This window comes from Miniopterus natalensis, chromosome 5 (genome assembly GCF_054644295.1).
Source record: "Miniopterus natalensis isolate mMinNat1 chromosome 5, mMinNat1.hap1, whole genome shotgun sequence".
Lineage (NCBI taxonomy): Eukaryota > Metazoa > Chordata > Mammalia > Chiroptera > Miniopteridae > Miniopterus > Miniopterus natalensis.
The window spans coordinates 8,822,668-9,106,669 of record NC_142085.1 but is presented as its reverse complement, the minus strand read 5'-3'; the positions used below and the strand labels follow the sequence as shown (position 1 = coordinate 9,106,669).

Genomic DNA, 284,002 nt, shown 5'->3' with positions numbered 1-284,002 from the left:
GGCTTCTTTGGTGCTTCTAGCTTGGCTCTTCCAACTTCACGCACTGGGTGCCCTCCCCAGGGACCCTCACCCAGATGGGAAGGGCTGATGGGAAGATGATTGGCTTTGGGTGAGAAAGGCCTAAGTTTGAATCCCAGCCCCACCAACTGATGGGCCTGAGCAAGTGTCTTCGTGTCTCGTGGTCAACTTCTTCATCCACAGGCCGGGAGGGTACAATTCTGGCCTTGCAGGTGGCCGGAGGGTGTCTGCTCCTAGGTGGTGTGGAAGGTCCAGCGCAAAGCAGCTGGACACACCGGGGGCTCCAGCTACCACCACCACACCGGTGGCTCCCAAAGCTACATCCTGAGCCCCCACTTTTCTTCCAGCTCCAAGTCCACGTGTCTGCTTTTCAGCGCTACATCTCTAGCTTCCTCTCTTTTCTATTTAGTCCTATATTTCTGCCCACTTATAGATATTTTCTAAGGTATTTTTCAAGACCTCAAGCTGAAGCGAGAGCAACCAAAGTCATTGCTCCTCTCAACACTGCCTCCTGATCTGTCCCCTTCCTGTGATCTCCATCTCGGGTCAATGGCCCCATAATCCCAGCTGATTTCTCAGGGGTGTAAGGACTCTTTCCTCCTCCCCATCTAACAGGCCACGGGGTCCTGAGGAGGAAACTTCTGAAACGTCCCTCAAATCCATGCGTCCTCAGTGTGTCTCCCTTGCACCACGGCCCAGCAGGGTTAAGTTCCAGCTCTTCGGCGTGGCACAGGTGGCCCTCTGGGCCAGTCCCGAACCCTTCTCTTCAACGACATCTCGTGTTTCTCTTCTGATCTCACCGCCACTACGCCCACGCCACATCATGCCTGGCACATACCACGTTCTTGCCGGCTGGAAAACCAGCACTACCCTTCAAGCTTCAGCTTAAATGAGCCCTGTTTGTGAAGGCTTCTTACTGCCCCAGAGGCTTGGAGCTCAGGGTTTTTCGAAACCCCGCCCTGCCCATGATGTCCTGCAATGGTCTGTCAGACCTCTGAAGGCAAGACCCATATTGATCACCACTCTGTTCCCAGTGCCAATATGCCTGGCACTTAGTTGTGCTCAATGAATGTTTGTTGAGTGAGTGAAAAAGTGAAGAAATGGTGAGCTCACGGGAATCCCAAGGAGAGGTAGAGCACCCGTCCCCTGAGCTGTCTCCCTGCCCCCTGCATCAGCCTGGGAGAGCTGTGGTCCACCTAAAGGACTGGCGGCAGCGGAGGGTGTTAAATGGAGGAGCCGTGTGGAGATTCTCAGCTAAAGAAAAACCACAGAGTTTCAGTGGGTCTAGGAGGAGACTCTGGCCAGAGACTCTCAGATTCTGGAAGACCAAGAGCAGAGCTGGAACCTCCCAGGCCAGAGCTCAGGATCTCCCAAAGGTTTGGAGCACTGGATGATGGCAGCCTGGATAAAGCAGCCAGAGGCAGGAGGCTGGTGAAAGAAACAGTGACAGAGGCCTGGGGCTAAGGTACATGGGGTGGGGTCCACAGGCAGCTCATTACCACCTGGAGGGGGGCGGGGGACGCTGGAAGCAGACTCGGGAGGTAGAACTTCACCATCTCCACCCCTTCATCAGAGATCTTTCTTAGGGATGCTTAAAATCCCACCATTAGAGGACCACTCCTTTGTTCCCTGGGTCCCCAATACTCACATCCCAGTGAGAGAGGGTGACAGGATTAAGCCTTTGCCAGTTAAAACTTTAGTTATCAAGTAAAGCCTTAACCAAGGTGTGGCAGAGGAGGGGCTCCAGGGACTTGCACAATGAACTTCCCAGCTTTGCTGAGAGCTGACTCGGCCTTGTTCCTCTTGTCCTGCTTCTTTATGGCTCTCCTCCCCCAGGCCCCCACTGGGCTCCCTCCCCCAAAGAAAAGATGGAGAGATGAGGAGGACCCTGCCATCTAACTGTGATTCCTGGAGTAAGAAAGGATGGGAGGGGGTATCAGGGCAAGTTCAAGGTCCTCATGAACCAACTCACAATGTGAACTGCTGTAAAACCAAGTTCACTTCCCCGATACTATATTCTATTATGTTTTCCAAGAAGGGCTCCCACAGGACTGAGAACCCTTTTAGAAGCTGACAACCTGCAGCAAGGACGGGGTCAGAATGCTCCCCAGCTGTGCACTTATGTTGAGTGTCAATATCCTTACAAAAGTTTGCCTCCCTTGTTTGGCAAGAGGCTTCCCATCCTTCGCGCCCCCTCTCCTCTGTCTTACATGGAGAACTGTCCTAGGCGTCACGCTGAGCTGACTGGGGAGAGCCATGGGCGCATCACAGCCAGGCTGGGATTCCTTGGCTGGTGTCCCACCCTAGTCCTGCAAAAATCAGTCTGCAGGAGGCTGCAGCGCACTGGAGGAAGACCAGCCTTGACCCTGACTCAGGGCCGGTCCTTCCCTTGATCAGCCTAAGGGCTACTGAGGAGAGAGAGGAACTCATTCTAGCCCGCTTGTGCCCACCCCGGCCACTCCATGCCCTGGTCGGATCCTGCTGTGATTGATGAGAAATTCAGTCGCTTCTTTCGGCCACCCCGAGCTGTAATGTCACCCTTCACCAGTAGGTGCCGCCGTCTAACATACCATCCCGCAGCCCTGGGCGAGGGCCCGAAAGCCCACCTGGGGGAGCCGCCTCCAGGAACCCGGTGCCTCAAACAGACTTGCAAATGAAATTAGGATGATTAAGACACACAGCACTGGGGAAGCAAAGATGTGGAATTAGTTGTGTGTGGGTTGCTTTATAACCATAGATCCCGTTTTTAATGGGTTTGCCATTCTTCATGCACTTACTATGTGCCGGGAGCTTAAAGGGTCCGGGGATTCAAAGACGACAGGGTTTCTCCTGTCAAGTTCATAATTAGGTAGGAGAGAGAAATTTGCATCTAAATAATTAGAATATAAGAAGACCCTGGTAAATGCCCAAACACGGAGGTGTCAACATAAAATTCTAATGAGGGCGTAAAGGAGACAGATTAATTCCAGCTGGGAGGCTGGGGGGGGACACTGGGCAGAGGGTTTAAAAAGACGACCTCAGAGAAACAGAGACTCCCGGTGCCTGGAGCCGGGTGAGGAGGGCGAGGGCTCTCCAGGCAGCGGAAAGAGGTGAGCAAGGACTTGGAGGAGGGGTATCTCCAGGGAACTGATAATGTGGTTGAACCAGAGACAAGTATCCCGGGGGTGGGGAGGAAGTTGTGAAAGGCATGGTGGGCCAGACCATGAAGAGCCTGTTTCCATCTGACGCGAAGAGGTGACACTGCTGCATGGGCTCTGGGAGCCCCGATGACCTTAAAGCAAGGCTGACTCACATCCCAAGTTTATGACCCTGGGCCTTGTGTGCTCTGCAGGATTTCTTCAGTGTCCAGTGGATGATTTCATCATGGTGAGGGAAGAGAGCAGAGAGGAGAAAGGGGGAAGGGGACACAAAAAGGAGCAAAAGAGAGGGAAATAATGGCTGGAAGGGAAAGAAAGACCGAGAGGGAGGAAGGGCAGGAGCAGCGGGGGCCCAGGCGAGGCTCCAGGCTGCGCGCAGGGAGCTGTTTGGGCTTTTCCAGGCCAGCAGCCCCTGGCTCCCAGCCCCGGACCGCAGAGGACAATGTGAGGCGGGTTTGTTTGGTGATGTGTTTTCTGTCCGTCCTGTTCATTTGTTTTCCGTTTTTCTGGCCGCGGACACGTCTGTGGTAGAGAAGCAGGAGGAGGTCAGGGGCGTGGCTGCCGTTGACAATGGTCCCCAGGCCAGCTGAGCTGGTGGGATCTTTAGTGGGGGCTTGTGGGCATTGGAGCTGGACTTTTTATGTCCCTGGGAGGGGTCTCTCTGTGGATGCCCAGAACCAGGTGGCCTGCCCAAGCCCAGAGATGGTTTGCCCCAAGCTCTTTGTCCCTGTTGTCCCCACCCTGGCAGGAAAGAATTCGTCCTTGAGGCCTGGGCCCCTCGCCTGTGTAGCCAGGAGTCGTGCTGGGCTGGGGAGCCCTTGAGGGCAGCAAGAGCAGCCACTTCCAGTTGGTGCTGGGGGCCTCAAGGGGCCTCCGAGAGCCAGCCTGCTCCCAAGCCCCACGATGAGTCTGGCTCTCTCTCTCCTGTCCCGCAGCCCTTGGAAGCCAACCTAACGAGCACTATTAAAGTTAATGAAACGCAATGATTCCTCCGTTTGCTCAGTTACAGCTCTTTACGAGATTGCTCCCTCTTGTAGACGAGGTTCATTTGAGCTGCCAGGGCTTGGCCTTTGTCCCTCTAATTTTTATTGGCCCATTAACAAGGTCAGATGCTGTGGGCTGACCAGGAATAGCTGGTACTGGGGTCCCAACAAGCCCCATTGGGCCAAGTCTCAGGTGGCCTTTTGCGTCCAAATTAACCTAAAACCAGCCCCCATTGCCCTCCCTCCCTCTGCTGCTTCCCCACCTCCAAGGCCAGCTTTATAGACAGGTACAGCGGGGATGTGGGAAGGCTCCAGTTAGATGCTTTCCCATCCCCTTCATAATGTGCCTCAACCCACTGATGGAGTAGTTCCCCTGGTAAGAACTCTGGTTCCTTTGGCTTAAGAGCGTTACAGTACACTCAACCTTGTTAGTCATTTACATGTTGGTGTGAATTAGTTCATAAGGTCATAGATACGCTTCCAGGAGACCCGGTAATCTCCTAAACTGTATACAAACTATTGCCTCCCATGTTCATTCTTCCAGCTTTCTTCAAAGTTTTCATGACACCTCCCCTAAAAAATAAGTTTTAAAAAGACCTCTAGAGGAGTGGACGAAGAATGGACTATAATTGGGGCACAGAAGATAAAGTCTCCTCCCTGCACCACCTGCTTGGCCAGCCCCACCCCAGGAGGCAAAGTTCCCTCCCCCATTAGAGACAGTTCCTCCACAGACCTCCCATTGTCATACAGCTCAGACATGTCTTTCCTAAATCTTCAAACCAACCTCAAGCTGGGCTGCAGGGGCAAGAGGAGAGCCCTTGAACACCCAGCTGATTTATATGGCAAGGCTGTAAATGAGAGGTTTGCATGCTGGTGTGAATACTTAAACTTGTTGTAAGCCCGGGCATCACATGCCTTCGGGTGCCCAGGTCCTCTGCAGCCCGATACAGGCCTGGCACTCAGAAGGTGCGAAGCTGGCAGCTGTCGCGACAAGGTCACAGATGTGACTGGTGGGGAAAGAGCTCTCTTGGAGCTGGTGTCTGTAAGCCCTTGTCCACCCCCAGAGCAGGTGGCCTCTGCGCAGTGATGCCTTAGGATGGCTCCTCCCTGCTCAGCCGGGCTGGCTCTTCTCGTGGGTTATGGCATCGACACCGGAGCCTGTGAAAATGCAAAGGGCCTTCTTGGGGTGATGAGCTGGGCCTGAGAGCCTGTTTTTCACACAGCAGCCAGAGTTGTCTTAAAGCAGCTTCATAACCTCAGCACTATTGGCATTTGCTGTAGGGTTGTCTTTTGACTTTGTCAAATGTCCCCTGGGAAAAGGAGGCAAAATGGCATCTCCCCACCCCCCTCACCATTGAGAATCTCTGTCATAAAGTATAAATCCTGCAATGGCTCCCCATTGCTCTGAGCATGAAGTTTAGCTGCCCTCAGGGCCCTGCGCAGGCTTCCTCTCCAGGCCACTTGTGACCCTCAGCTGTCACCTGCCCTCACCCTTTAGCCACATGAACCTTTTTGATGTACCTGAACAAGCCAAGCTTTTTCCTGGTCAGAGTGGAAAATGGAGAGACATTGGCAGACTTGGGATATGTTTTGGAGGCCTTTTTATACACATTTATGACAACTCATAAATATTTGACTGACTCACCGTATTACTTACTTTTATTTTTTCTGTCTTCCCTGCTAGAATGCAAGCATGAGGCCTTAAGAATGAGAGCAAGGGCCTCTTCTGGCTTGTTCACTGTTGCATCCCCATCATCTCCCGTAGGGGCTGCCACCCACAGTAGGTCCCCAATAATTATCTGTGGAATGAATGGGTAAGGGTGGCAAGAGCTAGAGGGAGAGGGACTCTTCTGGAAGAAGAGCTGAGGGGAGATTTCTTGGGTACAAGGAGGCTTGAAGCTTGGTTAGGAAGAGTGGAGGGTAGGAATCAGGGTTTTGGGAAGGCAGAAGCAAAGGCGATGGGGTGGGCCCATGGGTCACGCAGGCTGCAGAAACACCTCATGGGGCAAGACAGATCTGGTGTGAAAGTGATTTTCAGTCTGTGGATCCCAGGGTGAAGAACTTGAGCCCCTTAATGAGGGAGTGAGGAGTGAAGTCAGCCAGGTTGGAGCCTAATAAACGGAGCCAAACCAGGGGGTTTGCATTGCTGAGCCTGAAGCCTGGACTTGGCCGAGCCTCTGAAAAGTAATGATTATTCCTCTGGCAGTATCTGAGGTTGGTGACTCTGACTGCTCTGATCTCCTCGGACCCCTAGAACCAACTTTGTGGCTATAAGGGAAGTCAAGAGACTGACCAAACAAGTGAGCTGAGACAGGGAAGACAACCCTGGAACCAAAACAGAGAGGCGAGGGGATGGTTCCATCTCCCTCCCTCCCTCGATGTGTGGCCTTGCTCGAGGCATTGGACTGCAGGGGACCTCCCAGTCCTTCTTTTGAAAAACAGACTTAACAATACCTGCCCCATTCCGAGGAGAAATGAGGTCATGTTTGTGCAGCATTGTGAGCTCACTGGAGACAATGAGTGTATTCTTCTTAACAGTAACAATAATAATCATTACTGTAAATCTAACCAGTAAATATATCTCCTCAAAGCTGGAGTTGGGCCCCTCAGTAGGATAGCAATTAGAGTTAAAAGGAAATCTCTAGATGGGGGAATTTTCTAGCCCTATTTTAATCTTTAGGGTTTGCAGAGTTGATATCGTTGTGGGAGGGAGAGAGGCCTGAAGCAATAATTCATTTCAATTCCATTCAATTGTATTTATTGTGCCTCTCTTGTCCTTGAGTCATCCCCAGTGGATTTTGAACTTCTCACCCTCCTTCAGTTTGAGAATAAAGAGGTACCTCACACTCCTCATCTCCACACCCACTCCGTGTCCCATGCACTCATGAACTAGTGACCTGACTCTCAGAGATCCTGGACATTTGGGCTTTGGCCTCAAACCAGCCTGCAAAGTAGGTGGCCTTTACTGAGCACTTGAGTCTCTTTTTCACCCATCCCACTAAGTAGCCGATGGTTCCCAAACTGAGCTGTGCACTCACAGTGCCCAGGCTCCCAGGTGATTATGATGCAGCCAGCCAGCACCTGTCTGCATGTGGGACTTGCCGGATTTAGTGACATATTACTTGTGAATGCATCCACAAGGAGCAGAACGATGCTTATACAAGGTATTGTTGCAGTGTGGGTCAAGCTGGCAGAAGACCCTCCCCTGCCCCAATCCACGAAATGACAGAAAGACTTGAGGAAAAAAAATCACTATATTATAGTGTGAGAAAACAAGAGAGGACCATCAGCATATAAGAAGCATTGGATTCCAGAAAGATAAAGAACAAATAGCATCAAAGCTATAAAGAAACCACGCTGGAGGAAACCACAGCTCTAGAAACACATGAAGGATGCCCAGCCAGTGTGGCTCAGTGGTGCAGCATTGACCTATGAAGCAGGAGGTCACAGTTCGATTCCGTCAGGGGACATGCCCTGGTTTAGAGCTAGATCCCCAGTAGGGGGCATGCAGGAGGCAGCTGATCAATGACTCTCATCATTGGTGTTTCTCTCTCTCTCCCTCTCCCTTCCTCTCTCTGAAATTAGTAAAGACATATGAAGAAAAAACATATGAAGGAGTGAGAGGAAACAAGCTGGCGGCGCAGGTCACAGCTGCACCCGCCGCCTCCCGCAGCCACATCAAAATCACAACTAAAATACAGAACCACCCTCACTCAGAGCCTCCTGAAATCTGGCTGCACAGAAGCCCCACAACCAGGGAACTGAAGAAGCACCGAGAGCGGGAGGAGGGGCGGAGACTCGGGCGGGTCGGGGCTGGATCTCGAAGACGGCCGCGAGACCACACTCGGTGCCACGGGTTAAACCCAGGAGGGAATCTTGGTGGCGGAGGTTTCCTGGAGGAGTGAGGGGTCCCAGCCCCACAGCAGGCCCCCAGCCCAGGGCTCCAGGGCTGGGAAGAGATGGCCCCACAACTTTGGGCTGTGAAAACCGGGGACTGTCGCTGAGGGTCGCGGAGGCGCGGGAGCCCCAGCAGCTCCTCTTTTTTTTTTTTTAAACATATCTTTATTGATTTCAGAGAGAGGAAAGGAGGGGGAGAGAGAGAGATAGAAACATCAATGATGAGAGAGTCATTGATCAGCTGCAGCTCGAAACCCCGGCATGTGCCCTGACCGGGAATCCAACCCCAATCTCCTGGATCCTAGATGCTCAACCGCTGAGCCACGCCCAGCTGGGCGCCAGCAGCTCCTCTTAAAAGGCCCGCGAACGGACTCACTCGGACGCTCCCTCTGAGCCCAGCACCAGGCAGCAGCCTGAAAGGACCTGGGACACTCCGGGAGGAACTAACCTGCCTGAAATCAGCAAGAGGTGGAGCGTCCTCCCAGACAAAAGAGCTGGCAGAGGCCATGGCTCCTTTGGCGAGTCCTCCCCACACATAGCCGGCAGGCAGGCGCCACATTTGAATCGCCAGCACCTGACTCATGCCTTTGGCCCCGCCCTGTGATTCCTGGAGGCCCCGCCCCTCCCCACCTGCAGGCTCATCCAGGCCATTTCCAGGGGCTTTTCTACCCAAGTGACCTCTTGAGCTTTATGCTTAGGACTTTCCTAAAATCTCTCAAACAACAGCAGCGGGCCCATACAGCTTGATAAGTGGCCCCAGGCTGGCACTAGCAGCAGCTGCATTGGCTCATAGCTTGGCCTCTCCCTACCACATCCACGAGTGACACTCAAGGGGCTCACTTGGTGAACACCAAAGCTCCACTGAAGTAAGTCCTGCTCCATAGGGGTGTCTCCAGCACAGCAACTCTTTGGCTGTAGTTGCAGCTGGTCCTCACAGCTGATTGGTCTGTGGGTCAGTTCCTCCCAGTGACGCCAACAGCAACCAAGGCTCAACTACAACAGCCCACACAGGGGAGCACCTACAAGGCCCAGCTCAGGTGACTGGGGAGGCTGAGCCACTGGACCCTCCAGGACACCTACACAAAGCCACTCTACCAATTCCAGGAGACATAGCAGCTCTTCCTAATACATAGAAACAAACACCTGGAAGCAGCCAAAATGTGGAGGCAAAGAAACATGTCACAAAGGAAAGAACAGAAGAAATCTCTAGAAAAGGAAGTAAATGAAATATATCCAAGCAAGCTAACAGATACAGAGTTCAGGATTTTGTTTATAAGGATGCTCAACCATATTAGTAAGAGTTTTATGAAAATAACTGAGAAAATCGATGATGTAATAAAGTACCAATTTGAAATGAAGGTTATACGAACTGAAATGAAGAATAATTTACAGGGAATCAACAGTAGAGTAGAGGACACTGAGAATCAAATCAGCAATTTGGAACATGAGGAAACAAAAAACACCCAACCAGAAAAGCAAAAAAAAGAATCCAGAAATATGAAGATAATATAAGGAGCCTCTGGGACAACTTCAAGAGGCCCAACATTCATATTATTGGGGTGCCAGAAGGGGAAGAAAGAGACCAAGAAATTGAAAACCTATTTGAAAAAATAATTACAGAAAATTTCCCCTACCTGGGGAAAGAAATAGACTTACAAGTCCAGGAAGCACAGAGGGTCCCAAAGAAGAGGAACCCAAAGAGGACCACACCAAGGCACATCATAATTAAAATACCAAAGGTTAAAGGCAAAGAGAGAATCTTAAAAGCAGCAAGAGAAAAGCAATTAGTTACCTACAAGGGAGCACCCATACGACTGTCAGCTGATTTCTCAACAGAAACTTTGCAGGCCAGAAGGGAGTGGCAAGAAATATTCAAAGTGATGAAAAACATGGAACTACAACCAAGATTGCTCTACCCAGCAAAGCTATCATTTAGAACTGAAGGTCAGATAAAGAGTTTTTCAGACAAGGGAATGCTAAAAGAGTTCATCACCACCAGACCAGCACTACAGGAAATGTTGAAGGGTCTTCTTTAAGAAGAAGCTAATGAACAAAAGAATCTGATGAACTAAATAGACCCAGAGACATTGATGCATGCAACAGACGATCATATTTCAGAGGAAAGAGGGAAGGAGGGTGGAGGGTGGGAAGAGATTAACCAAAGAAGTTATATGCATAACCCATGGACACAGTTAATAATGGGGTGAAGGCCTGGGGACAGGGTGGAAGCGAGGTGGAGGGGGCCAATTGGGTCAAAAAATGGGACACCTGTAATACTTTCAATAATAAACAAATAAATAAAAAAAAGACATATGAAGGAGAAACTGCTGGTTTGGGGAGCTCCAAGCCTGAGACAACAGGCTCAGGATAACCAGGGGAGGTCCCAGAGGTATTCCTTGATGCTTCCTGACCTGTGTTCAGCAGTTGGAAACAGTGGATTTGCCCCAAGGTGCTGGGGATAAGAGTGGCAGGAGCAATGCTCCAAGTGGGGAGAGAGAAATAGGGAGCCCTGATCCAGGAGAGAAGCTGCCGGCAGGCCACTCATCTCCCTCCCACCCTCGATAACCAGCAGCAGGCTATAGTGGACACAAAGCTGGCGAACAGGTACTCGCAAACACAGAGATGAGCCCAAGATCAAGAACCACTAAAGCTTTAAGGAAAAATAAAACTGTGGCACAGAGAAACTCTAAGCCAGTACTGCCCAACAGAGCTTTCTGTGATGATGGGTGTGTTCTATATTTGAACTAAATTTTTTATTTTATTTTAATTAATTTGAATAGCAAACAGTTACTGTATTAGAGAGCAGAGCTCTCAACTTAATATATAGAAGAGCTAACACCCAAAGAAACAGAGATAATAGAACACATAACAACAAAAACCAGTTTAGCTGAAGAATAATTATTATCTTCAAAAGATGCAAGATAATAATAAATCAATTTTAAAAAATCAACAAGTGGCCTTAGAAATTTAAAAACTGATAATCAGGATTTGAAACTCAGTAGACAGCCTGAGACAGATTTACTGATCTGGTTATTAGGAAGACTGAGCTGAAGGATGCTCCTTAAATACTGTGAAAAGGGTAAAAAGATGGATAGTCTGAGGAAAGAAATTAAGAGTCATCTGCCTAATAGGCATTACAGAAGGACAGAACTTCAGAGAACAGAGGAGAGAAAATAATTAGGGAACCAATAAAAGAAAATGTCCCAGTCGTTGGAAAAAGAAATTAATCACTAGATTGAATGTTTCCAGGAAGAAAAGACTCACACCTAGACACACTAGAGTGAAATTTCAGGACCACAAAGATAAAGAAAAAAATAGCCTAGAAAAAGCAGGTCACCAATAAAACAATATTAAATTGGCATCCGACGGGACGCTACAGGACAATGGAACACTATTTCCAAAGTTCTAAAGGGAAATGGAGTATTCGAGGAGGAGGGGGGAATCAAGACATTTTTTTGTGTTGCAAAGAGAAAGTCTGCCACCCTCATATTTTTTAAAGAATTCCTAGGGGAGGTGCTTCAATTAAAAAAAAAAAAAGTGAATTCAAGGGAGGAAGACGTGGGATGCTGAAACTGCGGCGAACAAAGAAACTAGTAAAACTTGTAGTGACGTCTAAATAATGATTGAGGAATAATGTAAACATTTTTAAAACAACAGTTTGACATAATCTACCCAGATGATCTCCACTTGGGAGGTGGCAAGTGGGGGACGAGAGGAAACTTAGGGTGTGCTGAGGGCGGAAAGCTCCTGATTAGCTCTACGCAAGGAGAGAAAGGCGTAAGTCAGAGGCACAGGGCTCAACTCGAGAGTCACCGGCAGGAGATGGGGCACTGGAGGGTCAGCTCCCAAACCCCTACGGGGAATTTTAGAAGGGAGCAAAGAAAACGTAATCAATCCAACAAAAAGCAGTAAAAAAGAAAGAAAAAGACAAGAAGAAAGCAAGATAAAAGGAAGCATAAAATAAAATGACAGGATGTTTAAAATACCATTATTAATACATGAAAAAAAGAGAAAATTCCTCTATTAAAGGGCAAAATCCTGCTATATGCTGTTTACACAGATGTATTTGAAACTAAATGACCAGAACATTTTGAGTATGAACAGATGGAGGAAATATACCTCGCAAATGGTAACAAAAACAAAGCGGGTGTATTAGCATCAGACAATGTGAAATCCAAGGCAAAAATCACGAAAAGAGACAAGGGAGATATACTGATAAACGTTATAATCTTACAGAAACATGTAATATCTATTGATTCTTAACAATCCAGTTTCAAAACATATAAAGCGAACACTGATAGAAACCAAGGAGAAATGAATAAATTTCTGACCAAGGTTCAGGAATCTATAGACCAAGTAGACAAAAGTCATAAGGAGATTAACAGGATTTGAGTGACACAGTTAACAAGCTTTAACTAATATAAACTGGGAATGTATATTGTTTTTCCCCAAGTACATTTCCAGCATTCACACACAAAAATAACAAATTTCTAAAAAAAAATTACTCTACCAGCCATGTTCTCTGTCCACAACTCATGAAAATAAGCAATTAAACATTAAAGTGGTGGGGTAGGATAAAGTGTAATTTTGTTCATTCACAGGGAATTCCTGGGAACTCAAAGCCTGGCTTATCGCTGGCACAGCCCACTCTGGTGTGTACTTATGGGGGTGAGCCTCACACGTGAGTGTCGCCTGTCACGGTGTCCTTAGGAGGAACATTATTGTGAACGGCTGCTCCTGAGAGTAAAGTCGAAATAAATGCCGCTTGAGATTCAAAGCCCTCCAGCTCCTGAGCCGCCTGCCATTCCTCTCTCACCTCCCACTCTCCAACATGCAGGTGCCACAGCTCTTGGTACGCTCGCCACCTAATGGATGTCCTTGGCCCAGGACACTCACCCTGGCACTCAGCTCGTGCCCTGCTCCTGAACGGCTCTACCTCTTCAGCCTGGCTGTGCGCTCCAGAGAACTGGCTCAAGGGCCATATCTGGCCAGTCCGTTTTTGTAATTAAAGTTGTTGATTTTCCCCCTCTGGACTCCCTCTGCTCCTATGAAGAGGCAGTAGGAGTTTATGTTATTAAATTCATCTTTAAAATGAGGAAATAGGAGCAAAGGAGAATTGAAGTGTTTGCCCAATGCCCTGGCGAAGCTGGAGTTAGCCGGCACCACCTCGTGAGCTAATTCCTAAGTGTCGTTTTTTCTCTCGGACATCTCCTTTATTTCACAGAAGCTTATAATGTGCTCCCTGTGAGGCAGGCATTCTTGTATGTGGTCGCTAGATTTTCATGCAGGTGACAGTGTTAGGAGTTAGGTGCTGCTATAACTGTGTAGGAGAGGACACCGAGGCCCGGCGCGGAGAAGGAACTCACGAGGGAGAAGCAACTTGGCTCTAGAATCTATAGTTCACCCCTGTCCTGCGCGGCCTGTCATCCTCAGATGTGACTTGCCTTTTCCCTCTGGGTCAAAATGCCTCATCTCCCGACCTGTGATCCACAGGGCTCTACTCCCTACCACATATCGCACCAGGCACCACAGGCAAACAAAAACTGTGAGCTCCATGCCGTTTGCTGCATTCCCATCACCTGGGCCACTGCCCAGGGGCACTTGGAAGGGGCTTGGTAAAAATCTTTTCAAGAAATAAACGACCAGATGTATAGATGAATACATGGGTAAGTGTATGAATTAAATATGCATGTAAATAAAGTTTTATTGGAAAAAATAAAAATAAAAATAAAGTTTTATTGGAACACACCCACGCCCATCATTTTTATAACATTTATGGCTGCTGTCCCCAGAGTGGAGTATTAACTACAGAGGCCTTATGGCCGCAAAGCTTAAAACATTTACTAAATGGCCCTTTACAAGAAAAAAACCACTTTCCTCCTCTCGTCATCACCAAGCCACGGCTGGAGAGGAACCCCGATCACTACTGGTTGCATGAAAAATAAATGGTCAAGAATGGCCTGTGCAGGGAATAGCAAGGACGCGCTTCGTGCCTCAGGAATGTCCTTATGGGGAAGGGAAGGCGGCGTCAGCAGATGGCTGTCACCGTTGCAGAAGTGGTTAGAAGGCTGGCTTTGGAGCCCACGTTGGCTTGGGTCTGCATCCCAGCTCTGCGGCGCTGGCTGTATGACCGGCCGTAAGCAGGCTCCGTGCTCTCTCCGAACCCCAGCTTTCTCCTCGGTAGAGCTGTGCATGATAAAATCCGCCTCCAGCAAGAAAATGTGCAGAAACCACCTAGGATCCAGGAGCCCTGGTAAATGGTCATCCTTTCCCTTTGTGGACACCAGATGTGTTCCAGGGTTGGCCTCCAACTACTACCAGTCAGTTTCAAATGAGTTTTTGTGCCCGTGTAACCTTCACAGAGGCCACCACTGTCCCCAACCCTTCCTGCAGTTTCCACTGGCCCTCGCCCAGCCCCAACCTGCCCGGACCTCTGCTCCCCACCCCGCCTGCCCTGTGCACTTACACTCTCCCTTACTCTGCTTTTCAAGTCTCGTCCTCCGTGAGCCCAGACACCTGCCCACACAGATCTGCCCCCACAGGGGGTCCTGCAATCTCTTGAGGGCTGGTCACTTGATTGACAACAGCTCTGGGCTGAGTGGGCACACACCCACTCCCAGCCACCGGCTTCCCCTGCCTGGTGTCCCAGGGCTTGCAGTTCCTCAAGAGGCATTCCTCTGTGGCTATTCTGACTCTCAGGATGGTCCTCTGTTACTGTAGGTAATTCCTGGGAGGAGATCACCTGTGTCCATGTTCTTACCTTGAGTCACAGCCTCCCAGTGGTCAGCTGGTCCCTGGCTGTGTAGTCCCAAATGAGATCGTGTATCTGAAACCGATTTCAATGTTGTGAAGAGGAACATGTAAGCAAGAGTATTCTTAGTCAGTGTCAAAAGGTATTCTTAATCAGCTATCCTTTCCCATTTTATTGCAAATGACTTTTGAAATAAGCCCCAAAGGAGTGAGTCTCTAATGGTAGAATTCCAGACTATAAAGGAAGTTAAAAAATAGTTAAGGGGCCAGGGGCAGGTACTGTCCGTCTCAGAGAGCACTGCCCAGGTGGCCATCGATTCAGCCAGTTCCAGGCCAGCTCTGATCACTGAGTCTTGGAGCGAAGACAGGCCGCTGCTGTGACTGAGTTGTCGATGCTGAGACAGAACCAGGAAGAGTGTAGAGCCCTGATATTACAGAGGAGGGAACCGAGGCCCAGAGAGAGAAAGTTGCTCACTTATCCACCGTGGGGGAGCCTAAGTAGGAAAGTAAGCAGGGGCTAAAGTTGCTGGGGTGGGACTGGAGGAGAGGAGGGGTCAGAGGCAGGATGGAAATGGAGCTGTGTGAGGGGCACTGCCCCCTTGGCAGGGCTAGCCTTCCCCAGCTGCCCCTTCTACATCAAGGGCAACTCCCCTTGCCTGGAGCCACCCTGCCAAGGGGAGGCCTCCCGTCCCCTGCCCTTGGCCCAGGGAGAGAAAGTTGGACAATGCCTCTAAACAAAACATTTTGTCTTCTCCTCAGAACAATGGCCATTAACAGCCATAGAACTGGAGCAGAAATGTCAGGAATCCCAGGGGTCTGGGAGCCTGGAGGGGTGGGGATGGGGAGGGCATTGGGGGACAGATGTCTGGCGAGAGCCTCTCCCTACCAACTCCTTCCATCACCCAGGGGCACCCCTGTCCCTGTGAGGCACTTCCAGTGGAATACACTTGGCCCCCACCCCTCATGCTTTCATGGGGCTCCTAGGGGCTGCATAGGCCTCTCACCCAGCCAGTCCAGGGTGCCCTGGACACTCACCACATGCTGGGACCAGGAACCACACCAGGGGACAGCTTAAAATCTCAATACCCCAAGGAGGGCATCCCTCAGTTCCCTGAGAAGCCCTGGAGCTGCCTGCTGGGGAGTGGGCAAGGCCATGTGGGTGACCTGGAGGCCAGGGACTGACCCCCAAATTCCTCACTGTGGGAACCCCCAGCATGGGCTCTTTTGGGGTAGCTGAGACAATAAGCCCCACTGAGAGCAGGAGATGACGCATTTTTCTGCGGCCACAAGCCGCTCTTGATGGGTCCGCCCCATCGGGGAGCAACCGAAACCGCATCCCACCCAGCACGGCTTTTGTCTGAACCACATATTTGTCCTATTTGGAAGATTTTTGTGGGTTTTCCCGTCTTTCTCCGGAGCTCAGTGCCCTGAGGGGGACGGAGGCCATGTGGGGCCGAGGGAAGGGGGTGAGAGGCGTTCTGGGGCACTGTGCCTGGTGGTCTGCGGCACATGGACGTGGGGAGAAATCTGCCCCCAGCACACCCTCTGCACTCCCATGGGCACCCTGGGCCCGGGCCATGTGTCTCTCCTCCATGGGGACTTGTGCCTCTCCTGGGCTTTCCGGCCTGTTTCCTCTGTCTTCTCTCAGCTGCTTCTCCGCTTCCCTTTTTATTCCTGCACATCGCTTCCTCCAGCCAGCTGGGCACCTCGCCGGTTCCCAGCTCCAGGCTCGCCCCTTGGGGCACCCCGTGCTCCCTTTCTGCCGGTCTGGACTGTGAGCTGCCAGCCCATCCTCCTTGCTGCCCCTGGACTACTCTAGCCCTTGGCAGGATCTCCGGTTTCTAAACTTTGAGGATGTGTGTTTTCTCTCTGCCCGGTGATTCTGAACACACCTGCCTCCAGGCCAGCGACCTGCAGGACAGAGGCTGCAGCTTTTGTTCTTTGGTTGCCCCCCCACCATGCCTTCTACAAAGCAAATGCTCAATGAATATTGTTTGCTGACCATGGACTGAATAAAAGAATCTCAGTGATGGAAGAGACCTAATCCAACGAGCCACTTGGAGGCTGAATTCCTGCAACAAGGAGCTGGCTTCAGCTCACATGCCTCCAGTGATGGAACTCTCACTACTTCCTGGGGAAGTAGTTTCTTCCCTCTCCTGAGAGTTCTGACTATAAGAATGTTTTTTCTCAGATTGAGCTAATACCTGCCACGTCTGGCTTCCCTCACCCCACTCCCGGCTACACCACATAAAACTATTCCAGTTCTCTTGCCTCACAGCCACCCTGTAGATATTTGAAGGCAGTGATCTCCTACCTCTGAAGTCTTTCTTTTTCAGGGGGAAACACCCTTTGTCCTAACCTCAGATGCCCCAAGGCGCCAAAGACCATAGGCTTCTGGTGTCAACACCCACCCCCATCCTGGCTGGGCGTGGCTCAACGGTTGGGCATGGACCTAGGATCCAGGAGATTGGGGTTCGATTCCCGGTCAGGGCACATGCCTGGGTTGCGGGCTAGGCAGCCAATCAATGACTCTCTCATCATTGATGTTTCTATCTCTCTCTCTCCCCCTCCTTTCCTCTCTCTGAAATCAATAAAGATATGTTTTTAAAAAAATTTTTTTTAAAACACCCCCCCCCCCCCCCACGCTGAGCCTCTCTCCAAACCTCTCCTGAACTCACTCTTTCAGGGTCAAAATGGATGTCATAATCTTAGGAGGGCTTGCCTCCACGTGACACTTTGAGATGTCCTTTGAGGAAGGAACCCACTCTCCTACTTTCCCGTTTGTCTCAGAGCAGCCCCACCCTCTCCTCCGGTCCGGCCCGGACTTCTGACCACCAGTTCTACACGTTAGTGGAGGACTGGCTGTCTTTTAGGTCCTTCATGTGCATTCTAACATAGGTATGCCAGGGGCAATACTAAATGTTTTAAACCAGAGGGGTGACTCATGGTGCCATTTCAGGCGGTGAGATATTTTGGGACAAGCAAGTCTTGCGGCACCTGGCCTGCCTCTCCCAGCCCTCCCGGGGTGATGGACAGCCTCCAGCCTTGAGAGCATTTGCATTAGGACCAGGCCCTTCCCAAACCCCCATAACCTAGGCCAAGTATTGAAACTTATGCTTTGCTGCCTTGTATAGCTCACTGCTTTTCTTAACATTGCGTGTCTTGTAGCAAATGGAGGACTTCTTGAGGAAATGACAGGGACCTAAGAGTATTCTTATCTACGGTCTGCGTTGTGACTGCGGTGGTGCTTACTGTGTATGCATTTATTGAAACTCACCTAACTGCATACCTAAAAGTGTTGCATTTTATTGTTTGAGGTTTATACTTTGATGAAGGTGGTGTTTTTTAAAAAAGCTTTTCATATCCCTTACAGAGTCTAGAGTCCCATTTGGCTCATACCCAGATCCACTTGCATTTATGGATTGATTTTCTGAGTCAGGCTGTACCTAGTGCTATAGCCAAGAGCCATCTTAGCTTGTATACCAACTTCTGGCTTGATGTGGCCCCCCAAACTACGTGGCTGAAATAAAAGTGCATAAGCCGGCCTTGCCTCCAAGCTGGTCCTCCTGCCCAGTGACTCAGGCCCAAATCAAGGAGACACGCTTCACACTTGATTCCTCCCCTGGCCTATCCTATAAGGTTGCTTTCATAGGCCTGTGACCCTCACCGTCACGAGTACTGCTATGATTCCCGGTGCCTCGCACACGAGCTCTCTGCCCAGGCTTGCCAATCACTCACCTTGAGAGTTGGGGGCTCCTGCCAGAAGCCCTGAATGCAGGGGCACCGTCTCCCCAGGTCGATTCCCCAGACCGTGGCCGAGTCCCGTGAGCTTCCCAGCCACCCCATTCGAGACGCCACACGGCAGTGGTCCTGATGGGCTACTGCCCCCGGGCCAAGGTGCCAACCATCTTGCCCGAGTTATGACTCAAGGTGTCTAGGCCCCTTGCAGGCTAAGCCCTGTCCTTCTGCCCCAACATCTGGTGTCTTCCTCTTACCCTGAGCTCATGAGTATGTCCTTTAAACAAAGAAGACACTGGCTTCCTGTAGGTAGCAGGACGGGGGGATTTTTATGTCTCTTTATGTTTTTCAGTCTATTCTAATGGTTCCTGAGTGAATGTATCTTTCTTGCCTACCAGACTGGGAGCTGGCTGAGGGCAGGGACAGAGCCCTACCCCTCTTCTTTATCCTGATCTCCTGGCCGTGTTGGTGCTCAATAAACATTTATGCACTGATGGATGCGCTCAATGGCATGAAAACCATGCCGATGTTCCACACTCATCAGGCAGGGCCAGGTGTTGCCGAGGACACAGGCTGCAGGCTTGTAGATAGCTGACGGGGCGTGACTTGGTCCAGCCGTTTGGGAGAGCTATCTGGCAATATCTTGTCAACTGGAAGATGCCCTCCTGTCTCTGCCCTGGAGAAACTATCTCTTGCATGTGCACAAGAATGCTCCTGGCAGTGTTGTATGTAATTACAAAAGGCTGGGAGTGAGCTGCACAGCCTTCCCCGTAGGCATTGTGGTTGTCACACAGTGGACTGCATGCAGCACAGGGCCAGCCTCAGCTTCACTCGTCGACGCGGAGGACTCAGAAACATAGTAGATCAAAAAAAAAAGTTGCAGCCCGGCAGGCGTGGCTCAGTGATTGAGCATGGACCTAGGATCCAGGAGATCGCGGTTCGATTTCCAGTCGGGGCACATGCCCAGGTTGTGGGCTTGATCCCCAGCAGGGGGCATGCAGGAGGCAGCCGATCAATGACTCTCATCATTGATATTTCTGTCTCTCTCTTCCTCTCTCTGAAATCAGTAAAGACATATTAAAAAAAGAAAGAAAGTTGCAGATGGATGTATACAGTATGCTACCACTTACATGGTCTTTAAATGAATGCAAAATCATACTGCGTATTGCTAATCAGGTATATTAGGCCTCAGGACAGGCTGAGTGGAGCCTAGGGCCCAGTTCACCCCTCTGCAAAGGGTATATACAATTGATATATTGCTTATTTTAATATATAGTAAAATACAGGATGATAGACACCAAATTCAGAAGGAGGATTGCCTGGGGCGGGGGAGGGGGCCGAGAGATATATTTGAGTCAGGTACACAGAGGGCCTCAGCAGTATTGGCACAATGCTGTTTACTAGGTTGGGTGGCAGTGGGTACCTGGTGTTTGTGATATAATTTTTTAAAAAAAATATATTTTTTATTCCTCAGAAAGAGGAAGGGAGGGGGGAGAGAGAGAGAGAGAATCATGGCTCTTCTGCTTTCTGCATGCTCTCTACTGGGGATCAAACCCACAACCAGAGCATGTGCCCTGACCCAGGAATCAAGCCATGACCGCCTGGTTCATGGATCAGTGCTCAACCACTGAGCCACACTGGCCGGGCTGTGATGTAATTCTTTATCCTGTGGTCGTTATCACTTGTTCAGCTGACATGTGCGGCTCCTTCCTCTTCTCTTCTAAGCCCGGAGCAGGATTGCACCGCCTGGTTCCCTGTGCTTGGGAGGAGCCCTGTGACTAGCTCTGGCCAATGAGCTGCGAGCTAGAGCATTACATTGCCTTTCTGAGGCCCTTCGGGTTTCTCTGAAGGTCTGAGATGGTGCCTGTTCCATCAGCTGGGGTCCCTGAGTGAGTTCAGGGTGCCCTTGCTCATCCCTGGACATGTGGCGGAAGCAGGGAGCAGCAAGTGGCCGAAACAGAAGTGTGTTAAGACACAATATCGGGGTTGTTTGTTACTACAGCATAATCTAAACTAGTTTGACTGGTACATATCTTTTAGTGTGTTGAGACTATTTCAATTACAAAATGAAACGAGGGAAACCATCCTTGCCTTTCAGGCAAGTGCCAAGATTTGACAAAAGAAGGCATGGAGAGAAGGACCTGCAAAGCTTCATTTCCATTGCTGTTTCCTTCAAAAAAAAAAAAAGAAAGAAAAGAAAAAGCCTTTTCTAGCTCCCTTTTACCCTTGAATGGTGGCAATGGACAAAATCAGCATTGAATTCAGGGAGACTTCAGGCTGGAGCGCCCCCAGCTCTCATTACACCTTCCTTAGAAACCCATTTAGCACCACTGTGCTCTCCCTGGCAGGCCTCAGCTCAGGAAATCGCCCGGCATCCCTGGGCATTAGACACCCGCAGGGCAGACTTGACTTGGCAAGTTCTCCAGGCTCCTGAGCCCCCCTCCTCCCCTGAGCGCAGGAACATCAGCCAGAACAGATACACGGGATCAGAGCAGACAGGATGTGGCGAAGCTCTTGCCTTCGGTGCCTGGCAAGAGCACGAGCCTGGCTCCCAGGAGCGTGGGGCCTGAGGCTCCCTCACACAGTCTGGAGCCCACTGACACTTCAAACATGGGCCTCCTGCCTTCTCGGCTGCCTCCGGAGGAAGTGTTCCTGGATTACCTTGACTGGAGGGGCGGGGAGAGGGAGCTGCAAGTAATACCTGAATTTCTATGGCTCTTTCTTCCTAAAGCTTCAAAGACTCCCCTCTCTGCTCTCCTGTGCCACCCCCCCACCCCCCAAAACAGGGCAAGGAGAGGAAGGTGCTCTCATTTCCCAGTCCAAGGTGAGGAAATGGGGGCCCAGAGAGGAAAGCAAAAGGCCCGAGGTTACAGAGCAGGACAAGGAATCACTCTGGCGGGTAAGGGCCTCTGTCTCCAGGCCCCACCTCCCAGCCCTGGCCCAGGCCCCACTGCTGGGCGGGCTGGCTTCTCTGTGTGGGCAGCGGCCTCTGAGCTCTCAGATGCCTTTTCTGAGGGGTGAACTGGATCCCGAGTCTCCCCTCAGCCTGTCCTTGGGCCTGAACAGATAGGAGAAGGATCCTGAAGAGTCTAAGGTCAGCCCCCCTCCCACAGAGCGGTGACGACAGGTTGGCCGTGAGCCCTGTGGTCCCGCCACTGGGAGGTCAGGCGAGGGAAGCTGCCAGAACACCGGGGCTGAAGAGCCTCCAGATAACGCAATTGGGGTAGCCTCTGTGGGTGGAAATGACATTTCTTGGCTTTAAATAGCTCCATCTCTGGAGCCCCAGAGCCTCAGCAGGGCTATTAATTCCTGGACGCCCGGAGCAGCCGGGCCCCGTCATTCTGTTTGCACAAGTTGTGTAAGATCTCAGGCGTTTTCCTGCCACCGTCTCCCCCGCCTCCCTTCAGCTTTCCTGTGTGATTTCAACAAGGGGTTAGTTTATGTCTAGTGGTGGGCCTGGGTTCCAAGCTGACCACATGCATATTCTGTTCTTCTTACGAGCGACCCAGCTCCAGTCAACAGTAGACTCTTGAGGGTTTTCTTTGTAACCTGGTGTCTCCCTGACGAGAGGTGATGCGTAAGCACGTGAATGGCAAAAACATGCGTCTACGTGTGTGTGTCAAGCTAACTAATTAATGGATCAACCCTCCCAGTTGCTTTTGAGCTCTTACTGTGTGTCAGGCACCGCGCTAAGTCTGGGTACACGGGATAAACAAGAGTCCTGACGGATAACACCAGTTGTCACCTCCATGCTGGCCTCCAGTGGTGTCTCCTGGCCCAGGTGGGCATCTCAGCGGCTAGTCCCAAAGTCTCTGAATCCTAGCCCCCAGTCCCTTTGTGCCATGCTGAGAATGATGAAGGGGAAGAGACAAATAAGTGCAGGAGGTACTCGGTGCAGAAAATTGACAGGTCATGGTGGCTGTCTGGCTGGAGAAATACAAACCAAAGTCAATTCCAAGGTATTCAGCCTGAGGACAGGGAGGACGGGAGGGGCCACATGCCTCAGTTAGGAACCGTGCTTGACTTCTGATAAAAAGTCCGATCGCAGTGGCTTAAACACACAGGGTTTCTTCTCTCACATAAAAGTCCACAGCCCAGGGCCGGAGCATCAGCCCCGCAGTCACTAGGATCCTTCTATCTTTCAGCTCTGTCATCCTCAAATTCTCCTCATGGCCCAAAATAGCTACTGGGGTTCCGCTCATTACATCTGAATTCCAGAAAGAGAGAAGTATAAGGACAGAAGGACGGAAGCTGCCTAGAAGTCACCCACCACTCTCTGCTTGCCCTCATTAACCAGCTGCATGGCTACACCAAGCTGCGAGCAAGACCTGGAAGTGTAGTTTTCTCAGCAGGGCCTGTGGCCCAGAGCTTCACCAGGGAAGAAGGGAAGGGCTGCCGTTGGGAAGCTGCCGGCGGCTCCAGAATACGTGTTGACTTGAACTGAGTCAGGACCAAAGAGAGGAATTGTGTTGGGGGCAAGCAGGTTTTGCAGTGAGGATGGGGCATCTTGTTTGAAACAGGAGTAGAACATATGTGAAGAGAGGGCTGAATACGTAGATTCTCTGGTCGGCCACACAGAGGTAAGAAAACCACGGCTCTGTGAGAGCTCACGCTGAGCCTGGGTCACATCTACAGCTTGCAGAAGAAAAAAATTACTGCCTGGCCAGTGTGGTTCAGCGGTTGAGCATTGACCTAGGATCCAGGCGATCGAGGTTTGATTCCCGGTCAGGGCACATGCCTGGGTTGTGGGGTCGATCCCCGGTCAGGGGCGTGCAGGAGGCAGCTGATCAATGACTCTCATCATTGATGTTTCAACTCTCTCTCTCTCTGTGAAATCAATAAAAATATTTTTTTTAAAAATAAAAATTACAGGCTGCCCTGGCCGGTTTGGCTCAGTGGCTAGAGCATCGGCCTGTGGATTGAAGGGTCCTGGGTTTGATTCCGGCCAAGGGCACGTACCTCGGTGGCTCGCCCAACCCCCGGCCCTGGTCGGAGTGCGTTCATGTGTCTCTCTCACATCGATGTTTCTCTCCCTCTCTCTGAAAATCATTGGAAAAAATATCCTCAGGTGAGGATTAAAAAAGAAATTTACAGGCCATCGTTTGTCCATTATCACTCTGTGACTTCGTCCGGACTCGGCTGGCCTCCCAGTCAGCCTGCAGGGTCTTTGAAGGGACACCGCGCAGCTCCTGAGGTGGGCAGCTTCGGAGCACACCCGGCTCTCTCCTGTGCCTGGGCTGAGCGGTTCAAGGACACCCATAGGGAAAACACCCCCATCTGCGCCTCCCCGCCCTGCACCCCCTGCTCCGACTTGGCTGACATTTAGACCCTGCCTGGGAATTCTCGAAGCTGAAGGGGGGGGGCACCCTGGGGAGAGGGAGCCGGGGCATGGGAGGGGCTTCTCCCCAAGCTATGTAAACCCTTAAGAAGTTTCTCCCAGAGGATATATATCAGTGGTTTTCAACCATAGGCAAAGCTGCCCTCAGGGGACGTTTGGCCAGGTCTGGGAACATTTTGTATTGGTATGACTGGGGGAGTGGAGAGTGCTATTGAAATTTACTGGGCAGAGGCCAGAGTTACTGCTAAACATCCTACAATGCACAGGACAGCCCTCCATCACCAAGAATTATCCAGCCCCAAATGCAAATAGTGCGAAGGTTGCAAAACCCTGGTTTCTGTGAATCTGACCAGTGGGTCCTTAAACAATCTGTCTCACCCAGACCCATGCAATGCTTGTGGACATTTGGGCTAACTCTCAGCCTCTGAAAGGCCTAGGTAACCAACTGCCAGAGGAAAGCCTAAGCCATGCTTATCATAACTGACTACCATTTAGTGGCCATCTGCAATGTCCCAGGTTCTTTACATAAAGGATTTACAAGTTTTTCAACAACCATAAAGAAGCAGGCAACACAGTCATTTATTCTCCCCGTTCCACAGATGAGCAAACTGAGGCTCAGAGGGGTTAGGTGGCTTACCCAATAGCACATGGCTGACAAGTGACCCCAAAGCCCGCTCACTTTCCGTTCCCCACACGCCTCTCATATTTGTTACAGTCCTATTATTACATGTAACTGCTTATGGTCTCATCTTTCAAAAACTCATAATTGGGTGTGAGAAATGAGAGAACTTCCGACTAGTAGACCATCCCGCTAACCCCGGCACCTCGTTCTGCAGCAGTCCTGGGCAAATGGGAATTTCTGTGCTTGAAGTATATCAAGATGTACCAGGAGGATGCAGTTCCTGCAAAAGCAAAGCCAAGTGGCTGCCAAGCAGATGAAAATATGCTCAAGTTCACGAAGGGGTCAAGGAAGTACAAATTCAAGTGACAGTAAGATACCCGAGTTGGCCCCAGCACACTGGAGGAGTGGCCAAGCACTGAGCACTTGCTGTTGCTGGGTGTGAGGGAAGGGCATCTTCACTCAAGCTGGCAGGTGTGAGGCACTAGACCTTTTGCAAAAGCAATCTGCAGTATCTTCTAAAACGACCCCCAGGGACACGTCAAACCAGCAATCCCATTTCTGGGCACATATGGGTATGTAACAAGGATGTTATCCCACCATAGCTCACAGTAGCAAAAAATGGGAAATATAGTGATGCCTGTCAGAAGGGGATAGTTTAATAAATTAATAAAGATGAATTTTATTGTGTGTAACTAATAGTAGTATTTTTTAAAAGACTACTATACCACCATAACAGTTACTATGATGCAGAAAACTATGTCCAGGGAGATTCCATTTATATGCAATTGTGTATGTGCAAACGAGAAGAGATGTTTGCATGCCCTTATATGAACATGGAGAATAATATAGAAGCGTTCATTTCAGGTCTCCTGGGAGTGGAGGTGATGCTGGCGTGGGGACCAAAGAATAGCCGAGAAAAAAGGAAAAGACTAGAAAAAGGAACGGACTTGAACATTATGTGATATGACCAAATGGCTGCACTTATGCAACAGTTATAAATGTGTGGGTATATATTTAAATTAAAATTTAAAAAATTAATTCTCAAATGGACAGAGCTCAGGGATCGGGGGATTGGCAGCAGAAGCTGGCACTCCCCAGGGGGATCGGGGCGGGCTGGCCGGTTCCAGCTGCACCTCGTGGGGCGCGGAATCGCTCACCTCCAGGGAAGCAGACGCCAGCGCCCCGAGACTGGGAGACCGCGCGGGGATTTTCCAGCTGAGGCGGAGGCTGCTGAAAGGCTCATTGTTGGCAGGGAGGAGGCTGGCACCGCGCGAGACAGCAAGGACAGGAAGACCTGGGGGTGAGGTTAGAGGTGGGGGACCCCGGCTATGCCCCCCAGTGCTGCACCTCAGATCACCAGTGGCAGGAGTCAGCTGGGGGCCCAAAGCCCCTATGCGGCCCCGAGGTGGGTACTACCTGCAAGGCGGGCGTGGCGGGGTGCCGGGAGGTCAGGCCCAGAGCCACAGCATTTGTCTTTAGGTTTGCCTTAGTTTAAGACCCAGAGTGGCACAGGCAAGAGTTGCTTGTGTTGTGGCCTCTCCCTCCCTGGGGTGAATGACAAGGACCTTCAACAGCATCTGGGGATGTTCCCTCTGCTGTTCCCAACCTCCCTCCAGAGCCCTGGGCAGCATTCCTATCCCACCAGGATCCCACCTGATGGGCTCGATCCTTGTTTTGGCCTGTGTCTCTCCCCCTCACCTACATGCAGCCCAACCCACAGTCGTCTTCCACCAAAATTTACCATGGCGGGCACAGAACAAGGACACTTTGAGTCAGCCAGTCCTCTCCCTGTCCCTTGAATAAAAATCTAATTAGGTCTTAGATGTAGCCTGAGCCCTGGGCCAATCAGGAGGCCTGGTGGCAGGAGGGCAGAGGTGTGACAAAACATGTAGCTTAAAAAAAAACAAAAACCAGAGCACTAAGTTTAAGGGTTGAGTCGAGGGGGCCAAGAAGCTTCTCTTGTTCCCTTGCCCTGGGCTGTTTGCCAAGGGAGAGGAAAATGCTTCCAAAAAGTACAGGTCCTGGTTTAGTGGCTCCAAGGGAAAGATTTCCTACCTGAACTAAAGCAAGAACTAGGCTGCAAATCAAAATCTTCTAACTCCCTCCGTGACCAGAGAGCGGCAGGGTGGGGGCTGGGGAGGGATGGAAAGAACATTGGGCTTGGGGTCAGAGGTCTGGATTTGAGCCATGGCCTCAGCCACTTAGATCGGCCCCGTGATCCTGGAAAGTTCCTTGACTTTCTGAACCTCCATTTCCACATCTGTAGCCTGAGGGTAATAATTCCATTTCACTCCCATGCAGTCTACTAATGGATGGGTGAGTACATCTCAGTCCTCTGCACACAGCAGGTCCTCAGTAAGCGGCTGTGTGTCAGACAGACTCGTGCACGCCTGGGTTCAGAGCAGCATTATTCATAACAGCCAAAAGGTGGGGCAGCCCAGTGTTCATCAGCAGATGAACAGACAGACAAACTGTGGTCTACCCCCTGGAATATTATTCAGTCATCAAAAGAACGAAGTTCTGATCATGGGTGAGCCTTAAAAACGTTATACTAAGTGAAAGAAGCCAGTCACAAGGGACAAATATTGTGTGATTCTGATTATGTGAGGTACCCAGAGCAGTCAAATCCATAGGCACAAAAAGTAGATTAGAGGTTACCGGGGGCTGGGGGGAGGGAACACGGAGAGTTACTCGTAATGGATAAGATTCTGTGTTAGGGATGGTGAAAGCATTTTGGAAATAGTGGTGATGGTTATACAACAGCCTGACTTATGTCACTGAATTTATACACTTAAACATGGTTAAAACGGCGAATTTTATATTATACATATTCACGCACGCACGCACGCAGTGGGATCTGGTTGTGAAAGGAAAGTTCTGTTTTTGGCAGCACTTTTGTGATAGCTCCAGACTGGAAACGGCCCAGCTGTCCACCCACCGTGGGATGGATGGAGTGTCGCCTCTCCGCGCAGTGGACGCTCCGCAGCTGCGAGGGTCAGTGACAGCCACACGCTACAGCCTGCGTGGGTCTCACGACACAGGAGAGAACGACCTGTACGATTCCGTTTGTACAAAGCTCAGGAACGGGCAAAACGAAGCTGTGGCGCTAGAGATCAGGGCAGGGGGACCCTTGGGGAGCAATTAACAGCAGGGGGCCCGAGGGGCTTTAGGGGGCTGCCAGTGTTCTTTTTCTTGGTTTAGATGCTGTCACCTGGGTAACACTCTGGGGGGATTCTCCTCCAAGCTATTTTACACTTATCGTGTGTTCTTTTCTGTAACCTGTATATGTTTACTTTAGCAGAAGTTTTTTTAAGGTTCTGGTTTGAGTCCCGAGTGAAGGGGATGGTGAACTAGAAAGTAAGGCTACAGACGCCTGACTGACACGCTTAATCTGTGCCAAGCCAGAGGGACCGTGGAGCGGCTTTATAGCTCTACGCTGTTGTGATTTGTACTGCCCCGCTCCCCAGCCCCCAGGAGCTGTAAGCAATTAGTTTCTGAACTCTAAACAGCCCACTTTCCACAGCTCATAGGGTCAGGGACCTGGAGGGGAAAGGGGTTCACCCCAGCACCAAAAAAGGCCCTAACCCCCATGCTCCGGCCTCCGGAGCACAATCACCATTGCCCTGGGCTTGCAGGGACAGAGTAGGCAGTCAGCAAGTACTTGTGGGTGGACTGTCATAAAAATTCCTCAAGCATCCCTGAGGTGCCACTGTCACCTTGGAGAGCTGCTTGCAAGGACACAGGCCTGGACAAGAGGTTGTCCCTTCCCCCGACATTGGGAGTCTGCCTCCCAGCTGCCATTCTGGACACTGTGGGGAGAGCTGATCTGAAACATTTGACTTGGCCCCGGTTGACCCCAGGTGACTCCAAACACCAAACAACCCTGCAGTTGGGGTTGGGGGGAGGGGATAATTTATATTTTTGCTTGGTGACAAACTGCTAAATAATAGATCTGGCTGGGGTTTTGGTTTCTCCCCCACTGGCTTGACCAATGTGTTGGCCTATTGACTCAATCGGCAAGTTATTTTGGCCCTGTGGGGACCCAGAACTGGCTTTCTGCTCCTGGAGGCCTCCCCTCACCCCTGGGTGTTTGGGCCTCCCCCAGGTGTCAGGTTTGTTTGCCTGCCTGTCTGGGGCCCTGAGGGCTGAAGAAGGACCTTTGCCAGACTCTGGGTTTTTACGTGACCTGGGGCATGTGGCCCTGGGGGACAGGCTCCTGCTGCAGGGTGTTTCTCATGCACAGCTCAGGGGGGGGTTCTCATGCACAGCTCAGGGGGGGGGTTCTCATGCACAGCTCAGGGGGGGGGTTCTCATGCACAGCTCAGGGGGGGGTTCTCATGCACAGCTCAGGGGGGGTTCTCATGCACAGCTCAGGGGAGGGGGGTTTCTCATGCACAGCTCAGTAGCAGCGGCATCTCAGTCCTCTTTCTACTTGGCCCAGCAAATGTCATCTTTCTTCTTTCTCAGGTTCCTCTGCCTCTCCCCCTGGAGCAACGTTCCTTCTGTGGAATTGTGCTGTGTAGCTTATGAAGCCCTTTCATGGCATCCTGTCACTTGACCCTCCCACATCCCTCTGTTTGGGGCTGAGGCTCAGGGAGATTTTGAGATTTACCAAAGGTCATGGGCTCATAAAGGTTCGAGCATATCTTTTGATTTCTGGTCCTGTCTTCTTTCCTTTGACCCAAGATGTCCTCTTGCCTTTGGAGACTGGGGCAGAGGTTGGTCATAGCCACCCCAAGTCATTCCCCATTTTTCTCTTAGTAACAGAACCTCACTTTTATACAAGGCAGTATTGTGCCCAGGCAAAAGAAAAATTCCCAGCCTCACTTGCAGCCAGTGATTTGTAAGCAGAAACTCCAGGAAAACTCCTTAAGAGGAGAGGGTAGGGGCACAGACCTTTTTTGCCCCTACACACTGCCTGGAATTCAGATGTAATGGCTGGAGCTCAGCAGCCATATTGGACAATGAGGTGACCTTGAGGAAAAAGTCATGCTCTAGGTTAATAGAGCAGAAATACAGAAGGGCCTTGAGTCTCAGATGACCGGAGAACCACCATACCAGCCCAGATTTCCTACCTCCAGACTTTTTTTACATGAGAGAGAAACAAACTTCTATCTTATTAAAGCCATTGCTGTATGGTTTTCTGTTTGCAGCCAAATTGAATCCCTGATTCAGAGACCCCATTTCTGGTGATACATAGTCTGTCCCGCTCCCTTTCTGCACACTCACTTGGAATACAGGGGCCTCCCTTCTCACAGTTCTCAGTTCTCAGTTTGTACCTCTGCTGGGCCTGGGTCATGAGAACTATCACAGGCAGACACTCTTCTAGGTGCCTTGAACCTGCTGAGAATTCTAGAGAATGACCACGTGACACAGTTTCTTCTGCTAGTTCCTATGGCCAGGTGAGGCTATTTGGGGGAGAGCACCTGAGAATTCCAAGCACTCAGCGGTTGGCATAGATTGGGCTCTTCTGAGGGCCACTTTACAAAGACACACACTCTCCCCTCAGCCCCCAGGCTTCCTGAGAATGGGACAGAGAGTTCATCATCTGGGGTCTACTCATCTGCACCTCTGCCCCCAAAGCACAGCAGAGAACAGTAGAGTTCAAGGCCCTAAGCCTGTTCCTTCTCCATCAGTTTAGGGCATCCCCATTGTCAGTTCTGACTCAAGTGACATCTCCCTGCCTGGGTCTCCCCACTCCTGACCCCCTCCTTATACGCCCTGAACTTGATTTCTGAGGTCTGGCCCCTGTGGCGTGCTTCCCCTTTCCCAGGCCTGTTTGTCGTCAGTCCCTTCACCCTCTGGTGCCGTTTAAATTCTGCCTTTTAAAAGGTGCTCTCTATCCCAGCATCCACTGCGACTCCACCATCTCTCTAGGGAGGAGGCAGCTTAAAGGCCTGTTCTCTCCCGGAGACTAGACCTGGCTTCAGATTTCTCTCCTCAGACAGGCTCAGGGCACTACGGGCTTCACATTGTTTTAACTTGTAAAGCATTAGGAGGCATATACTATCATCATCATCATCATCATCATTCCCACTTTCAAAATGAGAACGGGCACAGAAAGGTGAAGTGGCCTGCCCCAGGCCACACAGCCGGTAAGAGCCAGAGCTGCATGTTTTCGGGGGCAGTCTGACTCTAGAGGCCATGCTCTCTTTGGTTTTGATTTTGGTTTTTCTCATTTCAGGTTTACTAAAACTTCAGCAATACATGTTATCCAGGTTGCAGATTACCGAAAGATCAACTCAGTAAAGTCCACATTAAAAACACACACAGAAAACAAGCATAAAACAACCCCAAAACAGTGAAAAGAGGAAAACAACAAAAAGGAGACTCGCCAACAGGGCTCTAAAACTTAAAATCTGAGACGGAATGGATATGAGAAGTTTATGCAACGCATTCGTCCACTTTTGTCTTCCTCTGCTCCAGGGCTGGCTTCATGAACAGATTTTTTATTTTTATCACGTACATGGCCATTTTCTTGACCCTTCCATTGTTGGGTCTCTTTTCCCACTGAGGACCTGGTCTCTCACCCCCTTCCGTGTGGGGACCTTGAATTCATTGTCCTGGCTGCTTTCGTTTATTCTCGAGAGTGGACTTTGGTCTCTATCGGCCCTTTTATTCCTGTCCTTATCTGAACTACCAGGGTCACGATTTTTATTTTATTTTATTTTTTTAACTTTCTTTATCTTTATTGTTGAGAATATTACAGATGTCCCCTTTTTACCCCCACTGATTCCCTCCACCCCACATCCATCCCACCCCCAGGCCTTCCCCAGGCCAATGTCTGTGTCCATGGGTTATGCTTATAAACATGTAAGTACTTTGATTAATCTCCTGCCACACACTCCCCCAGCCCCCTCTTCCCTCTGAGATCCCTCAGTCTGTTCCATGCTTCTGTGTCTCTGGATCCACTTTGTTCATCAGTTTATTTTGTTTACTATATTCCACATATGAGTGAGATCCTGTGGTACTTGTCTTTCTCAGACTGGCTTATTTCACTTAGCATAATACTTTCTAGTTCCCTCCATGCTGTGCCAAAGGTCCTTCCTCTTTACAGCTGCGTAGTATTCCACTGTGTAAATGTCCCACAGCTTTTTTATCCACTCATCTACCGATGGGCCCATGGGCTGTTTCCAGATCTTAGCCACTGTAAACTGTGCTGCTATGAACATCGGGGTACATATATTCTTTCTGATTAGTGTTTCAGGAGTCTTAGGGTACATTCCTAGAAGTGGGGTCACTGGGTCAAAAGGCAGCTCCATTTTTAATCTTTTGGGGAACCTCTATACTGTTTTCCACAGTGGCTGCCCCAGTCTGCGTTCCCCCCAGCAGTGCACTAGGGTCCCCCTTCTCCACACCCTCGCCAGCACGCGTCGTTTGTTGACCTGTTGATGGAGCCATTCTGACAGGTGCGAAACCTCACTGCGGTTTTAATTTCCGTCTCTCTGATGATTAGCAATGTTGAGCATTTTCTCATGTGTCTCTTGGCATCCGTATGTTGTCTTCGGAGAAGCGTCTATTCAGGTCCTTTGCCCATGTTTTAATTGGACTGTTTGTCTTCCTTTTGTTAAGTCGTATGAGTTCCAGGGTCACGATTTTGAGAGCACAGCCTCTCACCCTCAGGGAGTTCTTCTGGGTGAGCTCTCATTTTCTCCGTCTCTGGTTCCTGCTCCGACCTCCTCCCAGAGCCGCCGAGTCCCTCCCCTGCCCTCTTCCTGCCCATCCTGGGGTGTTGCTCGTTCCCGGGCTGGCTCCGCGGTGCCCTCCGGCCCCTGCTCGCTGCTGGGCGGCGCGGCCTGGACTCCTCGTGGCCTCGGCCCCTTTCCCCGCGTCTGTCACGCTTTCTCGCCCTGTCCCTGCTCCGGCCTCTCTCTGCTTCTGCCCCTATTTCAGGCTCGGCCTTGCCGCTTGTTTTTATTGCACTTGCCATCTTTCCCTGAGCTGCTTCTGAGGTCCGCGTCTGCTCAGGGTTATGGCCTTGAATTTTCTGTTCACCTCTGTCTGGACTCTCAGGCACATGCCTGTGAGCAGTTATTTTTTTTCTCTTTTACTCTCACCGGGCTTCTCTGAATTTCTTTCCTTTCACTAGCTCACTCTTACCCCCTTTGTCCATCTCTCACTGCCTGATCCCCCAGCTCTGGTCTTGTGCCTTTCCGGGGGGGAGTCCCCTCGAGCTGGAGCCGGATGGGGCTGGACGCCGCCTGGTCCTCCCCTGAACTCTCCTGCCTGGCCTGGGGACCCAAGGTCACCTCTGCTGTGACACAGGCTGGGGGTCAGGTAGACTCTCCCCCTCTCTGCTTTTCCTGCTTCCTCACCAGCCTTAGGAGGGCTTCTTCTCCCTAGAAATCTGTTTTCATGTCAGGGGTCTCTTCGGACGGACAGTAGACTGGGTTGTGCATCAAGATCCTCAGTCTCACCCGGCCCGCGCGGCTCAGCCGGTGAGCGTCGGCCTGGGATCCAGGCGATCGGGGTTCGATTCCCGGTCAGGGCACATGCCCGGGTTGCAGGCTCGATCAATGACTCCCTCATCATTGATGTTTCTCTCTCTCTCTCTCTCTCCCTCTTCTTTCCTCTCTCTGAAATCAATAAAGATATATTAAAAAAAAGAAAAAAAAAAAGATCCTCAGTCTCGCTTTCACTAGATGCATTTCTCTTGCTTTTCTTTCGCTTCTTCTTTCCTTTCTTGTGTTTTCGGGAATTTTTCCTGTGTTATTTTTTTTTTTTAATTTCTCTTCAGAAGAACCCGCAGAGGCCTGAGAACCACATGAGCCTTCGGGGGGGGGGGGTTATACCTTTTCCTTGGCTCTTTCCCGGCTCTGGGTCTGGGACCCGCCCTCCACAGGGCAGGTGGGCCCCTGGCTCCCTCACGAGGCCTCCACAGGAAGCCACTTGCCCAGAAACAGCGCGACGCCCGTCTAGATGCGCAGTTGGTTTCCTCCTTGTGAAGAACTGTGACCCCTTGGCACCCTTCCCTCTGTTGACCAGAGAAATTCTTTGTTGTGTTTAACAGCAAAACTCTCAGCTTCAAAAAAATCCCCCATTAGTAGATTCCCCTCTTGTCCGCTCCCCTGACGTCTCCACCCTGAACCGTGAGCCCGCAGACAACCCCGGGAAAGAGACCGCGCCATGCGGTGCGTCCGAGTTCCTTCCCCTGTCCCCTTTCACCTGCGCAGACGAGTCCTCATGGGTTTGGGGACACACGTCAGAAAATAACTCAGACAACTCTTCCAGCCTGTTCATTATTAATGGCCATGTCAAAAAATATCACGAACACTGATGCTTTACCCCCATGGGTCCAAGATCTCAACCTTTAAACAGAGAGAATTCAAGGACAGACTGACCCAGTCCCCTGGGCCCTGCACCAGTGTAGTCTCCTCCCCAGGGTCTCATCCTGTACTTGGCACCAAAGCCCACCCCCCCCCCCGTCCCCCGTCCCCCACGACCCAGCCCGGTGTCCGGAGCCCATGCTCTTGGCCGCACACTAGGCCGTTTCTAATTCCTTAACCTGCCCCTTCTTAGTTACGCGACCTCGGGCAAGTTATTTAACACTGTCCTTCTATAAATGCGGGACCATTTGAGAGGTCACTGCAGACACCGTGACACCTCACCCAAGACATTTCAGCTCGTCTCTGCCAGGAAGAGGGACATTTCCCTGTGTAACCTCCATGCCCTCCCTCATCAACTCAGGAAATTTGACGATACACTATCATCTAATGCAATGTTTATTTTCAGATGTCCCTGTCTCTATAAAGTCCTTTGTAGCTGTTTTTTTCCAAATACAGTCCAATCAAGGACCACACATTATATTTAGTTAAAATTTTTAAAAAAACTTTTATTGAGATGTCATTTACATACCATAAAATTCACCCTTTTAAAGTGTACAAGTCATTGGCATTTAGTATAGTCACCAAGTTGTCACTACTTTCTAACTCGAGAAAATTTTCATGAACCCAAAAAGAAACCTGTACCCATTAGCAGTCACTCCCTGTCCCCCCCCCCCAGCCCATAGCAACCACTAATCTATTTTCTGTCTCTATGAATTTGCCTATTCTGGACACTTCGTATAAATGGAATCCCACAATCTGTGGCCTTTTTCGTCTGGCTTGTTTCACTTAGCATAATGTTTTCATGATTCATCCATGTTGTAGCATGAATTAAAACTTCCTTCCTTTTTATAGCTAAATAATATTCCATTGTATGGATATGCCACATTTTGTTTCATCAGTTAATGGGTATTTGGGTTCTTTCTACTTTAGGGCTATTACAAATAATACTGCTATGACATTGACATTTTTGGGTCCAGGCTGTAATTTTGCAGAATGCCTCTCCGTCTGGATTGTCTGATTGTCTGCCTTATGACGAGTTTCAGGTTCACTGAATCAGCTTTCATGGCCTAACAGATGGCTTTCTCTTTCTGTTGAGCCCAGCCAGGGGCCAACATCTCTGCCGAGCTCCATCGCTGGCAGGTGGAACAGCCTGGCGGAGGCAGAGCTCCTTGCCTCCCAACAAAGCGGCGCTGTGCTCATTCCCACTGCCCACAGCCCTTGCCGCTGCCCTCCCTGCCCCGTGGGCACAGAACCTCAGAGCTATTTCAGGCCCCTTCGTGGTAGACCTGGCCTGGGAAAATCTGAGTTCCTGGCTGCTGGACACAACTGCTTTCCTTAGAGGCATGAAGGTCATTCCCTGGGCTTGGCTCCTTTGGTCTGGTGGCCTAGCTTCTGATTCCACCGACCCCCAGCAGCCACCCCCAGGCAGCCAGAGTGAGGGAGGGGAATACGCATCAGTGGGCTGGACTTCCTGTTGACAGACGCCGGCTTGTGGCATTGGGTGTGGTTAAGGCTCAAAAGAGCATCTATCTAAAATTGGGCCCTTTCTGCTCAATGGGTTTAGAGCATGTGTGTCTTTGAGTCATTGTTTCCTTCATATGGGCAAAAACAACCTTTCCCCCCTGCTGGGTCCCACAGGATGAAAATCTGCAGTCTCCCCTCCCGGACCTCTAACCCAGATTAACAGCTCAACTTTCCTGGCAAAGTCTGCGGGGTAGGTGGGGCTGCACACCATAGATGTTTGTTTATTTGCTAGAGCAGAGTGAAACAAGGCTTTTGAGACACCTTCTAACATGCTGTGTGGCTTTGAACAAGTCACTTGACCACTCTGTGCTCCTGTTTTCCCAGCTGGAAATTGGAGAATGGATGACACCATTCTTTGTGGTCTTTCTCCACAGACAGGTTTGTTTATGGGTGATACAATGGAACAAGTGACTCAGATGGGGTGAGCCTTCTTCCTTAGAGGTGCGGACATTTAACAACAGGTCAGATCCCCATTTGGCTGTCCTGGCCGATGAAGCGATTGGGGAAAGAGCATAAGCTCTAAGCCAGATATGGCCAAGGTCAAAACAGGTCTCCCTGGCTCTTACTAGGGACGGCCTTGGGCCATTAATTTTTCTGACCCTTTGCACAATGGGGATAATAGCAGACTTTTCAGGAGTTGATGGAGAGATTAAAGGAGGTCAAGAGCTGGGGATGGTTTCTGGAATGTTCTAGGTGCTCAATAAACCATTATATGGACAAAGTGTAGCCAAACAGGGGAGCAGTGGGATAGTTCCTTAAAATATGTCCAACTGCTTGCTCTCGCTGTTGGCAAGTTCTCAGGCTAGGGTTTGGGACGGGTAATTTAATGGTGTTGGGTAAATACCCCCAAAATTTTACTGCGGTAACTTCTCTGGACGTGAAGCACCCCCCCCCCCATCTCTCACCCTCCTTCTTGCTTACCCCAGTCTTCACCTCCTCAGAAAACAGAACCAATCAGAAAGTGTTTCAAAAGGTCCCGAGTTACCTCAAAGAACACCTTCTGGAAGGAGAAATGCTGCGGGGTGAGGCTGTGAACCCCACTTGTGGGGCCCGTCTCCCTGGGAGGCTTGTGGGTTCCGGCCTCCCTGGTGGCAGGGCTCTGGGTGGGCCACCCAGGGGGTGAGATTTCAGGACTGCCCAGCCGCAAATCCTCCCTGTCTTGTGGGCTAATTCTTGATAGTCCTCGAAGCCCATTGACTTAAAGCTTTGATCCCTGCTGGAGAGAGAAACCCCTGGGAAAAGATATCGTTTAATTCTCTTCAATCATGTGGCCCTCGGTGTGTGGCTGCAGCAGAGAACGCTGGCTGCCCCCCGTCATTTCTCTCTGTCTTCCTTTTGTAATAGAACCCCAAGTGCTGGCTGCTCAGTTAGAGCAGGGCTTCTCAACGGAGGCTCTATTAAACATTTGGGGCTGGATGCTTCTTTCTTGTGGGGGGCTATCCTGTGCATTTAGCAGCGTCCCTGGCCTCCACCCATCTCCACCCTCCCAGTTGTAACCAAAAATGTCTCTAGACTGCCAGCGTCCCCTGGGAGTAGGGGCAAAATCTCCCCCGGATGAGGACTCCTGAGTTGGAGACTACCTTTCGCAGCCTCCCTTGCAGCTAGATGTGGCCACGTAACGAAGTTGTGGCCGATGGCACATGGCTTGGAACATGCAGAAGTGTCGATGTGGGCACCTGCCAGGTTCCCTTCAAGGGAAGCATAGCCCTCTGCTTCTTTTCTTTCCTTCCCACTGGCTGCAATGTGAACACAGTGCCAGGTGGCAGAGCAGCTTCAGAGAAGGAGCCTGGGTGCCCAGGACCGCTCCCTGTGCTTAAACTGCGGTGTCAGAGAGAAATAACCTTCTGTCTTGGAGCCACTGCCATTTTGGCCTTTGACACATGTCTCAATGTGAGACAGAAAAAGGAGAGAGCTGGAGCTTCACATGGTTGAGCCTTCGGGATTTTCAACAGCCAAACTATATCCTAATTAACGTAATGGGTTTATCGCCTCCTTTCCTGATTGCAGAGTCTGAAATAAGAAGCGAGGAGAACGTGAGTGCATAAATAAAGGAATGCATGACTAAAGCTGCCTCGAAGGAGCTCCTAAGTTCTAGGCACTGTGCTAGGGGTTTTTCTTGCACACTGCTTTTATCTCCACAATTCTCTGAGTAATTCTACAGGAGAGGGACAATTATCCCTGTGTTTTAGAAGAGACAGCCAAGGCTCAGAGAAGTTGAGTGACTTGTCCACATCACACAGCCACAAGGGACAGAGGCAGGATTTAGCTCCGGTCTTGAAAGACTCCCCCCCATACACACACCATGCTGCTCCTTTGAGAGACCATGCAGGCACGAGGTTCCAAGGAGGCCACTATCTTTGGGATGACCTGTCCCAGGAAGCCCTGCTCCCAGGTCCACCCCAACATACTCTCTCCTCCCCTCACACCCCTCAGCTTGCCTGCTCTTTTCTGCCTCTACTCCTTTGCTCAGGCAGCCCCCTTGGGCTGGGATGCCATAATACCTTTCCAAATCCTTACCCCCTAAATTTGCTGTCTCAGAGTTCTGTGGCAGAACTGCACTCAGACATTTCCTCCTCCAGGAAGCCTTCCCTGACTATACCCTTCTCAGTCAGACTGGGTTCCTCTCCTCTGCACTCCCTCCACGCCTGTCCAGCCCTATGATGGCACCTACCACACTGTATGAGGTATAGTGTCTACTTCAGGGAGCTCCTCGAGGGCAAGACTCTGTCTTCTTTGTCTGTGTCTCTTCCCAGATCAATGTGATGACCTGCCATGTCTGAAACATAGTACTTACTCATGGGGGCGGGGGTAGCTAGGATGCTGCAAAGTAAGAAAATCAGCTCAGGATTTATTCATCCCTTTATGTGTCCATAGTGAAACTCAGTTGCTAGTTGCTGTGAGGAGTTCACAGAGAGGAAATGTCCTGAGTTTGGTCCTCAAAGAGCTAAGACTCTAAGAGGGAGCTAAGCAGAAGTCAAAGCTAGAACATATGAAAAGATGAACTGTGGACACTGTTTGGGGATCGTCTATAGAATGGGCCTCCTGAGGCCCCCAGCGGGCTCTGGGCTCTCGCCACCCCACCATGCCCTAGGGATGCCAACTCACTGTAACCACAGTCTGAGCAGGTCACAGCTAGGAAGAGAGGTGTACTGCCTGAATGGTACACCGAGGTTCCAAGGCCGGAAAGAAAGACCAGGCCTCTGTCCCCCAGCGAGACTCACTTGGGAAGGGGAGTGGGGTGGGAATTTCGCTTCTGCCTTGTTCTGGGAAACCTGCTCCGTTCAAGCTGGCAAGCCCTTCTCCAGCCCTCCACTCCTGAGACTCCTCTCCAGAGAGCAAAGGGGGACATGCAGGACCGGATGGCTCCTTCCTCAGGTGCTCGGAGGGGCATCTGCAGAACCAGAGGACAGGCTGGACCTCGCCGGATATACATCTGGACTTCCCCACTGTGGGAGACCCCCATCAGTTCACCATTTCCATGGGGTGCCCCCTGATCAGTGGGTTTGGAAGTCTGGGCAAGAAGCCCAGCTAGGAGCCCACACTTTGCCAGAACAGCTTTTGTGTCTCCCCAGGAAAGGGAGAGGGGATGGGCCTCGCTGCTGAGTCAGCAGAGGGAGGCTGAGGACAGCAGATGTCCTGGTGATGGCGATGACTGAGGCAGGCAGCCCTACTGAGCTCTAGGCACTTATTTAACCCTCACAACCACCTCATGAGGTTGATTCTGGCATCACCCTATTCATTAGCCAAGGATCTTAAAGCCATTTTTCAGGGCAAAACGCTTCCACAGAAGCACCCGCCGCCCTGTGAGGCCTGGAGCAGGTCGCTTTGCTGTTCAGGGGCAGCAGCCCTGTGGGTGTCTCTGGTCTGTGAGGCCCAAGTGCCGCATGCTCAGTCTTCAGGCACGAACCGGCCGAGTGCAGACACCAGGGTCCTCCTGGGACGGGGCCCATTCGCCTGCATTCGCATTGTCCTCGCTGCTTCTTTCTCTGCACTGACCACCCACCACTTTGTACGGCACGAGGAGGGCCTGGCCAGCACGGACAAGGCCCCAGCTCTGGGTCTGCCTCTCACCAGCTGCGTGACCTCAGGCAAGTCCCTTCCCTTCTCAGGCCTCAGTCTCCTCATCTGTAAAACAAGAGAGTCAGATGGAGCTGTCCCTTTGAGCGCTAAGGTCCTGTGATCAAAGGCCAGCGGAGACCGGGGGAGGGGAGATCCAGACAGGAAAGCTCACCCCCAGCTCAACTGCCCATGTCAATGGCTTTGCCAAAAGGAGGCCCCTGGCTGTGGAAGCCGCTTTATCCAAACGTGTTCCAGCTCACTTAGATTACACTTCACTCTGCTGAACTTCAAAAGGGGCACAAGGGTCCTCTGCACACAATTGCCTCTGGAACGTCAACACGGCCGGTCAGGCTTGAAGGGGTCACCTTGCTGCGCAGCCGGGCGGGCTTTTACGGACCCTCGATGGAGAAAGGACAGGGGGACAGCTGGAGCTCACGTGGTTAAGCCTTTGTGATTTTCACATGGTTATCGTCTTCCCCTGGTCCCCAACTCAGACCCCAAAAGACAGTCCTGATGGGCCAGAGATAGGCAGCCTCTGATAGGATGAAATAGAATCCGAGGAGCTGCAGGCCTCGCGCTTGGAGCATGAGAACAAAGCCGATCTGTGAGAGTGACCACGTATGGGCGGAACGGGCCAGCAGCTTTGTGTGTGGAAAGGGGACTTGGGTTTCAGTTGATGATAAAAGCTACTCGTGTGAGGTGGCTTCCAGAGAAACTAACGCTTTGGTGTTGCGTTCAGAGAAATATAGTATAAAGTTGAAGAAAAGCAAGAATATTAGTTATTACAGTTTATAAGTGCTTACTGTGCGAGACACTTGGACCTCGCCAGTGATAGGGATTATCTCATCTGATCCTCACAATGCCTGAAGTAAATATGATCTTCCTATATTTCTGATGAGCAAACTGAAGTTCAGAGAGGTTAAGAGACTTGCCCAAGGCCACACAGCAGATAAAAGGCAGAAGTGGCCTTCAACCTTGGGTTTCTCTACCTAATCTGCCACCAAAACAGTATCACATGAGGAACCATTGATAGAGCAGTGGCTGTGAGGCTTTGTCTGTTGGAAGGGTGTGAGGGAGAAGGGGGATCGGACTCGCCCTGTGCTGCATTGTTGGCAGGAACTAAGACTGAAGGGTGAAAGGGAACCCTCTTCCACCCAGTGCAAGGAAGACATTTCTAACGGCCAGTTGTCTGAAGGCCACAGACAACCTCAGGAGTAGCGGTTTCTTTGACCTTGGGGGTGTTTATGTGTAGCCATCTGGCAGGGAGGCAGGCAAGTGGATTCAGTTGGTGGCTGCTGCTAACCCTGAGGTTTGGGCAGACTCAAGGGCAGAGAGGTCAGGTCAAGAGGACACATTTTGGTCTCTGGCTTTCAAAAAGTCTCATCATGCCTGGCCAGTGTGGCTCAGTGGTTGAGCATCGACCCATGCACCAAGAGGTCACTGGTTCGATTCCCTGTCAGGGCACATACCTGGGCTGCAGGCTTGATCCCGGGCAGGGGGCGTGCAGGAGGCAGCTGATTGACGTTCTCTCTCATCGATGTTTCTATTTCTCTCTCCCTCTGCCTCTCTCTCTCTCTCAAATCAATAAAAACATATTAAAAAGAAAAAGTCTCATAATGTAAAGGATTTCTCTAGGTGTTAATGGAGGTAACCTGTCCCGGGCAGCTTCAGGCCAAGCTGAGAACCAGCCAGGCTTGAAAGAACACTGGCCTCAGGGCCAGGAGACCTAGTCTTTCTGCTTGACTTACAGCTCTGTGCCTTTCAGGGAGTCATTGACTTCTCCGGACCTCAGTTTCTTCACTGGTAAAGACGAGCATGGATTACATCAGGCCTGTGGTCCTGAAACATGAACAGATGTTACAGAGGAACTTGAGACACAGGCAAACCCTGACTGTCTCAGAGGTAAGTGCTGGAGGACCAGGCGGTGGGGGCAGGCTGCGAATGGGCCCAGGGCAGGCTTCTGCGAGAGGAGGTCCCCTTAGAGGGGGGGACCAGGCGGTTCTGGCTCGGGAGTTAGATCAGGAGCTGGGCTGGCGGCCCAAATGCAAAGCAGTTCTCGAATTTTTATCACGGAGGTGGTGGTGGTAGCTAGATTCGTGCTCCGCAGACAAAACACACACCTTCCAACAACCCACCTTGGTGTGTTTGTTTTGTCTGCAGAGTCTGACGCCCCCTATGTGCCCTTCCTGCACTGACACACGTCAGGCTGGCTCGGGCCCTGGGTGACAGAGGGAGGGCACAGCCTGCCGCTCCCAAAGGGCTCTCCGAGCTTCACAGTTAAGGTCCCTGACCCCAGGCGGTCTTTGCTTTTGTGAGTGAGGATGACTGCTTTTTTAATTGAGGAAAACCTGGGTTCAAATCCCAACGCTGCCATTCACTAGCTGGGGGAATTTGAGCAATTCACTTAGTTCAGGATGTCCATATAATTTATCATCCAAATGGGGCACTTTCAAGAATAGAGGGGAAGCTGTTATTAATTATGCTGGGACAATAGCATAAGTCGAGACTATTTGGGGCAAACTAAGACATAGGTCACCCTGCTTAACCTCCCAAGCCTGTTTCCGCTTTGAGAAAACGGACATTGCGATATTAATATGCACGAGCTTCACACGGCTGTGCTGAAGATGCAGTGCATGAAGATGCAGTGCTGAAGATGCAGTGCCGAAGATGCAGTGCTGAAGATGCAGTGCACAAAGATCTGTGCTGAAGATGCAGTGCATGAAGATGCAGTGCCAAAGATGCAGTGCCGAAGATGCAGTGCATGAAAGGGGCAGCGGGTGCTCGGTAGGAGAGGCCTCCCAGGTGCCACCCCCTTCGCCCCCACCCCCTGTGTTTCTGAGCAGGGCTCTGACACTCGACGAGCTGGGGTCCCGGACAAGCCGGGCCAGGGCCTCCTGCAATCCTGAGTTCTTTCCTGGAGGGCTGGTGCCCCAAGCCAGCTAGGACTCAGGCCTCCCTTTGGGATCTGTTTGCCTTTTCATAAACACAGAGCTGGGTTTTTCTTGGCGAGGCCCCTCTGCTCACAGCTCAGGGATTGTACCTTGAAGCGTTCGCTCCCGTGTGATTTGAATCAGGATCTACCAGGAAGTTTGTTTTCCAAGGCCTTAGTCAACATGTGGGTGTGGAAACACCGACCAGTTTCAATGTAGAGTCAACTCCTTTTTAAATAGGGACTTTCACGTTAGTCAGACTTTCAAAACAACATAATGTTTAAACAAAATTCCATTTCCACCTTTCCATCAGCAGCAGCAGTTGCTGAAGATTTCCTATTCCAACCGGAGGCTTCCCCAACCTACATTGGAGCTGGTTCCCTCACAGTTGGAGCCTGTGATGTCACATGCTGGGAGTGCGAAGTTGTCCTTCCAAGAGGCTCGGTTTCCCCTTCTGGCTCCTCACGTGGACTTGAAGGACTGCTTGAGCCAGAGTCTGACTCTGTGCCATTCTGGTCCCTGGGTTTGTTGATTGCCTGGAATAGCAGCTATTCAGTCCACACCTTTCCAAACACCTCCCCCTGAAGCCATGGCACCATCCCAGGAATCCTGTATTTCAACACGTGAAGCTCAGAGCTCAGATTGCCTTTGAGGTACCAGGACTTGTCATGAGATACTTTTGACAAAGAATCATGGGTCCCTAATGTGGTCATCCTGAGCTGGCCCAGACTTACACCGTCCCAAAACCTGCATATTGGCTGGGTGCACACACACCTGGCATTCTCCCTTAGTTCTGGGCCCTTCCCTCCGGGCTCTTCCATTCCCAGGGCCTGTCCTGTGTCACAGGCCCATGCTGTACCCTCTTCGCTGGCTGGGCAAATCAGGCCGCGTCTGAGAACTCCAGCGCTCTGCTTAGTGTAACGCACAGTATTTCACTTCATGAGAAATTTCACTTCTTGAGCTAGTGCTCGCGAACCTGGCTGTGTGGAAGCTACCAAGTAGCCCCTCTGTGCCTCAGTTTTGTCACTTATAGCATCGGGGCGATAACAAGAGCTCCTCCCTCGCTGGATGGGTGAGGGAGTTCAGTGAGTTCATGAGTGTAAAGTGCTTAGTGCTGTCTGACACTTAGCAAGTGCTCAATTGCTGTTGGCTACTTTTATGATAAACCCCCACCACAACCCCACAGGAGGGGAACTCTGAGTACCCCCATCGGCAAATGAGAACTGAGCCTTAGAAAGGTAAAGTAACTTGCCCAAGCCATGTGCTAGAATGAGAGGCAACAAGCAGGCTTTGGCAAGTCTGGGCCCTGCTCTCTGTGACATGAGTCTGGGTTAAATCCTAATTCGGTTGCTTTTGCATATATTTATAGACACCAATGTGCCAGGCTCTGTGCCAGGTGCCAGGGAGCCAGGAGGGAGCTCTGCCCAGCTCTCGCCCTGTCCATGAGGGCAGGCTCTGGACTAGGCACAGTTAATCTCCAGCCATCCCCAATGGCTTCACCTGGCTCATTAAAACCAGACACATTATGAGTTTACTTAGCATCTGCAGAGAGCCTCTTTCATCTTCAAAGGCTTCCCCAAGCACCAACCAATTAATCCTTACAACACCCCTCATCTCGTAGACAAATATTTATTCTCATTTCATACCCAGGAAAACTAAGGCTCAGAGAAGAGAACAGACGGGGCAGGCGGAGGAAGGCTGAGTGGCAGAGCTGAGCAGAGAAACCCGGAGCCCAGGCCCCGAGGCCTGCCCAGTCCATCTGGATGGAGGCTGAGAGGAAATTCTTCCCGGAATACCTTTTTTTTTTTTAATGGAAGCAGAACCTTTTGCAAGTTCAGAAGAATTAGATTTCTTTAATAGTAACCTGCAGGAAATACATTAAAAACACATTCTATCAGTTACAAATCTTAATGTCACCAGCCAAGGATGAGGGAATTAATGCCGGGCCCAAAAATACATATAGTCAGCAACTCCGGGGCAGGGCAGAGACGATTTATAGAGTGCGAGGTCTGGCCGTCTGGAGCAGGCAGGCTGAGCTCAGCGGTGCAATGGAAACAGAGCTGTGTTCAGATGGGCGGAGTGGGGGAGGCCGCCAAGGGAGGCTTTGATTCAATCATTGTTCCCCATTTCTTCTCAATGTAATTTTTTTTAGTGCTCTGAAGGCCAGGTCTGATCTGTCGCGAGAAAACTGCTTTCATTAACATAAGCTCCTGTCAAGGGCTCTTTAAAAGAATCACCCCCCCAAAGTAAGTGCCCCCACCTACCAGTCCCAACCCTGGTTAGCTCCCCTGCCTACCTGGCTCAGACAAAGGGGGGACCCAAGCGGTGGTTCGGCTGGAGAATCTGGGCAACGAAGACAAACAAAAGTATAATTCATATGGTTTCACTTCTGTTAGCAGCAGGTATTTTTCTTGACCTTTATATTGTAAAGTAAAACACAGTTACAGAAAACCACATCAAAAAAAGCTGTAGCTCAGTAAATTGTGATAAGGGAAACAGCGGCAGGTCTTTTAACTTGTTTTAATTTTTGGACTCAGCACTCCATTTTGTCAAACAGGAGTCTAACACAGCCTTGGAAAAATCTCGAATCTCAGGGGTGCAATGCGCTCATTTGAGGCAGGAAAGCGGCCTGAAGAACTCTGTGCAACTCAGTTAGCTCAGGGCGGCCCGGCCCCTGCCCCGCGCCTGCTGCTCACAGAGAGGGGGTTAAGGACTCCGGGGGCCCTCGGAGCCGAATCCCACAGGCAGAGGCGGACTGGCCCCCCGCATGCTCCCACCACTGGCCCCTTGTCAAAAATCACAGGGCATCCCTCCTGGGGCGGGGCAAGTTGCGGGGCAAGTCTTTGTGGGCTTCTCTCTTGCCCACAGGGAAAGGTGAGAAGGCAACGCATCACATCCCCTCCCTTTACAGGTGAGGGACCTGAGGCTGCAGGTTTGATCTGAGGTCAATAGACAGCGGGAGAGCCAGGAGGATCGCCCAGCAAGACTCCCTGTGCAGTGCTCCTCTGCTGAACCACTGTGCACCTTTTCTATGCTGTGCCTGTGTTGGGTCAATCACTGCTTGTCAGGAGCTGGGAACCAGCACTTTCTAACAAGCCCAAGAGCCCCGTAGGGTGACCAGCCATTCCAGTTTGCCTGGGGTTGGGTTTGGGGGTTCCTGGTACACAGGTTTTCAGTGTTAAACCTGGGACAGGCCCAGGCAGACAGGCACAAGCTGGTCCCCCCCCCCCCACTGATGGGCTGTGTCCATGTAACTGACCCCCAATCATGTTGACTTATTACTGGGCACTCAACACTGGGGGGGGGGGCGATCGAAAGTTAGAGAGGAAGATGGAGTTTCTCATGTGGAATAAATCGACTTGGAGTAAAACTATCCAAATAATTGAGATTTTTAAAAGTTACCGAAGAAAAGTAGAGGTTTGTCCTTAATTGTAATAGCTAACACTTTGAGCATGCTTTATAATTTTAACGTGTTTTCACATTCCGAATCTTAATTATTTGGTCCTTTAAGGCAAGGATGTCTGATTAGAGTCATTTTGACCAAGTGGGAGACTGAGGCCCAGAGCTGGCCTGGCGACCTAGGCCAGTGTACCTACTGTGAGTGATGGAACTGAGAAAGCCCCAGTTCTCCCAGCCTCCGCTGATGCTGTTCCCCACGCTTCCCTGGTCAGGAACCCTGGCTGGAGTCCAGACCTTGAGTTCTCTCTTTATTTAATTGTTGGGAAACAGGAAGCCAGGAGCTGGGGGTTTCTAAATTCAATTCCAAGGACCTTGGATTAACACCAAAATAATTCCCTTCCTGGAGACTTGCTGTTAGAAAAGAACCTTGTGGGGCCAAAGAATGGTCTTGGTTTGATCAAGCAAGGCTATTTGTTTACCTTTACCCTCCCCGATCTGAAAGCTGAGCTCTTTCTGAGACAATCTTTAGGCTCTCCCTCCCCAAATGCCACTCACACAGCCGGCCGCCCCCCCCCCCTCCGGTCACCACTCTCCATTGGCACTGGAACAGCCGGACCTGCGCCTGAAATTGGAGCTGGACCTGAAACGCTTAGCCGGCTTTGCGTTTCAATGCCTTTCTTCTCTTGGGTTTTAACTGCTTTTTCTGGCCTCAGGGAATCCCTTGGAAGTTAATAAAACTTACTACATCAAAGGGCTCCACAACCATTACCCAATTAAAACCTCACAGCACTCCTGCAGCAGGTAAGCGTTATTAACCCCATTTTACAGACGGGGAAACTGAGGTTAATTGGTTTGCCCCCTGGCTACTGAGGAAATGAGTGTCCCAGCTGGCATCAGAACTGGGTGGTTTGCTCAGATCACCCAGGTGTGGTTGTTTCTGCTGAAATCCGTTTTCAAAGCACCTTGATTCTTAAAGGTTTCTCCTTCAGGAAACCGACCCTCCAGGCTGCCCGGGGGATGAGAAGTTGCTCCAAGGCTGGCTCCTCAGAAAGCAGCGGCTCCTGCCTCCAACCGGGGAGAGGTGCCATAAAAATAGATGAAAGCTGAGAATTCAGTGCAGTAATTTAGGAAACAATTTAGGCCTTTCAGAAATGAATGTTATTTAAAGATGCAGATTCGTCCACCCCAGAGGCCTCCTGGGAGTGCTCTCAGGACCGGCCGGCTCGATCAGCTGCTCTCACGTGTGTGCACCGCCAAGGTTCCTGGGGAGCTCGCAGCCTAAATGGGGAGCAAAGGCCTTTCTCTTTCACCCGCCACCTCTCCTCCTTTCCAAACAGCTTTAAATTCCTCACCCTGTTTATTCTTAGTGGGTATAAAATTCATGTTCCAACAGACGATGCAGAGATCTGTGGAGGCCTCCACCCCAGGGCTCGTGTCCTCTCAGGTTGGGCCCAGCCAAGATGGTTGGGGTATCTCACCCCGTTCCCCGAGAGGACCTACGAAACCTGGCGGTGTCTGGGAATAAATCTGCCCAGGCCTGCTGAAGGAGGAAGAAAAAAAAAAAGCTTGGTTTTTTTTGGGGGGTCTGGTTAAATCCATCCAAGGAAGATTTCAAAGGCTCAGGTGAGTGTTTTCAAAAGGAGGGTTTCAGCACAGTCCCAACTGCGTGAGTCCCCGCTTCTTGCTGTTCACGTCCAATTATAATCCACAAAGGCAGGATGCTGTGTTTACATAAATAATTACCAGATTTCGGATAGCCAGACGTGTCGCGGCACACAGGAGGCAAGCCCATAAATTACATTTGGGGAATTAAGGGTCAGATTGATTTTATCTCTGTAAATCCGGCCGAATTCCGGCAAGCTAAAGGCTCATCCGGTTGACAGCCTGGGGAGGCAGGAGCCCCAGAAACCAGCGATCCTCAGGATGGTGCCACCCCTACACCTCCCTTTCTGCTCCCCCTGCTCCAGTTTGCGGCTGGCTCTGAGAGCCAAGGGGTGGCAGGAAGAACTGTCCCAACTTGCTCTCTGCCCAGCCTGCAAAGGAGGAAGGCAGGAAAGGGGTGTAGACATCTCACTGCTAGCCTCTCTTTCCTCCTGGACCACACAGGATCTCGTTCCTGAAACAACAGCCATGGTGTGGAGTAGTGATGGGAACCAGCAAAGCTGTGAGAGTAACAGAACAGGGCCTCCGCTGGAAATTTCCCTCCTGCACAGGCCAAGCTGACATGTTTTCACTCATTCAACAGAGATGCATTTAGCAACTACAGCACCCCCAGTGCCAAGGCACAGTGCGGTGGCTGAGGTCTCAGGCTCTGGAGCCAGAACGCTTGAGTTTGAATTCTGCCTCTGCTGGCCATCCTGGGCAAGTGACCTAACTCTCCTGGCCTCGGCTTCCTCATCTAGAAAGTGGGATAGTGGTAGTGCCACTCTCTTGGAGTTGCTGAGGATTAATTGAAGTCATTCGTAATGAGCTCTTAGAACAAGACCTGGTATGTAGTAAATACTCAATAAATGTTGGCTATTGCTATTATTATTATTATTACTGTGCTAGGCACATGAGGGCCTCTGTTCTGAAGGTGGCTTTGAGCTGGGTCAGATAAATACGCAGGGTCTCACAAGGCAGTACGGTTGATTTGAAACCAAGTGAGTAGAAAAGACAAGTTCTAAGGAGCAGGTTGAAGGGTGAAATCGCTGGGGCAAGAAAAGTCTTTATGGAGGAAGGAAGGCTTGAGCTGGGCTGAAGGATGCGCAACATTTGGCTGGGCCACAGGAGGGCATAACAGATGGGGAGAGCTTGAGGCCAGGGGCTAGAGCCCCAGGCATCCACAGAAATTAAGCTAAAGTCAAAGTGTTATGCAAGTCTGATGCTTCCAGGAGTATAAGCCAGCCTCTTTCATTAAGATTTCCAAATTAAAATGTTGGTCTCTCTTATAAAGAAATAGGATTTGTGTTAACTTCACTGACAAAACAATATTACAAAGTGAGGGCAACAGAGCACACTGTAAAGGGACTAGAAGCGGCATGGATCTATTATAAATAGGATCAATTTTTAAACAAACTTTTGTTTGACTATCACTACTTACAAAGATGTTTTAATACAGGAAGACTTCAATGGATGAACCAACCATGTGTTCCGCACTGCTTTAGTTTCAACACGGTAAGAAAAAATTTAAGTCAAAGGAGGACTTTTGCATCCAGCCAAGATGGGGCAACAGGTACTAGATTTACTCTCTTACCTGAAACAAACAACCAAAAACCCCACAAGAAACCACACAAAATATATGAAACAATAGTTATCAAACCATTTCAAGCAATGAAGGACAGCTCCTGAGAGAAGGGAAAACAAACAAGGTAGGCCCTACAATTGCCCAAGCTTGCTGCCTTTATTAGGATTTCCAGTCTGCAGCACAGGGAGATAAAAACCCAAGCAGAGTGTAACAAATCTAGTTGAGGAGACAGAGCTAAAAGTCTAGAGAGACTAAGGTGGCCAGAATTTGCAGGATAGGGTACTGGAGAGGAGACAGTTGCACATTGATCTAGAGATCTGTGGGGAGTTCTCCCTCAAGTATTCAGCATGATCATGATTGACTCGTGAGTGTAAGGAAACTATCCAAGGCTGGAGAAAGAACCGTCAGAGAGGACTAGACAACAACGCTAGATGTTCAGGCAGAGCTGGGATAGTCTGTTTCCACCAGCCACGCTGGAAAACTTGGTAAGTCATGGGGTATTGGGTACAATACGCAAAAGGTATTGCCTCAGTAGTGGGGAATAGTTAGCCCTGCACTAAACACTGTTCTGGTCCCACCTGACAGCTCTTGAAAGTAAAACCAAGAGAATCAAACTGTTTCCAAGTACTCTGAGTCCCAGAACAAAGCTTGGAAGATTTACAGAAATATCAAAATATCCAGCACCCAACAAGGTAAAATTCACAATGCCTGGCATATAAACAAAGATTACCAGGCATGCAAAATATGATCTAAGATGAGGAAAAAAGTGAAACCATCAAAATTGACCCAGAACTGACACAGATGTTATAATTAGCAGCCACGCATGTTAAACCAACTATTTTAACTGTATTCCATGTGTTCAAAACATGCATGATATAAAGAAGGTGCAAACCAAACTTATAGAGATAAAAACTACAGTGAGTTAGATGAAAATCACACTAGCTAAGATTAATAGTAGATTAGACATTGCAGAAAGTTTTAGTGAATAAGAAGACATAACAGTAGAAACTATTCCAAATTAAACATTCGGAAAAAGAGTTTAAAAAATGAAAAGTGTGCCTGGCTGATGTGGCTCAGCAGTTGAGCAGCAACCTATGATCCAGGAGATCACGATTCAATTCCCCGTCCAGGCACATGCCCGGGTTGGGGGCTCGATCTCCAGTTGGGGGCGTGCAGGAGGCAGCCGATCAATGATGACTGTCCTATCATTGATGTTTCTCTCTCTCTCTCTCTCTCTCTCCCCCTTCCTCTCTCTGAAATTAATTTAAAAAATAAAAAGTGCATTAGCTACATATGGGACAACGTCAAGCAGCCTAATATTCATATAATTGGAATCTACCCAAAAGAGGTAAAAAAACAGAAAAATTATTTGAGTAATGGACAAAGTTTTTCTAAATTTGATGAAAACTATAAACTCACAGATCCAAGAAACTCAATAAGTTCCAAGCATAAAAAACCTGAAGAGAACTACACCAACACACATATGATCTAATTGCTGAATACTTGTGAAAAGAGAAAATCTTAGAAGCAGCCAGAGAAAAAGGACATGTTACATACAGAGAAACACATATAAGGATACTGCAGATTTCTCACTGGAAACAGTTCAAGTGAGAAGAAGTGGAGCAAAATATTTAAAGTACTGAAAGAAAAACACCTCTCTCAATCTAAATCCTATACCCAGCAAAAATATCTTTAAAAAAATGAAGGTATAATAAATATCTTTTCATATACAAAGGATGAAAGAATTCATCACCAGCCAAATTGCACTCTAAGAAATATTCAAGGAAGTCCTTCAGGCAGAAGGGAAATGATACCAAATAGAAACATGGATATACCCAAGGGAATGAAGAGCACTAGAAAAGGTAAATACATCGTTTTTTTTTTTAAAAAAAAAAAAACTGTGTGTGTATCACTTTTAAAGATAACTGTCTGCTTAAACAAAAAATTATGATGTATTGTGTGGTTTATGACATTTGTTTAAGCAAAAATTGTGAAAACAAAAGCATATAGGCCAGGGGGAGAAGTGGATGTACCCTACACTAAGATTCTTATACTATATGCAAAATGGTACAATAACAATTAAAGCCACAAATCCTAAAGCAACTGCTAAAATAACAAAACAAAAAATTATAGCTACTAAGCTAACAGAGGAAATGGAATCATAAAAAAAATAATCTAAAAGAAGACAGAAAAAGAGAAAAATAGGAATAAAAATAAATGGAACAAATGTAAAACAAATAACAAGGCGGACTTAAACTTAACCATATCAATAATCATATTAAAAATAAATGATCTATCCCAGCTGGTGTGTCTCAGTGGTTGAGTGTTGACCAATGGACCAAGAAAGAGGTTAATGGTTCAATTCCTTCAGGGCACATGCCTGGGTTGTGGGCTAGATCCCCAGAAGGGGGCATGCAGGAGGCAGCTGATCGATGTTTCTCTCTCATTGATGTTTCCATCTCTTGTCCCTCTCCCTTCCTCTCTCTCTAAAATCAATATATATAAAAACAAATTTTTAAAAAGAAGTAAATGATCTGTGCTGTATGATTTCACTTATGTGAGGTATCTAGAATAACCAAACTCAGAAACAGAAAGTAGAATAGTGGTTGGGCTGGAGGAGTGGGAAATGAGCTATTGTTTATGGGTAGAATTTCAGTTTTGTAAGATGGAAAAGTCCTGGAGATTGTATGCATAGCAATGTGAATATACTTAACACTACTGAACTGTACACTTAAACTGGTTAAGATGGTAAATTTTATGTTATGTGTATTTTACCACAATTAAAATCAAACCAAACCAAACAAAAAAATACCTGTATTTCTTTGAGGTGATTTTAAAGAAGTAAATGCTCTAAGTAAAAGACAACAATCGTCAAATTGGATGAAAAAGTAAGACAAGTTATATGGCGCTTATAAAAAATATACTTTAGACCCGGCCAGGTGGCTTGGTTGGAGCATCATCCCTTGTGCCAAAGGGTTGTGGGTTTGATTCCCTGTCAGGGCACATACCTAGGATGCAGGTTTGATCCCCAGTTGGGGTGCACACAGAGTCAACCAATCGATGTTTCTCTCCTATATTAATGTTTCTCTCTCTCTCTTTCTGTCCCTCTCCCTAAAAAAAAAAAAAAAAAGGCACATTAAAAAAAAAAAAAGCTTTAAATGTAAAAACACAGATGGGCCAAAAAGTGAAAGGATGGAAAAAAATATACCATGCTAATGCGAATCAAAAGAAAGGTGGACCTGGGGATGTTACATATAACATAGTGAGTATAGTTAATAATACTGTATTGTATATTTGAAAGCTTCTAAAAGACTATATTATCACATCACAAGAAAAAAATTTGTAATTATGTGTGGAGATGGATGTTAACTAGACTTATTGTGGTGATCATTTCACAGTATATACATATGTAGAATCGATATCTTGTGCATCTGAAATTAATATGTTCTGTGTCAGTTATACTTCAAAAACAAACAAAAAATATTGATCACTGAGCAGTCAATAGGGGAGGGGAAGCTGCTGGAGGCTGAGGGTTATGCACAGTATCCCTCTAGAGGGTACAGTGACTGGGATGACTTCACACTGAGGAGAAGAAAACACAAACAGTTCCACCTATCAGAGATTCCCATTGTGAGACGAAATCCATTTCCATGAGTCCAAGTGATTAGGCACCTGTGCAACAACAGATCCCATGACCTGGTCAGGGCTGAGCCTAACAGTCAGCCAGCCTAAGAGGAGATCCCACCCACAAATGGGACAACAACAATCAAGACCCAATTACAACAGTAGAGCCCAAATAACCCACAAAGGGGACACTCCTAGAGCATCCAGCTCAGGAGTTCAAGGAGGCTGTACCACTGGGTCCCACAGGACAATTACTACAAAAGGCCACCCATAAAGACTGGGAGTCATAGCAGTTATATCTAATACATAGAAACAAACACAAAGAGACAATTAACATGGAGAGACAAAGAAACAACCCCCAAATGAAAGAAAAAGAGGAATCTCCAGAAAAAGGGCTAAATGAGATGAAGGTAAGAAATTTATCAGACATAGAGTTCAGACTAATGGTTATACGGATGCTCAAGAAACATAGTGAGAACTACAAAAAACTTAATGGGAACTACAAGAAACTTAGTAGGAACTACATCAGCATGAAAAAGAACATAGAAACCATGAATAAGTACCAGCTGGAAATGAAGAATACTATATCTTACATCAAGAATACACTAGAAGGGCCTAGCAGGTTTTGCTCAGTAGTTAGAGCATTGGCCCTTCGACTGAAGGGTCCTAGGTTTGATTCCCACCAAAAGCATGTACCTTGGTTGCAGGCTTGATACCAGGTTGGGGCAAGTGTGGGAGACAGCCAATTGATGTGTCTCTCTCACACTGATGCTTCTCTTTCTCTCTCTCCCTCCCACTCTGTCTGAAAAGCAATGGAAGAAATATCCTTGGGTGAGGATTTTTAAAAAAAAGAAGAAGAAGAATACACTGGAAGGTATTAAAAGGAGGCTGGATGAAGCAGAGGATCTAATCAGCAATTTGGAAGACAAGGTAGAAAAAGCACTCAGAGCAGCAAAAATGAAAAAAAAACACTTAAAAAAATGAGGAGAGTTTAAGGGAACTTTGGGACAACATGAAACAGAACAAAATCCACATCATAGGGGAACAAGAGGGAGAAGAAAGTGAAGAAGGGATGGAGAACCTGCTTGAAGGAATAATGACAGGACACTGCACTAACCTGGTAAAGGAACAAGTCACACAAGTTCAGGAAGCACAGAGAGTCCCAATCAATATGAACACAAAGAGACCCACACAAAGACACATCATAATTAAAATGGCAAAGGTTAAAGATAAAGAGAGGCTCTTAAGGGCAGCAAGAGAGAGACAGTTACCTACAAGGAGCTCCCATAAGGCTGTCAGCTGGCATAAAGGCAAAAAAGGCAATAAATACCTATCAATGATAACCTTAAATGTAAATGGATTAAATGCTCCAATCAAAAGACAGAGGGCAGCTGAATGAATAAAAGAACATGACCTATATATATGCTGTCTACAAGAGACCCACCTCAGAACAAGGGAGTCACACCGGATGAAAGTGAAGGGATGGGGAAAATCTTTCTATGCAAATAGAAAAAAAAAAGCAGGGGTAGTAATACTTATATCTGCCAAAATAGACTTTAAAACGAAGGCCACAAAAGAGATAAAGAAGGTCACTACATAATACTAAAGGGATTGATCTAACAAGAGGATATAACCCTGGTAAACATATATGCACTCAATATAGGAGCACCTACATATATGAAAAAATTCTTGGTAGAATTTAAGGGGGAGATTGACAGCAATACAGTGATAGTAGGGGACTTTAACACCCCCACAGACATCGCTGGCTAGATCTCCCAGAGAAAAAGTTAACAAAGAAACAGCGACCTAAAACAACACACTAGAACAGATGGATTTAATTGATATTTACAAAACATTTTATCCCAAAGCTGCAGAATATACATTCTTTTCAAGTCACATGGAACATTCTCAAAGATAGACCACATCTTGGGACGCAAAATAAGTCTTTACAAATTCAAGAAGATTAAAATCATATCAAGCATCTTCTCTGATCACAATGGCATGAAATTAGAAATCAACTACAATTAAAAAAACATTCAAACACATGGCTGCTAAATAGCATGCTATTAAAGGAAGGGAGAAATCAAAAACTTCCTGGAAACCAACAAAAATGAACACACAACAACCCCAAATCTATGGGGCACAGCAAAAAGAGTCCCGAGAGGGACGTTCATATCAAGAAACAAGAAAAGGCTCAAATGAACAATCTAACCCTACAGCTAAAAGAATTAGAAAGAGAACAGCAAGAAAAGACCAGAGTAAGTGGAAGGAAGGAAATAATAAAGATCAGAGCAGAAATAAATGACACAGAGACTAAAAAAATCATAATACAAAAGATGAAACCAAGAGCTGGTTCTTTGAAAAGATAAACAAGATTGATGAACCTTTAGCCAGACTCATCAAGAAACAAAGAGAGAAGACCCAAATAAATAAAATAAGAATTAAGGAGCAAAGTAATAATTGACACCAAAGAAGTACAAAGAATTGTAAGAAAGCATTGTGAATGAGTATATGCCAACAAACTGGATAACCTGAGCAAAATGGACAAGTTCCGAATCTTCCAAAACTCAATTAGAAGAGTCAGAAAACCTGAACAGGCTGATAACAAGTGATGAAATTGAAGCAGTAATAAAAAAAAACACCACAAAACTCCCAGCAAATAAAAGTCCTGGACCAGATGGCTTCACAGGCGAGTTTTGTCAAACATTCAAACAAGAACTAACACCTATCCTTCTCAAACTATTCCAAAAAATTCAAGAGGAGGGAGGGCTGACTTCCAAGCTCTTTTAATGAGGCCAGCATTATCCTAATTCCAAACCCAGGTAAAGACACTACAAAGAAAGGAAATTACAGGCCCGGGGTTGCCGGCTCGATCCCCAGTAGGGGGCGTGCAGGAGGCAGCTGATCAATGGCTCGCTTATCACTGATGTTTCTATCTCTCTCTCTCCCTCTTCCTTCCTCTCTTTTAAATCAGTAAAGACATATTTAACAAACAAACATACGGCCCGGCTGGCGTGGCTCAGCGGTTGAGCATGGACCTAGGATCCAGGAGATCGCGGTTTGATTCCTGGTCAGGGCACATGCCCAGGTTGCGGGCTTGATCCCCAGTGAGGGGCTTGCAGGAGGCAGCCGATCAATGACTCTCTCATCATTGATGTTTCTATCTCCTTTTCTTCCTCTCTTTGAAATCAATAAAGATATAATTTAAAAAAAGAAAAGAAAAAGAGGGGAATCGCACCATTAATCAACTTGACCCAGCTGACATTCACAGAACGCTCCATCCAACAGCACAATGTACATTCTTTTCAAATGCACGTGGAACATTTACCAAAATAGGCCGCATTCTCAGCAATAAAAACAAGTTACAATAAATTTTAAAAGACTCAAGTCATAAAAAAATGTCCTCTCATCACAATGGAATTAAATTATAAGTCAATAACAGAAAGGTTCTTGAAAAATCTCCAAAAATTGGGAAACAAGATAACACACTCTAAATAAGCTAAGAGTCAAATTTTTTTTAAAAAAAGAGAAACTAGAATGTATTTTGAACAGAATGAAAATGGAAACAATATGTCAAAATGTGTGGGCGGCCTCCTAAATCAGTACTTGAAAGGTCTCAAATCAATAACCTCAGCTCCCACTTTAAAAAACTACAAAAAAGGAGGAAATGAAACCCAAAGGGAGCAGAAGACAGGAAACAATAAGTATCAGAGCATAAGTTAATGAACCAGCGAAACAATGGAGAAAATAAATGAAGCCAAAAGCTAGTTCTTTGAGAAGATCGATAATATTGATGAACCTTTAGCCACATGGATCAGGGGGGAAGAGAGGAGACACAAATCATCAATATCAGTAATGAGAGAGGTGACCTCACTGCAGATTTTACAGGTAATAAAAGGGTAAGAGGAAATATTATGAACAACTTCGTCCATGCCCACAATGCGCAATGATTTCCAACACATTAGACAATTAAATGCGATGGAGAAAGTCCTTGAAAGACAGACTACCAAAACTCACATAATAAGAATAGAGAGGGGTGGAAGGATTGAGCAAAAAAGAAAACAGAGAGAGAGATAAAGCTCAGGGACACAGACGACGGAGTGGTGATTGCCAGGGGAGTGGAGCGAGGTGGTGGGGGGTCGAGGGGGGATAATGGTGGCGAACACACAATACAGTGTGCAGATGATGCGGCGTAGAATTGTGCACCTGAGACCTGTAGAATTTTTACCCACTGTCACCCCAATATATTCGGTAAAAAGGGAAAACAAAAAGAATAGATAACCTGAATAGCCCAGTCTCGATTTAAAAAATTTAATTGGTAACTTAAAACCTTCCCCAAAGAAAACTCCAGGCCTAGATGACTTTACTGGTAAAATATACCAATATTTAAGGAAAAAAATAACACTGATTGTGTACAAACTCAGAAAACCGAAGGGGAGAAATACTTCCCAATTCATTCTGGGGCCAGTATTAACCCTAATACTAAAACCAGACAAACACATTTGTAGGGAAACTACAACATCCCTCATACACACACATGCAAAAATTCCGAACAGTTAGGTTTTTACCCGAGAGAAATGAGAACATGGTCACCAAAAGAAATATGGGGGTTTAATTTGTAATAGTAAAAAAACTAGAAATAACCCAAATATTCATCCCTAAATACACAAACTCTGGTATATTCATACAATGGACTACCCTCTTCAATAAAAAGGGAAAAAGCTACTGATAAAGGCCACAAAACGGAAGAATCAAACAGACATTGTACTGAATCACAGATGTCAGACACAAAAGACTCCTGTTGTGGACTGAACCGCGTCCCTAGATTCGTATGTTGAAGCCCCAACCAACGTGACTGTATTTGGAGGCAGGGCCTTTAACGAAGCAATTAAGGTTAAATGAGGCCACAAGGGTGGGGCTCTAATTCAATAGGACTGGTGTCCTTGCAGAAAAGGAAGGCGCCAGGGATGAGCCCCCACAGAGAGAAGACCCTGCGAGGACAGTGAGCTGGCAGCCATCTGCCAGCCAGAGAGAGATGCCCAGAGAAACCAAACCTATTGACAACTTGATCTTGGTCTCCAACTGTGAGATAACAAATTTCTGATGTTTAAACCTCCCAGTCCGTGGTATTTTATAGCAGTCCTATATAATCAATGCAACAATATATTATATAATTCCATTTTTATGCAGTTTTAGAAGAGTAAAACCAATCTAGAGGGACAGAAAGCAGATCAGTGGTTGTCCAGGGCCTGAGATAAGGGGGGGGAGGGGTATTGATGGCAAATGAGCACCAGGAAATGTTCTGTTTGGGAAGATTCCGTTTGACTGTGCTTGCGGTTCCCTGGTATATATATTTGTCAAAACTCATAAAGATATATGTTTAAAATGGGCACGTTTTGCCCTGGCCTGTGTGGCTCAGTTGGCTGGGTGTGGTCCCAGGCACCAAAAGGTTGCCGGTTCGATTTCTGGTCAGGGCACAAGCCCCGGTTGTGGTTTCAGGCTCGATTTCCAGCAGGGGGTGTGTGCAGGAGGCGGCTGATCAATATTTCTCTCTCTCATTGATGTTCCTCTCTCTCTCCTCCCCCTCTCTCAAATCAATAATTTAAAAAATAATTAACATTAAATGGGCACATTTTAGTCATGAAAATTATACCTTAATATAGTTGATTTTAAAAGAAACAAAATATTATGTAAAAACGTAGCCAAGAACTCTTGAATGCAATGAAGTATATAAGGGATATACTTCCTATCTTTTATTTGGTAATTTTGGATTTTTAGAGAGGTGTGTCTCCATAGGGGATGCTGTGGGTAGTCTCAGCTCTATGTCTAAAGAGGAGAACAGATGGAATCTTCCATGCTAAAGGCCCACAGTTATAATCATGAATTTTCCCATAATTTATTCATGAAGAATACCCAACATTAAACATTAACAAACTATTACAAAGATATTTTGTACTTTAAAACTTCTTAGTATGAAAATTTATATCATCCCGTCCAGGTAACTCAGTTGGTTAGACCATCATCTCGATACGCCAAGGTTGTGGGTTCGATCCCTGGTCAGGGCGCACATGAGAATCAGCCAATGAATTCACAAATAAGTGAAACAACAAATAGAAGTATCTCTTTCTCTCGCTCCCTTCCTCTCTCTCAAATCAATTTTTAAAAATTTTGCATCTTTCTTACCAAGTCCCCACTTCTATCGTCAACCGGTGCTAGTTTTGTTCAGCCTGGGCCCGAGCCCCTTCCTGGTGTCTGGTCTTCCACGTTGGACCGGGCATGGCACAGGGCCCTCTGGGGCGCCTGCCTCACAGACTGAAGAGCCCCCACAGCGCTAGAGGCATCTGCCTCGATCAGAGGAACAGCTACTAATAACTTTCCTGGCACGGCAACTCTTCTCTTCTCACTGTAGAGTAGAAGAGAAAGGGAGAAGACTTGATCAGATGATTTAAAAAAGTGTTTTGCAACTACACCATCCTCTGAGTCTATACGTTCATTCATTGCTTCTCTGACTCATTCATTCAGCTACGTGATGAGCTATCTCACCATTTCTAATTCTGTAGTAAGGGCTGCGATGCAGCCGGGAAGGAGACAGACCTGGTTTGTGCCTTCATGCTCCCTACATTCCGGTGGGAGTTGGGGGCTACCAGCACCCCCAGTCGAACTGACTTAAGTAACAAGGAAAGTGTTGGCTTGATGCTGGGGAATCTCAGGCAGGAGGCTGGGTTCCCTGCAGTGAGGCTGGTAGGTAGATGGCCACAGGGACAGTTCCGGGTCTCCCATAATCGCAAGACAAAGTCCAGACAGAGACTCTCCCTTCCAGAAGGGAGTGTAAGGAAGCAGAGGGAAGAATGTTCTAGAAAGCCTCTAGCCAACCTCTTGATGAGATTACCTTTAGGCCAATCAGGCTTCTTGAGCTGTGTGTGTCTCAGCTCAGCATTAGAGGCACTGCTTTATTCTAGTTGGGCTAAATTAACTCAAATATACACATAGCTAACTTTAACACTGGTTCAAGGCAGTCGATAACTCTTTAGCAACTTCTGGAAGCACTGACTTAAAATACTGGTTTCAACTACAAACTCATTCAAGGGAGAAATCTTATAAAAATCTTATAAAAAACAGAACAGAACTCAGCCGGCGTGGCTCAGCAGTTGAGCACTGACCTATGATCCAGGAGATCAATGTTTGATTCCTGGTCAGGGCACATGCCCGGGTTTCAGGCTCAATCCCGACCCCCAGTTGGGGGCATGCAGGAGGCAGCTGATCAATGACTCTCTCATCATTGTTGTTTCTAACTCTCTCTCCTCTCTCTTCCTCTCTCTGAAATCAATAAAAATATTTGGAAAGAAAAAGAAAAAGAAAAACGATAGAAATGTCCAGAGGGTTCACTATATGGCTGTTGAGGGGCAATCAGGAAAGACTGCTTGGGGGAGGCAACCCTTGAGCTGGCCACAGAAGCACACAGCTTGGCTTTGAGTTCCTAGCTCTAAGACTTCCTACATGGGTAAAGCCCTTAAGCTCCTGGAGCCTCAGTTTCCTCTCCTGAAAATGGGCTCTATAATACCTCCTTTGTAGGGTTTGTGAGAGGCATAAATGAGATAACATATGTGATGCCCTTTATTCCAGTGCCTGGCACATGGTGAGTGGTCAGTGTCACCATTTAACATGTGCAGAGCCGGTCCCATCGACAGTATCAACAGATACTCCTGGATAGTTCTTTTTGTTTCTCACATCTTAGGATCTGATTTTAGGTCACAGTTGATGGAGAAGAGGAGTGCTAGTTATGGGCACTTGTCAAGATTCCTTTCCCCGCCTGGGTTGCTTTTCTCCTGTGCTACTCCGCCTCCTCTTTTTCAGATGATATAAAAGACTGGCAGGGGCTCTGAGGTCAGGCTTCCTGGGTTCAAGTCCCTGTCTTACCATGTAGTCATCGTGTGACCGTGGGCAGGATGCTTCAGCTCTCCTCACCTGTAAAGGGCATATAAAAACCTCTTCGTTGTAGGGTTGTGAGAATGATAGCAGCACCTCTGCATGAAGGGCTCCCCAGCGGCCTGGCACCTGGTAAGCACTTGACATGTGTCACCTGGTATTATCACCACTGTGTCGTTTATCAGTCATGACTCCTGCGTCCATTCTTATCATGTCTCAATCTCTCTCCTTAATTCCAGCTGCTTATTCCCACCTGTCTGCTGAATATTTCCTCATAAAGATCAAACCAAAACTTCATTCTCCACCTCCCCTAAAATACCTCCACCCGATCTCCTCTTTACCCAGATTTTCTCCCCTCCTCCCTGCAGCCATCCTCTCTGGTAATCTCAGCACCTGGGGAAACCAAGGGCTTTGTTTCCTATTTCAAGAACTCCAGACATCAGAAAGCCGGCTCCTCTCCCGGCTTCCCACCTGTTCTCACAGTGGGAGGGCACCCCCACCCAGCGTGAGGGGACCGAAGTCGGAGCTGTGAAGTGACTTGCCCAGGGTCACCAGCAGGGGGCAGCAGCAGGCACTCAGGCCTCCTGCTTCCCCAGCCCCAAGGCTCACTGTTTCTCTGTCCCAGTCCAGCTGAGTGACCAGCAGGCTCACAGTCCCTGGGTTGGGGAGGTGATGCTGGGGGTCCCCAGGTAGTTCTTGAAACAATTAGAAATCAGATTTCATAAGCCAAGTCTCCAGTTACCGGGACTTGCGCACCGGGGAAGGGTGGGGGGTGGAGACCAGTTCCTTTGAGAGTTCCAAGCATTGTGAGCAAAGTAAAACCCAACTGAAGGATGCCCGTCACTCTGAGTGTGCCTCTGCCAGCTACGAATGGGTACCAGGCATGCCAATTCTGCAGGGGTTGTGAGTGGGTTAGCCAGTGTTTTTCCAGGTGAGAACTTCTGGAGGTGCCCAAGGGAGCCATCCTGCCCCTTGCATTCCCATCTGTCTTTGCCCTGACAGAACTCAGGTGGGGACTCCGCGGCTGATGGGCACTGAATGAACGGGACCCCATGCAGGCTGCAGACACCAAAACGGCCATCCAGCTCACAGTGTTGCTGCTTCCTCAGACCACTGAAGTCAGAAAATTCTTGCCATTCCTGAGCCTGTAGCAGAGACTCAGACCCAGTGACCTCCTTTTGTTCCCCCTGGGGCTGCAGCTCCACCGAGAGGGGCTGGGAGGCCGCTCTGGACGAGTGCGCCAGGTAAAAAGAGAGTGGCCACAGCCCCACTCTCCCAACAGCCGCCTCCCACCAGCCACGGGAAGGAAAAAGCCCCAAAGGCAAGCTGGAGTTTAAAACTGTTCTCTGTCCATAGAAAAATGCAGAACAGAGGTTAGAGGGGGGTATTGTCTAAAGAGTACAGAGTTTTTTACTGGGGATTGTGAAAGGTTTGGGGAATAGATAGTGGTAATGGTTACACAACATTGTGACTTTGATTTGTTTAATGCTACGGAATTGTAAACGTATGAATGGTTAAAATGATAAATATTATGCTATGTAATTTACCACAATAAAAAAAACTACAATAAATGTTTTTTAAAACCCTGCTCTCTGCATTTCTTTTGAAACTGACTTCAATAGACTGGCCCTCAAATCTAAGCGGCTGGATTCTTGTCAGTAGGTCATTATACTTTGCTTTAGGCTGGTGGTTCTAGAGAATTATGGATGACAGGAATGATTGAAACTAATTTATTTCTCAAGTGTTTGAGATTCCTTCATCCCCACCTAACAACGTCTGTGCAGGAACAGCTTGTCTCTACCAGAGTCAGAAAAATAAAGAAACTGCACAGGCCACCATCTAAAGAAAGTCTCCGCTGTGAAACCTCAGATTTGGAAAACAAATTGGTGGCTGATGATTTCCCTTACAAAAGACTGATTCTCTTAACAAAAGAGTTTACTCAAAGGTTCCTTTAAGAAGAGAGCCCCCTGGTGCATTTAATGATATTATTGCATTAAAAAAAATCATCCCGACCATTCAAGGACACTGCACTGCAAGTACATGAATGCATTGTATTGTGTTGTAAGAGGGGGAATAAAGGAGTCAGAACTCTGACAAATAGACCATTTTGGCCCAAAGTAACACAAGGAGGGAGAAAGATGAGTTTCTGGGCCATGAATCCTGGCAGCTTTCTGGGAAAACTCTGGAAGTTTGTGATTAATTTAAGACCAGCTAGGCCCAGGCCTGCGATGTGTCCATTTTGAGAAAAGGCTTGTGCCGGACTCAGGGCCAGAGTTCTAACCGCTCATGCTGACCCCTCACCTGCCCTAATCACAAAGACTGCGACGTGAGCTCAGCTCCGTCCTGCGATGGCAGAAAGCGGGTTCTCCCTGGTGATGAAGAAGGACCCTTATTTATGTCTGCAGAGGTATATTCTGGGGCCCATAAAGGTTTAATTGTCCCTCTAACTAGTTTTTTAAAAAACCCACAAAGAGGCTGCCAGCTTTCCCCAGAGTTTAAAACCAACTGAATGTGGTTCTGTGGAAACTGCTTTAAGTGTGTAACTTGCACCGTGTCCTGGGCACAAGGCGCGATTGTTTTGGGGACTCGAAAGATGCAGCTCTTAGGAGGACTTTTAAAGTCAGTGCTTGTGGCTTCGGGCTGCTGCTGACCCTGGCTTGAGAGAGAGAGTCACTGGGTCTTTGAGGCTCCTCAGCAGGAGCCGGCCTCTCTAAATTACACTCCCAGGGTGGCACTGCCCCCTGCTGCCTCCGCCTGGTTCAGGGGACCCTCCTGTCCTAGGACTCTAAGTGTCCTTCCTCTTCTCTTGGTTCAAGGACTCTCAGGAAGCTAAGGACAAAGGGGAGACAGAAAGAGAGGACACATGTCTATGAGACAAAAAAGAGAAAGGCACTGGAAACCGAAGCTGGGCGGAGAGAGTCGCACTGTGCCCGACTTCCTGGGTGCGTGGGGGCAGTGGCCCAGCGCAGGTCACTCACTCCTCCAGCGTTGCCGCCTCCCGTCTGTGCCCATTAGTTCCACCCGGTTGTTGACGGGGAACCCGCAATGTCCCAGGCACAGTGGTGAACGAGATGCATGGTGTCTGCTCTCAGAAAGCTGACAGTCCCACCTCGAACATTCAATAAAGGTTGATTATGCAAACAAACACCTAATCACCAACTGGGAAGAGGAAGCAGAGGGTGCCAGGGATGCTAATGCAGGGCCATCGAAGCTTCTCGAGGAAGGTGGGCCCTGTAAGCTGGGCCTGAAGGAGGAGGGAGGGACCGGAAAGGGTGTTAGAGGGGGAGAAGCATCTGGACCAGACGGGAGGGACCCCGGAGCAGGAAGGAGCTGGTGGAGCAAGGTGTGGCTGGACAAGTAGGCAGCCAGTCTCCCCTCCTCTCTCGGAGCCCCCTTTCCCTAAAGGTTTGTATGGTTTCCCTACCCACCACACTTCACTCTGAGCCTCAGAGGGCCACGTCCAGATGCCCCCCAGGTTGCCTCAACCCTTCTCACACTCCTCTTGGGTTCTGTGAAGAAAACACGTTTGTCAAAAGACTAAAGCAAATAGCCTGACATGCGGTTCTGTACCACGAGAGGCTGTGAGGAAGCCAGTCCCGGTTTACACGACTCCAAATGGTTCCATTTAAATGTCCCACCCTGTATTTACCAGGCCCCACCGCTGCAGTCGACTGTTTACCTTCCAGAATATGCCCCGAGACTTGCAGTCTTGGCCTCTGTCTGACTTCATCTCTGACTTTTTCCATCCCGTGGCCTATCATTTTCATTTTTCTTCAGGAAATGTAAACATTTATTTACAGTATTAGCTTTTCCTCTTGCTTAGCTCTATATGTTATGGAGAAAACAGACTGCAATACAGGTTCTAGTCCTGAATTTTCCATAAACTGGTGATGATCTTACTCAAGTCGTGTGACCCACTGAGCCTAAGATGCTTCTTTGTAAGCTGAGGTGTCTTTTGTTCCTGTTACTTTGTTTTGGTTGATGACGCTGGCAGATCCACGTTCAGGATTCCTCTTCAGTCCTGTGGTTCGGCACCTCCTGCGGCCACCTGGGAGTATTTCTCTTACACCGTTGTCTCTATCCACCCCTCTTTTAGAATGTCTTTGTGGGTAAGATCGACTTTCTGTATAATTTGCTTTGGTGGGATAGTGTACCCAAGATAATACTTAACAAACGAGAATAAATCATACTTTTGGGTTTGGGTTAAAGCTCACACGTGAGGAACTGGATGAAAAGTAGGAAAGTTCTAGCTGCAAGTCAGGTTAGGCTGCTTCTCACACCGGGGTGGATGTACCCACGGGGGTATACGGAGGTATCAGCAAGCATCCTTCCGAAATAAGAATTCTCAAAGATTTGTGGAGAGCAAGTAGACTTAGTATTTCAACAAACACGGATATAGGCCGTATGAAAGGTAAAAGGCACAGGACATCTGAATATAAAAGGGGAGCAGGTGGCCAGCTTTGGGCACCCTGCAGTGTGAGAGCCGCGGGGGGGCTTTGGCTCCTGTCCTTGGGTGGCTTGAGGAGAACTTGTCTGTGGCTCTTTGTTACTCAGGAGGGGCATTCCCTCTAAATAATGGGTGTATGTGGCAAGTCCAGGGGAGTTTAAAGAGGGCCTGAGGTTGAGAGGGAGCCGGGCTAAACAAGAGACCCATTTCCAAAGACCAAGTCAGTGACCCAGTCTTGCTTAGGATCCTGGTAAAGGCTGCATTTGAATAGTTTGAACTGATCTGAACATCTAGATCTCTCACCCTTTCTCTGACCCCCGGTAGCACTTCTTGTTTGGAGCCCAGCTCTGCCATCCGCCATATCATGACAATTAGTTACATTTTCTTGTTTGTACAGCTTCTCAGTCAGAGTCAGGGAGGTGATGCGAATGAACAGTATATGATTAAGAGTGCAGACCTTGCTTGCCATGTGACTTTTGGTAACTCTCCGAAATCTCTGATTTCCAGTTTGCTCATCTATCAAATGGTCCAAAATAGCACCCACTTTGCCTACTGAACAGGTAGGATTGTGTGCAGAACATATGGATTGGCCACGTTGGAGCATTTTGTAAATCATTAAGCAAAAATCAGTTATTATTAACTAAGACCCCAAAGGGAAGGAGGGTCTATCTCTCACCATCTTTCTATTCCCCTCAACTTTTAACTTTGCCTAGTTTGTTCTGATATATTCATGATAAACATCATGAGATGCTGTCCCCGGGCTGACCCTGGGAAAATGCTAACTGTCTTTCTCTTCTGCCCCATTCTTTACTCTTCTTCTGGCTCCAGCTCCCCACCGCACCCTGTGCTCCCACACTGCTAGTTCTCCCAGAGAATGTGGGTTTAAAAAGCACACCTAGCCCGGCCCGGCGTGGCTCAGCAGTTGAGCATCCACCTAGGATCCAGGAGATTGGGGTTCGATTCCCGGTCAGGGCGCATGCCTGGGTTGTGGGCCAGGCAGCCGATCAATGACTCTCTCATCATTGATGTTTCTATCTCTCTTTCCCCCTCTTTTCCTCTCTCGGAAATCAATAAAGATATGTGTTTTGTTTTTTTTTAAAAAAGCACACCTCAAGGGGCTGTGCAACGTGTAGGAATGAACTGTTGCAGTAGCTTCAGGCTTCAGCAGGGGTGGCTTTACAGCAATGCCATTTTTGTGGGGAAAATAACTGGTTCATTCTGGAAAATTTCTCCCACAAATAAAAATGCCCAAACAATTCTGGATATATTTTTTTCTTGATGAGAAATCAGCAGCCCAGCTTATGTAAAAATGAAGAATCATATTTTCATTGTCTTTGCTGAAGTCATACGAGTTCCTCCCACTCTGGGCTGCGGGGAAAGCCAGCCTGCTCCACAGTTGACATGCCTGCGGGAAATACCAGGAGAGGGTGAGGAGGAGGAGGGGGAGGTTCGTGTGTATGGGTTTGAGAAGCTCTCTGGCTAAACAGTAACTTTCCTAGGCCATTCCCCTCAAATCTTCCTGGGCCTCAGGGCTGAGTGGACTTTCTTAAGCAGAAATGTTCTTGGGCCTCTTCAGTTTTCCCTTGAAAATGTGCAAGTTGTGCAGGAAAAATCCATATTCCACACTAGCCACACCGAGTGATAACAAGAACTTGGTTCCTTACAGGGCAAGACTTTCATCTTTTGTTTTATTTATTTACTTTACTTATTTATTTATTTATTTTGTAAAGTCAGCTTCTGTTTCAAGAAGTCAAGTCAGAGAAATAAGGATGGGAGAGTGCGGGAGTGGAAACTGTCTTTTCATGTTTTCCCCCAAAGCGCGGGCATTCGAGGGAAAGGGGTCACTCCAAGGACAACAGGGCAGAGCCAGAAGCAAAGGGCCCGGGGCCTGGAGTCGGTCGGCTGGAGCCCAGCCCCGGGTCACCGACGTGCCCAGGCCAGGAACTCCCGGGCAGAGCCTGGAAGCCCGCGGGCGCCCGCAGCCCCGGGAGCGCAGGGCTCGGGGTCCACACCTGCAGAATGGAGCCCGGCCGTGTCCGCGCTGGGTGTCCCGCGCTGGCCCAGGGCCCCCCCCCGCCCGTGTCCCGCGCGGGCCCAGGGCGCCGCCCCCCCCCCCCGCCCGTGTCCCGCGCTGGCCCAGGGCCCCCCCCCCCGCCCGTGTCCCGCGCGGGCCCAGGGCCCCCCCGCCGCCCGTGTCCCGCGCGGGCCCAGGGCCCCCCCCCCCCGCCCGTGTCCCGCGCTGGCCCAGGGCCCCCCCCCCGCCCGTGTCCCGCGCTGGGCCAGGGCCCCCCACCCGCGCCCGGCTTCTGCGCTTCCCCGCGGGGGGGGACCGGCCGCGGGGGAACAGGAGCGGCCCCTCCCTGAGCAGTTCCAGGCGGTCCTCCGGGGCTGGGAGGTGCCCCGCAGGGGGCCGCCCGGGCGCCCCCGTAACCAGAGGCCTAGGCGGCTTCGCACCCTCGAGGGCGCCCGCACGTGGCCCCGCCCGGTTGCCCGGGAGCGGTTTGTTCCCCAAGCCCGGCCTTCCCACCAGCGCCCGGCGCCGCGGGCGGGGGTGCGCGCGGGGTCTCCCCGGCCGCGTGCGCGCCGCCCTCGGCCCCCCCGCCGCGCGCCCCCCCTCCCGCCGCGGTGGTTCGGCCCGAGCCTCGCGGCCCCGCGGCGCGCCCCGCTCCAGGCTAGGCGGCGGGCGGCCCGGAGGAGGTGAGGGGCGCCGCCGGCGGGCTCCCCCTGCCCCGGGCCTGGGGGGCCTGGGCCGGCCGCTTCGGGCGAGGAGGTCGCCGGGGGGTCGGGAAGGGCCCTGCCCGCCCCTCGGGCTTAACTCTCCCGCTGCGCCGCCCACGCTCGACCTCCCCACGCCCCGTCCCGCCTCCTGCAGGTCCCCGCGCCCTGGCCGCACCCGGAGACCCTGAAGCCGCCCTGTTTCGGGTTGTCCGGGTCGGGGCGCCGGCGCCTCGGAGCCCCTGGCGGTTGGAGAGCCCCCGGCGCCAACGGCGCGCCCTTTCTCCCCCCAGGTTCCATCAGAAAATGCAGGAGGTGGAGGAGAGCGCGGCCCGGCAGGGCCCCGGCGGCGCGGAGAGCGGCCCCCGCACGCCCGAGACAGCGCGGCCCACGCGGCAGGACAAGAGCAGCCCCAAGGACCAGCCTCCTCGTAGGTCCTGCGGGGGCCCGGCGCCCCTCGGGGGCTCAGTGTGGGTCAGGTCGGAGGAGGCCCCTTAAGGGTCCTCGGCCGCTGCGGCCCCACGGCTCCCATCACCCTCCTGCTCTTCGTGCCCTTCTCCCCCCCGCCCCCCTCCCCCTCCCCCCCCCAGCCCCTGCCGACCTCAAGGTCCTCAAAGAGTTTTTGGCCCTGGAGCAAGAAGTGACTGTGGAGTGAGTAAGTGAGTCGGGCAAGACCTGAGGCCGGGTCGGTTCAGGCCGCTCCTTTTTTTCCTCTCTTGAAAGGAAATAGCGTTCCAAGGGCCTGGGGCAGCCGCCTGCTCTGGAAACTGCAGGTTTCAGGGAGCCTGGGAAAGGCTCCCCTAGGAAGTGTGGTGGAGCTGGGACTGGACTCCTGGCCCTGAGCTCAGGCGCTGGGAAGCAGCTCCAGGGGCACCAGGGAAACCAGGGACCAGAGCTGGGGGGGCACCTTTCTCCTGGACAGAAGCGCTGGCACAGGCCGTTGTTCCTTTCCTGAGCCCCGCTCCAACAGAGCCCGCAGGCGGGCGCCCTACGCGAGACCCCATCCTGAGGCTCAGGTCAAAGCCATCTTTGCTGTTCTTGTATTTTCAGTTTGTAGATGGACAATGGCAGAGACCTGGGGGTAGATGTTAAAGAACCCAGACGATCCCAGAGAGGAATTCTGTTCCCTCCATGCTTCGTTGGCTCAAGAAGTAATACTGCTCTGGGCTCATACCCTCCTCTTATGCTGTAGATGTTCTTTTATGTTCCTGATGCAGCACACGGGCACTTCGATTGGTTTAATCTCACTGGGACCCATCCTGCATTTCTCTTGTAATAATCTCCAGAGAGTTTAACCAGATTACCTGTCCACATCCAACAACCGGAGTTAAGTTGTTGAAGACTGAAACGGGAAAAATTACTTCCAGGCCCTGCGGCTAAGTTGAATTAAGTTTGTTTCTCTTGTGGCCACGTGGGGTCGCTGCTGGCTAACATACTGGCCCAGAGGCGGCCAGCCAGGTGCTTTGGCATTCCCGTTGGAAATCGGCTTCGGTAGATACGAACCTGATGTGGGGTGAAAGTCAGTTATTTTGTAAATACAACTAAAGCAATTTAAATTCTTGAGGTGCCTATTTAGATGAATCCATAGGCAAAACAACTTTCAGTAAAATAAATAACCAAATTCTTCTTTTAAAAAAAGTTTGAAATGTTATATACTAGGTTGACTTTGTTACTTTCTATGTTACCTTGAAACTGTCTTTGTCCACGAGAATCTGGATTTTTGTGATCCACCTGAGTCGCGTTTCACCGCCAGTTTCTCTCTGAGCCCTGTTTCCTGAATGTTGCCGCCGTGGGAGCCGTTTACTGCCCTGGTGAGCAACAGTGGTCTTGTCAGAGCGGGCTATGAGCTTGGATTTGTTGTTGGAAAGTGTTTCTGTGTATATTTCTCTCAGTCCTTCAATAAGCTGCTGTAGCTCAGTCTCTGAAGATTTTCTCTTAGTTCTCGTTTTGAATTAGTGAATTAGTGGTAAATCTGCTTACGTATTTGACTCTGTTTGGCCATTTTGGCTGGAACTAAAAACTTCAGAGAGGCTGCAAAAATAAAGGGAACTTCAACTATCCATTTAAGATTCAATTCACCTTTATGTTTACCTAAGCAGGGACTCTGGTAAATTCTACAATCACCTTTTCCCTTTAACTTTTTATTTTGAAATATTTTAAATTTGTTGAAAAGTCAAAAAGAAAATAGTGAGTGCCCACACTGTTAATATTGTTGCCACGTTGTGTGTGCTCTCTATTTTTTCTCTATGGAAAATAAGTTAGAGTCATGTATCTCTGAAAATTTCATCCTTTGTCTTCTGAGAACAAAGGCATTCTCTTGTGTAACCTCTTTTCTACAATAACTGTTTCCTTTTTATATCATTAAATCTTTTTACTAATGGAAAGCTTCAACATTTCCAAAAGTAGAGAGGCTGGGATAGTGACCCCCATTTAATCATCGCCAGCTTCAACCGTTAATCAAGTCATGGCCAATCAGTTCATCAGTATCCCCTCTGCACTTCTGAGCCATATACTTTTTTTTTTTTTAATTTATCTTTATTGTTGAGAATATTACAGGTGTCCCACTTTCTCCCCTTCCACTTCACTCCCACCCCCTCCCCAGGCCTTCACCCCATTATTAACTGTGTCCATGGGTTATGCATATATGCATATAACTTCTTTGGTTAATCTCTTCCCACCCTCCACCCCCCTTCCCTCTTTCCTCTGAAATATGATCGTCTGTTGCATGCGTCAATGTCTCTGGATCTATTTAGTTTGTCAGATTCTTTTGTTCATTAGCTTCTTCTTAAAGACAACCCTTCAACTTTTCCTGTAGTGCTGGTCTGGTGGTCATGAACTCCTTTAGCTTTTTCTTATCTGTGAAGCTCTTTATCTGACCTTCAGTTCTAAATGATAGCTTTGCTGGGTAGAGCAATCTTGGTTGTAGTTCCATGTTTTTCACCACTTTGAATATTTCTTGCCACTCCCTTCTGGCCTGCAAAGTTTCTGTTGAGAAATCAACTGACAGTCGTATGGGTGCTCCCTTGTAGGGAACTAATTGCTTTTCTCTTGCTGCTTTTAAGATTCTCTCTTTGCCTTTAACCTTTGGCATTTTAATTATGATGTGTCTTGCTGTGGGCCCCTTTGGGTTCCTCTTGTTTGGGACCCTCTGTGCTTCCTGGACTTGTAAGTCTATTTCTTTCCCCAGGTAGGGGAAATTTTCTGTAATTATTTTTTCAAATAGGTTTTCAATTTCTTGGTCTCTTTCTTCCCCTTCTGGCACCCCAATAATATGAATGTTGGGCCTCTTGAAGTCGTCCCTTATATTATCTTTATATTTCTGTATTCTTCTTTCTTTTCTCTCTTCTGGTTGGGTGTTTTTTGTTTCCTCATGTTCCAAATTGCTGATTTGATTCTCAGCATCCTCTACTCTACTGTTGATTCCCTGTAAATTATTCTTCATTTCAGTTCCTGTAGCCTTCATTTCAAATTGGTACTTTATTATGTTATCGATGTTTTCAGTTATTTCCCTAATAATATGCTTAAACATCCTTATAAACAAAAATCTGAACTCTGTATCTATTAGCTTGCTTGGATCTATTTCATTTAGTTCCTCTTCTAGAGATTTCTTCTTTTCTTTCCTTTGTGACATGTTTCTTTGCCTCCACATTTTGGCTGCTTCCAGGTGTTTGCTTCTATGTATTAGGTAGAGCTGCTGTATCTCCTGGAATTTGTAGAGTGGCTTTATGTAGTAGGTGTCCTGTAGGATCCAGTGGCTCAGCCTCCCCAGTCACCTGAGCTGGGCCTTGTAGGTGCTCCCCTGTGTGGGCTGTGTGCACTGTCCTATTGTAGTTGAGCCTTGGTTGCTGTTGGCGTCACTGGGAGGAACTGACCCCCAGGCCAATCAGCTGTGAGGACCTGCTACAACTATAGCCAGAGAGCTGGTGTGCTGGAGACACCCCTATGGAGCAGGATTTACTTCACTGGAGCTTTGGTGTTCACCAAGTGCGCCACTTGAGTGTGTCCCTCGTGGATGTTGTAGGGCTGTAATCCAGCGTGGTCGAGTCTGACCACCAGGTGCACTGTCTCTGGGGCCTCCCAGAAGGTGCAAAGTCAGCCTCTGCCAGTGCTTTGCCCAGGGCCACCCAGCATGAGCTACTCAGCAAACCATAGTTGGCTGCTACTTGTGCTGGGCTTGGAGGTGCCCAGGAGAGGCCAAGCTATGAGCCAATGCAGCTGCCGCTAGTGCCAGGCCTGGGGCTGCTTATCAAGCCGTATGGGGCAGCTGCTGCTTGTTTGAGAGATTTTGGGAAAGTCCTAAGCATGAGGCTCGAGAGGCCACTTGCACAGAAAAGCCCCTGGAAATGGCCTGGATGAGCTGCAGGTGGGGAGGGGCGGGGCCAAAGGCGTGAGTCAGGTGCTGGCGACTCAAACATGGCGCCTGCCTGCCGTCCGTGGTTGGGGAGGACACGCCAAAGGAGCCATGGCCTCCGCCAGCCCTTCTGCCCGGGAGGAAGCCGCCCCTCCAGCTCTCGCCCGGATCTCAGGCAGGTTAGTTCCCCCCTGAGTGTCCCAGGTCCTTTCAGGCTGCTGCCGGCGCTGGGCTCAGAGGGAGCGTCCGAGTGAGTCCGCGCCGGGCCCTTTAGAGGAGCTGCTGGGGCTCCCGCAGCTTCCGCCACCCTCAGCCACAGTCCCCGCTGGTTTCACAGCCCGGAGTTGTGGGGACTCCTCTTCCTGGCCCTGGAGCCCTGGGCTGGGGGCCTGCTGTGGGGCTGGGACCCCTCCCTCCTCCGGAAAACCTCTGCTGCCGAGATTCCCTCCAGGGTTTACCCGCGGCACCGGGTGTGGGCCCGAGGCCGAGTCTCCATGATTCAGCCCCGACCCGCCCGCGTCTCCGCCCCTCCTACGGTCTCGGTGCTGCTTCAGGTCCCTGGTTGTGGGGCTTCTGTGCAGCCGGATCTCAGGAGGCTCTGAGTGAGGGTGGCTCTGTGTTTAGATGTGATTTTGATGAGGTGGCGGGAGGCGGCGGGCGCAGCTGTGACCTGCGCCGCCCTCTTGTTTTTCTCCCATATACTTTTCTGTGAACAAATGATGAAGCTTCATTGAAAGAGTGAGAAAAATGAGTTATTGTGTGCAACTTTGTTTTAGATGCCAAGTAATTGGTGTAACTACCATGTTACATGAGAATGCTGTCAGCTGGGTCTTTCTACGAACTCAGAACAGTGGTTCCCAAACGCTAGTGCTGGTTTGGGACAGAATTCTTAGCAATATTTAGTACAATGAAATGACGATACTGTAATGAGTTTTTCCTAAAGCTAGATTTCCTAAAGTTAGAGGACTGCTCTTTATTCTGACAGGATTCCCTTTCTGCTCTTTCGGAGGCTGCGCTGTCCTTTTGTTGATGACGTGATGGTTTTGGGGGTGGCAGAGTGGAGTTTTTACTTGTGTATTTGCTTGTCTCACTGTGCTTAGGTGGCTAAACAAAAAGCTGGCAAGTTGTTGTCAAAGTCTTTTTGGAAATTTTATTAGTCTGTGAAATCCTAAAATGTGGGCGCTGCTGCTTTAGAAGACCAGCCGACATGGGCGCCATTCAGTTCCATCCATGTGGAGAATTAACTTGGTCAGAGGCAGGAAGAGAAGTGTGGAATGATGTTTATCATAATAAAGGTTTAGTTTTGTAAATAAATTGTTTCTTTGCCACTTAATTATTACTTTACTATGTAAGAGAAAGGTTTTAGTCAGTTTCACTTTCTGTTTTTCATAAAGTCACTTTTTTTGTTACCCCCGTGTTAGACTGGACGACTCCTAGAGGAGGGGTCCCTGGGCCCTGGGGCTCAGAAAACAAACGACGAGAATGGTGGAATGAGCTGTATAAGATGAGTTCGAATCCAAATTTGGGGCCTACTCAGTACAGTGAGTCGGTGCATAAACTGGAAATTCAGACGTGTGGGTGCACCGTTGTCCACCATGAGTTCTCTCCGTCACAGGTCCGATAGATTCAGTTGCCGACGTTTCTGAACTGAGCAGCGAGATCGGGAAGAATCATGATGTCCACGGGGAAGAGGAGGTTTTGCCTCCACACAGGTACAGGCGCTTGTGATTTCCCATCTTACTAATCCTGGCGTAGGCATTTAGCACTTATGGCTTCCGACCAGACTGGAAGCATTTTTATTTAATAATACGGTGTTAGAATATCAGCCTTAAGAGGTCTCAACCGTTAGAAGAGTGATCAGTTATAACTGTTAGTATCAGAGGGTCAAGAAACAAATTTCATGTAACCAATGAGTAAACCAAAGCAATTATAGTTGGAATGTTCACCTTGGGACCAAAGTTAATAATAAAATATAAACAGGTGAATTTCAGATCTTCTCTGACAGATATGGAGGAAGTAGCCTGAATAGCTCTATTGCCGCATAATAAATTTCCACAAAACTTAGTAGCTAAAGCAGTGTTCATTATCTCACAGTTGCTGTGGGTCGGGAATGTGGGCCCGGTTTAACTGTGCCTTTGGCTCAAGGTCTTTCACGAGGTTCCAGTCACTCTGTTGACTGTTGGCTGGAGCCTCCCTCAGGCCCTCGCCCGTGGACCTCCCCACAGGGCAGCTGGCTTCCTTCACTAAGAATGAGCGTGCGGGGAGCTGCTGCCCAGGACAAACCAGTCTGCTCCGCTGCATTCTCCCTTCCCTAGAAGGGAGTCACTAAACCCAGCCCACACTCCAGGGAGAGGGACTACACCGAGGCGTGAACACCAGGACACGGAGATCTTTGGGGTCATTTTATCAGCTGCCTACACAGAGCTGCTATCAGTTACTTGTTTGAGTGATCACAGATTGAAAGGCACAGATAAAAAGATTAATTTTCTAATAGTGGCGTTTTCAACTCTTTTATTCTGGCCTCATCATCAGCTTCATTTATGAATCAGGATCATACCCCTGTTGATAAATAATACTCCCCCACCCCCATCAAGCTTTATTTTGGTTCTTCTTGGTTCTATTGACATTGCAATAAATAAGAACCGTTCAGTAAGTGTGAATTGAATGGCTCTGCTGCTTGTTGACAGTTGAGTGGGTAAATTCACTGTCAGATTTTATATTTTCAAACAGTTCTATTTCCCACCAATAGCTAGGTAAATAATGGCAGTGGTTGGTTGGCTTCCTTAAATGCTGCTGGTATTTTGCGGCTTTGGGAATCTGTTACTGAAGTGTCCTTCTCTGTCCCAAGTTGCTGCCCTGGTCTTGATGCTTTGATTTGCCCCTGCCTGGTGCCCCCAGGTGTCCATGCTAAGCACAGCTCCTCTGGGACAGGTTTTCACCCACATCCAGATCAAGCACCTCTCTCTCTCCGCTTAGATGTGTTTGTTGCTGGCAGGAGAGGAGGAACAAGGACCGGGGGGAGTGGAGGTCAGCCGAAGGGGTGACGGTCAGGCAGCAGGTGCAGGAAACCGGAGGGAGAATGAGGCCGAGAAACAGCGCTGTTCAGAGCTGGATTTCAAGCAGGTTAATACGCAATTTATCTCTGGAGAAAGATTGAAAGAGTTTGAGGTTACTCATTACTGGCAATTGGCTTTACTTTGGCTCATATGATGCTGTTGATGACAGTTGTAGGATCCTAAAGGAAATCCCATGTTTGGGCATCATGTTGAGTCCTTACTGTGTGGCAGGCAGAATGCCAAGTGCTGGGGCTGGGCACAGTTAGAGCTGCAGCTATAGGTGAACAAGGCACTGTCTTTGCTGTCGGGAAGCTTTCATAGGGGAGACAGTCAGATGACAGAATGACTGGTGAGTTGTGTGTTTAGAGCTTAATGAGGGTCATCAGCTGCTTGAGGATCAGAGGTTTGCCCTTGGAGGGAGATTTTACCTATGAAGACTTGAGTCTTAGAGGGTGAATATGTGCTTTCCAGGTGCTGCGGGTGGGAAAGGCTGCTCCAGGCAAAGGGAACAATGTGCCAGAGGCACAGAGTGGTGGCAGAATGTGCTCTGTGCTTTTATAAGGGCTTGGTATGGTTGCACACAAGGCGTTAGGAGGTAAATTGGAAAGGGAGGCAGAGCAGCCTCAGGAAGGGTCATACAGGATAAGCCATTTATGCTGCTGGTGATGGGAAGCCCGTAAAGGACTTTAAGTGCGCATGACTCCATGATCGGAATTGCATCTTATAGAAATCGTTGGTTTTAGAATGAACTTTTGGAGAGCAGATTGGAAAGAGACGAGACTGAAGGCAGGGGCCAGTTAATAGACTATGACAGTCCAGGTAAGAGATGATGGTAGGAGGGGGTGAACTCCAGAGACACTTAAGAAGCAGAATTATGGAACTTGGAGATGGACTGAATAAATAAGATGAGGAAAGAGCTACGCACAATTCCAGTGCGCACCAGACCGTGAGCCAGGTGATGGTTGGTTGCCTCTGACGGCTGAGATTTGTGTAGGGAGAGGAACTTTGACGTGTTTGTTCATCTTTGCTTTTCTCTTCTTACAGGGAGCATGCTTTATTACCGTATTTTTTTTAAAGGGTGGATGTTTAATTCAAGAGAACCAAGGCCTATTTGGAAATGATCAGATACGGCCTCTGAATTTTCAAATAGGTTTTTCTTACTAGCCTGACTCTATAGGACAAAGACATAATTTAAGTAAACATTCAGAGGAAACTTGATTCCTGTAATTTGTTTTTTTAAATTAATAGACACCTTTTTGGAGTTTTAGTTCTATAGAAAAATGATCAGAAATTACAGAGAGTTCCCACATACTCCCCTATTATTTACACCTGTTGCATTTGGTACAGTGGACAATCCAGTATTAACACGTTATTAACTCAGGCCATAGTTTACGTTGGGGTTCACTTATTGTGTTGTATAGACTATGGGTTTTGAAAATGTATAATGACATGTGTCCACCGTTACTGTATCATACTTAGTAATTTCCCTGCCCTAAAAATCCAGAGCTCCACCTATTCACCCTTCCCTTCCTCCCCCCCAGATCCTTAGCAACCAGTGGTCTTTATACTGTCTCCACAGGCTCCAGAAAGTCCTATGTTTGGACTCATATAGTAGGTGGGCTTCTCAGATTGGCTTCTTTCACTCAACAATGCGCATTTAAGGTCCCTCTGGGTCTTTTGGGGTCTTGAGAGCTCACTCCTCTTCAGCACTGAGTAACATTTCATTTATCCATCACCTGCAGAATGACACCTTGGTTGCTTCCAAGTTTTGGCAATTACAAATAAAGCTCTACAAGCCTCTATTTGCAAGTTTTTGTGTGGACATAGTTTTAAGCTCACTTGAGTAAATACCAAAGAGCATGATGCCTGGATCATATGGCAAGAGTATGTTTAGTTTTGTAAGGAACTGCCAAACCGTCTTCCAGAGTGGCTGCACCATGTTGCAGTCCCACCAACAGTGAGTGCGCGTTCCCGCTGCTCCCCATCCGCCCCAGCGTTTGGTGGTGTCAGTGTTTTGGATTTGGGACATTCTGATAGGTGTATACTGGTATCTCATCTTTATTTTAATTCGTATTTCCCTAATGACGTATGTTGTTGAGCATCTTTTCATGTGCTTATTTGCCACCTGTATGTCTTCTTTGGTGAGGTGTCTGTTCAGGTCTTCTCCCATTTTAAAACTAGGCTGTTTGTTTTCTTATTCTTGAGTTTTAAGAGTTCTTTGAATATATATATATGTGTATATATATATATATATATATATATTTTTAAATATATCTTTATTGATTTCAGAGAGAGGAAAGGAGAGGAAGAGAGAGAGAGACAGAAATATCAATGATGAGAGAGTCATTGATCGAGCCCACAACCCGGGCATGTGCCCTGACCGGGAATCGAACCCCAATCGCCTGGATCCCGGGCTGAGCCACGCCCGGCCAGGCGAGAGTTCTTTGAATATTTTGGGAAACAGTCCTTTATCAGATACAGTGGTACCTCGGTTTTCGAATGTCTCTGTGGATGATCATTTCGGTTTACCAATGCCGTAAACCCTGAAGGAAATGCTTCAGTTTTCGAACCCGCCTCGGAAGTCAAACATGCCACACGCTTCCACTGAGGGCAAGATCCTGAGGCCTGGCTGTCAGCTGTTGATCCCTCGGTTTTCGAATGTTTCAGAACTCGGTCTTCCAAAATTGATCACATTTGAAAACTGAGGTACCACTGTATCTGTTTAGCAAAGACTGTGGCTTGTCTTTTAATTTCCTTAACAGTGTCTCTCACAGAGCAGACATTTTTAATTTTAATGAAGTGCAACTTACCAATTTTTTCTTTCTTGAATCTTGCTTTAGGTGTTGTATCTAAAAGTCATTGCAAAGCCCAAGGCCACCTAGATTTTTCTTCTAGCTCTCTTCTAGAAGTTTTATAGTTTTACATTTACGTTTAGGTCTATCTATGGTCCACTTGTGGAAGGTAGAAGGTCTGTGTCTAGATTCATGCTTGTACATGTGGATGTCCAGCTGTTCCCGTACCATTGTTGAAAAGACTGGCCTTTCTAAATTGAACTGCCTTTGCCTCTTCTACTTTTTTAGGGGGAAAAAGACCTATCTTTCTTGCTTCCATGACTGGCAACATGGTAGTGCACAGGTTGGGGATAGAGGAGGAACAGGTTTGAAGGAGGAAGGTAGTGAATTCAGCTTACACCTGCAGATTTGGAAGTCCTGTGGGTATCTTGGTATAATCAAAGAGGGAGCATCCTTTCCTGAATTTTAGAACAAGACAATGGAAGATCCTGTAGTGCGTTGCTGTGTGTATACATAAATAGAAACCAGGTCCCATATTACCTAAGCCAGATGCAACATCAGTGCCAAAGCTCCACCTGACTTCTGATCAGGGCCTTCCTGCTGCGGAGGGAGGGCTGCTCTGGGACACCGGGAGCCCTTCTGAGAGGTTGGCTCATGCCCTTCACATCCAAGTCTCACCCAGGTGTTCAACTCTCTTGCAATCCACACATAGTTGTTGTCCTTTCCCTGTCAGTATAATGGTCTTTTATCATATCAAACACTGTCTGTGTGGGGCTTAGGAGATGATGACCTTATGGCAGCTTTTGGATGGAGAAAATAATTTGTCTGTTTAACCCCTTCCAGTCTGGAAGGCAAGGCAAAGGAAACCATGCACGATGCCTTTTGGGATCATCTTAAAGAGCAGCTATCAGCTTCTCCCCCAGACTTCAGCTGTGCTCTTGAACTTCTGAAAGAAATTAAAGAGGTGAGTCACCAACCTTGCATTTGTAGGTATAAAGTTCCCAGACATCCCAGCTCATTCAGATGTCAGTAACTAGCAAATTCTGAGCATTGCCCATGAGTCAGTCAGAATGTAATCTGTAGACAGAAATCACACAGGAATTTCAACAAGGAAGTTTTAATAGAAAAATTATTATAACGGAATTGGAGAAGTGAGGCCTTTGGGCTGGTAAGAAGCAACGAGAAATCTAAGGAATCCTGGAATCCTGGAACCCACCATACCCCCTGGCTGACATAGACACCCAAGGATTCATTTGAGAGGGCACAGTTGTGCCTGGAGGTTGCTGGCCTGTGTGAGCTGCTGACCACTGTGCGCTGCAGGAGCCCGGCCCCAGGAGACGCCGCTCAGGCTCTGAGGCTGTAGGAGTCGGGTGCTGGCTAAGCAGCGCCTCCTGCAGGAGCCTGCCAAGGGCGCAGTGTAGAACCAGAGAAAGGCTCTTGCCTTTTCAAGGCCTTCCTAGTATGTGGTGGGCACACCCTGAGGCCACATTTCCCCACCCTCCCGCCCCACACTGATCCACATCCTTGGATAATCGTCTCTCCTTGAGTGTGGACGAGACCTGTAACTCGCCTCTAACCAATAGAATGTGCGTAGGTGGTGGGAAGTCACATCTCACTGTGGAAGACTCTGCCTCAGCAGACTGGAGGTTCTCCTGCTGGCCTTGAAGAGCAAACAGGCGAGTTGTCAGCTGCCCATGGAGAGGCCACGTGGCAGGGAGAGGCAGGTGGCCTCTAGGACCAGCAAGCATCCAGCCAACAGCCAGTAAGAAGCTGGGGCTCTTAAGTGTACAGCTGTACAGAAAGGAATTCAGCCAACAGTTTGAATGAGCCCAGCCGACACCTTATTACAGCCTTGGGAGACCCTGAACAGAGGACCTGGTTAAACTGTGCCTGGATCCCTGACCCACAGGCGCTGTGAGATAGCAAATGTGTATGCTTTCTTAAGCTCTGAGTTTATGGTAGTTTGTTATGCTGCACAGAAGCTGATTAATAGTGCCCTCCACAGATGACGCTTAAAATTTACCATCTGGTAAAGGAAAAATATTTAAAGGACTTCCATTTTTTCAGAGCAGAGTAAAATATAAGGATGGATTTGGAGTTGAGAGACAATAAATTGATAAATGTCGCATTTCACTCTGGCTTCTCAGCTTCCAGGAGCAGGCTTCCACACACATCTGAATTCCTGAACCACCCAGTCTCATCGCTTGGTAGGTGGGACAACAACTAGTTCCTCCTGGCAAGCGCAGACCACATGGCTACCCGATGTCCTCTGGTGAGGTGCTTTCTGCCATGGCCTAAGAGCAAACCAAGAACTGTTTCTCAGAAGGCAAGTAGTTATGCAGAGATTTGCTCCAAACCCCTAGAGATCTGTGCTGTGCTGTGCTGCTCTTGTTGGCTGCTCTTGCTGTGCTGCTCTTGTTGGACAGCATCCTTTCTTGCCACGGACACCAGGTATCACGAATGTGCTAGAGTGTCTTGTGTGGCAGCCTGAACTTGCTGTGGACGGAGCCTACTGGGGCTCTGGTTCCCACTTGAAATTGGCAACCTCATGAACAACTTTAAATGGGTGTTGCATCAGAATGTCTAAAACCTTAGAGATTTTGTATAAGAGTTTGAGTTTATTTGAGCCACACTGATGACATGCCAGGAAGCAAGATAATCAAATGCTCCAGAGAAGGACAGTTTTGCAGTTTCTTTTACACATTTGGAATTAAGGAGGGAAGGTAAAGAAGATTATGGTTATCAAGATCCTGTGCTCCCCTGAGGGGTCACTCTGGCATTTCAAAGGTGTGCTAACCCAGATGCACAGAACAATGGGCAGGGCTTGCTTAAGGTGAAGATAAACCTTTTACTGTAAAAGTTATGTGCCTTGGGGGTGACTACCCATTGTGACCTGCCCAGCTAGGAATTTATGATCAGTCACAGGGACTCATCACATCGATTATAGAGCCCCCTTTGGGTCCACAAAACTCTGATGTGGTGTATGCCTTTTTGAAAACCCAAGGCCTGCAAATGTGCCTCTTTTTCCTGGCTGGTGGTTTGAGGTGCAGCAGCCTAGCCTGTCTCCTACCTCGGAGGACTTCGCTTGGAAGGTGCAGACTTCTGAAGCTCTGCCAGCTTCACCGAGCTGACGGGCAGCTGTGTTTTTGTGGGGACTGTCTGCCGTCCTCCAGTCCGGGTGGCTTTCTGAGGCATCTAAAATGTGAAATACTTGCTACTTGCTGCTCATGAGCGCCAATGGACATATAGCCATTTGAGTTCGAACCTCACTTGTACCAATTTTGTATCAGTCAGCGTCCAATCAGGATGAAGAAACCAGGCAGTAATTTGAACAAAGAGAAGCTGGCTTGTGTGCCAGGGGCCTGTGAGAGGGGCACACCCACCGGGAAGAGGACCTCTTCCTCTGTAGCGCCCTCTACTGACAAAACGAACATAGTGAATGTAGTGCAAGCCAGCCTCGCTCTCACAGAGCAGGCGCTGAGGGCAGGCTTGGAGCCAACGGCTCCAGAGTGAAAACTGGACCATTAAATACATAGTGTGGAGCACCTTCCATTTCATTTGCTGAAGATGAAGCTAAACAGATGGGATTTTGCTATAACAACACAATATTCCATTCAATTAAACATGTTCATTGAACCCCATCCCTCGACCCCGCTATGTGTGCTACCGAGGCACCGAGATGAAGCAGAGAGACTGTTCACAGAGGACTTAATTTTCGGGTTAATAGGCTATTTCCAGTGACTCCTGACAGTTCCTTTGCCTATTTCTCCTTGCTCTTTGAAGTAAATCTCAAGCATGCCTGCTTTTTTAAACGAGTAACTCATCGCCATGTGATGGTGTGTATTTTATATTTGTTGCACCTTGAGTTTCTTTTTACCACTTGCCTTGATTTTGTTAATCTCTTTATCTCATTCTGCCTAGAAAATGATACATTATTGCTGTAATTGATCCCTAAAGCCTTCATCTATTATTGGTCCCTAAACAAAGATAAAGAGAACTCTCTAGGAAATTAAGGGACCTGACTTCTTGATCCTTAAAAGACACAGGCTGCGCCCTGGCTGGTGTGGCTCAGTTGATTGGGGCGCTGTCCCGTGCACCGAGGGATGAAGGGTTCGATTCCCCGTCAGGGCACATACCCAGGTTTCGGGTTTGATTCCCTTGACCAGTGTTTCACTTTCTCTTCCTCTCCCTTTCTCTGTCTCTTAAAAAAAAAAAAACAACAAAAAAAAAACAGGCGGGGATGTGTTTGGCTAACGGGGCTTCTGTTAGAGAAAGTTGGGGCTCTGAACAGAGTGCAGCCCCTTTGACTTTCTGCCCTGCGCAGATCTTGCTGTCGCTGCTGTTACCACGCCAGAACCGCCTCAGAAGTGAGATCGAAGAAGCTCTGGACGCGGAACTCCTCCAGCAGGAAGCGGAGCGCGGGGCCCTGAACGTCCTGCGTCTCTCTAAGTACATTCTCAGCATGATGACTTTGCTGTGTGCTCCGGTTCGGGATGAGGCGGTGCAGAACCTAGACGGCATTACAGACTCCACGCGGCTACTGAGGTGCGAAACCTGATTACTGTCCCGGCCACCTGCCTCCTGTGGGCCACACGCCGGGTGGCAGCCCCTGTCTTGGCAGCTCTTCCCTCACTTGTACCAGGCTGAAGACCTGATTCCTTTCTCTGGCCTATTAGCTTTCCTTTTCCAAAGATGGCCTCGCAGGGTCCTCTGGTTATCCTCAGAAGGACTGAGCCCCCTGTAAAACATTCGTGTATGTAATCTTTTCTTCTAAGAAGTTCAAACATCGCTTTCCCAAGTTTTCTTACAGTTCACATAGTTTCTAGCTATAGAAACTAAGACCCAGATGCAGAAAGTTAAAAAAGTAGACCCACAACCCTGGCTGGGTAGCTCAGTTGTTTAGAGCATTGTCCCAATACAGCAAGGTTGTGGGTTCGATCCCCGGTCAGGGCACATACAAGAATCAACCTCAGTGGATGCATCGATCAGTGGGGCAACAAATTGATGTTTCTCCCCCTTCCTCTCTCTCTCTCAAATCAATAAAATAAAATTTTAAAAAAAGTACTTGGCCCAGAAATAGCACCAGAAATAACATCCCCTGTAATCCTACTTCTCAGAGAGGATTGTTAGCGTTCTGGTGTGTGTTCCTCCAACTCCCTTTGTAAGAGACACCAGGACAACTGTTGTGGAAAGATCTAGCTCAGGGGCTTCAGGGTCCAGAGACACCTGTTCCTGCTCTGCTGCTCCTTCCCTCTGGGCCTTGGCTCCTGGGTCCAGGGCCCCATGTCAGCTTCTGTAAAGAGAGGAGGCAGGGCTGAGTTAGTTTTGAAGCCCCTCCTGATTCTAGAATGCCACGATTTAACCGCTCTTTGTGTAGGAGCCCCTCTCACTGGATTTGCTTCATATAAAATGCTGTTTTCTCTGTCAGGGGGATCTTCCAGGTTCTGGGCCTGATGAAAATGGACATGATGAACTACACTCTCCAGAGCCTGCAGCCCCATCTGCGGAAGCACTCCATCCAGCACGAGCGGGCCCGGTTCCAGGCCCGCCTCAGCAAGCAGCCGGGTGTGTGCAACTCGGGGGCGGGCGAGGGACCATGGGACCTCGGGGCTGACTATGAGGCTAGAGAGCACCCTGCCTCCTCTTAGGACCAGAAAGGGTCTTCCCCGGTGGGGGCGGGGGAGAAAGAGCAGTCGCCTAAGAGGGAAAGGCACCCCACCCCATTGGCGTTAGTTACTGGCCAGGGAGGGGTATGTCTGGAAAAGAGCCTCAGTCTCGCAGCCGCTGCGGCTGCTGAAGCTCCCTGCCCGGTCCCAGGCCTCCTGGACCACACGGCCAAGTGGCTCGGCCGAGCAGCCGCGGACCTCAGTGCGCTGCCTCCCGCTTGCCCCGACACTCCGGACTCCGCCAGCGTCACCTGCCCCTCTCCAAACGAGGCAGCTGCCTGCCCAGAGCCCCTCAGCCCCACAATGGTGCTGTCCCAGGCCTTCCTGAACCTTCTTCTCTGGGACCCTGACGACGAGGAGTTCCCCGAGGTAGGTGTGGGACACTGCCCGGGTGTGCCTGGGACCTGCTGCAGGGCCCTGCTCTCTGACAGCCTGTCCTCCCTGCGCCCTCAGACGCTGCTGGCAGACAGAGCCCGGCTGCAGGAGCTGGAGGCCCAGCTGCGCCGCTTAACGGTCCTGGCCTCGGTCCTGCTGGTGGCCAGCAGTTTCTCGGGCAGTGTTCTGTTTGGCTCACCGCAGTTCGTGGATAAGCTGAAACGCGCAACCAAAGCCCTCACGGAGGAGTTTAGTTCCAGGTGAGATATTTTCTGTGTCGATATTTTCTCTCTGGAGGAGATGACACGTGGTCTGAGGACAGAGCAGATGAGGAGCGATGGCTTACGTCCCACCACAAACCACAGAAACGCCCTTGGAACCATCCACAAAGATGACTGGGGTCTTTCCATAGCGTGAGGCTTGTGATGAAGAAACTGTCTTCCAGAAAGAGTAGAGCAGAGGCTAGTCTGCTACAAAGTGATTCCTTATCTTGTTTGCGGCAAAGGAGCCTGTGCGGTGGAGTGGCTGGCGGGCTGGTTTCGGGGGGTGTGGGGCGAGTGGATCAGGCGGCCCCGCTGACTGGACACCAGCCGTGCAGGCGCCGCAGCAGCGGAATCAGGCCAGGCTTGCCACTGTGGCGAGAGGACAGACGGCCGTGGAAAATGTCCAAGAAAGTCTTAAAAATGTGCGCGTACACACACACACACACACACACACACAAATATAAGCGCTATGGGGCTAAAGACTACTGAATTGATCCAAGGGCAGGACAAAACGCTTGTCTGGAGCTGATTTGAGTTTATCTTGTTTTCTAAAGGGTAGAACATGGTGTTGTATGTAGAGAGTGGTCGATTTCTGAGGGTGAGAGTGAAGGCACTGAACCTACCCATGGGGCCCTGCTGCCCCCAGGGGCTGGGTGAGGGCAGGAGGTTCGGGAGCCTCCCTCCCGTGGCCCCGGCGTGGAGCTTCCCGGGCTCTGGGCCAAGGCCAGGACCACCTGGTGGGCGCCAGCTTCCTCTCCTCCATGGTCTAGGCCGGAGGAGGCCATGCTGACTGTGAGCGAGCAGGTGTCTAAGGAAATCCACCAAAGCCTCAAGAACATGGGCCTTGCTGCTCTGAGCAGTGACAGCGCAGCCTCTCTGACGGGACAGCTCCGGGACATTGCCCACGAGGAGAACTGCGTCCGCAGTGTCATTGGTGAGCGTCCCTGGGGGTGAGGGAGAGTCCAGCCCCGAAGTCAGCTACTGAACCGCTGAGCAGCGGGAAGCGTGATCACTGGGCAGGTCACTGTTTAGGCTTTAGTTTCCCAAAATGCTGGGTTGAAAATGTATCTTTTTAAGTTTAAAGACTGACTGACTCTGTGGTTCTAAGGAGGATTTGCACCCAGGAATTCATGACTGCTAGACATGGCATACCGTCCACCCAACCTGGTCAGGTCATCCTGGCCTTCTGGGTCATTTTCTGACTGCAGTCTAAGACATGTGGCACCCCCTCCCCCCAACAAGAAACTGCTGCGGAGTTATGCTGGTGGACGTTCCCATGCGGGGATTTACCCCCCCCCCCCAACCGTCCCATTGGAATGGAGGCTATGAACTTGGCCTTGCTCTTAACCTCAGCCATCCAAGGGTCAGTTTAAGACCCTCCTGTTACGTAAGATACTAAGATCTGACTGATGGATACTTAAGCAGTCTTTGGAACAGTCAAAAATTTACTAGCCCACTAGTGTTCAATCTTTCCTTTATTCTTGGGAGCTAGATAGCAGCCCTCTTCCCCCCAAAACAAAACGAATTCCCTTATGTCTAGCTGAGTGAGTCAGTCAGCATCGGCGAACTTAGAACTCCGGTGGGTGCAGGGCAGCTTCTCCCGGAAGGTCGCCTGCCCTTTCCATTCTCACTGTCTTTCCTGCTCACAGATCAGCGGATTCACTTGTTTCTCAAATGCTGTTTGGTCCTTGGTGTGCAGCGCTCACTGTTAGACCTCCCTGGAGGCCTCACGCTCATTGAGGCGGAGCTGGCAGAACTAGGCCAAAAGTTTGTCAACCTAACGCAGCACAATCAGCAGGTGTTTGGCCCCTACTACACGGACATCCTGAAAACCCTCATCCCCCCAAGCCAGGCACTGCAAACAGAAGTAGAGTCCCTCTGATAGCACCAGCTCCGAGCCCTGGCACCTTGGACCCAGGAGAGAATCCATCATTTTCCTGAGGTGACATCACCAGGGACCAGCAAAGCAGCAAGCCTTCCTCCCTCCTGCAGCCAGTCCCTGCACTGCAGTGGTTAAGCATGTAAACACCAACTGGCCCAAACTCACTAATAAATTTCTGAACTGCAAGCAAACACTCCTCCTGTGCTGCAGCCTGGCAGACCCCGTGCCTTGGGCCCCCAGCTAGCTACAAGCCAGCAGGCCCCCATCTTTCCTCCACTGTTAGGTGCACCCTCTGCATGCAGAGCCCTGAAGCCACCCTCTGGGTGCTGGCATTGCAGTGTCTGAGGGTAAAGCCTCTCTGAGGGCCCTGAACACTCTGTGCCCTGATCACATGTGAGCCTAAGGGCCCCTCTGGAAGTTAGAAAATTGTTTTGTCTAGGTCAGCTCTGGATTGGGCATGATTGAAAGAAGGTCTTAGGAACCTCATCTCCAGGACCTAATTCCCCAAAGGTTTCAAAAGGTGCAGCAAGAAGGGAATAAATAGAGCTCCCTCTTCGGCAGAGTGCAGCCGGGGTAAGGGTGGGTGTTGGCTGCTGCAAGCAGACTGGTGACAGGTTACAGAGCTCATGGGACCTCTTTCAACGTCAGAGTTCAGGCTTGGGCAGAGGCCAGGGACTCACTCGGATCTAGTTTTCCCTTGGTCCTGTCCTCTAGCTAAGCGAGTCTCCTGTCACCTGGTCCCTAAGCTGAGAACGCTTCCTGACATGCACCGTGGGCCTGTGGGGTGGACCGGCTCCTAGCTTGTACCTCTGGGTCTGGGCTTGGCTGTCTGGGTTGTGAGCTCCTCTTGGCATCACAAGTGAGCGAGGTTCTGAAAGGACTGGGTTTGTAGCCATCCAGCCGTCAGTCTCGGTGCCAGCAGCAGCCCCGCCCCACCTTGTACGGCTGCAGTGAGGATGCTCCGTTCAGAGCTGGCCCTTTTCACCTTTTGTAACACACAAGAGGACATGAGAGTTCACATGTGCTCTCAGGGCCGGGCGAACAGAGAAGAGGGTCTCCCTGCTTCAGGAGATGGAGGGAGCTGACTGGAACACTTCCTCCAGGAAGGACCGAGGGGATTGAGCTCTGTTGGCCCAGGGTTTTCTCCAATTGGCACTCTCCTTAGAGAGCAGAGCCCTGAGGAGATGGTGGCCACAGCTGGCCCATGGTGTAACTCTGACCAGAAGAGCTGGGGGGCCTGGACCGCTCAGCCTCCTCTTGTAGCAAGACACTCTCAGGGCGGGGAAGCCAGAAAAAGGAGTGTTTAATCAGCAGTGAGGCTTGCCTAGAGGCAGCCTCTGATTTGCAACAATTTAAAAATTTAAAAGCCCATATTTGGAAGCCTGTCTTAGAGGCAGAGGTGCTCTGAAGGGGGTCCGTCCTGTGGCGAGGCCAGCCTGGTGGCAGTGCAGACACTGGCTGGCAACAGAGCCCTGCTTTGCTTTGTAATTAAAATCGGATCCATTGCGTTGATGGTCTGAGTTAATTTTCTAGTGCTTCCACACGGAGGAGACAGGGACCCTGCCCTAAACAAGGAAAGAGCTCCATTCAATCCTGCACATGGTTTCAGGGATGCAAACTTAATATTGTGGTAAATGCACATGAAAGTCACCGTGCCCCACCAGGCGTGGCTCAGTGGTTGAGCATCGACCTAGGATCCAGGAGATCGCAGTTCGATTCCCGGTCAGGGCACATGCCTGGGTTGCGGGCTTGATCTCCAGTCGGGGTGTGCAGGAGGCAGCCAATCAATGACTCGCTCATTGCTGATGTTTCTATCTCTCTCTCTCTCTCTCCCTTTCTCTCTCTGAAAACAATAAAGATATATTAAAAAAAAAAAAAAAGTTACCGTTAGTGACAAGGTGTAAGACTACCAGCACTATCTAGTTCTAGGACACTCTCCGGGACTCGCCGCAACAGGAAGTCCCGGAACCCTGTGCAGTTCCCTCCCGCAGCCCCTTGACCACTAATCTGCTTTCTGGTTCAGTGGGTTTTCTCACTTGGTAAATAGAATCATGTAACATGAGGTCTTTTGTCACTGGCTTCTTTCACTTAGTATGTTTTAAAGGTTTGTCAGGTAGTGTGTAACAGTAGTTCATTCCTTTTTATGGCTAAATGATATTTCATCAGATGGAATAAACTTTGGTTTATTCCTGCAGCAGTTGATGGACATTTGGTTTGTTTCCACCTTTTGGGAATAGTGCTGCTGTGACTATTTGTGTACAAGTTTTTGTTTGAACACTTGTTTTCAATGCCTTTGAGTAGGGAATATACTCAGGAGTAGAATTGGTGGGGCATATAGTAATTCTATGTTTAATTTATTGAGAAACCACTTGAACTGTTTTCCACAGTGGCTGCACCGTTTTACATTCCCCCCAGCAACGTATGAGGGTTCTGATGGCTCCACATTTTCACCAACCCTAATTTTCTTTTCTTTCTTTTTTTTTCTTTTTTCAAATTGTGCCCGACCAGCATGGCTTGGTGGTTAAGCAGTGACCTATGAACCAGGAGGTCACGGTTCGATTCCCGGCCGGAGCACATGCACAGGTTGTGGGCTTGATCCCCAGTAGGGGGCGTGCAGGAGGCAGCCGATCAATGCCTCTCATTATTGATGCTTCCATCTCTCCCCTTCTCCCTTCCTCTCTCTGAAATCAATAAAAATATATTAGAAAAACAACGTAGGCATCTTAGTGGTGTGACACGGAATCTCCGTGGTTATGATGTGCGTTTCTCTAACGGTTAGAGATGCTGAGCATCTTCTGCATGCTTATTAGACATTCATATGTCTTTGGAGAAATGTCTACTTTAGTCCTTTCCCTGATTGTGAATTGGGTGGTTCTGTCATCGTCGAGTTGTAAGAGCTCTTTATATATTCCGGATACTAGACTTTGTCAGATACGATTGCAGACCTTTCCTCCCATTCTGTGGGTAGCCCGCTTTCTCGATCGCACCCTCTGCTGCACAAAATGGCACGTCAGGTCTCAGAACTCTTCGTCTAGGCCTAGATCCCGAAGACTGTCTCCTGTGTATTTGCTAAAAGTTTTATATTTTCCATTAAATCTGTGATCCATTGCGAATTAATTTTTTGTTGTTAATCCTTACCCGATGGTATCTTTTCCATTTATTTTTAGAGGGAGTGGAAGGGAGGGAGGGAGGGAGGGAGGGGGGGAGGGAGAGAGAGAAATATTGATGTGAGAGAGACAGATCAGTTGGTTGCCTCTGGGGCTGGGGATCAAGCCTGAAACCCAGGTACATGCCCTTGACCTGGGTTGTAAATTAATTTTTATATAAAGCTTAAATATCTACTCCAGAATCATTTGTTGAAAAGTGTCTCTTTCCTCCATTAAATTATTTTGTGCCTTTGTTAAAAATCAGTTGGACATTTGTGTGGGTCTCTCTCTGGGCTGTCTCTTCTGTTTGATCTGTCTCTCTGCCAGTGTTGTACAGTATTGATTGCTGTAGTTGCATAAGTCTTGAAATTAGGCAGACTGAGCCCTCCCACTTTATTCTTTTTCAGAGTTGTTTTAGCTATTCTAGTTCCTTTGTCTTCTGTAGATGGATCTTGTCTATAACTGCAAAAAACCTTGCTGGGATTTGGATAGGTATGACATTAAACTTTGTATAATTCAGGAAGAATTGAGTCTTTACTATGTTGAATACTCCAGTCCTTGAACATGGTCTGTCTCCTGTTATTTAGATCTTCTTTGCATTGTCTCATTAGCATGGTGTCGTTTTTATCATACAAGTCTGAACATGTGTTGTTAGATTTATTCCTAAGGATTTTATTTTTTTGAGTGATTATAGTTTTATTATTTTAAAAATCTTCTCCCGAGGATATTTTTTCCATTGCTTTTCAGAGAGAGTGGAAGAAGTGGAGGGAGAGAGAGGGAGAAAGGGAGGGAAACGTCAATGTGAGAAAGACACATCGATTGGTTGCCTCCCACAGTCGCCCTGACCAGGGCTGGGGATTGAGCCTGCAACCGAGGTATGTGCCAGTGGCTGGAATTGAACCTGGGACCCTTCAGTCAGCAGGCTGACGCTCTAACCACTGAGCCAGACTGGCTAGGGCAATAGTGTTATATTTTTAATTGTGTCCACATGTTCATTTCTAACATACAGAAATACAACTGATTTTTGTATGTTTATCTTGTATCCTGTGAGCTTGTTTAACTCATTCTCATAATTTTTTTGTAGGTTCTTTGGAATTTTCTACATGGGCAATCATGTACAGTATAGTCCCTCTTATTTGCGGTTTTGCTTTCTGTGGTTGCGGTTATGTGGTCAACCACGATCTGAAAATATTACATGGAAAATTTAAGAAATAAACAATTCATAAGTTTTAAATTGCATGTCATTCTAAGTAGCATGGTGAAATCTCCAGCTGTCCTGCTCTGTCTGGCCTGGTGTGCTGTATATGCTCCATGCTGGTCAGTCATTAGTCTGGGTTATCAGATTGGCTGTTTTGGTACCACAGTGCTTGCATCCTAGTAACCCTTATTTTACTTAATAATGGCCCCAAAGTGTAAGAGTAGTGATGCTCTTTGAATATTTGTGATAGTGATGCTCTTTGATGCAATTTGAATATGCTGAAGAGAAGCTGTAAAGTGTATGTATGCGTAGGAAAAAACATAGTATATATAAAATTTGGTACTATCTGAGCTTTCAGAAATGTTTGGGGTCTTGGAATTTATCCCTCATGGATAAGGGAGGACTATTGTAATCTGCAAATAGGGACAGTTTTATTTCTTCCTTTCTGATATGAATGACTTTTACTTCATTTTCTTGCCTTATTGCACTGGCTACAACTCCCAGCACTTTAAGATTGGTGATAATGGAATCCTTCCCTTGTTCCCAGTCTTAGGGGGGAAATTATCTTTCACCATTAAATATAATGTTAGCTGTAGATTTTTGTAGATGCTTTTTACCAAGTTGAAGACATTCTCCTCTATATTAGTTTTCCTATTGCTACTATAACAAAGTACCACAAATTTAGTGCCTTGAGCCCATGCAAATTTATTATCTTTCAGTTCTGGATGTGAGAAGTCCATAATAAGTCTTATGGGTTAAAATTAAAATATAGGCAAAGCTGCATGAGGCTTTAGGGATGTATTAGTCTCTTGTGGCTGCTGTAACAAATTACATAACTGAATGGCTTAAGAGAAACAGAAATATACTCTTACAGTTCAGGAGGCTAGAAATCAGAAATTGGACCCAAATCAGAGTGTTGGCAGGGCCCATATTCCCTCAGGAGGTTCTAGAGGAGAACCTGTTCTTTGCCTCTTCCAGCTTCTAGTGGCTGCTGGCATACCTTCATCTGTGGCTGCATTACTCCAGTTTCTGTCTCCAGGGTCACATGGTCCTCTTCTATTGTGTATTATTTCTGCCTCTCCCTTACAAGGATACTTGTGATTAGATTTGAGGCCCACCCACATAACATAATCCAGGATAATCTCCCCATCTCAAGATCCTTAACTTAATCACACAGGAAAAGGCCCCTTTTCCTTATGGATTGAATTGTGTCCACCCTCAAATTCATAGGTTGAAGTTCTAACCTCCAGCACCTCAGAATGTGACCTCATTTGGGAACAGGGTGATTGCAGGTGTAATTAACATGAGGTTATACTGGAGTTAGGTTGGGTCCCTAATTCAGTTTGACTAGTGTCGACATGTGCCATGTGAAGAGACAGACACAGAAGTGCGACGATGCGAGACTTGGAGAATGCCGTCTACGGGCCACCAGAAGCTAGGGGAGAGGCTTAGAACAGAGTCTCCCTCACAGCCCCTGGCAGGAAACAAGCCTGCCAACACCTTAATTTCAATTATAATCTTTGCTTCAACATCAAACATAATTTAGAAAACTCAGAAGGAAAGTCTGTTGTTTTTACCCATATTTTTGCTTAATGTTCATTCACGCGCCCCCCCCCCCCCCGCCCATGTTGCGAGGTTACGTCTATCATTTCCTTTCCATTTAGAAGATTTCCACCATTCTTGCAGGGCGGGTCTGCTGGTGACCTAGTCCCGTGGTTTTCCTTCGTCTGAGGATGTCTTGCTTCCTCTCCATTCCTGAAGAGCATCTGCACAGGGTATAGAATTGGGGGTTCCCAGTTCTTCTTTTTCAGCGCCTGAAAAGTACTGTACTACATCCTTCAGGCTACACAGTTCTGCTAGAAGGCTGTCGTTTGTTACTTTCCCCTGTAGGTAACCTGTCACTTTCCTCTCACGCTTTCAGGGATGATTTTCTCTGTCTTCCATTTCCAGAAATTTCATCATGATGCATCTCAGCGTGGATTCCTTTTGTTTCATCTGGTCTGGGTGTGCTCAGCTTTTTGAATCTGCAGGTTTACATCTTGCCAGATTTGGGGAGTTTTTAGGTATTATTTTGTGGATTACGTTTTCAGCCCCACCCTCTTCTCCTCCTAGGACTCTGCTGACAAAAAAAAAATGTTTGCTGTTTTGTTATAGTCCCCATAGGTCCCCCAGACTCTTCTCTTCATTGTTTTTAACTATTTTCTCTGTTGTTCAGATTGGGTAACTTCTATTTTTTCTTCTAGTTTGTGGATTCGGCCTCTTTTCCATTTGTCCATTGAGCCCATCCACTAGACTCTCGTTTTGGTCCTTTTGTCACTGCTGGGCAGAGGGGGGTGTTCCCCACCAGTGTCTGGCAGCTACAGAGAGCAGGCTTCTGTCTGGGCTTCGTCTGTGCCCAGCAGTGTTTCTGCCAGGGGTTTGCATTGTACTTAGCGAGAGCAGGGAAAAGTCTGTTTCATCTTTGGAAGTAGTTCAGTTTACTTTTGATGCTATTGTCAAGTTGTCTTTTGTGACGAGTGGTGCAAACATTGTTTTTTTAATGGTGCATTTTGCTGTGCAGAAATGTTTGATTTTTTATATAGTTGAATATATTGATCTTTAAAAGAAGGACTCAGTTTTACAATGTGCTTGGAAGAACCTTACTCATACCAAGTTTATGAAACAGTCCCCCATTTTCTTGTAGCTTTGTTTGGGTTTCTCTCTCTTTTCCTTTCTTTTACATTTAAGTATGTTCTGCACCATGTGTAGTCTATTTTTGTGTAAGTAGTGATAGGAATCTCCCTGTACTGTTCCAGCCCTCCCATGGCTACCCAGTTGTCCCAGCTCCATTGACTGGATAATAAATGATTTATGGTGTTAGGGAAAGTCTTTACTTTGGTCAATGCTTGTTTGTTAATGTTCCCAGCACCTGGGACCTGACAGGAGCAGCCACAGGTCGTAGAGACTTCTCTGGGCAGCGGATGGTTCAGAGCTCTGAACACCTTGGGTGTTAGTTGCTGTCGCCTCGTGCCATGTGGGCCACAGTTTGAGCTGCAGATACCCTGAAGGTCTGCCTGTCCCTGTTTGCAGGGATCCAGGTGGCCTCTAGACACCCTTCGGGTGCAGGTAGAGGTGGCCAGGCTGATAGAGGGGTCTTGAGCTGTCCTTGGAAGTGCTCCAGTTGGCAAAGTTCTGCCTCCCCAGTAACCTGGTCCCTGCTGAGCGGCTCTCTCAGCCTACAGGAGTGACACCCCAATGGCCCCTGATGGGGAGAGGAGCATGGATGAGGCCTTGAGTGGGCCTACCCCCTGCTCTTCTCTATACAGGAGCAGAACCCAGGCCCCCTGACAACCTCCGGGTTCCAAGGACGCCAGAGTGTAGACCCCTGACTAGTGAGTCAGAGGGAAGGGAGAGGTTACTGGGTGATGGGGACAGAAGCTGCCTGTTGAGGCTGCCCTACCTCTCTCGTCTCCCGGTCCTCCCGTTCTCTCCCTTCTGTTAAATTCTGGTTCCCATTTGGCCTGTGGCTAAAACAGCAGGTCCAGGTGCCCAGTGTGAGCTGGTCTGTGTCCCACCCACCAGGCCCCAGGCCCCATCAGTACCATAGCCAGGACTGGGTAGTGTCACACCTCTGAGGTGGCACCTAAGGGACTGACAGTGGCCATGTGTCCTGATACAGTGTCCAGAGGAAGTGACACCGATGGCTGTGAGGTGTCCTCTGCCTAGGAGACCACCAAAGCCAGGAGCAAGGGAGCCGGAGGCCCTCCCTGGGGCCTGCCTTCCCAGTTTCAATGAATTTGACCTAGGAAGCCCCACTTGGGAGCAGGAACCTGGCTTTCAGCCCTGTCTCTGCCATTGGCTGGCTAAGAGAAAGGCTTCCTTGCTCTGGGCCTCACTGTCCTCACCACACAGTTGGGTGTCGGGTTAGCTCAGCTTTGTTTCTAAGCCCTTTAACAAATGGAACGTCACAGAGACTCACAACTGGTTAGTGGCAGGCAGCTCGGGTGGAAGCAGGCAGGGCCAGGGCCTCTGAGGACAGCTTGAAGCCACTGGGCCAGGTTTCTGGGGTTCCCTCCAGCTGGCCCTGGGCAGGTGTTTTAATGGTCTGAGCCTGTTTCCTTCTCTGTAAGCAGGGATGGTGACACCTGGAAAGGCGTGAGGGCCAATGAGCTGGTACCTGTAGGGGACCAGCGGGTTTGGAGCCCAGGGCTGTCAGTGAAGGGTCGTTAGTGTCATTTGTGCCTTCCCAAATCTTTCCCTTTCAAATACCAGTCGGGACACCGACCCTCCCCTTCCCTGCCACCGGCTCTGGGAGCACTCTGTCCCTCTGTCCCCACAGCCTCGAGACTGTCCTGCGTGGGCCTTGTGGCACGGCTCCAGGCCTGTAGCTAATTGTGTGTCTAAAACCTAAGCTCCACAGTCGAAGTCCCCTCGGACGGACGCTTCTCCCGCAGCCCTCGGCCCCCACGCTGGCTGTGCACAGCGCGCCACGGGGGCCACCAGCCGACCAAGATGCGGCCGGGCGGCCTCTGCCGGCACTCAGACCAGACGCTCCGAGGGGGAGGGGAGCGTAGGGCCCTTGAACCCAGCCCGGGTGAGGAATAACTGCCGACCCTCCCGCTGAATGCGGGGCAGAGGACAGTTCCCAAACTCGCCCCAAACAGTGGCGGCTCACCACCGACCCAGTCGGGCCTGTGCTGGCCCCAGGAAACCACCAGAAACGTTCCAATCCAAAGACTCCAAAAAGGCAGGCTGGCTTCATGTCACTTCTCATTTATTAATTCAGTCTGTTCTAAGCTGTACAGTTATGAAAATAACCACCGCTGCTGGAAGCCCAGGAGTATTTACACTCGGGTCGTGAGGTCAGTCTTTGCTGTTGCACAGGTGGGTTATGGTTGGTACCACAAGATGTTTGTGATTCGGACAAAACAACAGATTAACAATGATATGTACAGTAAAATAAAAGGGGAAGTCATTCAAGTATCAAAATACAGAGACAAAGATTAAATAACATTTTTATTACAATTCAGGCCCGTCGCCACACCGTTAGCAACAATGCTCCTGTGACAGCCATTCTGCTGGGCCCGGGCGTCTCAGGGTCAGACTAAGGTCAGACTAGCTTTCTAAGGTCTGGGTGACTCGACCATCCAGCTGTTGCTCAGCTGAGGGTTCTCAAGCAACTCCCCCTGGAACCTGACGCTAGAAGCCCAGGAGGGTTGCGGAGCGCAGCAGACGCAGGGCCCACTAGGAGGAAAGTCCTGCTCAGAGGGCTGGCAAGCAGGAAAGCGGCAACCAGAGAGCCTGCGGCTGGTGACAGGTGCCAACCCGTTTCAAGTCCCAGCTAAACAGGCTCTCACAGTTCAGAAACGCAGACGGGGGTGTCACGTGACCTGCACCGAGAGGAGTGCAGAGCAGGGCTTTCCCACTTGAAGCCTGTCCTTGTTGATAGCATTTCTTTCTAGGGGAGGGAGAGCACCTGCCCTGGGGGAGTAGAAAAGGAAGATCCAGTCCTTTCCTTTCTTGAATATTCAGAAACAAACCAATCTCAAAACAAAACCCAGAGCCAAAGCAGACCAGCCAAGGCTTTCTAACGTGAAAACACCCTGAATAAATAAAGACGTAGCAGCTTTAAGAGGAAGAAACACCAACAAGTGACTTAAAAACACAAGGCTGGAGGGACTCATCGTAGTGTCTAGTTTTCTTTTTGGCCCCACCACCTACACCATGAGGTGGCCTTAGGCCAGCTGGCCTTCCTGGCCCTGCTCGGCTGGCAGAGCCCTGCAGTGGCAGTTTCCCCATCCGCCTCTGGCCCTCATCAACTCCTGGAAGAAAGTAGGGCAGAACCCTGCAGGCCCTGGAAGCAGCAGGAAGTAAAGTCAAACTTCCAGGTGTCAAGGTTCCTGTTCAGTACCGAAAAGTAGAGGATCACCCACCTCTACTCCAGAGGGGAGGTGACTGCCAGGGCCCCTGGTGCAGGACAGCCCAGCTCAAGTCAGCAGGAAGACCCGGCCCTGCTTCAGTGTCTGGCCAACCACGGGCTGTGAACGTGCCCAGGAACCGTCCTGCACGTGCACACCAGCAGCGAGTCTCGATCAACTCTAACCTTCCCTGGGAAAGAGCCACTGCTGACGCCTGGACTACTGACGCTGGGACCAGACCGAGCCTCGCCCACCAGGAGGTCTGCTCCCTGCTCTGGAAGGTACTGGACAGCCGCTGGCCTGGCTCTGCCTCTCTGCCTCACATGAACCTGCCCCCCGTTTCTGCTACATTCTGGAGGGGAACACAACCACAGTTAAAAAGCAAAGCAAGCCCAGGAGGGCTGAAGGGGCAGCAGAGCCAGATGCCAGCCTGCCCTGAAGGCCACGTGGAGAATCAAACTGACTGTCACCTTCCCTTTTCTACACGTGGAGCCAGGGGTGAGCCAGCAGCTGAGAACACAACAGTCAAACCAGTAATTCAGAGAATCCAAGTGAGTCCTAATCACAGAGACCTGATGAGACAAGTCGCGAGTTGGCAGGCAGCAGTGTTAGCTGGCCTGCCCATTAATGCCCAAAGCAAAGCTGCTTTTCCTCCTTCCCGACTCAACTCAGGCTGCTGAAGTCACCAGAGAGCACGTAGGCCAGGCAGCCCAGGGCAGTGCTGACCACCGAAGGGTCAGAGACTGAGTGGCCAGAGCTCCAGGCGCCAGCTCAGACTTCGTGGCACCAGTAGCTGCTCACTCATCCCCAGATGGACCCTGGACTGTCACTTCTGGAACCCGACACAGACCAGAAGTCTCTGCTTCTGCCAGGTGCCTCTAAGGCTGTGCCCAGGGCTGGGTGGTGACAAGACGTGTGCAGTTCATAGGGAACAGCATCTAATTTGATGGGTTTGAAAAGCAAACGAACAACAAGTAGTCAGTTCTGCCCCTTTCCACTACCCACAGGCACTGCCTTCTCGTTGGACCTGCTAGACCTCATCTAAATCCCATCCTGAGGACAGAGGACGGACAGACTGGCCTTTTACCCTTCTCGTTTCTCTGTCCTCTGATCCTGTGGCCCCTTGTCTAAAGGTTGGCAGTTTAACCTAGAGATTCAAGCCAAGTGTTAAAAGTTCATTTTATAAAAAAATTTTTTTCCATTAAAAAATGTGTTCTGGACAAGTCACATCTTGACCCTCTGGGGTTCCAGTCTCCTTGGCTACAGGCCCGCAGTGCTCCGCAGCCAGGGCAGGGCTCTCTCTGCAAGACCCGGAGGTGGCAGGCCAGGCCAGGCCAGGCCGCGGGAGGAGGCCCTCCAGGCAGAGGCCGGGCCTGGGGCTTCGAAGCTGCAGGTGAGACGGTGGAGGTTGCGGTGGCGGAAGCCTGTGCTCCCGCACCTGTGTTTCCGCAGCACAGCTGGTTCCTCAGTGGCTCAGCTTGGCAGAAGCAAACACAACGGGGGGAGGAAAGGGTTAACCAAGGGGCCTGCACAGGTGGAGGACACGGAAAGGGAAGAGGAAGCGGAAAGGGGACAGGCAGCAGAACAGATGGTCCCTCTCAGCCTCCCCGAGGGCCCACTGTCGCCTCTGGCTCAGCGCGTCTGCCCGGGAAGGCACGGGACAGGCCGGCAGGCGGGAGGACCACGTGGTTTACCAACGTGGGTGTCAATCCTGAAGTGGCTGCTGTCACGGGGCTTTTCTGCCGGACTGCGCTGTGCCTGCACTGCTCCCTAACGAGCTGCTCTTCCCGTCTCCCGCCGCCTTGGGGACTGGCCACTGCAGAGCACGTGCAGGGCGTCTTCAGAGCTCGACTCTGAGACTGTGGCTGCTGGCCTTTGTGGTGACAGACTGCACAGCCCCTGAGCAGAGAAGGGACCGGATGATGGCTGACTACCTTTGATCCCTGCACTGTGGACAAGTGTCAGAAAGTGTTAGAAAGCTCCTGGGGGACAATAGAAGCTGCTCGGTCCAGGTCCCTACCCTCGAGCAGCTTGGTTCGGGGAGGGAAGACGGGCACCATGTGTGCAGGGTGCAGGCTCCCTCTTGCTGGGTCCTACAGGGAGGCCTTCCTGCTTGCTGAGCTAGACTCCAGGCCAGCCTGTGACTCACTGGCCAAGATAGGGGGGCCGACCGCACATGCCATCCCCTTCCTGGGAGTGGAAGACCCACCCGGACTGGGACCTGCTGAGTGAGGCCAGCCTGCGGTGTTCAGACGCTCAGCTCTGGAGTTGGGCATCTGCCCCAGGACCTGGCACGGACTTTGGCCCTCACAGAAAGCAGTCTGACCCTGGTCCGGTGATATCACTGAGCTCAGGGTTTCACGGGGGGACACGGGAGAGAGACAGGGCCGCAGGCCAACTGAGCAGAGTGCATGGGGATTCTGGCACCAAGTGGTCACAGTGGTTGGTTGTGTCAAGAAAGGTGCAAACAGAGAGCTGTTAGCAGTGACCCCAGACGTGGCTCAGCACAGAAGACAGCAGAGGGCCCAGCCCAATGAGAGCTATCACGGGCTGCTGGGACTCTGCTCAGAGACCGTCCCCACCCTCAGGATTCACAGTGCCTGCCGCTGAGGCTTCTGGGGCACAGCAGCCCTTAGCCCTACTGGCACTCGCCTCAAAGGCAACTCACCCCCCCAAGCTGTCCTCGCCCAGGGGGTTCACAGTGTCCGGTGGTGGTACCAGCTGTGAGTGTGCAGTGTCTGCAGCTACTGCCCAGGAGCAGAGGTCCCGGGGCAGGGCCTGTGTCAGCAGCTGGAAGGAGAGTTGAGAAGAGCAGAAAGACCAGGTGGCAAGGCACAGTGAGACTACTGGAGACAGGGAGTGGGTGGTTAGAAGATAGTGGTCTCATACTTGGTGCTGAGGCTCCTCTTAGAGTCTGGTTTGGGGTCCACAACCCAGGAGACACTGGCATGGGACTGGGCATCTGGGTCCACATCTGGCGGTTCCAGCTGCCAAGGAAGAAGGGAAGAGTCAGATGGAGCGTCGCGCCAGGGCCCAGGGGCAGCAGGGCCCAGCTGTCCCTCCCACCCCCCTGCCTGGGCATCTCAAAGACAGACCAAGGTCAGACTAGCTTTCTAAGATCTGGGTGACGACCACCCAGCTGCCCGCTCAGCCCGAGGCTTCTCAAGCAACTCCCCCTGGAATCTGATGCTAGAAGCCTGGGAGGGATGTGGAGCGTGGCAGACGCAAGGCCTGCCAGGAGGGAAGTCCAAAGAGCAGCCCCACTGAGGGGGGGCAGGAGGCGGCAGAAGTGACTCCCTCCCTGGGTCATTGTGGGAGGGCCACCGCTGGGCCTCAGAATGGGCAGCTTATCCGAGGGAATTCTCAGAGCCGTTTGCCCACAGGGGCCTTGCCCTGCCTGAGCATCATGCTCTGAGCCCCAGAGCTGTGGCAGGAGGGAGAGGGGTTTGGAAACTCCAACCCTCCGGTCCCCTCCGGTGGGGCCAGAGAGCTCACCCCGGGCAAGACCACAGCTGGCACCCCAGACCTCTGAGGGAGGACACACAGAACAGGGGCTAAAGCACAGACAGGGAGGGTGGGAGGCGGCTCAGGAAAGGAGATGCCACGTGGGCAGGGAGGCCACAAGTCACAGGAAGCTCACGGTCGCTCTAGGAAGATACACAGACACAGGAGATGCAAAGACCTTGACTCCGGGACTAACAGACGGCAGCGGTAGGTAGGAAGGACGATGGGTGGTGCAGGTGTGACAGTAACAACAGCGACTATCGGGGGGCAGCGGCACCTGGGGCGCGAAGCAAAGCAGACAGACACGTGACGTTACAGGGCTCGCCCGGGCCGCACTCTGCAGCCCCGCGGTGGCCGGGCCCTGGCGCGCCTGGTGAGCAGGCTGCCCGGGCTGGACCACTGTCCGCTCGCTTAGGGGCTGCCTGCCCGGTGAGCACTGAGCGGGAGCCTGATGGACGGGCGGTCTCCTGAGGGGCCAGCTGCCTGAAGCGCGGGAGACCCGAGAGCCCGGGGCAAGGGGAGTCTCGGTGACGGGGGCACGTACTGCTGACTTCCTCACGCCGGCACGAGGCTTAGGCACCGGTTTGGAAGATTTCATCTCCATCGTCTCGGCGGCAGCGGCTCCTGCCGGCCTGGACCTCTGGGCCTGCAGGGCCAGCTGGTAGGCCACCTCGAACGCCTGCCCCAGCGTCAGGATGATCTCGTAGGTCAAGGTCTGGGAGGAAACAGCACAGCTCAGCAGATCGAAGGAGAGCTACCTGGCCTCCCCCCGGGCACAGGCCTGGTGGGCACAGAGCACAGGCGTTTCTGCAGGAACACTTGTTCCTGTCCCAGAGCACCCGACATATTAGGGAACAACCTGAGCCTAACATCATTTTATTTCCTCACGCGTCACTTCCTTGGGGAGAAACACTAGATGAATGCAAACCTGCACCTGGCTGACCCGGGTCACCTGAACTCAGAAACGGGCACACGGCAGGACCGTGTGCCATGCACACACCCACGTGTGCGGCCTCAGCTGTCCACGGCTCCACCTCCTGGCTCGGCTCGCAGGCTGCACCCTCCCAGGGCCTGGGCTCCTGTCCTGCCGTCGGGACTGTGCTGCTGTCCCCAGCCTCCGCCCGTTTCTCTTCTAGTCTTCTGCTCCCCCCTCCCCCTCGGCCACATTTCCACAGCCAACCTCAGGTCCTTCTCAGGGGGAGTACAGTGGTTACTGTGGTATCTGTGTACTTCCTAGCAGTTTAATTTGAATAAAACGGGCTAGGGTTTTAATTCAGTTCCCATCTCTTTCTCAGCATACTGCTGATGAAGTTTCTGAGTGTTAGTCCTAGTGCCCCGTCCCCGCAAACCCTGGTTTTCACTCTGCGATTTCACAGGGCCTAGTGACCTCAGGAGCACACAGATGTGTCATAGAACTGACATGGGAAAAGTAACAAAGTAAGTGCCAAGAACAACAAGGGCTGGGTGGGTTCTTCATTCCATCTTCAAAACAACCCCACAAGGTTGGTGACATTACATCCCCTTTACAGATGAGGAGCCTGCTGCCAGGCAGAGCCGGCGCGGAGGCTCTGGGGCTGGGGCTGCCTGGCCACGGGCTTCAGAAGCTACAGATTTAGGAACTAGCAACAGGGACCTGGACGAGAGTCGGGTGAGGAAGCAGCCTGGGGCCTTGTCCCACGCCTGTGGGCACCTCCCCTCAGCCCAGCACCTGCGCCCAGAACACGCAGGACTCTGGGGGAAGAAAACCTCCTGCCAGGGGGGCCTCGCTGCCCTGACAAGGGAGGCAGAGGGCGCTTCAGGGAGATGCCCAGCTGCAGGGCTGGGGAAGTAGGGTGGCGGCGGACAAGCAGCCTAGGGGAGACAAAGGCCGTGACTGACTAACGCACTCTCGTCAGAAGTACGAGAGCCTCTGTCACCAGAGCTCGGGACAAGCCACTATCCTCTGAGGTTCAGTCTCACTGCTGTACAGAGTGGGTCAGACCAAACAGCTGCTGGGGCTTCACTCATGAACCAAACGTTTGCTAGGAGCCCACCAGGTGCCAGGGTAGCACAGCACTGAGGCCGTCTCGATCCGGCCCTCCCAGCAGCGGGACTACTCACCACGTCCACCGTGCTGAAAACATGGCAGTAGTGGTGGCCCGTCTGCAGGTCCTTGGTGATGTAGGCGAAGGTGCAGAGGTCTTCTGGGTCCTGGGCCGCACAGGAAATGTTCCGGATCTCGTGCTCCGCGATGATGTTCTGCCAAGGAAAGTGGGTCTGGAATTCTAGAAACACTGTCCCTGCGGGTGCACCTCAGCCCCTGACCATCGCCACCTTTCTCTGTCCCAGCCCAGGGGGTCAGCCAAACACCACTTCCTTGTCTAATTTATTGGTGGGGGGTGGGGGAGCAATTTCTAATCTTGCTGATTTAGGTCTGGGGTCTCCACCCTTGACCATGGCAGCTGATGGAGTAAATATTCAGTCACCAGCTCCAGCCCCTCTGCCTTCTAGGGCGGGGGCAGGGAGGGAAGGGCACCAGCAGGGCGGCTGCTCAGCACGGGGAGGACTTTGCTCATTAGGAGACTCAGCATTACAGGCCTATGACCTGGTGAGTGGGCAGGGGCGCCCATGCTGGGAAATGTGCAGGGGTGGTCGCTAGTGCCCGGCCCGGATCAGGACGTGTGGGTGCATGAGGAACAAGCATGGGCTGGGTGGGAATGGAGAGGAACAGAAGGGCTGAGGGTACCCAGGGACGACTCCCAGCTGGCAGGGGAAGAGGGACAGGGAGAAGGCTCCTCCCACCTTGTTGGAGGCATCGATGAACTTGACGCCTTTGTACGTGATGGACAGGATGATGGTGGGTATCTTCTTCATGTGCTCAGTGGATTTCTGTAGGAAATGGGGGGCCCCGTGAATGCCCCTTCCAGGGCCAAGCCTCTTGGATCCCACAATGGCCAGCCACCCTCCCACCCCCACCTTCATGTAAGGCCCAGGTAGCTGCAGCCGGCACCCCACTTGCTGTCTTCCATCCTCGCCAGCCCTTCACCCCACGAAGATAACCTACCCGCATCTTGGCACAGGCGTCTTGTGTGGATTCTGTTCCTCGAAGGTCTTTGATCAACATGGAGCCCAGGTACTGTGGAGTGAGCAATGGCCAGGCTTAGGAAGTTTCCTGCATTATCACGCAGAGGTGACTGGTCCCCTCTTCCAAAGATTCCCTGCCCCCATGCCGGCTGGGAGGCCCCACCCAACAGGTGCTAGGAGTGTCTGAGGAGCCCTAAGCTGGTGGGGTGTGGAGTGTGGGTGGGAGTGGGGGGCAGGAACCAGGGGGGTTGGCTGGGCTGGGAGGGCAGGGGCAACTCACATTGGCTTCATAACCACAGGACTCGAAGATGAGCTTTTCTGGCCGGTGTTGCCAACTCTGCACAGGGGCGTAGGGGGCGGCAAGGCTGGGCGGCCGAAGGGTCAGCTTGGCCTCTCGGTGCTCTTCCTACAGAACACGCAGGGTCACAGGTCTGCCCCGCACACCCCTCCAGAAGAGCTCACGGGCTCCCTGCCTGGCTCCAGCACACCCAAGGGTGAGGAAGGCGGCCACCTCGAGGTCAAGGGCGGGTGGGATGGCAGGAGCAGACAGCCAAGCAAAGGCGCTGTCCAGAGTGCGGCCTATTGGCCGGAGGAAAGGCGGAGGAGCAGGGACCTAAGACACTGAAAGCAGGCTCTGTCACGAAGGCTCTGCGGGGTCTGCGATGCATCTTAATGGAGACGGGAAATGACCGACACCACAGAGGAAAAACACGTCTGTGTGGGGTGGCACGAGGCAAGAAGCACGGGAGCAGGAGCCTGATTCCCGGACGCTTCGTCGCCGCCGAAGCCCCTGGCTCTGGCCCCGGGGTGGGAGAGTCACTGAGGCACCCACGCCAGGGATGCAGTGTAGTGAGTGTCGGGGCAGCAGTGGGACGGGGTGGGTGGACAGGCCACTGCAGTCCCTGTGGTGGATAATGGGGCCCTACCTAGGGCACTGGTATGGGGGAGGGGGAAGACCCAGGAAGTATTTGCGACTCCCATTCCCAGCAACGTGCAAAGTCTCTCCATCTAGAGCAATGTGAATGGCCAGGCGACATTCTTTTAAAAGTCTTGTAAAAACACGGCCATGATTATGACTGTGGAAAGGTAGGGAAATGCCCAGAGGCCAGAAATGAAAAGCACAAGTTGAGGGGAAAAGGAGAGATGCTAAAGTGCACCCCGAGGGTGATGAGGGCACCCCCAATCTGGAGGGCAGCTCCGGTGAGCAATAACAAGGGCTGTGGGGTGGCCCAGGAAGTGTGCGAGGGTGTGAACACAGTGGAGGGGAGGCTGGCAGCTGCGTCCACACTGGGCAACAGAAATAGCAGGAAGAGCTGAGCCAGAGCCGGGCTGCAGTTTTGCTGGGCAGGTGGAACAGCAGGGGGTGAAGTTGGGGGGACAGAAAGTTCTGGGGAATGGGCAGGGTAAGGACGAATGGGGCCAAGACAGGGCAAGAGCCGGAGAAGCTGAAGGATGGTGGCCTGAGCGGCGGTTCTGAGGAGGGTGGTCCAGGCCACAAGAGACACAGGGAGGCCCAGCAGGGACAGCAGAAGCGCCTCTTGACTCGCAGCAGTGGGAGCTTGGGGGCTCGATGGCTGGCACAGGCAGCTGGTGGGGAATGCTGGGAGGAGGCTGGTGTCTTTCTGCTCCTGAGGCCAGCTCAGCAGTGCTCGGCACGGGGCTGGGGCAGGAGGCCCTGTCTTGCCCAGAGGAACGGGGAACCCCTGCCTGCAGCACCCCTCCTGACCCACCTGGATTCTGAAGCGCTCCACTCGAGAGGGTGCCGTGGGGTCAGAGACACTGTCATGTCGCCTTCTGCCTGTGTCCCCAGGAGGCAGCAGCAGGTCAGCAGACCGTGCGGTACACGAGTCATTCTGGCTCAGGGGGGACGACGTCTGGGAGAGCAAGTCTTGGCACTGCAGTAAGGAGAAGTCCAGGTGAAACTCAGAGCCAGCAGGCCAGGGCCGAGGCTGAAGGTGTGGGCCAGTCCTGGGCTGCTCAGGCCTCCTGGGCAGCACAGGCACGAGACAGGCACAGGCTGGGAGGTACCAGACAAATGGCTTGTTGGCCCAGCCTGGGCAGTCACAGCAACCAAATCCTTGCAGAGCCGGGAAGCCCTGTCCTGTGGGCAAGCAGCCACCCTGAGCCCCCCAGCTCACCAGCATGCCCCCTGGCCTGGAACTGCACAGGAAAAGGGGTGTTATAGGGCTGGGAAGTGCTTTCTGTTCTCAGATAAATTATCTGTCAGATCCATCCTGGGCCAGTGGAGAAAACGAAGACGCCCACTGGCACTGAGCCCCTCTCAGAGGACAGGAACCAGGGCCCTCGGCTTCCAGCTGGACAGCGAGGCTCCGGGCGGCTGGCCCCCCATGTCCGGGAGAGGACAGAGCAGTGCCCACTTGGTGAGACCCTTGGGGCCCCCACTGCTCACACCCACTCTGCCCATGAGCAGCTCAGCCCTGAGGCGGGGAGACAGGCACCCTGGGCCTGCAGGTCTAACCTGCTCTTAAGCCAGGGGTTACCTGGCTGGAGCAACAAAGCACCTGTGAGGTTCTGAGTCACAGGCTCTCAACCACCCTGCCTGCCACAGGAGTCCTCCTTCAGAAGAGTTGGGGTGGGGACCCAGGTCGCCGTGTATTCCAAGCTTTGTGTCAGGCTCAGGCTCGTGTCACACTGTCAGAAAAGGCTCCTCGCCCGGCCATGGGGATTCGATGCTTGCTTTCCTGCATTTCCCAGCATGCGCTTCCTATTTATTCTTTAGATGGTAGGCATGTGATTGACAGATAACCAGCCAAACAACTGCTCCCCTTGACGTGGGCCAAGACAAGACGTGGCCCCAACAGCAAGAAGGGAGGGATCCTCTGCACCTCCACTGAGGTCACGCCCTCTCTGAAAAATTCCTAAGAATTCCTCTCAATTCTTAAAAATACAAATACCGCACACAGCCCTCTCCATCCCTCCCAAACTCACTCTCAGCTGGGAAAACCTTGGGGGCTTCTGGGGTGGCTCCTCATAGGGCCTGTCTGCGAGGGAGGCAATGATACGCTTGCGATGGCCGAGCAGGTGAACCTTTAGGACCTGCATGGGGAGGGGAAAGCAGCAGTCAGGTGGTGACTGGCCCCATAGGGCCACCCCCTCTGGCAGAACCCCCCCTCCAGGCCGGCAGCCCAGGACAGCACATGCTCAGGCCTGGCTGCACTCACATTGACGAGCTCCAGCTCCCAGAGGTTCTTCACAGTGTCGATGGAGCTGTAGCCACTGGACAGGAAGGAGTGGACATAGTCCTGCAGGCCCAGGGAGTCCAGCCAGGAGGGCACCGATGGGGGGCTGTTCCCGTCGTAGCCCAGGGCCTTCACCTGTGGGGCGAGGAGGAAGGCCGGGACTGACATCTCAGCACTCCTGGAACAAGGTCCCTGGGGACCATGGAGACCTAGGCCAGCTCACACAGTCACACCAGAGACCACAGCTGGCGTAGGTATGGGACAGCTTCTGAGGCCACAGAGGGGCCCTGTGTCCTTGCCTCCCTCCCTCAAGTCCCTCCCTTTGACAGCTCTTTCTACTGTGGCTCTGGTCTCAGGTTCCCCATCTGGAGAACACCAGAGGATCCCGGGTCTGGGGATGGTGGCCCCATTAAGGCTAGGTGGAGGGAGGGTTTGCAGAGGTCATGGACCTGGTGGGACAAGAAAACTGTCTGTGACACAGGCATTTGCCTCACTGTTGGGACTTGTTTATGCTTCCTGAGCTCTGGGCAAGTGGAAGGGACAAGGGGACTCTGGTCTCAGTGCCAGCATAGTCGAGGAGAGGCTCATCTCTACCAGCCTCTGGCCCCCCAGGGAAAGATGCCAGGGGTCAGCACAGGCTGGCCTGGTCTCGTGTGATTCAGGAGAGACCCCGAAGGGGTTCCAGAGGCCAAGCCTGTGGGCACCAAGCGCACACCCGGTAGATGCTTGCGGCCCCCTCCTGAGGCTGGACCAGTCCTCACTGTCCCTTGTGCTCTGCGGGCTCTCTGGGACCTCAGGACTTGGTGAAGTAAATGGAACTCTGTTGTCCTCTGGGACCCCCGGGATGAGGGCAGACATCCCAGAGTGATCTGCATGCCCAGAGCCAAGCTCTTTCCCTACTTTGGGCCCAGGGGGTGTAGGGAGATGGCCCTGGCTCTGGCAAAGGCCAAGGCTGCAGAGCTGTGGACAGGCACCTTGGGCAGGGACCGTGCAGCCTGGAGCAACTTCCGGCGGTGCTGCGGGTCACTGATGCCGATCTCCCGCAGATCCTGCTCTTCCATCACGTTAGACCCCTGAGGGCAAAAAGGAGAACGTGAGGCCCCCCTGCACTGGTGCTGGGCCACCTAAGGGTGTCAGGTCAGCCCTTCATGGCTCCTCGCCACATTCTTCTCCTTTGCCACAGGCACCAAGGGGCATGTGCACGCGCTGAGGACAGGAGCAGGTCCGTCTGCCCAGGCCGCCTGCTCCCACCCGAGCGGCCACCAGCTGAGCCGGGCGGTGCCGCGGCTCCAGCGCATGCAGGGCGCAGACCTGGCCAGAACCACAGCGCCCGGAGACAGCGCGCCCAGGCCCAGCCGCAGCCCTAGCCCGCTGCGGGCGACATCATGTTCCTGGGGAGGAGGCGCCATGATCCAAGGTGAAGGAAGGTGGACAAATCCCAAGGCTCCTCACAAACATTTTATCATTTAAGGCTGTGACCATCGCCTCAGTCGGACAGCTGGCAGCAGGGGCGGGCACCCAAGGAACCAGCCTCACCCTGAGGAGAGGAGTCTCAAGGGGAACAGTCACCAAGCAGGGCAGGAAGGCGGGTCAGGGCTGGGTCCACTGGGGCAGTTCTCCCAGCGCCGCGGAGCCCACTGTTCGGCACTGAGCAGGTGGCGATGAGGAGGGTGCGTGACAGGGAACGAGATCTTGTACACGGGCCCTCCCACGGCATGCTCTCACTCTGCCTTGGGTTCTGTTCTAATCCTTGTTTTATATATGAGGAAACTGAGGCACAGAGACGTCAGAAACTTGCCCAAGGCCACACAGCTAGTGGTGGAGCTAAGATGGGAGCAGACTGATGCTGTTCGCTGTTATTTATTCACAGCAGCCCCCTCCTCTCCTGTTCTCTGGCCCAAACCTCCCACAGAGCCTCCCAGCTCCTCCTCTTTGCTTGGCAAGGACTCTGTAGAACTGGGCTCCAGCATGCTGGGCATATTGAACTAACCCCAATTATAATCGATTCCAGTTTTGAAAATAAAACCCATATTTTTTCTGGTTCCCCCAAATTCTCTCATTTGAACAAAAGAGAGGGGGAGGATGGTGGGTTGTTGTTGGTGAGCAGAGGGGGAGGGAGCCCTGGGAAGAGCCTCTCCCCCAGCTGCTCCCCTCCCAGCTCGGGCCTGCCTGCCTGCCGGGGCTTAGGAACTTTGTTCCACCTCCCAGTGGAAGGCTTTCTGCAGGAGCACGAAGGGGCCTGTGTGGGCAGCTAAGAGGGTGGCAGGTGGAGGTGCCCTGGGTGAGCCCACTGCAGAGCCCTGCACCCCTCTCAGACAGCAGCCAGGCCCAGACAGCTGTTGGTCCAGGATGGGCTTCAGGTCGTCCAGATGTGCCTGTGGGACCCAGGAAGACATGCCGCACCCCACTTGCCTGTTAGGGGATAAAATAGTGGTTTCCTGCAGGTTTCAGGCACATGTGCAGGAGAGGCCCAGAGCACCTAGGGGGAAGACCTGGGAAGGTGGGGGGTGCTTTCCCCTAGGACCTGGTTGCTGGGTGGGATGGCTTGCCAGGCCCTTGATCCACTCTGCTCTGTTCCCCACCCAAGTGGACAGAGTGACCATGGGCTCCAGCACACACACCATCAGCTACCTGAAACTCTTCCTTTGTGGATAGTCCCCAAATCTCTGGAAAGCCCCACGCCCCGCAGGAGCCAGGCCTGAGGCGGAGACAGCCTAGTGGGTTTAATGGAGGGAGTGGGTGGCTTTGACTCCAAAAACAGGTCACCCACTATCAAGACAGGCGCTCCCCATCACAGCAGGCATCCCATATCTCGACAGGCAGCTCCGAGGCAAATCACTCCATGTCCTTGGCTTCACTTTCCTCATCTGTCCCGTGAAACGGAAATACAAACCTCGCCTCATAAACTTGTGATGGACAACTAGTCACAATTAAAAAGCCTCCCAGGCACAAAGTGTCCCTGAGTGATCAGGTATTTCCTGGTGCTGATGCCCAGATTATAGTAACAGGTCCACCCTATCATTACAGGTACCCCACTATTTTGGCAGGCAACCCACTGACCCTCTGGCCTCAGTCCCCACTGGTCATGACAGGTGGCGGTGCGGGAGAGGTTGCAGACAGTCTGCTCTGGGACTGCCCAGGGATGGTTCACAGCAGAGTCCCTATGAGAGCGGCCATCTCAGGGAGGCGCATTCCTGTTCGCTCAGTGAATCCTTTGCTGCGGAACCGGAGACGTTCACCTTACGGAAAGACCAGGCGGCACTTGGAGGCCCGGGGTTCAGGAGGTTTATTTTACGCTGGCGGGCCCAGAGGAGTCCAAGTCCAATGTCTGAGCCCCGAGCCTCCAAGTGCCGCTTGGTCTTTCCGTAAGGTGAACGTCTCTGGTTCCGCAACATTTTTGGTTCCCAGGCGCTGGCCCCTTGCAGCCACCGGTTTGGGTAGGAGTGCGGGGTGGCAGGCGACAAGGAGGAGTCACAGAGGGGAAGGGGCGCCCTGACCTGATTTGCAGTCTCCGATCCGGCTGCCTCCACTCGGCCTTGTACCGCGGTCCCCACCGGATTCGAGGCAGCGAGGAGGGACAGGACCAGGACCAGGACCAGGGCATCAGACACAGTAAGGCCCCAGGGCCCCAACCGAGTCAGGCCTCCCAAAAGGGCAGAAGGGGAGCCTGATCCCCTCCCAAGGACCTCGGTGGTCCCCAGGTAGGGTTAACCAGGGAGGGAACGTAATAACCTCTGAATGACTGTGAGAGTGAATGTGTCTATGATCCCACGGCGCTAGCCACGGGATCTGAGTGGGCCCCAATCTGCATCTGGAGTCGGCCGTAACGACATAACAGTGACTCAGCTTTGGCTGACCAGGCCTGGGGACTATACGGGTGCACCTTAGTCAAGGCTGGCCCAAGTTGCCGCGAGGCAGCAGACGGACGGCATCTGAAAGGTCCCTCCGGGGACTCCCCCACCCTGTGTCTGTATCCGACACCATGCACGGGAACATGGGAGGACATCAGCCCTTCTCCACCACTGGCCTCCTCGATTGGAAGCATAACACCCGCTGTATTCTGAGAAGCCACAGGCCACGACAGACCTCATGGAATCCCCCTTCCAGACACACCGGCCACCCTGGCAAGATTGCCAGCAGCTCCTCCGTACCCTGTTCAACACGGAGGAGAGGCGTCGGATTATGGGGGGGCCCGTCAATGGCTAGAAGATAACGCCCCCGCAGAGGCGAATGATCCAGCAGGCTGGGCCCTAAGGGCGGCCCCGAGGAGTGCCCCAACTGGGACTTCACCACTCAGGAAGGCCAGGGCGACATCCGGCGCTACCAGGAGGCAGTCCTCCGTGGAATTCGAGGGGGGCCAAAAAACCAATGAACATGGCCAAAGTCTCCTCAGCAACGCAGCAGCCACAGGAACCCCCTGGGGACTATTATGAGCGGCTCTTCGAGGCATACAGGATGCACACGCCCTTTGACCTGAGGCACCAGAAAGCCAGCAAATGGTCAACACTGCCTTTGTGGCATAGGCCGCCCCTGACATTCAGAGAAAACTCCAGAAACAGGAGGTTTCGCCGGCAGGAATATCACCCAATTGATAGAAATAGCCAACAGTCTACATGAACAGAGAAGCCGCTGCCAAGCGGGAGGCTGACAAGAAGATGAAGAAGAAGGTCAGCCTCCTAGCAGCGGCCCGCAGGGAGGAGGGATCCAGAGGGCAAAGGAGACTCGCCCGCCACAGGGGGAAATCGACGGACCCCACTGGCGGCAGAGCAGTGTGCCTACTGCAAGGAGGCTGGGCACTGGAACAATGAGTGTCCCAATAAAGGGAAACCTGGGAAACCTAGCAAATATCAAGGGGAGCCACAGGCAACCCTGTTGGGTTAGCCGGCATAGACTCTGACTGAAGGGGACCGGGCTCGATATTCCTTGGCCCCCACGAGCCCACGGTCAGGGTGACTGTCAGGGGCCAAAATGTGACTTTTATGGTAGACTCCGGAGCAGAACACTCGGTAGTCACTACGCCTGTGGGCCCCCGGGGAGGAGGGCAGCCACAATACTTGGAGTGACCGGGGACTGGGCCATCCAGAAATCCTTCTGCCAAGCTCGCTGTGTGAGCTCAGGGGCCATCGGGTGCGGCGTGAGTCCCTGCACATGCCCAAATGCCCCCTCCCTCTCCTCGGCCGAGACCTCCTCTCTAAACTAGGGGCCCAGATCACCTTTGGACCAGGAGGGGCTACCACCCTGCAGCTACACCCCGGTAGCGAAGACTCCACACCCCTCATATGGCAGTCGTCACCCCGAGAGAGGAAGAGTGGAGGCTGTTCAGCACTCCAGAACAGAGCGAACCCCCCTGGGTTCCGGGCAGAATTTCCTCTCGTCGGGGCTGAAGATGACCCTCCTGGACTCGCCCTCCACGGGGCCTCAGTGGTAGCCGAGCTAACACCCGGAGCTCGCCCGCAGAGGCAAAGGCACTATCCCATCCCCCGAGAGGCACCCTGGGTACCCGAGGCCACCTAGTCAAGCTCAGGGACTCTGGTATCCTGGTCAAATGCCAGTCGACTCGGAACACTCCCCTGCTGCCTGTCAGGAAACCCGGGGGTGGATACTGGCTAGGGCAGGACCTCGGGGCCATCAACAAAGTAACTGTCTCCTCGCATCCAGTGGTTCCAAACCCAGACGCCCTCCTCAGCCAGGTCCCTGGCACCGCCGTGTGGTTCACCTGCCTAGACCTAAAGGGTGCCTTCTTCTGCCTTCGGCTCGCACCCCAGAGCCAGCCCGTATTCGCCTTTGAATGGACAGACCCAGACACGGGAAGACAGGTGCCACCGACCTGGACCTGGTTACTACAGGGTTTTAAGAACTCAGCCACCCTGTTCGGGGAGGCCCTAGCCGCTGACTTAGCCCTTACGTGGACGACCTACTCCTCGCCAGGGAAACCAAGGAAAATTGCATGGCAGGAACGCGGGCCGTCCTCAAATCACTGTCAGAAGCTGGGTATCGCGTCTCATGGAAGAAGGAAGGCCCAGATCTGCCAACGGCGAGTCCAGTACCTCGGGTTCCTCCTTTCACAAGGCCGCTGGGCCCTAGGACCCGAAAGAAAGAAGATGATCACCTCGCTGCCGCGACTCAGACGGAGTGACGCCTTCGAGAGTTCCTAGCGGCTACGGGGTTTGACAGATCTGGATTCCGGGCTTCTCGGCAATAGCGAGACCCCTTTATGCCGCCTTAGCTGGTCCCGATCGGAGTCCTCTGTGTTGGATAGAGGAGGCAGAGGAGGCATCCGGGGCATCGAATCAGCCCTCGGACAAGCCCCTGCGTTGGGACTGCCTGACAGTGAGAAACCATTCAACCTGTTCGTCTCCGAAGAGGACAAGATAGCTCTGGGGTACTCACACAGCCTGTCGGCCCTTGGCAAAGGCCCACTGCATACCTGTCTAAGAAACTGGACTCAGTAGCCGCTGGATGGCCTGTCTCCGCGCCCTAGCTACTACCGTCCTCATCAAGGAAGCTGACAAACTCACCCTGGGACAGGAATTGAATATCAAGGTGTCACACTCGGTCGTGTCGCTCATGAACAGCCAAGGGCACCGGCTCCTCTCAAACTCCCGCCTAGCTCAATATCAGGGGTTACTCTGCGAGAAACCCCGCATCACCCTAGAGACTGTACACACATTAAACCCGGCCACCTTCCTCCCCACAGAGGAAGGCGAACGGGATCATAACTGCACAGAGGTAACTGATGAAGTCTGTGAGTCGCCCGGAACTGTGGGACCAGGCCATCCAAAACCCGGAGCTAACACTGCTTTGTGATGGCAGCAGCTATCTCCAGGAAGGCGTCTGCAAGGCCCGGTATGCAGTAACCACGTCTGAACAGATCTTAGAAGCAAAGGCCTTGCCCGCCGGGTGGTCAGCACAGAGGGCTGAACTGCAAGCTCTGATCCAGGCCCTAACCCTTGGCAAGGGCAGGTGGGTTAACATCTACACTGACTCACACTACGCATTTGCCGCAGTCCATATACATGGGGTCATCTACAGGGAAAGAGGCCTCCTCACAACAGCGGGAAAAACTATTAAGAATAAAGCAGAAATCTTAAAACTACTAGAAGCTATTTGACTCCCAAGGGAAGTAGCCATTCTCCACTGCAAAGGACACCAGAAAGGAATTGACCTCATTGCGCAGGGAAACCGCTTAGCAGACGAGCCGCGAAAGCAGCCGCCCAGAAGGAACCGTCCCATCCAAACCCAACTCCGGTCCTTGCCCCAGTAAAAGATTCCCACCAGCCTAAGTACACCCCCGAGGAGACTAAACGGGCCAAGGAAGAAGGGGCTACCCTCACAGCACAGACTGGTGGCGACTACCGCATAGCTGCATCACAGTCCCGGCAACCCCCGGGCCTCCCCTGGTATCTGAGTACCATCAGCTCACTCATCTTGGGAAAACTGCCCTGGAGGCCCTTCTGAAAAAACAGTATTACATCAGCCACCTGCTGGCGCTGTGCCGAGCAGGAGGGGAACGGTGCGCCACCTGTGCCAGGAACAATGCGCATTCCATGCCTGGGCCCTCTCCCGGAGCCCAGGGAACAGGAAACGCTCCTTTTGAGGACCTAGAGAGAGATTTCACAGAGGTCCTGCCCAGCCGCAGGTACAAGTACCTCCTGGTTTTAGTTTGCACATACTGGGGATGGGCCAAAGCATTTCCCACCAGGACTGAAAGAAGCAGAGAAGTCACGAAGGCCCTCCTAGGGGAGGTCATCCCTAGGTTCAGCCTGCCGTTGAGCATCCACAGTGACAACGGACCGGCCTTCGTAGCTGAAATCGTCCAGACCCTGTCGAAGGCCCTCGGAGTATCATGGAAACTCCACACGGCATGTTGGCCTCAGAGCTCAGGGAAAGTAGAGCGCATGAACCGTACCCTTAAGGAAACATTAGCCAAATACAGCCAAGAAACCACTCTCCTGGGTCAATCTACTGCCCTTGGCCCTGCTACGTACCCGTTGCACCCCTGGAAAGTTAGGCTTTTCCCCTTTTGAGTAGTATATGGAAGGCCTCCCTCAAGTTTAAGGAGCATCCTGGGAGACCTACATCAAGTGGGAGACGGGAGCCTGACAGAGCAACTCCAGGCCCTGGGAACTACCCTGTCAGAACTCCAGCAGTACACAGTTGAAAGGGCCCCCATCCCTCCAGGGACCCCGGTCCACCCATTCCAGGCTGGAGACCTAGTATGGGTCAAGGACTGGAAAAAAGAGCCCCTAAGGCCACGTTGTACAGGACCCCACACTGTAGTTTTAACCACCCCCCACTGCTCTTAAGGTTATAGGGATCACCCCACGGGTCCGTCATCCCAGAGTCAAGAAAGCTCACGACACTCCTGAGGAGGAGCGCTCGGATGACTGGAGAGCCAGCCCAGACCCAGGTGACCCCTCAAGATCCAGCTACGGTGGGCGGCTACCTGCGGAGCACAGAAGACCTCTGGTTCCTAGTTGCAGCCGCATTTATCATCTTGATCCTTGGACTTGCTGCGACACCCCTCCTGACTAGACTTTAAAATTCAGTCTCCCGCCTAACCACAGCCAGGGTCCTAGCTTTATGAGGGTATCGGCCGCTAGATGACTTTAATGATGCCCTCTGAGGCTCGCCGCCTCTGGGGCGTCAAAGGGGGAAAGATAAGGGAAAACTTGGTCTAAAATGTCCGACAGTCACCCCCACCAGGGCTTCCCCTTCTTGCACCCCACCACTTTCCCATGCCAAACTAGATAGGTTAGCCCGCCCTCCTACCGCAACATGGGTAGAAGCGTGTGCGGTATATAACTCCTTGCCCGCCTGGGCTCGTGGCCCAGACTTTGGACCTGGGCTCCTCTGGGCCTGCCGGTGTAAAATAAACCTCCTGAACCCCGAGCCCCGTAGTGCCACTTGGTCTTTCTGTAAGGTGAACGTCTCTGGTTCCACAACACTTTAGTTACGAGGTTTGTCCCCCCCACCCACAAAGGCACCTTGGTCTTCTGGGATGACTGGTCCCCAGGCCTGCTCCGTACACAATGGGGCCGTGGGCCTCTCCCCAACACTGACTTCAATCGTGGTCTTTTAGTGACATAATTACAGCAGGAGACACCAGGACACAGATCCTCCGGGTGTGGAGGTCTGTGGGCTCACCCTACCTGCCCCCATGATGCCCGGATGGGCGTTTGGTGAGTGGGCGTCTCCAGTGCCCCCTACCCACTCCAGCCTGCTGTCCAGACAGGACTGAGGCTCAGGTTCAGAGAAGGACAAGGCCTCCGTGCCTCCCCAGGGCTGCCCGCAGCTAGAGGCCCTGCCGTCCTGGGTGGTCTCCTGAGAGGATCCAGTGACCCTGTTGGGGGTAGAAATACTAATCATGCTCTATTGACCGTGATTGTTTCCTATAGTCATAAAAAACATTATGTTCTGTCAACTGTGATCCAGAAACAAAGGAGTCCCGGAGGCACCCCATGGATTTGCAAACCCCCAGCCTGCATTTGCATTTCCTGTAACCTGTAACCACTATAACCCATTCTTGTTCCTTTTGCCCATTTCCCCATGTAATCTCTGTCCTTCTACCCAATATAAGAAACTGGTTTATGGGGGGCAGGTTAGAGCAGATTTTATGTGGACAAATCCCTCTGCTCTCCCATTCTGCTGGCAATACTGGAACAAACGCTTATATATGGTTCAACCTTGTCTCTGCTTAATTGGCTGAAGTAGCGACTGGCAGCTGGGAACCACTGTGTCGTGTCTGGTTTCAACCCTGCCCCTTGGTTACACTGTCCTGTGCTGCCCCGCCCCTATCTTCCCTAGAAGCCATCCCAGACTCTGGGTGAAAGTCCCGTCTTTGAACTGGGTGGGCCAGGAGCTTGTCCTCTTTTACACATGGGGACACTGGTCCCTGATGGCTGCTGAGTTGCAGGGCTCAGGGATGGCTCAGTGTTGGCAGGCAGCCCCACCCCCCCAGCTCCTCCAGGGTAGGGCTGGGTGCTTGGTGATGCCTCCACTGGGATGGGGGAGCCTGCATGGCATCTAGGGAATCCATGCTGCCCAGGTTCCCTGTGTGGGTCCCCAGACTGTCGCTGCCCTAGGGATAGATGGGCAATCACACATGTCCTCTGGGTCTAAGGGGCGGTGCCCTGGCCTCTGGCAGACCTTTTCCTGGCAGCCCACTAGGCTGAGTGGAGCCAGGTAGCTGGCCACTTGTGAAGAAGCTGTGGTGCCCAAATTTACAGTCCCCACTGGCCATGGTTGATGGCTTGGCGCTTTCTATTGTGGATGAAAAGGGGCCACATACTAAACCTGACAAGCTCGGGGAGGTCTGCATGGTGGACTTGCAAACTCAGAGATCTCAAGTAACCACAAAAGATGGTCTGAGATTAAAATTTTTTAACTAAAAGCAGTCTGTGGTGGGTAGTCACACCCTAAAGCAGTATTTTTTCTTCACAAAGGTTAATTTTCACCTTAACTAAGCCTGTCTGTTGTCTTTTGCATCTGAGATAACACACCAGATTAACATATGCCTTTGCAAAACAAAGTAAGTTTCCCTTTTTCTGGGCCCTCAAAGCACCAAGGCAGAGACCAAGAATCCTCTTGTTGATATCTTGTTAACTGTTGACTGTTAACTATCCTATACCCATCTATGTGAAAGAACTATCATCTTACTTTTTATGCAATCCCAGAGGTTCCCCCCTTTGCTTTCTCCCACCTCCCTAATCTATCACCAATGAATTTCATGTACCCCACTTTTGTCTCCTCCTTTGATTGTAATCTATAAAGCAAGGTGCAAAACTGCCATTCTCCGGAGCATTATCTCAAATGTTGAGATTCTGCTTCTCGGCACTTGACAGTTTGGCTCAAATAAACTCACAAAAATTCTTCACAGGTTTGAATGTTTCTTACGTTATCACTACTGTCGGAAGAGGAAAGGCTGGGCCAAGCCGAGTGGGGCCAGGGCACTGCACGGGGGCACCCTCCTCGCCCTCCATCCTTCACACCCTCGCTGGCCCAGGCTCCTCCCCTGCGAAGGGGGCAGAGAGAGGGCAAAGCCCATCCTGGAGCCTTCATAAGACCAGTGTCTGCCCACCCCCCTGTGTTTACAGCCCTGGTGGGTGAGCCCAGGCCAGGGACACCCATGCCAGGGGGGGCTGAAGGATGGGCATTCAGAGCAGGGTGCAGGGCAGCGGAGGTGGCTAGAGGCACCGGGGAGGACAGAGTGGCATGTGGAGGTCCTTGCACCTGGCGGGCCCTTGGCCTGGGCCTGAGCCTGGGCCCTGGGGAGAGACCTTCACTGCCCCTGAGAAGGGTCTGTGAAGGGAAACTGTCGTCAGAGGCCGAGTGAGCCCTCCCTCCAGCCCCATGTGGAACACCTTCCTGCTCTCGCCGTAGGGGCTGCCTGCCTGTGTCAGACCCTCTTCTTAGCACTCCAGGAATCTGTGCTCCCCTGCGCCTGGTGCTCACCCCTCACCCTAGCCCCCAACAGCAGGAGTGTTCATGATTTAGTATAGCAGCCAGGGTGGAGCGGTCTGGAGGCTGCCCTCTGAAATCCTGCCTGGTGACCCTGCACTCAGAAGCCGGTTCTGGTGTGTGTGGCGGGGGCGGAGGGTCCATCTCCCTGTCAGCTGTGCCCACCTGCTCGAGCCTAGCTGCTCTGGAGCAAATTACAGGAAATATGCAGATTGCCCGCTTTCAGGATTCCTAGGGCCATGTTAGCTCTGGCCCTGGCCGCCCAGGCAGGCATTTCTGGGCAGCATCACGAAGCCTGGCCAGCTGATAACAGGGCAGTCCCTCGTGGGGAGGGGAGGAAGGTCAGCAAGCGTGTAACTGTTGGGGAGCTGCTGCCCTGGTCCGTCTCCCCGGCCAGCATCTGCTTCACTGGGAGCCAGGAGCAGCAGGGGTGGAGTGGGGGGGGTCTCACCCCACCATTCGGGGGCAGAACACTTGAACTTCAGATTGGCCTTTCACAGTGGGGGCTTCCAACGCAAGCCTGGCGTCACAGGTCTCAGGAGAGGGGAGGCTGCATTGCCACCAAGCCCCATGTTCTGCCTGCCATGCTAGTGCCGGGTCTATGGCTGGGTAGCCAGAACAGAGGCTGGAAGGGACCATGGGCCAGTCTGGAGCAGGATGGAGCCCAGGTGTCCCAAACACCCATGCACATCTCTGTTCTCCTCAGGGGACGTGGCCACCCTGACTTGGGCCCTCTACCCTCCTTAGGAATCTGCAGTGCATGTTGGCATGAGCACCCCCCAGGCCACCCTGGGGCAGGGAAACCCGAGGGTCCTGTGGTCCCTTGGTCTAACTGAGCAATCTGGAAGGTTCTAGGACAGCAGGCACCTCAGTACTGAGCCCTGGTTCCCACACCACGTCCTCCAACAGTAGCCCACTCCCTCCCCACAAAAAGTGGGGCAGCAACACATCCTGGAATGTTCCCATCTGCAGCCGTGTCCTGGAGGTGTGCCAGGCAGGTGGTAGGACTAGAAGGGAACATTTGGGAGTGCTGGCACACTGCTGGGGACCCTCTCAGCCAGCAGGAAAACAGGCTGCTACTTCCGGAGGCTCCCTAGGTTGTTACAACCAGAAACTTCTGCCTCATTCACAATTCTGCCTCCTGTACAGAGTAATACTTGGCATGTTGTTTGTGCTCCACAAAAATCTGTTGAATGATCACGGGAACTTGTGTTTGGCGGGGGGTGGGGGTGAGCACGGACATAAAAATTGGAAAGAAGAGGCTGACTAGCCACAGCCAATGCTGCTGACTTCACAAATTTGGTCTTGTCGAGTCCTCTGTGACCTCTGGAAAGAGGTCTGGGGAGAGGTCTGGTGCTGGGGTAGAGGAGGGGAGCCCCAGGGATCTGGGGGGGTGAGGTGGTGGCAGAAGACTCTGGGGGGGCTTCACCAACTGGTGGTGAGAGGGCAAAGAAGTGGGTCGATGATTCCCCTGCTGCGGAGCATTGGGAAGTGCCAGGCTGGCAGGGACCCAGGCTGTGAGGTAGGGTGTGGAAACTGAGGCTGCAGAGGGGCCGAGGGAAGGGAGCTGTACCAGGGAGCTGGCCCTGCTGGAGGCAGAGGGAAGCTGTCCCATTTGTTAGGGGCAGAGATGTTGATCATGCTGTGTTGACTGAGCTTGTTAGCTGTAGTTACAAGAAATATTAATCATGTTCTGTTAACTGTGATCTGTTCTAATTAGAAAAAGCACTTTCCAACCTGGCTGGGAGTTGTAGCCCCAGGACATGGGAATTACCCTTGCTATGCGGTCCCTTCTCCTCTTCATCGTCATGGAAAGATTAACAGCCCAGTTCCCCAAACAGTGGAATCCCCGAGGCGCCCGCCCTTTGCAACCCCCCGGCCCACCTTGCCCACTTCCCCACGCCTGCAACTCCTGCTTTCCCATGTAATCTTTGTCCTTCCACCCAGTAGAAGCAGTTGGCTTATTGGGGGGGGGGGGGGGGTGTTGCAGAGCAGATTTTTGTGGATGACCCTTACTGCCCGCAATATCGGAATAAACACTCACATACGTTTCAACCCTGTCTCTGCTTAACTGGCTCAAGTGGTGACAGGCAGTCCTGACCCACTGTTGTCCTGTTTCACATTTAGTCCTGAGGAAGCTGAGGTCCATCAGGGGAGTGCCTCACCTCAGGTCACACAGCCCTGTCCCTGAGCTGCCTCTTTCCTACCCCAAATGAGAAGAACCAAAGCAGAGAGGGAGGTTATTTGAGCTTCACCCTAAAGCTCGGTTCTTGTTTCCGGGCACACAGGGCTCAGCAGTCCCTTGGCATAGGTGGGGGCCGGGCTCTCACTGGGTGAACTGGAGGTGGGCCTGGGAAGCTGACTTTAGACCCAAGGGTCAACAAATCTACAGGAGCCCAAGCCACGCCTGGTGTGCAAGCGTGGCACCGTGTTCTGCCCACCTCCTACTGCACAGGCAGCACATGGGGTGAGGAAGGCCAGCTGCCAACGAGTCCCGAAGAGAGTGGCAAAGCTCCTGTCTGAGCCCATGGTTGAGACCTATGGCTCAGGGACATTTCGGCCTATCCTCAAGGAAGACGAGCCCTCAGCTTGGAGGTGCTTGGTGGACCCAGGCACCAGGTCTGGGTGCTCTGTGGCTGTGGATGGGATCGGATTCCTGGGCTAAATCCTTGGCTGGGCTCTCCTGGGACTGGCCAAACCTGCCCCTCCTCCAACCAGCTGGGAATCTGGGACTGGGGTGGGGTGGGCAAGGTGGTAAGTCCCTGAAGCCCAGTTCTCCAATCTCCAACTCACTCAAACTCAGCCTTAGAGAGCCAGCAGAGCGGAAGGGGAGGGCCCACGGGCAGCCTGGGAAAAGCTTACCCGTCTGCAGAGCGTGAGCAGCAGAGCCCTGCCGCCCCTCCTATCCCTGGGCCGCCCCCTATGCCTGAGACTCCCTGGCTGGGGGCCATGGTCTGTACTGAGACAGGTGCTCCCACCCCTCTCCCACCTCACCCCCCCCCCCCAGGGTGAATGTGTGGTTTGTACAATCCTGGTCTTAGAAGGTGGTGCTGGCTTAGACCAAGGTCCTGTTCTTTGTTCAGTGACCTGCACCCGATGACCGTGCCCAGGACACCTGTGTCACTGCAGCCAGTAGTATGTCCTGGGGACTGCAAAACACTGCCTGCAGTGGAGGAAGCCAGAGGGTCCCAGGGCGGGTCAAAGTCTGGGAGCCCATGTACTGGAGAGTGTGCGTTCATTGCGGCTATTCACAGAGGGCAGTTAAATGTAGGGGAAGTGTGTGCACACAACATATCAGTATGTGACAAAGCAGGCTCTCCACCCGGCCCGCTCGTGCCAATGCCAGCCCTCCAGGATCTGACCTCCAACCAACGAAGGCCGACACATTCTGAAGGAACAGTGACGACCGCGCAGAGCTGCCCCAGACTGACCTGCCTCCAATGGAGCTTTATCACCTCCCAGAAATGGCTTCCAGACTCCCCACTCAGCTGCCTCTCCAGTCATTTCCATATTCAGTGAGGCCTCTCTCTTCTCAGACACCCAGTATCTGCTCCTGCCATCAGTCATAAAGCAAAGGCTGAAGCCTCCTCTCTTGGGGGAGAAGGAATGAGACAGAGCTACTGTCTTGGCCTGATTTCTCCTGGGGGGAGGCTGGCCCTGCTGCTTCTCCTGCACCCCCCACCTCCCAGCCTTTCTGGGTCTCAGGAGTAGGGGGGCTGTGGGAAGAGATGCTCTAGACAGAGGGTGCCCTGAATTGGATGAAGGGTGTATAATGGGGTGGGAGGCTCAAGTGAAAAGTGAAAATCAGGACCTTCAGAGTAGACTTCTCAAATCAAAGGTGGGGAGGGTGGGAGGGTGAGGGAGGAGCCAGCCTGAGCGAGCGGACAGTCCTCACACCCACTGCTGTATTGATTTGTGGGGCCAGCCCTGCTCCCAGGAGAGGGGAAGCTAAAGCTCATTAACGAATAAACAGCTCAGTCTTGGAAAGGCCAGGACAGGAAGCACACAGGCTTCCAGAATCTGTGTGCTGAGGAGGTAACTCAGAGCTTCCCGGGGCCTGGCTGGTTCAAAGTGATATTTACACTGTCTCTGACTTCGAAATGTGGTGGATTTGCCCTGGCTGGTGTGGCTCAGTTGGTTAGAGCATTGTTCCGATACATCAAGATTGGGAGTTTGATCTCCAGTCAGGGCACATACAAGAATCAACCAATGAATGCATAAATAAGTGGAACAACAAATCAGTCTCCCCCCTCCCCTTACTCTCTTTAAAAATCAATAATTTTTGGCCCGGCCGGGTGTGGCTCAGTGGTTGAGCATCGACCTAGGATCCAGTAGATTGAGGTTTGATTCCTGGTCAGGGCATATGCCCGGGTTGTGGGCTCTGATCCCCTGTTGGGGGCGTGCAGGAGGCAGCCGATCAATGACGACTCTCTCATCATTGATGTTTTAATTCTCTCCCTCTCAGTTCCTCTCTCTAAAATCAATAAAGATATATGTATTTTTAAAAATCAGTAGTAATCTTTTAGAAAAATGTGGATTTTCACTGGGCCCTGCCTCTCTCTCTTCTCCACATTACAACAATTTTTTTTTCTGAGAAAAAAAATTTGATAAGAAATCAAACACAAAAAGAAATGTAAAAGCCACCCCTGAATCCATCAGCTCAGGGAGAAAAAACAGGGTTACCCTTATGGTATATTTTTCTACGTGAATTAATATTTTTAAAAAAGTGAGATTGGGATCACTTCTACCATTTTGGTGTACTTTTCTAAGCTTTTATTTTTTTTTAATTTTAGCAAAACTGGGAGTGTAGTATGTATATTGTTTTTTAACCTGCTTTCGTCACATACCAATATGTTGTGTGCACACACTTCTCTTACATTTAACTGCCCTCTGTGAATAGCTGCAATGAACGCACACTCTCCAGTACATGGGCTCCCAGACTTTGACCCGCTCTGGGACCCTCTGGCTTCCTCCACTGCAGGCAGTGTTTTGCAGTCCCCAGGACATACTACTGGCTGCAGTGACACAGGTGTCCTGGGCACGGTCATTGGGTGCAGGTCACTGAACAAAGAACAGGACCTTGATCTAAGCCAGCACTGCCTTCGAGGCTGGGGTTGTACCAACCATGTGGGAGAGGGGTGAGAGCACCTGTCTCCCAGTGCAGACCATGGCCTCCACTCCAGGGAGTCTCAGGTGTGAGGGGCGGCCCAGGGAGAGGAGGAGGGGCGGCCCAGGGAGAGGAGGAGGGGCAGGGCTCTGTTGCTACTGCTGTGCCCCAGAAACCTTAGTGATGGAAACAGAAACCATGCTCCCTGAAGCATTCACGCATCCAGGGGCTGAAGGCTTTCTGTGTGGCAGCTACTACGCAAGGCAGCTGTGATATAAAGGAATAAGAAAACCGTTAACATCAGAATTGGGTTTAAAACCTGACTTTGCTGCTCAAGGATGGTACAAAGTTAGAACCTTGTAGACAAATACACCCAGTTGCCTCGCAGGTTTAAATAAGGACTTTCATGGTGCCAAGCTCTGAGCTGCTTGCTGGCAGGAACAGGTGCTCAGGAATCTTGTGTTCATCTGTCCACCTTGCCTGGCCAGCCAACCTGTGCCTGCCCTGGGACTGTCACACAACTTCCCAAACTGACACCTTCCCCCAGCTCACCACCCTCAGCAACAGGAGCGGCTCAGCCTTGACCCACACCCCTTACTCTCCTAACCATCCCCCATCCCACCCCAGCCAGTCTTCATATGGAGAGAAAACATGATGGTGGCAGAGAGCAACTAGTTCCAATGTCACAGGTTCCTAGTTCCTGGAGGCCCGCCCACCTGCCAGCTTCATGAGAAGGGCTCTCAAGGTGTTAGGGAAACTTCCCCGTTTCACAGGTGCAACACTCCTTATTACCCGTCCTCCCTGGTGTCCCCATTCTCTCTTTACCAGGCATAGCATCCATCCACCCATCTGCTGACCATCCTCCCCAAACACCTGCCATTCAGAGGCCTTATTTGAGGTCCAGGTGCTATATCCACCCCCAAATCAGCAGCATAGATTAGCTAGGCCCAAGTCAATCTGGGGTAAAAAGGCTTGCTCTCAAGCCCACCCAAAGTGGCTTGACCTGCTGCATCTGAGGACAAAGCCAAGGTCTACTTCCTGCAGGGAGAGGCTGCTGTGGCCCTTAGTGCAGAGAAAGCACCACCTACTACCTTACGTCCTCACAGTCATGGCCAGTATCGGCACTGGTACATGTCACCACAGGTAATAACGTGTCCCCTTTAGGCCCCGTGTCCTCATGAAGTAATCAGTCAAATGAGATCCCACAAGACAGGGATGAACAGGGAGGCCGAGCCACCTACCCCAAATCACAGAGGTGTCCTGACTCCCAGCCCAGCTCTCTGCGAGTAAGGGGAGCCTGGAGTTTTCTTCTGTGCTGTCCCCGTCCAGTTTACTTCACAGTGGCCTCAGCAAACTGCTTCATGAGTGGAAGGCAGGGACACCTGCACCACGACCTGCAGTGGGGGCATCAGCGGGGCCCCAAGCCAGTGCCAAGAGCTCACTGGGGACTGACTCTTTCCAGCTCCGTTTTCCAGCCTTCTGTAGAATGGCCCCTAGCACACAGTGGGTAGTTTGCCTGACCCAGGCGGGCACCTGCGAGTGATACGCCAACCTATCCCTGGGTCCAATACCAGGCTCCAACTCTGGGAAGCGCACTGAGCATGAGACCCAGATAGCTCCTCCGCGGAAAAGGGAGGTGTGGGGGCTGGGGCAGGAGACGAGGGCACCTCTGGGCCCAGGAGACCCGGCTCCCAGTCAGCTCAGCTGCCTGCTTAAGGGGAAACCTTGGGGCAATTACTTAATCCTAGAGTCCACAGATGGGCTTCAGGGGTGCCCCTGAACTCCAAAATCCTGATTGACACTTGGTGTGTCAGGAGGTCTGTGTCTCACAGAGACAGAAGGGCCCACTGCCTTGTCCTTTGGGTTCTCAGATGAAGTGGTGACAGTCTGAGGTGCCAGACAGACCCTCTGCTGCTGCTCACACTGAGATGTCAGCAACAAGAAGCTACATTGCAGCATCCATTTACCATCCAATCCCATCATAAAGTGCAGTTACTTAAATGAACAGACAGGATGAGTGCTCAGATGTCCCTCTGCTGTGAGGGGAATGGAGGTGATCAGAGCAGTACCGGGGCAAGCAGAGCTGGACTCCTGTCGCCCTGAGTAACTCCACAGGGTCAGGCAGCACTAGGGAGGATGAGAGCACCCGTGACTGGGAAGGGCCCACAGGGCGCAGGGCTGTCTCAAGGTCAAAGGGCCCCACAGAGGTGGGAAAGCAGCTGGTGCACATCAGCCCTGGGACACCAAGGCGGTAAGTTCCTAAGTGACCACAGAATCAAATTAGTCTTGGAGGCAGAACCCACACAGTGTGAGTGTCCGTCTCAAAGCCTGAGCTCCCCGACCCTCCAACGCCGCAGGGAGTTGAACTGCCCTCTGGGGCCTGCTTCACACGGGCACAGACCATCCGCAGAGCAGTCCACCTGGAGCGCTATGCGGAGAAGGGGGCAGGCTGGTGGAGAGGCGTCGAGGCAGAAAGGCATCGGGACTACAATGTGGGCAGCACCTCCCCTTAAAGCCCGAGAGGGAGGAAGGAAAAGGCAAAGGGCAGCCATCAGGGGGGCAAGGAGGCGGTGTGGGAAGCCAGGGTAGGAAGCCAAGGGCACAGCCGCTTTCTGGAAGCGGGGAAGGGCAGCTCAGGGGCCTGGAGCCTTGCTGGAAAGCTTTGTGGAAGCCAGAAAAGGACCTGCTCCCGAGCTTATGCCTCTTAGCCCTCAGGGCCCACTCCTTGTCACCTGTCCTCTCTCCAACACAGGGGAACAAGCTGGCACAGTCTCGGAACCAGACAGGAAGACAGTGGGAGCCTACTTGCACGTGGCAGGAGCCTGTGGAGAAATAAATGGATGGGAGGAGAAGAGGCCTCCCAGATGCTGGCTGTAAGAGGCTCAGTCTCTGCTTCCAGCCCACCCTGAGTCTGCTGCCAGATTCATTTCCATTCTCCCTTTGCCCGTCCTCACTGCATGACCAACCACCATGTGCCCACTCTCAAGGGTGCAGGGGTTCTCTGCCTGGCAAAGGGAACAACCAGAGGACACCCCCTGTGCCCCTGTGTGGCTGTCAAGGTCCCTTGTAGGCCAGCCTGCCCACCTCCCCTGCCCTTCACTCCACTCAAGCTGGCAGCTCACCAGCCTTTCCTTTCCCTGCAGTCTTTCCAAGTCCCACAGCCTCTACAAATCCCCATCATAGCGAGTGTAGCCAGAGGTTCAAAGATGGGCAGACCTGGGCTAGCATCCTGGCTGTGCCACCCACTGGCTGTGCCCCCACCCTCTGGGCCTCAGCACATGCCCATCTGCAACTCCGACAGTCCCTGGGGGCTGTAGGCCAGCTCAGGTGGCATGTGACAAGCGCTCAGGGAAATGAGGCTCTCCTTCCTCTGCACTGAGGCACTGTCAGGTCTTGCCACAGCACTGAGCACTTGGCCGGGCCGCTGTTTTCACTGCTTTATGTGCCTGTGCTCCCAGCTGGACCGGCAGCCTCCTTAAGATGCCTACATCACTCACTTTTCCGATTTCATATCCACTCGTGCAGAATGCAGGAAATCCATTATACTCCGAAGAGGATTAAACACCATGCTCTCCCTGGGATAACTGCTGAACAGTCTGGCCTCCTCCCTGGCACCTCTGTGCACAGATGTTTTTCTTTTTAAAAGTTAAGATCATGCTGCATGTGGATTTTTGTGTCTCGATTTCTTCCTCAACACTCCAAGGTGAACGTTTTCCCACATCTGACATTCTTCAAAAACACAGTTTTAATGTCCACATAATACTCCAGCATCAGGGACACCATCATTCACTCAGTCAACGCTTCCACGAAGGGAGGCCTGCGCTAGCGTGCTTGGAGCTACAAACCTGCCCGCCACCAATCACCTTTCCCCTTCTCCTAAGAAAGCCCATTTCCTGCGGACAAGATTTGTGGTGCAAGATGGAACTGGCTATGACGCGTGAGCCAGTGTGGTGAGCTGGCCCGTCAGGCGCCAGCCCCCGCTCAGCCTCGGGAGCATCTGGCAGCCCCATTGCCCTGACCCTGACCCCTGCCAATCAAAGGCCCTTTCTGCCTGCAGGGAAGAGAGAGAATTAAAGTTCAAGTTGCAAAGCTCGCTGGTCTAGCCCAGTCATTGCATCAGAGGAGGAGCAGCCACGAGAAAGAGGGTAGTGAGCTTAGACAAGACAGGATCCAGGAGCTGTGGCAGATCTTCAATTTTCTAAAGGGCTTAAATGTGTTAAATAGCCCCAAACGCCACACCTGGGACCAGGGGACAGAAGCCAAGAGGAAACACATTTTTGCTCAATATGAAGCATGCTCTAAGTCAGCCCGCAAGATGACCACAAATGGGCCACTACTACGTACGGTGGTGAATCCCATCACCTGAACATCATGGCAGAGATTATCTGGAAGGGACTCAGGCAGAGAGCGGATGATTAGACCACACAATGTTGAAGTCCCTGCCACCCTGAGTGACCCCACAGATGCCCTGCACTCCTCCCACATCAAACTCGTGGGACCCTGTCAGGGGAAACCCCACAGCAGTGCCTTGTCTGTGAAATACCCTCAGTTTCCAGATGTTCTCACTACATCTGGAGACTGGTTTCCCGGGCGCCATGTATGCACCTTGTAGAAGAGTCTCCAGGGCATTTCGGAACCAAGGGAGACAACTGCAGCATTGAAAAACCAAACCACATGGGGACACACCACAGCTAGCACGACAGACGTTATACCATATGCAATATTTCCAAACAAACAGGCCCCTTCTCGTGTGTTTTGGTCCTTGTTTGTCTGGTTGCTAAAACTTAATTAGCCTCACAGCCCATCTGGCAATTTACATGCAATTACCCAGGATGCTTTGCAAGGCTACTCCAGCCACTCTAGGTGCCTGAAGTAACACGCCTGGGTGAGGTATGACCGGCAGTCCTTGTGCAGACCCCATAGAACTGAGAGCAGTGCTGAGGAGCAGCCTGCACCCCGGGCCATGGGGGGGGGGGGGCGGGAAAACGGAGCTCCCGGCCTCCCTGGACGAGGCCCTTCCCGAATGGGAACCGACGCATCCTAACAGAGGCCCTGTGTCCTGAATGGACGTTTGTCTGGCCCAGGGCCAGACTTCCCCAGATGCCTGCCCAGCTACTTTCTGGTCGGGAGCACAGGGAGGGGCAGGGAAGCGGTTTTCATGGTGTCCTGATATTCAAGGGTTGGGAACTTTACCCTTTCCAAAATTAACAAGAGGACCGAGAAGTCAAGAGCGCAGCCTCTAAAATACTAAAGCACAGGGAGGGGACATGTGAAGTCACAGCCACCCTCCCACAACCGGCTGAGGAAAGGGTATGCTCAGAGGGGAGGCCCCTCTACACTCAGTGCCAGGGGCTACCATGTCCATCACTGGCCTCCATTCTTGGTTTGTCAGCCTTCCCCAAGGAATGTGGAGAGTCAGGGGTTAGGTTATAAGAACCATAAATATACTCAGTTTCACTTTTTTAAAAAGAATTATTTTTAAAACCTAGTCTTTTTTAAAGCTAAAAACTAAATGTCTGGCCCTAAGTAGGCTTTGGAGAATGGCCTGCTGTGATGCTACAGTCTGCCTTGGAGATGAAGATGGCCCAGGTAAGATGAGCTGTCCTTGGCACGGTCCCTCCTGGCAGCCCCAGGCCAGCTCCCTGGGCAACTGGGAGGCACCAAATGCAACCCTGTGAGCAGGAAACCCACAGAGACCCACTCTGGAGAGTAGAGGGCAGGGTGGGAGCTCTGGGCTGACTCTGACCACTATCCCTAAACCAAGGCAGTGGACGGAGGTGGGCACAGGTGGAGATCTGCTTCTGAGGGGAAAGGCAACTCAATGCCCAGTCAAGACCAAGTTCCCGGGAATGTGGGAGCAGGCAGCAGGCCTGCCAAGGAACGGGAGGGGCATGCTAAATTCACCTCAACTAAGCTCCCAATGTAACAGGCACACTGTGGTGATTTAAAGCACACGAGTGGTTCCATTCCCACTCCCTATATCCACGTGAAGAAAAGCACCATGGGGCACTGTGGTCAGCACCCGACCCTTGGACCCAGAGTGCCTAGGTGCCCGCTCATACACTGCCAATCACTGGTGGTGTGACCACGAGCAAGACTCTTAACTGCTCTGGGTTTGGACAACAGAGATGGTAACAGTGGTACACACCTCAGGGCTGCTGGGAAGCTTCAATGAGCTGACACACATGCCATTACAGCGATGCCCAGAGCACAGCAGGCATGGAGGAGACGTGTCAGCTCTCACGCCATCACAATTAGTTCAATGCCACCTGGTGATGTGGGCGCTGCCTCTGAGGTGAGCCAGAACCCTTGGCTCAGCTGTGTCCACCCCGCACGGAGGTCTCACGGAGGGCTCCCCAGAGGGGGTGGTCATCATTGGCCCCCTGTCCTCAGCTACTTTCACACTGTCAGAGAGAGCCCTACTTCACAGGAGCCTGAGATGTTTCTTTTCTTTTTTAACCCTTGTGTTTGTAAGAAGAGAGTACAAAATTATACCTCAGGAAAGCAATCAACCCTTCAAACCACCAACTTGTCCTCTATTCAGGGTACATGTGATCCATGGCATGTGAGGTGTGCAGCCAGCTTAGACGTTGGGCACAGAGAGGACACCTGCTCAGTGACTACCTGCTTGACTGCAAAGTTCTGGAGAACAAAGGAAACTTCTGGTATCCAGCTAAGATGGGACAGAGTCACCACAGACACCGGCTGTCCTGTCTACTGAAACTCCTGTCTGACAGGAAACAAGCTGGCCTGACGTCTCACCCCCGACTCCTGGCCCCAGGTCTGAGGGGGAGGCTGGGGCGGGGACGAAGGTCTGCGGTCAGGACCCCCCTTCTTGGGCAGCAGACTTGCAAAGAGCTCTCCATACAGAAGAGTTTCGGGAGCAGAATAGAGGGGACAGAGTCTAGAAAGAGGGCACGGGACACTGCCGGCTGAGAGTCTCTGGGCCGGCGCCGCCCTGGGACCCGCTCTACGTACTGTTTCAGACCTGACCGCGGCAGGAGCAGCTCCCACGGCCCCGCCACACCTCGCACTTACCAGGAAGCGGACATCGTCAAAGCCATTCAGAAGCAACTTGCTCTCATACTGCTGCAGCCCCACTGCCTCCAGCCACTCCCCGACGCTCTGCTCCAGCGTCCGCGAACCTGACGAGAGAGGAATCGGCAGACGCTTGAAAAGGGAAAAACCGTTAAGGCGGTAGCAGCGGCACTCAGAGGAAGACAGATGGCACTGCCACATCATAGTCATTACCAGAAAGCAGCCAAACTACAGACAAGAGAGCGGAGAGCGGAGAACCCGCAGCTCCTCTTCCGAGTGCGGGCGAGGGCACCCACTGGGCGCTGTGCACACCACACCCTCGGCAGAGCTGCTCCAGGCCACGGAGCACATGCACGACCTCTGCCCACCAGTTGGGAGCCAACCCCCAAGGGTTGAGTTCAGCTCCTGGTCAGCGTTCACACTGAGGTAGTTCACAAAGTCTGGTCCCGCGGGCACTAGCGGGGCTGGGAGCTCCTGTCATCCACGCATCCGGGAGCCTGTGGGGCTGTGGGCGCGGGCCAGTAGTCCTGCGACCTTGCAGCACACACGGGTCAGGGGAGCGCACGCATCTTCATGCAGCTCAGGGACACAGGCACCGCGAGGGCTCCGGGAGGGAAGCAGCGGCTGTTTGCAGGGACCCAGCACATGCAACCCAAGCAGCAGCGAGCGCGGTAGGGGAGAAAAGAGACTTTTACTTGTTTTCCCCCAGCAGTCCCGGAACAGGCAAACCATGGCCCTTTGTGCTCAGGGGCTCAGGCAGCGAGGAGCCGAGGGCGGCGCATGGGCCAGGGCTCAGGGACCAGGCTCAGGGTGGGTCTGCTGCGACGGCGACATCGCACTCTGATGGGCTGTGCAGCCAGCGGGCCAGGAGCCAGGTCCACAGCTAGACCCCGGGTACCGGCGGGCGGGGCGTCTCCTGGGCCAGGGCGCTGTCTGAAGGGCTGCCTTCCCGGGCAGGGCGGGTCTGCGGGAGCCGGGCATTCATTTTCCTCTGATAGTGGCTCTTCCTGGGACTCACCTGCCTGCCCAGGTGGAAGGCAGGCAGGCAGATCCAGTTCTTGGCTAAAGACGACAAAACCCAGCCAGATAAAAGGAAACAGTCCTGTCAGCTGCGCGGTGGCCGCTTAAGTCTGCTCACGTTCTGCGCTGTTCTCTTTGGCCGAGAGATAAAGAAGGCAAGTGTCCTCCCAGGGTCTCTGGATCCCAATGTGCTCTTCTAGGACAAGCAGAGAAGGGAGGACATCTGTCTGCCATGCTCCTCAGGTAGGGCAGGGAGGTGGGGTGAGGAAGGAAGTTCAGCTCAGCCTTCCTGGCAGACCTCGGACGCTCTGAGCTGGATGCTTAACCCCCACCTCTTCTCTGGCGCTCACAGGCAAGTGGAGATAAAAGGCGGAAAAAAGAGAAAGGGAGGGGAGAGAGGTGCGCGGAAGGAAGAAGAACCAACTACAGAAACGTCACCTCCAGAGAACTCTTGATATGGTCTTGATGCGGTGAAAGTCATTCTGTTGTTCCTGGCACTTCTGCCCTCGGGACAGGCCAAGTCCACCGGCTTGGTTATCCAGGAGACCCTGGTGACCTAGGGTCCCAGGCCCCCCTTCTTGTCTGTCCTCTGATGAACAGATGGTGGCCAGGGCGCCGGGGGCCTCCCAGTGCGCGCTGTAGCAGCAGTCCAAGATGCCGGGCCCGGGGCTACTTGAGTAGGGCTGTCTGCTCCAGGGACCTAAGCAGCAGGCTCTTGTCAGACCATGAAGTCAGGTGTTCCCGGCTGCTGATTCATTCCTGCCTGTAATCGCCGGGCTGCTGTGGTCCTCCCGGCTGCCGGAGGGTGTGTGCACTCACAGAACCGCAGCAGAGTGCTTTGTCTAAAGGCTCCTGGGCTCCACGCTGCCTGCTGCCGGCTCCACAGTCCCTGCTCACTCTCATAATGCCTGGCCCTCCCCCTTCCCCCCTCCCGCCTCCTCCCCTCCACGCTCAGGAAATACATCAGGGATCGGACATCGAAGCAGAAGCTGCTGCTGCCGCCGAGGGAGGACAGCACCACGAGCGTCAGAGCAAAATGACAGATTTCCCAACATCCGACGTGGGTCCATGTTCCCGCCAACAGAAAGGGTTGGGAACGGCTTCTCAGAGAGGACAGGACATTCCCATAGTTTTGGCTGATAGTTCCTAGGATAGCCAGAGAGGGGACAGAGGAATGACACTGCCCTGAGGACACAGCCCATAGGTTAAGTAACCCCACTTGCTGCCTAAGGAATGACCATTCCTCTGCCAAGAAGCCACCCCACGGGTGTCACAAAAACAGGTGACAAAGGACAATGCACCTGATATTCCTCAGGTGAGTGCACCAAACAGCCTGGCAGTGACTTCCTATTGGAGAACAGGGGAGAAGCGCCAGGCCCAGAGCAGGCCACCCACAATCAGAAGGAGAGGGCATGGGAGGGGAGGCACCAAGGACAAAGGGAAGCCAGGACCAAACCCCAAGTCCAGCTGTGGAGACAAAAGAGGTAATGCACAGAGACAACCCAGGGACCACATGCCACCTTTAAGCACGCTGGAGACCCTGCATCCAACAGGCTGCAGTGGCCCTGGCCCAGAGGGCTGGGTGCAGGGAGAGCAGGCCCCGGACGAGCAGGCAGCCAGAGGCTACACGACAGCAAGAAGGGCCGGCTTTAACAAAAGAAAGCAAGCAGTCTCTTCTGCTTGATCGGACAGGCCTTTGGTGAACAAGACCAGTGGCCTGGCCCAGTGGGAAGGCTGACCCTCCTGGACTCTGGCCATGGGATGAGCTGCAAATCATGTCTGTTGGGGCGATTCAGGTAACGGGTTCCAATGCTGGCGGCTCAGGGGCTCATGGCTCAAAACAGGATGGAGACTCAAGTGCTACAGAGAGTCTCACCCTTTTAGGACATAAGCCTCTGCAAAACCTGCCACACTAGGCAATCCCGTGCTCAACTGAGGGTTGGCTGTTGGAGGGGCCTACTGCTTCCCCTGCCAGGCTGGCAAACCCAGAGCCCAGGTCCCTTCTCCTAGATCCAGAAGCCCAAGGACAAGCTTCACCCTGATACTGACCATTTAAAATAAACCAGAATCCTGCTTTGGTCTGGGCTGAAGGCTAGTGCTCCTGGGCGCCTGGGGAAACCCCCCTCCTGACCATCAGACAGAAAGCAGAGTGCTGGGCAGGCTAAGCCCACCCTCTCCATGGTCACGGCTTGCAAGTGGGGTAGACACAGTGGGCTGGGCTTGGCAGCACGGGGGACACCCCGCTGTCCAGGCTGCCACCCTCATATGTCTGCCTGCCTTTGACATCCTAAGCTAGGGTACAGAGGATGAGTAAACCAGTGAGTACTAAAGCATGACCGTGTGCTGGGATCCAGAAACACGGGAACAGTGGGACCAAGTCCCGCCACTCACATGGGTTCACGGGGCAAGAACTGGGGTGGAACCAGCAGGACAAAGAAAGAGCTCCATGCCACCACCTCTGAGAGAAGGGCTCCTCCACAGTCTTTTCCAGAGGTGCTGCCGCATCACCTGACAGCAAAGTCTAGAGGTGATGGCCTGCTTCTGCCCAACCAAGCACAGTGATGGGGCTCCTCTGACACAGAGGGGTGCAGGGAAGCAAGACTCGGCCTCGGCTAACGGCCTGTTATCCCTCCCATCCCTGGTGGTGCCCAAAGCACAGTTCTGAAAATGGCAGTGGTGTTGGTCTCAGCCCTAAACTATCCCCACAGACACCAGACTCTTGGTAAGGTCTGCACACTAGAGCAGCGTGTGAGAATGCAGGCCCGAGAGCTGCAAGAGCCTAGAGACAGGTCCCTAGCCCTCAATCAGAGAGCCCCTCTGCAGACCCCGCCGTAACCCAAGATGGACAAAGACAGACGAAAGCCAGCTGGGCCCCTGCAAGAACCCAGGGAAACAAGGCTGCTGGAGGAGGGCACCACAGCCCAGTCTGAAAATGGTGCCGGGAAACAAGCCAGACACACGCTCTCTTCTCTAGGTTTCTCCACATGAGTCAGCAGTGGTTTCAGGGTGAAAACAAGCAGAGCTACTATTTACTGAGTGTCTCTTCAGCTCGAGTATCTGTATATATCACTCAGTCCCACAAACCTATGTGGTACTATGGGGTACTTTATGCCAATGTTGTAGATAGGGAACTGGGGGCTCAGAGACACTAACTGACTTGGCCAAGACACACATGTATCTAAAATCAGGATTTGAACCAGTACAGAGGCTCCAAGCCTGTCCTCTCTCCATAAGTCCCCTGGCCTCAGCAGGTCCTTTATCCCCAAAGTGCACACTTGCCCCCACCCACCAGGCTTTCTGCCATCGCCAGAGGCCCAAGGAGGAACCAAGGTTACTTGGGGTTAACAGGTCAACTCTGGATGGAGCCTCCCAAGTAAACAAGGAAGCCTACCCCTTTGGTGCAGAGAGGCATTTCCTTGACAAGGGGTAGAGACCACACTGGGTGGGGGAAGGAGTGTGAGCTGCTCTGAGGGGCACCTTTAAGAATGTCACCTAACCTAATAAAGCAACACAACTACAATTCTATTATCAAAGACAACAGCTCAGATATGGCCTCTGTAGTCCCGTTTCAAATGAAGGAAACCGAGGCAGACCTCACCCCTGGGCGTTGAGAAGGAACACTCAAAGTAGCAGGGATCTGAAGTAAAAACGACAGTGACTAGGTAAGTGGAAAAATGGAGAAAGACACACTGGCATGGGCTAGACAAATGAGCGCACGTTGCCGTGAAGAGTTAGCGCCCGAGCCTCCTGGGAAGCTGGGGAGACCAACACTGGGAAGCGCTCCAATTTAAGCCCCTCAGAGAAAGCCTACATTCATGAAAAGAATTATGAGTAGCAACTGTTCATTAAAAAAAATAGTTTCTTAATAGGCAGACTGAAGTTCAATTTGTACACATTCCCCTCCAATATGTAAAAGGAGTCAAGGCTCTACAAAGGACAGCGAGCTGGGCTGTCTAGATAAGGAGCTTCTGAGTGTGAGAGCTTCCTGCGGTCTGAGGCTGGCCTCTCACCCGCAGGGTCTGCCTTCTGTGTCAGAGGGACACCTGGGCACGAAGGAGCCAAGGTCTGTATTGTGAGGGAAAGATGGCTGCTTGGTACAATACCTGAGATCTTCTGCTGTTCCTGAGAAAAGTCAATCCCTTCTCCAATAGAGCTCATGATTTTCTCAATCTGAAACGAAGAGGAACAAAAAGGAGAGGCTGTCAGGCTCGGGCTAAACGTGGGCAGCTCACCATCCATGTACTGGGCAGACCTCTGGGCTCTCCCGTGCTTCCAGGCCAGCACCAACCTGCACGATGCCAGGACTCTGCCACTCAGGTTGAGAAAGGCCACTTTGGCCACGGCCAGGCATGGTCTAAAGACATGCTCTGAAGGGCATGAGCAGGTTAACAACCTGGGCTTGGCTGCTGAAAATGCCAAAGAGCCTCTCTTTCAAGCACTGATACATCCCCCCCTCCCAGTCCTCCTGGACCGGGTGAGGACTGGGCAGAGGGGCAAGAGCAGGCCAGACCTAGCCCACCTTCCTGTGCACACTAGCATTTTAATCCATTAGAGACTTTGTCAGCTTCGTCACATTAAGTACCCCAAGCGCCTAGAGTAGTGCCTGGCAAGTCAAAAGCACTCAACAGGTCACCGACATTGCACGATCACCAGCTCTGAGGTGTGAGGCCAGTTTCTAGAACTGAAACGAGCACATAATCCTGAGTGGAGGAACTTTCGCTCCCTGGAGGCCAGCAATCGTGACAGAGCTCTGCATCAGGGATAGGAAGGGCCAGACCCTTGTCCTCAGGACCACAGCAGACCAGCTGGTCTCAACACGTCTCATGTCTCTAGCACTGCCCCTGTGCGGACCACCAGTGCCAGCCCTGAGCCAGACCAAGCCCCCCTCCCCCGAAACCCGGCCGGGGCAGGACTGGGCAGTGAGGCGGCGACCTTCTCTCTGGCCCCCCTCCTTTCTGGGTTGCAGTGATAATGAGCTCATTCACTTGTTCTTTTTCCAAAGAAACGGAAAGAGAACCCTTTGTACCAGAGTTTGGAAGCTCTCCTCTAAGTGCAAGTAAGGAGCCTGGATCAGACAATCAGAAAAACAACAGCTCTCCAGCCAGCCTGCCGCTGGCAGGCGAAGCCCGCATATTTACACCCAGCAGAAGAGCGGGGGCAGGCGCCATCGCTCCCCTTGCAGCCTGGGAGGAGCACAGGGAGGTGCTCTCCAGACACAGAAATGACCGCCTGTTAACACACACTGCGAACTCCACCCTGTGCTCAGCAAAAGCAAACAGAACCAGGAGAGGTGACCAGTGGAGCAGATGGAGGGTGTGCCTCCACGCAGTGGCTGGAGGCCGGCTGGCAGCACCCCGGCAGGCCTCCCTTTCCTTGGGCCTGGCCATCTCAATTTTGCCTCTCAGCAGGCAGCACAATGCAACAGGGAACGGCCCAGATGGACAAGCGAGCCCTCTCAACACCAAAGCCTCAGTGTTCAGTCTGTAAGTGGGGACAGGTCCTGCCTCCCACAAGCATGGCGTGGACCAGAACTATCAGGTAGGAAAAGCATCCAGCCGAAGACCTGGCTCACAGTAGATGCTCAATAAAAGGCTAGTTGCTTTCCATGTCCCCTCGGTTGTCTGCAGTGCTCTAGCCTAGTAAAACTGCTTTTTAAAGTTTTAAAAACTATTTTTACTTATGTTTATTTTCTGACAGGTAAAACATCCACATGATTCAAAATTTCAAAACACACAAAAGGTTATTCAGAGAAAAGTCTCCTGCCGCCAGCTGCCTAGTTCTTCCTCTGGGAGAAACCAGTATAACCAGTTTCTCCAGTATCCTGCTAGATCTATTCTATCTGCAAGTAATCCAATACATGAATGGATTCCATCTCCCACACCATTTAATAACGCACCTTGGAATTCCTTCTACAGAGAACTTTGAATACTGTTCTACGCACATCTTTGGTCACACGTGCAGTCCATCTGCAGGCTAATTCCTAGTTATTTCCTGAGCGTTCTCCCAGACACAGAATCTCACAGGTCATATAATATCCCAAGTCCCACCCCACGTCTGATTTTGCTAAAGGCTTTCTCGAGATGGGGCAGTTGCTAACTGTCCCAGTCAGTTCACCCCATTTGCAGAGAACACTAACTTGTAACACTTGCCTTTTCCCGGACTTAAACCTTTTTTCTAACTTCAACCCAGTGGTCCCGCTGTTTCCCCAGAGCACCCCCTCTCCTACAGGAAAGGCTTAGAAATATCTGGAGACAGCTCCTCTCCTAGGCTGAGCTGCTCCCCGCCCCAGGCTGCTCGGATGACAGATCAGTGCCGAAGCCTGGCTACCCAATCAGATTACGAGCCAGGACGCTGGGCAGAGTGGGCATATAAGAGATATCTGCTGACATGCCTTCTTTTCCCTCTTCCACATTTATAGGACAAAATTAGGGCGCTCAGGGTGAGGAAACTTTTTCCTACATGGGTGATGGGCCCTTATGCCAGGGATCCCTCCTCTAGGCCAAAGGGTGTGTGTGTGGGAGAATCACCATGCAACCTCCGTGAGGGTTGGAATCAAGCATGCTTTATTTGCCATTTCAGCGCCCCACCCCGGCTCATGACAGAGGGAGAGAGAGACAGAGAGAGAGAGGTGGGAGGGGAGGGGTGGTGCGGGAGCAGAGGAGAAATATGAGTGGTTTCCACTTACTTAGAGCCAGCAATGAAAAGCTGTGTTCCCAAGGCCATGTGGTGCCAAGGGTTGAAGGACCTGAAATGGAGAAGACTCCAAGGTACAGTTTGAAATGAAGTCTCATCTACATTATATATTTGCTGGTCTTCATCATCACCTAATACCCAAAGCCCCAGCTGGCCTATCCAATCCACATCTCCTGGCAGCCTAACTCAGGAGATTTTGCCAACGGGCCTTTTGAAATCACAGTAAACGGAGTTGAACTCCCTGCTGCTTCTTTGCTCTGTTCCTTCTGCTTGCCCCAGACTCACCCTTAGTCCAACGACAAAGGGCCAGGAAAAGCGCAGGCTCCCACAGACCTCTCAGTAGGTGGACGGGGGCTCTCAGCACTATTCCATCCAACTAGGAAGTATGCTTTGCATTTTGTGACCTGCAGGAGCTAAGTCAAGCTGAGAAGATCCTAGTTTATAGAGGAGGTGAGAGTGCCAGCAGGCAGTAGAGAGGAGGCAGTTTATTGGCAGCTTGCAACCAGGACTACTTCCTGCCGTGGTGGATGCTCAGGGCGAGGAGGGAAGTGGCAGTGAAGCTGTTCTACTCAGACAGACGCTGGCAGGTTCCCACCCTGCCACTGCCAGCACAGTGTCGGGGCTGTGGTCCTGCCCAGCCTGGGCCGAGGAGCTGGGTCACATTGTCTCTCCCTGCCGCCCACCCCCGCCCCAGCCCCAGGCCCAGGCCCAGCCCCAGCAGAGGGCAAATGTGGTCATTTCAGTCTAGACTAAGAGGAGCCGTCACGGAAGACAGACACCATTCTGATCTGATCTAAATTTCATGTAGTTTAACCGTTTAGGCTTTAAAACGACCTGGTTAGGCTGCTTTCCCGAAACGTGCTGCAGCTCCTAGAAGCGGCAGGTGTGTGCGTGCGTGCGTGTGTGTGTGTGTGTGTGTGTGCATGATGGGAGGGCTCAGCTCACCATCTCTTCTTTGTCTACTGTTTAGAATTACTGTAATTTCTGGAGAGAGATGGGAAACAGCCGAACTTTCATAAAGCACTTCTCATGAACTCAATTAGGGAACTTATACTTGTGTTTGGTAAGGAAAGACCTGAAGGTTATCACCATAATGGACTCATGTTTGGAAATATTCCATTTTCAAAAATTATTCAGGACTATTCTATTCAGACTTCCCCACCACCCCCACCAGGGTTGTATAAAATGTGTTCCTATATGTCTGAAAACAAAATAAAAGGCAAACACTGGGGGTGCTGCTGCTCAGGCCATCTGACATCTGCCTGTTTGGAACACAGAACCCTGGCTGCCCACAGGCTACGATAGGAGGTGATTTGGTGGGCAGAGAGGCCCCCACTCCCCATCACCATAACCACCGCCAGGAGCAACTCAGCCTACACTATCCACTTTTGGGGGTGGGGTGAGGAGCCTACACTGTCTACTTTCAGGGGGGTGGGAGCCTGCAGTATCTACTTTCGGGGAGACGGGGAGGGACAGTTGGTGGGAAGAGTGCTTCCCTGGGCTTCAATGGGCATTCTGTGTGCCAGGAAGTGTGCTAGGCACGGCCAGTCCACAGGCCTGAGTGAAGCCTCCATTCCAGAAGGTGGTACAAGTTAGAAGCAGTGGCTCCCAGCTATAGCTAAATATCAGAGAGCAGGACTCGTTCGGGCCAGCCTGCCTGTAAGCCAAGGCTGGTACAGAGGAGGAAGGGACAGGGATCGCCTTCCTTCTACCTTCTTTAGTGCAAATGGGAACATGAGCAGATCATTCTGTGATGTGCCAGCAACTGAAATTGGCTCCTAATGTCAGATACTCCTTCCCAACTCCCTTCCAGCTGCCTGGGGAGCTGTCAGCTCCTTAGGAAAACACACAGCGGTCTCCTCGGGCCTGTACCTTCCAGTCTCCTTGGCCCCCACTTACTTCCCTATTGGCCCAGAAACACGCTCTGATTTGCACTATTTACTTCCCTGATTAGCTGTTTCATGGTGAGTCCCAGAGACACTACTGAAGCATTAAGGATGACAATCCTGTTTCATATTGTGTCTCTCTGAGAGCCCACAGTGTGCCCTGTGCAAAGCTGGTGCACTGGAGCACCCGGCAACAACGACGGTTACCATTTGTTAAATGCGCATGCTAAGCTGGCATCTCATGGGGACAGAGAGAGGGGAGAGGCAGCTAACACTGCCAGGCCCAGTCTGGGTTCTCTAACACACCTTCTCTCTCATCTGTACCTTTTTCCAGACTCCCTTGCTTGCGGGCACAGCAACCTCATATCCCACAGCTACCAGCTGGCCCTTTCCACAGTCCTGCAGAGTGCCTTGACTCACTGCCAAGCACACATAGTGCCCATTCTTCAGGTGAGGAAATCGAAGCTCTTCTCCAGGGGCACACTTCCAAACTCCCTGCCGATGGCACGGCTCTCACTTTTGGTAAGTGCCACTGGAAGCCTAGCCTGCTTCCTGAAGTGGGAGGGAGGCAGGTGGCAGACCTGCTCCTCTGGCCAGATGGCCTTGCTTGACAGTGTTCCCTACTCCCAGGAGCACTGGGCTGAGGAACGGAGCCCTAACCTATCTATCAGGTGACTGCTGGCGTCAAGGCTGGCTCTTCTGCTGTGCAAGGGACCCTGAAGATTGCTGACAGCTGCACTCCAGGCCCAAAACCACAGAAGGATCCATCACCAGCTTCCCTGCCTCTTAATAGACAGGCACTCAGCCTAGAGTGGGCTTCGACTCCACATTTGAGGAAGGCCACTTACCAGGGTCAGGGCTATTTTCCCCTCCCCCCAGACTGAACTGCACAAGGCCTCAGTAAAGACAAGGATGGACTGCAGTAAAATATTTGTCCAGATTTTCTAACCTTGTCACTCCTTTGTGGAGAGGAAGGTGGGATGGTGGGGGAGGGGGAGGGGGCAGGGCTCAGGCTGTCAGCTCCAGGGCTGGACTCCAAAGCAGACTGGCAGCTCTGCTAACAATGGGGACCCCCTTTCCCACAGACGCGCTGGTAGCCTCAGCTTCATTGGTCTCATCACAGGGGCACTCAGATTGTGACCATATTAATTGTTCTACCCCCATTTCAATCCCCTTTACATTGTCACTATCCCTCTCTCAATCCCCCTTTTCCTGTTGGTCTGAGACAGCAAAGCTCTGTCCTTCCGCTAAAGCCCCAGTGTGCTTGTCCCCAGCTAGATGGTGGAGTGAGGACAGCCAACGACTGCTGTCTGTCTCTGACTCCCTCTCTCCCTCCCCACTGTATCCTCCCCATCCCTCTCAGGCTGTGGATGCTGGGCCTTGCTCCCCAAAGCATTTCTCACCCCATGTCTACCAGCCAGCCCTTTCCCTGACTCAGAGATGTCCATACCGCAGACCTACGACTTGACCGGAAGGGAGTCCTGCTTGTGAACAACAGCTGCCCACTGACCTTCTCCTGCTAGAACAGCAATCTTTACTTCAAAGCCCCAAGAAACTGCTGAAGAAGAAAAAAAGTTGGGAGACCTAGATTCCAATTAACTTGATTATTGCCTGCCACAGAATGCTGGGTTGTGCGCCAAGTACTGGCTTTAAAAAGTGGGACAAGAATCTAGAAGATTAATGAGGATTATGTATTTGGGTTCCAGTCCAATTTGCACAATCTACTTTCCATGCAGGAGCAGGTTTACATTTACTGGGGGTGGGTGGGAAGCATACAGACCTCAGAAAGGCTGCAGGCCCCTCAGACAATGGCAACCGGCCTGGCGGGCCTCTGGTTTTTCACCACGTGCAGCGTGCCAGGAGCCTTCCCTCGGCCGCTCCCCCGTGTCCGCCCTGCGTTCCAGCGCACCGCACCGGCAGTCTGCCTACGGGTACACTAGCCCCAAGAAAACTGAGTCCATTTCCTCAGCAACGTGGCCGGGAAAGGGGTCCGACATCCACCGGTTGCTTGGATGCTACAGGGGAACACCTGCCTTGTAGTGTCAGGGTTGTACGATGCGGAATTTTGAGCACCAAATTTATACATTTAAGACGTAAAACAAAAATTACATCTACATAATACAAACACACTGCCAGTATCCATCAGCTGTCCTGGGATGTCCTGCAGCTAGCCACTCCGAATTATCTCTGAACTCATGAAATAGAAAGAGGTTGGATAAATGAAGATGAGAGAGTCCCCAAACGTCACTTTAAAGCACTAGTTAACATCTTTCAGATAAGCTTTACACAGAAGAGCACAAGCTGCATTTCATTGTTTCCATTTTCATGAAGTTCTGGAAGCGGCAAAATGAAACTACCGTGGTAGGAAATGTCAGAAGAGGAGCCCCAGGAGGCGGGGAGGGGTAAGAACCGACTGGGAAGTGACGTGGGGGAGCTTTCTGGGGTGATGATAATATTCTGTATCTTGATAGGAATCCAAGTCACACAAATGTATGTATTTATCAAAACTCAGGGAATGGCAGACTTAAGATTTATGCATTTAACTCTACAAATTTACTCCTCCAAATAACTAAAGAAAAATGCGGAACTCTGGTTAATGACATACATTATAAAACGCTTAAGGGTGAAATGTACCGATGTCTGCAAGTTATTTGAAGTGCATGAAAAACATGGATTTTTATTAATAAGTGGGCTGAGATATGGTGAGATAAGAGATACAGCAAGCACAGCAGCTGCTAACTAGGAACCAAGGCTCTCGGTGGTGGGCACAGAGGAATGCTTTATTCAAGTCTCTTTCAAGTTTTCTGTACGTTCAAAAATTTCCAGAATAAAATACTGAGGGGGGGGGGGAATCTCTGTAAGGGTCAACTCTTTTAAAGAAAAATAAAGCATAAGCTAAACCTTGGTCTGAGTTTCATTTCTAATGAACTGTGCTCAACGTGCTAATAAGTAAAGACGTGCCCACAGGCCAAGGGAATAAGGATGGGAATGTGGGAAGCCAACTTCCATCCCCTGTCACAAAGCGCTCAGGGCGAAGCACAGCTGCTCTGCTGTGGCTGGCATCCTCTGTGCCGGCACCGGGCTGCCACCGGGCTAACCCCGGTCTCCACAGTCCACAAGCTCCCCAGGAAGCAGCAGACCCTGGGCAACTGGCTCATGATAACGAGGCTTAAAAGACACTGACCGTTGCATCAGTGAGTTACTTTAGCTTGGTGAGCAGCACACTAGAATAGCTGGCTGGTAGGATATATTTGTATTCTTTATAGCATGAAAGCAATGAAATGAGATCAAGTCCATGCCCAGAATACTGAAGGAGCAAGGGAAGGTGTGTGGACTGTGCTGAGAGCTTATTAAAGGATCCCTTTCCTAGTTCAGGAGGTCATCTTTGCTGAAAACTGAATCCAGGTGCTCACAGCAAGGTACCCTTCTCTCTGGAAAGTACTTCTGATCAACAGTGTTAACACTAGAGCCTTTGGGGTGGTATGGTTCTAGGGCTGGCTCTGCCCGTGGGTCTCTGCAAAGAGCACGGGCTGATGCCTCCCGGGGATTAAGTTCATCTGCACAACCAGCCTGGGAGTGAGGATTCTTCCCCCTCACAGCAGAGAAAACCAAGCATCAGAAAAAATACAGAGCGCGCATGTCTCCACACTAGAAATGCGACCAGTGCCCTAATTCACGGCGCCCACCTTCGTTAGGCCTAGCTTCTGCTTGATGAATGCTCAGAGTACAGTTTCAAACGTGTGGCGCAGACACCACTGAGAAGGCAGTATACAGGGGTGGGAAAATGTGCTTTGGAATAAGAAACTTGAGTTCAAAATCCACTTGAAACCTCGGCCATGTCATTTAATTTTTTTTCAGTTTCCTTTTCTGTAACGTGTGAAAAATTTCCTCCCTCATGGGATCATTGTTATGGACAAATCACCTCTCTCCTTTAGGCTTCAGCTTCTTCAAAGGCAAAATGGAGATATGAACACAGGGCTTCTGCAAAGATCTGACCAAGTTCAAGAAGTCCTGGCCAGGCGCTTGGCCGCAGACAGAGCCTAACAAGCAGTTCACTTATGATGGCACGAGTCTGAGCGGGCTCTGTGTAAAAGGCACGGGGTCTTCACATAACGCCCCCTTCCCTGGAAGTAAAGCAAGGCTCCTGCTGCTCTGAGCACAGGTGGTGAGATCTGCTCCTTCTCCAAAGGCAACGTCTGCCTGCCCTTGTTCCTGGGAGATTTCGGTCCCTGACATGTCTGGAGCCACAGCAGGAGGTACTAAGGATCCTTCTTAAATTAGGTCCTTGGAAAAACAGGGTGGAGCCTAAAAGTCATTGAGTTTCACTCTGTACCCCACACTTTGGCCAGCTGCAAGCCTTCCTCACACTGAGGAACATCTGCAGTCCTTGTACAGCCACTGCTGCCGAGTGAACAGTCCACACAGGCCTAACTCCCTTGCTCGTTTGTTTGTAGAGATTAGACAGGGTTTGCACTCATGATTCACATTCATCCGGTGCCAAAATAAACAGAATTCTACCTAAAAACAAGCTAATCAAAACCCAGGTTCCTTTGTGTGCGTGTATTTTTTTTTTTAAGGACAAACCAGCAGGAAAGGGCTTCCTTCTGGCAGAAAATGCTTAGAACAGGCTGTGTGAACAACAGCTCGCTTCCTGGACACTCAGCTGGAGGCCGCTTCCCCATTCAGGACAACGCCCTTCTACAAGATTGGTCCTGGGTAAGGACAAGAAAACAGTACCAAAGGGGGGAGAGGGAGCAGGGTCCCAGCTCAGGTCCCCCCCCCAGGTGGGAGCAGAGGTGAGGCCAGCAGGTGGGCACAGGCTGTAGACCAGCGTGGGCATTTGTAACAGAGATAGCAACACCGCCCTTGCAAGTCTGTCCGTGACCTCTGCTTGACTGACCTACCAACTGGCTAACTGCACGCCACATATTCCCTCAATAAATGATACCAACTTAGCTGGGTTCGCAGCCGGCAGGCTTCTCTCCTGCACACCGTGGGTCTGCTGCTCCTACCCACTGAGCGTTCTGCTCACCAAGAATCAGTGGGATCATTTCCAAAACTGTTTAAGATGGTCGTATTTGTTGGTGAAAATACAAAACTTAATTAAATATTACATAAGTGATGAAACAAAAGTAACAAGAGTGGTTTCTGTGACAACCAAGTAGGTGCTCTGAAGAGACTAAATAACAGGATCATTTTTTACAAATGTGCTCTTGAATTAAGTGTTAGAGAAATGTAAAATCCTAAAAGGATTCTGTACTTAGACTGCACCACGAGTAGCTAAATTCTTGCTTTACTTTTTTAAAAAGCTGATTTTAGGAGAAGAGAAAGAGAGGAGGAGGAGGAGAGGTGGAGGGAGGGGGGGAGAGAGTGAAAGACATCAATCGGTTGCCTCCTGGACTCGCCCCGACTGGGAATCAAACCAGAAACCTGGGTAAGTGCCCTGACCAAGAATCAAACCCGAAGCCTCCGGTGCACGGGATGATGCTCTAACCGAGCCACACCGGCCAGGGCTCGCTTAACTTTTAAGAACGCAAACTGGAAGTTTAAATCACTGACGTACTGCAGATGTGGTTCATGTAACAGGCAGGACAGAGAACTCCGAGCCCGCTGGCCCACTCAGGTCGACGTGGAAGGAAAGGCCCCATATCAACAGGCTAGGATGCACACCCATCTGTTTGGGGTTAAACTCAAATGTCTGTACTCTTTTTAAAAATGACCTCTCCCTTTAACAGAGTTTTGTAATTAAGTAAACGACCCCGGTCCCACTGGCAGTACAGAAAGCTCCTGGGGTAGCTGCGGCATCTGATAAGCCCTAGCGTCACCCACACCACAATTGTGTGGGCAAGTGTTCCTCAAACCACTTTCATCATCAAACGCGGCTAAACTTCCAGAGATACAGAGCCCCTCCCTCTCTGCTTTTTCCTAAAACGTCTCTCCACTGAGGGCTATTAAACAACCCCAGGTGACTCTCAACACCAGGCTCCTGTGTGAAAAATGCCTTGTGCTTCAGTGATCATTGCCACAGTCCAGGGCTGGCCAGCCAGGGTCCCCAGATCGCCTGGTTACCGACCAAAGGCATTAGCAAGTCATGGGCTCTTACATTCCACCAAATCAGAGGCTCCCTCACACAAGTCAGCAGGGGTGAACAGGAACCACCCTCTGCTCACCCAGGCCTCAAGCTGGGAGCACAGAGCCAGAGTCACTGGGTTAACTAAGAAGACCTTTCCCTCCCCCAGTCCCTTGACCTCCCCTGGCAGACCACGGGGCAGAGAGGCAACACAGCTGGAGTCCTCTAATCTCACAGATGTGTCCTGAAGCTCAAGGGCATCCAAGGGCATCCCAAAGAAAAAGCCTGAGCTTGTGCCCTGCCCCACCCCAACCCTATCAGGGAGTAAAAAAATTATAGACTAGCACCCTTATGTCCCCCAAATATAATCACAAAGGACAAGATATGTGGAAATACTCCATGGGAATGACAGGTACGTGGAGGATCAGACTTTCTGAGTAGGAAAGCAGAGCTCAGGAGTCCAGAAAACAGAACACATGAGATGGAGCTATCACTTAGCCCACTGAACCCACTGACCTACATTCCGGCTGTGCTGATGCTGAGCCTGAGCCGGGCAGGCCTCTGCCTCCTCTGCACCCCAATCCTCACCCTGTAATTCCTTCCAGGACCAGCTCAAGTCACCTGTGCTCTGCCACACTGTGTGTGATTTAAATGAACATTTTCCAAGTCAGAGCAAGGCTTTATGCTTGGTTTCGCCTTTGGTAAAACACATAAGCTACCTGAACTTCGTCTGTGAACTGGAATGAATAACACCTGCTTCGCAGTCGGCGCAGGGATTAAATGCGATAACACGTCTGATAACGCTGCAGCGTGCTGGCGCCCAGCCAGGTCCGCTGGGCACGGGTGCCACGCCAGCAGCCTGGTTGCTGAGCACGGGTGCCCTGCCAGCAGCCTGGGGACTCTGCACCGAGCTCGGCTTTAGAACCGCGCCTGCTCAGGGAGCCCGGCTGTGCCGTACAAACGGGAACACGCACACACAAACACGGCCCGGGCGGTGTGGGTCCTCTGCCCTGCACGCAGGCTCGAGAGCCTCTTCTGTATTTCCCGCCAGTGCCCAGCACGTACTGAGCAGTGGGCAGGCTTCGTCAATACCCAGCAGAAAAGCACGTGAAGAGCCTCAGGGACATGTTATAGCTTCACTGACTCTTAAGGAAGGATTTATGACGTACATCTTGCTTGGATCTGAGACTTTCCCTGACGAGGAAATGAGAGGGGAAAGTGGAGGCCCCCAGCAGATGCGTGGCCTCTTTCCTTGTAAATTCCTCCACCTGCACCCTCACTGCCTCTCTGGGAAGTTCCTGCAGCAACATCCTCTTCGTCAGCCCTTGCTGACCTCAAGCACATGGACTGTGTTATTTCCTCTTTAAAAAAGTGAAATATTTCTTAGATTCCAAGAATCTGTTTTACAACATTATGATTTCAACAACAGTAACAAATGGCCCATCCACATGCCTGCCACCTGGCTTAGGACCTAGAACACAGCTGATACACTGAAGCCAGTACAGCAGGCCATTCTGGACCGCAGACCCCTCCCTGCTCCTCTGAGGCCACGGGCCTCCTGAACTAAATGCTACCGTCCTCTTGCTTTCTTCCAAGTTCACCACCCATGTCAGTATTCCTAAACAACACAGCTTCCTGTCTCTTTCTTGGCCTAATTGCCAGGAGCAAAACTTGATGTCCCTGAAGTAACACAATAGGTTCTGGGAACACAGCTCTGGGTCAGGGGCTCCCTGGCTGGTGAGGAAGGGGGAGGCCGCGGGAAGGACCCAGCGTCTGAAGAAACAGCCCCAGGAAAGGGAGAGCAACAAGCCCCGCATCTCAGCAGACTGCAGGGCGAGGTCACATGTCTTCTGGGACTCCAGAATATCCATTCCCTATATGGAGCTAAACTTCACGTTAAAAAATACAACCACACTGGATAACCAGAAAGAAGACAACCTTTTCAAAACAGCCTCGGTGGAGCCCGCTGCCAAGGAAGCCCCAGTGGACCTGCACTCTTGGGCACGTCAGCAAGAAAGTCCTGCAAGTTGCAATTACAGAGAACATACATTTCCTCAGAGGAGCAGAGACAAGCCGTATGCAAGGGGAGGAAAGGCAGCAAAGATGGACATGCTGCCCTCTCCACTCTGGGAGGCCTTTGCACTGGGGGACCCGGGGCCACCCACCCTGCGGACTATCTCCAGCCTCACCTGCACCAGGAGTCCAGAGCAACTACACCACGAGTCTCGACTGCTTTGCGTTTATTGTTGCCAAGAACTGTTCTCTAGGGGCTTGTGTGCGCGTCTAGGAGGTAGGGCCCTTCAGAAAAGGAGTGGGGGCTACAGTCTCAAGATGACATCAGGAGAAGCCAAGGAAAGGCCAAGTTTGTAAGAACCAGGGCAACTATTACTGTTAGTATTTCCAGTAATTTTATAACATCTCCATTGTTTCCTACTTATTGGCTATTTCTGTCAGCCTCCGTTTCCCATTTTTGTTTTGTTTGACAAGCAGTGAAAACTTAAAAGGAACTGGGTGCTTATTTCAGATACAGAAAAACTGGGGAGCCAATGGACACTTTTGTCCTTCCTCTAGGCTTCTGGGAGCAGAGGAGAGCAGGAGGAGACAGAACTGGCAGCCTGAACAAGTGCACCAATCCCTTAGGTCTGTGGGAGAGAAGAAAGGGGTGAAGCGAAGCTTGCTGAGGCCTGACAGCAAAACGTCAGGAGTTCCAGGCTGGGCTTCCCAGCTCCACGGTTACCTGAGGTATGGGAACCTTGGCTTCTAAGATTCTACCTTTTACAAAACCAAGTGCTTGAGCAACAAATGAACCAGTGTAGAGAAAGCGTAAGCTCAGAATGAAGGAAGTGTACTGTTCATTGCCACCATGATCAGTAAGACCTTTGTTTTTCTCAAATACCTCTGCGCTCTGGCTGTGTGTGTATGTATGTGTCTGTGTACATGTGTACATGTTTGTATGTGTGTGTATGCATGTGTGCATGTGTATATATGCGTATGTGTACGTGCATATGTGTGCGCACCTGCATCAGACTCTCAAATATGCTCCTACATGGTTGAAAATAAACAGGATGGCTTAGTCAAAACTGTAAAGTATAAAATCTCTCTCTCTCTTTTTAATTATTTGCTCCCAGAAGTGGGAATAAGTGAGTACAGTTGGTACAGGGATCAACAAACTCAGCCCCTGGGATCTCGGCACCTGTGCAAACAGGACAGGAGGCCAGAGCTGCACAAGGCAGGAAGCCATGGACACAGCCAGCAGAGGTCTTGGAGATTTTCCACATGGATCTGTTGGTGTGGCAGGTAAGGAAACTAAGGCTCAGGGAGGTTACATAACTGAACCAAGGCAATGAGACGGGCAATAAGGGCTAGCCCTTGCTTCTTGCCTCTCTGCTGAATTCCCCACTGATTCTGCAGGTGGGGTGGTGACAGAAGGTGGAGCAGCCCCTGGTGAAGATACTTAAGCCGCCAGAAGGCTGAACCCTGAATGAAAAAGACCCGAGGTAAACGTGAGCTTTCTCACCCCCAGGTTTCTGCATCCCTGACCCCTACGTCTTTCAGGAACATGGCTTCTGAGCAGAGCACTGCGCGGTCCCACCTCAACAGGGGACACAGGGCGTGAGCCCTAAACTTAGCAAGTTTGTAAGCCCCCCCATTTGGGATAATGGAATGTTACAAGGTTGCCAGTTTTTCATCATGGCAGATAAGGAGTTTAAATTAACACGATGAATGAGGGAGATGGCAGTTATGCGGGAACATCCTTGCTTAAGGTGCGTGGCTACGCGAACCAGCCCAAAACCACGGCATGCGTGCCCAAAGAACTGGTGGAACGGGAGTGAGGTCTGTGGTCACCAATGCAGTTTCCAGGCCCCGAGATCGTCCTGGGGTTATGTAAGCATGTTACCATCGGCAGCAATGGGTGAAGGGTACCGAATAAAGGACCTCTCTGTATTATTTCTGCAGCTTCCTGTGAATCTATAATTATTTCAAAATAAAAAATATGAATAAAGGAAAAGAATTTTAGGTTGACATGTTTTATAAAAGGACAACTGGAGAACAAAACAGGGTGGACATAATCAGAATAAAGGCAGCTGCGACCCAGCACCATCACCACGCTTTCCTTCCACCGCGGACCAGTCAAAGCTGTACTGAGGGCTATCTTACTAAGACAGCCCTAGTGTCTGATGGCAGCCTGGTAAGCCACCAGCTCCCTGTCTCCCCAGCCTGGAGACCCGAATACACAGTGGCCGGGAGGACAGTGCGTGCGGGGCTGGGGGGAAAGGCAAGTCGGGCTTTGCTGGCAAGAGGCCTAAGTTCCTCTCCCGCCTCCTCCTTCTCTTCCTCCTACCTGTGCTCAGACCTCTTTTCCCTTCTCCACCAGGGCAGCGAGCCCACGCTGGCCGCGTCCAGCCCCAGGTTTGCTCGTTTACTACACCCTGCCCCATCCCTGGCTCCAACTGGGACCCAAAGTCTCATCTTTCCCTTCCTCCTGCCACCACCCCCGGCAGCTGCTTTGTGACCCGAGTACCTGCCTGCCACATCCCCTCCAGAACTGGGGGCCAGGATCAGATCTTTCCTGATAAGTTCCAAGAGGGAAGGGGTGGTGCTCCTCCACGACCACCCAGGTGGGGCGCAGGGTGCATGAGGAGAGCAAGGGGCCTCTGCCGAGGACCACGGAGGGGGCGCAGCGGACAGCAGACAGCGCCTGCCTGCACCTGCTCCGCAGCCATCATCTCTGGGCCTGCCAATCGCACAGTTTTCAACTGCAAGCGCCTGCAACCCTGAGGGCTCTCCTGGGCTACCAGGACCCTCCAGGCCTGGCCTGGGTGGGCTGGGTTAATGCCTGCCCCTCCTCCCACTCAGGGAGCCGCTCTCACCCAGACTGACCCAAGATGGAAGATAAATACCCCGGCTCCCTCCACGTCAGTGGGGAGCTGAAGCCACCTGCCAGGGCTCCCAGCAGGCCTGTGCCCAGCGCCCCCAGCGCCAACCCCTGATAACAAACCCTCACTGCCTTGCTTTCCTTCTCCCTCTCCACTCCCCTACCAGTGCTTCTGGGCTAACCTCCCAAATAAACTATTTGCATCCAAATCCTGCTTTGGGGGGAACTCATCTAAGATAGATGGTCACAGGGAAGCCCAATTAGGAAAGCTGAGCCAAATTTCAAATGTGAATGAGTGTATGTATCGCTGGGTGTCTGAAGGATGTATATCTACGTAATGAGGAAACTGCCAACACCATAGCTGCTATCAGACACTAGGAAGCTAATGAGGAAAAACCATAAAAACTTGATTTGCCCGCATAATACTCATTAACGCCATTTATATGAACTGCTGTTCATTTGCCTAATTACCACTAGCACAGTAACTAGCATGGATATATTAAATGTGTCAGATAAAACTTGCATTAAATTTTATTTGATTACTAGTGCTATGCACCCCCACACTTAGTTCTCGCATGTGCATGCCTGGGTGCTCACGCTGCAGAACCTGCTCACGCTGCAGAACCTGCTCACGACCGGGGATAACACTGCTGAGACTCCCCTCTTGAAGCAAGGTTGTCAAACTCCCGTGGCACAGGAGCTGCCTGGACAGCATACATAACACGGGCTGCTGGGCTCCACCCCGAGTGCCTCATTCAGTGGGTCTGAGAGCAGCCGAGAACTGGCATTTCTAACCAGTTCCCAGGTGCAGCTGTCTGAGGTTACGCTGTGAGAGCCACTGCTTTAAAGTGCCACCAATGAGGGAAAGAACCAACCAGTTGGCATTTGCAACACGAAAGGTTGATGGTCTGTTCTAAGAAAGCCAGTGGGATCTTCCAATACTCTAGACCAGTCGCTGAAGCAGAATCAGATTTGGTGTGCGGGCAGCTCAAACCAAAAAAGGCAAAATTAGCTCTGTTTCTCAAACAACTCCCAGCAGCTGGGAGTATCCACTCTGTGCCAAAGATGTTGCCAGGCAACAGAGGTTTGGGCACTGCCAAAGGTCTTGTGAGACTCTGGGTAGGTCATGTCCTCTGTGAGCCTCACTTTGCTAACCTGTAAAGGAGGTAACTCCTACATAGGGAACCACCCAGCCCTGATGTTTTACAGTGAATCAAAGGAGTCCCTGGCAGCAGTCCTGACCCCAAGACTCTCCCGGCTGGTCAGTCCAATTCAGCAAATGCTCCCAATTAAAGGTGCTGCCAAAGCAGTCAGTACTATGTGCTATACCAACCAAAGAACATAGAAGCACCCGGCATGAAATCCATGCCCATAACTGGTCCTCCCTGAAATATTATGACATTTAATCACTCTCACTGCTAAAGGGAAAACTGGAGCCGCTCACCAGAATTAAGGACGGTGTGATAACCTCCTCAGCTGGGGTTTTAAATGAGCCTTGTGCTAACAGCTTTCCTGCTCTGAATGCCAAGCAGGACGCCCGCGGGAGAGAGGCAGCCGCCTGTGAAGGGCGACACTGTGACACCGCTGTTTCTGAGGCCTGGCTTCTGCATGCACCTCACCATGTGTCCCCAGGCAGCACAGTGACCTTCCAGATTCCATGGGGAACCTGCAGGAAGCATTGTTTTATTGTTTCACAGATGGAGGAACTGAGGAGAGGAGTGAGGCTGTCTGGTGTCTAACAACCCAGTTTGGCACCTCTGATCTGCAGCAGAGAACACTCAGCTAAAGCTAACCTCCACCCTAAGACCCATGCATCAGCCTGGCGCTGAGGAGAAATGGGGAGGAAGCAGAGCCCAGCAACGGCAGCATCAGGAGGGCACTCACCCGCCTGCAATCTCAGGAGTCCCTTGCCGAGCCGAGCCAAGCCAAATAGAAACAAAAGGCTTTTATGTATGAACAGCAAACGTTTCCTCAGTCTCATATAAGGTATAAATAAAAGCATATATAGGAAACTATTTTTGTTGATCTAACCCATAAAAAAGTAAAAACAGTGAAGCATATCATTAAGACAGGCCCCTAGTCCCTACTTGCAGACAGCTGCCCTAAACCCTCCCTGTACAGAATTCAGCTCCCTAAGAAAAGGAGCCATGTCCTTTACTATAGCCCTGCACCCACCACCTAGCATAGGGCCTGACACACGGCTGCCACCTAATAATTACCTGCTGACAAGGCGTAGGCTCAGCCAGCCGGGCAGCCACTGGCAGGTGCAGTGGAGGCTCCAGGAGGCTGGCCAGGGCCTCTTTGCCTGTTTCTCGTGGTGAGCCGGGCCTTAAGCCAACGTTTTCCACCTGCTCGCAAGGTAATGAGCCCCACAGGGTAACTATTGCCCAGGGTAAGGGAACTGCTCCCTTTTCTAATACACCACCTTTATGCTTTTGCATCTGTGTTTTGTCTCACTGTGCTCAGATTTAGGAGCAAGGCTGTGCTGAGCCATTCAGGCCCTCTGTGGTCTCAGGTGTCATCTCAGCTCACAGCTCGGGCTTCCTCTCCTCGATGTAGAGCCCTCACCTTGGTGATCTGGTAAGTTTTATGATGCTGCTCTTCCTTTTCTAGCTCAACACTAAAGAAGCAGACACAACCCCACGTTACACAAAATTGAGCATATGATGCAGTGACACTGGGCCAAGTAGGCTAAGCCTGCAAAGGCCTGGAAATGTATTTTAATTAATATAAGTAGGAGCACTGTCTAAACTAAATCAAGTAAAGGGCACAGCCATAAGCTGGCAGGAATACACAGTACCGTCCCAATGCAGGTAGCCGTTTTTAAAATATATTTTTTTTATTGATTTTTTGAGAGAGAGGGAGGGAGAAGGAGAGAAAGAGAGAAGTATCGATGTGAGAAAGAAACATCGATTGGCTGCCTCATGCATGCCTCCTACCAGGGATCGAGCCCAAAACCCAGGCATGTGCCCTGACTAGGAATTGAACCGGTGACCTTTTACACACAGGATGACGCCCAACCCCAGCCAGGGACAGACAGCACTTTTTTATAAGCTGGGTCAAGACCCAGTAAATGTGGCTTTGTGGAATGACTGACCAAAGGAATTATGGCTATCAACACCACTGATGACTCCAAATAAAGCACTGAGTGGAGCTCTGTCCCAGGAGTGGGCTGAACAGGCTGCAATACCCAGTCTGCTCAGGTCCATTGGACCGGTGAACTCTCCCAGGGCACAGGGACGGCCACGCATCTCTGCTCTTCAATGAGACCAGGCTCTTTCCATCCTCCAGAGTCTGGAGACTTTATGTTGAAACCTTCATCTGCAGTGAAACACTCGCACCTGTCACCAGGCTCTGGCCTTAGAAACCACAGTGCTCGGGCTGTTGCCCAGGATGAAGAAAAGCCAAATCTAGGAACCTCCAGGGGGGTTTAGCAGAGAAACAGCACTGTCTACACAGAGCATGGCCAGACCTCTCATTAACACCCAACAGGGGACACTCACCAAGGGCCTTACTTCTGGATCAGCAGCACTCTTTCTTTTTTAAAAATGGGCTTTGAAAAGTTTCTTTTAGTGGAATCAATTCTGCCAGCACCACATCCGTCAGAGACGCTAACTCTTCTGCTCTATTGGGTAAGGGCCTATCGAGCCAGTAAATGGCTTTAGACACACGGACCCAGCTGAGTACTTGGTTAGTTATGCATTCACTCTGTGCAGTGACATCCTGGAGTGCCATGGGGATAGCCGCAGCCTGGGCAGGGCCAATGTGGTCATTGCACTACATACCATATCTGTGTGGTTCTCTTCTCCTCTCAATCTAATTTAAAAGATTAGGGGCCAAGAACTGGTCTCACCTATATGACACCGGAAAACAGAAACACTGCCAAGGGGCTTCTATTTTCAACATTCTTTACAGATGGTAAAGTGTTTTATATAGGGGGGTGGAGCAGGCAGTAAATGGAGTTAGCTTAAAACATATATTAGCATTTAGATGTCAAACTCAACCCCTCCTTTCTAAATGAGAATGTTTCAGTAAAGCAACATTTTCAATAAAAAGAAATGGAGGTGGGAGTGCCCCTCTATTAAATGGAGAAATCCATGAAACGTCACTAACCTCTCCTGAAATCCACAAATTTCTATGCTCCCATCTGTGAAGCCAATTACTCCACACGTTGTCTAGAATCCCTCAGGTGGGGCATGAAAGGGCTATTACTTATAACTAGAGAATGAAAAAGAACATAAACATTAAAACTTAAGGCCGAGCTGAAGGACTTAGTTATCGTATCTCCCTCAAGGAGAAAAAGGAAGCTGTCTTTGGAGTGACCCCAACCTCTGACATCCTCCTGGGGTCTTTAATCACTGACTCCCATTTCTAAGTGCCTCTTTTGGGCCAGATCGCCTAAGGGCCTGTAAAAATGAACGTGTCATTACTACCCTAGAAAGGTCTCTAATCTGCTTAGGGAGACAGGCGATGCACACACACCAGCACACAAAAAAAGCAACCACTGATCAGCAGTGCCAGTGCCAAATCAGTGCCTGACGTGAGAACTGCCAAAGGAGCCGCCCCTGCAGCCTCGGGCGAGGGGCAGGTTTAAGGCAGAGAGGTGACACCTCTCCCTGAACCGGGGGTCCCACCTTGTCGACCAGGCTAACCCCTCCGGTCTAACTGAAGCCCTACCCACCTCCCGCCTTGTAGAGCTTGGGGTTTTTTCTCTGAGGGCACTTACTTTCATTTGTGACAACACCTTTATTTGTTTGTACCTGTTTAATCTCTGTCTCTTTCTTTAAACTCCAAGTCCCTCAAAAGCTGGGTGAGTGCTTGTTTTGTTTACTATTTCACTTCTGTATGCCCAGCACCTGGAACTACCTGGCACACAGTAGGTTCTCAAAAAATGTGCCAAGTGAATGGATGAGCAAGCGTTAAAGAAGGGTGGAATTTCAACCAAAAGAAATGGAGAAAGACACTCCAATAGGGAAAAGCTATAAACCAAAGTGTAGAGGAAAACAGTGGGTAAAGAAATTGCCCGGGGCCAGAAAAACAGAGTAAAAGATGGGAGAGAAAGCCAAGTATAGAAGCTGGACCACAGGTTCATTCTCTGCACAACCATGATCTCCAGGCTAAGGAATTTGGACTCTGTACCACAGCAATAGGGCCCTAAGGAAAGTTTTTAGTCAGGGGAGGTATACAAAATATTTAGGAACATGATAAGGTAACCACAAGAAGGATGGGCCAGAGGAGCAGGAAGCCCAGAGGCAAGCAGGACACTGAGGGGTGACTGTGGGGGTGAAACCAGGAAGGTGGTGGGAATGGAGGAAGGGGAGAGACTCTGGGAGAAGGCATTGGGGGCTGACACAGGGAAGGAGAAGAGAAAGGGTTAGAGTCAAAGGCAAGTGAGGGCTTGAGACCCTTTATGGGCCTGGCTCGGGCTCATTGATACAGCACAGGCTTTGCTAGTTTTCACCAATCCTGTTGGTTTCAAATGAAAAACTGGTGCAGAAGCATCTTCACTTGCAAACTGAGGTCATGTGAGTCCTACAGCTGCTAAGCAAAGCCTGGGAAGTCTTGGGGACCCAGAGCAAGGTGACTGTGCTGATAGCTGGAGAGAAGGCAGTCACTGGGTCACTGGTCTGTGGTGGGGTGCAGAGCAGACCTACACTGATTTAACCAAAAGGCACCCGGAGGAGAGGCTGAGCTGTGTCTCCCAAGCAGGAAGCACTGGGGGGAACATTTCACAAGGCAACAAGCAGCTCTGTCGCCTCACAGAGTGGCTTCTGTATAGCCTCCTGATTGGGGGGCGCTCTGCAAGGGTCCTTGATTTGGGCTCATTGGCAAATTGATCCCCTTAATTTTTCAGGAGAGCACGAGGCACATTGACCGCCTTGGTGATGCATTACCGGTGCCACGTCACAAGCAGAATCTCATTGCAGTGTACAATGTCACCTGCAGTGACATCACAGGCCTGTAAGAGGACCTGATGACCTGGGTGCACCGAAGAATGGCCAGGACAGAAGCAGTATGGGAACAAACCACCTGCGGAGAGTGAGAAGGAACTGGGTGCCTGGCAAGGAAATGAGAGTTTCAGGGCAGGAGGGTTTAAGTTCAGTTCAAAAGTCTGAACAACTGTTAGGGAGGACAGTGTGCGTGACCCAGGAGTCAGAGCCAGGCCGGTGAGGTGCAAGTCACAGGTTTTAGCTGGAAACGAGAAAGCAGTTTCCACGATCTCACACAGCAGTAGCGACACAGGGGTGTCACCTGGAGTTCCCAAGCAAAAGCTGGAGATCCCTTTCAGAGAACATGGAAGCAACTATTCATACGGCAGTTGGAGGCAACTCAGATTTCGTGGTTAAATCTGAGGATTTGCTGGCCATCAACCGTCACTCTGCAAGTCACAGAGGGAACACCTAGCAGTCCCCCATGGGGGCAGCAGCAAGGGAAGGCATGCTTGAGTCTTAACAACAAAAAGGAAAATCCAGGCTTTCTCTGGAGTTGGGGGAAAAGTAAAATAGTGCTGCAATAATTTGGATTCAAACAAGGGGAACTAGCTGAAAAGTAACTGCTGACTAACACCGAACAAAAATCCGGGCACCTACATTCTAAATACAATCTCATCGTGGCTTAGAAAATGCAGCTCCAGCTGGCCGCCCTGGTGCACCAGCCCCAACCCTGAAGCAAGTCCTGTCCGCTCTCAAAGCTCTCATTTCTTCACCCTGAGGATTCGTGCAACACGGTAACACTATCATATAAGTGAACGCTGCTAAGATAGTAGAACGTGAATGTTCTCACACAAAGGTCAGTATGTGAAGCGACGGACATGCTGACTGGCTTGGTGGGGACGTCCACAATGCGTGTGAATATTTAATCATCGTGCGCACCTTACATGTTTTCCCACAATAAAGAGGAAAAAGAGTCAGTGGACGGCTTATTACTCCTAATAAAAAACATAAATTCCATAAGAAACAAAGATTTAAACCTGAAAAATGAAACCATGAAAGTATAAGAAGAGCCCAGCCGGTGTGGCTCAGTGGTTGAGCATCGACCTCGGATCCAAGAGACAGCAGTTGGACTCCCGGTCAGGACACGTGCCTGGGTTGCGGGCTCAACCTCCAGGGTGTGCAGGAGGCAGCCGATCAATGACTCTCTCATCATTAATGTTTCTCTCTCTCCCTCTCCCTTCTTCTCTCTCTGAAATCAATAAAAATATATTTTAAAAAAAAGTATTAGAAGAAAAAAACACACAAGTTTTTTTAGAGTAGGGAAGGTCTTTTTAACTAGAACACAAAACCCACAACTCATTAACGAAAAGATGATAGATTCAATTACATAAAAAAATTTAAATTCTGCATGTTAAAATTAAGTTAAATATCAATTTTAAGGAGTGGGGAGGAGGGGGTTCAGTAGGGGGAAATGGGGGCATCTGTAACACTTTCAACAATAAAGTTAAATTAAAAAAAACAAAACCCACAACAAATACCATCAACAAAACCAAAAGACTACTGATACCACAGATAAAAGGCTAATTTCTTCAAATATAAAGGGTTTCTACAAATACAAAGAAAGAAATTGATTCAACAATAAAAACATACCAAAAAAACAAGAGAAAGGAAAGGAACAAGCAGAACTCACAAAATGGTGTGTTTTAAACACAACCAAGACGCCAACCTCACTCATGGTAAAAGACACCACTTTAAAACTACTCCAAGATAATATACCAATCTGTTAACCAAAGAGGTTAAAAAGCTAAAACCCTTTAACACAGCTGTTCACCTTCTAGAAATTTATTTTCAAATAACTTTGAATAAGCGTATGCATTGCAGCATTACTTGTAATCAGTAGAAACTTAGTAACATCCAGGCCGTCCACCTAGGGGAAATTTTTAAAATAAATAGTGTGTCCATACTATGGAGTACTATGAAGTATGCAGTTAATTAGAATGATTTTCAAAAAATATTAAGTGAAGAAAGCAAGGTTCAGAGCAGAGTATAATATGGAACCATTTATCTTTAAAAAAATTTTTTTATTGATTTTAGAGAGAAAGAGGAAGGAGAAGGGGGGGAGAGAGAGAGAAACACTGATGAGAGAGAACCACCTACAGGCTGCCTCCTGCACGCCCACCACTGGGGATCAAGCCCGCAACCCAGGCTTGTGCCCTGACTGGGAATTGAACCAGGGACCTCTTGGTGCATAGAATGCTGTTCAACCAAGCCACACCATTCATTTAAAAAAATAAATAAATAAAAATAAAAATACTCAACATGTCTGAAATGCTTACATATGCACAGAATATTTCTGGAAGGATACTTGAAATGAATGTTGTTTAAGACAAATATTCCCTTCAAAGGCACAGCTCAAGACCCTGGAGTTTGGTAATTCCTACCCTTTAAGTGCACTCCTCCACTGCACCCCAAGTCCCATGGGTTCTCTCCTATGCTGTGGGCCAGCAGAGGTCCGGCCAACCCCTGAAGAGAAAGAGAGACTTTCCAAACTATCCACTGTCTGGTGTTGGTGAGGGAAGCTAACCCAGCAGCAAGCCCAGGACCGCACGTCCTCTGCAAACAGACACAGGGCACTCCCAGAGTTCTGGGGGGAGGTTCTGCTCAAAGTAACTGAGGCCAAAGAGGAAAGGAACCGAAATATTTAAACAAACCACACCATTTCAACTGAGTTTACAACGGCTTCTTGGCTGTTTAAATCAGGACAGGCAAGAACAGACTGTCAGACAAACTCATTTGGAGGCCCCAGGGAGCTTACGCAGTTCCACCTGTCCAGACAGATAAACAGGCTGCCCTGAATTATGGACAGGTGGGCCCTGTGGCGCCAGAGACTGGGTCACTAGAGCTCGTGAGCAAGGCAGCGCAGGACACCAGGGGAAGATCGCTCAGCATCTGTCCTGCCCCAAATCTTCAGGCCACAAGCATTTTCTTACCCACTGGCTACGCACGTGGCATCAAAAAGGAGCATTAATGGGGAAGAAAGGAAAAAGGAAAGCAAAGGAAGCCTGGGCAGGGCGGGCCCTCCTTCATGAACAAGCAGAGCTGAGACTGGAGGTCACATCGTTGAGGGTGCTGGCACAACATCGGGGTCCAGAAAAGAGCTCTGTGTCGTTGCTGAGGGTCACAGTGAAGAAGCCCAAGGAGGTCCAGACTGACTGATTTCCTAGAGTCTTTTATAGTAAGAAGCCTGTCCCTCACTATCTGGCCAGGGATTACTGGCCACTGACCACACGGCACATCTCTAAACAAAGTAAGCTTCTCTGGGTCCTACTCATTTCAAGGAGGAGAAAACACAGAAACATAGCTGTTTTATGAGTATGCAATGAAGCCAGCCTGTTTGGCTATGCCTCCATGGCTCCATGTGAGCCAGAGATGAGGAGGCAAAAGCAGCAGCAGCCCCCTGGGCAGATGTGCTGGGAAGGAGGGCAGGCCAGAGACATCCCAACGCACGGCGTCCTGACGCCAACCAGGCCTCGGCCTGCATGCACCACCCCTTCACGGACCGCCCAACCACAGTTCCGCTCACGGCTGACAGATACCCCCCTGCCCCAGCTGGACACCCAGATACGATGCAATTCACCATCTGAAACAACACAGAACCCACCTACCCCGACCCCTCACATGCATGTGCATGCGTGCACCACACTCTCCATACCTGGCGTCTGAGAAGCTCCTGGGCACTGAGCCACCCAGGGTCAGAGTGTGTCTGATACTTGCAGCATCTCACTCTCTAACTGGCTACAATGCCCTGCTTGGAAGCTGTGGGCTCGGACCTAAGGGGAGCCTTACAGATTAATCAGGCCCTCAGCCCTCAGGGTGCCTTTTAGGGCATCAGCACCCTTCTGCGTTCTGGGTGCTGACACCCAGATCCACCTGCCCTGACTCCTTGAACATCTAATCGCTGTCCCCTTCTCACAGGGTCTTCCGTTTTCTAGATTCCTGCCATCTTCCGGTCTAAATAATTTTCAATTTCTTTCCCCTTGCCTTATAATCCAGGTTTTTAGATTTTACTTCTGCTTTAGGCATGTGAGGCACTCATGGAAATGTATTTCCTAAGACAATGATCTAGCACCCAACCCTCAACCAGAACCCAAGCACTGGTCCTTGCCCAGGGTGACGACTCAGACGGCATCTGAGAACGTCTCAGAAATTCAGATTTCATTCTAGTTCAACTGCCTAAAAATATCATGTATGCATGTTAGCGTGTGTGTGTATATCATGTATGTACATAGGTATGTATGTTATGTATATTAAAAAAGTCACCCAAAACAGCTTAGTCAGAAAAAATTAAGGGACAAAAACAAGATGAGAAAAGAAGCAACAATGGCAAAAAAGAGAAAGGAAGCGAGAAGTGAAGTAATAAGGCGTATTTGTAAGGCAGTGTCAGTGCAGAACTGAATTTTAAATTTCTCTTACAGAGAAAGCAGCTCAGCAGCTCTGCCCCAGTCCTGTCCCCAGGCAGGCAGGTCTCTGGGCTCCTCACTGGAGTCTCCCCGCCCCTCCTAGGGTCCCCTCCCCCACCGCCACAGCCCCACTGCTCCGTTATTTCTCTGTCCCCCTCTGGCCCTGTGCAGGGCCAGTTCACTGAGCCAGAGGACTCCGTCTGCTCTGCTCACTGCTCACCCGCAGTGCTCAGAACAATGCCTGCAACAGAGCAGGCATCCAACAAACTAACTGAACCAACGGATAATCGTAACAGAAACATACTTCACATTGACACTACTGTCGATTATGTGAAAATACCTCCCCTTGTTCCCTAAAACAATTGCTTAGAGTAATATAAGATAAACGACTATTCCCTAAATTATATCCCATCACTCAGGCTGCATACTACTGACGCTGTTACTAGAAAAAAAGACGGAAGAGATACAAAACCAGACCACAGTACATAGAGAATGCTCCAGAAAATGTTTCGGATTCTCCGCCTCTGTACGCACTGGAATAAAGATCAGATTCCTCTCATATATCCGCCCACACTCACTGTCACTCAAGCTTTTGGTGCGGTGTTTTTTTTGTTCGTGGTTTTTTAAAAATGTAATTAAACAAAAAAAGAGAAAAGGGAAATTCTCCTCTTGCAGTTTCACAAATTCCACCCCCTCCAAGTGCAGCTGAGCGGAGCAGGTCAGCTCAGAAGGGCAGGTGGGTGGCGCTGGGTGGGGGAGGGGCCCGGCTCCGCAGAGGGCAGAGACAAGGAAAACCCTTCTGGTGGCGATGCTGAGAAGGAAAGGCTACGAAGCAAGCCGCTCCTCGAAGCCGCCGGTGACAGGAGGCATGCGGAGGAAAAATAAAGTAGAAAGACAGCAAAGAGCATAGATGAGAAGGCGAGGACAAGCGAGTGGGGAACAGAGGTAAAAAGGCAGCAGAGTGTGAGTGAAAGGACAGGAAAAGGAGCCAAGGGGAAATCAGGAGGGCAGAGGAGAGCATGACAGTGAGGAAAGGAAAGAGGCCCGGCTCCCAGGCGCCTGCGATGAGGAGAGGAGGCAGCAGCAGGGCGGGCACCCTTCAGGCCAGGTCCCAGCCGCCCGCCCCGTCCAGCAAGCTGTCCATCGGGGGCACGGCGGCACCGGGAGACCATCCAGAGAGGCTCCGGGGTGGTGGTGGGGCGCACACCGGGCACCTCACCACCAGCTCACTGCAGAGCCAGGGCCCACTGCAGCTTATTGGGGAGAACATGGTGTGCCTCCTGTTAGCATCAAGGCCATGCAAATGCCCACATACATATGTTTATCCAGGCCAACAAATATCACTTGGGTTTATCAGACAGAAAGGCCGGGGCTGTTTATTTACGGCTGCCTATAAAATAAGTGAGATTGTTATTGTTACTTTTTTCTTTATTGATTTGAGAGAGGAAGGGGGAGGGAGGGAGAGATGGAGAGAGAGAGAGAATTTGTTGTTCCACTTATTTCTGCATCATTAGTTGATTCTTATATGTGCCCTGACTGGGGACGGAACCCACAACCTTGGGGTATCGGGGCAATGCTCTAACCAACTGAGTTACCCGGCCAGGGGGAGAGTATATTTAAAATATGAGAAAAAAAAACACACAACACCTCAATCTTAACAGAGCACTTAAAGCCAAGGGAAAGTCAGAGGTTCCAGGACAAAAGCTGTGACTTCCGTGTACGCATGGAAGCAACTCAAATAGATGCTCCAGGCTCTACTTTGTCCCCAGAGGTAGAAGTGTCACATTCCTGTTTAGCGTGAGACAGCTTTGCTCAGCAAAAAGGACTACAACAGCATGCTTGTTTACACACAGAGAACAATCTGTTCTGCAGAACAGGAGCGGAAGCTTGGCCATTGCCTGCGGAACCCCATGCCCAGCCCTTTTTTTACTTCATCTAAGTCACTGTTCTCGCACACCCAGCCCTGAAGGGTTAAAGCAGCCCAAGCCTCTGTGCGGCTGCACCAATCAGCTTTTCTCTTGATGACATCATGCTCCAACTGGACAGCTTGCTGGAAAGGGCGAGGCTGGGCGGGACCTGGCCTGGATGGGTGCCCAACCTGCTGCTGCCACCTTACTGCTTGGGGAGAGTTAAAGGGCCCAGGGTCTCCTCAGCTACCATGTCAGATGAAACTGGGACATTCCCCAAATCCCTGCCCAGAAATTATCCTCAGCTTGTACAGAATGCATACGAAGCTTGTCCTGCTCTTTGCTCGCTTTCCAATGGTCTAATATTTATGAAGCTGATTTCCAAACACAGATTTACGCCATCAGCCTTTGCCAAGTTCTGAATGACTCAGATGTTTATGCCGAGCAGAAGAGCAGCCTCCCGTGGTTTCTTTCAGAAGTTTTGGTCCCATTCAAAAACAGATATGTGAGGGACCTGCTGGACCCCAGGCGTTCTATACATTCAACAACAATCTGACTGGAATGCTATTTTTGTTCTAAATAGGTGTTTATTTCAGACGTTGACTGCTGCATGTGTGTACCCGTGGATGGGTCAGGCAATGCAGGCACAGAGGGTAAAATCTACCTAGGAGGCTGGGCTCAGGAGCACATGGCTGAAATACTGACCACACTGCCAACTCAGTGGAAAGGACAGTTTTCCTCCTTTAACTGGGAATGGGAAAGGCTTCAAGCTAAATGATGAATCTCTCCTGCTTCCCAGAACACTGGGTATCTACACCTTATGGGTCATCTGCAAGTGAAGATTAATTCTGTTTGTGCACACAAGCCGTGGTAAACTAAGCACATGGCCAGCTAGCTTGCTCATAGTTGACAGAAACAGTGCTGGAAACATCTATCACTCAGGGGCCCTGCAGAAGGGTGGCACATTCAACTGGGCAACTGATGGAGCTTAATCAAGGGATTACTCACACAGGTTCGGGTAGGGGACAGGGACAGGAGCAAGGTTATGTGAGACAGTCATAGCCAGGAGCCCCAGGCTGGTTACCAGAACCCAGAGAGAGCAGCTGTTGGGGGAGGGTCTTCAGCAGGGGGACTCTCACAGGTCGGGTCCTGAGACACCCAGGAAGGTAGGGAGGAGAGGGAGTGCACCTGAAGAGCTGGTGGAAATGCCCTGCACAGTACTGAACAACTGGAGACTAAACCACAAGGTAACCTTATGATAGAGTCGGAGAACAGAACGCTACATCCTTTAGAATGAAGATCTGAATCCAGATCCAGACATTACCACGGTAACATATCCCAATAGGCAGCTACCTGGTAAAAACAAACAAATAAATAATAAACAAATCTAAATACACTAAGACCCCAAATTTGGATATCCATCAAATGTTACAGAGGTTAACTCTGCGTGGGGAGATGTGGCTGACTTTCCTACTCCTTTTCTTTAAAGTTTTACTTATGTACAGCTTGTCAGTTTAACTTCTATGATGCAGGGATGTTAGACTTGACTGGAGAACACAAAGTGTCTCCGGAAGCTCAGATTTGTTTTTGTGTTTTTTTTAAATATATCTTTACTGATTTCAGAGAGAGGAAGGGAGAGGGGAGAGAGAGACAGAAACATCAGTGATGAGAGAGTCATGCATCGGCTGCCTCCTGCACGCCCCCGACTGGGGATCGAGCCCGCAATCCAGGCATGTGCCCTGACCGGAAACTGAACCTCAATCTCCTGGGTCCTAGGCCAATGTTCAACCGTTGAGCCATGCCCGGCCGGGCCTGAAGCTCAGATTTGGACCTTGTCTGATGCTGAGCGCTTTTAAAAGCAAACTCCATTTGTTACCAAAAGTATAACGGAAAACGGGGAGCATGCTAGTGTCACTGATGGACTGCATCCCAGAGGTTCACCCTAACCAGCTAACTTCCAGAAGTAGTCTTGTAATTAACAAGGGCTGCACAAACCACTTGTTGGAAAAAAGTGACTCCTAGCCTATCAGTTGTGCACGTTCCCAACTATACAACCTCAAACCAAACCCCACTGGATGCAGCAGCTGCTGCTGGCCGTTGCAGCAGTCTCCCTACCCACAGTGCTGCTTTCTGCGGTTTCAGTCACTCGCAGTTACCCGCACTAAAGATTATTAAGTGAAAAATTCCAGAAATAAACATTTCATAAGTTTAAAACTGTCCACTGTTCTGAGTAGCATGAGAAAAGTGTCACGCCATCCCACCAAGGATGTGAACCATCCCTTCTTCCAGCAACTCCATGGTGTACACACTGCCCACCTGTCAGCCACTCAGTAGCCGTCTAGTTATCAGACTGACATTCATGGTATCACAGTGCTTGCGTTCAAGTCACCCTTATTTTACTCATTAATGGCCCCAAAGAGCAACAGCAGTGATGCCAGCAATTCGGGTATGCCAAAGGGAAGCCAAACAGTGCTTCCTTTCAGTGAAAAGGTGAGGATAGTATAGTAAGACATTTTGAGAGAGAGAAAGACGCTACACCTAACTTTTATCATAATATATTGCTATAACTGTCCTGTTCTATTATTATTGTTGCTACTCTCTTACTGTGCCTAATTTATAAATTAGACTTTACCATAGGCAGGTCCGTATAGGAAAAAACTGTGTGTGTGTGTGTGTGTGTGTGTGTACAGGGGTCATTAGTATCTACAGTTTCAGGCATCCACTGGGGGTCTTGGAACCTATCCCTCACGGGGTAAGTGGGGGACTACTGTATGTAGAATACATTTGAAAAATAAACATCAGAGAGGGCCGCAAATTTCTCTAGAGCCTCTCTTCTCTCAGGGACTTAGGCAGAAAGGCTCATCAATTTCTCAAAAGAACAGTGGGGGCAACCACCCTACTTCTGCAGGCTGGGTGGGCTCTTCCGGGTCTGGGGTGGGGCAGAGTCGTGCAGGGGGTCCTGAGTTGAGGGGCTTCAACTTGACTGCTTCCCAGTTGCTCGCCACCACCAGACCACCCATAAGCTCTGCCTTTCTTGAGGTCTGAAGACGCCCAGGCTCCCCTCCTCTTCCTCCCAAGCTCCAGGCACGATAAGCTACCACGCCCGCAATACTCTTTACACACTAGCACCTGTGCTAGGCACTTGTCTAATTGGTAGAAACAACTCTGAAACTGCCTCTACTTCACAAGCAAGGGTAACAACACTGAGGCTTCCTGAGGCCATCCAGGCATCAGGGTGGAGTTGGAGGAGCTGAGGCTCAAAGCTGGATCTGCTGGCTCCGGGCCTGAGCCTCATGTATGACCCTGCACTACCTTCTAGGAGTGGCCTGGCCAGCTCACAGCACAGCTCATCAGGTGCTGGGATCACAGTTGCCTGGGCTCCCAGAGCCGCTCTCTGCCTCCCAGGCCCAGCCTTTAGAGCAGCCTTCCCCACCTCCTGGGGATCTAATGATGACAAAGAGAAAAACCATCAAGCACAAGATATAAAAGCAGCGCAGGGAGCAGCCACTGACGAATGTGCTCTTCTAGGAAAGTCCACCGAAGCCCTGGGAAATGCCTCTGAGATTTCTCTTTAGACAGAGATATCCAGCAAAAACAAGTATAACAGACTCAGAAACAATGCTGAAGGGCTGCACATAAAAGGCCCCGTGACGGTTTACTACACAAGGAAAGCTCAGTCTTCTGAATTCTTTCCAATAAGTCCTCAACTCCCTTTAGGTTTTTCAAATTTAAAATGTAGCAGCACTTCTGGGCCACACTAAGGACTGGCCTGGGACACCCTGCACAGTCCCCAGGTTCACTGTACCCCCCACGACGTCTACCTGCAAAGGAAACATCAGTATGGGAACTTCCTCTCATTAAGATGCCAAGAGACAACGGGTTTACCAGTCCCAACAGCCAGCTTCCACGCAGCTGGGCTGCACCGCGCCTCGGTGAGCTCACGCTCCTTCTCCAGGGGAAACGTGGAGCCCACAGACTGCCTGGCGACGCTGCCTGTTAACAGAGCGGAGACATCCTGTGAGGCACGCCCAGCACTGCTGACCTCTTGGGAAGAGGCATGCTTAGGAGATGCAGTCAGAGAAGAGGCAATTAATGCATTCGACTGGCACGGCTGAATTCCAGCCATCTGAAGGATTCCGAGACAGTGCCTTCAAATCAAATCAAATTCTCATTTCTCAGCCTCAAGCTCAAGGCCTCTCACGGCCTGGTTCCGATCTCACTTTGTACTCTCATTTCTCCTCCCCTACACAAACTCCACACTCGACAGAAGTCCAGTGACCCCGGCGTCCCCAAGCCCGCGCCTCTGCTCTTGCTGTTCTCTCCACCTGCAGCGCCCTTTCTTTGCCCCACTAGCTCCCACCTGGTTTTAACCAACATGTTGGTTCTTTAATTTCATGTCAAATCCCACCTCTCTGGGATGTGCCCTGAAGCCCCTTCCTCCTTCTCACACCTCCTACCCATGCCCCGCTCCCATGGTGCCCCTCTACCCACCCCTCCTGCCATTTCAGAGTGCAGGTACACCTCCCTCACAGACCACTTTGGTCTTGGCTTGACTAGTGAGTACAGCTGTCACATGCCTACACACACTACTCTGTGCGTGGTCTCCGAGGGGCTTGGAGCTCTGTCCCTCATTCTGGCTCCGTTTGGTGGCCTGCACCCAGCACAAGTTCACCTCACACAGCTTCACCCAATGGGAAGACCTCCTAGTATGCAGGGTTCCTAACCAACAGTCCTAAACCCCATCTTATCTGGAGATAAGTGTGCGGTAGGAATTGCCCCACCCTGTTCCCACAGGGGAATGGGATCGGCTGTGGTTTACATAACTTTGCAGTTGCAACCAGAATAGAGCCGGGCTGGGCATTCAGTCTACGCTGTTCAATGGACATGTCAGCTGCACCGCTCCCCCCTCTCGAGAGCTAAATTCATCTCCTGCAAGTGTTCCTGGGAGACAGACCCAGTCCCAGTCCACTTCAAAGGCAGCTTTCTCCCAGCCAGAAGCCTGTGAGGGTAGCACTTTAACATTCCCGGGTGTTTACCATCTCTGAGAAACATTCTTCTGCCCAGCAACATACACCACAGGTTACTGAGAAGTACTTGGGTACATATTTCCAATTACTCTACAGCACTGGTTATGAGGGAGACCTGAATGTTCTCTCCTCACTAACCCCTCTGTTTCCTGAATCCCCCACCCTCGTCTCACCAACCTGAGGATGTGGAGTGGGCAAGATGCTTCTGCTGGGAGAGGCGTGGGGTCTTTTAGGGGACACAGTAAGCATAACCATGGAGGCAGAGGAATAGGGAAGAAAAAGGCCCCCTGGGAGCCCCTTTCAGCAGCTTCCCCCAAAGCCCGGCCCCTTGCTCTGCCCTCCTAGTTAACCCTGGACCTCCCCTCCTTCCCGAAGACCCCTGAAAGGACTCGAGCTCTTCTTAAGTATCTTCAGGGTGAGCAAGACTCCCTCAGTGGGGCTGATGGGACTCACATATTTCCAAACAGCATGTCATCATGGGAACTGCCTCCCCCTCTGTCCTGCTGTGCTGGGCGCCTCCACCCTCCAGCTAAACCTTGGATTGACCTGTCCTCTGTGGTCCAGGTAGGAAGATCTCCTGCCCTGGCTACTTGGGGCTTGCTTCCCTCACACTGTCAGAACCACTCTGGTCACAGTGAAGGAACCAGGGCCACCCTGGCCCACATCCCGGTCCTGGGAGTCATGCACAGGGGAGCCGTGGTGGGCTGTGGCCAGCTCTCTGTGACGTCACGTGGCCTTACCTCATCCCACTCCGAGGCGAAGGAGGGTGACTTCTCCAGCCTCTTCTTCCCAATGCTGCAGTTGGACAAGGACTCGCTCCGGCTCCCCATCGCTGCGTCCTCCGTGGGTGAGCAGGTCAGGAGATCAGAGTCAGACTTGGACAAGCTGCGGCTGAGTTTGAGTTCAGCTTTGGGTTTGCTGGTGGGAGGGACTCGGCTTCTGGCCCCGCTCTGGTCTCCTTCTTCCTCAGCACCACCAGGGTGTGGAGAGGCTGTGTGAGTCAAAGTTTCGGGGTGCGATTGGCTGTTGGTGGTGGGCAGGCCTGCTGGGTAGGCCCCTCTCTTACTCTGGTCCAGGACACTGGGCGGGGAGCCTCCAGGAGCGCACACGCCTGTCTCCTCCAGCTGCATGCTGGCCTCGTGGCAGGTGCCCTGCGCGGGGGAACCTTCCGGATGGCTCTGGGCAGTGGCAGAGAGCAGCTGGAAGGGGTCCTGCCCCACCTCACACACCGGGGAGGAGCCGTGGAGGAGACCTGAGAACTGCTCTGGGACCTGCCCGTCCTGCCCCTCCGCAGAGTCCTGGCTCCGGATGCTGCTGCTCCGCCTGTGGTCTTGAAGTGAATGGAGAGAGAAATAAAAAATTAAACGTGGCAAAAATCAACAAAGTTCCAATGCAGCGAGCATACGGCAGAGTAGAGGAATTCAAACAGAGGGAAAGAGAGGGATGCTGGATGGGCTGGGAGAGGGCAGAGGGAGAGAAGAGAGAGGAAAGAAGAAAACAGTTTCGTATTGTTCTTAATGTTCAATTTGTACCCAAAGTCAGAGCACTTATGAAATTCCAAACACTGGCCTGATTAATGCTATCTGGCAGCCTTCCCTGTTGTTAGGTTTCTGTTAGCATTAACGACCAGACCTTGCTATATAAGGCGAGAAGTGCTAACTATATCCTACGCAAGGACACAGTGAGGAGAGAGTGAGCGGACACGGAGTAAAAGTGAGAGAGTGAGCGAGCACGCCAGCGAGCAAGTGTGAGCAAGGGAGCCGAGCTTCTGGAACATCTGATACGGGTCCATAAAGGCCAAAGTGTTATTTAGAGCCACAGCCCGCCCTCCCTCTGGCGAGCAGCACGGAGGGAGAGAAAGGAGGTCACGATCCACAACCTGCAACTTCTGGAATTCCTTAACCGAAAGTGCAAAACAAACGGCCGAGAAATGACCGCTTCCTTCCTTGGGGGGCTGTTTGAGCTCCACGCCTCATCCTTCCTTCCGCAGGGAGCACAGACTTTTCTTTTTTTCTGAGAACGTGCACATCTCACCCCTTCCAAAGCGTCCCAGCTGCTCCTATTTGTTTAAGTTTAACCTTAGTTGACCCACTAAAAACAAAACGGTCTAATCTGTCAATGCCAGGAGACATCTGCAGGTCTCCCAGACCTCCCTACCATCCCAGAAATCTGACACTAACAGCTCATGAAGCCGACGGCTACTGTGCCCTCCCCCAGGGTATCGAATACCTCTGCCCTGGAGTAGCATAAATAATTGACCAAATCAGAGTCCAACACCGGGCTCACACTGGGACACCCAAGGGGCTCGCCTGGCATGAACTGGGACCCATTAAGAGATTTTAACCCATACCAGCAGGTAGAAGACAACCCTGCAGCCAGTCCCAGCTCACATTCCAAAGCTAGTATTCAACTTTATTTTCTCTGGAAGCTACAGCACATACACCGAATGATTCCCTCGTCTGCCCAAAGTCCCAAGAACTATTCATGAGATCTGAGAATCTTAGAACTGAAAGGTCGAGTTCAGCTATTTTTACAAGTGAGAAATCGAGGGCCCTTAGGCCTTGGGGGTCGATCCAAGGTGGTGGGGGAGACTTTAACCCAAGTGCCTAAACACCTGGCCCTCCCGGCTGCGCTGCTCACAAGTTGTGCAGCCCTGGCATTGAGTTCACCTTGCTGGGCTTCAGTATCTAAAATGAGAATCTAAAATGAGTAGGCTGGACTGCAGGGTTCAAAATCCCTTTTATGTTAAGATGGCGATGAGAATCCAAGGCTCCCCCATACTGTATGGCCAACTTCTACCCTCCGGTGTGCTGCAGAGCCCTGCCTGGTGCCTGCACAGCACCCACTCTCCCCATCAGTGTGCCTGCAGCCCAAGGCCCCTCCTTGGAGCTCAGAGCCCAAACTGAACAGGGCGGTGGGGGGGGGCACTTCCTAAACCTGCTGCACTAACTCAGCCCCTCTGCCCGTGTGCAGTGCTGGTGCCACCGCGCTGCTTCTTCCAGACAGCCTTTAAGGAAGGGTCCCAACAACCAGCTCTCATAGTGAGCCGTCACCCTGAGGTCTGAGCAGGGACATGGTTCAGTTCACCCCACCATCTGGAGGACAGTTCAGTCTCCACTGCCGACTCAGCTAAGTCTGTAGAGGCTGCCGAGGGGCAGCCGGTTAACTCCACTCTCCGGCTCTGATTACATACCCTCAGGAGCCCACAAGTATGAACTTTGGCATCTCCTTCCTCTACACTTGACTGCTTCAGGACTCTCACACCCCTAACTCACAAACCCTACTCCCCAAAGGTCAGGTGCAGGGCGCGGAACAACCTGAATCGTTCCCCAAGGAGAACTGACGCTGCAAACACAGGGCTCCACACAGCTGAGCTCAGGCCCGGGACACCATGGCTCCAGGGCCATGAACACGAAGGCGCACTGGGGCTGAACAAAGCTGCCCTGTGCCCTGTGCGCTGCGCCGCGGGGCCCCAGGGAGGACGACACATGACCACTCAGTGGTGGCGCAGGCCCACAGCACTCCTAAAAGAGGTTGATGGGAGAGGCAATCAAGTTGCAAAATCTGCCACCTCTAGGACTAATTCTAATGGCCAGCCTCCTGCAGGTCCTGCCCAAGGTGCAGCGTCCCTCTGACTGCACTGAAACAGAGAAAGGACTGTGACAGGAGTGAGCACAGGCTTCCATTTCTTTGCATCAGCTTCTGGCTTCTTCTTTAACCATTTGAGAAGGGGGAAGGGGTGAGTCCAACAAAAGAAAAACACCACAGTCCAGAACTGGGAGCCAGCGTGGCTCCTGTTCGTGGGCGGACCTCAGAGCCCAGGCCACAGACAGTGCCTGCTGCTGCTGCGGGAGCCCACAATGGGGGCCCTGTCTAACAGCTGCCATGCAAGTGAGCCTTCAACGAAGGAAGAGAGGCCGGTGCCAAGAGCTCAATACCAGACTGAAGAGAGGGGAAGGAAGTGGGCAGAAGAAAGAAATGGAAACTTATGGAAGAAGGAAATATGTGAAGAGAAAGAATTTCTGAGGGTATAATCCCATTAGAGGAACCACAATCCACTGATACTTTATGGAGTATAGGATATCACAAGCCCTGGCCAGTGTGGCTCAGTAGAGTGTCAGCCAACACACCAAAGGGTTAGGGTTCAATTTCCAGTCAAGGGCACGTACCGGGTTGCAAGTTCGATCCCTGGCCCCGGTAGGGGTACGTGTGGGAGGCAACCAACCGATGTGTCTCACATCAATGTTCCCCTCTCTCTCTCCCGCCCTCCCTTCCACTCTAATAAAAACAAAAACAAAACCCAGAAACAATGGAAAAAATATCCTCTACCTCCAGTGAGGATTAACAAAATAAAACAAACAAAAAAAGAAATCACAGAAGGAGATTCTCACAATTACAGGAGTCACCCAGGCAACTCCCTAGGAAAGACACTTCGGTATTCAAGGAGCCTGGTCTAAGAAACATGGGGTCTTACGATAAGCTTGTGCTCTCATCCCACAGAAAGCTGCCCAAGCCTAAGCTAGACTTCCAGGCAAATCACCGGCGGGAAGAGATCTCCTCAATGGTCCCTTCCTCCTATCAGGCCAGGATGACGTGAGGTCTCTGACGGACGAGCTGCTAACAACAATGTCCTGGTCAAGAGCCAGAGCTTAGCAAGTTACTTAACTCTCTGTGACCAGGGTTCTCGTGTGTACTGTGGAATCTTAGTAGCACGTCTCTCATAGGTGGTTGTGGGAATTACATGATACATGTAAAGCATTTGGAACCACGCTTGGCTCGTGCTAGCTCTCCACAGATGTAAACAATTGCTATTATCCCCACACAGGGCCTATTATAACATGTTTTGCTCACAGATGAGGCCCACTGCTTCTCTGTTCCTCACAAGAACCATCAAAGACAATGTACGCGACCAGTACGTATACCCACTGACGTCACCATCCTGACAGCTCTGGGCAGCAGGAGGAAACAGAGGTAACGGAGTGAGACACTGAGGCCCCAGCCTGTCTCCCTAACCTCCCTCCATCCACAAGCTCGTGCAAAGTGTCTGCCGGGGGCGGGGAGGCGGTGGGGGCCGGGAGAGAGGAAGGCGCTGCCTGTGTTCACGGGCTTCCCCCCACTGAAGAGACACGGATACACAGGAACGACCAGCGACCAAGGCTTTAAGGAAAGCATAAGCCAACGCACGGTGGGCAGAGGGAAAGTGTGGTTACGTTCAACCAGGAAGCGTCTCAGAGAGGCGGCTTCTGAGCTGGCACTGAGGGGCAGGAAGGCCTTGCCAGGCTTCGAGAGAAGTGGAAATGCACCAGAAAAAGCAGAGCGCGAGCCTCGTGCGGGGTCCCACGGGCGTGAGGGCTCGCAGAAGAGAGCCCTCAGGCTGAGGCTGCTTCCACCTGGGCCTCCGTGTGCTCTGCCTTTGGAATTCCAAGGCTCCCAGCCCTCCCCCTGCCCTCGGCCCTCCACTCCGCACCACCTGCCCTCTCGGGGAGCAGGAGGGAGCTGGCGGAAGGCTGTCCTGCCCCCTACGTCAAGGCCAGCTGCTGCGCTGACGGAACACGGGCACACCGACTCCCAGCCCCTTCAACTTGCGATCTTCATTCTTTTCTCTTCGCCCGCGAGCAGCTGAAGCAAGGGGTCTTCTGCGCTGCATGTTAATTACTGTGATGATCCTTGGGGACCTCGGCTTCTGAATAACGACGTTTTAACACATTCTTACTCACCTGCCCGTTAAACTAGGCTGAAAACTTCGACTCACATGAGGACTCACTAAGTCCAATAGACCCTGAGACCCAGAGGAGAAAGCCGGGGTGTCCAATCTCCCGGGCTGCTCTGGTCTCTGTTCCATTAGGACCAGAACACTGCCACTGCCTAGTCACTGTGGTGGGCGTCAGAAACCTGCTTTTGCAGGGTCACCACGCTTCCCCCAGACGGAAGGTACTGACTAGGTTATGCAGACAATGGCCGGACATTGTATCTGAGCACAGACAGAGAATCCATTCTGGTCCATGGTAACCCGAGAAATAGAACCAGAGGCCTGAGATGCAGTCCCAGCCCTGTGACTTTTCCTCTGAGGGGAACAGCGAGGCTGCGTTCTCTAGGGCTTGAGATCTAGCAGGGTTTGAGTCTGTGAAGGCGACCTAGGTTTCCTTCCAGCTCTCTGATGTTAAGAATGTGAGCAGCAGCAGGGCTCTGGGTGAAATGATTTAACCTCATGGCTAAAGAGGCCTTGGATCCAGCCAACGAGGGCTTAAGGCCCAGCTCTAACACCTAATTTCCTTCCTCATCTACTAGACAGGGATAAAAGTAGCCCTACCGAAGGTCTGCCAGGAGAGATTCATGACCTAATTGGAGTAAACTAACTCAGCACGTGGCTGGCCTAGGGGCTTTCAGAAAGTGGAAGCTGCCAGCATTCTCACCCTTTCTCGTTTACAACCATTCCCAACTGCTCTTCATGCAAACACTGCACACGGAGGCTGGATTCCTCTCTCCTGACTATGCAAAGAGATGGGGTTCTTCAAAGTGGCCCTGTAAACCAGTAGTCTTGCAAGGCTGGTTCAGGGCGACGTGTCACAACAGCATGGTGGTTGGGAACCCTCTCCACCCACTGTAGCACCCACAGGTACAGCCCAGCTCTGTGGTTCACTGACTTGGTCCTGATGACCTTCCATCCCCGCCACTTCCTTCAACACCTCCTGAGTCTGTACACTGCCTGCTGTTGGGCCTCTGGCCCCTCAACTGCCCTATTCAACACGCCAGCTCCGCCTGATCAGTGTGCGACCAGTGTGACAGTTGTGCCTGATTTAATAGCACACTTGCCATCTCTGCCGCCCTTGATCTCCTGCCAGTTCCAGCAGTGGGTATGCGCAGCCATTTGCTTTCCCTTCTCCAGTTGCTGGAATGTTGAGCCCTGCTGAACACTTAAGAAACAACTGACCGAGTCCTCTACCCACCGTTTAACTCCGCTGCTTCCAACAGCTTTGATGTACTAGGTACTAGTTATTCTGTGCCAGACACTGTGCTAAGAAATTTCTTTTTTAATAGTCACAGCAACCGTGAGGTAAGAATTTGGATTCCTATTTTACACGTAGAAAATGAGGTTTAAAGAGGTTAAATGATTTCCTCAAGGTCACCAGTGGCAGAGCAAGAATCCAAAAGCAAGCCTGACTACCAGACCCAGCTGTCCTTTTGTTCCTCTCTTGAGAACGGGGATATCACCATAAGGCCGATTCCTCATCTCTTCCACTCTTTTCAAACCGTCATTTTCTCCACAGCACCTATGTATACGCTTGGGAGATAACCACATGGATTTCCTGAGGACACTGAGATCAGACAGCCTTGCTCACCCACTCTCCACACTGTCGAGATGTGGGGGTAACTTCCTCCCTCCCCTCCTGCCTCAGAGAAGCATCTCCCTGCCCAGGGCTTACGAATGGCCTCCTAACGGCCTAACCCCTTTCCGGTCTTCGTCCCTCCAGCTCTTTCTGCATCATCTGGCCCTGCTTACTGCTGGTCCCTTTCTTCCTTGGTTACGGTTTTTTTTAGATTGGCTCACAGCCACCTAAAATAAAGACTACATTTCCCATCTTCGCTGTAGCCAGGTGTAGCCACATGACCAAGTTCTGGCCAATGGGCTATAAGTGAAAGTGGTTTGTGCCACCTCAGAACTGTCTTCAACAACGTGCCCGCTTCCTTCCTTCCTGTGCTGACGGTTTGCACCTGAACAGGTATCTTGAACCAGGAGGTGGCAAAAGGAACCTGGGTCCTTGACCCTCACGGACTAGCCCCGACTCCTTACTTCTGGACCTCGACCTTGTTTAAACCTGTTATTTGGGGTTTCCATCATATCCAGCCTTGGCTTTTAAGACACTGCCTTCTCCTGGTTACCCTCCTAGGCTTCTTCCCCTTGTGCCTCCTAACAGGAGGTCTATTCTCAACTTCTTCAATCTCTCTTGCTGTCCCCCTGCAATCGATTATTGTTTGTTAACCATCACCTCAACTTGGATGATTCATTAATCTGATTTTCTAACCTGTACATCTCTCTTGAACACTGCACCTATATTTCTAAGTGTTTACGGAGTATCTTTACCTGGATATTCTCCTGGTACCTGAATGCATCAAACTCATATTCAAAACTGAACTCAACATCTTCCCTCAAACACGTCCCCCCTTCAATCCCCTATTTCTGTTAGTTGCACAGTATCATCCCAATTAACCAGGCTTAGAACCTCAGGATTATCCTCAACCCCCCCATTCTTCCTCATTTCACTGTAAGGCCCTTCTCAACGCCTCCGCCATCCACACCCTCCTTCCTACCACTTCTGACCGGCCCCTAGTCTCGGCTCTAATTTCCTTTGAGAGATCCCTTGAAGCCTCTTGTCTCCCACCTGCAACCTAAGACTCCACAATCATTCGTCCATGGCTTCTTCCCTGTCACCTCACGCAAAAGCTCCTCCCACACGGCACTGTCTCTGGAATAAAGGCTGACACCCGAGATCCAATACTCTATGACCAGTTCTTTGTTCCGGCCGAACTGATTCTTACCCTTTTCCAAACACGTGCTCTATCGCCAGCCACCGTCTTTCTGCTGCTTGCGCCACCGCCTCTGCCTGGAATGCCTGCTCCTTCCTCCCACCTTCTGCCCATCAAGTGGGACTCTCGATTTGGGGGTTCAGCTCAAATGCCACCACTTTTATACAGCCATCCCTGACCTCTTACACTGACGTAATTGACCTCTCTTTTGAACTCTAAAATTACTTTTATACTACTTACGTGAATTTAACATATTCTGCCCTTTATGATGATTTTACATATGTCTCATGTATACAAATAAATGGCTGTCGCCAAATCTGGTGGAAGAAAATATAGTGTATACTTCACAAGGCTTGGACTTGTTTTATAATGGAAAGAAAGGTGAACTATTCCAACTCTGAGAGAGCAAGGCAGTTACACAGCGGGCTTTTGGCAGGAGCCAAAAAGGTAGAGGTGATGCAAGAAGGTGGGAGAAGAGGAAGCTGCTGAAAATAAGGCATCGTTATTAAACTGGCAAAGCACCAAACTGACTCCTTAGAACCTCCCAGGAAAAGCTAGCCTGGCCTCCCAGGTGAAGACAGTGCGCTGAACACAGGTATCTATCTAATCTTCTTCCTGAAGTCCAACGGAAGCACACCTGAGAATCCCAAGCCGGCAAAGGGAAAGCCAGGACTTACTACAGAATTCCCCAAGGCTCAGGGATCGGCAGCACTCTGGATGTGGGAGTGGAGGGAGAAGCGAAAATAAACTCCCTCCAGAGCATAAAGGTCTTTACTGTCGTGCACAAACCTCACACAGACCAAAACGCACAGCTCTCAGGAATATCGACTTACTGCACCTAAAGCGCCTCAGCAGCGTAGCCTTGTGCCGATGAGCCCACGTGTAAGGCCGTCTTCAGATGATCATCCATCACTGTCCCGAGCTGAGGGGACCTGAGCGCTATGAGTGGTGCTGCGGAAAAGCACCATGGAGAACAAAGACCTTCAGAACTCCTGGCTACTTTCCCATTTGCTATCAAGCTTGGAAAGCTGTCTCCTGTCTCTCTGAGCTGTAGTATGACCAGAATGTCCAGTTGGCAAAGAGTTATACCCTGAAGAGAAATAAATGACCAGGCTACAGGAAACAGGAAACACTGTTCTCAGTTACGCTAGCCCTCAACAATGATCTCGGAAGAACCCACATCTGAAACTATTTAAATAGGAGAGGAATACCTAGTTAGATAAAACTATCATAAAACCATCATAAGCCCACCTGGGCCTAATGCCTTTTTTGGGGGATGGGTCTTCTGCCTCAGGGATCATGATGGATCTTTCTACTTCTACCAGTTTTTGTCAGATCTACAAACAAAAGTGGCATTTCCGGGCGAGGCAATTCTTCACTGTGAAGGACTGTCCTGCACAGTTTAAGATGCTTAGCATTCCTGGTTACCAGGAATAAAATACCAGTAGGAGCCCCACCTCAATCAGTCACTGTGGTGGCCCAGCTACTCTCTTGGACAACCCAACCATGTAAAATTTATTTCTATAAATCTTATTGTTTTGTTTTGAAAAAAGTACTTTGAAAACTTACTGTACAGTGTTTAACTATACAGTAGTTAAACGTGTTGGCTTCTACACGCTCTTACATCAGTGCAAAACATTTACACAATATTTTTAAAATGTCTGAATTTGTGGTTATATATATCCTCTATATTATTCTAATATGTTGTTTTATCTCTCTCTTATGTCTGCCTCCTGCACACCCCCTGCTGGGGATCGAGCCTGCAACCTGGGCCTGTGCCCTGACCGGGAATCAAACTGCGATCTCCTGGATCCTAGGTCGATGCTCAGCCTCTGAGCCACGCCGGCCTGGCACTCTCTCTCCTTGATCAGAACTGTCAGATATCTTTTAAGAAATAAGCACATTTGCATTGTAATGATCCAGTCTATTGGTTTTTTTCCACTTCATTATTCTGCTTTTGTTTTTCCTTTAACTGAGGTGTACCATGCATACCATTAAGCATGTGAAGTATACGATCTGCTTTTATCTTATTAATTACTCTCTGCTACTTTCTCTTGGTTAAGGTTTAGTCTTTCTTGTTTTTTAACAAATACATTTAAGGGTATAAACTTTCCTCTGAGTATCATTTTGGCAAAATGTTATCAGTCTTTATATGAAGTGTTTCCCCAACCAATAGTTTCTAAGTAGGAAAAAAACAAACCATAGGCAACTCGTAGACAAAATATATAACACTAATCGACAAGATACTCAATTTCACTAATGATGCAAATACCAATTTCAAAAGACACTTTCCTTGCTTATGTTGAAACCCATCCAAGGAATCACGTGCTGGTGAAGGTCTGGGGGGAAAGTGCTCGCTCAACACTGAAGGGAGGTACTGCAGCTCCGCCAACAAGTGCAGACGTGCACCTACTCTGACCGGCCAATCCGCTTTCTACCAGTGTCTTGTAAGAAATAGTCTTATGCCCGGCCAGCCTGGCTCAGCGGTGGAGCACTGACCTAGGATCCAGGCGATCGGGGTTCGATTCCCGGTCAGGGCACATGCCCGGGTTGCAGGCTCGATGCCCAGTCACGGGCGTGCAGGAGGCAGCTGATCAATGGCTCTCTCATCATTAATGTTTCCATCTCTCTCCCTCTCCTCTCTCTGAAATCAATATATATTAAAAAAAAGAAAAAAAAGAAATACTCTTACAAGCACATAAGCATATGTGTACGGAACGTCCACAGCAGCATAACTCATGACAGAGAAATACTGGAGGCAACTGAAACATCCCCCAATGGAGAACAGAAAAATGAGTCATGAGATGTTATTTAACAACCATTAAAAAGAATAAGGTAGATTTTTAAGATCTAAGAAAAAACTGTAGCCATAATCTATAGATAAGGTAAAAAAGCACAAACATCCAAGTTAGCAAAACCATTTGTAAAATGATCCCATTTCAGGTTAAAAATAAACAACAATCTCACACAGTCCCTTTTGTGTAAAGGTGGCAAATGGCCTGGAGCACACACCGTGGTCGCCTCTGGCAACTGTGAGCAGCAGAGGGAGGAGAACCTGAGCATCTTATTTGTATTCACTTCTGTATTTGGTCAATGTTTTCCCCAGTGTGCTAATACAAATGTAATTTAAAATTTAATTTAAATTTTAAAATGTAATTTAAAAAAATCTGCCCTGGCCCATGTGGCTCGGTGGTTAGTGTCAGCCCTCACACCAAAGGGTTGCAAGTTCGATTCCCGGTCAAGGGCACATACCTGGGTTGCAGGTTTGATCCCCAGCCCGCCAGGCTCATGAGGGAGGCAACCAATCGATGTGTCTCTGTCACATCAATGTTTCTCTCTCTTTCTCTCCCTCTCTCTCTGCCTCCCTCCCTTCCTCCTCCCTCCCCTTTCTACTCTCTAAAAGTCAGTGGAAAAATATCCTCAGGTGAGGGTTAACAAAACAAAACAAAATAACAAAATAAAAATCTCCCATCCCACCCCTTACATTGTAATTTCTTGAACTATACAGTAAGGAGGTTTGAAAGCCCTGGTAGTCTCATTAACATGGCCTTTTGAAAACTGATAAATTAATTCATAAGAGCTTCCTAAGATCATGACATTAGTGGAAAATGATTTGCCTCCCTTTTACCAACCCTGGCGGGCATTCCTTCCAGGCTACTGAGAAGCTGGCAGAGTCTGATTTCATATTTAATGTCACAACTCCTTTGTCTGGAAGCTGTTTGAGTGATCCCAGCAGCCAGCCTGGAGGCAGGCACCCCCGCCCCCACCCTGTGGCTGTTAACTCCGCTGCCCGGGCCACCCACTCTCACTGTTAGCCAGCACTGCAGAGCTGGAAGAGGCACAGCACAGGAGGCCTAGAGGTGAGGCTGATGTTCTCCTTGGCAGTGAGCTCCCCCCTTAATTTGGAGCTTTTCATCTAGGGAAAGGAAATCCCTACCAAGGGCACCTGGCAGCCAAGCAGACTGGCCCCATCTATGAAGTTCACAGACTTTCCCTTTTTCTTCCTTCCAAAGGTTGGACCCACTATCCTGTTGGAGTTCCAGACCAAGCCTTTGAGAGAGAAAGAATTGGAACCCTCTTCCTCCATGGTGCTGATTCTTCCCTTGCCTAGAACTACTTTCAAACAGAGCATTAAATTAACTACTTGCTCTCTATTAATTTCAGTATGGCTTTATAATTAAATGATCAGCGAAGGCATCGGGGCTGGACTCCACTCTCTGTTTTAATTAAAAATCTACCACACGACTGGAAGACTCAATACATGAAGATATCAATTCTTCCCAAAGTGCTCTATAGATTCAACACAATCTCAAAAGACATTCCAGCAGGACTTTTTGTAGAAATCAACAAGTGGATTCTAACTTTTTGAATGGAAAGATCCAGGAACTAGAATATCTAAAATAATTTTGAGAAAGAACAAAATGGCAAAAAATCTCCACCCACACCTCACACCATATACAAAAATTAACTCAGAATGAATCATAGACCTAAATGTAATACCTAAAGCTATAAAATTTCTAGAAAAATATTTGTTACCTTATCCATTTAAAAAAGATTAAAATTATTAAACTGCATCAAAATTAAGAAACCCTGCTCTTCAAAAGACACTGCTCAGGGAATAAAAAGATAAATCAGCCTTGGTCAGTGTGCCTTAGTGGTTGGAGCATTGGCCCACACACTGAAGGGTCGTGGGTTCGATTCCCGGTCAAGGGCACATACCAGGGTTGCACTTTGATCCCCGGCTCTGGTCGGGCCACATGCAGGAGGCAACCAATCCATGGGTCTCTCTCACAGTGATGTTTCTCTCTCTCCCCCCCCAACTTCCCTCCCTCCTTCCCTCCCTCCCTCTCTCGCTTAAAAAAAAAATCAATGGAAAAAATATCCTTGGGTGACGACTAAAAAAAAAGATAAATCACAGACCAGGAGAAAATCATAGAACTGATAAAGGACTTTTGTCCAAAACATATATAAAGAGCACTTACAACTCAAACAACCCAAGTTTTTAAAATGAGCGAAAGATATAAACAGACACTTTTTTAGGTATAAGGATGGTAAATAATTACATTAATACTCAAAGTCATTGGTCTTTAGGGCAACGCAAATTAAATTCACAATGAAATACCACAATACACCTATTGGAATGGTTAATTTTAAAACCTGACAATATTAAGCACCAGGGAGGATACATAACATCTGCTGATGGGAATGCAAAATGGTACAACCACTCTGGAAATGGTTTGACAATTTCTTATAAACTTAAACATATATTTACCTAGGACCCAGTCATCCCATTGCTACTGGTTACCCAAGAGAAATAAAACCTATGTTAACACAAAAATCTGTATGCAAATGTTCATAATAGCTTTCTTTGTAATTTCCCCAAACTGTAAATGAAGCAAATGTCTCTCAACTAGAGACTGGATAAACTGTGGTACATCCATACAAAGGAATACTACTCAGCAATGAAAAGGCACAAATTACTGACATATGCAACAACATGGATGAGTGCTGCTAAGTGAAAGGGACCACACTCAAAGGGTTCATACTGTGTGACTCCACTGAGTAACATTCTAGAAAAGGCAAAATTATTGGGACAGACATCAGAGCAGTGACTGCCAGGCGTAAGAAAACGGTGCAGGAGTGACTACAAAGGGGCACAGAGAATTTTTTTGCTGTGATGAAGCTGTTCTTTATCTTGATTATGTTAGCAGTTATATGACTATATTTGTCAAAACTTATAGAACTATACAAGAAAGGGTGAATTTTACTGTATCTAAATGATAATCTTTTTTTTAAAAAAAAGCTCCAAATGGAAACCAGAAACAAAACAAAGCAAAATTTAAAAGCCCACAAAGTTCCTGCATACCAGAGAGAAACCTTTTAAAGAGGACCTTTAAAGTTAAGATTCACAAGGTCATCCACATAGGCACACACTCTCTTTGCCTCCCTGACCTTCTGACAGGTCTCACAAAGGGTGGTTCAAAAGAAACCCTCGCATCACCCACTTACCTGAACCATGGGCTGTCTTAGGAATGGAAGGAGGCACAGAAAACATCCTTGAAGGGCCTCGTCCCTGCAAGCTACAGGGAGTAGAGGAGAGGCCACAGAGGTCCCTCACACTGCGGCAGAAAGTGCCCTGCCCTTCCTGTTCTTCCTCGGGAGGTCACAGGACCTCTGTCCGCAGGGCGCACTCACCTCTGTGGTGACTGCATTTACAGGCGTGGCTGGATCCTGTCCCACAGCGCTCACTCCCTCACAGAGCAAGCTGAATTTGCAGCGGCAATGAAAGTAGGCCAAGGCGACAGAGCACTCTAGTTACCTGGTGGCAGCCAATCACTGCCCCTCCCCAGGAGCGCCTCACTCTGAGGTCAGTACTCAAAGCAGAGTCTGTACCATCAGCCTGGACCCAAAGGGACTGACTTGTGGGCTCGTTTTCCTGCAGCGTTAACTTGAGGGTTTATGGCTTGAGACCCCAAATCCATCTCTGCCACAACACTGGCAGCCTCTCCATCTCTGTGCACACCCGGCCTGACCTAACCTTTCCCTTGCTTATGTGTAGAAAGGTGGCAAGAGAATCCAACCCGAGAACGAAAGGCCACCAGGCTGCCAGGAACACCATCATCTCCTTCCACCCAGCATCACAAACTGTACAGATGCTTTCAGAGCTGTTTCTGCCGGGGGGGGGGGTTTGTACCTTTTGTCTTTCCGTCCACTGCAGCCAGCTTCTTTGTTTCTGCTGTTAACAACAGCTCGTAAGGATGCTCCTCCTCCTCCTCCCTGGCTGAGATCCCCTGAACCCGGCCTCTCACGCAGACCTAAGAGGGAAAATGAGACAGGCCAGTCAGCCAGGACACGTGAACAGGGAAACTGAGGCAGACGGCTGAATGAACTGGAGAGCAATTTACAGCTAGGTGCAGGTCACCTCCTTAGAGATAACATCTAGGCCTCAGCTGTGTTTTGGCTCCAGGCCCAGGAAAGCAGCAAAACCAGGTGGGTGACACCAGGACCAGCACCAGGACTAATGACTCCTTGCCTCGGCACTGACCAATCAGTGGAGACCACAACCCTGAAAGGGCACACCTAAAAAACTGATGAATGTTCTGCTGAAACCCACCTTGAGACCTCCCCTAAGAATTCCACCTGGAAGAAAGAGATAAAAGCCTAAAGACAAAGGACCCAGTATGTTTTCCCTGTGCCCAGAGCTCGCCTGCACCTTTTTCCTCCCCCACAGGCTTGCATCTCCTAAACTCTAAGGGACCCCGCAAGGCTTGCAACCAGGGCAGCAATGGGCAGTGGCAGCTCGGCCCCGGCAAACCCGCTGAACCTGTCCCCAAGGCCCCCTTTTCTCTGACTTTTTTCTTTTCTTTTTTTAAAAAAATATATCTTTATTGATTTCAGAGAGAGGAAGGGAGAGGGAGAGAAAGAGAGAAACATCAATGATGAGAGAGAATCACTGATCAGCTGCCGCCTGCACGCCCCCCACTGGGGATCGAGCCCACAATCTGGGCATGTGCCCTGACTGGGAATTGAACCTCGATCTCCTGGATCATAGGTCGACGCTCAACCGCTGAGCCACGCCCGGCCAGGCTTCTCTGACTCCTTAATGAGCCAAAGCAGCCCAGCCTAGGCTCATTTCCCCAGATCTTTCTGGATGTCACTGTCCCCAGGTTTAATAAACATCCTCCAAAATTCACCTGGGCTCGTGCTGTGAAATTCTTCCTGCACGAAGTCAAAAACCCACACACTACCCGCTGGCCCTGGGCAGACCCGCTCAGGGCCAGGTCCCCTTTCCAGCAACAAAAACACCACAGGACTTTTCATGCAAGTGGCTATAACCCAAAAGGGTTACGTTGGACAAGTCTGAGACTACTGGTTCCTTTGTCACCTGAGAGGGGGGGAGGAAGGGAAGAGAAGGAAATAATGCAAGTGCCCCCGGGATCACAACTGCCTCCGTGGACATGCACCGGGCCCCACGTGGCAATGGCTCTGATTAAAGAGCTCCCTTTTCCTTACCTTATTTTACCCTTCAAAAAGGGTAAAACAAAATCCAAGGTCTCCCTCCCCTTGCCTCTCCCATCGCCACCGTGTCCTGCATGATCTCTTTTCTGTAGATATGCCACCCTGCAGCGGAGCGGTGCACAAAGGCGTCCTACTCCGCGTCTCTCTCCTGATACGCACGAGGCCCACCCAGGCTGGAGGACCGACAGGCACTAGAAACGAAGTGCTCGGTGAGTTCTCTATTTCTGTGAGCCTTTCTTCACAGGCTCTGGGGTGCTAAGGAAGGATTTCCCAAAGCCCGCTCCTACCACATTTATGACAATACATTTTAAGTTAATTCCACCCCCTTGTTCTGAACGCAGTCGAGTGGCGAGGCAGTATGCACTTCAGTACAGAAAAGGCAGCTCTGTCGGCTGAGAAAGCCCTGGCCCAGGCAGCCAGGGGTCTCTGACGAAGGAACTGGCTCAAAGCTGGCTCCTACACCTGCCAACTAATTGGGTCAGCCAAGGGCCTGGTGGCCACAGTTGTGGAGCCAGAGCAGCTGAGCTCGAACCAAGCCACAAACACCAGGATTAGTGCTACGGCCACCCCGAGAGAGAGAAGGGAGACCCTTGCGTCAGAGGGTAATTCTGGCTCATCTGTCCTAAGAATAAAACTGTTTCACAGGCAAAGTAAGAACAATCACACACCAGCTATTAGGAGAGCAAACCAAAGCACAAAGTCTCCTGAGCAAGCAGTTTCTCTTGGACGAGTATATATTGTGAATGAGGGTGCATTCCCAGTCCACCTTACACACGGCTCCTTACGAACGGGATTCTTTGGCCCACACAGAAACCTCCTCCTTCACTGACCTGTCACACAGCTCACTGACACAAATCGGGTTGTGATTCATCACAGGTTTGCTTCTTGGAGGCACAGCTCACCCAGAGCAGACAGCAAGGATACTCGAAGCCTCAGATGAAACGAGAGCCTGCGCTCCAGTTTGTTAACAAGGCTGCCACTCCAAAGGCTGAATGAGAGCCTCCGTCCAAAATTCTGCGCATCCCAGCAGGAACCTCCACTTACTGGAAGCCGCCTGGGAGCTAAAAGCTATTTCATTACAACGAGCCATTTGCCCGTATTACTTATTCCTTTGCCTCTTCCTAGGAACACAATTAAGGGAACAAAGAGGGGCCATTAAGCAGTTCATTCAGCGTCAACTTAATACCACAGGCTTTGCAGACAGGAACCTGCGTCCTGCAGGTTTACACACCCAAGGCTTTCACCTAGGCAGAGCCCTGGAAGCCTGATTCAGCCTGTCCTGCCACAGCAAGGGCTCTCGTGTAGCCCCGGGCACGCCTCTGAGAGGGCCGACAGCTTGGACGCCAGGCCCATCACAGCCTTCCTTCCCGCAGGACCGGACTGCTGACTTCCACCTGGAAATCAGACCTGAGTTCACTCCGCGCCTGGCTTTGTGCACGACACCTGGGGACAGAGAATCAGCAAATGTCAGAGCTGGAAGGGGCCCAAACCGTTAAGTCTCAGCTAGAGAGTACCTAGTTCCAGCTCTTTCATTCTGCAGATGACAAAACCCAGTTCCCAGAGAGGTCTAGGGACTGGCCAAGGTTCCACAGAGAGCTCCCAGCAGAGCCAGGGCCATAAAATTCATTTCCTGATTCTGGACCAAGCTGGCCTCACTTTTTTCTTTTCTGGGAGGTACAATTTCTCCATCCAATTTAGAACTCTTTCCCTCCAGACATCTGAGAGTCCCCCACTCATACCCAGACAACTCTCAGGGTGATATTTTTGCTTCGTCCTGACCTCTGCCAGCTATGGGATTAAAATCTCACAATAAAGCAATAAACTGCTTTACTTTGAGCTTCCTAGCTCCCACTCGGGAAGCCCTGTGTCAGAGTGAATGCGGCAATAACAGATTTTCAACCCAAAGGATTCTGCTCTTTACAAAATTACTAATCTTTTTTCCCTTCTTCCAGGGCTGGCAATAAATCAAAGTCCGTCCCCCCCCATTCTCCACTATATGGAAAGCAACATTTTTGCTGCAGAGAAAAGCTACTACCACCAAACTGTGACAATGGAATGGCCAGTTGGGGTGTGGGCAGCTTTCTGGGAAGAGATACCACAGCAGCTGCAACTTCCCATGAACATTTGGCACATCTGAGCACAGGATGGTGCACGGTCAGCCGGGTGCAGCTGGAAGCCCACCTGGTGGGGCAAAAACATCTACACAGCCTGTGTGCATACACACGTGTACGTGTTTAAATGACCAGTTTCATGATCTGCTCATTGCTCTGATAAGCTCTCCTGGAGCCAGGTATACTCAGCTTCCTTAAAGGCTTCCACAGGTCACCTGACAATGACAAGCCTCAGGAACAGGACACAAACACTGGAGTAGACTGCTGGCCAAATACAAAAGTCTAAACTTGGATGAAGTCACTGCCTCCTAGGAGATAAGGTTTAGGGTAGTAAAGCTTTGAGTATAAGAAATAAAATGGTGAAGACTAGAGTAAAACAACAAAAAAAGTCCACTTTTGGGGAAGACACTCATTCAGACCACAGCAAGCAGAACCTGCCTTGATGATTAAAAGGCCAATGACCCAGACCGTATCATCTCTATGTTCATGCACTTATAACCATCACTGAGCAAGCAATGCCAGGGTTCTCACGGTCTTCCGAACACTGACTCTGGTGGTCCAGCTGACCCAACATTCCAGGCTATTCCGAAGCAAGCCCTAGAAGACATCTCTCCGACAGAGTCTCCCATCCAGGAGGGCAATGTGGAGATTTCTCCCCCACCTCTTGACACTGTATTATCACCAAACTGTCTGCTCTACAAAGTCTTGGGGGAAAAGGAAGTGATTATCCGACACTTCTTTAAGAGCCTTGCTTGCCCTTATCCTTGGGCATTAAGAATTTTAATTCAAGTCCCTGTTAAAAAGGCAGCATAAGACATTTACAGAGACCCCATCCCCAGCTGAACATGCTCCATATTACCAGGTTTCTTCTTGTAGAAAGGGAGGGATGAGGCAAACCTCTACATGAGAACATGCAGGGACTGGCTGCACGTACCTGCATCTGCTCCAATGTACTATCACCCTAGAGGCTACAACGACAGAGACCCCTTAAGCTGAGACACGATAATTAGCATTTTGTAATTAAGGGATAGAAAGAAATAAGGACAGAGTTTGTATGTAGTATAGAAATCGTCTCCTATCTCCTACAATGACTTACATTCTTAAAAGGGATTCCTTGCATTTATATGTTTTGTGAAACTAAAGCCATCCTTCTAGTTCTATACATTTATATTAAACAAAAGAACTCATTTCCCTGGATGGTCCATGCTGATACTGTGAAAAAAATTAACACCTACTTCTAGGGATAACGGAATGAGACTTCTTTGACTAGTTTATATTAGCTGATTTTTAAATTAAAGAAAACTAAGGCACTGAATAAACCACAAAATAAACTATTGAAATTATGTAATATTTTAAATAAATACTCAATAAATTCTCTAAATGGTAGGAAAAGTTAAAGGAGCATCTGGAAAATGAAAGCTCAAGGAAAATACAATCTTCTTCATAAGCCTAAGTGAGAAGATTGAACTATTTGCCTCATGATAACATTTCTTTTTTAAAAAGTGACTATTCTTTTAAAATGACCTTCTTTGACTCCCTTCACCTCCCACCCCCACTTCCCTCCTTGGTCACATTCTGTCACATTCTCCATGCTGGTCCTCGTGCAGACTCATGTGAAATGAAGAAGGAAAATGCAAAAACAGAAATAAGCTGTTTGGGGCAAACCAGCAAAGCCTATTCATGCGATGCAGTCCGAGGAACGGTGACTAGAGTACTCTAGATTTTGTATCAAAAGACAGCCCAGGTGCAAAAGCAAAAAGTGTGACCGGTGAGCGCATCTGCGCCAGGACAACATGTGTGCTCGCTCTGCTCAGGGCAGGGAGGGCAGTGGCCGGCCTGTCCGCTAGGGAGCGCCATTAACATTCTGTGCTTAGGACTTCTGAGTAAATCTGAAAGGCCTTGTTCCAGATTACTGAGACACACAATCCAAATGTATTAATCCAGAGAGGTGAAGAGAAAGGAGAAGCGAAGTTGTCCCGAAGGACACACGGATGCACTTTCCAGCAAATCACACTTCAGCAATGGGAACAGGCCCTGACCCTGTACCTCGGGGGCGGGCAGGGGAAAATGCTTCTGGTCCATGCGGTCTTCCTCCTCGTCATCGGGCGGGGGCTTTGCTGGAGGCGGTGGCCGTTCCCTCTGCAGACGAGAAAAGAAGTAGTTCACTGCCTCTTTTTTTAAGTATCTAACTTTTTGGTTTATTCTTACCTTAGCCCTTGGAAATGAAAAGAAGAATGCAAAGCCCTCTCCTGCAAGACCAAAGTCAAGGTCTAGAATCTGTACAGATAAAACGCGGCACACAAACACACTTCAAGTCACATGCGCTTAGCTTTTTGGTGTTTATAGTGGAGATGATAAACCCCTCTTTCCTGTCCTTGACCACAGTGAGAAATATCAGCACCGGAAACACAGATCTGCCCGGTCGGAACACATCCATCATAAGACTGACGCATGAAACACTAGGAAAATCTAAGCTGGCTTCCAGTAAAAGGAGTCCAAAGAATCAGCTTGTCAAAGAGCTCCAACAAACCAAAGTGCTTAAGGAAGTAATGAGGAAAGTACCAAGGACAGAAGCATCCACTCCTGCTCACACTTGGATGCCATCCCCATTTCTCAGCAGAAGCTCAAACTGGTCTGAGCCTCACCACCCCCTCTCCAAAGATTACCATTGCATATCATTAGCATATGAAAACCCTATCTCACCGCAGTCCATTTAAAGAAATAACACTAGTCAGTTCCCCATCCTAGAGTGGGGCTGGCAAGCCTTTTCTTAAAGGGCCATAGAGTAAATATTTTAGGCGTTGCAGTCAGCGCTGCCACTGTGGTAAAAAAGTAGCCACAGAAAATAGGCAAACCAGTGAGCGTGGCTGTGCTCCTGTTAAACTTTATTCGCAAACAGAGGAAGCTGTTTGTGGACCTAGTTTGCCAGCCCTGCCCTGGAGCAACACTCACTGGAGAGAGGTTAGTGACATCACAGGCAGACACTTTCAGAAACGCACGGAGTGGTCTCTGATGAAAGAACAATAAAGAGCGGTTTGTCACTGTGCCCACAGCACTTTCAACGTCGTTTCTATTCCAAAGCCTGATCATCAGTGTTCTATGGGGAAGGCAGTGGTAACGTGATCAGGAACTGGCCTGCAGGTTAGTTAGTTCACTGTGCTGCTAGAACAGGAGTATTTAAGTCATGTCAGTGTTGAGTCTGGGAGAGCCTGGGAGAGATCTGCGAGGAAAGATGGTTTTCATGTCTCAGGAGCCGCCAGGATTGGTCAGCATTTGGCACCCAGCTCTCTGTTAAAACATGCTTCACTGCTAGGTATTACATCTCAACAAGTCAGCCATTTTCAGTCCCTGGAACCAGATGGCACTCAATGGCAACAACTTCGACAGAGGTTTGTACATTCAAACCAAACAAAGCAATTTAGATGAGATTTCCACTGTCTCATTTCCCCACCCTTCTTTGCCCTAGAGGTGCCACCTCGTAAAGGGAGATAGAAAAAGCAGCAGGCTCATAATCTACACCAGTTACCCAACCCTGGAACACAAACAGCCAAGGAAAAACAAGAAGAAACACAACAAAGGCCCTCCTGGAGGGCTTGGCATCTGAAGGAGCCTGTGCAGAAGCGAGCACCAGGGACACAGGCAGGAAAGAGAAGCGTGGTCCTCTTTTCTCTAATGTCAAAGCTTGGCCTGGGGCCTGGAAGTACAGAGCTGATTTATACACACCATCCGCGGTGTTTACAAGACGTAGAACAGTCTGGCAGCCACAGTTAATTACCAAGGGCCAAGGAGGTGGCACAGCCACAACATACTCAAATGAAAATGGCAGAGCACACACACAAAGTGCGTCAGTTTCTACTTAGAAGGACCAAAGGAGGCTGGATTTCCAGAGGAAGATGGAACAAAGAGACTAAATGAGTGGCCAAGCCCCACAGGAACTCGGTTATGCCAAGCTTCCTGCAGGAACCCTGTGCTCTTCTTGCCAGGCCTCCAGCTCCCTCTAATGGGCATCACATGTAAGTACCACTGAAAACAAAGCCTTCCTCCAAGGTGGATTTGCTTAATTTGTTTGTTCCTAACAGTGAAAAGAAGTAGAAAAAAACTAGTTCTGTCTACAGAGCCACTATGCTCGAGGAGCTCAGCACGGGCACTTGCTTCACCACATTCCTTGAACACACCCTCTCTGGTGGGCTACCACAAGACTAGCCGGACTTTTCAAACTCCACTCAGAGCTGTGGGGTCTGTGCCAGGACAGGGCAAGGAGCCTAACACAAAAGAATACCAAGCAGCATCAGGCCACACCCAAGGCACACCTGAGAAGCCCAAGCATCACCTGGCAGCATCACCTGGCAGCACCATCTAGCAGCATCACCTGGCAACATCACCTAATAGCATCATCTGGAAGCACCACCTGGCAGCATCACCTGGCAGCACCACCTGGCAGTACCAGCTGGCAACAGCACCTGGCAACATCACCTAGCAGCACCATCTGGCAACATCACCTTGCAGCACCACCCAGTAGCATCACCTAGCACACCACCTAGTAGCATCACCTAGCAACATCACCCAGCAGCACCTAGCAGCAGCATCTAGCAGCACCACCTAGTAGCATCACCTAGCAGCCAAAGGGCCATCCAAATGGTCACCAGCAGATCCAGCCCAAGGGAAAGCCAGCCTCTCCAACAGGAAGAAATAATACACACGTGGAAATACGCCTCGAGGTGGGATTACACTGGGATCCCATTAGAACAATGCCAGTTTAGTAAACGCCCGGGCTCAAAACCTTAAATTACTGTGTCGACAATACAGGAAGGTCCATGGGAACCGAGTCAGCTCAGGTTCGCAGTAAAACCCCAGGAGAAAATGGGGTAAGGCGGCTGGAGAACAGTATCTGAGGCAGAAGCAGAAGCACTCATCAGACAAAGCAGCAGTGAGACAGGAAGAGGGGCCTGAGAAGGAAAAATTCAGGACTGTCCTCATGCTATTACTTCAATGGCTAGAGGGGTTATTTCTGGGAAAACAGAAATGCCACACACTACATGCGCTGTGGGACTGAACCTTGCCGCAGCCCTGCTGATACGGAAATCCACCAGCTCGCACGGTAATTCTGAGGGTGTGGGAGGTGCGCGGGAATGCGGGTGGACAGGAACTCATTTCCACAAGCTCTTCCGCCGCCGGGACTGCTCTCAGAGAAAACACGGACCCAAACACAGAGCAGCATTAAGGCCAAATAGAAACGAAACACTGTAAGGTGCTCTAAGGCCAAGGAGTAATAAAAAGATGCAAACAGGTTACACTGAAATTGGAAAAACCAAAATTCTACCTCAATGCGGCCTGTGCAGTTTAAGTGCACTGAGCAAGAAATGCCTCACAGAGCCCAGAACAGGCCTCTGTGCGAGCTGGCACAAGAGGCACCCCTCTCCCCAGGACTCCAAGAGCCCAGGATGCTGAAGCCCCAGCCACGTACCGGCCTTACTCCAGCAGCTTTCATGCTCGCAGCCTCGGCCTCCTTGCTCACAGAGTCCCGGTCAGATGATCGCCCACTGGCCATGCTGTCCAGCGAGTGGCAGGAGACAGCATTGTATAGCGCCTCGTAGGGCCCCTCCTCTTCAGCATTTGTGTCAAAATCGATGACCAGTTCAGTCACTGCTTTCTCCACGTCACCTGGGGAGGAGGGCAGAGGGCAGGACGGTCAACAAAAGAGCAGAGTCTGGGATTTGCAAGCTCCACGGCAACCTGGAGCCTGTGCAATGCCTGAACTGGCAAACGCTGGTCCAGAGCAGGACAACGAATGAGGGCCTGCTCACGAGCAGAAATAAATAGGCTTCACTGCTCTTCACACCTGAGGAGTGGAGGGATTTTCCTCTACTCAATATGGAAAACCCAGGGATCTCTGGGTTGCTTGCAAAGAGTCAAAACTAACTGTAAAACCACTGAACGCTAAGAGCTGAGGGAACTACTAACTCCGTTCCCAGTAGATTAGAGTCAGAAAAAAAGTGACGGGGAGGAAGGTGCGGACTCCACGGGAAGGCAGACTGAGAGCCTTTAACCCTGTATCCCTGCGCTCCTGAAAAACCCCTTCCCTGCTCAGTGTCTGGCTGTGTTCCGTTTAGCTTTCTTTATTGTGATTTGTGTCTGGGGAAGGTGTCACTCAGTATTTTGTCTTTCTTTTTTAAAATTTTTTTTTTATATCTTTATTGATTTCAGAGAGAGGAAGGGAGGGGGAGAGAGAGAGACAGAAACATCAATGATGAGAGAGTCACTGATCGAGCCCACAACCCAGGCATGTGCCCTGACCAGGAATCGAACCCTGATCGCCTGGATCCTAGGTCGATGCTCAATCTCTGAGCTATGCTTGGCCGTGCCCGGTATTTTGTCTTTCTCACTCATCATACCAAGGACCCAAAAGGCTGACCAGTAAATCTGAAAAGGTGGATCCTGGCAGTAATGGAGCACCTAGACCACATCTATTGGCCAGGTGATGCATCACCCAGATCTGCACATATACACCTATCAACCACATGACGCTCATTAAACACTTACTATGCTTGCCCAGCCGGTGTGGCTCAGTGGTTGAGCGTCGACCTATGAACCAGGAGGTCAGGGTTTGATTCCTGGTCAGGGCACGTGCCGGGTTTTGGGCTCAATCACCAGTAGGGGGCGCATAGGAGGCAGCCAATCAATGACTCTCTCATCATTGATGTTTCTCTCTCTCTCCCTCTCCCTTCCTCTCTCTGAAATAAAAAACAAACAACATTTACTATGCTCACGAGCCAACTATGCTCAAGACACTAGAGTGTGAGTTAGAAAAAGGTTCCACTGAGATTTGAATTCATCTTGAGATTATCCTGCCTGCTACACATCCTGACCTTACGGAGCAACTGGGGAAGCAGAGAGTGAAATAAAGTAGGAAAGATGGTTTCTGCTGCCAAAGGCCTACGTGGTGTCCAGCACAGCTTCATACAGTCGGGAAAAAAGGACTGTGAATACGCACTTAAGTCCTCCTAACTCCCTGAAATTATTACTTAAATAAAGATTTTCCATTCTGCCAAAGAATGTCCAACTCTTCAAGCTGAGAGCCCCTCCAAAGCAAAGCCGCCTTACCCTGAGACTTCTGGGATATGGCGTCCACACTGGAGATGAGAGGAGGCTGGGGTGTGGGAGTTTTATCCACCTCTTTTGCACTTCTTTTTCCGGTCATGTGATCTACATGGAAAGACAACAACAAAAAGCTGCACCATATACAAACGCCTTGGTCTGGCCAGCGTGTCCTTGGTGCCCCTGAAGGGGAGGTGGACTGATACCTTCAATAAGTGCTGCTATCTGCTGGCTCTTCTGCGAAGGCAGTTCCCGGACAGTGTCTAGGGCAGTCAGTCCACGGTTATCTTTTATGTTGACATCAATTCCTAGAAAGGCAACCAGGTGGACCAGTGGGGTGAGCATTTTCAAGTCAGCCTCAAAGAGGGTCAAATTCCAGGACACCTAATGCTCCCAGCCTCACATCCAACATTTTTCATCCAAAGCATTTAATCCAGCTGTTCATGAACAATTCGCACACTTGCAATCAATCAGTAGAGACATACATACATTGGGTTCAATAGCAGCCAGCAAAGTCCCCTCTGGGGAGGCCAGGAAGAGTCCCAGCCTGGCATGCGTGCAGACAAGAGCACTGCCGACCTCACCTGCGGCCAGCAGGATGTGCACCACATCGGTCTTGCCAAACAAAGCGGCCTCATGCAAAGCACTGCCCTTCTCCGTCTGGAAAGCAAACAAGAGCGCAGAGCGGGTGTCATCAGAACAGTGGCCTGGGTTTCGCGTGGCCACACACGACAAACGGGACAGAGACAAGAAGGGACAGGAAAATAAATAAACCACACAGCCCTCTGTCATTATCTTTCCCATTTTTCTTGTCTAGATTCCAAAACCACGAGTGTGGCCTGTCTGTCATGGGTGTTTGCTGTGCCATCAGCAGGCCACACACGACTAAGTTACCCTTGGAGTCACCGATGGGTAAGACTCCTCAAAACTCCACCTTCCTGGGTGGACGGAGTAATGAGTGTGGCTTGGTCAGTGCGAAGCCTGAGGAATAGTCACTCGCCTGAACGGAGAAAGCAAACCACCAAGGGAAATGCTGTCTCCTGTTGGCAAAATCAAGCTGATGGGGCTTTGGCGGTGCTAAATGGTGGCCGTGAGGACACGGGTACAGGAAGATAATGAAACGTTTCTAATTTCCAGAGCTTATCTATGATCACATCTTTTCAGGGAATAATAACTACATATTATCCCTGAAAAGAAACAAAAAATAACATACTCACTGGGGAGTTTATTGGTCTCTTAAGCCTCCCAGTAAAATGAGCCAACAAATGGAAGCGTCTGACACGCGGTGTGAATGTGCTCAGTAAGAGACAGCCCAGCAGCACGCACTGTGCCTTTTCCGAAACGACTAAGTCACTGAGCCCAGGATATCTACTGGCCGCTACCTGGTAGTTGCTGTCCATGCCTGCGTCCAGGAGCACCTGGACCACGGCCCTGTGGCCATTCCTGGCCGCCAGGTGCAGAGGCGTGTGCTTCTTAGTGTTGCAGCTCAAGAGGTTGGGGTGCGCATTGAGCAGCATCTTCACCACCTCCAGCCTCCCATACAGCGCAGCCAGGTCCAGAGGGGTCTCGAACTTGTTGTTGCGCATCGTGGGGTCTGTGAGCTCCTCTAAGAGGACCTTCACCACCTCCGTGTGGCCATACTGTGCCGCGCAATGCAGGGCCGTCTCGTTGTCATTGTTCTAAAGAGTTAACAAGCAGATCACATCAGGAAGGTGACTGGCAGGCAGGCCTACAACTGGGACAATCACACATAAAGCCAATGAAATTTAAATGAGAGAAACAGCAGTAATCCTTGGGGACTAACAGAAACCAGTCAGAATCCAGAGGTACTCCCCGGGAACAAGGTTGACTGCTCCAACCAGCCCTCTTCCCCAGGTGCTGCAAGAGGGGAGCAGCCACCTAGCACCTGCAGTCTCCTCTGTGCTGAAGGAGGTGACTGCAGGTGGCCTGGGACTATGGCAGGCCTTGGGAGAAGCCCTGGCAGATGAATGCCAAGAAATCGCTGCTGTTGACTCATTTTAAACTTCAACTGGTTTTACAATTTATATTTAGTCAACCCCGTGGTTCTGATTCTGGATTTGTTGACCATCCATTGCCTCACAGACAAGCTTTTCTGAAGAGTTTGTCATCTGCTTAGCTTCTTGCATGCAAATCAATCAGCCAACAATGAAGGTAACAGAGCAGAGCACCAAAAATCACTCTCGCAACACCAGCCAACAGCCATCTCCAGGGGAGGGGGCACTTGAGGTCAGTCACCAAGGAAGGGGGGGGGAATGCTACCCTGCACCAGTCAATGCATGCAGCATCCACAGTGTGTCTATGCGACAAAGATTCCATCAGACACCGGAATGTTGTGTGAAAGGTGCAAAATATTCAAAACTGTACCACCACCATCAATTCAAATGGACACCCGCGGCCCTGGAAGCCAATGCTGCTTCAAACTAAAGGGAGAACCCGGGATAAAAATAGAAGTTTGTGCTTTTTCAATCGTCAGAAGCAAACTATTAACTATTCCATTGATGCTTTCTTTTACTACAGCTGCCAACGTATAATTCGAGCAGGAATAAAGTGATTTCCATGCCCTTTCCACTTTAGAAGCACTGATGAAAAGAATTCTCCCATGAGATTTTGAGATTCCTGAATTCACCCAGGAGGCTTCTTTAGGGAAACAAAGTTTACAAAGGGTTTGTCCAGCAAGTCAATATTATGCACCTTTCAGTGGTCAAAAGGTAAAAATTAAATGTTTTCACAACTACTTTTATTCAATTAATGACATCAAATGTAACAGACTAGAAGTCACCCAAACATGCATGCAATTCCATCTGCTTTTGGTCTGGCATTTGACTGCATCATTTTTTCCAGCTACACCAAGTGTACCAGAAAGATCCAGAGCTGCTGGGAGCAAGGCCCCAAAAGGCCAGAAGGACAGCAAAGAAACTTTTAAAAATGAAATAAGGACAGAAAGGGTGGTAGCAGGAGCCACATGCAAGATAAATGCACACAGATAAACAGAGGACCAGGCACTGAGCTCAAAGAGGTTCAGGAGAACAGCAGATGAAAGGTGTGCAGCCCTCGCTGGCCACAGACACAGCCAATTAGCAGTGGCCTCCTCAAAGGGCAACTCAATGTCAACCTGAAAGTCTGGAGAGAAGGGGAAATCCTTGGGTTTCCCTGAGCCAGACCAACCATTTAGGATATGCATTTGGAACACGCACTGCTGTGAAGCTATGGCATGAGTCCCTGAGCAAACCTAGAGTCCCTCCAGCTCCTCATAATGAGAAGACAGCCACATCAACAAAACTCACAGCAGCTCCCTGCAGAGCGCTCCTGCAGCCAAGCGGCAGCCCAAAGAAGTTCAGGGGGGTTATCAGGGTTTACATCTCAAGGTCAGCATGGTGGCAAGGGCCCAGAAAGTCAGCTTATTCTTATTAAAACTCCAGTCCAGAAGATCTTGCTTACTCAGAAACAGATACTGTTGTCTCTTTCATATCCAAGTTGTCTCCCAACAACCAGAATAATCTGTCCTTGATTTTGTAAAAGAGAATGCCATGAGGGCCTGAACAACTGCAAAACTCTAAACTATCCAGCAGAAAATAAGTCTTCCCTGTTTGTTTGTTTTTGCCAGAATGCAGGCAGTTGCCACAAAGTTGCCTTGCTGAAAAGGCAAGGTCTGGATCACTGCCAGGCAAATTTCCCACCCATGCTAAAACGGCCTAACCACATCTCCAGGATGTCCTGCATAGATGCAGTGTAGGATGCATCTTTCTTATGTTTCAGCCTGGCCAGACATGGTCTCGTAACTGTGATAATCTTGAGTTTAGGACTGTGGTGAGCACCTCTCCACTACTGAACATAGGCCATCACCAGGAGCTCTCACTACCGTTTCCCCCTGAACCTAACAACTATCAGGGCAGGAAGGCACTAAATATTGATTCATGGACCCACAAGAAGGGGAGGGATTCCAAGAAGCACACAGACTTCTAACCACCTGGAACCCTTCTCTTCCACACCTTCCAAATTGCAGCACAGGTGCTCACAACACCTCGAGTTCCCAGAATCGTATTACTATGAATCTGGACTGAGGAAGGGGACTGAGATGAAATACCCCAATTTTCCCCAAAGTCTTTGCACAAACTCCATTCCTGCCCATCTTGAGACCACTTTCATTTTCCTTGCTATGTATGGTCAGTACTTCTAAGGCAAAAAAGATCCCTCATACCCTTTATATCTGGAGACCCCATTCAATGTGTAAGTCCATTAGACTTATGCGTTTACACACACACACACCCACACACACACAGAGTACAAGCAGCAGAAAATCATACAGAAACATTTCCACAGCCTTTCTCCTCTTAGAACCATTCACAACCATCAGCTCCCAGTGCTGAGATTACACCCAACTGCACTCTTGTTCGCTGTTGACAGACACCTAGGTTAGGGACACCTGGGCTGCAGCTCTCTGTAGCAACAATGGTACAGGCTTGAGAAAACTGAAACAAAACTGGGACAAAAGGACAAATCAGGTCTCCTGAGATTTAGAAGACACAGGATAAACGTGCAGACTGAGTCCATCATGTGGAAGGCGTTCGACTTGTTCCGCAATGCCCTGGAAAGCAGACTCCAGGTTTAGGAAGACAGATGTCAACCAAGTATAAGAAACCAAAAATCAGCGGAATCCCGAAAGAGGATGCCAAGCCTTAATTCTGTTTGTTACTAGGAGAAACAAACAAACATAAACAAAGTAAGAGGTAGATGGCCGACCTTTTCGGTCAGAGATGTCCCGGCTCTGGGTGGAAAGTTAGCTTAGATCAGTGGTCCTCTAACTGGCTTCATTTAGGAATTAAAAGTAACTAATATAAGCCCCACCCCAGGCTTGCCAAGGTAGCACCTCAGAGGCTACAGCCCAGGAAAACTGTTATTAAGAAGCTTACTAACCCAGAAGGCACCCACTCCACCAGGCACTCATTCATCACCATCGAGGGAGACAAACTGCCCATCCGTGCACTCAACAGGAGGGATATGGCATTCCTCCTGAGGCGTCCCTGCCAGAAATATATACCCCGAAACGAGGAGACAGCACACAAACGCAAACTGACGGACAGTCAACAAAATGGGCCTATATTCCTCAAAAATGTCAGTGTCGTCAAAGGCAGAGAAAGTCTGAGGAGCTGTTCTGGGAATGATCCTGGGTTGGATCCTGGACCAGGAAAAAAAATTGCTCTAAAGGACATTATTGAGCCGATTAATGAAATTTGAACATGGATTCCATATTGAATAACAATATTATATCCATGTTGAATTTTGATCGCTGCATTGTGGTTATACGAGTGAGTCTTAGGAGATACATGCGCAAGTATCTGGAGCCAAAGGTGCTGATGTTGGCGACGTAATTTCAAATCCTTCATCATTAACCACAATGACAGTGACAATATGGGGAGGGGGGCCAGTGTGACAAATGCTAACAATTGGTTAATCTAGGAGAGCACAGTGTAGTTCACTGCATTATTCTTGCAACTTCTGTAAGGTGGAAATTTTTTCAAAATAAAGTTTACTAAAGCTTGCTAGGTGATTCCGATGCAGCCAGACAAGCTGGACAGCACATGGGGACAGCTGGTCTATACAACTTCTAGGTCTCTTCAAGCTCTGAGATTAAGCTATTTTTAAGTGTACAGAAAACAGATCTACCCCAAAACTGATTTGACTGTTGCTCATCTTATGATATTCAGAGTAAGTTAAAATTACTGTAAAAGAGAAAACAATTGCAATGGTTCCCTCTTAGCTAAGGACGATTTACACTTGGACTGGCTTATGCTGACTTATGAAAAAGGGAAGGCTCCGTATGTCCAGGAGGAAGACAAAGCTCATGAAAACTACATCTGCTCCCCAGAAGGGCACCTGAGATTTCTTCATTCCCAAAGGTGCCTGATATGACTTAGCAGCAAAAGTCCTTTAGCTAAGCAATTCCTAGACACAGCCAGATCAATAAAAATCCATGGGGTCAGGACAAAACCTAGGGGTGTCACAGTCAAATCAGCCCAAGCTGAGTTTGTATTCTTAGCACCCAAACAGCTTTATCCCTTAGGCCTTTGCGTCAGTTGCCCTGGGGTCGGGGGGGAGGGAGAGTTGAGAAAGGGGGAGGCAAAGGGCAGTCTTTCCAAACAGAGAAGTATGTTCTTATTCCACTTAGACTATTTTCTTTTATGTGTGCAAAATCAAGGGATAGGAAAATGTGCTTTCAAAACCAGTTTTGCCCTAGCCAGTTTGGTTCAGTGGTTACAGCGTCGGCCTGCGGACTGAAGGGTCCCGGGTTCGATTCTGACTAAGGGCACGTGCCTCGGTTGCAGGCTCGATCCCTGTCCCCGGTCAGGGCGAGTGCGGGAGGCGACCAATCAGTGTGTCTCTCTCACATCGATGCTTCTCTGTCTCTCCCTTCCATTCTCTCTGAAAAGCAGTGGAAAAAATATCCTTGGGTGAGAAACAAACAAACAAAACCAGTCTTACCCTTTAATCAGCTTCATAAGCCAACTAAACCAACCACGAATCACTGAAGGGGAAACCAGTTCAAAGTGACTCCCCCAAACAAAACCTACTAGTAAACAAGGAACAGATTCCAAAATGCCATTTCAGAAATACCGCATTATATATTCCTTTAAAATTGGGATCTCGAATATTACTAGTGACCAGATATTTTTACTTTACGTACATTATCTTACTTAAACTCCAAAACAACCCAGCAAAGTAGATGGAATACCCTATTTTACAGAAGAGGAAACTGAGGCTCAGAGAAAGTAAGTAACTTGTTTACGTCAACAAAATCAAGTAAGTGATAGCAGAGAATTCAAACTAAGGCCTGGCCTACCTGACAGTTCTCCACTCTACCATACCACTTTAAAAAACAAAACAAAACAAAAACCAGAAGAAAACAAAGACAGAGTATTTTCTATTTTGAGGATCAGAAGAGGGAATTTAGAGTGGCCCAAAACAAAGCTCGTGTGCGCCACTACCCCAGATCAAACTGCTTCCCACCATCAAGGCCCAACAGCTGAAGAAACCTCCAGGCCGGCCCACAGGAGGCTGTATTTGCCAAGTCAGAATTTCTCAGGGAAAAGCACGAGCATCTGCAGAAGCACCTTACATTTCCTTCCCTGTGCTGCGCATTCAGAGCAAGAGAAAGGCAGCTAATGTGAGAGGTGCAGTGACTCAACCAAACGCCAGATTGTTGCCAAACAGCAAACCTCACCTGAATGAAAACTCAGATCAGAGACAGCAGGCGAGGGCGCTGAGGAAAGAGGCTATGGCCACCACCCAACAGTGCTCTGCCACCGATGTGGTGAAGGCCATGGGCAGCGAGGCCAGCTGGGCTGGTCCCAGCCTCACGGGGAAGGAGATGACATAAGTGTACTGCTTGGCCCTGCAACTTCATGTCCTGTTTCAGAGCTCTCCCAAGGCCAAGAGTGACCAGGCAGAGAGAGAAGCTACCAGCTGGGGAGAGGGATCGCAGCTTTAAAGTCCCAGGCAGGAGCTGAGAGGGGGACCCCCGAGCCACAGCTTTGACGTCACCAACCCCCTTCTCCCACATCTCCATCCCCCTACCACGAGCTCCCGAAAACCAGATTCCATTTCAGTAGAAACACAGAATGCAGACGAAAAACAATTTTTTTTAATCCAGGAAGTAAAACTTAATCATTTTTCCTGTGCTTCTTTAAAAGTAGGTTAATCTGTTTGACATCTTTTAATGTCGTTTTTCTTTGTTGAATTTAAATGACTTCAGAAATCACAAAAGTTATGCATATAATATGGCCCCATCTTTTCCACATTTCTGCCACTTCTCAGCTTTTCAGATACTCCGGGAAAAACACCAAGCCTTCCAGCATTAGTACGGATTTTAAAAGCAAACCAAAGCCACTGAGGCTGCATTTCCCAGTCCCGGACAGGTCAAAGGCAGACGGCTGAAGCAGACACAGTCAGGGTGATGAGGGGGAGCCCGAGTGCACAGAGGGGGAGCCAGAGAGGACCAAGAGAAAGTGCAGCTTGGAGAAATGATGCAGAGAAACCCTGACAGCAAAGTACACACCTTGGCATTGATATAAGGGTCAAAGGGGCCGTACTTTTTGAGTTCTTTGATCTCAAGAGCATTCTACAAAAAGGAGAGGAAAAGAGAATATGATGATAAAATGGATGAAATATATCAAAGCAACTGCACAGCCCCGAGGGGCCCAACACTGGAATGACCGGGATCTGCCTCGAAGGGAAGTAAATGGGGAAGACGGTCTCCAGGACCTGACACTCATCACCCCCTCTTATCCAAGCATCCAACTGAAACCACAGTGATGGCTGTTAAATAAATCACTGTGGTACTTGGAACTAGATCCTTCAGCGCCCGCCCCACCCACCTGCCTGCTAGGTACTCAAAGCACTGGCTAGTGTCCCACCTATCGATGGCTACTCCAGGTGGGAAGCAGCTGTGAGCAGGAGAAGCCAGCACACTCAGGTGGCTCCAAAGTCCAAGCAGCTGTGCTCCAAGGCAAAAGTGAGCAAAGAGGATTAGAAATGGTTAATGAAAGTTTCCTAAATAAGGACTTTAATGGGTGACTAGTTTTTTCAACACTGAAAAGTATTACTTAAAAGCAAACTTCCTTATAAATTTCCTCCAGATAAGAGAAATTACAATCACCTTAGCCAGGAGGAGTAAACCGCATTTAGATACTAAAGAGACCATTTTCATTCCTAATGTTATAAAACAAACATCTTAAAGACATGGATGCTCTTAAATGTCTGTTGCTCACCAACCAAAAAAGTGCAGCCCAGTGGGGGGAAGGGAGGCTGACTGACAGCTGTACACACACAATCTCTAAATCGGGACATTTGGGAGCCCTGGTTCATACTCTCGCACCCCGGAGTGAAGCTGCCCCCTCTGAATCAGTCATGCCCTAACAACTCATGGAGAATGTGCATGAACTTGCTGACATGTGGCTCTGCAAGAGTCACCTCCTATTTTTTGAGGACTAACTCTATTTTAATTATATAGGTAATTTAACAATCTCCTCTCAGCAAAGTCATTAGGAAAATAATCCTACACTCAGTGAGAAAGAGCAGCATCTCTCATTCAAGCACTAAGAAAGTATCTGCTTCAGTTCTGAGCAGAGAGGAGACAGGAGAATGGCTGGTCATGTAGGGAAAGCCCATCTCCTCTCAGATTCAAGCTCTAGGGGTATTTTATAAGAGGCATGTCTAGAACACACATAATTCAAGTATAACTTTTCCAAAGCAATAAATGTAAAGGAGAGGAGTGCCTAAGGCCATGGCCACTGTGAGGTTATTTTTACTCAAATGCTGCCTTTTTATCTTCTAAGAAGTATCTCTGCACTGTGAAAGCATGGCCACCCTTAGGTTAACATTATAGAGGACCCATGGAAGTGAGCTGCATTCTGCTGACCTCCACTCTCGTTTTGGGAGCTCACTTTCATCTCAGGCTCTGGTCCTTCCACTTCTGTGAGTTCCAGTGTGTGTAGAACAGCAGCATGGTGCACACAGCACTGACACACACCGGAGGATCCCTCTGCCAGCTGAAGTCACAATGCCATGTTGACGGCATAAGCACAATGTGCAATTAATTAAGCCTGCCAGCTTGAAATAGACTCTAAGCAATTTTGCAGAATTTGCATTGTTTCAAATTTTGCATAAGGTTAGTATTTATATTTTCCTTATAGTATTATTCCATGCCTGCGTGATTCAAATGCATATAAAATGTAACTCATGGAATAAAATCTCCCTGATGCACTAGGAGGAGAGGTGCTGGAGAGGCAGAGAAGAGCCACTTCCCGTGATCTGAGCCACGGGACCAAGAGTGCGATGGGGTTGCCAAGGCCTTGGCTGTAGCTGAATGGAAGAAAGCTTCCCTTCCTTCCGACCTGTTCGTTGACTCTGGTGTGTGAGGGCCCTTGGTGGATAAGCAACCGCACGATCTGGGCGTCTCCTTTCCAGGCTGCCAAGTGCAGAGGGTAGCAGCCTTTGGAATCAGCCACATTGGTCAGCGCATCATTCCTCAGAAGAACCTCGACCACATCCCTGGAAGGAAAAAATCAATCATGAGTTTGCAGAACTCAGAAGTCTTTCCTACAAATAGCTCTTTACACAAAGCGCTTTCCCAGCTATTACCATTTGGCTCCCATGTCCACCTGAGCTCATCACCCAGCCTCTTCCTTGTGTTCCAGGAGCTACTGCTACAGTTGCTGACATGCAGCTGAACCACCTTATGTCACACAACACTGGCTCTTCACCTCCCTGTTTATCTAGGCTTTCTAGGTAATCCATCCATTTTCTATTACTTTGAAAATGTCTGGTCCCCTTGTCTAAGCCTTGCAATGCTTCCTGTTTGTGATGTTTAAACAGCATTCAGGGATAGAATTTACATAAACAAATATCATCATTTGTGCAAAACAAATATCATCATTCACCACATTATTCAGAGCATTCAGTGATGCGGAGCTGAAGTGGACGGACCAAGCAGAATTAAAGCTGCTAGCAAACATAAGCCAGATGCATATGGCATCATTTGATACATCCAGGAAGGAGGACTTGGCTTTCTTCTTGGTGACACCACTAATTAAGCAGATACAAATGTATAATTATCCCCATGCACATGAGGTCGAAGAAAATCCACACTGTAAATAAAAACAGCATCTGGAGATCAATTTGGCTAACAAGCTAGTCTTTTAAGTTCAAGATTCACTTTAATTCAGGTTACCCCACTATTTAAGGGGGCAGGGTCTCTACATATTTCTTGTTAGCTGTGTCTAAAATGGCACAGAAAGGACATAATGATCATGTTCAATATATTTCAGAAAAGTTCAATGTAGAAGGTAACAATCATTGTCTCTTTGGCACATCAGAGTCAAACGGGCTGGGCCAAATATTCCACTAGTGACACAGAAAACCACAAGGTTTAGCCCTGTTCCTTCCTCAGAAAAATCTAAAATGGTTCCAATAATCCCTCCTCATAAAAACTAAGCTTCTACTGCTAATCTCACACGGTGCTGCGCGCAATGTCTCCCCATTCCAGTGCAGTGGGTTTCCATTCTCCCGCCTCCCGGAGGATCCACTCCCTGCAGCCCCAGCGCCTGCCCTGGCGGAGCCCGGTCTCCCTTACCTGACTGGCAGCACCCAATCTCAGCTGCCGATCGCTCAGACCTATGCCTTCTTCTCCTTCACCCCCAAACACACCTCCCAGACACTCTCCCCACAGCCCACCCAATTCCAATAACGTCTCTACATGTAAGAGAATTAAACAGGCCTTATTTTTCATGTATTTCTTTCCTTAAAAGTGGTTCCCGTTGTCTATTAGGCTAATTTTATGAGGAAAAATGGCAAGCTGAAGGACAAAAGAAATAACTACTTTAACAGAAGGAAAGGTTCTCAGGACCATTCCATCAATTTTCAGCGTACAGAGGGCCTGCTACCTAACAGATGATCCAGCCCCTTTGTGCCCTGCTGCTCCAAAGCTGACCTTCACATTCAGAGGACTGTGTGGCACCGTACATTTCAGGGGGGAAAGGACACAGGAGAAAAGGAAAACTCAACCTTTGGTTCAGTTTTTTAAGGGGTGGAGTGGGGAAGGATGTTTCAGTTGTTACAAAGAGAGACTTGGGAATTCTGGATACCGCTCCGCAATCCTTTACAGGAACCCAAAGGTCGGAGGAAGGCCTGGGCCTGAGGGGGCAGGACACACAGGTTAGTACTCACTTGTGGCCGTTGAGAGCAGCATGGTGCAGAGGGGTGTACCCAGTGCTGTCGACACAGTTCACATTGGGCCCTCTCCAGATGCTGCAGAGGAAAAAGAGACTGAAGTCACAAACCAAATTTGAAGACAGCTAGCTGCCTGGGAAAGAATTCTGTGTGACATTTAATCAAACTGGTCACTTCGCCATGACTCCCGATAAAGGACAGCAGCCGTTTACCACAGAAATGCACAGCATCCGGGAGCACACAGTGGGTGCTGAGCAAGGAGTCAAGCGTCAGGACAACAGGGTCATCATTTAAGAGCCGGTTCCTCTGCACCCTTCTCATCTGTGACTTCACAAACCGCTCCGTCTGGGACTGGTGCCTCTGAATACTCCCAGGATCGTAAGAACAGCTCACTGACAAGTCATCAGAAGTATCCCTGAACCAAAGCACTCAACCAGTCACAGGTACTGAACACCAGTCTCTATGCTGGTACCTGAAGGCTTGAGAGAGACCTCCACACGGACCAGGACAACTCAACCACCAGGACCAAGATCAAAGAATCCACATTTGTAAAAGCACAAGGATGCATGCCTTAAGATGCAAGAGGCAGTTCGGTCTTTCCTTTGTGAATAGGTCTTACTGGTAATAAAAAAAGTAACAACAGAACCTACAATTTCAGTGCCTTATTTGAATACTATGCTAGCTAGCAAGGTTGAAATGTCATCTTATTTAATCCTCAAAGCCTTAATTTTCATTTCTGTTTCACCTCTTATTGCACTGGTCAGAGCTTCTAAAAGCCTGTAAGTAGCAGAGGGCAGCCTTGTTTTGGCCTTGGCCTTGTTTGCTTTTTTTTGTTTGTTTTTTTAATTGTTGACTCTATTTGGCCTTGCTTTTAATGAGAATGCCTCTAATGTTTTTGGAAGTTGGTTTGAGATAGAGACTCTGTAACATGTAAAAGAAGTATATTTTTTTCCTATTTAAAGTGTTATTAAAAATAGTTAATTAAAATGCATTTTCTGCATCTATGGAGATAATCAGTTTTTCACATTTAACCAACTAATATGTTATCAATAGGTTTCTTATACTGAACGATTCTTTCATTCCTGGAATAAACCAAAAACCTTATCTGGCCATTCTCCATGATAGCCATGTCAGTGAATTCTACTCAAGAGTGTTTTACTTACAATTTTCACATCTATATTCATAAGTGAGGCTGGTCTAAAGTTTTTGCTTTTTGTGCTATTGCTTTTGGATGGTATTAGTGTTAGGTTTTGGTCACAATCATCTGGGTAGGTACCTACCCATTTCTATATTCAGGAATAAATGACATAGAGCACTAAAATTATAAATAATCACCAGTAAAGCCATCTGGGCATAGAGCCTTTATGCTTAGATGTTGGAAGCAGTGTTATTTATGACAACAAAATTTTGGAAATAGCCCAAAAGTCTATCAATAGAGAAATGATTTGATAACTAAGGCACAGATACATAGTAGAATTTCATATACCAGTTACAGTGCTATGTAAATAAGACAGAACAGAGATTACAATATGTTAAGGAGAAAAAAAGAAACAAAACTGTAAACACTGTAGAGAAAGAATATATGAGCAAAACTTCTCAGGATAGTGAATTGAGTGCAGAAGTTTACTCAACCTCCTGTCTAAAGTTCCATCAAGTGACAGAAATAATTCTCACCCTACACCATAGATAGATAGATGGACAGATGGACGGACAGACAGACAGACATGGATCTACAGAGACACAACCCAGAAGAATGCAAATTAAAATAATCACATACCATTTTTCATCTACCAGACTGACAAAAATGAGAATGACACTGTAAAGTGTTAATAAAGATCAGGGAAACAAGCCCTCTTAAACACCACTGGTATGAGTTTAAATTGGTGAATTCCTGTGGGAAGACAATTTGGCAGCATCCACCAATACCAAAAATAGGCATTCACTTTGCGCCAGCATTTCCACTTCCAGGCAACTATCCAACGGAAACGCTTGCACATGTGCGCGACGCCCCATTCTTGTACAGGGCTGCTTCCATGTAAGAACAGAAACCAAAAACTTAACGTCCATCAATAGGTGAGCAGTTAAATATCAGGTACACTCATCAAATGAATGATTATATAACCACCAGCAACAATGACAATAAAGGAAACAAAAGAAAATGAGTTGGAACCGACATGGAAAGATTCCCCAAGACATACTTTGTTATGAGCACGTGAAAAGCAGAAGTCAGTGTACAATACAAGAATATGGGCCCCGCTGTGTGTGTGTGTGCGCGCGCGCGCACACGCACACACCCTGTGGAAGGTGATGGGAAGTCTTGTCCAGCGTTGCTTACCCTGGGGAAACGTGTGTTGGGTTGTTGCAGAATGGGAAAGAGGAACATTCATTCATGCACTGCTCTGCATTCTACCACAGTTTCAAATATTTACAATCAAAATGCAATCATGTTGTATTTTTATAATATTTTTTAAAAGAGAGAGGAGAAAGAAGCTATACATAGGGAAAAGAAGACAAAAAATAGAAATGCTAATAATAAATGGCTGTGTATGTGATAAGCCTGTAGGTATTACGCCTAAAATCTTAAGATAAATTTTCAGGGAAAAGGGAGGATGTGTGTGCTGCCATCTGATAGCTGGTTTATTTGTTCACTGTCAATTAAGGATGCTGGCGACAACATCAGGAGCATGAGGTACATCCTGGTATCCCCGCGCTCCGCTGAGTTTGATTCCTATAGCACCTTCCAAACGAAGAGCTATAACGCACACTTTCAGCGATGCACACTTTGTCACGCCACATGATGATCTCATGTTCTAAAACAAAAACTGCACACCCGAGCCTGACAATGATGAATGATGCAGTGGAACGGATCTGGAGCATCTAGGAGGTACAGTTTTCATATCTTTTTTAAAGTTGCCCATAGGACAAAAGGTCATCATTCTATTCTAAAATAGGTGACACTAAAATCCAAAAAAAAATGGCTTGCACCAAATCACAAGCCACATCAGTGGCAGATCCAAATCTCCCATTACTCCCATTCATGGAGCTCCTGGCATGTGGCCAAGCAAGGACTTTTTGAGCCAAGCCTTAGTGTGTAGGGGGTGAGATGAAGTGAGTACACAGCCACACAAGGCTAAACATAACACAGTAGTGAGACAGCCGGAAAAACCAACAGAACTTGGCAAGGAGGAAATGCCAACACGACTTAAAGCAGGTGGGAGCGCACGTCTGTCAGCAACTGCTACTCCATCAAGGATCTGCTATCTTCAGCCATCTCTGTCCAGGCCCCAAAGTAACCTTAAAACTAAGATTTAAACTGCCCTTGCTTTTAACGAAAAGGCAGGACTGAGTAAGCCCTCCGTCACTTCCTAACTTGTACCTCCATGTCTCTGGTTTAGAGGTGATTAGGTCTGGACACCCCAAACCAGCACTAAAACTACTTCAAAACCATGAGAAAAGACAGGAAGAAAGATAAGAACTTTTCCTGCATAAAGTTGCAATATTTCCAACCAGTAAGGCCTCTCCCCACATTTTCTCTAACTAGCATTTCCTCTAAATACCCATCCAGATATTAGGGGAATAGGGAATTATTAAATAAGACCTAAGTGAAAATGGAGAAGTGTAATCTCTCTGCTTGGAATTTCAGCTTCAGACAAGAAGGCAGTAACATCCCTCCGCCCAAGTTTCTTCCTTCTTGGCAGCACAAGAAAAGAGCTATTTACAATCTAGGTCTTCCTCCCGATCACAGCTATCCTATCAGGTTTCTCTAAAACAGTAACTACCAAAGGGCTGCTCACCAACAAACAGAAAGGAAATACAATGTGCCAAGAGAACCAGAAAAAGAAAAAACACAAACAAACAATGGTCCAGGAGATTCCTAAACAAAGGCTAGCCTAGACAGATTGTGCGGAAAGGCAATGGCTGCCCTCACTTGTGCAACAAACCCTCACGCCAATCTCGACGGGACGCAGAGCAGTCAGTCCCAGCAACCTGCAGGTAGAAACCTTAGATCTCGGTTAGGAGCTGAGGCTCTGCAGTCAGCCGACCGCACTTCAGAACCTGCCTCTGCCGCTTGTTGTTTGTGACCTGGGAGAAGTTACCAGCCCTTCAAACCACTCTCTCTGCATCTGGAAATTCTACTGTGATAGGCTCCACAGGACTTGAATGGCTCGTGGAAACTAGGACCACTCTAGCTTGAGCCAGTTTAATAGCATTTGGGTTGAGGGGCCTAAGATGTGTCGCAGAGCCCCAAGTGCACAGGCGTGATGTTGAAGCACCTACGTTTGAGATGGCATCTAAAGACTGGGGTAGGGAAGAACATGACTGATGGGACGCTGCGGCTTTGGAATCCACCTCAAACACCTCTCTCCATTCATTTAAAAGCTGACTATACGTTGATTCATGGCAGGCAGCATGCTGGATCTGGAGGAGCTAATGAGTGAGAACAGGTCATACGGTAGCCGCAGCAGCAGGGAGCGGGGGAGAGGAAGACGGGAGGAAGAAAAGATAAAAAATATGAACAATAAAAGGGCAATAAATACATATCTATCAACAGTTGTATCTAAGAAAACAAACAAACACGTAGAACAGAAATGGACTCATAGAGAACACTTTGACGGCTGCCAGATGGGAGGTGGGATGGTGGGAGATGGGCAATAAAGCTGAAGAGATTAAGAGCTGCAAATTGGTCGTTACAGAACAGTCACGGGGATGTAAAGTACAGCACAGGGAATATAGTCAGTAATACTGCAATAATTATGTGTGGTGTCAGATGGGTGTGACTGATAAGAAAACATGGCCCAAATATATTCGTCCACAAGAATCCCACCTCAGAATGACTCACACAGGCTGAAAAAAAACTTCTGGAGGACTTTAAGGAGAGATCGACAATACAGTCACAGTAGGGGACTTTAACACCCAACTGGCTTTACTGGATAGATCTTCCAGACAAAAAATCAACAAGGAAACAGGGCCTCTAAGTGACACACTAGATCAGATGGATTGCACTGGCATTTACAGAACATTTCCCCCCAAAGCTGCAGAATATACATTCTCCTCAAGTGCACATGGGACATTCTCAAAGATAGATCACACATTAGGACACAAAACAAGTCTGTCTCTACAAGTTCAAGAAGATTGAAATCATATCATGCATATTCTCAGACATTTACACCATGGAATACTATGCAGCTAGAAAAAAGAAAGATCCCTTACCCTTTGAGACAGCATGGTGGAATCTGGAGAATATCATGCTAAGCGAAATAAGCCAATCAGAGAAAGACACGTGTCACATGACCTTACTCATATGTGGAATCTAATGAACAAAATAAACCAATGAACAGAACAGATCCAGAGACACAGAAGCATGGAACAGACTGACGAATCTCAGAGGGGAGGCAGGGGTGGGTGGGGAGAGATTAACCTAAAAACTTATATGCATATATGCATAACCAATGGACACAGTCAATAGTGTGGTTAAGGTGGGGGGGTGTTCAAGGTGGGGGGGATCAATGGAGGGGAAGGAGGCATTTGTAATACGTTCAACAATAAAGATAATAAATAAATAAAAATAAAAGTTCATGAAAAAATAAAAAGAAATAAAAAGTCCATCAACACCCATATTTGAATTTATATACCACTCTTCAGGCCTAGCAAAATTCAGGCAAAAATTTGGGTGTTAAAATTGCTTAAAGTTTCTGTGAATTCAGACAAGAACAGTAGGAAATTCACTGAGACACTTATTCTATCTGGCACAGAAAGTGGCCCGGCTCAAACGCCCCAAGCCTCACCTTCCCGGACGGCACTGGCCGATACTGACAGCACCCTCCTCCGATTTTCCACAACATCCTGCACCTTCCCCACAGCGTGGGCGTTTATCACATTTGCCTTGAACTACAGTGAATTCTTTATGCTGCTCATCTGTATGACATAACTTAAGCCCATTAAGTTATGAGGGAATCCCTCATGTTTCCAAGAGCGGTGTACTATGCAGGAATTAGCACAGGGCCACCAGTTTGCTACTTCTAATATTCAATTGTCACCAAGCTGCAACCCAAATCTGCTACGCTGTATCCATGAAAAATGGCAACAGTCTCTTGATGGGATACACAAGAATACTGCATTTGTACAAAAAACAGAGACAGAAGAACCGTAAGTTGCAACCTAAGTGCCCAGCCCACTTTCACCATGACTACTCTGTGCCATCAGATTCCGGGATCGGCCCTCCGCTGGCAGTAAGCTTGCTTCATGTGGTGGCCCAGCTACTGAACTGCTTACTTTACACAGATAAGTAACAACACCTCGGTGTAGTTCAATTCAACACATGTTCATGCACTACCTTCCACATGCCAGGGTCTACACAGCCGCCACCCAAGTGGAGTGGGGAAGTCAGACAAGCAAACAGATGACTCTACACTGTGTGACACTCTGAGAAGGAAGCATGCAAAGGGCAGTTCATGAGGAAATGGGAATAAGGGAGGCTTTGCAGAAGAGATACTTGAGCTGAGCCTTAAAGCTCAGAAGGAATCACCCAGACAGAAGCAACAAAGAGGAACCACCCAAATTCAAGGTCCCCCAAGTAGTCCCAGCAAACTGGGGCAACTGCAAGTAACTGCAAATGGCTGGAACCTGCAAGTGACCAAACAGTGAATGCAAGGATGGGGAGGCAGGCAGAGCCACATCACCCAGGGTCCCGGATGCTAATGCCAAGTGTTGAGCAGGGACTGATCGCATACATGTTTTAGAAAAGCCCTTCTGCTGACAGCTGAGATGTGGGAAACTAGATGGTCAATTTGTTATTCACCACAAATTGATGGCCGGGGGAAAAAAATCCTTATGCTGAACAGCTGCACAGATACGGACTGGAAGAAATGTGTGACAAGACCCAGGGAGCCCAGTCAGAAGTCAGCAATTCAGGCAAGAAGTGAGGGCCTGAACGAAGGCAGAGGTAAGAGGGGCAGAGAAAAAAGGGATGGATTCAATAGGGAAGGCAGGATCTACCGACCAAGTGCGGGTGTGGGCTCAGGGGTGGTGTGGCCCAACAATGCCGTGGACGAGAGCAGACTCCGGAGGAAAGCAGGTTGCTGCGCTGTGCTTGTGGGGTGTGAGGTAGGGAGGAGAGGGGAGGCGCAGAGGGAGCTGGCTCTGCCTTAGTTGGGGCTGAAATGAATCTGGACCCCCATGTGTAGACGCCCAGTCAGCAGGTGGATGTGAGGGTTTGGAACAGCATGGTTACATGGGTAGTTTAAGCTGACAATGTTCAGGTGTTTACATGCATGTGGCCTGTATCTGACCCTTACCACCGTATTATAGAGTAGGAAAGAACATACTGTTATTTCCATCTTATCGGTAAGAAAACTGAAGCTCAAATGACCCGCTGATTACCATACAGCTAATTAATGTGCAACTGAAACAAAATCCCACATTTGACTTCTAGTGCATGTTCCTTCCAGTTCTCCAGGCTCTTGACCTTGACTGTTAAGAGAAAACAACTTGGATCCCTAGGAGTCTCCTCCTGAATTAGTTCTCAGGAGGTCAAGGGCTCTCGGAGCACCAAGTCAGAAGAGGGCCTTCTCTGTTCCAGACTGAAATGGAGCAATGAAAATGAAACTGCGGGGAAGAGAGGTTCTGGGCAGCTCATCACTCCTGATTTCTTCGTTAAGGAAGGTCTAGACAGGGGTCTGTCTCAGCAGCCTGTCTCTGCCCAAGCCTTCAGCTTTCCTCTTTCGGTTGTCCTCACAAAGGCAAGTTTATCTCTGAACCTCAGGAAGGGCAGGCAGTTTTCCAACACAATGAAACATTGTCCAAAGTTGGTCTAATTTTAAAAAGACATCTTACTGAAATGAACTTGACACATCCTTACTAAAAAGCTTTCTACATACTTAACTGTTGAGGGTGAAAGGAGAGATAACAAGGAGCCTATGAAACCATCGCCATTGTGAAAGAAGCTTGTGATGCTCAGAGAAAGACAAAACTTACACACATGAAACAATCACCGTAAAACTCCAAAGGAATTCAATCTTGCTAACTGGGAAAAATTAAACATGTATTTTTATTTCTGTCCACTCCTAAACCTCATTAAAATGAGAGTAAAAACAAAAAAGGAACAGGAGAAAGATAAGAGTGAATATAAAATGTCAACATTTTTTGGAAGACGAAGACTAGTTAAGTGAGCAGAGCTGAGTGACTCCCTGTGGCAGGAGAACAGAACGCCAACCCACACGGGCACCCTGGGGAGGCTCGGGAGTTAGAGGCACAGGTGGCACAGGACAGGAGGTGAGGAGGGGCTGAACACAGGGACTCGTACAAAGTCTGAACAGGAAGGTGCTGGGCTCCCAGGTCTCTGGCACACCTCGGGCAGCTGGTCATCAGGTAGGAGAAGGCGGATTTAGTCTGTGAAGAAAGTGAACTGGAGAGGCTCTAGGCTTGGGGACATTAGGAAGAGGAATGCCGGGAGAGCCACCACACTAAAACAAAGGCCTAAAAGGAAGTCAGCATCCTGAAGGACAAGATCCCAGCCCTGCTTATCCGCTCGGTTCCCAGAACACTGCCGCCCCCGCAAACAGTAGGCTGGAAGACTCTTTCCTGGAGAAACCAAACACCACCACAGAAAAGTTCAACTGATGCTGACTTTTGGGGATCCCCCACAAAGCACGCGAACTCCTGCCCGATCAACTTACAGTATACAAAACCCACCCGCGGTAAGTTCCTCCCAGCTCTGCACGGACCATCTTCAACTGAATGAAGGTGATACCCAAGGGCCGCTGCACATCTAAGAAAGCCTTCAACACAAAACAACCAGAATGAAGGGACTCAAGGGAACAGAAACAAGGAACCAAACGAAACCGCAACAATAAAAACCCACTATCGCACAGAACTGGACTAGAAAAAACTGGAACAATCAGTGCAAAGTTCTTGGAAATTAAAAAATGATGGTAGAAATAAATATATAAGAGCTAGGAGATAAAGCTGAGTAAATCTCTCAGAAAGTGAAACCAAAAAAAGAGATGAGAAATACATGAGAAAAGATTTTAAAAATCAGAGGACCAAGAGTTCCAGAGAAAAGAGATATAGAGAGGAGGAAATTATCAAAGAAATACTTCGGAAATTCTCTTAGAACCAAGGGATATGCACTGCCAGTTGAAAGAATCCATCCTAGGCTCAGTACAATTTTTTAAAAGACACCGCCAAGACTCACTGTGAAATTTCAGAAACACTTCAGAACACATGAGATAAAGAGAACAGTTCCCAGAGAGAAAAGCAGTTCGCACACAAAGGACTGGGGAGCAGCAGAACTCTCGACAGCATCTCTGGGGGCCCTAAGACAAAGGAGCAATGCTTTCAAAACTCTGAGGCGACATCACTGCCAACCCAGAATTCTATAGCAGACAAATTATCAGCCGAGCATGAAAGGCGAATAAAGGTATTTTTAGACATGCGGGTCTCAAATTGTACCTCCCACACATCCTTTTTATCCGGAAGCACCTGCAGGATTTACTCAATCAAATAAATCAGCAAACCAAGAAAGAGGAAGACAGGCACCCAGATAATGGGGTAAAAAAAGGCACAGCCAAGCACAAGCCTCGGGAGCAGGCCACCCACCACCTCTGGAGGACGCAGGGCGGGGGGGCTGCGGGTGTCTGCAGGAGAGAAGTGCAGCTCACAGGAGCAACTCTGTGTCCACCTGGGACCTGGGAAAGATATTCAGGGACTTAAAAATGATGGCTGTGGTTTGGGAATTATAGGAAACTCAGAAGACCAACGAGAGAGGCAGCTCACGGGCTGCACAGGGGAAAGAACAGGCTCCTAGTATACTAACCGGTTCAGCAGGTGCGTCACACAACAGCCGCAACAATATAAACCCAGACGTTAACCCTGCGCTGATGTATCTGAAGAGGCAGCGGAGAGTGCGAGACGGCAACCCCTCCCCTCCCACCTAAGGCTGACAGCGCATGCCTAAAACTTAAAAATCAAGAAGTAGCAGCATAATACTCAGAAATGAGGAGGAGACGCCTGAAGAAAGCTAAGGGCTGGAAATGGCTGCTTTCCCCAAAGAAACTCAGATGCGCCCACGTGGCCTCCGGGTGAGACCGGTGCGGCCCCGATTCTGCCACTACAGGGCAGGCTGGGCGAGCCCGTCCGCTCTGAACGCGTACGCCTGCTGGCCCTGGTTTTTCCTGTTGCAGGCTTGTGGTGAAAGGCAGTGACTCTGAAGGGTTTGTTCCTCGTGGGAGAGAAACACAAGCTTTAGAAAGGCAGGGCCCATTTTAACTTCACAAGACACACAGTTCACACAGTGAACCTGGAAGGACAGCCTCTCTGCCCCGTACCACTAACAAGAAGCCTCCCTCTCCCTGCCAGGGACAACTGTCCTCAGAACAGACACGCTGGCTGTAAGCGCTGCCGTCTACAGCATCCCGGGCGGGGCCTTCGGTTTCTGGTCCGTGATCCGTGTGGACACACACCCCCGCCAGCCTTGAGAGCAGGCGCTGTTAGGAGCCTTGCACACCCGCTTTAAGAACTGCCATTCTCAGTCACTGCTAATTTTAGGCAAACGATGCTCACTGGTACCTCCAACAGGAAGGGGGGCCATGAACAGAGGCGCAAGGGAGCAGAGAGTGGAGCTGTCACGTCCCGGACACGGGCACGGCAGCCCGAGCAGCACAGCACCATGCCGGGAGCGCGCATCAGGGGTGCGCCGCTGCCACTAGTGTGCTCCTGAGGATTCATCGATAAATCGCATCTGCACAAGCCCCGTCTCCCCTGGTTTACAGGTCACTGTGGGGCCCACCTCTCGGTTTACCTTCCTATGGCTTAACTAACACTTAAGCATTCACTGTTTCTGTCCCACAACTGGAAAAGGCACGGAACAGCTTGCTGACTGCATAAAAACGGCCTCCGGGGCTCAAAGCTCTGATTCTAAGCAGTGAGACAGCTGTCACCCTGCATGCTCCGTGGTGGCAGGCCTGTTCCATGCCACCTTCCCAAGCGGCAAGCACACCATGCCTGGCACACAGTTAATGCTCAAATATCTGGGGAGAGGGAAGGGGAAAAGCCACAACGCCGTTCTAGGTACCTTACAATAAATAAGACCACGCCCCCCCTCCCCCCCCAAAGAACCTCAGGGACAGAAACAAGATTGTAATGCAATGTGACACATGCTTTAAAAGAGATGTGCAGATGCTAAGGGAGCATGGAGAAAGGCCTGGATCAGTGGATTTCCATTAGCAAGAAAAAGCGAAGAAAGGGCTCTGCAAACGGGGGAAGAGTGTGTGATCACTCTGTACCAAGGTGGTCTTTCAAAGCAGCACTTCCCAGGTTTCTGCATCCCTCAGGCATGGTCCAAACGCCGTGCTCCCTCCGGCCTCTTCCTCAAACCACACTCCACCTTGCCCGGCAGGCTCTTCATGAGCACTTACAGAGCTCCTCGTACTTTGCCCTGATTACAACCATCGCAGTTTAGAGCTCTATTTTTGTCATTATTTGACTGTCTTTCTCAACAGACCACATGCAACTTAGAGGCAGATCCAAATACATTTACCACCAGACCCTCACTGCAAAGGAAGCATGTACCTGGCACACGTGCAGAGCTCACAGGTGAGAGAAATCTACACCTAGAAAGGTATGGTAAATTATTTTTTTTAGATTTTAAAAACTGTAAGAACTCAAAAATCCTTTGTCAAGCTATTTCTTGAGCAACAAACACTGCACATATTTTATTAATTAAATGTGCAGACTCATATTTCTCTAAGATACATGTTACCTAGAAACAAAAGACAATGTTTCCTTTATTGTTTAGTGAATTTGTGTGTGTCTGTCCGTCTGAAGAATGGCTTTTAAGAATGATTTGTCTGTCTGTCGGCCTATCTAAAGAAGAGTTTTTAAGAATGATTTGCTCCCTGGTTTGTCAAAGTCCAGAGGCTTAACTAGGCTGAGCAGGGAGACAGATGCCTTAGTCAGTCATGTTTGGGTATCCACCTTAACCATAAATCCTGGCTTCTATCTGTTGTCCCAGCATAATTATTAAGAGCATCCTGGCCCGGACAATGAATTACATGGTCACTTTACTCCATCCAGACTTTGAAACCCCTTTCTTGCAATTTTGATTTAGTCTAAAAGGCCCGGAAATAACAGTTAACATTAAATGTTCACTATGAATCAAGCATAATTTAAGTGGATTAAACAGTTCACTGTTTACTTCTCAACGGACCAGAGACAGCATAGGGATTTGGACCAGGGCCTAAGGAATGCCAGAGGGTCAGAAGGAACACAGATAGACAAGCTGAGTACAGGAATGCAGCTACCAATGCACACTCTACAAAGAATATAAAAATATTTATCTCCCTTCCAATCACTCACCTCCTTGCAGATGTTGAAATCACTACTCTGCATGTGCAACGGACCCAGGTCTGACCACTAGAGGCCTTCCAGGGGCCATCGTCATATTGGCCCTGGCAGGGCAGGTGTGGGAGATAGTTGCTAAGCAACCGACAGGAGGCAGTAGTCTGACCCTGACATGGAAAATTCCACTCTCTGAACCCTTCACAAGCCCTCCTTTTCCACAAGCCCACCTTTTCACACAGGCCTTGTCCCAGGGCATAAAGGCAACCCAACAAGGTCTACCAGAGAGTCAATTCGGAGGACCTTCTTTCCTCTGTGCTGTCTCCCTTGTGCTCGAACATAAGCTGAACAAAACCTGTCCAGAAATTTCTCTGGTGGTTCCTCCTGATTTTCACCTGGGGAACCCAAGGACACTAAACACTGGTAACAGAACCCTAGAAGGGAACCCTAGGAAACCGACAAGTACGGAGGTGAATAGCTTACCCAGAGTCACAGAGCTGAAATGGGTCACAACTGGGTTTAACTCCCAAACCTTAACCACTGTGCTATACAATTTCTTGAAAACAGCTCTCTGCACTGTTTTTCTGTTCCCGAATCAGACTAATTCCCCATAACTCAGTCTTTCATTTCTGCCCTGCTTCACATCCCCTCACTCCTCACTCCTCCTATCTCGCTCTTTTTCTTGCTCTCCAGGGTCCTAAGAAACCAATAAGGAATACAGAGGGAGAGACACTATGTTCTATGTAGGAACCAGGTCCCACAGGGAAATGAATAGAGGTAGTTAACTGAAAAACTCCCATTAGCATTTCCAGAAATCCAATTAGCCGACAAACACTGTTATGTCAGGTAACTAGTGAAAACATCAACATTATAATGAAAGATACAAGTTGACTAAATTCACTTAATCTGAAGTTATGATGATTATTTTGTTGTTTGGAGCAAATTAAAATGACAAAAATTTTAATATAGAAATACATACAAAAGGAATGAGCACTTCAAATAAATACATTATCAGATTCCAGGTCCAAAAATACCACATATGGTTCCTAAATGTTCCAAGAACCACAGACAAAAATAGTATTCAGAATGTGGCTAATATGTAAGCTGAATGTCAAAGATCTACATTTTTTCACACATGCAACTTACCCATTCGGGGGAATCCTGGACTTGATGTATATTAGCTACAAAATCTCTGGTAAATCATCTACCCGATATGTAAAATAGAGATGCCACTTGCCCCATCCCTACACTGAGAAGGTCGCTTTGTGAAATAAATGGTATAATGTATGTGTGAAAAAATGTAAACTGGAGTCTAAGATATAAGGGCTTGGCATCATCTAAAGTAAGACAGGCAGTCTGAAGAATGAGACCGGTGCAAACATGCTGACATGAAACACGAAGATCTATGAAGTGGGAAATGCACCTGCATCAAGTATGTAGTGCATGATCTCATTTCTTTGAGAACTGGGTGTTTCTCTAAGCCTACACCAACATATGGAAGGCCATGTACCAAACTGTGAAAACTGGTTAGTTCTGGGGGTGAGGCACATACTAATTCCGTTATCACACACACACTCTGACAAAGACTCTCTCCTTAACCAAACTTTGTCAGGCTCCTCTGAGCACTCTTTACAACTAAGCCTTGACACTGGACCCCATCCTGTCTTGGGCCTGCTCCACCCGGTTTTGGCAAGAATCCTGTTAATTAAGTTTAACAAAAGTCCCTCCCCCTCCCTGAAAATCTGATTGAGTTCCCCTCCCCCACCTTTGATGTCGCAAGCCTGTCTTTAGCAAAACTCCTGTGAGGTCAGTTTAGCAAGAATCCCTCTACCCTTGAAGTCTCCTCTCAGACGTAATTTTCCAAGCACTTGAGCCCCTCACTCTGCTCCTTGGCTGTAAGTCCCCCCAGCCCGTTCTGTGTTCCGAGTTGAGCCCATCCCTCCCCTAATGTAACACTCCTACTACAGGAATCTTAAATCAAGTCTCCCTCATTGTTTTAACAAGCGTCAGAACAAATTTCTCTTTAATAACACACACATCCACTTTTTCTTTTTAAGTGAAGCCAGATCTATTCCAGAGACACAGGCTTCCGGTTGTGAGATCTTAAGAGTTCTTTTAAGGAGTTCTGAAGAAAATTTATTTCTGGGTTTGGCCTCCTTTTTCAAAAAAACCTTCTGGGGTCTTTAATTTTTCCAGCCTCTAGAGGATTAAAATCAATTCTTCCCATTTGCTTCTGAATGGAGCTCTTCTTACAGAGGCTAAGAACAAGCTCACCCTGAAGACTCCAGTACCACAGTCCGGGTCCCCAGGGGAGGGGACCAAATGGGTCGGTGATTTCAAAGGCAAGTGGATCTGTTCTGTTTTAATTAGATAAAGCCTTTCTAACCTGGCTGGGAGTTGTACACCCACCCGGGGACAGGGGAATTACCCTTGGAATGCGGTCCCTTCTCCTTTTCTGAGAACTGCCCATCATCATGGAGAGATAAACAGCCCTGTTCCCCAAACAGTGGAATCCCAGAGGCACCTGCCCTTTGCGACCCCCAGCCCAGCTTGCCCACTTCCCCATGCCTGCAACTCCTACTTTTCCATGTAATCTTTGTCCTTCCACCCAGGAGAAGCAGCTGGCTTGCGGGGGTGGCGGAGCAGATATTTGTGGATGACCCTTCCTGCTCTCCCACACTGCCGGCAACACTGGAATAACTGCTCATTCACAATTCAACCCTGTCTCTGCTTAACTGGCTCAAGCAGTGATGGGCAGCCCCAACCCATTTTTGTCTGCTTTCAAGGTTAGAGGTGAATGAGTCAACAGGGGGTCCAAACCCCAAACAGTTACATCCTAAAACAGTTCTCAAATTTGTCCCTTCTCCATCTCCAAGATCACTGCCTTACTCCTGAAATAACCTCCAAAATGATTTCGACTCCCTTCCTCCACTGAAAAATAAACAACACCCTCTTATGCTGTTGTCACTATTAACTTTCTAAAATTCGTGTCCAATCAGGCTTATCTCCTGAAGAGCTGTAGTCAGCTCTCTCTTACCCATGGGACAAACCTCCCAGGCTGCCCTGAAGGAAGGACCTGCCCAAGCTGCCCCCAGTTACCCTCCACACTGCAGTACATGCTGGGGGTGCCAGGTATCCACCACTGACTGTACTTGCTTCTCTCTCTGCTCCACCCCCTCTGAATCTCTGTGAACCCTTCAAGGCCCCAATGAAATGTCACCCCATTTTCCAGCTGAATGAACTTTTACCGCAGTCTTTACAGACCTCTATTTAAAACATCTGCAATACCATGTTCTCTTTATTGTTTACAATAAACTTGCTTCCTTCCTCAGATAATGGCCTCCTCAAAGGCAGGAGCCTTGTTTTATCTGTCTGTCAATCCCCAGTGCCTGAAACTATCTTGTCCAAAACTGAGACACAGTGAAGAGAAGGACAGCCGAGCCAGACTGAAAACAAGGCCTCCTGTCACCCAGACACCACCTGCCAGGAAAAACCCTCTTTACTTCCTCCTATAACCTGCTCTCAGCTCATTCTTCTGATAGTCGTCCTGCCCTTCTCCCCCAACAGCCTTGAACATTCAGTCCAGTAGAAAGATAAGACTTGAGTTGTTATGGCTCAGAACCATTTTCCTAAAGGGTAAGTCTGTAAATCTTGGTGTGAGGAGGTTAAGCCTGAGGTTTGCAAAGGAAGCCAGAGCACTCTGAGGGGACGGATGCGCAGCAAGTAACCCCACCCGGGGCTAACCTCTGGCCTGCCTGGCTCTAGTCCAAGGTCAAGACTTCTCATCCATGTCATCATTTACTCTGAACCAGAGGAGCCAGGATACAAGTCATCACCCCTCTCAGAATCATTTTACTAGCAGCCTCCTTTCTGCCTTAGTTCTATGCAGTCAATGTGACTTCCCCAAGCAGATTATTTCCTTTCTAAAAATCACATTCTGTTCCTGAAGGAAACATGGCAAATATTTCTGAAAATACATACAGGTTAGATAGATCAAATTTTGCTACTATAAGCTTTTCTGTTTAAACTCATTTTTTAAAGTTATTTCTCCATAATTTAGTAAGCACTGTGGCCACTTAGCTGTAACTTCTGTTGGCAAAAATAGCTGAACAAGGCACATTACTTTGGAAAATTAAGAAAAAATAAAACCAAACATGTTGGCTTGAACAAAGTCCAGGTTTCTCACTTTCTCTGTCTCTACTGTAATTTGTCTAAATTTAGTTCAATCCCAGAGCCTGTCTTAGGAGCTAAGATCTGTGTTTAATCAGCCTCCCAAATCCACTCTATTTGCCAAATTCCTTTTCTAAGTTTTCCAAAAGGCACCACAGTACCTTGTCCTTGGATGACTAAGGACCTTGGCAAACACCTGGCTAAAAAGCAAGGCTATGCCCTATGTAGCCTCTACAAACTGGGGAATAAGAGACTTGACCATAAAGGTTATAAAGGAAACAGTACGCTCAAAAAGGAGGGCTTTTCCATAAACAACTTTTTCTTCTCAAATTTTAAATGTTCAACCAAGAGGCAGCCATTGCCAACCAAAATTCTACATGGGAAGAAATATAGCTTCATATATCCAAGAACAAGGAGAGAGCCCTATTACCTGGTGATGGCCTAGAGGATGAATAAACCTTGAAAGTATTTAATTAGTCTAATAGATGTTGTCTTTTAGAAGTACGATAGCTACAATAGAGTCTACAGTGGTACCTCAGTTTTCAAATGTAATCCATTCCAGAAGACCACCGTTCAAGTTCTGAAACGTTGGAAAACTGAGGGATCAACAGCCGACAGCTAGGCCTCAGGATCTTGCCCTCAGTGGAAGCCGCGTCGCATGTTCAACTTCCAAGGTATGTTAGAAAACCGAAGCATTTACTTCCCGGTTTACAGGGTTCGTAAACCGAAATGTTTGTCAATGGAGACGTTCTATAACCAAAACTGAGAAAGATACCCAAATAACAAATGGCTGTGAAAAGCAGCAGGGTCTCTGTCTGCCAGGGAGAGGCAGGTGAAAATGTGGGTACCCTCTTAAATGGGCAACACACAAAATTTAGTGTGCACTCACCTTGGGTTCTGGCAGAGGGAGGGCAGAGGGGACTAGAGCTGTGTGAGGAGGAGAATCCAGGGATGCTGGCTCTGAGAATAGAGCTGAGAGGGCAGCCAACTGGATTCCTGTGCTGAGTCATTCACCCATACTGAGGACATATTTCTCAGGTAGATATTTACCTTCCAAGCAGCTTTTGCCTGGGGGGGGGGGGGGGGAGGGGGAAGCAACTGCCCCACCCTGTTGGAAAACCTCTTGCCCCACCCAGTGGAGTTTATGCCTTGCTGTGGTCTACAGACTGAGGCTCATTAAGAGACTGAGAATAACAATCAGCCTGCAGGCAGGGTGGATCTCTGAGTGCTTTGAGTATTTGCCTGATTTGCTTCTGGACCTGGGGCTTAGAAAAGGAGAGCCTGGTGCCCATCTTGGTCCTTTCCAAATGCTCCCAGCAGAGGGAGCCACAAGCTGTGGAGTGAGGAAAGCTTCAAACAGGGTACTCAAGGCCTGTCACAAACAGCATCTGACACTGGCCTGCACCAGAGACCATCCAAAAGATTGGGAGTCCTAGCAAATCTACCTAGTACACAGAAATAAACCCAAACAAGCAGCGAAAATAGGGAGACCAAAAATAAGCCCCAAATGAAAGAAACAAGAAAAGTCTCCAGAAGAAGAGTTAAATGAAATGGAGATAAGCAATCTATCAGATATAGAGTTCAGAATAATGACTGTAAGGATGCTCAACAGCATGAGAAAAGATATGGAAACTATGAAGGAAATTAAGAATGACATAGCATAAAAATTTACTGGAAGGGATAAACAGCAGATTAGTGGAAACTGAGGATTGGATCAGCAAATTGGAAAACAGGGTAGAAAAAAATCACTCTCTCATAGATCCAAAAAGAAAAAACCATTAAAAAACAAGACAGTTTAAGGAGCTGTGGGACAACATGAAACCTAACAATATTCAAATCCTTGGAATGCTAGAAGGAGAAGAAAGTGAGCAAGGGATAGAGCACCCGTTTGAAGAAATAATGGCAGAAAACTTCCCTAACCTCCAAGGAAAAAGTCACACAAGTTCAGGAGACACAGAGACTCAAGCAAGAAGAACCCAAAGAGGCCCACTCCCAGACACATCATCATTAAAATACCAAAAATTCAAGGCAAAGAGAGAATCTTAAAGGAAGCTAGAGAAAAGCAATCTGTTACCTACAAAGGAGTCCCATAAGGTTGTTGGCTGACTTCTCATCAGAAACTCTACAGGCCAGAAGGGAATGGCATGAAGTATTCAAGGTAATGAAAAGCAAGGATCTGAAACCAAGACTAGTCTATCCAGCAAGGCTATCATTCAAAATAGATGGTGAAATAAAGAGCTTCCCCGACAAAAAAAGGCTAAAGGTGTTTATCACCACCAAACTAGTATTGCAGGAAATGTTAAAGGGACTGCTGTAATTAGAAGTAGAATGCTTAGTGAAGCTCCCCTGTGAAGCCGTACAGACCAGGGGTTTTGTTTGCTGGGAATTTTTTTTTATTATTGCTTCAATTTCATCAGTTATTATTGGCCTATTCAGGTTTTCTGATTCTTCCTGATTCAGTTTTTACATGAGCTCACTCATGTGAAATCTAATGAACAAAGTAAACTGATGAACAAAACAGGTCCAGAGACATAAAAGCATGGAACAGACTGACAAATCTCAGAGGGAAGGTGGGGTGGGGGAGTGGGTGGGGAGAAATTAATCAAAGAACTTATACGCTTATATGCATAACCAAGGACACAGACAATAGTGTGGGGAAGGCCTGGGGGGTTTGGGGGGTAGATGCGAGGTGGAGGGGATCAATGGGGGGGGAAAGGGGGACATCTGTAATACTTTCAACAATAAAGATAAATTAAAAACAAACAAACAAAAATTTCAATACAATTGATAAATGTCTATCTGGGCTATCCAAGAAAAAAAAAAGACACAAACTACTGCTGTCAACAGTGACAGAGAGGCCATCACTACTGATCCCATGGACTTTAAAAGGATAATAAAAGAATATTATGAAAAACTCTATGCCCACAGAACTTACACATGAAACGGATCAATTCCTAACAAAACTCACACAAGAAAAATAGATCATCTGAATGGGCCTATAACCATTAAAAAAACTGAATCAATTAAAAACCTTCTCACCCAGCCGGGCGTGGCTCAGCAGTTGAGCATCAACCTAGGATCCAGGCGATCGAGGTTCGATTCCTGGTCAGGGCACAGGCCCAGATTGCGGGCTCGATCAATGACTCTCTCATCATTGATGTTTCTATCTCTTTCTCTCCCTCTCCTTTCCTCTCTCTGAAATAAAGATATATTTAAAAAAACAAAAATAAAAATAAATAAAAATAAATAAATAAAAACCTTCTCAATTATGTAGACTGATACAAATTAAATCATCACTCATTTCCATTTTTCCTCCAAATTCTAATCTTCGTCATGGGTGTCCCATGTGGACTCCCATACGTGCCTCAAGGATAAAGGTCATACAAAGTATATTGCCCTGAACACTCTGCACATTGATTAACTAATTTTCAAGAGAAACAATATGAAACAGCATATTCCAGTCTCCTTGGATCCTTCAGGTCAGTGAACTACGAGTCAACTAGTGCTTGGAGAGATAAGGAATGTATAATTAATCTGTTTATCTTCCAAACTTACGGGCAGTTGTTTTCCAGGGCTCACCATGTAGAATCTCAACTTTAGAGACACAAAGAACTCACCAGACAGTGAAAAATACACTGTTCTTATATCCCCATGGTGCTGATCTTATGACTATTCTTGGCTCAAAAGACAAGTGAACAGGGCCTAAGAAGTGAAGTCTGGAAATGAGAGCATCAGGGGTCATCTAACCGGGACCCAGAGAACTGAGACTGCGTGCTCTCGTCGCACTGTGCTCCTGCAAAGCCTGCTCCAGTGGCCACAGCTGCCGCCCACAGGACTGGGCAGCAGCCGCCGCATTTCTGAGATGAGCACAATGCAAGAAGGCCACAGAAACACATGCTCCTGATTCTTTAAGCTTCCTGTGGCTGATTTTTCCACCATCAGCTACTTTGCACAAATTTCTTCAAAGCAGAACAGAGAAATCATTAACAAATTCTATGTGAATAAATGAAAAGCATTCACTGTCCTTAACATATCCCTAAATACGTTTTATTTCTAATTACTTGAAAGCAAATAGTATGTCACCACAGTACATGTCCATATTGCTAAGACAAACTGGACTAATTATGATAAAAATATTTATCAAATGCATCCTGCAACTCAGATGGCCAAGACCTGCAATTAAATCCACAAACCTGGTGAAATACAGGGTCACATTATGTAAGTCTGTAGAGAGCACATGCGAAGTCCTCCAGCAAAGCTGCGAAGAGACCCCCATTCCCGTCCACAGGAGGCATGCTTTCTGATCAGTGTCACCCTGAGGGGAAGGCTCTGGTGACAGCGTCTACTCCAGATGTTAAAGTTGGGGAGTTCGTTTGGCTGCAGATCAAGGCCACAACTGTCAATTACCTTTGTTGGTAATAGAAGTGATATTTCTATCTCCATTTGTGTGACTCTAGTTGTATTTTACACTCTTCAATTGTTTCAGAAGCAACTAAAGAAAGGTATTCTTTAACTGGCTCCCTTATACCTCATTAAAGATACAAAGAACCTGAAATCAGTACTCTAAGTCCTTCTATAATTGACAAATGTTTTTAAAACAAAAATTCATAATTCTCAAGGCATCCGTCTAGTACTCGTAACACTGTAACTGCTTATGAGTTTCAAAGACACACTTGTTTATCAGACTCTTCCAAATGCAGTGAGGGGAAACAAAACAAAAAACAGCAATGTAGGAACCACTGGGGAATCCCAGAAGTCAGAAAACAAATAAAACTAAGTAAAAAATAAAAATTCAAGTGTGACAGCAATACACTTCCAGGGGAGGGTAAAGAATGAGTACATTAAGTGCACGGTGCAGGCTGTGGCCCTGAGGCATGTGACAAACATCTGTCTGCCAAGGGGCAGGTATCTACATGCATGAGGAACAGGGCGACTAGAGCCAGGGCAGGGCAATGACAGGCCTTGTCCACAAAGCAATGTCACCCCATTCCTCAAGGGAGAGGACAGGTCTCTATGGGGAAGATATTGGAGACTTCCCTTCCCCCAACTCTAAAAATGCCTAAAGAAAATTAAATTTTTTTGAGCCAGTTGAATAGGTCTAAAAGGATTGTTCCCAATCTCGTTGATGCCTGAAATTCTTCTAAGAAAAAGAAAAGCCTTTTAAACTGCAATTAGAGAGATAAATAGCTTAAAATGTGCTTTAAAATGCTTGAGAAGTAATGCATTTACTACAACTGCATTTTATTTAATTATGAATAAATGACATTGGAGCCTAGCTTAGTTGGAGGGAGGAGGGAACAGGAGGTCAATAGGTGCCTTGAGTGGAAGAGAGGTCACTGCAGAGAGAGGCGTAGGCTGGGAGGGGAGAATATAAAGCCATCATTGAAAACGGCCATGTCCTAGAGCATTCAATGACAAAGGATAGTGTCCACAATTCTACCAGACAAGTTACAGAAGAGTAAAGGCCATGAGGTAATGACCGCTCAGGGCCTAGCTCCTTGCCCTAATAACGTTCCCCACTAGGGACACCATAAGGGCTGTTGTCAGGTTACTTTTCCTAAAGCCCAATTCCAATCATCATCAGCTCACTCCGAAACCTTCAGTGGTACCCACACCCTTCAAAACAGGTCAAATGACAGAGGGAAGGATGGATGACTTGTGTGCTCCAGCCACAACCTATTTTCCCCATTTGTTTTCTTCTTCACTGCTTTGTGCCCCACTGATTCAGCAAAACTAACTTTTCTCCAAATAGGCAGAGCCTCATCCACTTTGATGCTTTCGCCATCTGCCTTTCTCTCCAGACCGCCTCTCCCCTTGCCTCATGCCTTGAGTCACCTCCTCTTCAAAGGCTACAGCCTGCCTCCCTGACCGTCTCTCTGCTCCTGCACCCGCACACCCACATCACCCTGTGTCAGGCCCTCTGCTAGGGCTTCACCTGAATTACACTGTTTGCCCTGGCCAGTTTGGCTCAGTGGTTAGGGCATCAGACTGAGGGTCCCGAGTTTGAGTCCAGCCAAGGGCATGTACCACGGTTGCAGGCTTGATCCCCAGCCTTGGTTGGGGTCCGGGCGTGTGCAAAAGGCAACCAATCGATGTGTGTCTCTCACATCTGTGTTCCTCTCTTTCTCTCCCTTCCACTCTCTCTGAAAAGCAATGGAAAAAATATCGTGAGGATTAAAAAAATAATAATAAATAAATTATACTGTTCAATTCTCACAACCACCCTGTGATGTAGGTACTTATTGACCCTATTTACCAGGTGAAGAAACTGAGTATTAGAGAAATAAAATAACCTGTCCTAGGGTCCTACAGTAACAAGTACTAAACCAGGTTTGAAGCCAGGCACTCTGACTCCAGATCCCAACGCCACAACCACTGTGCCTCTAAGTGTGACACATCCTGAAAGATTCTGAACTTCATTGTACTTCCCCTGTTTACACTATTTAACAAATTAGGGTAAAAGTGATGTGATATACATGTATACATATGTTTGCATGTGATGTGTCTTTCTAGGTCCTGAGACATTTGAGATCCAGGTCCATCCATGGGAGATCCACCTTTGTGTCTGCTTGGTACCGAGCAGAGTACCTTGCACCTAGTGACAACAGGATACAATGTCTGATGAATAAGTGAGGCTATGTATGAGTCTTAGGCTTTGTTTTTCAAACAAGAGTAGTTTCTCATAAAAAGTTTGGCTCCCAAGTAACTTACTTATCTAGGAGCCAGAAGGGATATATTTCAAATTAATTTAAGCAATGAGGACATTAGTCCTATGCATGCTGGGGATGGAGTGAATGAATGGTGAGGCAATGTAACATCCTCAGGAGCTACCACCTCTATTAAAATGTATTAGAGACTTTTAAGAGGAACCGGAGACCCAGGGGAGGTTTGAAATTATGGCAGTGCCTTTTACCACTAAGGAAAAAAACACATTCTAGGCCCTGGGACAGTCTGTCAAAAGGCCTGGCGATGGAAGCAAATGAACAGTGGAAAGGGGATTTGAATTATTTCCCTCGGCCTAAGAATACAGAGAACTGAATGTCAGGGTAGTGACCTCAATGCTATATGGTGAGCCATCAACAGCTAGAGGCCCTTCGCCAGCCTCCCACAGAGCGGCACAGACCTGTGTTCCCATGGGCTGCAGAGGCAATCGGGGCTCCTCAGAGGCACCCCTCACTGTAAGGAGGCCTACTGGGTGTCTCACACTCTGCAGAATCAACGCCTTGACAGCAGCAGAGGTCAGGGCACTGCTGTGGCCACCCAGGCCTAAACCAGCCCCAGGCAGTGACATTCACTGGCATGATGTGGACCCCTCAAAGCACACTCCAGGCCAGGGGTGGGGAGTATCCTAAACAGATTCCCAAAGTCCTCCTACAGGTAACTAGGGACATGCTGACCCCATCACTACTGTGAGGGGAGGGGGGAGGGGATTGTAAATAAGTAAAAATAAGTAACTTGTACTTTCTTTCTTTCAAGGCTCTCCTTTCACAGCTGGTGGGAGGGATACTTACAAAATATCAATGGAGCTTCTAATGTTAAGATGTTGGTGTGTATTCCACCCAGTGGGGCCTTTAACAACAAATATTAATTTAAAATGTCTATTCCTTCAGTTTAAAGAAAGGAGACAACTAAGGCTACTGGAAAGAGGAGCCAAATATTTTAAGCAGTTCCCTTTCTCATGTTCAAGCACAAACGAAAACGTCCAACAAGGTCAGCAAGTCCCAGCTAAGTCCCAGCTTTACATCTAATGTCAGCAATATTTAATGCAAACTAACACCAGAGTAGTCCCACTTCTGATTTGGAAGATGAGGCATGAAAAAATGTAGACTAGCCTATCCCTGTGCAGAGAAGCATGAAAACAAGTCCTATCACCTAAGCACACCAAAGGACAAAACTAAAAAGATTCTCTCATTAGACTGAATGAGAAAGGCTCAGGTGGCCACCGCCCTACAATGGAAATAAAAACAGATGAAGGAAGAAACCTGAGCAGCCTGGTATTTGCAACAACTAGAAAAAGCGATCCACATCAGTCTTATAAAATAAAATGGAAAGGTAAAGGAAGGGCTGAGGTTAGAAGCAGGGCAGGGGAAGGAGAGGGGAGTAAGACAAAGCTGCTTTAGCTGACATGCAGACACTTTTTCCCTTTAAGTGCCTTGGCCAAAAGAAACAGGTTTCACATGTGTAAGAGCAAGGGCAGCTTGGCTCAGAGCCAACTTGTCATGAAGCCCAGTTTCCAACACTTTCTAAGATGCAAAGCTGCAAGGAATTGTTTCTGTACGAGCTTCCAGGGGAAGGAATGCAGGCGAGACCCCTGAGCTACGCGCAAATGCAAATGAGAAAATGGGCCCTTGAAAGGCGGCCAGATAATTTAAAGCTAACCGAGCTCCAGGCCAGCTCCCAAGCCTTCAGTGAATACACACACACCAATTCAGCCGGTATCCTGGGAGCCAAAATGAGGATCCTTCCTCATCAGCTCTGTGGAAAATACTTGTTTGCAAGGAGCGTGAAAGAACAAAGCTTTCAACTCTCCAGCATACAGTTATCTGCTCGGCTCCTCCACTCTGCCCCCTTCCTCCAGGTCAGGCCTCCGAATATCACAGCACACGTGTCTAAGGCGCAGCTCCCAGAACAACAGCCACACCAGCTACTGACGGCCACGTTCAAAAGAACCCACAATATCCTCAGATGAAAATAATGCTTAATTGCATTAATTTCCATCTAATTCATGAGTATTTTAAAAAGGCATCAGTCCAGAAAACTCTTTTGGAAGATGTCAGTCAAAGCCACAAAAAGGTAGGAAGAAACATTGGTATGATACCAAAGGAAGTCAAGTGTTTGAAGAAAGAGCAGTTGCTTCCAGAACACTTACATTGTTTTCCATGTGTAAATCCAAAACAGCCTTTTGCTGGTTACTCTATGCATGGCCCTTACCCTGCATTTAAAATCTTTTTAAGCTTCCATTTCTAATAGCTGACTTCAAAACAATCCATTTAGCCAAAGACATTTACAATACAAAAGCAGTGATGGAATGATCGGTGACATAAATTTAAATTCCACACTGCCAAAAAAGCTTTCAAAAAGGAACCACTTTAAAAAAAAAATAAAAATTCATTGACAGGAAGGCAAATAATCCAATTCAAACATGGCTAAAGGATTTGAAAAGATATCTCTCCAAAGATATACAAATGGCTACTAAGCAAATGAAGTTACTCAATATCATTAGCCATGAGGGAAAAGCAAATAAAAAATCACTTTTACCCACTAGGACGGCTAAAATAAAATAGACAATAACAAGTGCTAGCAAGGATGTGGAAAAGCTGGCACCTTCCATACAAAGATAAAACTTGCTTCTGAGAATCCTCAAAGCTAAGAAGACATGAAGGTCCAAGATTGAAAATAGCCTTTATCTGAGATCAGCATAAAACCCTTCCCTCAACCAAAGTAATAAGAAAGAAGGGTCATTTCTGATGGGCAGCTTACCAAACAGGAAGGAGACTTGGCTACATTGCTGGTAAAACTGCAAAATAGTGCAGCCACTACAGAAAACAACTGGGTGGGTCCACAAAAAGCTCAATATGGAGTTATCACATCACTCAGCAAGTCACTCCAAGAGAAGTGGAGACATATGTCTACACAAGAATTTGTACGCGAATGTTCAAAGTAGCATTATTCATAATCGCCAAAACATAAAAACTAACTTTTCATCAACTGATAAACGGATGAATAAAATATGGCATACCCATTCTGCCAAATGGAATATTTGGCAATAAAAAAAAAAGTATTGATACTTGCTACCGTATCGATGGACCTGGAAAACATTACGCTAAGTAAAAGAATCCAGTCACAGCATGGCCCGAGTGGCTCAGGTTGAGCGTTATCCTGTGCATCAAAAGGTTGTGGGTTCGATTCCCAGTTGGGGCACATGTGGAAGGCAACTGATCTCACATCAATGTCTCCCCCGTCCCCCGCCCCAACCACCACCCCCTTCTCTCTAAGCATGTCCTCAAGTGAGGATTAAAAAAAAAGAATCCAGTCACAAAAGGCCAGGCTGCATGATTCACTTATGTGAAATGTTCAGAATAGGCAACTCCATAGAGACAGAAAGGAGATGAGTAGTTGCCTGGGGAGCCTGCAGGAAATGGGGAGTGGGTTTCTTTTGGGGGTGAGGAAAGTGTTCTAAAATTAGGTTGTGGTGATGTCTGTACAACTCTGTGGCTATACTATAAACTATTAAACTGTACACTCTTAAGTGGTGAATTTACAGTAGGTGAAATATATCTCAAAAAAGCTTAAATACCCCCCAAAAAAACCACCAACCCCACACTATTTGACTGGTAGTTATGAGCAGCCTAAAGACAAGAACAAGACGCATCCATTAAGGCATATGAATCTGTGTCTGTCTTGTCTCTTATAAGAGCAGGACGCTGGGAATCGGATACTAAAAGGGATCTGAGAAAGCACCCAGACCAACTCCCTCACCTTAAATCTGAAAAACTACAGTGAAAAGAGAAGAATGATTATCTAAGGCAAAGTAGAAGCCAGAACTGTCACGGCCTAATCCCATGCTAGATCCTCTAGTCAATCTGTACCTTCAAGTTTGTCACAATTCCCCCAAGGCCATCCAAATGGCTGCTGGAGGCCTCCGTCTCCAACAGTCCACCTTCTCCAGAGGCTAGCAACTGTTTCTCTCTTGTATCTGCAATTTATGTTCATTAAACTCCGAATACAGAAAAGGCCAATCACACACTTATTAATCTGCTACTATTTTGTGTTTCTTACCTATTTTTCTGCCTTTAGCCCTCTGGAGTGTCCATGACAGAAAGGGGTGCTATTTACTGAGCCAACCCACAGGTTAGTGTGAGCTGGATGCTCCCAAATCTGCATGTGGATCACTATTACAGGGGATTTTCCTGGGCGAAGGGCAAAGGACTCAGCAAATGGCTTCACCCCACGCCCCCCAGACTGGTTGGCAGAAAAGGTATAGCAATTCCCTCCTCTAACGATTTGGAGTCATTCAGGTTTTATAAGATTTAAGTACCTTTTAAGACTTGGTGGCTCCAGGAAATAATGCCATTTGCAGAAAGTAAAAAAAAAAAAAAAAAAGCAGAAGGGGAAGGGGAGGAGCTCTTCGATACAAAGATAAAACTTGCTTCTGAGAATCCTCAAAGCTAAGAAAACATGAAGGTCTTTATCTGAGATCAGCATAAAACCCCCCCCTTGACCAAAGTATTAAGAAAGAAGGGTCACTTCTGATGGGCAGCTACTAAGGGGACTCGGCTACATCTGTGACTATGATCACAGGAATGAGGCAAAATGATACTTCTTAGGAAACAGACCATTCCTAAAATTGCAAAATTGTGGTTAATTTCCATGAGAGGAAATGGCACAAAGGCGGAGAAACTTGTTTCATCAGAGACAGGCAGAAGAACAGGGAGGAAAGTAAAGGAAGGGGGAGACAAATGAGAACTGGCCCCAGGTCATCTCAATCAACCCTGAAGCAAATCTATGTGGGAAACATCAGCATCCCTATTTCACAAAGGAATCTGGGACTTAGAAGCATTAAGCAGCCTGCCCAGGTCACACAGTGAGTGGCCGGGCTGGGGTTCAAACCCTGATCTGCTGGACTCCGCGGCTGGGCTAGCAACACCACGTGGACTGCCCATCACTTCAGTCACACAGAAGCAAGCTTGTTCTCTCCATTCTTTCCTGTGCTTCAATCTACTTAATGTTGTTGACCCTCCAAACACAGCCCAGGAGAGATGCATCCATCACCGCCTTGCTAAATCCCTTTCCCAATAAGTAATGAGAAAAGTGTAAAGATCAATATTAAAAACAAAATTATGAATATTCCAATAGCCTAGGAGAATTTAGGATCATTGGGAAATGATCGCATCCGATGTGGAAACTACCCATTGACAGGCATACTAAAAAGACCAAAACCTCTTATTTGGTTAAAATTAGTCTTTTGGAATCTAAGGTGGGGAGGAGAGAGGGGCAGATAACTATCAATCAAAGATAACAAAAGAAAAATCTCGCGCACGAATTTCAGAAGTCATACAGCAGGAACATGGAGAGTGAGCCAGAGCCACAGCAAACACGGGATAAAAATAAGGCCTAATAGACAAAGTATTTCTTAGGGGATTCGGTTTCGTAGCTAAAAGTAATGGTTAACAGTATGATCTTCACAATAAAGAGAAAGGTACGTATTTCAAAAGGATAAAGAAACAAGAACAAAAATTTTAAGCGAAGAGGCAGATGGCTAAATACTCTCATGGCAACAATGAAAAACGAACCTGCCCCACTAGGCTAGGTGGCTGAAGGGTCAGGTCAGGCAAGCCAGGCCACCCAGGGAGTGTGTGCAGGTGCGCTCGAGAACAGGAGTTGTTCCAAGCCGGGAGCTGCCGCACGAGAAAATCACACACGGGCAGATCTGTTTATTCATCTATCATAATCTTATCAAGTCCCTAACACGTTAGGTACTTTTGCTCGTGAGTCAAAAGTACATGAAATCTAATCAAAAAGGCCTAAAGGAGACCACCACACACACAAATAGACTGGAATCCAGCTACTGAGTTGTACTAAGTAGTTACTACATTCCAGATATTATTTTAAGCACTTTATTGTAAAGCCTTGATGGAGATAAGAGTTATTTTTGCCCTTGCCAGCATGATTCAGTGGTTAAGAGTGTCAGCCCTTGGACCAAAGGGTTGCAGGCTCCATCCCCAGCCTGGTGGGGGTGCTTGCAGGAGGCAACCAATCAATGTGTATCTCTCACATGGGTGTGTGTTTCTCTCTCTCTCTCTCCCCCTTCCTTCCTGCCTCCTTCCCTCCCTTCCACTCTCTCTAAAAATCAATCGAAAAAATATCCTCTGGTGAGGATTAACAACAAAAAAGTTATCTTCACTTTACAGAGGTTAAATAACTATCCACAATCTCAGAGCCATGAAATTCCAGGCACTTTATGAAGTCTCACTTCCTCATGACAAGTGTTTTCTTCATGACACAGATCTAGAAACTGAGGCTCAAAGAGGTTAAGTGACTTTCTCAAGGTCACACAGCCAATAAGTGGGCACAGCCAGTGTTCAAACCAGGCCTATAGGACTCAAAAAAGCATCTGCTCCCTCTTATGGTACCATGTGACATTCCTAAAACAAATTCATCAGAACTACAAAGAAGAAACAGGAAATGTCATCTTAAAACTGGTGGCTGCAGCTAATTAAAGGGAGACCATGAGACAAAGTGATTAAGAGCAAGGGCCCTGCCCTGGCCAGGTAGCTCAGATGGTTAGTGTCATCCTGATATGCCAAGGTTGTGGGTTCGATCTCTGGTCAGGGCATATATGAAGCAACCAATGATACATAAATAAGTGGAACAACAAATCACTGTTTCTCTTTCTCGCCCTCTCTCTCTGAAATCAATTAAAACAAACAAACAAAGAAAAAGAGCAAGGGCCCTTGAGCCCACCTACTAGGATTCAAATCCCAGTTACAATACTAGGTGTGCAACTCTGGGCAATTCTTAACCATGCTGTGCCTCAGTTTCCTCATCTATAAAATGGGGTAACAATTGTGCCCTCCTTGTAGGAGTTTGTTGTGAAGATTAAATGAGCCCACACTTGGAAAGGGAAAGGATTAGAACAGTGTCTCACACAAAGCAGTGAACACAGAAAGGGAAAAAAACGAAACAAAGCAAACATGAACAAGGTCCTTAGCCCAATCCACCCTGCTGTGATAATACTTTTATTGTGTTTTGGGCTACAGCCTCGCCTGGGGAAGCCAGCACTCCTTATCACCCCATTGCAGCGTCCCTGAGACAGAGTGCTCCTGACAGTGATTCCGAGCATGAAAATCGGAGACCTTTCAGGTGATCCTGTGCCACTTGAGGCTCTAAAAGGCTGCTCTCTTCTTCCACTGTGCTTCTCCTCTAAAATCTCAAAAACAGTCACATCAATGGCAGTGGCTGACCATGGTAGCGGAGGGCTTTAGAGATTTCAAATAGCAATGTGGTCTGTGAATACAGGGAAGGGAAGACAGTATCCCCAACTTCCATCAAGGCTCAAAGGTCCCCTATGGAAAACAGGGCTGAAGCCCAAATACCAGCTGATACTCTGAGGGTCTGGGGGAACAGCAATTGAACAGTAGCCACAAAGAAGCAAGTGCCAGGTCTACATAAAGCAGACCAGGTGGGGCTGGAAAGTCCTGTGAATGGACAGGAGAAATGCCAGCCTTGCCTACTGCTCCTGCATTCAAACTGCAGCCTGAGGAAGCCACCTCCGTTTGGGGAATGGGCTGCTTTTGGTTGTAAGGGGTAATTACTTTCATTATGGTCACAAACCTTCCCCTAACCTGCTCCTCACCCCCTTGCCCAACAAGTTTTTTGCACAGCCATTACATGGGACTGGGGACTCAGGTCACCTTGCACCTGTTTCCCGAGTCTCCATCAGTCATCAACTCCTGTATGTTACAGGACTATTTTAAAACATTACCTACACCTACCCTCCCTCTTTGTTCCCACAACTAGTATTTAGTCCCAACCCAAATGAGAACAACTTCCTGGCTGGCCTTCGGACTCCTGTCACCCTCCTCACTTCACCCCACCTTGTATGTCCACAGCTGACTCATCTGTTTAACGTCCAGTTCCGTATGTCCTTCCACAGCTCAGAAACCCCCGGTGCCCCTCACAAAAGCTGATCTTTAGATCAGTGTTAGCACCTATCAATGTCTCCCAGCTCCCGGGCCCCAGATCCCGTACCCAATCAATTTCCCATACCTAATCGGTTTCCTTCCAGCTTCTACAACCCAAGTCCCTCCTACTTCCTCACCCTCATGGACACTGCTCCCCTTGCAACTGCTCTCTGTCTGGCTCAAACCACCAGCCCGGCTCAAGCCCCACCAAGAAAGCTCTCCTGACCACATCTCCCTCAACTCCTTCTCTGAATGCCTCTAGTATTTGTATCTGCACCACATCACTTTACGTAATAACAATATTGAGGACTTAGAATGTGCCAGGCACCATTCCAAATGTTCTATATTCATCTGATCTTTACAACCACCTGAGTTATTCTCACTTTACAAACAGACAAACTGAGGCACAGACAGACTAACTGGCCCAGGGTCCAAGCAGCAGGAAGTCCTGGAGCCAGGATTCAGCCAGTGTCAGAAGCCACACTCCTAACCCTGACTACAGAATAATTATAGATTGCTTCATATTGCACCATGATTATAAGCCATTCAATAGCAGGATCCACGCCACGCCTATGCCCCCACGGCCCATCCCCAAAGCTGCATACCAGGGGACACTCCATAACTGACGACAAGGAAACAAGGCCAAGCCCCCCAGTCAGGAACTGGCTCTGGGGCCTAGAGGCAGCTCAAGGCCGAGCTTTTCTCCTCCTGGGAGGCTGGGAGCGCCAGGGAAACACAGCGGTGAGTGAGCCTCATCGTAGCACACTTTACACTAACATCTGACTGATGTGAGCGCTCCGATCTAAGATCCACCTCGAGTACGGAGACAGAACACACCGGTCTCTGTCTGAACGCTCGGCACCGCAAAGTCCACAACTCTGGGGGCTGGGATTCAAATAAACCGCATGACACAGATTAGAAGGGTCACAAAACAATTGAAAGGTTCCATTTTGGAAACTACAAATAAAGTGATGCTGTTTCCTTAGAGAAAGGGTGTTCGCTTCACTAACACTCCGCCGCCCCACTCAGCGAGCCCAGGGACTGAGATTGCTCATCTCTAATATCATTAGGTCCAAGGAATGGCTCTAAGAGGTTGGGGAGACTATACTTTCAGAGGACTCTAGAAGCTTCTGAGGGATTTTCTTTCTCCCTTAAACACATCCAGTCAAAGGTATGGGTGGTCAAGGGAGTACACAGGTGGCCCTCAAAGAGGTTTCCCAACTACCACAGGTAAGTTTCCCATGCTGCGCACCCAGAGGATGAGAGTTTGCCCCGGAGAATCCCAGACTCCAGAATGACTGCCCCCCCCCCATAGGTGAGCATCCCTCACTGTGTCCTCTGCAGGGTGGCACACCAGTGGCTGGAATGGCAAGGCTGCCTTAGTATAATCTGTGATCGTTAGAAAATATGAATTAGCCCGGGCGGCGTAGCTCAGTGGTTGAGCATCGACCTAGGATCCAGGAGATTGCGGTTCGATTCCCAGTCAGGGCACATGCCCGGGTTGCGGGCTTGATCCCCAGTAGGGGACGTGCAGGAGGCAGCAGATCCATGACTCTCTCAAAATTGATGTTTCTCTCTCCCTCTCCCTTCCTCTCTCTGAAATCAATAAAGATATATTTTAAAAAAAGAAAATATAAACTATACCAGAAGAAAGAACTACACAAATACAACCTCGGTCAGAGTTTTGCTTCACATCAGCCTGGGACACGTTAAAACATATACACAATCTGAGCCTTTTACAGTCACCTCTCATTTTACTTCCTAATGCTAATCCTCTCCTGATGGAAACCCCCCAAGACTCTTTAAAGTAGGGTTTCTCAACTTCGGCACTATTGACACTTTGGCCAGATAACTCTTGCTTCTGGGAGGCTGCCCCTTGCGTTGTAGGATGTTTATAGCATCCCTGGTCTATACCTCCTAGATGCCAGTGGCACTACTCCCCGCCCCAAACTGTGACAACAGACACTGCCAATGTCAGGGGCAGGGAGGATCACCCTGGTTGACAATCACTGCTCTAAAGAAAAGAAAGCAAGCTCAGTTTGGTCTACATCCCAGAGAGCACCCCCCACGCCCACTGTCAAGCTCAGATTACCTCCCCCCTCCCCATTTCCCAAGCCCCACTCGCTGTTGCCCATAATTCTATCGTGAAAATCACCCTAAGAGTCTCCATCCTATCACTTCAGCCTCCCTCACGGTTTCTCCGCTCTTTCTCTAGAAAGGTTCTAAGTTTCCTTCTCAGCCACCTCTGCACCCCCAGTTTACCCTCCCATCACACACACTGTGTGAAGGCCTCTTGCCCAAGGCCAAGCACAGCCAGGGTCTAACCAGACATCCTCTCCGGGCACACGTGACGTCACCGTCACACAGGGCTTCAGGAACTGGGGGAGAAAAACGTACTAAAGATGGTTTAGAAAAGGCCTAAAACATGGGTTTTATCTTTAAAAATAATCATTTACAGAGACCAAGAAATAAATCAAGTCTGCTAAGGTAGTCAGGCTCCTGAGAAGAGGCAAGGGGAACGTGCAACTCTAACCAATACAGACCAGTAAGGTACTAGAATTAAGTCTCCTCGTAAATAAATGTAAGGAAGAAATGTGAGAACACACAAAAGTCCTACAGAAATAAACATAACAGTAACTGCTGAGCTGCCAATTCAAAAAATAGTCTTCAACAACAAAGAGGCAAGGGTCTACATAATTAGGTAATAAAAATAAAAATGACATAAGAGGCAATTAAGACTCTCCTAAGACCAGATAATATTAATAAATGTACCAACAAACAGATTTTTATGCCTTTGTCTCTATCCATTTGCCTCCTCCACCAACCTCCTTGATCATTTCTGACAGATTTTCTTGAACTGGCAAGAGCCACCCCCGTGGAAATCCAAGTCCCAGCCATGCCAATGGCACCAAACCACACTCACTGAGCAGTGCTGCAGAGAAACGCGAAACTTAAATTATCCCCAAAGAAAGTCTCCTTTAGAAAGGGTTAAAGGCTGGGAAAACAGGAAAGTGCACTCGTCGGAGGTTTTTGGAGTGGAGATGAGTGTGAGTCTTCAACGATTTTTATGAGGACTACAGCTGAGTGCTGAAGGCGAGGCTCTCACAGAGCATGGCAAGAAGCCTGAAGACTGCTGAGAGAAAAGCTAGAGGAAGGGGTATCTAAAAACCCAAACACTGACCAAGTTCATAGACCTAGCCAAACGGTTCACACTAACACCTAAAATACAGGAAAAAAACAAAAATACACACACCAAAAACCCTTCATTCAATGCCAAGTACAGAAAGGTCTGGGAGGACCGCCCGGCGTGGCTCAGCAGTCAAGCATCAACCAATGACCCAGGAGATCGGAGTTCGATTCCCGGTCAGGGCACACGCCCAGGCTTCGGGCTCTAGGGTGTGCAGGAGGTGGCCGATTGATGTTTCTCTCTCATCAATGTTTCCATCTCTCTATCCCTCTCTCTTCCTCTCTCTCTAAAAATCAATAAAAACATTTTAAAAAAAAGTTGACCCACCTTCCTCTCTCTGTCTGAATTCAGGAATCTCTCCTAGGGTCTCAAAGAAGAAAGACTCCTCTCTTCTCAGACTGTATCTCCCCAATAATCTGTTCGCTCCATTAGATCTACGATATAGTTTGACAGACTTTGGTCTAAATGCAATTTAGCATTCTGAGCTTAAGCCCTAAGCCTCTGTCTCATCTGCAAAAGGGGGCTTGACTCCCCAGCTCCCAGAGTTGCAGCGTGAATTCCATAAGGTACAACAGGAAACGTGCTTCCCCCAGAACCTGGCACGGAGAGAGCCTTCCCTAGGTGCTCTTACCAACATCCTAGCACCTTCAACTGCTACCCTCCTCTGATGTTCTTCCACTGCCTTCAATACCGTCAGAACAGAGAACCCAAGGACCTCTGCCCCCAAACACATCCTGTTATCATTCTTCCTGTCCTGGCCAGACTCTGGAAGTCCATGTTCTCCACCCAATGGCCTCCCCGTAGGCTCCCACCCATTCGCTGCATGGCCCTTGTAGCAACACCAGCTTCCCCCACCGAGACCATACTCTCGGGTCAGCAGCTTACACAATCCCCAAATCCAGTTTCAGTTTGCACTTTCCATGATCTCTGAAGCACTCCACACAGCTGACCTAACTTTCCCTTAAACTCTCCCTCCCCTTGACTTATCATGGGCCTTCCCAGCTGACTCCTTCAGTTAGTTCTTGCTGGTTCCTGCTGGTGGCATCTCTGGCTCCTCCCCCTTGGACCTGGGCGTGGAAACGCTTGGGGTTCATTATTCTGGCCCCTCTTTCTCTGCACATGCTCGCTCTAGGGGACAGTCACCCTCACAGCTGCACCTCGCCACCTGCTGTAGGATGAGCCCGAGAGCTACAAGGGCTGGCTGTGAGGGAGCCTAAGCAGAGTCTTTCATGTGTGTGAAGAAATCTTTGTCCTGCGAGGACAGATTTGATCTCTCCAAATTTGCTGAAGCACAGAGCCAGGTGTACTGATCAAGGTGGCAAAGCCATGTTTGTGGGCAAAACTAAGGTGTCAAAGCAATAGCTTGAATTGGTAAGTTTACAAAATATCAAAGCTTCCCATGACATCTCCAGCCGTGACAGGTATGTGCAGTGGTTAGGAATGTGGTCTCTGGTCACTGAATCCTGACTCATCCACTAACTAGCTCTGTGACCTTGGACATTACGTAGCCTCTCTGAGCCTCACTTTGCTCATCTGTAAAATGGAGATAACAGGATCTACTCATATGGCTTTGTAGGGATTCAATGTAAAGCATTAGCACAGTGCTTAGAATACACTAAGTGCACTAGAAACTTTAGCTGTCATTGCCCTCTAATTACTCTTAAGTTCAGAGCCATAGTCAAACAAGAATGTCCATTACAACATCCCCACACAGACAAAGGGGAATGACCCACACAGGAAACAGAGCACGGCACATGCTTCGAATGGCCTGCATGTAATATCCTGGAGGAGGGGACCAATTTATTCAGAACATCTAGATATGTTCTTCTGAGACTCCCCACAAATATCTCATGTCCTTAACATTTATTTACCAAAAAAAATCCCTGATTCTCTGCAAGTTTGACTAGATGGACCCACTTCGAAAAAGAACCTCAAGATTTTGTGGCTCAGCTTTCTGTGAATTCCAACTATCAGCTGTTTTGATAAGTAAGTCATTACCCACACACCATCTTCTGTCAGAAAACTTCGAGTTACACTTGGGCTTTTTGAAAATGTAAGTCATCACACAGGTACCTACATTACAAGAAATTTTAAATAATAAGGTTTTAAAAAGATGTTAACATTTTTGAAGGACTTAAAATCAACAAAGGGACTCACTTCTTTCTCCTGTCTCAAGAGTTCTTACAGAACTTTAGAAGGAGAAGGAGCCTTCGCTACTTCTAAAGCCAAGGCTTCTATCAGCTGCCTTTGGAAGCTCCTCTGAGTCATCCTTGTGCCCTTGGCTCGGGTGACAGACTGGCCCAACCAGAGGAGGGGGTTCCTCCAGTGCCATTTACATTGACCAGGCGTACTGCACTGGAAATAGTTCAGCCAGTGGATGCTAGTTACTTACTCTACAGCACACCAGTCCCACAGTGTTGTTTTAAATATGCAAACAGAAAATTTAAGTGTAATGATGTTACAAAAGGCTGGTACCCTACTGATCCTTAGAGTAAGGAGAGCATATTGTAAAATTCTGATTCATCTTACTACCCACCCAAAGATCAGCTCTAGTCCCAATAAACCTTAGTTTTCAAGCCCATGTATGTTTTGATGTTTAAAAAACCATATTAAAATATATATATATATATACTAGGAAGAGAGGTAAAACCTATTCTTTGGCAAAGAGCATATTGTGATAGTCTTGACACAGACTCTCCATGGGACATGTGTGATTATTCTGTGCCAATGAGAGGTCCAGGTGGCCTAGAGGGCAAGATTAGTTCTATTTTTAACTTTTGGATCAACTAAGAAATGAAGCTATAAAAATAGATGTTTCTCTGCTCTCTCCTCCCAGCATTCCCAAGCGTGTTGTTTTTGCCCATGATCCTTACCTGCCTGCATGCCAGTCTCACTGGTTCTCTGCTATTCAAGTATTGCAACTGCACGTCATAGGACCACGTTCAACTCAGCATCTTCCCAACAGAAAGAATCAATCCCTTGAATGATCACCTTTGAAGTTTAACTGTACTGCTCCCCAGAGAAGAGGCCACATGGCCCTGGGATGGTAGCTGTGGGCAGGGAACCAGACAGCTGACAAGCCTTCAGCAAGGCAGTGGACACAGGACAAAAACAGTATGTGCCATGAAGCCAGAGAGACCCCAGTTTAGAGCCTACCTCTGACACTTATTAAGTTGGCCGACTCTGGGAGTGTCACACAACTCTCAAACGGGTCTTAAGTGGAGGACCCACTGGAGGTGGGTTCAGTGAGAGTGCATCCAAAGAGCCTACTGTAATGTCTGGCACAAGTAGGCTTAATAAAGGTCATTTTCATCCTAAAACCCTGGTGCATCTTTAAAAACTGCCCTAGTGAGGGAACAGGGAAACACCTGAGAAAGCCTCTTGGCTCATGACAAAACAGTCAAGCACACCCACTCATCAAAATATCAAAAACAGCCTGGCCAGGCGTGGCTCAGCAGCTGAGCATTGACCTAGGATTCAGGAGATCACGGTTCAATTCCCAGTCAGGGCACATGCCCGGGTTGCGGGCTCGAGCCCCAGCAGGGGGTGTGCAGGAGGCAGCCAGTCAATGACTCTCTCATCACTGAGGTTTCTCTCTCTCTCCCCTCCCTTCTTCTCTCTGAAATCAATAACGATATATTTTTAAAAAATAAAAATAAACAATTTAGTTAGGACGTTTTCAAAAAAAAGGAGGGAGGGAGGGAGGAGGTGGCACCTACCCTAACATCTTAGATCAGGCAGAGGAAGGAGACAGATACAGTGGTCCCTCGGTTTTCGAATGTGACCAGCTCCAGAAGCCCGTTCGAGCTCTGAAACATTCAAAACCCAAGGAATCCACAGCCGACAGCTGGGCCTCAGGACCTTGCCCTCAGCAGAAGCCCCCGGGGCATGTTCGACTTCCGAGGAGTGTTCGAAAACTGAAGCATTTCCTTCGGGGTTTATGGCGTCTATAAACCGAAATGTTCGTCCACGGAGATGTTGGAAAACTGAGGTACCACTGTATCTACCAGGCAATGTGATTACAACGGTGGCCAAGAAAGAGACCTTACCTACCTTCAAGGGGCTTGTAGTCTATCTAAAAGTAGATAGAAAGAAGCAAATGGGAAATTACAATATAGCATAATAAATGCAACACCAGGAACTGTGGAACAGGCTCTGGGAGCACAGAGGAAAGGCCCTCACGTGCAGAACCGGAAGACTTCCTGAAGGAAGTAACATAAAGCAATAATAGTAATAGTAATAGCCAAACTGACATTTACTGAAGCTACTATGCACTGGGAATATTCTCAGTGCACTTGTGGATCACCTCCTATAATTCTCAGATCACCACTGCAAGAGAGCAACTGTTATTACTGCCATTTTAAAGATGAAACAAAGAGGTTAAGAAACTCCCCCAGGGTGACAAATACCACTAGCAAGTGGCAGAGCTGGGATTCAAACCCACAGAACCTTACTCCAGAGTCTAAGCACTTAGTTCCCACACTTACAGCCTTTTCTAAGATAAGGCCAGAAGCTGTCAAAACCCTGGGCACGGGAAGTTTTATAGGCAAAGAAGTGTGTATACAGGTAGAGATGCAAGTCAGTGCAGGGCCCATGTTCAACGAATTGCAAATGGGCACTTAGTATTTATTAAATGAAGTCATACTGAAGCATCAGTGCAAAGCTAACAGTGAGCAATGAGGAAAGAAAAATGAGCCCGACTGCAAAGGCCTCAGACACATTAATAAGGGCAAGCCACCATCCTGGAAAGGTGCCCCAAGCCAATGTTTAATTTTCTCTTAGAAACAAGTCTCCTGGGGGAACCCTTCCAAGGGACTAACGTGCAACTTTCTGCATAAAGAACTAGAAACTCTTAGTTTATTGATCATAACTGACCCTCATTCAGGATCAAGTTTGTTAAGGTACATATGAAGTTCAAAATGTAACAGTTACTTGTCAAATCCACATTTAATACGATATAGTTACATGGTGTTCCATTAAAAAAAAATTCAGGCTTACAGTCAACTTTTTCCCTTCACTAAACCAGAAGGCAACAGAACACTTTTAATAAGACTATAAAATTCAGGAAACATATTTGGTAGCCATCTTTAGGAGACCTTGATTGAGACAACGTGCTAATAAATGTGAAGGCTTTTTGTAAAACTGATCCAGAGATACCCTTTGCTGCCTTCTTAGCTTGTCAAAATCTTCTTCATAGACAGCACAGGGCACATAACGGCCCAAACCTGCCACCAGCCTTTCCGTTGGGCCCACAGCATCACCTTGTTCAACAGTCGTGAAGCTTCCACTTACTAAGCAAAGAGCAAAGGCCAGCACTGCTCAGAACATCGTCCTATGTGAAGATCCTCACTAGGACTCTACCTGGTAGGTAGGTACTATTCTTAGTCCCATTTAGGAGGAAACTGAGGCACAGAGAGTTTAAATAACTTACTTCTAAGCAGAGAGCGGGCATTTAAACCCAGGCCTAATGGCTCCCCTGCACCCCTAAGCACTACACACAAAATGGGATCACCAATCCAGACTGGGGAATCTCAGACGGAAGGGGGGTGGGGGGGTAGGGAGAGATTAACCAAAGAACTTATATGCATATATAAGTATTAAATGAAGGGACACAGACAATAGTGGGGTGGAGGCCTGAGAGGGCAGGGTAAGGGGGGTCAGTGGGGGGGGGGGCAAGGGGAACATCTGTGATACTTTTGACAATAAATTTTTTCTTTAAATGGGATCACCAATCCCAACCCACATTTTGCAGACTTCAACCCCCTTTGGTGTTCCACATCTGCAAAGGCAGCTTTGGTGTCAGTGATGGCCAAACTCAGTCTCTGGAAGGAACAAGGGGGCTGGTTCTAGGGACAGGGCAGGAGGGTAGAATGAGACACAGGAAAAACATTTCTGGAGTGAGCCTGTGGCAGAAAAACAGGAGGGAGATAAGGCTCATTAGGAAGAGCCTTGTAGGTATTACCCGGTGAGGGGAGGCCTATTGGTAACAAGGGAGCCTCTCCCTCTCTCGAGATAGCATAGTCAGGAGTTCTGCAAGCTGCTTATCTGCTCCTCACAGCTCCACCCTCCTAAACCGTTGTGACCCTGACCAAAGCAGAAACACCTGGAATTCCCTAAGCAGGGCAGCCACAGGGTGGAGAGGCAGGCCCAACTGAGATCAGTGAGCCAGGAGGTAGTACAGAGCAATCAGTAGTGGATTCTGCAGGGACAGGACCCCCTTCCTCTCCATCCAGCTGGAAGAAAGCAAAGAGCCTCTACTCAAAATGATCCTTCCCTACATCACACCATCAGATCTTTGGGTTAGTTTAACAAATAGAGCGAGATGGGGTGGAATACCATTTCGTTTGCACTTTAATGTGAATTCTCTTATAAAAACTGATTCTCTAATATCAATTTGAATCTAGCTACAGTGGTTATAGGAATTCTAACAGGTAATTTGGAACACTTAGGGTCAGGGAAGCTGGCTGGATGTGAAGAGAAGAGGTCACGTAAATGAAAAGGTGCCAAAAGGAAACATCGCTGACATCTAAATGTATCTCCAGTGAAACCACCTCTCCACAAACCACCTGGGAAGAGCCTTCTCCACTCAGCCAAGGGCCTGCTCCCATTTCCCGGGGGGTGGGGGGGCTCCGTGTGCCGTGCCCAGGCAGGGACAGCTGGGGGCAGCCTGCGGGCCAGCTCCTAGGGCCCGCTGCCTCCTCCCCCTGCCCATCCCCTGCCAGTGCAAACAGGACGCAGGAGGGCCTGCGGGGAGAGGGTTAGTGGTGAACCACATAAGGAATACGCAGGGAGTGTTTCATGTTGCCTCCAAAAGATGCCCCTTAGGAGGGCCTGTCTCTAACTGTAAAAGGGGGCCTCCCCTCCAATTATTAGCCATTCTACCTAATTACTCTCCGTGTAAAACAGGAGGGCTGTAGGGCAGACCTTCAATGAGGGGCAGCAGCACTGCAGGCACAGTGTGCTCTCAGCAGGTGCTCAGTAAATGCTCAGTGAAACCAAGACAGAGTGCCAAATGACTTAAGAACATTTCCCTAAACTCTGTAGCCCAATAATGTGGTGTTTTGCCTTTATTTTTATGTAATTCCCAGCTGAACCACAAAGAATTATAAGCCCCACACAGATGGGATTCTGAACATTCCGGAACTTTTATATTTTTAAGTTACATGGGGACAGCATATTTTAGAGGAAGACTTTACAAGAGACCAAATGAGGAAAATTTTCTTCAAAACGAGACATCTGGCAAACCTGGCAATTCAGTTTTCATTTGCTGATGAAAATTCTTGGACCCAGGTTCGTCTCTGAATCACTCTTCTTAAAATAGAGGCTTTATAGGGAGCATTTTGTTTAATTTTTCTTCTACAGCAGGCTCCACTGAGAACACAGGGGAAACAGCAGTCTCAACTCAAAGTAATTTCATTTTCATTTTAGTTAACATTTTAATTTAAGTCAGTGATATCTGTTGAACAGTGTACTGTAGTTGAGACTTTGGTCTAATCCTTTCACAAACTGCCACGTCCAGACTTTCTTCAATGTGTTAACTAGTAAGATGCAGACACGATGCTCCTTTACCCCCAAATTCTTTTATTTACATTTAACATGCTTAATTCACTTTATTTTTCTTGCATAAAATTATGTAGTGGCCACAGCTGGAGCCTGGGTCTTCTGCACAGAAACTCTGGTGTGGATCTTTACAAGGTGGTCAGTGAATTCCTGAGAGGGAGACTTAGTGAACAGTCTCTTTCCAGAGACTGGGAGTGAGATAGCTGTAGGTCTTAGAGATGGCATCAAAGGTGCCCTTGGCGAAGTTGCCCAGGGTGGCAGTGCAGCCCCTGACCAAGGCAGTTGTCGATCCTGGCCATCAGCAGCAGCTCCTTGGGCACAGGGGCTGAGAGAATGCCAGCGCCCCTGGGGGCGGGGATGAGGCGCACCAACACAGCACCACAGTGGTCGGTCACCTTGCAAGGGACTGTGGGCCTTGCTGATCTGCCTCTCCTAGTAGCCTTGCCGCACAGGGACAATAAAGAGTTTGACCAGGATGATGGCCCCACGGATGGCAGTGGGTTTTTTTTGTTTGTTTGTTTGTTTTAATATATCTTTATTGATTTCAGAGAGAGGAAAGGAGAGGGAGAGAGAGGGATAGAAACATCAATGATGAGAAAGTCAATGATTGGCTGCAGCCCACAACCTGGGCATGTGCCCTGACTGGGAATCGAACCCCGATCGCCTGGATCCTAGGTCGACGCTCAACCGCTGAGCCATGCCCGGCCGGGCAGTGGCTACTTCTTTTGAGCACTTAACACCCAAACCAACATGTCAGTTGTAGTTCCCAATGGTGACAAATGCCCTGAACTGGGTCCTCTGGCCATCGCTTGTCTGCTTTTGCACGGGCATAATCTTTAAAACCTTGTCCTTCAGGGATGTTTCCCAAGAAAAAGTCAATGATCTCAGATTCCTCGATAGGCTGGGAGAAGAGGTAGATCTCCTCCAGCGACTTGAACTTCCTGTCCTCGACCAGGTGGCCCAGCTTGGTGACGGGGATCCACTCCTTGTCCTCGCCTGGCCTCTGGGAGCTCATGGCCTCAGGCCTGGATGCCGCTGCCGAATCCTCCCAGCCTCCTATTCCAAGGCCCCAGGGCCCCAGGCCCTCCCAGAGCAGCAGGAGCAGCAGTGGCATCAGCCACTGGGTGTTTTCTTGGAGGAGCTGGAGGCTTTTGGTTGGCTACAAGGAAAATAGCTCTGGGCTGGAACCAAATACCTCTCTGAGAAGACGGGAACAGAGAGAACCAGCCCTGCCTTAACTAGGGTGGACCCTGAACTGCACAGAGTGGCTCAGAGACCAGGGCTCAAGTTCATGCCGGCCTTTCCTTTCACTTCATCATTACCTTTTCATCAGCCAAGCTCAAGCAGGAGGAGGAAACCCTCTGGGAGGAAATGTTGGGACTATAAAACCCAAACTGCACCATGTTTACAAAGAAACCTGCTTAGGCTTGAAGCTCCAAGATGTTCACAGCTCAGCTCTGTGCTTACGGGCAGTGTGTTCACGCTTCCCAGCTGCCTACAGTACTAACTACGGGGACTCCTTCACTCACCAAGTATCTGAGTATCTACTGAGCTCTAGGCACTGCCACAGGGGCAGGGACACACATGAGCAAGACAGACCACATGGCCTTGCCCTTGTGGAATTTATATTCCAGTGGGGGACACCCACTTCAAATGATCCCAGAAGTAAAAGTACGCAAAGAGGTAGCTAATACTTCCCACTATAAACAGAAGGACCTTCTACATATGTGGTACCCCAAAGTTCCCTTTTAGAGTAAAACATCATCCCATTTTACAGCTGGGAAAAAGGGGATACATTAAGCAATTTGCCTAAGATCACAAAACTACCTACCTCTGGGCAGCAAGGCCTGGAGCCCACGCTCTCTAACCACACAGCAAGTCACCTCCGCTCTGTCCCTGCTGCCTCCACAGCCCTCGCTGAGATCAGCGGGAAGAACAAATCCACAACCACCCTGCTCCAACTCTCAGCCTTCCCCGGGGCCTGTGCTCACTAAACACTGCTGTGGCCTCCACGGTGCCGTGTTATAATGCTCTTCCCATTTAGCTCATGGGCAAATATTCCGTTTCAAGTTTCTCAGAAACTAAAAGGAGTCAGAAACACAGGTAGCCCAAAGGTCTTTTTCAAATAAACCTAAAATGGTCACTGGGCTGGAGGGTTTCTAGCTGAACAAGAGAACAGGCTGGCAGGCTACCTGAGCTGTTTCCCACCCTGGCCAACTCAATACCAGCGAACGGAATTTTCAAAACCGTTTCCTCCCCAATCTTAGAAAAATCTTACTACAAACCAATTAAAAATACACTGAATAGTGTATCCCTAAAAACGCTGCCCATCACACGGTGATGACTACATCAATCTCAGCTCGTGAGGGTGATTTACTAAGTGATGAATATTTTTGTTGAACAAACTGAGTCCTTAATTAATTATGTTTAAATTCTGATGTTTTTAATTATCCTATTTTCATAAAGTAGCACAGTCTAAGAATCCTTTGTACGAATTCTGCAAAAACTTCTTTGGGAAGATGCCATCCTGCCTGATTCATGAGTTCTAGACTCAAAGACTATTTACCTAGTCTTTCCTCGTTAGTGAGTAGTTGGGCAGTCAAGGAGACCAAGGCTTCAGCTCAGCCACCATTACCATGGCCAGCCTTAGGCAAGTCAGCTTACCTCTCTGTCACTACTAATCTGTACTGTGGGCACAATGAACAGTCTTGCTCCATTTCACAGGGGTGCTGAGGCCAAATGAGTTTATAGAGGCAAATGCGAAAGGTACTACTTAAAGTTGAGATATTTTATCATCTTTCTGTACCTGGCTCCTAGCACAGAGCAGAAACTCAGTAAATGTTTGAAGAACAAAGTTCACCTCTGCAGAAGCTGACAGCTTTCATCAAATAAGGAAAGAAAACCAGACCTTTAGGGAACCAAAGGGTGGGTCAGGTTAACCACAACAGAAACAGGCAATACATACTCAGCCAGCAGGACCACAATACAAGGTTCTGCATCTCCCCACCAACCAGTGAACCACACCATCACTGCACACCACACAGAATCAAAGGGCAGGTCACACATGTCACCCCAAACCAACTGTTTCTCAATCCATCCAGAATGTACTGTTTTCTTTTCAATGGTTCTCTCCCCAAGATACCAAAGTATTTTTACTAGTGCACTAGCCCATCTAAAGTCAGCTCTGCAGTAGAATAAGGAAAATCTAGATATAAATGTCTATTAAACCCTTACTATTTGCTAGATGAGGGATTTTCAGTTATTTCAATCCCTACTCTTTTATGTGTTGCCAACTCCTTCTCAAATATGAAGGGGCCTCTCACACCAATAGTGTGCTCTCTCAGCCCTGGGTGGGCCACCCAGTCTCAAGGTCTAGAGCCCCACCTCCCTGAAGACGCCAGGCTCCCAGAATACCTGGGATCAGGGAGAAGCCACAGGAGCTGCTTGGGGGTTGAAGTGGGTGGAGAGAGAGAATCAGGCTGATCACCCCCTCCCCGAGGGGCTCTACAGAAGAGAACCCAGACTTCTGTGTTTTACCATGGGGACCAGAGCATGCCAATGATGAGGGTCAGGCAAGCAGGCAGCAATGGAATGTGCTGACATTGCTGCTGACCACGGATGCTGGAGAACCAACAAATGAACAAACATGAAACAGGGAAAATTTGATTTGACCATGTAAAAATTAATATTATAGTCACTTATGTGACCTGCTTACCTAATTAGCATGCAGCACAACGATCGTGCACATGATTAAAGGTGTCAGATTAGCATAAGAATGTTTGATTCCATCACAAGGCTGAATAGAGGTGGAACATGCTCGGCTTTCATAAACTGCTGCTCACCTAGCATGCCTGTTTACCCACAACTTAGAGCTACAATGAACATCCCTGGCGGTACTGGAACTTGTGTTGTAAAAGTATCAACACTACCTGGGCACCGCCTGAAAGCTGGAATAGCGGAGATTCATGTGGCTCAGAGCATCACACAGATTCCAGGGGCAAGAAACCCATCTTGCAGTTTTATTTTTTATAATTCTGCAGGCAAACTCTGGGTTCTCCTCTATTCATCTGAGCAAGGACTCTCTGCCCCATATACCACCATCTTTCATTCTAAACTGTTAAGGATGTACAGTAACAGGAAATTTGGAGCTGGGGTAGGCAGATAACTGCATTTTGGCTGACTGGAGAAAAAAGCTTCCTCTCAACATAAAGGGTGTGGTTTGGGTTTCCTAATGACCATTCAGGGTTAGGACTCCAGACACTGCCAATCACAAAGCCCGGGAGCTTGTCTTGCCTTTTCCAGAAGATTCCAGTCCTATGCAAATGATTCTTGAGCTTCATGAGGACACATTCTCAGAGCTAAAGACCAGGCCTGTGAGGAAGTCGTGGGCAGAGAGATAACAGCCCTGTGGGTTTGAGGATCCCTCACTGTCCTGTGCACAGAGATGGAACTTATTCAGCAACAGACCAGAGGCCAAAGCAAAGACAGAGTTAGCATTAAACTTCATAAAATGCTGAGAACCAAACACGCACGTCATTCGGCAACAAGTGCACACGTCCCAAGTGCAGAAGTACAGTGACTATACAACCTGAGGGAGTAAGGTCTGCCTTTCCTGCTCTCCTTATCAGTAGCTCTCCTCAGTTCAAGGGTTCACTGTTCTCTACAGGAGAACGGTGCCCATTTGGAGATTTAGTTTCCATCACGATAAACAAAGGAAGATTAAAACAAACCAAAGACTGATTTATCTGCCTGATTTTAAAAAGTTATCATACAGTAACTCCTGGCCTTCATCTACAAACCCCGGTGCACATCAAAATAAGTAACAAGGCTGTTCGAAAGCAAACACTGCCCTTCTGCTAAAGAGGAAAAAAATCATTTCGGTGAAGACTTACAAAGATCCACCCTGTCATCTGACAATGTAAAACCCTATGTAAATCCTATTTAGTCATAGGGTAGACCAAACTCTGAATTGTGATCAACCACCACCAGTCCTGTTCATCCCACCTCTACTCCATACCCACTGGTACTGGCCCTCATCTCCACCCTCATCAATCCCTCTGATCCGTTTCCCAAAATCAGACGTGATTTTCCACAATTGCAAATCCATCACTACCTTTGGTGTAAAATCCAACTCCTTAGCATAGGCACAAGGTCCCGCCTCAGCCCACTACCCCAGCTGGCTCTCCCCACGGCACAGCACGGGCCTCCTCCAGTACATCAGGCAATGAGTTGCAGTTTCTTTCTTTCTTTTTTTAATATATTTTTACTGATTTCAGAGAGAGAGAGGAAGAGGGAGAGAGAAGGAGAGAGAAACATCAACGATGAGAGAGTCATTGATCAACTGCCTCCTGCATGCCTCCGACTCGGGATCGAGCCCACAACCCGGGCATGTGCCCTGACCAGGAACTGAACCGTGATCGCCTCGATCCTAGGTTGACCTCCTCGATGCTCAACCGCTGAGCCACACCAGCAGGGGCCAAGCTGCAGTGTTCTGAAGGTGCCATGCTCGCCACACATTCATTCCTTGCACATGCTGTATACTCTCTCCGGCTTAGAAAAGCCCTCACTTTCCCCGTCTCTGCCTGTACGACTCCTGCTAGCTCTCCTACTCCACTGACTTCACTTCTTCCAGGAGGAACATTTCCCTCACACACCTGGGACTGCCCCACCCCTGCCCCTTGATTCCCATGTGACCCTCCAACATCCCTGTTTCACAGCACTCATCACACTACTGTCCCTCTCATGAAATTAGAAGGCTGGGATGGAGGCCACTGGTGAGCACGTCTGGCACTCACTGAATGAAGAAACTTCCACTGTTCTTTTCAAATGAGCACAACACCCCCACCCCCCTCCAAGAGAGTTATGCAAAAGCAAAGCCATGAGCACGCGGTGTTCACTGCTGCTCTTTAACCACCATGTAAACTACTGGAGAAACGTAGTAAGGTGACTTTTCATTAATGATGATGATTACGATAGTAAATGTCAGATGAAGGCACAGAGCATGGTGCAAAGGGAAAAACCGACTCTGGAGAAGATGAGGTTTGGAATTAAATTTAGATAAGTAACAAAAGCCTAGGTCTGTGGTTTTAAGGGAGAATTTATTTAAGTCTGGGAATGTGTTTGGTGCATAGAGACCCATCCCTGCACCCACTCCACTGTACTGCATGGGCCTGGGTGCATGGTGGTGAAAGGATATATATTCCCAGACAAAAATCTATGTGATAGAGGTCAGAATAGCGGTTACCTCAAGGAGGGGCATTTTTGGCTGGGAGATGACAAAAGAGAACCTTTCTGGAGTGTTGAAAACGTTCTATGTCTTGATCTTGGTGGTGACTACACAGATATATAATGTTAAAAAGAAACAACAAAACAGACTGAGGAATCTCAGAGGGAAGCGGGGGTGGGTGGGTAGTGAGAGATTAACCTAAGAACTTAAAAGCCTATAAGCATAACCCACGGAAACAGACAATAGTGTGGTGAAGGCCTGCGGGGGCGGGGGGGGGGAAGGAGTCAATGGGGGGGAAGGGGACATCTGTAATACTTTCAACAATAAAGATAAATTAAAAACAATCAAACAAACCACAAGCCCAAAGGGAGTCACTTTGGTAGCTACCAACTGTGTGCTTCTTAATCCCTTCACCGTTTTCACCCAGTTCCCCCAGCCCCTCTCCCCTCTGGCAACCATCAGTTCTGTTCTCTGTGTCTGAGTCTGTTTCTATTTTGTTTGGTTGTTAATTTTGCTCTTTAGATCCTACATATACATAAAATCATATGCTATTTGTCTTTCTCTGTCTGACTTACTTCACTTAGCACAATGCCTCTAGGTCCACCCATGTTGCTGCAGATGGTGGGATTCATTCTTTTTTATGGTGAGTCATAGTCCACTGTATATATGCACCATTACTTTTTTATCCACTTGTCTACTGATGGCTACTTGGGCTGCTTCTATTTTTGGCTATTGTAAATAATGTGGCAATGAACACAGAAGTGCATATATTCTTTCAAATTAGTGTTTTGGATTTCTTCAAATAAATACCCAGAAGTGGAATCTCTGGGCCATAGGCAGCTCCATTTTTTAATTTTTCCAGGAACCTCCATACTGTTTTCAAAAGTGGCTGCGCCAATTTACATTCTCACCAACAGTGCACTGAGGGTTCCCTTTTCTCCACATCCTTGCCAATAGTTGCCTGTTGATTTATAAATGGTACCCATTCTGACAGGTGTGAGGTGATATATCACTGTGGTTTTAATTTGCATTTCTCTTATGATTAGTGACACTGAGCATCTGTCCATATGTCTTTTGGCCATCTATATGCCCTCTTTAGAGAAATGCCTATTCAGGTCCTCTGCCCATTTTTTAATTGGATTACTTGTATTTTCTGTGTTGAGTTGTATGGGTTTTTTATAAATTTTGGATGTTAACCCATTATTGGATATATCATTGGGGAATATGTTCTCCCATTCAGTAGGTTGTCTTTTTGTTTTGTTGATGGTTTCCTTTGCTGTGCAAAACTTTTTAGTCCCATTTGTTTATTTTTTGTTTCCCTTACCCAAGGAGACATATCAGAAAAAAATACTGCTATGAGAAATGTGCGAGATTTTACTGTTTTCTTCTGGGATTTTTATGGTTTCCAGTCTAACATTTGAGTCTTTAATCCATTTTAAATTTATTCTATGTATGGTGTAAGAAGGTGGTCTAGTTTCATTTTTTTACATGTATCTGTCCAATTTTCCCAACACCATTTACTGAATAGACTATCTTTACCCCACTGTATATTTTTGCCTCCTTTGTTAAATATTTGTTGACCATAAAAGCGTGGTTTTATTTCTGGGTTCTCTATTCTGTTCCACTGACCTATATGTCTGTTTTTATGCCAGTACCAGGCTGTTTTGATTACTAGGGCCTTGTAGTATAGTTTGATAGCAGGCAGTGTGATTCCCCCAATTTTGTTCTTCTTTCTCAAGATTGCTGTGAGTATTCAAAATCTTCTGTGGTTCCATATACATTCCTGGAATATTTGTTTTAGTCTGTGAAATATGCCATTGGTATTTTAATAGGGATTGCATTGAATCTATAGATTGCTTTGGGTAGTATGGACATTTTAATGATGTTAATTCTTCCTATCCATGAGCATGGTATATGCTTCCACTTATCTGTATCTTCCTCAATTTCTTTCTTTGATGTCTTATAATTTTCCGAGTACAGGTCTTTTACCCAGGAGTGGAATTTTAAACCAATCAGTCTGGGATATCCTGGTCAGCACTACTGACTAGGAAATTCCAGGTAATCTGTCTGATAAGATCCCCTACCTTCCATCAAAGGAAAATGACCTTGCCTGAAATAATCCCCTTTTAGCCTTAACTTTATCCCACCTTCTTTCCTTCTACAGAAACCTTCCAATGTTGTACACCTGAAACTAATATAATATTAAATGTCAAAAAAAACACACTTCCATTTTGCACAACTATTTGGAGTGTCCTTCTAGATGAGATGCTGCCCAATTCATGAATCACTTAATTAAGCCAACTAAGTCTTCAGTTAGTTGAACTTTATTCTTTAACAATACACAGGTAAAAATATATTGCTCTGTAGCACAATGAGTATCTGTGCACTCATTGTATGTAAATTATAGTTCAAGAATGTGACAGCAGTGACTCTTGGCCCTGGGCAACAGTGTCATTATGAAGGGTCATCAAATGTATTCGTACACCAGGCACTGGCAGTAGACAGAATAAATGTCTCACACACATATTACAATGTCTCAAAGGTACAGAGAAACCAACATACTTAATAAAACACATTTATTTCAGAGTATTACTAACTTCACAGTCACTCTTTCATAACACATTTCCCATCAACAAAACAAATACTCAAAGTACAACCACAATCCTATTGGGACAAAGAACTTCTTTTTTTTAATGACTTTATTGATTTCAGAGAGAAGGGAGAGGGAGAGGGAGAGGGAGAGGGAGAGGGAGAGAGAGAGAGAGAGAGAGAGAGAGAGAGAGAGAGAGAGAGAAACATCAATGATGAGAGTTGTCATTGATCGGCTGCCTCCTGCACGCCTCCTACTGGGGATCGAGTCCACAACCCGGGGCATGTGCCCTGACTGGGAATCAAACTACAATCTCCTGGATCCTAAGTGGATGCTCAACTGCTGAGCTATGCCTGCTGGCCTGAAACAATTTATTAAAGTGATATCTCTGTCCCTCTGTCTGTCTCTTGCCTACAGATGAAGTCTAAACTCAGTAAAGCCAGTATCCAAGCTGGAACCCACCCACCTTACAGCCTCCACTCCACTTACTCCACATGTAGTCACCTCCACTGCCCCTGGATGGTTTCCTCACTGCTCCATAAACAGGTCTCCTCTGTTGAAGGCTTCCCCACTTAGTGCCTAACTGCTCCCTCTCCTCCTCCATACCAGTCTCCTATCAGCCATCTGAATCTTTGGCTTTCTTCAAGGGCAGGACTCAAGGCCCACTTACTAGTGGTGTATGTGGTAGGGGGACAGGTCTCCAGACCACCCTTGCCCATTACCAGCTTCTCCTCTTCCAAACTCCTTTAGCACTATTTATATCCGTGGCTAAATGGCTGAGTACCTAAAAAGGTGCCTGGACTCCCTCTGTACAAATATTAGTATTAGTTGACATTACCATATTCTAGCCACTATTGTACTTTACTCTTTGTATTCATTGAATCTTCACTCAATCATATTATACAGGAGGTACTATTCTTACAGATTAAGGAACTGAGACAACAAAATTAAGGAAGTTGCCTATTATCTCCCAACTGGTAGGTGGCAAAGGCAAGATCTGAACCCAGACAACTTGACTACCCGAGGCCTTTGTTTACTTTTTCTTTGAAAAGTTTTAGGCTTACAATAGAGCTGCAAAGATGGTAGAGTTCCTGTATGCCTCTCACCCACTTCCCCTGTTAACATCTTACATTACCATGGTACACTGATCAAAACTTAAGAAACTAACACTGGTACAATACCACTAACTAAACCACAGGCTTTATTCAGATTTCTCCAATTACTTTATTATTTTTATTGATTTTTAGAGAGAGAGGGAGGGAAAGAGAGAAACATCCATTGGCTGCTTCCTACAAACCCCCCATCGGGGATCAAACTGGCAACCCTGTGGCGCACAAGACCATGCCCTACCAACTGAGCCGCCCAGCCAGGGCTGGATTTCCCCACGTACTTATACTCACGCCCTTTTTCTGTTGTAAGACTGCACATTACACTTAGTCATAATTCCTTAGCCTCCAGTCTGTGATAGTTTCTCAGTCTTGCCTTGTCCTTCCTGACACTGTCACTTTTAAAGAGTACTAATCAGGGATCTTGTACAATGACCTTCCATCTGAGTTTGTCTGTTTTTTCATGATTACCCTGAGGTGATGGACTTGGGGAAGCACAAGAGATGAAGTGCTCTTCTCAACACATCCTATCAAGGGGTGAGTTATGTCAACACCACCTATCGCTGGTGATGCTAACCTGACAACTTGGTGAAATAGTGTCGCCAGGCCCTCCCGTGCACGGTTACTATTTTCCCTTTCCATTTTCTATTATCAGCAAGCGAGCCTCTGAGTCCAGCCCGCACTCCGGAGGAGCAGAATTAAACTCCATCTCCTGGAGAGACTTCTGAAGAATATACAGACATGGGTTGAAACTGCCACAATAATTAATAAATATTTTTGGTAAGATGCTTTGAGGCAAATATTCTGTTTCTCCTGCAACTTTCACCCAGGAATTGTGGCCTTCACTGATAAACCCTGCCTTCGGCAATGACTACTGTGGGGAGCTAATGCACTTTTCTATCTCCTCATTCCTTCTACATTTATTAACTGGAATTCTGAAAGGAAGAGCTCTCTTCTCTCCCCCACTGAATTTATTTATTCAGTCACTTATGTCATTGACTCAGGGATACTTATTTTTATTCTCTCGTTAATAATCCAATGTTATTTATCTTGCTGTTCAAATTGTTCCAGCTTTGGCCACTGAGAGCTCTTTGGGGTTGGTGTCTGAGTTCTTTTGATATACCCAGTCTTTTTTTAATTTTCCCTGTCCCAGTCCTGTAATCAACCATTTCTCTGAGGAGCTGACAGGGCCTTTTATCATCGCTCTAATCAGGTCAGTTTCTTCGGGGAACTGACAAATGCTGTATTCCTAAGTATCTCCGACCGCGGTCTGCCCCGCATACAGGAAGCAGGCACTGGCCGTGTTTGTCAGGCGATCTGCGCGCCGCCTCCCCTCCGGGCCCACCTCTGCACACGGTGTGACAGGGTGACAGGCCTCCAGCGGCTGCAGGCCCACAGCTGGAGCAAGTCCGCAGTAGCTCCTTCCCCAGTCTGACTCGCAGCAGCCTTAAGACGAGCTGGTGCACCTTCCTTAGGACCCCTATAAGGAAGCGCTGCAAACACAGCCTTTTTTTATGGATGGGGAAGCAGGTGCCAGAAAAGTAAAAAACATTCCCAAAATCACATACAGAGGGTGGCTGAAGTGGCACCAGGAGGAATGGCCCTGAAGAGACCGCTCTCTGTGCGGTCCCCAGAGGCAGCGTGCGCTCTGAAGGAGGAAGTTCCTGGAGACTGTTTCCTGCACAAATGTTTCATCTAACACATGCCCTCTTCCCTCCAGAGTTCAAGCAGGGGGAGACCAGAGGATGAAACTAAGACTCTTCTGTTCTTTCCCGACCCCAGACCGAGGCCAAGCTAAAATTCTATGACAAGAAGGACTTCGGACTTTTTTTAAACTTAGAGATTTCATCCAGGTGTCCACACATCAAATAAAAGGCTAAAATCAAAATTAATGAAAGAGGGAGAGACAAGATTTAGATTTTGTTCCACTCAAACCCAGATGACCACATGAACCCAAGGACCCATCCTAAGCTCTCACTGTAAATACTAAGTGGGCAATGAGTAGCAGGGAGATTAAAACAAATATACATACAGTCAAACAACAAAAAAAGCAGTGGGTTAGGCCTACAGGTGTCAACATTTCACAAGTGCCAGCACCTGGTAATGAGGGAACCTGGTGCCAGCCTGATCCATCATGGGATGACTCCAATGACCTCATATGTCATCACCAAGAGAAAAGTCGGAGAATACCCTCAGCAATAGAAAGTGTTTGAATAAACATGGGAATAATGGTGGTTATCAGGTTATGATGTAATAGTCACATTTTTTCCAAAGACCCAGAATGTGGTCTGAACTCACAGCTTGATTCAATACATCAGAAAATGTTTCTCACGGTGATTTGACTTCTAAAGAAGAGGCTTATGGGCAAGTTGGTTTATTAGAATGACAACTAAACCCCACAATTAGTTGACTGTAAAACACCAATATTAAGACAAAAAACACAGTCATTAAGAGCAATCAGTTTTATAGATTATAATGGGACCTCCCCACACAAAATAAATCCTGGGTTTAGTTTCTACTAGATCATTTCATTAGGACTGGCAGGATTACACAAAACTTACAAATGCATATGTGTTCCTTTGAGCAAACACAGATATTTTGAAATGAACAGGGGGAGACCAGAGGATGAACACTCAAATGAATTAACGTAAATAAGTATCATAAATATTGGCCAATTGAACGAGAAGCTAAAGTGTACCTGAGCTGCCACTGGCATCAGTTCTCTTTGTAAATTAATGATACAATTGGCAAAAGAGTAAATATTACAGAGAAAGGTAACAGAAGTGATGGTAACTGAAGACAATGAGTCTCACAGATTATGACAGGTAAAAAAAGACATTAAAAAAGACAGTTCATTCTATAGTTCTTGTTAACAGAACATAATAGGTAAAACTACAGGAATCATTTTCTTACACACTCTTTCTTTAAAAAAGAAAAACTGTCGAACTTTACAGTGAAGCACTAAGTCCTATGTCGTTTACTTGAGAACCTTTTGAAAGCCTGCTCTGGGCCTGCTAACAACGGCTAAGGGGTTGCTGGTAAGTGGCGAGTAAGAAAACTATTCTCCAGCTAGGTCTTAAACGTACGATTATGGAGACAGCAAGAGATTAAAAAGCAACAAATCTGGAATCACTGCCAATTCCAACGTCTGAGGAATTTCCATTTGTAGGTAGAAAGTAATAGAGCTCTTCTATCGCTGCTAAGCACAGGGGACCCACAGGCGTTTTCAGAGCTGCTCGGCTGGAACGCTGGCTTTTCCTTCTGTACTTCTACAACCTGGGATGCAGACACCTTTCTCGCAGCCACGCTCTCCATATAAAATGGCCTCTAAAGGCCTTGCAAATGGAAAACCTCAGTACTGGCAAGGTTGCTTAACCTCTTTAAGTCTCATCGGTAAAATGGACACTAATACCTACACCACTGGATTGAGAGGACTAAAGCACCAAGGGTTAAGGAAGCGACATCTCCTGTCTCACAATCCCAGGCTTCGAGCTGGTTTCGACCATCATTTGAATCAGGCAGAAAGTACTCTCTAAAACTCATTTTATGGACAAACTAATTGTTTAGGAATGTAAAATTTTATTGTAAACCACTAATGAGGGAGGAGGAGGGGAGAGAACTGCAAGAAAGCAGAGTTAGTAGCAATTGTTAGAAATAACTTCAAATACACGCGTCTCTGGTTTTCTGCCAACTGTCTAGATTTACTTCCCTTGCACACACTTTGGCCCTGGTAGTACATCGGGCAGTTATGTCTCCAAAATAAATCTTTATCACTTGGAACTTGCGGGGGAGGGGGTACTGAATTTTTTCAAATTAAAATCATGACAGCATTCACCTGCCTGAGAGGAATATAAGAATTTTCTATAAGTTTGAAAAAAAAAGGGGATGCTTCTCCTCTTCATGAGCTGCATGGCATTCCTCTATATCCTCTAAACTAATATTTTATTTGGCATAAGTTTAAAGACATTCCCCTCACTTAATTTTCCTATATTCCAGGGAAATTTCCAATGATGTCTTTAAAAATGAGCCTCTCACTTTATGTAGTCAAAGTGTGCCAAAGGGATTTTGTGCTACAATCTTGGATAAAAGGAAGAATCCCCAGTTGCATAAAAACTAGGAGCAAGGACTCCAGAGCCAGTCTGCCTGGGTTTAAAACTTTGCGCAAGTTACTTAACCTCTCTGTGCCTGTTTTCTCATCAATAAAATGGTAGTGGTACTAGTAACTTTCCCACAGCTGTTATGAGGCCAAAATGAGTTAATATTTGTCAAGCGCTTAGAACACAGCATATGTTATAAAAGCAACTGCTGAATTAAAATAACTCCCTAATCAATCCTTTCGGCAGAATATTATCTAAGCATATAATAAGCGCTGCTTTGAAGCTTATCCAAAGAGACTGAGCTGTCCAGGCGGTCAAATGCAGTGCTGTACAAGCCACAGTTTTGGAGTCAGAGAGACTCCTCTCTCTCACCCCTCTGTGTGGCCCTGCGCAAGTCACTTTAACCTCTCCCCAAACCTTCGCTTCTTCATCTGTAATAATTATCAGCAGGCATGCTGTAAAGGTAAATGAGGAAACATAGATGTATAGTTCTTGGCACAAAGAGAGCAAAATATTAGGTGCTCAGGAAATGGAACACCCCACTCCCCCAAATACACATGTACATACCCACCTACAACACAGTCTGTAGAACTGAGCTGTTGTGAATTAACTTGTGAGTTAAGCGCCTCAGAAACTGCAATATGGGCGGGGCTTTGCCTTGAAGTTTTATCAAGGCTGTCCGGCAACCTGAAGAGGCAATAAGGCAGCTGGGTCCAACTAGGACAAGAGTTAATCGCCCCCTCCATCGGGCTGATCGGAGGGAGACAGGGAACAGGACACCAACAGTCACGAACAAAACCAAGACTGGGGCTCCTCTCCAGGCCCAAAAACAAACAGTCTAAGAATCTTAGTTCAAGACCCAAAAACAAACACCAGAAAGTAAAAATCTTCCAGTGATTCAAGTAAACAGCCGGAATTGATGTTTTGTAAGCTTTTCTGGTCATCGCACACCTGCAGGTCTCAACTATATTTAAAAGAAAATTAACTTGAGAAGCGGATTGTGTTTAAAGAAAACTGGGAAGAGAATCACCAGGGATGCTTACTCAGATGAAAGGCAAACAAAGGCAACAGCCTGGTCCGCTCAGACAAAAAGGGCTGTGGTCTGGGCAGAACCCCCCTAAGGGCCTTTCCAAGGTTAAATCAAGTACCACCTCCAAATAAACTGGCTTGTGTTTGCTAAATACCAGATATCTCAGGTAACAGTACCACTTTTTCTACCTTTTCACAGGTAAAAGTAGAGTTTCCAATTTTTAAAAATAAATGTTCCTGTAAAAGATTACAATTCCTCTGAGATTTTAAGCTTTCGCTGTGACTGAGAAGAATTGTAATTAGGAGATCTGACTATACATGTGCAAAGCTGAAAGTCATAAAATGCACAAAAGGATAGATGACCATAAAAATTCTTATTTCCTTAATCCTAGTAAGGGCAAGCAACTTAATAATGCCTTGAAATGTAAAAAGTAATGCTACTAACCCAGTATCAGTGAATGTTCAACCAATGCTGACTACTCGTACTACTGTTAGTGGGACATACATTTGGATCTGCTGTTCCAGTCACAGTAAAAGACCTGACTGATCTGCATACATCATGTTGCTTCTGTGACCACTGCTAGGGATGAGTACCGTGTGCACCCATGACAAAGGACGGACCCCATCACAGGGAGGCAGAGCCACAGCCTCAGCCTTGCAAGAATCACGTACCATCCAACTCAACAGTACTGGTAACTCCTTGGCACTATGAAGGTGAAAGTGTTTTAAGTGTTTTAAGGTACAGTTTCCTTTCTCAATAAATGAAGTTCAATATTTCTTCTCTTACTTTTATTCTCATTTTTCATCTCAACTAATGGCAATGCTCTTTAAAGACTCTAAGAGCCCAACATGCAAGTGCTGTGAACTTAGTTAGTATGATGGAGTTGGATGCTGCCAAAGCCTCACAGAGGCCAAGATCTCTCTGAAATAGAACTCTGACTGTCCCAACAACTGTCAAAAAGGAAAACAAATGAGTGGCTCCATGTGCTGCTTTTATCACATTTAAACTGACTCTAGATGTAGCATTCGGAGGGCAAATCAACGGAAGAATCAGAGCTAAGGCAGAAGGGCCTAGGCCCCGATTCCCACCCCCACTCCAAACACAAAACCAATCGATAAAATATAACCCCCTAAACACTTTCATATATCGCGGAGCTCCGAACTAAGGAAACACATAGGTGTCAAAATCAGAGCTGTGAGTGGGAGTTCTGAATGCAATAAATCACAAGTCAACAATAAGGAGGCAGAAAAACGTGCTCAGGACACTCAATGAAGGACAGTTCAATGTTTATGTAAAAAGTACGACACCATGAAACATACACAGAGCAACAAATGAGACTGAATAATCTAAGTGACAACTCAGTCAGACATATCTAGATCCTTCCATAGAGCTACCGCCCCATACAGCTAGTGGGGCACCACCATTCCGAGTGGGTCTTCCACAAAATAAAACAAAACAAAACGGGTCTTCTATAATTACAACCTAAAGACATTTGGTTACTCGAACCCCTAGAACATCTTTTTAAGGCTTTCTCACCTATAGGGTCATCTATGGCCAGCGGGAAACTTGAAAGAGAGAAAGATTAGAAACCAGTTGAACTTGTCTCTTGATGATTAGAACATTTGATTTGCAAACCGCCGACTGACCCAGCACGAACTGCAGAACTATGAATAAAAAATATCACTCAATTGAAATATACAAACACACACAACATCACTTCATTACAAACCAATTCAACTGCTTTTCATGGGAAAGTAAAACTGTCTCAGAGCACATTTTAAAAAGATTATTACTGAAGTAAAAATATATTTAAATAAATATGAGTTCATAATGATATTTACGAAAAACTCATTAGACATCTCTGAAGGCTACTAGAAAACCAACCTGATCTGAAAACTGGCAAATAAGGGAAAAGCATAAAGCACTGGATTCATCTTTCCTGCACAAACTGTACCTCAGGATAACCCAGTTGTTCATAACAGGAGGTTTCTCTACAAAGTTTCTTTCTAAAAAGTATTCCAGTTAATAAGAGAAGAAGGTAAAACAGAAATCAAAATATCACCATTTAGCAAACTCTTAGTTAAATCATGGATCTAGGCAGTGATGGTCAATGGCTGCCAACATCACAAAAAAGACAAATCTGAAGGAAGAAATCCTTCCAAAAACTCTGAACCTGAGTCAGACCACGTCTTTAGATCTGATTTCCAGCTTACAGGAAATACGTGGGACAGATGAACATCCTAAAGGATACCGCAGAGATACAATCAGCGAAACCCAGGCTGTGGGAAATGAGGCAAATGACCTTTTTCTTCAACAAACTGGAAAGGAAAAATGACAGAGATGAAGGCCACAGATAAGAGGCTTAGAGACATATCAAGCGCATGGAATGTGGGGACCTTGTCTGGACACAGGTCTGAACAAATTAATTGTACAATGTAAAATATTTTTGACAATATGGAAAACATGAACCCTGACTGACTAAACATTTGATAATTTTAAAGAGCTGCCATTTTTTAGGTGTGATAATGGCATGTGAATATTTTTTTAAAGTGTCCTTATCTTTCAAAGATACATCCTTAAATATAAGATATATATGATTTTCTTCAAAAAATGAGTTAAGGGGGGACTGCTAAAAAGAAACAGAATCAGCCATAAGCTGGTAATTGTATTATGGGTATAAAAGGTATGTGAGGAATCGTTATTTTATTCTCTCGACTTCTGTATGTTTGGAGTTCCCCATAATAAAACTAGGACTACAAAAGAAACTGGTTTTTGCCCCATTCTGCTTGGAGCATACACAGTGGGACCTCGGTTCTCCAACTTAACTCATTCCAGAAGGCTGTTGGAAAACCAACACGTTTTTTTCTCATTAGAAATAATGTAAATTGAATTAATTTGTTCCAGACGCCCAAATGACTCCGTTTTAACCTTTCTTATATACAGTACATATCTAATGTACTGTTTAATCTATAAACACTTTAAAAACAAAAAGGACATGAAATGTAAATGAAAATTTAACAAAAAGGAAATTAAATGTACGATAAAAAATGAAAATTTAATAATAATAAGCAGCAACAAAAGCAAAAAACACACAAAAATATTCACAGCACAATACCCTGAGAGTTAACAGCGGTAAACTGACTCAGAATTCTCTCCTGTTTGCCACCTGAGAGACTCCGGGCTAATCATCCAGGTATCGGCAAGAAGGGCTGTGGGGTTGAGAAGCAAACTGTTCAAGATGGGAGAGGTTCAAGAAACAAGGCTTGACGGTATTGCTCCACGCGTCTGTATGATCGACGGCCTTCTTTCCAACATTTTGCCTCTGAAGGGGGACCCTAGAGGCCCCAGCTTGACCATTAAAAATCCTGTGTTTGCACAAAGGTAACTTTCTAAATATAAGTAGCATTTAGCAGCCATAGATCAGTAATTACTTTCCAATCAAAAGGGCCCAGGAGATGTAAGGGGCCTCAGAATTATAAGTCCTCGAATTCAGCTGCACATGTTGATTTGCAATGGCTGAATATTCACTATACATCTGCTATCCTGCTGAGTATGTAAAACGTTCCAAGCATGAGTGTGCACAAAACTACCTACAAGGGTGTACATCACAGTGCTGCTCCAATAGCCAAACACTAAAAACAAACTCCTGTCTGATGGCAGGGGAGGGGTGAGATGAGTTACAGGTCATACACATTGCGGAGTACCACTGGCCCATCTAAAGTAAGGTTGAGGAGAATAGAAAATCATAGGAAAGTGTTCGCAATATATTAAGTGAAAATTTGAGACAAAGTATATACGAAACAATGTCATTTCTGTTTTTCTTTAAAAAAAAAAAGTTTTCATAGAAAAAAACCCAAACACCAAAATTACAACAGTTAATTTCTTTAGGTGGTAGAATTATAGATGATTTGATTTTCTTCTTTGTGTTTTTATGAGTCTAGCAATTTTTCTATAATACAGGCAGAGATCCGTATTCCTTTATCTACAATTAAGAAGTCCCAAAAGCATTTTCAAAAGTTAGTGGTGAACTCATTTAGGCACAGAACCTGACCTAAACCGACATGGGGTTGCTCCATACTTACCCCTAAATATTACAGGTCTCACTGCAGAAATAGTTTCAGTGCTGCCCAGATCCCACTAGCAGCTCAATATTACCCTCCAACAGCCCAAAGATTCTGGATTCTAAACCCCAAGGTTTCTGACAAGAAATTGTGGACCTGTATCAGTTTATAACTTAGACACCATTACCATTTTTAGGCTTTTATCTTTTTTTTCTTTTGGTTACTCCTCATCTGAGGATATTTTTTTCCCACTGATTTTTTAGACCGAATGGAAAGGAGGGGGAGAGACAAAGAGAGAAACACTGATGTGAGAGAGACACGTCGGTTGGTTGTCTCCCAGTGGCACCCCAACGGGGGCGGGGATCGAGCCTGCAACCGAGGTGCATGCCCTTGACTGGAATCGAACCTGAGGCCACAGCTGACAGCGTTCTAACTACTGAGCCAAACCAGCAAGGCAGGGCAAGGCTTTTAAAAATGGGACTCATATTTGAAAAGGCTGGGAGCCCCTGCTACCAATTATTATAAATTTTAAAATTGCAACATCAATAAAAAATATGTCCTTAAAACAGGATGATCATTCCAAAATCATTAAAGGTGGGAAATGCGTCACATACATTTTAGCTCACGTGATGCTGCTTCAGGAGGTAGGTAGTGTCCCAGACCCTGACACAAATGAAGACACAGATGCTCAGAGAGGTTCTATAATTTGCCTAAGTCACAGGCAGAGGTGGAAGAGAACCTGGCCCTTAACGGCTCCGCTGAGTAAGCAAGCCAGGGCAGTCGGCTTCCAGGATCAATTCCACCGCTGTTGTTTTTGGGGTTTTTTAAATCCTCACTAGAGAATATTTTTTCCATTGCTTTTCAGAGAGTGGAAGGGGTGAGAGAGAGAGAGAAACATCGATGTAAGAGAGAGACATCAATTGGTTGCCTCCTGCACTCACCTCAACTGGGGCAGGGGATTGAGCCTGCAACCGAGGTACATGCCCTTGACTGGAATGGAACCCGGGACCTTCAGTCCAAGGGCCAACGCTCTAACCACTGAGCCAAACCAACTAGGGCACCTCCAGCGTTTTTAATAGTGGTCATAACATCATAAGTAAAGCAGAGACAACTAACTTTTGTTTCAAAAACTCTCTTTTGATTTGTAAACTAAACAAACTTGATCTACAAATTACTGAGAAAGGATAAATATGAAGCCATACCATATAATTTCTAGTATTACTACCATTAACTCTAACCACACCAAAGTTATTTGAAGATGTTCTACAAATATAACGATATAATTTTCTGTACCACAGAAAATCTCCCAGTAATCTTTTGGAAGTCAGTGTGGGGAAAATTTTCTGAGGGCTCTCCAGAAAAGCCAAGTTCCTGCCCACAGGAGAGCCTGACGTTTCCAAGAACAAACTCTCCGCTATCTACTTTTGGGGTTTCCTTGGTGTCTCTGGACTGTAAAACCCAGTAATTTGCTTTCCCTACAGAAGACTAAGGCAGAAATAGCCTTGACTTCCTTTTGCAAACCAAAATTCACAGCTGTTTGGGGTGAACAAACTAAGGGGGGGAAGGCGGGGGAAATCCTTCTGAAGGGGTTTTTCTGGCCAAGGACGCAACTTTCACTGGGACCATAACCCCACAGGACAAGTGAGCATGCTGAAGCTGACTGGACACAAATCACATTCTTCAGACCACAAGACTGTTCCACTGTTTCCTGTCTCTAATTTTTGTAACTAAGACAGTAAAACCTGAACTTCAACTGGAGAATACAGAAAAAGGGAGAGCTCTGAGTTATCAAACTTCTGCTAGATTATCTTTTACTACAAGTACATCCCTTACTCAGTTTAGATTAGGCACTTTCTAGATTTTTAGATATAAAGTAACCACATTTCCAGGCATGCTACCTTGTTTAGTTTTGTGCTATTTTTTTTTTTTTAACAAGGAAACTGCATTCTGCTGAGAAAGCAAAAATGCACAGCAATTCCAAAGTAAAGGACAAGGTTGCCATCGCAATAAAATCATACCTAAAAGAAGTATTTTAAAAAGCTCTTTAAAAGCCATTTTAATGAATTAAGGAGGTTTAGTGGAAGATCCAGAAAGCTGCTGCCCTAATGGAGAGCTGTTTCGCTTTGTTGATTTGGTTCTGCGTCTTCTCCAAAGAGCAGGAACTTTCATCAGACAAGTCCCTGAGACCCTGCTTCCAGCACCTCCCACTCCAAATCCTTACATGGACATATTGCCCTCTTCCTTGGGATATTAAAAACATTTTGCTCCAAACCAGCACATTCAAAAGAAATCTGCCAGGGTAGGAGGGCAAAAGGAAAGGGTCAGCATGAGAAAAGCCATCATGTCACTCTAATTTCCAAGCTAGATTCCTTCTGGGGATGGTGGGAGGGGGTAAAAGGCCCTTTCAATAGAACGGTTATGCTAACCACTCTTTTAGTTTTTAAGTCTAAACTCCTTAAATAAATATTAGGGGTCTTTTTTTAAAAACAACGAATAATTTGTCATATTTTCCGACATTTGAGACAACCTGTTACTGTCCCTAAAGTGGAGCCAATTTTTCGAAATTTTCATTCTCGATTCCTTATTTCAGAGCCTTTGCACATCCCTGGAAAACTTGTGGCTGCTTCTGGATAGTCTTCCCTGCCCTACCCCCACCCCAAATGGTAGAGGAAAAACAAGTTCATAGCCACAGTCACCGCCCCGATGAATGTAGACATAAACACGTCTGTAAGTGTTCAGATTTCCCCACAAGTTTCCCTGGCCTGCCCTTTTCTTCACTCTTCTCTCGCTGGAGAAGCCAGGCACAGACTTCCAAGCCACGACACAGCCCACCCGTGACAGCCTGTGCCTTCGCCCCTCTGTGCTTCTGAACCCCACGGGTGCTCCAATTCCCATCACTCACAGGCATTCAATTCCACGTACGTCAGTGCGTAGCTCGTAGTTCAACTGATGGTTCTAAGTGAATATACGATGTTTTCTTTTAGCATTTCCTTTTCTCAGATCTGTTTGCCCTTTAGTTGACAGAATTCACCTTTAACCCAAATCTCAGGGAATTCTCATACTGAAGTCGCTTTCCTGGAAATCAGTAGTTTCACTATACCCATAAACTCTCCATCGCATGAGAATCTGAGTGCCTGCTGTGGCCCAGGGCTGAAGAATACCTGGGTTAAAAGAAGTCCGGCGAGCTGCACCTGGGCTGTGAGCAGCACCCTGGCAGTGGGCGAGGTCGAGGACCTGACTAAAGGGGCAGAAAGGGAGCCAAGGAGAACGTGTCTGACCCATTCTCTAAGCAAGGCTGGCATGTCGCGAAAGTACCAGCTGTGTTCGCTACACCGAATGCAGGAAGACACAAGTCACGAGAATTCGAAGAACCAAAATCGCATCTCATGGTCGCATTTGAAGTGAGCCTCGCTGATGTGCAAAACGATGAAGTTGCATTTAGAAAATTCAAGGTAATTACTGAGGACATTCAGGGCAAAAACTGCCTAATTTCCATGGCATGGATCTGACCCATGACAAAATGTGCTCCATGGTCAAAAAATGGCAGACCATGACTGAAGTTTCTTTGTTTTGTTGCGTTTTTAAAAAATATATCTTTATTGATTTCAGAGAGAGGAAAGGAGAGAGAGAGACAGAGACAGACGGACAGAAACATCAATGATGAGAGAGTCATTGGGGATGGAGCCCGCAACCCAGGCATGTGCCCTGACCAGGAATCGAACCCCGATCGCCTGGATCCTAAGTCGACGCTCAAATGCTGAGCCACGCCTGGCAGGGCATGAAGCTCATGTTGATGTTAAGACTACCAGTGGTTATTTGCTTCATCTGTCCTGTGTTGGTTTTACTAAAAAAACATTAAAAACAGTCCAATTTGGAAGACCTCATATGCTCATCAACAGGTCTGCCAAATGCAGCTGATGATGGAAATCAGGACCTGAGAGTGCAAATGACTTGAAAGAAGTGGGCAATAAACTGATTATAGATCACAGCAGAAAAGACATGGAAAGGCTTACAGTCTACTTATGTGCTCCACGATGTCTTTGTTAGAAAAGTAAAATGCTGAAGAAGCCCAAGTCTGAACTGGGAAAACTCACGGAGCTTCATGGTGAAGGTCACAGCTCTGGAAAAGCTACTGGGGATGAGACAGGTGCTAAAGGTGAATGAGCTGATGGATATCAGCCCCTAGTCCAAGAAATCTGTTTAATTCAGACTAAGGGTGACAAATGAAAAATCCTATTTGTGAAAAAATAGTTTAACAGAGTGCCTGTCCAGTGACAGACTGAAAGTGTGCATCTGTTCAACAATTAGGAAATGAGACATTATATAAAGTAAAACCCTTGCTCTCCAGAACCTCTGTGGGACTAGACATTTTAGATAGCTACACTTTCTAGGTCATCTACTGCTTGCCCTTTTAAGTAACAAAATTATATCTGAATCATTTTGGATAGAAAACTAAAATGTTTTTCCTGCTTTCATTAACAAGCTAAAGTGAACATAATTTAATCTTTATTTGATGGTTAAGAGTCATAATAAGCAGAAATTATAGCATTAAGCTATAGTTTGATGAAGCTTGGGGCCTCACCAGGCGTACAGGGCTATATACATCTGTTAATAGTCTCAAATTACTGGGGATGGGAGGATCCTAGATTTTAACTGCTTTTTCAGTTTCTTATTTTGTCAATCACACAGACATATCATACTACCATAAATGCTGTAAGGGAACAGACTATGTATTGGGAGAGGGACTAATTTTTTAATTCAAATTATAAGAGAAAGTTTATTCAGAAAGTTACAGAGATAGAGGTGAGCGAGTTGGGTTGCCCAGGCTCAGGAAACAAGTTACAGAGGCAGCAGAAGGGCCCTTGGAGCCTAGGAGGAGGAACGGCAAAGGTAACTTGCCTGGGGGGAAGAGGAGGGAAGGGGAAGGCACGGGCGGGACTGACCGATTTGACAGAATACCTACTATGTACCAGGTCTGAGATAAAACTCTGCCGTGCGTCTAGCAATCCGCCTGGCACAAAGTAGATGATGGGTAAACATTTGGGAAGTGAATGGCATCAATGTGCCTGCCTAAGCTGGTCCACTCCCTTATTTACTGTTTCTAATCTGCCATAGTTTGGAAAACAGACACCCAAGTGTGAAAGAACCCATTTAAAACGCCTGGCATGGTGCTTTGCACACAGCGGAGCAGCATGACAAAATTGTGTGTGCTGATCTGAACTGAGGGTGGCTAACAGTGAGCACTTACAATGTGCCAGAAATTGTGGGAAGTTTCTTACACACATTACCTAAGACAGTACTATAAGGCAGATAATATTACCCACATTTTATACGCAGATACTAAGGTTCAAAGTGGTTGAGTAATCTGTATAGTCAGTAGCGGTAGAACATGAATCCAGGCAATCTGACGCCAGACAAGTGGCCTTAAGCACAATACTACACTGCCCCAAATGTACAGTAAGTAAACAACGCAAGGTCGGAAGGACAAGAAATTTATAACTTTGGTTTAAATCTGGAAGTCTTCTTTGCTGACTTTCTGACTCTCAGGTATGTGCTCAATGGTGAGGGTTACTATATGTAAACATTATACTGACAGGCCCAAGCAATAAACTATGAAAGCTGGGCAAGCAAAAGATTAGTGGACAAGCTACTGTGCACTAGAGATGATGGGTTCCAAAGAAGCAGAAGTCTGAGAGATCAATGTCTATTAGGGTCACTAGGGAGGGCTTTAAGAAGTTAAGACCTAAGCCTAAGCCGTGTAAGAGAAAAGGGGTAGGGTAGAGAGGGGTATTGTGTAGCTTAAGAATAACACAAAGCTTTTCTGGAATTGCGGGGGGCGGGGTGGGCATAAACAGATGACTAGTGGAACTGATTAATAAATAAATGAAAAGACTAACACACATGTGGTTTGGGACATTTATATCCACTGCAGCTGTAAGTTCCCATTCCTGATACCTTTACTTGGTCACTCAAACAGCTGGACAAACTGTGGGGGTAGGACATGGAAGCTAATGCAAAGGGCAAGCCAGAAACTATGATTCCACTGCTCTTGTTAAATACTCGGGGTCCCTAAGGTGGGGAGTGTGGACAGGGTGGACCTATTCTCTACTATTTCCAAATCTCAAAACGTAGGACATGCTGACCTAGGGATTATTTAAACATTTGCTCAGAAGTCTTTCACTAGGTTGAGCCAGAGTCACTAATTAATGACACACCTAGTGTAACAAGTGCCTGCAGATCCTCCCTGCCCCTAGGAGTCACAGGGGTGAGAGGCCGGCTCTTAGGCTATCTACCATCAACAACAGACACAGGAGCAAGTTAGGAGTCAGCTCCCCTAGGCAGGGAATGGAGACACCACCGCCCACACTTTATGACAAACTGGACATATTATACTAGCATGAGGCCCAACATAGAAACACTGCTCAACAAAGATTTCCTAGTATTGCTTAACTACACGGCAGCTAAATCCTCAGCAAAATTTCAAGTCTTTGAGTGAGAGAACACTAAGAGTAACTTGACCTGTACTTGAAGGCAGGAGATATGTGCAAGTTTCTCACTTCAGCAGTATATACTAGGGGTTAAGGTTATCTCTGGCAAACCTCCAAATGCTACATCATTCAGCTCATTAGAAACAGGCACCTCCAAACTTGTACAGTCTTTCTCTCATCTCTCAGATATCAAAGTGATCCAGGTAAGATTCAAAACCCAATTCACTCATTCGAAGTACATTTATTCAACACCTGCGAGTTGTCAAGCACTGATCTAGGGACTGGGAATATACACATGAGAAGACTAAGTCACTCCGAAAGATGGAAGTGTACCCATCCATTGTCATTACCATTCAAGGCTCTGCAGGAAGTTCTTCTAGTGTTCCACTAACACCAAATGAGTCTCCTTTCCCACTTCTTTGCCTGTCACCATGGTGTGCCCACCAGGAGCACTCTACTTCACCTACCCAAATCCTTACCTCCTTCAAAGTCAGCAGAAGTCCCTCTCCTCCTGGAAGCCCTGATATCCATCTCATCCCAAAGTGGCATCTCATTTCTCTGAACTACTAACAATTACAGTGAGTACCATCATCAGTTTATTTAGAAATGTTTCATCCCCTGATACTTTTATTTATTCAACAAATCCTGAGTACCAATTATGTGACAGCATTGTTCTAGGGGCTGGAGAAATTGCAGCAAACACTAGTGGTGTTTGCATCCCCAAAAGAACGCTTAAAGAGAGTTTTTCTCTTATACTACTTTTAAAACCTTCCTGTATTGGAACTGGGTTCCGACTCAGTGCTTAATACCTAACAATTTATAAGCACCTTGGGCTTCCTTGGTCCAAGCCCACCCAAATTGAAGTTACATAAACTAATGGGGAACAAAAGCAAACCAAGCCATTTCTAAATGAACTTCCACTTCTTAAAAACCTCAAAAGAACAAGGAAGGAAAAGAAAACCGGCTATGAAAGTGCTGCTGAACCAACACATTTCACTCACGCTGACAATTCCTCCCTCCAAGACAAGGAAAAGTGATCCTTTCCTCTAACTGCTTATGGCTCAGGTTCAAGTGTTAATTTTAACACCAGACCTTGGAGAAGTTTAGAGCACCCCTCAGTTTCCTAAACAAGTCTTTCTAAAGCTTTATTTCTTGATGAATAATCCCCCCCCCCCATGAATCCTGCATATGCCACTTAACAGGCTGACTAATCCAATGAGGTTCACTACAAGACACTAGAATTTGAGCTTCAAGCATAAGAGGGGCTCAAAGGACACTCTGGAGGTGACAAGTCTAGAGACAATTTTAATATAAACAACAAAAGCCAGGTCCTGCAGAGCCCAGTGGAAGATTCCAAGTTCTCAAAAGAAAGGAATCAAGAGGAGCGCCGCGACATTCTCCAAGAAGTGGCAGTTTTTGCAGGAGATGAGGGAGATTTTTAAAATATATCTATTTTTTGCTCTAAAGTGACTTGTTACGTACGACAGCTGGCACCCTACAGCGGGCGGGGGTGAAGCGGGGCTGTGCCATGCGGCAGAGGCTGCCACCTGGGCACTCCCACCATTCTTCGGAGCCAGGTCTGGACGCGAAACGAAGAGAGTGGCATGTGCAGGGCGCCGCTCGAACCCGCACCCGCGTTCCTGGTCCCGTGGGCCGCCTGCCCTCGCCTCGGGGCACCCCGAGAACCCACCTCGCCCGGGTCTCGGGAGCCTCCATCTCTCCAGGGACCCAAGAGACTGGCCCCCGGGCGGCTGCCCGGCCCCGGTGCGTCACCCACCTGAGCAGACTGGAGAGGGGATGGCTCGAGGAGCCGAGGCCGCCGCCGCCGCCGCCGCTGCCGCCTCCGGAGCCGCCGCCGCCGCCGCCGCCGCCGCCCCCGAAGCCCGAGGAGAGCCGCTTCCCGGACAGCAGCTTCTCCACGGCCGGGAGGTGCCCGGTGCGGGCCGCCTCCAGCAGCTCTTGCTCCTTCCCCATCCCCAGGGCCGCCGCCCCCCGGACCCCCTCCCCCGGGCCGCAGCCGAGCCCGCTTGCGCTCCCAAACTTTCCGTCTCCGGGCAACGCACCCCCCAAAACCGGCCGGGGACACCACCCCCCTCCCCCCCGCCTTTCCCCCGCACCAGCGCGTCACTTCCGGGATCCGGCGTCACGCGTCACCGCGCCCCCGCGCCCCGCCCCCTTGCCCACCTAGCTGGGCGGGGCCGGGCGGCGGCGCAGGTGCTGCGACCCGCGCCCGGCGGACCTCGCGGTACCCACGTGGGCCTCCAGGGGCGAGAGGAGCGGCGCGCGGGCGCCCGCGGTGCGGGGGAAAGGGAACGAGCGGGGCCCACCTGTACCCGCCTCGCGAACTGCGCTCCTTCCCAAAGGCTCAGGAGCCCCCGGCCGTAAATACGGTAACGCGCGCAGGCGGCGTAGAAACAAAGAGAGGAACGTGGTAACGCGCACCTCCGTTTCCTAGCCCAGTCTTTCTGCGCGCGGAACTTACGTAATGGGTGTGGGGACCCGGGAGAGCGGCGAATAAAATGCCCCCTCCGCACCTCAGTGATGGAAGGGAGGGAAATTTTAAAATAGAAATGTCCCCACTTCTTCCTGCTCCCAAGCTCTGAAACGGCTCCCGAAGTGGAACTCAAAGAAAGGACCACCCTCCCGGCAGGATTTGTCGCCTCTAACTTTTGATGAGATTTAACCAAACTGACCTGAAGTCAAGTTTGGGAAACCGACCCCGACCCCGAGTACTGGTGAACTGGAAATGTCATCTAGCCAGGAATAAACTGCTTGGCTTCTGGTACCAGCCCTGCTCCTGGCGCGAAGCGGGCGCTCGGTGACTGCGGAGAGAGGAGGTGGGCTGGGTAAGTTCTGTTCACGCTGACTTTTTTCAGGGGCTCGAGGAGCGGGCGAGAAAGGCTGGCGCGTCCTGTAAGCGCAGGCCGGCCTGGCTGTGGGCGGCGGGCCCGGCGCGCGAGGTCCCGCACCCCAGACGCGGCGCCCCGCCGTGACTCGGGGGGAAGCGGGCTGAGGGCGTCCATTGACGCGGCGCGGTTAGAAAGGCGGGAAGGGAAGAGACGTCCTTCGGTGAACGACGCGGCACGCCTCTGAAAGGCTGGTGTCCGGGATGGACGACCCACAACTGAAATCCCTGCCCTCAATTTCCCCTCGCCCCGCCGCCGCCAAACCAGAGGTAAAGCGCAGCCCTGAAGTCGCCTCGGAAGGACCCTGCGAGGAGCAGCAGGGGTGATGTCATCGCAGCGCGACGACAGGAAGTGAGCTGCCGGCTGCTGCGCGCGAGGTCCCGGGCTGCGGTGACGGCACCGCGATCTCCTCTCTCGTCTTCCCGCCGCGATGGACGAAGCCTGCGAGTCGCCCACGGAAAAGGGTGGCGACACAGGGGCGTCCGACGAGACGGCCGCTGCTCCCGGGGGCCCCGGGGCTACTGACGCGGACGGAATCCCGGAGGAAACTGACGGGGACGGAGACGGGGACCTGAAGGAAGCCGCGGCTGAGGAAGGCGAGGTAGGGAGGGAGGTGTTGACGAGCCCGGGGCGCGCTCCGAGAATGTGTTGCCGGCTCCTCCCCCGGCTTCCTGGCGGATCCCCCCAACTTAAGCTCATTCGACTCCCCCTAGATCTGCAACCGCGGAGGCCGGTGCGGGGTAGAGAGGAGACAGAACTATAGTGCTGGTCCTGTTCCAGAGACCCAAGCACTGCGTTAATATGTTTAACCCCTGCCCTTGACTATTAAAGCTACTTCTAAGAGAATTTTAAATAGCCTCTTGGTTTTCCTGGTGAGGAAATTGGGATCCGGTATCACACAGAGGGTGCAAGAGCTAGCACCCCTCAAGGTTCCTAGAACCCCTTTCACTGCAATACGGTTTCTCCCAGATGTTGCTTAAGCATAACTTCGTAATTATAGGCTGCCGAGTTGAAGACTGTGGGAGTTACTGGTTTAATCACTTTCTCACACTCTTGGAACATTTAACTGCTACCAGTGACCTGGATGCTACCGTCCAAGGGTCTCCCTATAGCATAAACACACCAAACACACCTATTGTGCCACACCAAAAGCTCAGCAGTGTTGTCTAGCCATCAGTCAGGGGACCAGAATCAGTGTTCTCTGGGCTCCACTTCTAGAGATAGAATCTTGGGCTCTTCGAGCTGTAAGTAAGGAACTTAAAGAGATCATGGAAGGATATTAGATTAGATGGAACCAGCCTTTCAGAACATAAAGTTGCATCAAAATATATAGAGTAGGAACTCTGAGAAAAAAAACAATGTTCTGAAACTATTTTAAGAAGGAACCTTTGAAACATCTCAAAGACAGAAAGGATTTGAAGAATAATTAGCTTAGGCCAATAGAGAGTTCACTACATAGAGAAATGTGCACCCAACAGAAGATACAACTTTTTTTTTATGCGTCCAAAACACTTTTAAAAATTGACCATATACCTAACCACACAGAAAAGCAAAAATTCTTAAAAGTAGAAATCACAACAGGCCACATCCTATTAGTACAGTGCAATAAACTTGAAATTAACAATAAAAAGCCCCCCCTCCTCCCCCCAAAAATAACACCTGGACACCTTAAACTGTTTTCTAAATAGCCCCTAGATTAAAGAAATTAACAGAGACACTACATCAAATCCTATGGGGTTTGATCAAAACCTTACTTAAAGAAAAAAATTATAGCCTTACATATTTTTATTAACAAGAAGGAGATACTGAAAATAAGCACCCAACTCAAGAAAACAGAAAAAGAACAGAATAAACCAGAATAATGTAGGAACAGGGAGCTGATAAGAATAAAAGCAGTTATTAATGAGTGAATGCTTTAAAAACATAAGTAATAAAGACTTAGTTATTTGAAATGTAAATGCACAACATTATGAAATAAGGAAGGGCTATAGGCACTGATAGGGAGATCTTTAAAGTTTTAAGGAACATTTAACGTTCAAGTTTAGGCCAAATCATCAAATCCAAGAAAACTGGCTCATTTTTTAAGGAAAATATAAATCACCAAAATTGAAGCACAAAGAGGTTAGAAAACTTGTATTCATCAGTAACTAGAGAAGAAATTGAAAAAGTTGCCCAAGTTAACACTACCCTCACTTTTACCTACCTCTCATATTCCTGAGTTTAAATGTGAGTTCCTCTTTTGGGAAAACAAAGGATAAATCCCATTAGTGAGGTTTGTTGTATCCTTAGATTGTAAATTAAGCTGGAGGGGATGAAGCTGGGATTTTGATTTTTGTTGTTATTAAACAGACATTGAACATTTAGCAAGAATAAAATGATGTTAAATGCTTTACTGGGGAAAGAAAAATAAGAGACAGACCTATCTTCAAAAAGTTTTCAGTCTAGTAAATATTTGCATGATGCAGTAGAATTAAAAGATAGGAAGAAAAGAGCACTACATGTGGGAGAAGCTCACTGAAATGTCCCAAATTCAAAAAAGCACTGTTATGATGAGAAGATGACTCCTGTTTAATATTCTTTCCACGTGGAATCAGCATGAGTAAAGAGATCGATAGATTTAGAGGCAGAAGAGCTGGCTGGATGGAAAGGGCGTTTCTGACACCCCCTCTAAAGAATGAGGTTAGGAGAGTGGTTCCAGGGGAGAGAGGTTTTCATGATCCTTGGCACTTTATTGCCCTTGTAAACAGATAGGGGAGCTACGATCATAGCTGAACTAGCTGGGCTGTACATTTCTTTGGGGGAGATCGTGTGTCCTGCCGTTGGTGGTACAGCCAGTACCTGGAACCAAAGGCTACTGAATAAATGGTTTGTTGTGTTGTGATGGGAATGATGTCTTCTTACCTTGCCCGAGCCTGGAAAGTGGGCCAAGTATATAAAAGCATTTCTTTCATCGCCTCAGCTCAAGAGTCAGGACATCTCAGATTTAACGGCAGGTGAAAGGGAAGACTCATCATTACTCACTCCTGCGGCCAAAAAACTGAAAATAGACACGAGAGAAAAGAAAGAGAAGAAGCAGAAGGTCGACGAGGATGAGATTCAGAAGATGCAGTAAGTTACTTCCCGTCCCCCCATCGCAAGGCTCTGGCTCGGCCATGAGCCAGACATGTTTCTTGACCTTTAAGTTTTTTCTTCTTATAAACTCAAAATAAAATAAAGCAATTAATACACTGGCATATCAGAAAATATAAACAAGTAAAAAGAAAATACCACCTTGCCACCAAGATAATTACTGTTAATATTTTTTTGTATATTCTCCAAGATATTTTCTATACATATATGTATATCTATAAATTAAATTAAAATTTTCAAAGATGTTAAATACTGTTTGTAAACCTTTTTTTTACATTAAATATGGCAGATCATTGCATGTCAATGTATACCTAGGTCACAATTTTCTTCAAAATGGAGATAGCTTCACTGTGTTTTCTGCTTGTAAGAGTAGTAAGGCCTGGCTGGCGTGGCTCCGTGGTTGAGCATCGACCTAGGATCCAGGAGATGGCAGTTCGATTCCCGGTCAGGGCACAAGCCAGGGTTGTGGGCTCCATCCCCAGAAGGGGGCGTGCAGGAGGCAACCAATCAATGACTCTCTCATCATTGTTTCTATCTTTTTCTCTCCCTCTCCCTCTAATCAGTAGAGACATTAAAACAAAAAAGTTATCAGCGGAGGTAACTTTTTTAAAAAAGTTTAAAAAAAAATAGTATGGCTTCATTGCAAGTAATTCAGAGAATACAGAAAAATTGGAAAAAATAATTACTCATAATCCCACCACTCAGAGTTTACCCAGGGAATATACCCTTTCAGGTGTGTGGGGGTTTTTAATGTTTGATATGTACTGCTAAATATTTTCATGTCAGTAAATATGCCTGTAAATCATCATTTTTAATGGCTGCATTGTATTCCAGTATGTGGATGAACCATCATTTAACCAATCCCCGCAGCAGTTCTGGTGTTTTAGATTTTTTTCTTTTGACAACATTATGATGCATATCTTGAGCACATCTTTACATACCTACCTGTCCATTTGCTTCCTAAAATAAACTAGAAGTGTGGTTGCTGGTTCAAGTAGTATGAATATTTTCAAAGGGTTTTCATACATATTTCTGAATTCCTCTCCAAAAAGGGTGTTCCACTTCACATCCTACCAGCATGTATGAGTTTCTGTCTTGCCAGTCTCCTTAGTATCACTTTTTAATACTTGTCAATATGGCTTATGAAAAATGTTATCTTGTTTATCATTTTAATTTCTTTAATAGTGAAGGTTAATTTTTTCCTCTATACTTATTGGCCATTGATGTTTTTGTAAATTTTCTGTTCGTGTCCTTTGCTTATAGAATATTAGCCCTTTTCCGTATATTTTACAAATATTTTCCTCCTTAATCTGTTAGTGTTGAAAACTACTTGTGTGAATATAATCTTGTGTATTGAATTTCTACCATAATGTGAAGTGTGGTAAGGTAGCATTATAGGGAGTGAGCCTACTGCCGAAGACACTGTGGCCCAAGGCAGTGACCCAACATTGTTGTTTCAGTTTTTGTTCTTAATAAAGAAAGGATTCAGGTTTCACTTAGTCTCAAGTTGCTGAAGAGCAGAAATACTTGATCTTAACACTAAACCCAATACTATGGACTCCTTGAAACCTCATTTCTCATTGACACTTGATTTTATTGATGTAATAGTACATTTCGAGCATTCTTTCTCATAAGTGAACTAATTCCCCGAATCTTTGCCTAGAATCCTGGTTTCTTCTTTCTCTGAGGAGCAGCTGAACCGATACGAAATGTACCGCCGCTCGGCGTTCCCGAAGGCGGCCATTAAAAGGGTAAGGACAGACCGTCGCGCGGCGTCTTCACCGGCCACGAGGACCCAGCTGGACTCGATTATGGCCCCTGGCGTTTGGAAATGGGTTAGGCGAGTTGGATCGTGTAGGCGGGAAAATAACAGCAGCATGTCCCTCGCTCGTCCGCTCAGTTGCGGTTTCCTTTCCCAGGGACGGGCCTCGGCAGGCAGAGCCCGGCTTCAGCGGTCTGGGCTCCAGCGTGCGCCCCGGGCAGGCGCGCTTCGGTGCGCGGCTCTCCTGGCGCTGGCTCCCAAAGCCACGCCTTGGCTACCTTAGTCAGTCTCTGTCCTTCGTTGCAGCTGATCCAGTCCATCACTGGCACCTCCGTGTCTCAGAATGTGGTCATTGCTATGTCTGGCATTTCCAAGGTGTTCGTCGGGGAAGTGGTAGAAGAAGGTGAGTGGTGCTGGTCGGAGTAACGGGTAGAACCAGGAGTGGTCTTATTTTCAAGAGCATCCGGACTGAGGGACCTAATAAAGCATCTGTAGTGGTTTCCACTTACACTAGTTGACCAAGGGGGAACCTTTGTATTCAGTGAAACATGACCATTATTTTTCAAAGTTTCCCTACTGGGAGTCAGGAAGTATCTAGGAAATGTCCCTTCCTGATTCCTGTCCTCAGCCCAGAGTAACAGAAGCAGACTGGATTTTTCTCCAGTGAACTTGGCTCATTTCTGCTGCCAAAAGATACAAGAAAAGCCATCACTGGAGCTGCCCAGTATGGCATGGTGAGGAGTTATCCCTGATGTTACAACCCCTGGAACTGCCCCGTACCCATCAAGTAAAGAACTTGGCTGCTGTTCTAACTGGTTTGGCTCGGTGGTTAGAGCATTGGCCCGCACACACTGAAAGGTCCCAGGTTTCCGGCCAAGGGCATGTACCTCAGTTGGACGCTCCGCCCCAGTCCGGGTGAGAGCGGGAGGCAACCAATTGTGTCTATCTTACATCGATGTTTCTCTCTCCACTCTCTGAAAAGCAATGGAAGGCCTTAGCGGGTTCGGCTCAGTGGTTAGAGCAACACCCGGGCAGACTGAAGGGTCCCAGGTTGGATTCTAGCCAAGGGCACATACCTCGGTTGCAGGCTCAATCCCCGGCCCTGGTCAGGGTGCGTGCAGAGGCAACCAATCGATATGTCGCTTACGCCGGTGTTTCCCTCTTTGTCTCTCTCTCTCTCCCCTCCTCTCTGTGGCCCCCATCCACTCTTCTCTGAAAAATGGGAAAAATATCCTGCCCGGCTAGGCGTGGCTCAGCGGTTAGCACCGACCTAGGATCCAGGAGATTTCGGTTCAATTCTTGGTCAGGGCACATGCCCAGGCTGCGGGCTTGATCCCCAGTGGGGGAGGGGGGTGGTGCAGGAGGCAGCCAATCAATGACTCTCATCATTGATGTTTCTATCCTTCTCTCTCTCCCTCTCCCTTCCTCTGTCTGAAATTGATATATTTAAAAATATACATATATCCTTGGGTGAGGATTACAAAAATAACTTGGCTCCACCCACATCTCTAGGTGACATGTTTTATTTTTTTTAAGCAGAAGATAATGTTTTTAACTGTTTCCTATGATAAAGCCTGAGATGGGATATTATACTAAAACTAACATGGTACATTTTCTCACCCGAGAATATTTTTTCCGTTGATTTTTAGAGAGAGTTGGAAGAAAGGGAGGGAGGGAGAAAGAGAGAAACATCCATGTAAGAGAGACACATTGATTGGTTGCCTCCTGCACACATCCCGAGCCAGGCCAGGGCTTGAACCTGCAACCCCGACACATGCCCATGGCTGAGAAGTGAACCCAAGACCGGTCCTTCGGTGCCCAGGCCGATGCTCTAACCACTGGGCTACGCTGGCCAGGGCAAACATGGTTCATTTTATAGCATTCTCTTAAGAGAAAATGTCTTGGTTTATTTCCACAGCTAGCTTTAGAGGAGTTAATGACAATTGGACTGTGAATAAGCTCTGGTGGGCTCATGAAACTTTCTCCTTACCCTGTTTAGCACTGGATGTGTGTGAGAAGTGGGGAGAAATGCCACCACTGCAACCCAAACATATGAGGGAGGCTGTTCGGAGGTTGAAGTCGAAGGGGCAAATACCCAACTCGAAGCACAAAAAAATCATCTTCTTCTAAGACCAAAGTCTAGAAAGGCCTGGTGCTGGAGGACATCTGGTTCAACTTCAGATTGCAGACTGTGCACTGGTGCTTTAGTATCTGCCCAAGATTTTAATGTCTTTCTCAAAACTGATGTTCATCACAGCCAGAAGGCACAGCCAGAAGGCATGCAGTTCATACAGGCCTTGACTAACCATTGGCACCTGAGGGCATTCTGAGGCCTTCCACTGTCTTGGCTAGTTGGAGGAAAAGCACTGGGCCTTAAGCGTCTTCTGGATGGCAGAGCGGCTTTCAAAGAAAACCTTTCCAGGAGAACCTTGATGGCTTCACATTGAAGCCTGAAGTTGCTATGTCTTAGGTTGTTTCTTACACCTGGTTTTAAGTGGATGAAACAAGAAACTTTTGACTTGTGAGACACTAACATGAAGGACATGCTACAGGAGTAGTGGAATAGTTTGTCCCGTTAACATTTAAGATTCTCCTATGGATTTTGGTGAGTGGTCATTAAACTGTTTTCCAACTTGTCATATGTGTGTTCATTTTCTAACTGGTTGGAATGGGGGGAATTCATCATTCTTTTTTTGGTATCAGTAAAACTGGTCTTGGGTTTTTTGTGAAAATCTGAGCCCTTCTTTCTACTACAGCTATTAAAATTTAACCTCATTAAAGAGTATTTAAAGCACTTAAAAACAATGTAAAAGCCCATATATTTCAGATTTCTTATAGATATACCACAACCAGTTCTGTTTAACAAGTTTAATTTGCTTTTTTCAGGTGGTTCACAGAACCAGTACACTCAAGGTTTGGTTAGATATTGCAACATTAAAATTTCCCAATACTGACCAGTATTCCAGTTTGTCAGATACATTCTCATTGTTTTCCTCAAATAGAGGGGAATGGAGTGACCTTTAATTGACAGTGATTAGCAGTAATAAGGCTACAGGATTAGTTGGCAGTCCCCAAGAATTCTTTTCCTCTCAGTGTCACAGGGAAGAGGGCTGTGAAGCTGTTCTCTTTTGAAGCTTTCCTGAGCATGTCCTAGTAAAGATTCCAATTCTGTTTAGCACCCTGAGTGGGGGAAAGAGCGTGAACTCACAAAGTTGGGCAGATCTGAGTTAGTATATTACTAACGTCATGGCTTTAAACTTGTCCTTAGCCAATGGAGAAGACACTTCAGTGGGCATTCCACAAAGAAAGCTAGTAAGACTTAAGCTACATCCTGACCAAAAATTAATGAACTAAGGGGGGGGGGGACAAACATTCTGTCAGTTCTAACAGGATTTTTAAACAGTTATAGGAACTATATTTCAATTCAAGATACTGGGTAAGGCTGAAAATTACCAATAACAAGGGAGAAAGTTCATATCACAAGTCTGGCCACTTGGCAAAACCTCCCAGTTGAAGATTATCTAGGAGTGTTTCACCTTGTATCTGTTGTAAGAGATGGGAAAGATAATCCCCACGCAACAGCTACTCTCCATACCTACCCAGAGGCGAATAGGAATTTCCTATCCTAGCAGAAGGTGGGGGAAG

At 48.9% G+C, this 284,002-nt stretch overlaps 3 protein-coding genes across 5 annotated transcripts; 2 read left to right on the top strand and 1 right to left on the bottom strand.

Annotated features, from left to right (window-relative positions):
* The first annotated feature begins 67,965 nt into the window (after window positions 1–67,965).
* TCP11 (t-complex 11) lies at window positions 67,966–86,119 on the top strand. The gene is made up of 9 exons (XM_087817346.1): window positions 67,966–68,089; window positions 73,626–73,722; window positions 78,702–78,822; window positions 82,183–82,403; window positions 83,287–83,423; window positions 83,676–83,893; window positions 83,978–84,159; window positions 84,933–85,096; window positions 85,812–86,119. Exons 1-9 carry the CDS (start codon window positions 67,966–67,968, stop codon window positions 86,042–86,044), a joined length of 1,497 nt encoding a protein of 498 aa, XP_087673472.1. The 3' UTR covers window positions 86,045–86,119.
* Window positions 86,120–97,801: 11,682 nt separating this feature from the next.
* On the bottom strand, window positions 97,802–274,535 carry ANKS1A (ankyrin repeat and sterile alpha motif domain containing 1A). Of its 3 annotated transcripts, XM_016223704.2 has the most exons (25): window positions 274,338–274,535; window positions 205,023–205,103; window positions 203,192–203,348; window positions 201,355–201,417; window positions 194,663–194,959; window positions 193,865–193,940; window positions 193,487–193,588; window positions 193,287–193,388; window positions 191,650–191,846; window positions 188,232–188,324; window positions 182,750–182,870; window positions 168,270–168,859; window positions 134,781–134,847; window positions 129,658–129,764; window positions 107,027–107,125; window positions 106,035–106,187; window positions 105,802–105,909; window positions 104,583–104,747; window positions 103,133–103,258; window positions 102,833–102,904; window positions 102,571–102,657; window positions 101,890–102,027; window positions 100,334–100,504; window positions 99,968–100,066; window positions 97,802–99,272 (listed from the first exon to the last, which is right to left on the bottom strand). In XM_016223704.2, the coding sequence occupies exons 1-25, from the start codon at window positions 274,532–274,534 to the stop codon at window positions 99,153–99,155; spliced, it is 3,588 nt and encodes a 1,195-aa protein (XP_016079190.2). In that variant the 5' UTR covers window position 274,535; the 3' UTR covers window positions 97,802–99,152. The 3 variants fall into 3 exon arrangements, with proteins under 3 accessions (XP_016079190.2, XP_016079194.2, XP_016079192.2); XM_016223708.2 differs by lacking the exon at window positions 99,968–100,066 and having other exon boundaries at window positions 97,803–99,272; XM_016223706.2 differs by lacking the exons at window positions 99,968–100,066; window positions 201,355–201,417 and having other exon boundaries at window positions 97,803–99,272.
* A 301-nt stretch (window positions 274,536–274,836) lies between these two features.
* On the top strand, window positions 274,837–282,994 carry TAF11 (TATA-box binding protein associated factor 11). The gene is made up of 6 exons (XM_016223729.2): window positions 274,837–275,406; window positions 275,734–276,067; window positions 278,426–278,574; window positions 280,259–280,346; window positions 280,664–280,760; window positions 282,357–282,994. The coding sequence occupies exons 2-6, from the start codon at window positions 275,897–275,899 to the stop codon at window positions 282,485–282,487; spliced, it is 636 nt and encodes a 211-aa protein (XP_016079215.1). The 5' UTR covers window positions 274,837–275,406; window positions 275,734–275,896; the 3' UTR covers window positions 282,488–282,994.
* The last annotated feature ends 1,008 nt before the right edge of the window (window positions 282,995–284,002 follow it).

Coding starts and splice junctions, on each gene's coding strand:
- ANKS1A (XM_016223704.2), bottom strand. CDS start 274,534: ATGGGGAAGGAGCAAGAGCTGCTGGAGGCGGCCCGCACCGGGCACCTC. Junction 205,104..274,337: donor CCCCTCTCCAGTCTGCTCAG/GTGGGTGACGCA, acceptor TTTCCTCTGCAG/CATCTGGAGAGGGCCCAATG. Junction 102,658..102,832: donor ACGCCTGTGCCAAGATGCGG/GTAGGTTATCTT, acceptor CATTTCCTACAG/AAATCCACTGAGCACATGAA.
- TAF11 (XM_016223729.2), top strand. CDS start 275,897: ATGGACGAAGCCTGCGAGTCGCCCACGGAAAAGGGTGGCGACACAGGG. Junction 276,068..278,425: donor CCGCGGCTGAGGAAGGCGAG/GTAGGGAGGGAG, acceptor TCATCGCCTCAG/CTCAAGAGTCAGGACATCTC. Junction 280,761..282,356: donor CGGGGAAGTGGTAGAAGAAG/GTGAGTGGTGCT, acceptor TACCCTGTTTAG/CACTGGATGTGTGTGAGAAG.
- TCP11 (XM_087817346.1), top strand. CDS start 67,966: ATGCAGGAGGTGGAGGAGAGCGCGGCCCGGCAGGGCCCCGGCGGCGCG. Junction 73,723..78,701: donor GAGGTTTTGCCTCCACACAG/GTACAGGCGCTT, acceptor AACCCCTTCCAG/TCTGGAAGGCAAGGCAAAGG. Junction 85,097..85,811: donor CTGCGTCCGCAGTGTCATTG/GTGAGCGTCCCT, acceptor TCCTGCTCACAG/ATCAGCGGATTCACTTGTTT.